Below are 279808 nucleotides of genomic sequence, written 5' to 3'. Positions count from 1 at the left end.
CACAGCAGATTAAAGCTTCAGCCTGCAGTGCCAGCATCCCATGTGGGCAACACTTGGAGTCCCAGCTGCTCCACTTCCGATCCAGCTCACTGCTAATGCACCTGGGAAAGCAGTGGAAGACAGCCCAAGTCCTTGGGCTCCTGCACCCATGTAGGAGACCTGGAAGAAGCTCCTGGCTCCTGCCTTTTGGACCGGCTCAACTCTAAATGTTGTGGCCATTTGGGGAATGAACCAGAGGATAGAAGACCTCTCTCTCTCTCTCTCTCTCTCTCTCTCTCTCTTTCTCTCTCTCTCTCTACCTCTCTGTGTAACTCTGTCTTTCAAATAAATAAAGAGATCTTTTAAAATAAATCTTTTGAAAAATTTATTATTTTAAAATCCATCCACTGGTTCATTCCTCAAATGCTCACAGCAGCCAGGACAGGGCCAGGCCAAAGCCAGGAGCCAAGAACTTAGTTTGGGTCTCCCACATGGGCGACAGGGACACAAGCACTTGAGCCTCACTGCTGCCCCTCAGAGTGCCCATTAGCAGGACACTGGAGCCAGCGCTCAATCCCAGGCACTCTGACATGCAGTGTGGGCATCCCAAGCAAAATCCCGACCACTGTGCCAATCGCCTGCCCCGTCTCATTCTTTAATGGAGCCCAGGGAGCCAGTGTTGGACGCAAGGATTGAAGACAGCCCCACGGGGCCAGGGACATCTGTCTTGTTTGTGTCACATCCCTAACATCTAGCACAGGCCTGGTACGTAGGAGGTGCTTAATAAATGTTTGTCGAATGGGTAGCAAATACTGTCAAAAAGAACAGAATGAAGAGAACCCTCAGCACACAGTGTAAGGCCCTTCTTGCTGGTACACCTCTGGATGCAACAAGAGTGTTTCCTTTCTCTCTTGAGCAGAGGAAGCAAGTTTGGCTGACATGGATGTGGCTCTGCAGGGGTCTTGGGCATGAGGCTGGACACGGGCGCAGCTCTGGGGACAGCAGGAGACGCCCCTTCCCACTGCCCTGTGACTTCCTGCCTGTGTCCATGAAGCCGGTAAGGGGCAGGGTGGTCTCAGGAGCTGCCTGCCCAGATGCCTGGGCTCTGCAGGGTGCATGGCCTTGTTCAGTCCTTGGTAGCTGTAACGTAATCTCACCAGGGTTTCATTCAGTTGAAAATTACTTATCAAAAAAGGATTACTTCTGAAGCACCTACTCTTTACCAGGCAACAGTGATATAAAGTGGGAAAGTCCTGGTTTGTGATCTTAGGAACGGAGAGGCCCGGGAGCTGCCGGAGGGTAGGAAGAATGTTGCACGGAGGAGTTGGGCGTTTCGGGGATTGGGGAGGGGGCCGCTGAGGGTGACAGAGGCTGGAATTGCATGCACGGGGCAGAGGCCCGAGGCCGCCTGGCTCGGGATCACAGATGAGCCAGATGGGAGCGGAGGCCCTTGCAGAGGCCACCTGAGCACCAAGTGGTGGCCACGTCCTTTCCTGCTGAGGAAGAGCTGCTTCCTGGAGCCATGGCCATGGGGACAACCAGGGCACTGCACGCTCCCAGGAAACCATGGGTGGTGTCCCTGCAGGTAAGGTGACAAGTAAATGTGGCGTACAAACCAGGAAAGGTGGCACTCAACGATCATGACAGGACAACAGGCTTAAGCCATCTGCAGGCCACCAGGACTGTCGTCATCCCCGCTTTGGAGTCACATTGGAGTTTAGGAGACGCGGGTCCCCACTACCAGTTAATGCCTCAAGCAAATGGCAACGCAGGCATTGGAGTAGCTGGGGAAGGCTGGGAGGGGACTGGCTCAGGAGGGGCGATCGGTGGGAGGAAGAGCATTCCAGAAGGGAAGAGGCCGGGAAGGGCTAGAGCCCTGGGGGCTCTTGGGCTGTGGTCAGAGCGGCTGTTCCGGGTGAGCTGCGGCTAAGCCAACTCCACACAGCTGAGCGAAGATTAAGTAAACAAATGGGAACTAGAACAGGCCCTGACGGGGAGCTGGGCAGGGCCCCACCACCCCTACACCAGCAGCCGGGGCAGCCAGGGAGGCTCGCCCCACCTGCAGCGTGAGGGCTGCAGGTCAGCCTGTGGGCAGGGATTCCTTGTGTATGACATGGACTCTGTGGAGAATCCCAGGGAAGCCACAGGGCATCTCAGTACGCCCCCAGGGACTCTTCTGCAACGTTGCGATCTGAGGCAACCAAGTCTCCCGGCTCCCAGCTTTATTAAGAAGTCGCACTACCCTGCAATTCACCCATTTAAAGTGCACATTTAGTGGTTTTCAGCACATTCACAAGATTGTGCAGCCATCACCACAGTGAACTTTAAAACATTTTCAACAACTCCCCCCAAAAACCCTGGGCTTAGCTACCCTGCCCAGGCCCCTCACTCCCTCCAGTCCTAGACACCAGGAAGTTACTGGTTGTCTCTCTGTCTGTCTGTCTGTCTGCTTCTCTTGCCTATTCTGGGCATTTTTTCGTGAATGGAGTCACGGTGTATGTGGTCCTGTTTGACTGGCTTCTCTCACTTGCAAGCGCTGAAGGCTCACGCGTGCTGTAGCATCTGTCAGTACTCATTTCTTTGCTGTGAAACCATATTCCATGGGACAAACACAGACAGTTTTGTTTATTCATTTATTAGTTGGTGGACACTTGGTTTGTTTCTACTTTTGGGGCTGAATGAGTAGTGCTTCTTGGGACATTCATAATACAAGGTTTATGTGGACACCCGCTGTCATTTCTCTCGGGTGTGTGTCAAAACGGAAACTTGCTGGGTAAAATGTGAACCTCACGCTTTGCCTTTGAGGAACTGCCAGGCTGTTTCCCAAAAAGGCTGCCTCATTTTATCTCCCTGCCAGCAGTTTATGAGGTTCTAACTTCTCTGCGTCCTCACCAATACTTGTTATTATTTGTCTTTTTTAAAGCCCTTGACATGTGGCAGGTATTGTGCAGTGGGTTAAGCCACCACTTGCAAAGCTGCCATCCCCTATCTCAGCGCAGGGTCAAATCTCCACTGCTTTGCTTCCAATCCAACTTCTTGATAATGTGCTGGGCGAGGGGGAGGGGGAGGGCAGCAGAAGATGGCTCAAGTGGTTGGGCCCCTTCTACCCATATGGGAGACCAGGATGGAGTCCCTGACTCCTGGCTTTAGGCTTGCCCAGCCCTGTCTGTTGTGGCCGTTGAGGGAGTGAACGAGCAGATGGAAGATCTCTTTTTATCCATTTCTTTTTTTTTTTCCCAACTATTTTTTTAAAAATATTTATTTATTTATTTATTTGAAAGGCAGAGTTACACACACAGAGAGAGAAGGAGAGGCAGAGAGAGAGAAGTCTTCTATCTGCTGGTTCACTCTCCAATTGGCCGCAACGGCCGGAGCTGCGCTAATCTGGAGCTGCACTGATCCGAAGCTAGGACCTTCTTCTGGGTCTCCCATGTGGGTGCAGGGACCCAAGGACTTGGGCCATCTTCTACTGCTTTTACAGGCTACAGCAGAGAGCTGGATCAGAAGGGAGCAGCCAGGATTTGAACCGGTGCCCATATGGGATGCGGGCACTGCAGGTGGCGGCTTTACCTCCTATGCCACAGTGCCGGACCCCTCCTTATCCATCTCTAGCACTATCTCTATCTCTGTAACCTCTTCCCCTCTCTCGGATGCTTTGCCTTATAAATAAATAAATAAATAAATAAATAAATAAAAGAGAAGGGAAACACAGTCATAAAAATGACAGAAGGCTAATAATATATTTTTTTAAATCATTGACATCCTAGTGGGTGTGAAGTGCTACTCTGTGGTTTTGACTTGAATTTCCATGATTGCCAATGATGTTGAGCACCTTTTCATGTGTGTATTGGCCATTTGTTTCTCCCCATTGGAAAATTTTGTCTATTCTCATTCTTTGCTCATTATAAAATTGGATTGCTTGCCTTTTTCTAATTGAGTTGTAAGAGCTCAGTATCTACACACAACTGCCTTATCAGACAGACATATAATTTACAAAGATTTTCTCCCATTTGTAGGCTGCATTTTCATGTTCATGATGGTGTTCTTTGAAACACAGAGTTTTGAATTTTGGTGATATTCAATTTATCTCTTTTTCCATTTGCTTGTGCCTTCAGTGTCATATCTAATAAAATACCATTTACTGCAAGAGCATAAAGCTTTTTTTAAATTTTTTAACTTTTATTTAATGAATATAAATTTCCAGTGTACAGCTTATGGATTACAATGGCTTCCCCCTACCACAACTTCCCTCCCACCCACAACCCTCCCCTCTCCCGCTCCCTCTCCCCTTCCATTCACATCAAGATTCATTCTCAATTCTCTTTATATACAGATCAATTTAGTATAAAGATTTCAACAGTTTGCACCCACATAGGAACACAAAGTGAAACATACTATTTGAGTACTAGTTATAGCATTAAATCAAAATGTACAGCACATTAAGGACAGAGATCCCACATGAGGAGCAAGTGCACAGTGACTCCTGTTGTTGACCCAACAAATTGACACTCTAGTTTATGGTGCCAGTAACCACCCTAGGCTCTCGTCATGAGTTGCCAAGGCTATGGAAGCCTTCCAAGTTCGCCGACTCTGATCATATTAGACAAGGTCATAAAAGACAGGGTGAGGATAGTAACCAATGATCCTAAGAGTGGCATTTATCAGGCTTGAACAATTATACAGAATTAAGTGGGGAAGAGGACCATCAGTACACACAGGTTGGGAGTAGAGCCATTGATGGTAGAGTAGAGGTTATGATTACAAAGGAATGAGGCCCAAGTGTGTTAGACAGGGTCTAGAACAAAGGACAGAGTCATTATTAGAGGAGCTAAGAAAGGTGCTGTCTAAGCTACAATTAAGTTTTCTGATTGAGAGGCAAATAGAACCTGATAGAAGGGGCTTGATAATAATCTGGTGGGCTTTAGGCCTTATAAGTTAAGAGGCCCAGACCTATCTATCTCTTCACATGGGGTATATCCTAAGGGAGGTGTGAACCTCCTAGGGGAAGGCACTCTGTTGACTTTCATTACTTGGCTGGCCTGGGAGGAGAGCTGGCCAGGTAAAGGCAGGTGGCATCTCTAACAAGAAATTTACAGTTCTGCCTGCAATGTTGCTGACCCTACTTGACCACACCCTCAGCTGCAGTGGTCACTTTGGAAGTTGGGCTGAGTGAAGGGCTTTGCAGCTTAGAGCCAATAAGATCTGTGGCTCTGACCTGGGCATCCTTCGACTCCAGGCCAGGTCCATTTCCAGTGATCCAACTCTTGGCAGAGCTGCCAGGGCTCTTCACAAGCTGACTTCTGCTGAAGCCCAGGCTTACCACATTGAAAGCCACTGCAGTGTACTGGCCTGTTGGGTCTCCTTGAGGGCAGATCACTATACAGATCAGCCATTAATAGGCCTGCCACCCATTGCTTCTGATGCCGAGCTTTCTTTTCCTCCTGGTTTGTGTTAAAGCAGACCAGAGGATGCAAAGTCAAGGGAGTGCCCAAGTCCCATCTCTAATCTTCGGTGGACTGAACCTCAAGTCTATAGTCACAGGCATGTTCTGTAGTAGTTTTTCTAAGGTAGACAATGCCCATGAGGAAAATTATATTCTCACTTTAAAACTTTCTTTCCCTTTGGTCTGAAAAGGAGGTTTTTTCTACTTACTGTTTACTTCGCTGATGGCGAAGTGAATCTAGCTATGAGATTATTATTTAAGTTCTTATTTTGGCTATGCTATTACAGAAAAATGTTAGCCATGTCTTTTATTAAATTGTGCATCTTACAGATTCCTTCATAATAGAATTAGTTTCCTACCTTGAGGAGAATAGAGAAATGAAAGAACAAGTTGGGCTTAGAATAGAGAAATGAGGGAGCAAGTCCTAGATCGCTTGCTGACAATAGCAATATTACATGAATACTTAGCAAACAGTTTCAACCATTAGATAACAACTTAAGAAAACATTTACCAGAAGGTCCAATGCCTTCTATAAATTTTAAGAATCATGTATTTGGAAACACCTCTTAAATATCTAACATGGTGTAGTTTGTTTAACCAGTAAACTTAAGCACAACCATATAAAATGTTTTTAGTTTCTTTCTACCAACAAGTTTAAAACATATGATACACAGATTCAGGTCACACAAATTAAAATGTATCTTTGATTGATTTTAGCAGCTTAAATTTATGGACAATCTTATCTATAAGCCAATTAAAATAAAACTCTTAATAAAATTTTCCCATGTGGACATACAATATGTACACACATATAACTTAGCATAATAGACCAATATAGCAATTTTAATAATAGCTTTTAAAATCTTTAACTCTTTTAGTAGATTGCCAATTGATTTGAATTGCTTTTTGTTTTTAGTAACCTCAGTTAACCATACTTTCTCACAGTTGGTACTGTTAATACATTATTGGCTTCATCTGTTTACAGATCCATCCCAAAGTACTGAATATAATAGAAGTGGCTGGAAAAAGTCCATAGGAACCTATAGGAGGACAGCTAAACACAGAACCAACAACACTTTAGTTTTATGAGCAGCAAATCATATATAACTGTGGATGACAAAAGACTTTAAGTCGCCATGTTTAAAATTATAAACTCATCAACCAACAAGAGGCACTTGCTTACTTCACAGTATTTTTGAAAGCACCTGTAGGATTTTACAGTATTTAACCCTTTAGGCCTCTGGGGCTTTCTCATTAAGATAACTATCATGTCTAGTAACACAAGATCATTAGACTTTTTAATTCTCAAACATTTGTATTAATAGCATTTTCCATTATAGAAACTTAAAATTTGGTACCACGTCACATCTTGACAGTACTTCTAATATACTCCAAATAGCCTGATTAGTTGGTGTCTCTATAAGATGAGAGACATAGGTCCTTCGATTTTTTCAGTTGGGCCCAAACTGGAAAAACCAAAGTCCAAGATTTACTGGAAATTTTAGAGTCCAGATTGTTTGAAACTTTGATTTTTTGAATGCCTGTCAAGAACACCAAGAAGGCTCAAAATCCAAAATATCTGTTTGAAATAAGATTCCTTAAAATCATGACATAACATAGACCAAATTTGATCATTGTTACAAGGTGATTATTCAAATCTTTGAAAATAAGCACATATTTAAATAACCCATAGCTCTTAATAAAAATTCAGCTGTTTTTGAACAATTAGAATTTAACAGACATCAAGAGAACATAATAGATTACTTTAACACATTGCTTTAACAGAGCATCAGAGTTTAATTCTATGTCAAAGAGAAATTGAGCTTCCTGTGATCTTTTGCTGTGAGGTTTCCTTCCTTTACCTTCTTTCATATTGATGACCATGTTTCTGTGTTTCTGTGTGTAACACATCTTTAAGCATCTTTTGCAGGGCAGGACGCGTGGCAACAAATTCTTTCAATTTCTGTTTGCTATGAAAAGTCTTTATTTCACCTTCATTCACAAATGAGAGCTTTGCAGGATATAATATTCTGGGCTGGCAGTTTTTCTCTCTTAGTACCTGGGCTATGTCTCGCCATTCCCTTCTAGCTTGTAGGGTTTCTGATGAGAAGTCTGCTGTGAGTCTAATTGGAGATCCTCTGAGAGTAATCTGACATTTCTCTCTTGCACCTTTTAGAATCTTTTCTTTATGTTTCACTGTGGTGAGTTTGATTACAACATGTCGTGGTGAGGATCTCTTTTGGTCATGTTTATTAGGGGTTCTATAAGCTTCCTGTACTAAGATGCCTCTGTCCTTCTCCAAACCTGGGAAATTTTCTGCTAGTATCTCACTGAAAAGGCCTTCTAATCCTTTCTCCCTCTCCATGCCTTCAGGAACTCCTAGAACCTGAATGTTAGGTTTTTTAATAGTATCCTGTAGATTCCCGACAATATTTTTTAGATTTCTAATTTCCTCTTCTTTTCTTTGGTTTGCCTGTTTCCTTTCCAGTTCTCTGTCTTCTAAGTCTGATATTCTCTCTTCTGCTTCGCCCATTCTGTTTTTAAGGCTCTCTAATGTGTTTGTCATTTGATCTATTGAATTCTTCATTTCATTATGGTTTCTCGTCACTATCACAGTTTCTTGTTCTACTAGTTGTTTCATTTCATTTTGATTCCTTCTTAATATTTCATTTTCATGAGAGAGATGTTCTATCTTGTCCATTAAGGATTTCTGTAGTTCAAGAATTTGTTTTTGAGAACTTCTTCATGTTCTTATCAATTTTTTGAGATCTGCTTCTTGCATTTCTTCGATCTCATCATCTTCATAATCTTGAATTGGGGTGTCTTTTTCATTTGGGGGTGTCATAGTGTCTTCCTTGTTCTTGTTACCTCCGTTTTTGCGTTTGTTGTTTGGCATGTTGGAGATATTTGGTTTCTTCACTGTGGTGTTTTTTCTTGTTACACTATGGCTCTATATTAAGTGGACTGTCTGCTTTCGGTGGAGCCTTAGAGGCTTGAGATGAGTGTGGACTGAGAGCTGTGTTTGGTTCCTCAGGGTTGAGGGTGTGTCAAAGATGACACTCCCAGGTTAGGTGTGGTAAATCTCTCTTTCTTTCTTTCTTCCTTCCTTCCTTCCTTTCTTTCTTTCTTTCTTTCTTTCTTTCTTTCTTTCTTTCTTTCTTTCTTTCTTTCTTTCTTTCTTTCTTTCTTTTGATTCAAAAGGGGAGTAATTCAGCACAGCTGAACGTAATTGGAGGTAGTTAGCAGGCAAATGATATACCCACAGGAGCCAGAGATCGGAAGCTCTTTCCCAAGGACCACACAGGGAATCTCTGCTGCCCTCAGTGTGGGCTCCAGTTCTCCTGAAGTCTCCCACTGGGTTGCCAAGTTAGATCCTAATCTCCTGTTATTTCACCCCTCCCCCCAGAGTCAGGTTTTTCTGCTAGGCTCAGGGCCGGTGCAGACCTGAGGTCGCCCTGCTTATGACATATGTCCAAAATGGCGCCTGCTCTTTTTCTTGCTCGCCTTTGAGGGGTGAGCGGAGAGAGAGAAACTCGTGTCCATATTGGTCACTTTTTTTTTTCCTCTCTCTTCTAGTTAGCCTGGTGAACTTTTCCCCACAGAGTTTCAAGCCTCATTCCCTCTAGTCTCCTCTTTTCGCTTTCCCGCTGGTGTCTCAGGCTATTGAGGTTCGGCTTACCTCGCGTTCCAGCGCTGGTGTGTTGAGTCTGCTGCTGGTGTCCCGAACTTGGGCTCCCACGCTCTCCACGCAGGTCCACTGTGAATCACTAGTTCCAGAAGAGTTTCCTCTGCTGTTTCTTCCCCTACTCTTCCTTGACCCTGCAGTATCTCCACTTTTATTAACCTGTGTCTTCACAAACTATCAGTGTGCTCCCTTCCTATTCCGCCATCTTGCTGCTCCTCGAGCATAAAGTTTATACATATGTTTTCTTCAAAGAGTTTTTGTGGTTTTGGCTGTTACATTTGGATCTTCTGGGTCCTGCTTCCTGCTAACCCACACCTTGCGAAGCAACAGGTGATGGTTCAAATAGTTAAGTCCTTGCCACCCATGTGGGAGACCTGGACTGAATGCTTAGTTCCTCAATTCAGCTTGCTCCTGCCCTTAAGCTATTGTAAGCATTGGAGGAGTGAACCAGTGGGTGAGATCGCTCTCTCTATCTCTGTTTCTCTATCTCTCTGCTTTTCACATTAAAAAATAATTGACCAATTTTAAGTTACTTTTTGTGTATGGTGTGAGGTAGGGGAACAGCTTTATTTGTTTGCATGTGAATAACCAGTTGTCCCAGACTTCCCTTCATACCCATGGCATATGACTTTGGCCAACACACCCTGTGTCAGCAGCTCTCGTGGCTGCCACGTGTCATCTGAAGATGCATATGTCCTGGTTTAGGAACAGCTGTCTGAGAGAGCCTTGTCCATCCTGAAAACCGTGGTCACCTGGGTGGCCCTAGCCGAGGGAGCAGCACTTGGGAATTGACCATTGGCCCTGAGAATATGGTAAAGGGTGAGAGAATCCTCCCCTATCCCATGGTTCCCTATGCCCCTACACAGTTGGCATAGTTTCATATTTTCTGCTAGCCCCACAGTCTCTGGTACATAGTTCTGCATTTAGTAGTTACCCAAAGTTACTGGGCCAGTGCTATGGCACAGTGGGTTAAAGCCCCAGTCTACAATGCTGGCATCCCATATGGGTGCAGGTTCAAGTCCCTGCTGCTCCACTTCTGATCCAGCTCTCTACTGTGGCCTGGGAAAGCAGCAGAGGATGGCCCAAGTGCTTGGGCCCCTGCACCCAGCTCAGCTCTGGCCATTGCGGCCATCTGGGGAGTGAACCAGCAGATGGAAGACCTCTTTCTCTCTGTCTCTACCTCTCTCTGTAACTCTGCCTTTCAAATAAATAAAATAAATCTGGGGCTGATGAAGGACCACAAATACCATCAAGGGCCTCTATCTAAACTGCCAGAGTAGTTTATCTGGCATAAAGGGTGAAGGTGGTGCTGTGCCTTTGAGGGCCTAGGAATACAGAGTGAGGAGTCTGGGCAGGAGAATGCCAGTGGGCAATGACCCAAGGTAGCCCCTGAATCTGTGAGGAAAAACTCTGCTTTCTCAGTCTCAAACTTTCATCAGCTTTTGCTTTGGCCCAGAGTCTGGGGTAAACACCAAAGTAGCTTTGGTTTCTCTGAGTTCTCCACTGCGCGAGGAGGAAGAGTTTCTCTTGGATTAGAGATCTGCTGTTGGGCTATGAGATTCTGGTCATCTTGGCAAACAGTTCCATTTCCTTATTCACACATCAGAAGTCAGTGGGAGAAACCCTAGACGTCCAGAGCCCAACAGTCTCATTGCACAGATAAGGAAACCAAAGCCCAGGCAGGAGAGCAGCCTCTCCCCAGGTCACATGGTTGGTTGATTGCCAGTGTCCTTCCCATGTCACCCCCCTGCCTCTCTGTCCCTTTGATTGGGGGTGGGGAGGCTTAGAAGCATGGGAGCCCGGGAGGCCCTGGCAGCCAGGGACTTCCCACACCCTGGAGGCGCAGTGGAGCAAGAACAAACATGGGAGTGCCTGGGATGGTGGCCCATCTTCCTGCTTTCCCTTGAGGCACTAAGAGTTGGGAGTTGCTCAGAGGCACGAGGCATCTTGTTCGTATTTTCTCCACCGGGCGGTCCTGGCAACAGTTCTTCATTTCCTGTAAGGGAATGAGTTTTTAATCTCTGAGCTCAGCCTCCCTCTGGATGGGGTGGAGGTTGCAAGCAAAAAACTGAATCCTGAACGTTGAGTCCTTTTTCCTTGTCCTGGATCTTGCTATTGGGCTAGTGGTGTCCAACAGTTGAAGACGAGGGGTCCTGTCTATGCAGGCTCTGGGCAGGGACCCAGGAGGCTGGGAGGGGCAGAGGGGAGCAGAGCTCCACCCCCGGGAGCCCAGTCAGAGCAGCCTTGGGCTCCTAACAAAGTGTTTGGGTCCTTCTTCCACATCAGTGGGCCATTAAAAATCTTTTCTGCTCACTCCTCCACCTCCTGTTGGGCTCCATTTCAGCATCTTTGACTCCTGCTGTGATCTGAATGTCACCAAGAGGTCCTGTGTTGGAAACCCGAATCCCTAAAGTCACAATGTGAATGGGGGTAGGGCCTTCACCAGGCAGCTGTGCGTGGAGGTCATGAGGGTGGGGCTTCATGATAGTGTTCGTGGCTTTATTTTATTTATTTATTTTTTTTGACAGGCAGAGTGGACAGTGAGAGAGAGACAGAGAGAAAGGTCTTCCTTTTGCCATTGGTTCACCCTCCAATGGCCGCCGTGGCTGGTGCGCTGTGGCCGGTGCACCGCGCTGATCCGATGGCAGGAGCCAGGTGCTTCTCCTGGTCTCCCATGGGGTGCAGGGCCCAAGCACTTGGACCATCTTCCACTGCACTCCCGGGCCACAGCAGAGAGCTGGCCTGGAAGAGGGGCAACCGGGACAGAATCGGTGCCCCGACCGGGACTAGAACCCGGTGTGCCGGCGCTGCAAGGTGGAGGATTAGCCTGTTGAGCCGCGGTGCCGGCTGTTCGTGGCTTTATAAGAAGGGAAGGGAAAGGAGCAAGCAAGTGTGCTCTGTGCTGTGTTATGGCAGAGTAGGAAGGTCCTCACCAGGTGCCACGCTCTTGAAGGTCCCAGCCTCCAAAGCCAACCTCCAACTAATCCATATTCTCTTTCTTTCTTTCTTTCTTTCTTTCTTTCTTTCTTTCTTTCTTTCTTTCTTTCTTTCTTTCTCTCTCTCTCTCTCTCTCTCTCTCTCTCTCTCTTTCTAGATTTATTTATTTGAGAGGCAGAGTTACAGATAGAGAGAGGGAGAGACAGACAGTGAAGGGTCTTTCATCTGATGGTTCACTCCCCAAATGTCTACAACGGCTGTAGCTGGGCCGATCCAAAGCCAGGAGCTGGGAGTTTCCTCTGGGTCTCCCACATGGGTGCAGGGGCCCAAGCACTTGGGCCATCTTCTACTGCTTTCCTAGGCCATAGAAGAGAGCTGGATTGGAAGTGGAACAGCCAGGGCTTGAACCTGTGCCCATATGGGATGCCGGAGCTGCAGGCTGGGGCTTTAACCTGCTATACCACAGTGCTGGCCCCATTGTGGGGGCCTTCTTGCTCCTCTATGTCCTCCCTAAGTAGCCACACTCTGATAGGAGACATCCCTGTAAGAAAATGAGACTGGTGGTGTTGGCAGAGGGAGAAGCTATTTCCATGTGCATTGTGGTTGTCTATGAGGCCTCGTCTGGCCCCTTGAGAAGTCTTGGAGCTGGGAGGGCCCTTGGAATCGTCCCAGATGGTGGCAAGGCAGGCCTTTCTTTCCCTGCATCAGGCCACACCCTAGGAGGAAGCCTGACCTCCGGTGTGGCCATCCCAGTGGCAGATGGGATTTGAGCACAGCTGACACTCCCAGCAGCTGGGGGATGGGTCTGTCTCCGTGAACAAGGATGAGGGCTGAGCACACACCATCCACTGCCAACACTTTGAAGAGGAGACTTGTTGATAGCCATGGTGACGCCCAGTAGTTACCTGACCCTTGGTAGGCATTCCAGAAATATTTACTGTGTGCGTGAAACGCAGCATTCTGAGGGCCTTTTTGTCCTCTGGGGTGAAAAACACCAGGTCCTGCACACATTCCTCAGGCCTCAATGATTCTCAGTGCGTGCATCGTCCTGGCTTCTGGTCTACCCTCATAGATTCTGCTAAGATGGAACACTTGAGTGTGGTTTGACCCACTGTGGTTTGGTCAGAGCTGTACCACGTGCCTGAATCTCAGTAGTGATCTTCTATAAAGCAACCTGAGGTTTTTGGCAGCAACAGAAATCTTGGACTCCTATGCACCTACAACTAAAATCCAGAAGTTCTCACCCAAATAGATTCTGTGAGATTTCTCCATCCCTCCCTTAATAAAGTTGTGTGTGTGTGTGTGTGTGAGAGAGAGAGAGAGAGAGAGAGATTTTATCTAAGTTCAGAACCCTGCATTTATTTATTTATTTATTTATTTTTGAGAGAGAGAGAGGGAAAACTCCCATCCACTGGCCCACTCTCCAAATGCCTGCATCAGGGCCTCATTAGGGATAAACCAGGAACTCAACCAGGTCTCACATAGAGGGCAGGGACCCAACTACTTGAGTCATCACCACTGCCACACAAGGTATGCATTAGCGGGAAGCTGGAGTCAGGAGCTGGAAGTGGGCATCAAACCCAGGCCCTCTGACATGGGTGTGTAAAGGCAGGTGAATGCTACCTGGTTTCCTGACTTCTTTCAGTGTAGAAACAAGGAAACTGTCTGGTTGCAGAGTGAGAGTGCTTTATTAGGTGAGCACAAGAACAAAACAAATTGGGAGAACGCTGGTAGTAAGACACCAAGGGGGACCCCAGAGCTGGATTTGCACTGGGGAACTGGATCCCTTGGTCTTTAACAGGTGATCTAACTTCCCTTCTATCTACATCATGTGGTGTGGCTTTCCGGACACAGAATGTAGGGCTATCGTGGATTAGGCTGGGGTCCCTCCACAAGCCCGGGAGGCAGGGTCCAGCTGTCCATGAGTGCAGAAGGGGTGTGATCGGTCAGGTCCTAGCAGGCACGAGAAATGAGGTAGAAGAAGGGGTGAGTTTGACATCTTCCAGGAGCCCGCCTGTGCCTGCCTATAGCCCCCTATTCCTACAGGTGTGGGAATCTCAGCTGATGTCTTAACTGGTAGCCAAACACCCACCTCAGCATTAATTCTGATGAAACTGTGCCCTGACTGATTTGAGCAATGGGGCCAAGCCACTGAGACCTGTGTTTTCTTTTTCTTTTTTCCCCAGAAACCTTTTATTTAAGGAATACAAACTTCATGCATTTCATAAATACAACTTTAGGAATATAGTGATTCTTTCCGCTGTACCCACCCTCCCACCCTTCTTCCTCCTCCCTCTCCTGTTCCCATTTTTTAATTTTATTTTTTGACAGGCAGAGTGGACACAGAGAGAGAGAGAGACAGAGAGAAAGGTCTTCCTTTTGCCGTTGGTTCACCCTCCAATGGCCGCCGCGGCCGGCGCGCAGCAGCTGGCGCACTGCGTTGATCCCAAGGCAGGAGCCAGGTGCTTCCTCCTGGTCTCCCATGCGGGTGCAGGACCCAAGGACTTGGGCCACTCTCCACTGCACTCCCGGGCCATAGCAGAGAGCTGGCCTGGAAGAGGGGCAACTGGGACAGAATCCGGCACCCCGACCGGGACTAGAACCTGGTGTTCCAGTGCCGCAGGCGGAGGATTAGCCTAGTGAGCCACAGCGCTGGCCCCCATTTTTATTTTTTACTAAGATCTGTTTTCAAGAGACCTTATTCAGAGGCTGGTGCTGTGGCTCGCTTGGTTAATCCTCCACCTGCGGCACCGGCATCCCATATGGGTGCCAGGTTCTAGTCCTGGTTGCTCCTTTTCCAGTCCAGCTCTCTGCTGTGGCCCAGGAAAGCAGTGGAGGATGGCCCAAGTGCTTGGGCCCCTGCACCCGCATGGGAGACCAGGAGGAAGCACCTGGCTCCTGGCTTCGGATTGGCGTAGCTCCAGCCGTAGCAGCCATTTTGGGGGTGAACCAACAGAAGGAAGACCTTTCTCTCTGTCTCTTTCTCTCACTAACTCTGTCAAATAAATGAAAAAAAAAAAAAAAAAAAGAGCGAGAGAGAGAGAGAGAGAGAGAGACCTTATCCAGGGGCCGGTGCTGAGGCGCAGTGGGTTAAAGCCCTAGCCTGAGGCGCTGGCATCTCATATGGGCGCTGGTTCTCATCCCAGCTGCCCCTCTTCTGATCCAGCTCTCTGCTGTGGCCTGGGAAAGCAGTAGAGGATGGCCCAAATCCTTGGACCCCTGCACCCAAGAAGAAGCTCCTGGCTCCTGGCTTTGGATCAGTGTAGCTCCGGGCGTTGTGGCTGTCTGGGGAGTGAACCAGCAGATGGAAGACCTCTCTCTCTGTCTCTACCTCTCTCTGTAACTCTTTCAAATAAATAAAATAAATCTTTAAAAAAAAAGAGAGAGAGACATTATCCAAAGAGTTTGTGGCAGCTTTCTGCCTCGTGCCCATCCAGCTCTGAAAAATAGCCAACACATACATCTGAATAGCCCCTACCCCCACCGCCATCTCCAGCCCTCCTAAAATCTAAAAAGGCCCGGCCCCTGCCATTCCATCGATGTGCACACGGGCAGATGGTCACCCACCTCTACGAATTTATTTTCTCTGAATAAATTCAGTCTGGCTGTAAATTCGTACACTGCCTGCTCTCTATTGTGCACCTCTTTTCCTAACACAGGTGGAGGTAGGAGGAAGGAGGTAACATCCATGCCTTTCTGTGGGCAGTCCAGCAGCCTCGTCCCAGCTCCTCCTCTGTTCACGTCATCTCTCTCCAGCCCTCACCTGAGCTTACCCAATATCCTTGAACTGGTTTTGACCATAGACAAAAATTAATGGGGAGGCCCCACATGGTTCAGGTTGGTGCCCCTCTTGGCACACAGTCCAGCCCCTGGCAATGCAGCCAGGCCTTCCTTCTGCTTTGGGACTAGAAGTGCTGTGTGCTGCCAGCCCTGCCAGCGTGTTCCTGCTAGCAATTTCCTGTTTGCCAGAGCAAGTCAGTGTCAGAAAGGTTTCTCCAATGACAGCCATTCGGCAATGACGTTGACAGTGAGAATGGGAACTGTCACTGCTCTGAGAACAACGGTTAGCCCAGGAGTTAGCTCCTGAGCTCCGCCTCTCCACCAGGCTTCCTCCCCACAGCATCACAGCACTGAAACCAAGGGCCAAGTCTCGTGGGTTCTCCTTCCATCCGTCTGAAGCTGTCTCCAGTCCCCCACCTGGGGAGGAATTTGAGAAGCCAGCTTCTGATTTGCATAATTATGGAATGTGAGACCCCTGCACCCCCACCCGGCATTGACTTTGTCCTTGCCTTGCTTTCAGAGTTGATTAACGCCAACTGTGTGCTATGTGCTGGACATTGTATTCCCAGTATTTCCAGGCTTCTCATTTATCCTCATAATTCTATCAGAGATGGAACAAGGACCACTATCTCCACATTGCCAATGAGAAAACTAAAGCCTGGGGGGGTCACGCAACTTTGCTCATAGCAGATTCTGGCTTAGCATCTTGGCCTCCAGATCTGGGCATGGAATGTCACTGAGACCAGATGAGGTATGCAAGGGGGCACAGGAGCCACCAGGCACATATCTGATCTGAGAAGTTGGAAGTTTCCTTCTGCCATGTGAAAACTTTCCAACTATGGGGAGGCATCTGTGGATGATGTGAGAATTGGGCAGCTTCCACTCATCGCTAGCTTGGCAGCAATGGAAAGTGAGGGCGGAAAGAACCCTTGTGTATCATAAAGGAAATGCAAGCCGTATGTTTTTCATTCATTTACTCTTAAGTCATCAAAATGTTGGGTTTTAAAGAGGCTTTTGATGTCCAACTTGCTTTCTGCTTTTTCTTTTTCTTTTTTTTATGGAGGAGAGCGAAAGGAAGTCACGATTCTCGAGCTGTAAACTGCCCAGTTTTGAGAATGTTGGAGACAGAGCTAGTTCCCCAAATACTAGGTCTGGAGGAAGATCCGGGCAGTTTCTGCCTTGGGAGCACAGACAGGGACGTTTGTTCTTGCTCAACAAGATGTACGCAGAGTTCTTGGTGTCAGGCATAGCTAACAGGTACCAGGTAAAGGAAAGGATGATCCTCTTCTGCAAAGAGTCATAGGCGTGGGGCAGATAGAGGTGAAAATAAAGTGCAGTGCTCTCCACTTGCAGGCGACTCCACTGCCCCGTCACCTCTGGACACTGCAACCCTGGGCAGCACCTCCGGCAAGAACATGTGACTTAGAGGGATGGCATGCCAGGGGGCACTTACACAACAAGAGTGGCACTGCCATCAGGACCTGCAGCCAGCCTGTCTCACCCTAGGGCTCCTGGTTCTGATCTCCATTGCCTCTAGGAGGAAGTGGAGGTGTTACTTGAGCAGGAGGTAGAGGAGGAACCCTCCAGACAGAGGGATGAACATGTGAGAAGGTCCTCAGAGGGGAAGGGCAGGGCACAGAGAAGGGGCGGAAAGGTCAGTTGGTGGAGGACAGGAGAGGGCAGAGGGAACCACTAGAAGGCTTTAAAAACTCTCCAGGTGATTATTTTTTAAAATTAATTAATTTTTAAGGAATACAAATGTCATAAGTACTTTAGGAATATAGTTATTCTTCCCACCATACCCACTCTCTCACCCACACTCCAACCTCTCCTCCTAGTCCCCCCTCTCCCCTTCCCAATCTCATTCTCCACTAAGGTTCATTTTCAATTAACTTTGTACATAGAAGACCAACTCTATACTAAGTTTAAAGATTTCAACACTTTGCATATACATATACACACAAAAAAACTGAGAACGAATTTTTTTTAAAGATTATTTATTTATTTGAAAGTCAGAGTTACACAGAGAGTTGAGAGGCAGAGAGAGAGAGAGAGAGAGGTCTTCCATCCACTGATTCACTCCCCAGATGGCTACAACGGCCGGAGCTGCGCCGATCCGAAACCAGGAGCCAGGACCTTCTTCCCAGTCTCCCACGCAGGTGCAGGGGCCCAAGGGCATGGGGCATCTTCTACTGCTTTCCCAGGCCATAGCAGAGAGCTGGATCAGAAGTGGAGCAGCCAGGTCTCGAACTGGCACACATAGGGGATGCTGGCGCTTCAGGCCAAGGTGTTAACCTGCTGTTGCCACAGTATTGGCCCCAAGATAGGGGTCTTGCTTCATACTTTTGCATGTGGAAATCCAGTTTTCCCAGCACCATTTGTTGAAGAGACTGATCTTGCTCCAGGAATTGGTTTTAGCTCCTTGGTCAAATATAAGTTGGTTGTAGATGCTTGGATTGATTTCTGGCATTTCTGTTCTGTTCCATTGATCTATCCTTCTGTTTCTGTAGCAGTACTAGGCTGTTTTGATTATAACTGCCTTGTAGTATGTCTTGAAATCTGGTATTGTGATGCCTCCAGCTTTGTTTTTGTTGTATAAGATTTAGCTATTCAAGGTCTCTCATGTTTCCATTTGAATTTCAGCATCATTTTTTCTATATATGAGAAGAATGTCTTTGGCATTTTGATTGGTATCACATTGAATCTGTAAATTGCTTTAGGAAGAATGGACATTTTGATAATACTGATTCTTCCAATCCATGAACATGGAAGATTTTTTCCATTTTTTTGATATCTTCTTCTATTTCTTTCTTAAATGTTTTGTAATTCTGTCATAGAGATCTTTGACATCCTTGGTTAAATTTATTCCAAGGTATTTGATCTTTTTTTGTAGATATTGTGAATGGGATTGATCTTAAAAGCTCAATCTCAGCTTGGCATCATCTTGTCCCCAGGGAGGACTGGATCTAAACTGTCCTGAATGCATGAACTGTATCTCTGGGTCTGAATCATTCTAAAGAAGGAGCTCCTACAACCTCACTGGACCAGCCAGCTAGCTGGTCCAGGAGCCTCCATCCCAAACTTTCTTTCACATAGTTTCAGCTCCTGTGAGCAGATTCCAGAAGGAATATGCTGTGATGAAAGATCCCCATGCTCATAGGATGGCAGATGTCCTAAACAACACTCTGGCCTCAGAATCAGCCCTCAAGGCATTCAGATCTGGCTGAAGAGCCCATGAGAGTATAGCAGGCATGGAAAGCCAAGATATCATGGAAAAAAAAAAAAAAGACCGGCCGGCTCCGTGGCTCAACAGGCTAATCCTCCGCCTTGCGGCGCCGGCACACCGGGTTCTAGTCCCGGTTGGGGCACCGATCCTGTCCCGGTTGCCCCTCTTCCAGGCCAGCTCTCTGCTGTGGCCAGGGAGTGCAGTGGAGGATGGCCCAAGTGCTTGGGTCCTGCACCCCATGGGAGACCAGGATAAGCACCTGGCTCCTGCCATCGGAACAGCGCGGTGCGCCGGCCGTAGCGCGCTACCGCGGCGGCCATTGGAGGGTGAACCAACGGCAAAAAGGAAGACCTTTCTCTCTGTCTCTCTCTCTCACTGTCCACTCTGCCTGTCTAAAATAAAAAAAAATTAAAAAAAAGACCTAAATGAATGATCTCTGTGAGTGAGATCCCAGTGGAAAGAACGGGGCCATCAAAGAAGGAGGTACCATTCTCCGAAGTGAGGAGAGAACTTCCACTTTGACTATGACCCTATCGGAATAAGATCAAAGTCAGCGAACTCTAAAGGCTTCCATAGCCCTGGCAACTCATGATTAGAGCCTAGGGAGATTACTGACGCCATGAACAGGAGTGTCAAATTGTTAAATCAGCAACAGGAGTCACTGTGTACTTACACCCCATGTGGGATCTGTCCCTAATGTGTCATCTAAAGCCAAGTGATGCTATAACTAGTACTGAAACAGTATTTTTATACTTTGCGTTTCTGTGTGGGCCAAACTGATCAGGTCTTTACTAATTATATACTGAAGTGATCTTCTGTATATAAAGAGAATTGGAAATGAAAAAAAAAAAACAACCTGGTGTTAAAATGGAAATGGCATAGAAAATTAATTAATTTGAAAAAAAATTATGTAGGATCTCTGTCTTTAATGTGCTGTACATTGCTATTTAATGCTATAATTAGTAATCCAATGGTAGTTTTTTCACTTTATGTTGCTATATGGGCAAAATGTTGAAATCTTTACCTAATATATACTAAACTGATCTTCTGTATACAAAGAGAATTGAAAATGAATCTTTACATGAATGGAAGGGGAAAGGGAGCGGGAAAGGGGAGGGTTGCGGGCGGGAGGGAAGTTATGGGAGGGGGGAAGCCATTGTAACCCATAAGCTATACTTTGGAAATTTATATTCATTAAATAAAAGTTTAATAAAAAAAAAAAAGAAAGATCCCCATGCTCTTAGGCAATCACCAATGGCAAACATTGATGAGACTCCCATCTTATGGAATGATCTCTGTGGCTTGGTACATAAAGAATTTGAAGACAGGGGTCAGTTTTGTAGCGTAGTGGGTTAAGCTGCCACCTGTCATGCTGGCATCCCATATGGACACCTGTTTGTGTCTCAGCTGCTCCGTTTTTGATCTAGTTCCCTGCTAACACATCTGGGAAAAGCAACAGAAGATGGCCGGAGTGCTTGGGCCCCTGTACCCACATAGGAGATTTGAAAAAGCTCCTGGCTCCTGGTTTCAGCCTGGCCCAGCCCTGACCATTTTGGCCATTTGAGGAGTGAACCTGCAGATGGAAGATCTCACACACTCCCTCTGTTTTTCCCTCTATCCGAAACTCTGCCTTTCAAATAAATAAATTTTTGAAGACATATTCTTGGACCACAGTTGCTCATATATGGACATAACGAATAAAAAAGAAAATGATGAGCCCAAGGCAGTAAGTGCTGTGTGTCCAATGCAGTCTCCCCTGATTTTCTTTGCCTGTTCCCCCACTGCTCCTGGCCCATCCGTTACCTTCCAGACCGCGAGGATTGCAGGACTTTGCCCTTGTTGGTTTTCCTGTTTGTGTTCCCAGCAGACTGAGCTCCTTCAAGCAGCACTGTGTGAGCCTTTGGTTCCCACGTCAGTGTCCAGGTTATAACAGGTACTCAATCAACGTTTGATAGATTTATTTTTAAAATTCTTTTCATTTCTTTGAAATACAACCTGAGAAAGAAAGAGAGAGAGAGAAGTATCTTCCATCTGCTGGTTTATCCCCACATGCCTACAATGGTCAGGACTAGGCCAGGCTGAAGTCAGGAGCCTGGAACCCAAGCCAGGTCTCCCAAGTGAGTGGCAAGAAGCCAGCCACCTGGACCATCACCTGCTGCCTTAAATTAACAGGAAGCTGGAATCAGAAGTGGAGCTGGGACCTGAAATCAGGAACTTATATAGGATGTAGGCATCCAAACAGAATCTCAACCACCATACCAAATGTCCACCCTTGTTTGGTGGATTAATAAATAAAGAGTAAAGAGAAATTTATCTTAGAAGTTCAGAGAATATAGGGGTCCCTGTGGGCCAGAAAGTTAGCAAGACAGAAGCGGTGAAGCACTCACTTCTATGATTGGAAATGAGAACCCCAATAACAAAAGTAAGAAAGTAGTGAGCTGGGGGCCAGCGCTGTGGTGTAGCAGATAAAGCTGCCACCTGCAGTGCCGGCATCCCATATGGGTGCCGGTTCAAGTCCTGGCTGCTCCACTACCCATTCTGCGCTCTGATATGGCCTGGAAAAGCAGAAGAAGATGGCCCAAGTCCTTGGGCCCCTGCACCCCCATGGGAGACCTGGAAGAAGCTCCTGGCTTCAGATTGGCCCAGCTCCAGCCATTGCAGCTAATTGGTGAGTGAACCATTGGATGGAAGACCTCTCTCTCTCTGCCTCTCCTTCTCTCTCTGTGTAACTCTGACTTTCAAATAAATAAATAAATAAATCTTAAAGAGAAAGTGGTGAGCTGGAGGGGACAACAGCCTCGCATAATCAGTCTGCAGTGGCTGTTTTCTGGGGACAGCTCATGGCCTCTGATTCTGAGACAAATGACTGATGAGTTGTTTGAATTTGCTCACACTGGGCATTCTCCTGGGTGCGGGTGCACTGGAGGCTGCTCCCAGGATCCTGCTCTCTCCACGAGAGACTGCGGCCCTTTCTGAGTCAGCCCCTTGCCCTTGTGCTCCAATTAAAGCAGCTAATTTTAGGCACTTCCTGATGACTCCTAGCTGGGTCTCATTAGCAGATTTAAAACGGGTGGAACCTCAGCTGGAGAAGGAACAACTTTCGTTGGTCCTGGTCTGTTTTCCATCTCCACATTGCTGTTGATGTTGGCTGCCTCCAAGCAAAGCAAAATGAACTCCCTCCAAAGACAGTGGCCCAAAGGCTGCTGTGGGTGAGGGTGAAGGAACACATGTCCAAGGAAACATGACCACCTCTGGTGGCAGGCGCATGTTTTGCTCATAATATGCACCCATCACAATAGTACCTAGGCATTCATTTTTCACTTATATGTTCACTCAACATTTAATGGTCCAGCCTCTGAGATAACTCATATCCACCTTGCTGTATCCCATAATACACAAGAGTATTTAACGAATGGCCCCTGCCAACCAAGAACTCACATCAGGTGGATGAGATAGGCAAGCATAGGGCTGCAAACTCACATCATCTGTGGAGAGGTGTGAACAACCACAGCTAATCCTTACCAAGAGCCTTTGCCCCAGGCTCTGCCGGAGGATTCTACACGAGGTAACTCTCCCAGTACCACCAGGAGCCTAGTGAGGGACCACCTAACTTAGTGGGGAGTGGGAGGCACAAGACAGGGACCTCAGGGAAGTGGGACACTCTTGGCAGATAGAACTGCATGTGCAAAGGTGTGGAGGTTCCGTGCACTGATGGAGTTTGGGGATACACCTGCCTCTTCCTGCAATTGGTTCCGTCTGTTAGGGAGGAAAATTCCTGCAACTATCTTGTGGTTGGCGATGCCTGCTGACCATCCCGTGGATTTCCCACATCTCCAGAGAGTTTCCGTTCCATGGGAAACCATCTCCAGCAATAGCTCTGGCCTCCTTCGGATGGATTTCTGCCTTCTCCAATGGGACCATGGCTGGGAACCCGTTTATCCCACGGTCCCCATTGGCACAATTCCTCTTTGTTGCTCCTGTAAATCGACCCCAGTTGTGTTCTTCTCACTTTTGGTCTACAGTTACCTAGGGTGGTTCTTTTCCTCTCACCAACCTAGCCTGTTTCCTGATGGGATGAATCAGCAAGACCTCCCTCTTCTCTTTTGGCCTAGTCGTCCTGGGACTGTCTGTAGGCAGGGTGGCAGGGACTTGTCCAACAAACGTGAGATAAATCACCAGCAGCTGCGTAGGAGCCATCAAGTGTCCGTCTGCAACAGAGTGCACTGGACGCCACCCAGAGCTGTATCCGCTGTCTAGCCATCCAGTGCCCAAATCAGGATTTCCATGTGGGATCAAGACCAAAGACTTCCATGAAACCCACATCCTAGTGGGACTTGTAGGAGGGAAATTGCCAATACAGTTGGGGACACAGTGGAGACACTTCTGGAACCACCAAGAGAAGTCATCCTGGTGAGACGTTAAGATTCCGCAAAGCCATGTTCCAGTCCCGAGTCGGATGGCACAAGTTTGGCTCCCATTGCTGCTTTTCAAGGACTTGAAACTCCTTCTTGGACGCAAGATCAAGGAAATGTGGCCCTTCCTCCTCGTCCCTGCGTGCGTGGTCCTAAATCACGAGAAGTGGAGTTGCAAGCCCTTGCTCACAACAAGGGAGTTGGGGAGCACCCAGTCTGGCCCCAGGGGGAAAGGATGGTGCCTCCCCAGGAAGCCAGCTTCCCTCCTGCCTCGTATCTTGGCTCCATACGATGATCCTCTCCAGAGCACTTGAGGCCTCAAGTCTTTTTTAAATGGGAACAAGAGACTCGTAAATCCCAAAGCCAGACTCCCTTGGAAGCTCTTGGCTCAGCCCTTGCCTCCTGGGCCCTCTGCCATGAGGAGCATCTCCCCAGCCACCCTCCCCTCTCCCAACACGCTTCACACGCTGGACTCTGGCCCTGGTGGGGCAGCCTGCTGGGGTTACTACGGACAAGCATTTTGGAGCTGAACTGTAACCCTTAGATCCTCTTGAACTTGTCATTGCTGGGTCCAGAGATGCTGACCCAGTGTTCCGGAGAAGGTGTCTGATAGCAGAGGACCCAGAAGACCATCAGAACAGCCAGTGGGAGTTGCAAGAGAGAGGAAGCCAGGGCAATCTCAGCTGAAATCAGCCTACAGTTACCACTCCTTCGTGAAGGCCATAGCACCTGGGCCTTCCCTTCATCCTGGGGCCCTGTGCTGAGCCCCCAGCAGCTCCAGCCAGCTGCCCAGCAGGCTGTCTCTCTCCCACTCCCAGCAGGGGGCTCTTGCCCCTCCTCTCTCCTCTTCCTCTGCCAGTCAACCTTGTCCCTCATTGGAAGGTCATGGGCAGAGACCTCCAGGTGCAGCCTGCACTGAGCTAAGGGAGTCAATTCTACACTGTCGGGCAGATCTTTCAAGAGAGCTTTGGGGCTGGTAATTAGGAGGGACAGCTGGGCTGCCCCCTCAGCCCTTCACCCCACCCCCAGCTCCGCTTGCAGCTTCACTTCTTAAGTTGGAAGCAAGGAAAGAAGGGGAGGAGGAAGGAGGGCAGGTGAGGGCAGGAAGGAGGGAGGAAGAAAGGAAGAGGGAAAGTGAGAGGCGGAGAAGGGGGGGGGGTGAATAAGCTCCACCCCCATCTCCTCCCTGTGTTTAGGAGACACCTGTCACTGAGTCTTGGCACTTCCGGATCCTGGTTTTCATAGGATTTGCAGAAAAGTTTCTGATGGAGGAAACTGAACTTGGGGCTTGTTGGAGCAGGGTGTTCCTTTCCCAGCCTGGATTAGAGAAACTGAGAGCAAATAACGTGGTGAGAGCGTCAGGAGCCGGGGGACTAGCCCCGCTCAGGCCCTGGTTTGCAGCGGGGCCACAGGCCACACTCCTATCCCCTCTGGGTGTCCGTTCTGCCTAGGAATAGGAGAGGCAACTGCAGGGAAAGGAGTGGTCATTCCTAGTGGCTACTGGCAGCGACGGCAGAGTCCATGAGAGGGGTTGGCTGGTGGAGCTGGGCTTCAGGGCTCTGATTTAAACTGGGCAATGCCAGGTGGGGAGGACGCTGGCCCAGGGCTCACGGACAAGTGCTGTGATGAGGGATGAGGACTAGCAGATCTTAGCTGGCTGTGGTCTGGTTCTTGATTCATTTCCTCCTGAGGCCAGCCCAGAGGAAGGCAGAGCCTGCGGGCCCAGAGCCCCAGGAAAGAGCTTCCGGATGGTCAGGGCCCATCTGGAGCGCCTCTCAGGGCCTCCCTGTCCACCTGCTGCTTCCTGTCGCCCGGCATGTCGGCGCCTCTTGGGTCTCACTGCCTCATGCTCTCTGTGGGGAACTCCCCGCTTTGGGACCCAATTACTGGAACTTGCAGGCAAGTTTCATTGAATATTTGTATTGAAAACAGAGGCCGGGGCCCACAGCCCTGATTAGAGGAAGCCGGGGACAAGAGGAGGACTGTGTCTGCTTTTCACTGGGGATTAGAGGCCTCCTTAATTGTGCTGAGAGCAGAGGCTGGGGCTGGCGGATAATGAGTCTGAAGTTTGTTTTCGCTCTCAGGCTGCCCCTCCCTCTTTCCACTCTCCCTGCAGGCCAAGGAGTCTGTCCCTGGCTGCAGCCCCCCCACTGGGGTGGGGCAGGAGTGGGAGGTGGCCTGCATTGGGCACAGGGCCTGCAGGTATGAGTGTGTGTGCGTGAGCAAATCATGCCTCTGTGGAAGGCCCTCGGCCAAGTGTGTGTCTCTGCACGTGCAAAAGAAGCTCTTGTTTAGGCCATCCAGCGGTTGCTGGGCCCACCTGCTGTCAGGTGGCTGAGCTGGCCACGTGCGTGTGTGATTTATTGAGACCTGGAAGGTGCCATCAGTGTCTCTCCCTGAAGGCTTCAGATGCCATTCCCGTGAGGCACTCCTCACCTCCCTGCTCGTGGCAGGGCCCTGCAGTTTCTCAGCTTGGCCCACCCTGGGGAGTGTCTGCCATGGCTCCAGCTTGCTCTCCGAGTGGAAGCTGTAACAATCCTGGCGGCCCCTGCCCCTCGCCCTGAGGCCCCGTGAACATTTTTGCTTTTCATCTGAGCAGAACCAAGGGAGGCCCCTGTCTGTGGAGGCCGGGGTGGCTTGTGCTGGGCACCTCCATCCCCACAAAGGCCCGCTGGCTCTCAGGGGCTGCTGTAGCTGGGGACAGCTGCATCCTGAGTCACTTGCTGAAGGCTACACAGCCTGCTGCAGGCAAAACTCGGTTTCAACTAGGGCTTGTTTTCCTCCAAAGTCCACACCTTCCCTTCCCAGGTGGGGAGCAGAATCGGGGGGCAGGGGCAGAGGAAGTGAGGACCATAGGGAAGACAAGAATCCTTGATTCCTCTGGCTTTTTTTTTTTTTTTCTGAACAAAGACTGAGAAAAGGCCACGAAAGACCTGGGGGTGATTATAGCCCTCACACATGGGCTAGTGACTCCTTGCATACAGGCGGCAGCTGCCGTGTCCACCTCTGAGGCTCCAGGCCCTGCCTTTGTGCAACTCTCAACAGCTGCTGCGACTGAGCACCTACTGTATGCCAGGCCCGTGCTAACTGCTTCCCTGGAGTTCTTCATTCTAAGAGGAAAACTTGTGTACCCCGTCAGGGAATCAGGCACCTGCCTTCAGTGTCCCAGCACTCACCACTGAGCAACACAGCCCTGAAGGGAGTGTTTCCAGTCCGCAAGGCCCCCACCTCTGCTGCTCCAAAGGTTGGAGAGATCCGGGATCAGAAAAGGCATACTCAGCCCCACTTTGAACAGGAGGCACCTTCCTCCTTCGTGAGCCTTCCAGACCTGGTAGCAGCAAGGGGTGAGTGCTGGGGACTCCAGGCTATGAGACCCCCTACGACATTGCAGCCAGTCTGAGCCTGGCCACCTCATAGCAGCCCCAGGGCTGGGATTTGGCCTTCCTTAGGCTGGGCAAAGTAACGCAGCCAGGGCAGCCCTGGGTGGGTCCCCTTCTCGGGAGTCTGGGTCCAGCTCCTGCCCCTGACCTCTCTGGCCTCCATGCACCCCTGGCCTCCCAGGGACCGCCCCTTCCTTGGTTTGGCCACCTTGGGGGAGAAGGACTTCACAGTGGCTGCAACGGGGTTTGGAAGGGGACAGGACGGGTCCAGATCCAGGCGCGTCCCCTGCACGCCAACACCCTGGAGGGTGCCACAAGCAGATAAGGCAGCTTCACCTGACTCTGGCCTCTGTTCGTGGCCTTCTCTCTGCGTTTCCAACCAGGCGAGGAGTGGGAGGTGGGGAAGAGCAGAACCTGAGTGTAGAGGGCTGGGAAGCCAAGGAGAAGGCTGAATAACAGACACAGGGGCTCTGGGCGCCCGTGATGCGCCCTAGAGCACAATTCTGAGACTACGCTGTCCCAGCTCAAGCCTGCACTGAGGCCAGGCAGAGCTGGGAGGCTCCCCTTGTAGCCAACAGTAGTAGGAAAGTGCAGCTGTTTGTGTATAAACTAAAGCTTGTTACAGTCCTGGAAGCTTCCGACTGCTGGCTTGGAGCAGAAACACTGTGGGGAGAACAGCCGTGTGTGAGCCGGACTGCCGGCCCCTCATGCTGCAGCCCCCTCACCCCTGCACCCGTCCCCTCACCTCTGCGCCCTCCCTCCGCTCTCTGAACCTGCCCCGCTGCCCTTCCCGCACCCGCACAGAGCTCAAACACAGCCCAGCTGCAGAACATCGGCCTCTCATTAGGCCCTTGCTCCTGCACAAACACGGCAGGTCTGGGGCCCAGAGGAGGCCAGAGGCCGGCAAGCTGGGCTTGGGCCTTTCCCAGGGGGCGCACGGGACGTGCATACAGGTGCTTGAGCTCTGGGCTGCTTGCCACGTGCTGCCGCTGGGCCGAGCTCAGACCCCTCCTCTCTGCAGGGACTGGGGAAAAAAGATGGGACAGGCTGGGGAGAAAAGTCAGGACCAGGGCCACCGAGGGAAGCTGCGGTGGGTAGGGTGCTGGCCCATTTTGGCAGTAGCTGGTTATGCAAACAACATGCAGATCGGCTGTGTTGTGTCTCTGTCAATGGCCGGGGCATTTTTTATCTCTGACCAGCGGCTTCAGTCTCTGTGGATCCCAGCAGGTCGCCAGGTGGGAGGAGGAGCCTGGCAGCCTCAGAGGCAGGATGGGAATGGAGGAATCCCCCCCTTTCTTCTGCCAGTAGCTGTCCCGCAGAGGGGGCTGCTGAGGGGGGTGGCGGCAGATAGACCCTGGGGGTCCTCTCTGTGGGCGCTCTGACATTTTCAGGCGGTTGGGGCTGGGGGGCTGTGTGGCGCCTGATGGATGGGCTCTGGCGGCTGCGTTAGCCTCCCTGCTGGGGGTCAGCGGCCCAGGCTCTGCACGGTGAGGTCAGGCACAGGGCGCAGGGGGCTCCTGCTTGCTTGGGGGAGGAGGGAGTGGCTGGTGAGGGGAGGTGGGTGGCAGGATGTTTCCCAGCTCCGAACAGGTCCCATGTGGAGGACACAGCCAAAGAAGCCCAGCTCGCATTGTGCGGCCGGTGTTTTGTTTGGGTTTCTGGGTGCCTGTGCTGAGAGATGGCATCCAAATGAGGTATACAGGCAAAGCAGACAGTACCTTGCCTGTCCCTGCCTCTGCTGCCCTGAACACACTCACGCTCTCCCAGATACACACCTTCCTTCCATTAAACAGAGGGGAATGGCTGTTTGGCACAGTGGAGTGCCTGGGTATGAGTCCCAGCTCCACTCCCCACTCCAGCTTCCTGCTAATGTGTCCCCTGGAGGGCAGCAGGTGATGTTCAAGTCCTTGGGCCCCTGCCACCCTAGGTGGGAGACCTGGATTGAATTCTAGGCTCCTGGCTTCGCCGAGGCTCTACTCTAGCTATTGCAGGCATCTGGGGAGTGCAGCACCAGATGGAAGATCTTTGTCTCTACCTCTCTTTCAAATAAAAGTCAACAATTTTTTCTAAACTGTACAAATAGGAACCTGGAAGTAGGCATTAAACCCAGTGGTTCAGATGCAAGTGTCCCGAATTGGAGCGCCTGGGTTCAAGACCTAACTCTGGCTCCTCACTCCAGCTTCCAGCTAATATGCACCTGGGAGGCAGCAGGCGATGGCTCAAATAGCAAGGTCCCTGCCACCCACGTGGGAGACCTGGGCTGTGTCCCTGCTTCCAGCTTTGGCCCAGACTCAGCCCTGGTTGTTGCAGTCATTTGGAGAGTGAACCAAGAGATGGGAGCTGTCTCTGTCTATGAGTCTCTCTCTGTCATTCATATTAAAAAAAAAAAAATAGGAACCCGATTTCCACAGGCACCTGGTCATTTATGGAACTGAAATGTCTAACTGTACAGTCTGTAAATAACGTCCCTCCTCTCTCCAGCGTTCCCGAATGCACAGCTTCGATTTCCCTCTGCTCAGAGCCCCAGAAAGGCTACTCCTTGCCAGGCAAGCTCACACCCCTGCCTCCTTATTCACAGAAGAATTTCTTGGTGGGAATGCAGCAGGAGGCAGTCCAGCTCATTCCTGTCTCATGGTCACACAACTGGGACCCAGCCGCCTGTCCTTGGAGGCAGAGTCTGCCACATCCGCCCCAGGGTGGATGTCCACCCACCTGGGGGCGTGCCCAGCCCTGCATCCAGCTGGAACAGTGTGCTGGGTAGTGCACAGCAGGTGCTTGGGGACTTTGGTAAGAACCCAGGGAGTAGTTGCTGCTGCTTTGTCCTTTTCCAACCCGCAGTGGTCACGTGGGCATTGTCCCCAGAGGCCCCCGAGTGGCTGGAATCCAGAACGCTTGCCCACTTGCTGGGGAGAATTTTTGCTCCACCAAGATGAACGCTGTCTAAGACTTTGTGGGGGTAGGGGCGGGGGCAGGGTGAGGGACGGCATGGAGACAGGGCCCAGCCGACAGCTCGTCAAGTGGGCTGTCTCCTCACTTCATAAATTCCCCTGCCACTTCCCTGGGATACCTTGAGATTGACCCCAGAGCAGGGAGCAAAGTTCTTTCTTTGTCTCCTAATAAACAGGCTCCGGGATTGCTGGCCTCCAGCTGTTCTGCTGCCGCCACCCCCACTCACCCTAGAGCCACTTGCTCCCTGTGAAGCCTCATTAGCTGGAGGCTGGGGCCAAGGCAGGGCTCTGGCCGGCCGCCTCTCTCCTTATTAGCGCAATCATCTCCGTGTGGCATGATGGCCGAGCTCCTCCTAGAAGCCCCTCCCAGGCTCCTGGGAAACCCTGAGCTGCGTCCTCACAGTGGCCAGGGCCCCTCTCCGCCATGGGCAAGAGCACAAAGTGCCTGTGGGCGTGGGGTTACGGAGGTCTTCTCAGGGCGGCCACCGACAGACAGACCAGGGCACAGCGCGTGCCTTCTTTGCACAAAGCTTCCTTTCCTTGGGGCCCTCGCCCAAGGGAGCCTGTGAACTCAGGCTGCCCAGAGGGTATTTCTCCGTGTGCCCCTGTTCTGCCCCCTGGCATGGCTCTCTTCCTGCCTCACAGTCAGTGCGAACCCTGACCTGGGTGAGAAAGATCTCTTGGGGAACTTGCAATATTCTTGGCTGGGGGGCTTCTCCCTGGACGTCTGCAGGGGAGAGCGGAGAGAACGTTCTTCCCCGTGCAAACCCTCTCCTTGGTGGACGTCAGTCGGCCAAATCTAAAGTGCTTCCTATTTCCTCTTTCTAGAAGCAGTTGGTGGGTCCAATGCTGTGGCGCAGCAGGTCAACGCCCTGGCCTGAAGCGCCGGCATCCCTTATGGTTGCTGGTTCAAGACCCGGCTGCTTCACTTTCCATCCAGCTCTCTGCTATGACCTGGGATAGCAGTAGAAGATGGCCCAAATGCTTGGGTCCCTGCACTCGCGTGGGAGACCCAGAGGAGGCTCCTGGCTCCGGATCGGCATAGTTCTGGCCGTTGTGGCCATTTGGGGAGTGAACCAGCGGATGGAAGACCTCTCTCCCTCTCTCTGCCTCTCCTTTCTTTGTGTAACTCTTTCAAGTAAAATAAATAAATCAAAAAAAAAAAAAAAAAAAAAAGCAGTTGGTTTCCAGATAATGGTTAGGACTTGAAAGTGTGCTGTCACAAGGGCCTGAGTTCAAATCCCAGTGTTGCCAGCTACTAGCCGAGGGACAGGGGAAAGTTTCTGAGCTTCAGTTTTATTTTTACTTTTTTTTAGCTTATGTATTTATTTATTTGAAAGGCAGAATTACAGACAGTGAGAGGGAGAGAAAGAGAGAAAGGTCTTCCTTCCATTGGCTCACCCCCCAAAATGGCTGCCACGGCTGGAGCTATGCTGATCCAAAGCCAGGAGCCAGGTGCTTCCTCCAGGTCTCCCATGCGGGTGCAGGCACCCAAGCACCTGGGCCATCCTCCACTGCCCTCCTGGGCCACGGCAGAGAGCTGGACTGGAAGAGAAGCAACTGGGACTAGAACCCAGTGCCCACATGGGATTCCAGCGCCGAAGGTGGAGGATTAGCCAAGTGAGCCATGGCGTCGGCCCCTGAGCGTCAGTTTTTACATATGGAGAATGAAGATGATGATAGTCAAGTGAGGGCACCTCACAAAGTTTGTGGGAAATGGAATTAAAAGATATGTTTATTTTGGTGCGAAAAATTTTGAAATCTATGCATAGTGTTTTCTTTTAAATTTTATTCGAAAGGCAGAGTTACAGAGAGGCAGAGAGAGAGAGAGAGAGAGAGAGAGAGTCTTCCATCTGTTCTGTTCATCTCTGTTCACTCTCCAGATCCCCAGATGGCTGCAATAGCCGGAGCTGTGCACAGCACTGCAGGCGGCAGCTTCACCCACTAGGCCACAGTGCCGACCCCAATGTACTCTCTCTCTCTCTTTTTTAAAATTATTTATTTGGAAGGCATAGTTACAGACAAAGAGAGGGAGAGACAGAGAGGGAGAGGTCTTCCATCCACTGGTTCACCCCCCACATGGCTGCAAGGCTGGAGCTATACTGATCCAAAGCCAGGAGCCAGGAGCCTTTCCGGGTCTTCCATGTGGGTGCTGGGGCCAAAGGACTTGGGCCATCTTCTGCTTTTCTAGGCCATAGCAGGGAGCTTGATAGGAAGTGGAGCAGCCAGGACTTGAACTGGCGCCCATATAGGATGTTTGCACTGCAGGTGGCAGCTTTACCTGCTATGCCACAGTGCCTGGCCCCTTAAAGGGTCTTAAAGAAGATTTTTGCTCTTCTACCTGGGCCAGGTAGAAGGTGTTTTTCCCCTTTGTCACCATGCAGGGAAGTTTCCAAGCAACCAAGAAAGCTTGTTTCAGTACTGGGTAAAGGTATTTTTTGTTTTGTTTTGTTTTGTTTTACAATTAAAAACAATTGGGGGTGGGTGTTGTAGTACAGTGTGTTAAGCTGCTGCGTGGGAGGCCTGCATCCCATGTCTGATTTCTTGGTTTGAGTCCTGTTCCATGCTTCTGATTCAACTTCCTGCTAGTGTACACGGGAGGCAGTGGATGGTGGTCCATGTACTTGGGCCCCTGCCACCCATGTGGGAGACCTGGATGGAGTTCCTGGCTCCTGGCTTTGGCCTGGCCCAGCCGCAGCTGTTTAAGGCAATTGGGAAGTGAAACAGCACATGGAAGATCTCCCTCTCTTTTGGTCTTATTTTGCTTTTCAATTACATAAATAAATCTTTAAAATTTTATTCATTTATTTACATAAGAGGCGGGGAGACACAGAGAGCTCCCAGCCACTGGTTCACCCCCCAAATGCCTGCAGTGATGGGAACTGGGCTGGATCTGAAGCCGGAAGCAGGAGCTCACTTACTTGAGCCGTCACTGCTGTTGGCCAGCAAGTTGTAATGGGGAGGAGAACTGGGACTTGAACCCAGGAACTCCCTATGGGATGCAGGGGTCCTGAGTGGCAGCTTAACAACTGTGCCAAATGCCCCCGTCCTCCTCCTTTGAACCTCAGCTTTCCGTCTGTAAGATGGGACTGCACGAATGGCACTCACCCGGGAGCCATCATGAGGTAGTGCTGGGAGCTCTGTGCGGCACCACTGGCCCTGACGCACACTCCACATATGTGGGCAGTGCTAGCTCTCATTTTGAGGCCTCGGGTGTCCTTGGCCTTCCGGTCAGCAAGACTGCCCCCAGATCTTGGCTTCTTGATGTCACAGGCCACAGGCTGAGCCAGTGGAGGCTGGGCCTAACCTCAGGCTTCTGCACCCTAGACGCAAAGCCAAGCAGGCAGCCCTCAGCCCCCACCCCTCCCCCAAGTCACTGGCAGCTCTGGGCCCGCCCCTCCCCGCTGAGCTTTGGGAGGCAGCAGGGCTGGGAGGTGTGGCCTGAAAGGGGCGTTCTTGAAGCCTGTGGGGAACATCATTTTGGTAAATGCCACTGGAAACGTCAACCTATGGCTTCCTTTCTAACCCTCTCTTTCATTCCCCCCTCCATGCTCTTCCTCTTTTTGTCATCTGCTCTTCCTTTCCTCTTCTCCGTCCACGAGTTTGAAACTATGGGTGTGTGAGAGGCAGGCCGCAGGACCGCTCGCTGTGAGCGTGTCAGGACCGGCGAGCATGGATGGGTTGGCTCCTTCCGCTGAGCGCCCATCGCGGCGCATCTTCTGGCCCAGCTCATGGCTGACGTCAAGCGAGAACGGCCTTCTTCCCGTCAGGTGGAGCTTGCTGGTCCCCCCAGCTCTGACCCTGAGAGCCCCGCAGTAAGAGCTCACCGAAGTTCTTCCTGAAGCAGAACACTTCAGTGCGATGCGCTTAGGGCCCTTGCACCTTACATCGACAGAATCCATGAATCCTACCTGAAGGAGAGCTCAAGTGCTCTCACAGCACACCTCCCTACAAACTGGGCTGGAGGTCATTTCTCCCACAGTAGGAAGTGAGGCCTCTTGGGGTTGGACTGCACGTACAAGGTCACCAAGGGTGGGACTAGGACCATCAGAGGGCTCTGCCTCCCTCCCCTGGTCAGAGGACAGCCCCTGCAGTCTCCCAGGGTCATAGAGACCCGGGTTAGAGGTCGCAGCAGCGTGTAAGGGTGCTACCCTCCGCACCCACCCGCACGCCCTGGCCATCCCTGTCTACGCTGTCTCATCTCTGTTTCACGATCCTGAGCCCTAGTGGAAGTGCGTTCAGATTTATATGGTGCTATTTACTGGCCCTCTGCCAATGAGTGACACTTTGAAATTCCCTTATATGACGCACTGCTGCTCTGACAATAAACAAGTCATTAGCTGGGTCGGAGGGCAGCTTCCAGCTGGTTTTGATTCATTGTTTCTGAACTGGCTCAAGAGGCTCATTAAGATGCAGAGTCTCCCTTCCAAGGCTCAGGAAACCCCTGGAGCTGGAGGCAGAGGCGGCTTCTGAGTGCCCAGGCTCTGGGTTGCTATGCCCTCTGCTTTCTCTCCGGATCCTCCACGAGGCTCATCACTCCGCCTCGGGAGTGAATGCTAATCACCAGCACAGCCTCTGTTCCCCTGGACACAGACAAAGGAAACAGACATGGAGAATAGCAGGGAACAGGGAGAGGAGGCAGGTGGAACCAAGAGGCATAGGTGCCAGAGGAGGAAGGGGTAGGGAGGAGCCTGGAATTCCAACATGGGGACCAGTGGCATCCGGCTGTGTTTTTGACTTGCATCTCCAAAGGCCACTAAGATTTTGGCGGGGCTGGGGGGTGGGAGAGGTGGTGAGAAGTAGACCTTGAACATCACCCAGGCCAACAGCCCCTATGCCTCCCTTTTATAGATGCAGAAACTTTTTTTTTTTTTTTTAAGATTTGTTTATTTGAGAGGCAGAGAGAGGGAGAGACAGAGGTCTTCCATTCGCAGGTGTATTCTCCAAATGGCCATAATGGCAGAGCTGAACTGATCTAAAGCCAGGAGCCAGGAGCTTCTTCTGGGTCTTCCACATGGGTGCAGGAACCCAAGCACTTGGGCCATCTTCCACTGCCTTCCCAGGCCATTAGCAGAGAGCTGGATCAGAAGTGGAGCAGCTGGGACTTGAACCGGTGCCCATATGGGATGCTGGCGCTGCTTAGGCTAGTACACCACAGCACCAACCCCACTTCCATCACTTTTTTATGCTCCCCCCACTGGCCTATGGGATTCTTCATCCATGAAGGAGTCCTGGATGAGTGTCTGGGGGATGTTTGGGTGTCTGGATAAGCAAGGAAGCTTATGACCAAAGCAAGGATGAATTACACGGGATTTTCTAGGAGGGAGGGCATAAATACATGAACTAAAATGCAAAACACAGTGAAAAAGTTACCAGTGGCAAGCATGTGAATTAAGTCTGAGTGAGAATGTCCCCATCTGAAGCTGTGGTGGTGATGCCAAGGGAGAGACCAGACTGGAGGTAGCCATAGGTGCTAGGGATGTGGCAGCAGGTGGCATGATGTCTGGGCCATAAGAGGCAAATGGCTGAAGCCGGGACCTTTGCAAAAACGGTCACCCTAAGGAATATACACTCAGAAAAATCAGCACTAGAAGAATTTCACTCAGATTAGGGCAGTGACAATGAAATTTGTCCTTACTGGGCTCTGAACTGAAAAACGTCTTCTGTGAGAAATAGGAGTTCCAGACCTGAACCATATGTGACAATGGAGTCTGAATTTCCACTGTTGGAATTGCCAAGCTGAGAAATTAATGTAAAAATAGGTTCCAGACCAGTAAAACTCATGGGGTATCAAGAGAAGGAAATGCAAGAGCATGCTGGAAGAATGTGCCCAGAGCAACAGCATTCTCACAGCAAAATATAAAATCCTTTGAAGTTGCCGTCACAGTAAAAAAAGTTACAAACCACAGGAGGAAATGATGTGCTGTTAGGAAAAGTCAGCAAAACATACCAAACTAGCTTAGCTTTCCCATTAACACAAAATAATAGAAGGATCATGACTATGTTTAAAATGACTGGACAGATGAGGAAAGAAATAGAAGCCCTAAAGAGAGAATAGGATATTTTGAGAGAAAGCAGGTAAATTTGTTAAAAGAACGAAATGGAGTCTTCTAGAAATGAAAATGGTAGTCACTGAAATGAAATCTCAGTGGATCTGTCAGAAGATTAGACAAAGCCAAGCAGAGAATTAGTGAACTGAAGACAGATCAGAGGAAATAACACTGCATAGAAAGATGAGAAAGAAAATAGGCAAGAGAAGCTAAGAGGCCTAGAGAATGAAACAAGAGGCTCACACTACCTTCAAGGATATAGAGGGGCTGGAGCTGTGGGGTAATGGACTGAGCCTCTGCCTGCAGCGCCAGCATCCCATACGAGCCCTGGTTCAAGTACTGACTGCTTTTCTTCCGATCCAGCTCTCTGCTATGGCCTGGGAAAGCAGTAGAAGATGGCCCAAGTGCTTGGGTCCCTGCACCCACGTGGGAGACCTGGAAGAAGCTCCTGGCTTCGGATGGGCCTAGCTCCGGCTGTTGTGGCCGTTTGGGGAGTGAACCAGTAGCAGATGGAAGACTTTTCTCTGCATCTCTCTGTCTCTCTGTTTTTAACTCTACCTCTCAAATAAAGAAATAAAATCTAAAAAAATAAAAGAATATGGAGAACAGAGGATGACCCTACTCAGTTTTCCAGAATTGGTGGAAGATGTCCACCAGAGAGGCAAGAAATGTTGGGAGTTCTGAGGAGGACAAAGAGACATGTCACAGTGAGTCCACTGTGTTGCTGAGGCATCAGGAGACAGGAGAGGCTCATTTCATCAGGATATGTCTGGGAAAGTTCACAAGAACTGAAACTTTAAGGCTCAGTAAAACTTAAGGGATCACAAACATGGCAAGGCTGATGGGGAGATCTCAGAAATAGGAGAAGAATATGTGGGCCCAGCCCGTGTGATTCAAGTCTGGCTATGTATTAACATCATTAGTTTTTTACATCATTAAACACTAAACACCTGTCTTTGAGCTACAGGTTTTGGAAGAACCTCCCATGGCCTGCACCTACACTTCCACCTAGGCTTTGCTCTTCCTGTGTGGATCCCCTGCCCCATCCATGACACACCGGTCTGGACAAGGTACACGTCACCCACCTGATCCAATTGAGCTCACTCATAAACCCACCCATAATCACCCTCTGAGGCCTCCCCCTCCTTTGGGGGACTGAATTGAAACTGGAATTTCCAACCTGAGGTCCTTGGGGGCAGGGAGCCCTGCTCTGAAGTGGACGGTGGGGGCATGCCCTGCCCCATCTGCGTCTTGTTAGCAGTGTCAGTGGCTTCAGAGGAACAGGAAAACCTGGGCACGGTAATTGGCTCCTGAAAGCTGCGTGTTGCCGGAGGGGGTGTGAGGGTCTAGAGAGGAAGGGGAGAGGTTTAATGGGAAGCAAATGGTGCAGATGAGCCTGCGCACACCCTCCCCCAATTCATGGCCATTAGCATTCCTCGGACACCTGCAGGCACTTGGCCCTGGCTGGGCCTGTGATGTGCTGGCTTCTCCCTGCTGGTGCACGGAACAGAAAGATGAAGTTTGCTTCTAATTAAGGGGGCAAGAAGCAAGGATGAATGCAAGGCCCGAGAACCCTTTCTGGTATCTCTTATGAGTGCACTGTTTTCTTGGCAGTTGTCAACTTCTGCTTTAGCTTCTGACGGTTTCTATTGTTGGAGGAAGAGAACTGTTTGGGGATCAGGTGGACAGGGGTTGAATACCATTATCATCATTTTGCTAACTTTGTGACCACAGAAAAACACCAATCTCTGTGGTTCTCAAGCCTTCTCCGCTGTAAGAACAACAAGGGATTAATTCCTACCGAACAGGGTTACTGTGAAGATTAAATGAGGTCGATGTCAATGATGTGAAGGTACCCAGCAGAGTGCCTATTGAACACGCAAAAAATATGAGTTTCCTTTATCCTGGGTTGCAAACACTTTTATGGAAAGAATGGTGTCTTATTCCTTGTAACCTCCAAGCTGCCCAAAGCGGTACCAGGCACAGAGTGTAGACTGTGAGTGAACGCACACAGAGCACCCCAATCCCTTACAATAGAACAAGACAGAGGTCAGCTTAAGAAGGAAAAAGGCTGAGTCTCTGAGGAGCCAATGAAATGGGCACAGTGGCAAGCTATTGACCGACGAGCAAATAAATTGCGTGCCCGTGAGGCCACTCGAAGTTACAGGAGAGACAAAGCGGATAGCAGCCAGAGAGGCCCAGGGAGGGCCCTGTGCTTTCTCCACTCCCACTGCATCCATGCAGGGGCCAGCATCAGGCCAGGGGCAGGGTACCGTGGCCTCCAGGGTTGGCTGTGTTCAGGTGCAAAGGCCCCTCTGGCTGGGGCTCCTGTCCACCTGCTCTCCAGCTGCTGCTGATGGGGCCTTGATCAACTTCAGCATCTTCCACATATCTTCAATCTGTCTTCAGTCGGTGCCAAACATCTGTAGAGTGGATCTGCTGGCCGTTGATTTTCTGTTTGTCTTGGGTGTGACACAATCTCCATTTTTCACTTTAATGACTCTCTTTATTATTATGGTCTCCTCTGCTTTGTTTATTTGCTTTCCCTGAACCCCAACCACTTTCTCTCTGCTCTCCTGGATTGGCCAGGGCCCATGCCTGCCTCCCTGCTTCTTCTTCCCCTCCAGCTTCTCCCCATTCCAAGACCATTCCAGGGGCTTCACTCCCTGCTGGGAGCCTCACTCAAACCAGATGTGGCTTCCTCCAATGGCTGCAGGGGGTAAGGGGAGAGGAGAGGCGCTCCACCCATATCCTGTTCTCCTCCCCTTGGTTCCCCTGCCCAGCTCTGCAGTCTCTGCCCGGGAGGGGAGGGAGAGAAGTAGAGACAGGATGTCTGCTCCATGCCAGTGGTGATGGGTGGTGGGCAGTGCAGAGCAAGCACCTTACCACAAGGGCAGTTGTGGTGCAGAGATTAACCTGCCACCTGCGACACCTGCAACCCTTATCAAGTGCCCGGGCTCTTCTGCTTCTGATCCAGTTCCCTGCTAATGCATCCCAAGCGCCTGAGCCCCTGCTACTCACATGGGAGCCCTGGATGGGGTTCTGGGCTTCTGGCTTCATTCTGGCCCAGCATGGACTATTTCGAATGTTTGCGGAACCAGCAAATGAAAGACCTCTCTCTCTCTCTCTCTCTCTCTCTCTCTCTCACATGGAAACAAATAAACATTTAAAAACAACTTTGACTGCTTTCACAAACAAAGAATCGTACTCCTGGGAGCTTGGCTCAAGAGGGCTATAGTCCCCTCTCTGCAACATGCAGTTCGTGACATGAAGCAACCCAATCTCTTTGGCTTTGTTTGTGTCAAGGCCTCTCTGCTTACACACTACTCAAGCAGCCACGTGTCACTCTCATACCTTTATGTCTGCTCTGAGCAATTGGCAGGGGCCCAACACTGAGCCTCAGTCACCTGCACCACGGTCCTGGGCCGCAGGGCTGTGACCTCCTCACAACAGAGGCATCTGGGAGTTCCGCATCTCTTTGGTTCAACTCAATCCCAATCTGCTCTGATGTGAAGAGTGGCCAATTAGCTGAAGGCTGGGCCCTACTCTCTTGACTTAGCCAGGCCAGCTATATCCCAGCAGCTGAGAATGAGCCTTTTTTTTAAAAAAAAAAATTATGTATTTATTTGAAAGAGTGAGGGAGAGATCTTCCATCTTTTGGCTCACACCCCAGATGGCCACAATGGCCAGGGCTGGGCCAGGCCAAAGCCAGGAGCCAGGAGCTTTTTCTGGGTCTCCCACGTGGGTGCAGGGGCTCAAGCACTTGGAGCATCCTTTACTGCTTTCTCAGGCCATTAGCAGGGAGCTGGGTTGAAAGTGGAGCGGCCAGGACTCAAACCGGTGCCTATATGGGATGCCGGCATTACAGGCAGCAGCCATACTTGCTACACCGCAACACCAGTTTTGGACAGAGCCTGGGCGTGGAGGCCTGGCGGCTTAGGACACATCTCTGTTTCTGGAACTGTTTTTACTCCCGGCAATAATGGGTCATCAAAATGCAGCCCCTCAGATTACCGCAGTGACAGCTGGCTCTCACTGACCAAGGGGTGGGGTGCCAGAGAAACTGCAGGGGAGAGGCGTGACCGGGCCCCAGACTCCAGGGAAAATCACCCGATGCTGTTCAGCCCGCAGTCCCCGTTCTTCCAGCGTGCAGTGGTAGGTCTTGTCACTCTACGGCTCCTGAAGAAGGCAGCAGATTGGCATGGGGAGGGGCAGGTAAGCAAGGTGGGGAGGTGTGTGAGGGGACAGCAAAGGGTTTTTCTTAGCGCCGCATAGAGCTTCTGAAAGGTGAGAGACCCCTCAGCTCCAGAGGCCTCTGTTGCAGGGGAGGGGGCCTTTAATTGCTGGCAGGTGCCTGAGCCGTGGGGCTGGAGCCCCGCCCAGAAGGGAATGTCCGTGGAGTGGCAGCTCAAAGGCCTTCCAGAGCTCCCCAGGTCAAAGGTCACCATCAAAGGATCCAAACGTCTCATTAAGTGGAAACACTGACCTGTCTCAGTGGGAACTTTGTTTGTTGGTTTTGGCCAGAGGTCTAATCTAAATATGCGAATATGGATCAAGCTCTCCGGAGTGGCCCATCACTGTCTCCTCGCCACCCCAAGGGACAGAAAGGACAATGGAGCAAGGAAAGGGGAGCAGGGAGGCACAGAGCCCTTAGCTGTGCTGGCAGAGGGACCAGGGCTCACTGCCTTCTTCTCAGGCTTGGTCCCTGGGGGACCCTCCCGTGCTGGCCTCTCCTCTGAGGCCCTGAGGGGTGGGCCGACAGCCTCCTCCTCAGATTAGAGGGAGCAGGAACTTCTCAATGTGGCCAGACGGCAGGGGAGCCCAATAGGCTTAGAGTCAGGCTGGGCTGCTCTTGGCTGGCGCGTTGGCACTGCACAACCCCAGGGGGCGCCACGTCATGGAGAAGTCTGGAGGAGTGCGACAAGGTGGCTGCCTGCTCTGGAGGGCTGGCTCCTCGTGCTTCCTGTTCACAGGAAGACAGTGGGGAGGGAGGGAGAGAGGGAGGGAGGAAGCAAGGCAGGAAGGAGAGAGGGAGGAAGGGATGGAGAGCAGGAAGGAGGGAGGAGGGAGGCAGGGAGGAGCCGCGGTTCCTGGATGCTACTTCGAGTCAGGCTCTGGGCTGGGGCTTCAGGTGGGCGAGCAGAGAGAGGCTGGGGTGGGGAGGGAAGCCAGAGGAAGGCCAAGCCCCTTGAAAGCTGCTATTGTTTGAGGTCTCGGCTCAGAGAAGCCCCCAGTAAAAAGAGCTTGTTAGAGAGGCCGGGCTGGAGACAAGCTGCTCTCAGAGAGCCAGTGAACCGTGCGAAATGACTTAAACTAACATCCCCACTGCACTGGGCTGGCACCCAGGAGTCAGGGCCGTGTGCTCATCAGAAATTCATAGAAGGTGCCCCGCAGCTCGGCTTTCTCTGGCCGCCTTGTTCACTGAGCGGTTTTTTTCTTTCCAGTCTCTCGGCTCTGAAAGGGAGACAGGGGCTGCCTGATGGGGAAGATCAAGTGGCCTTTGAAAACCTTTCTTGGAGTTTATTAAACCCTGGGGCTAGGGCAGGCCAACCTGGAGGCCCGGCCAGGCCTGGCTCTGTAAACCACCCCTCTTCAAGGGGATCTTGCCTGTCCCAAACTTGGCAGGCCTGGGCAGGGGCACAGGGGCTGGGAGCGGGGTCCTGGTGCGCTGCCTGGAGCGCACAAGCAGAAGAGAGGACTCCCGGGAAGGGGAGCTCGGGGGAGGGCCAGGCGCCTTCTCTCCCAGGCCCACAGGGCACCCTCTGCTTCCTCTGGAACGTGTCTTCCATGAGCTCTCCCAAGTGTTTGTGCACTAGGTACACAGAGCAGAGAGGGAGGAGGGAAGGGCTGGGGGGTCTCTAGGCTGGATCGCAGCTCAGTGACCAAGTAAGGGCAGGAATGAAGGCTCTCGGGGAAGTCGCACTCTGTGGGATCTGGAAGCCCTCGGGGGGGGGGGGGGGGTGGCGAGGTAGAAGATCCCACCTGGGGATGCTCGGTTTGCTGGCACCCCACATCCTTTCCAGAGGCAACAAGACAGCACCCCCAAAGCAGCAGGCTGGGAATAGACACTCAGCACGGAAAACTTCCACGAGAGCTTTGTAAACCTCAGGGCTCGGCGCCAATGCGGTACTGATATGTCCATCTGCGAAGAGTTCTCGTGGAAAATGTGTGTTATGGAAAAACTGTGCATGGCTTCCCAAAAATTTTTGCACCATAATAAATGTATCTCAATTCCATTTTTTCATGAACTTTTTTGGGGTGCCCTGCTACATGGCAGACACCATCCCAGATGCTGGGATGTACAGTAGAGAGCAAAGCAGAGGATTTGTGGTGTCACCCAGGGGGCTGGGCAAGATCACTTTGTAATCAGCACAGCCAGCCAGGTGACCCAGAAAACTGCCGCTCTCCCAGACAAAATCCGAGGGCCAAGTGTCAGAGTCAGAGCGCTGTTCTCCACACTGCCCAAGAGCAGCTTCCTTTCGCTGCGTTATATCCTGGGACCTCAGTAAGATGCCTTTTGCAAAGATAAACCTGCTGGGTTAAGAGGTTGGAAAACACCAGGGTCTGGGTTATAGCTCAGCAGGTTAGTCCTCTGCCTGCGATGCTGGCATCCCATATGGGCTTTAGTTCAAGTCCTGGCTGCTCCACTTCTGACCCAGCTCCCTGCTAATGCTCCTGGGAAAGCAGTGGAGGATGGCCCAAGTGCCTGGGGCCCTGCCACCTACATAGGAGACCCAGATGGAGCTTCAGACTCCTGGCTCCAGCCTTGCCCAGCCCTGGCCGTTGTGGAGCAGTGAACCAGTGGTTGGAAGACTCTGTCTCTCCCTCTCTCTGTAACTCTGCCTTTCAAATAAACTGAAAAAAGAAAAGCACCAACCCCATCCACCCCCCTACACACACACACACACACATCCCACACATATGTACACTTTAATCTTTTTGGTTTTGTTTCATTTTCATCCCTACCTTCCTCTCCTGAGACTACTGGGCTCCCTTGCCCTGCTTCCCTCCCTGGGAGTATTCAGGAGATCTCTCTTTTCCATGCCAGCTTTGGGTTTGGAATCCAGTTTGGTCTCTGCTCTCCTTTGCTACTTCCCCTCTAAACAAGTTCAAAGTCCTTTAAAGCTGTTCCTAAGAGTCTTTTTCTCAGCAACGGCAGAGAATAAACAGATGGGGACAGTCTGAAGATATAAAGCTAGAGTTCAAAGTCATATATGGTAACAGTCCTGAGCCTTGAAGAGATTGCAAGGTGTGAGAAATGGCTGGGGTTCCCTAGGTGGCAGCCTCGTCCTCTAGAGCCAGACCTGGGGCCCACACTGGGAATCGGGCTGGTACCTCGTCCTATAGCTCCTGGAGCCTGGAGGGATATTGGGAGGAAAGGGATGGCGCGGTCTGTATAGTGAGGAGTTCTTGGAGTCAGACAACCACCAAATAGCTAGCAGAGAGGGTTCGGCTCACACGTCAGTTCTTCCTGTTTGGGGGTCGCTGCTCAGTTCTCTGTTGAGAAAGATTTTGACACTGCTGTGATTCGTAGAGTGTTGGCGTTGACCTGCCTGTGCTGTCATGGGGGCATCTGGGCTATGTTCCCCCCATTCCTGAGCCAAACCACAGAGGGCAGAGTTGCAGACACTTAGGCCGGCCATTTATTTTTTTCTGGAACCCCAAAACTGAGAGCAAATGATCTGACAATGGGCCAGAATATTTGGGAACCACGCCCAAAAGTTGTTATATGAGGGCACTTTAGTAAATCTGTGGACAAATGGAATTAAAAGATACGTTTATTTTGGTGCAAAAAATTTTTTTTCATTCTTTTTTTTTTGGACAGGCAGAGTAGACAGTGAGAGAGAGAGAGAGAGAGACAGAGAGAAGGTCTTCCTTTTCCATTGGTTCACCCCCTAATGGCCGCTTCGGCCAGCGCACCGCGCTGATCCGATGCCAGGAGCCAGGTGCTTCCTCCTGGTCTCCCATGCAGGTGCAGAGCCCAAGCACTTGGGCCATCCTCCACTGTACTCCCAGGCCACAGCAGAGAGCTGGACTGGAAGAGGAAGAGGACAGAATCCGGCGCCCCAACTGGGACTAGAACTCGGGGTACTGGCGCCGCAGGTGGAGGATTAGCCAAGTGAGCCATGGCGCCGGCCCCAAGCAGTCTTAACCATCGTGCAAAACACTTGCCTCAGGCTCCTTTGCAGGATGTTTGTCCTCAACGCTTCTGGGAACTCACCAGAGAAATGATGGCTTGGTGGTCTTCAAACTGCCAAGCTTGCTTTCAAGAGACTCACAGGAATGCACAAGCAAACTTTCCAGATGGAGTCAAGGTGCTCCGGTGGAGACGAGCATTGGGCACAAGGCCTTGCCTGCTGCTCCCTTCCTCCCTTGGCCCTGTGCTGGCTTTGGAGTAGCTCCTAGCGCTCCTTGGAGCCCATGAGCACTGCTGATCTATCCTACCTCTCTGCGTCTATTTTTAAAGATTTATTTATTTATTTGCAAGGCAGAGAGAGAGAGAGAGAGAGAGAGAGAGAGAGGTCTTCCATCTGCTGGTTCACTCCCCTAATGGCCGCAACGACTAGAGCTGGGCCCATCCAGAGCCAGGAGCCAGGAGCTTTCTCTGGGTCTCCCATGTGGATGCAGGGACCCAAGCACTTGGGCCATCTTCCACTGCTTTCCCAGGCCATCAGTGGAAAGCTGCATCGGAAGTGGAGCAGCTGGGACGCAAACGAGTGCCCATATGGGATGCCAGCATGACAGGTGGAGGGTTAACCTACTAGCCACAGCACTGGTCCCCTCTGCATCTATTTTTAAACTGCTTTTGTAGAAAAATATGGCTCAGCTAAAGGCCCCAGTATCACAGGAGCTGTGCCCTCTGTCTATAGCCGTATCACCCCACTGTGACCCTGGCCAGCATCCTCAAACCTCTCTTGTCCCCTCACTCACTCCCAAGCAGCAAATGACCCCTAAGTGTCTTTTCCTTTTAGTTGTGCACACGTTAGAACATTGCTGCATTCCTCTCCCTCTCCATGTCCACTGCTTAAGGGGATCCCCAGTCCTGGACAGCACCCTGGCTACTGCTCCCTGTCCCTGGGGCCCACCCCCCTCCTCCATCTAATTCAGCAGGAGTGGAGCAGGGGCCATGGCAGCCCCAGACTTGAACCCTCTGCTCCAGTGCCGGACGGTTTCTGGCTCTGAGCCCAAAGCTCAGGCCACCCTTCCCCCCCGCCCCTCCTGAGCTGGTCTCTGCCCTTCCACACACTCCCTGTCCAGATGCACGCCCTCCTTGTACCTGCGCCTCCACTCCCTGAAATTCCTTTCTGGCCAACTTTCTCCTCCATTGCCTCTCCATGCGTTTCACGCACCAGTTTCTCTCCTGGAGTCTCCCCAGATAGAAGGAAAGGAAAGTAATTTCTCCTATATCTCAACCCATTCATCCTGCCGTAGCAAACCCCACCGGCACACGGAGCCGGGCATCCCGCCAGCCTTAGTTTATTTCATCCTCAGGCGCTGAGCTCTGGTGTCCTCCTGATTTATGGTGTGATCTGTCCTCTGCACCCCTCCACGCAGGCACGGCTGCTGGTGACCGCAGCCCCGAGGCAGGCACTGTGCAGAGAGTGGGCTGTGATACTAGCAGGGCTCGGTGCGCGGCGGGGCGGTGGCATGGAGGAGGCGGCGGTGGTGTGTCTTTCTTCCTCCTCCACAGGGACTTGAGGCTGTGTGAGCTGCACCCCCAGCTCCCATCCCGCTCTCCACATCCTGGGGTAGGGTCAGTGAGGCCAGCTTTCCTGACATCTCCCTACTCACCTCTCCACCCCCTACCTACCCAAAAGCCCACAGGAGCTGGCTGCGACTCAGAGCCTGTCGGCCAGTGCGGTGGGAAGGAAACATTAAACACACCAAACTGCTTATTGGAGCTGGGTAAACTCAGCGCTCCACGGTTTACTTTGCTGTCAGAAATCCCATAGCTTGCCACAGAGCAGAGCCCCTAGAGGGTTGGGGCTCCCACCGACCCCCCCAGTCCCCACCCCCCAGAAGAGACCCTGCCTCTCCCTCTTCCCAGCCTGGACCCTCCTACAGCCGCCTTGCACTCCTGCCCCCATCCCACCTCCCTCCCCCTTTCCCTCCTGTGTCTTTCCCACTCTCTTCCTCCTCCTGTCTCTGCCCAGGGCCTTCCCAACTCCAGACCCAATGGAGGCACACACCTCCTGGCAGGGAGGTGGGAGCCAATGTGCATGAGGTCCGGGTGTTGTTTTAGGAGCAGAGAGCAGTCAGGGGTCGCCCTTGCTGTCCCCACTCTCCCTGCAGCCCTGGTCTAGGACCTATTGATTCAGGAGGGGGTGCAGCACTGTCTCAGGGGACTGGAGGTACATGCAGCATGCAGGAGAAGCAGCAGCTCTGCTCTCTCCATCTCCTGGGTAGACGCTTTGAGGAGTTAGGAATTAGGGTGTCACAGACCTGGAACTCAGCTTTGTACAAACTCAAAGGTGCCTCAGTACGACGGCTTCAGCCCCCTGGAGGGCCTCCCCGACCCCCCCACCTCTCCTAAGAAATTTGCAGCCTGGGCCAAGGTTTTCTCGTTGGCTCCACTTGGAAGTGCAAACCTTGTGGGCTTGAGATGAAACATATGCTGCTCTGGAATGTGGCTATTAGCCAAGGGAAGGCTCGGAGGCCCCTGCAGAATTTGCAGCCATCTGCCTGGGGTTGAGCTGGGGGAGGGAGAGGGGTGTGCCAGAGCCTTTAGAGCCAGCAAGGAGCAATGGAGGCTGAGAGTCCCTCGCTTCTTCCCAGCCCACTTAGCACCGGTGCCTCTTTCAACAGCCAAGTGGATCTCAATGTGTTGCATTTCCTCGCTGGGAGAGACCCAAGGCAGGCTCAACCTCAGACGCCACGGGCCCGAGAGGCTGGCTCCAAAGGGAACAGGTGCCGATTAGTATGGCATTCTGCATATTCTTTGAATGTTATTCATTTCTTGCCAAAAGACACAATCCACTTCCCCTGCCCCTGCCGTCCTCCCCTGGGAATCCACAACATTTTCCACTCTCCCTCTCCAACTCCACCCGAGGCATTGTCCCTGCCTTTCTGAGGCTTTTGCTCACCCCTGGCCTGTAGCCTGCCCTGCGGTGTGGCCAGAGAGCCAGTGCTTGGTCCCTGCCCCCAGCCTCTGTGGATCCCTGCCTCTGCCCCCTAGGAAGGTGGAGCCTGGATGTTCCTGGGTGGCTGCAGGGCCCGGCTGGGAAGAAGCCTCTGACAGGGATGAATCGCCGGGCTGGTTGTCATGGGAGAGAGGCAGCAGGTGGAGACCCCATTAGAATTAGGGGTCAAGGAGCTCTGTTCTAATGCATTCTGGGAAATTGCCAAGCCCAGGGGTGGGGGCAGGGGAGGGTCACAATACAGGCTTAGGCAATCTTCAGGGCTGAAGAGGACCTTAGAGATTATTTAATTCTACACTGGTTATTATTGCCTATTTGTTTCCTTCTTATTCTTTTTTCCCCCCAACTTATGGAGAATCTAAGGTCTAGAGGAGGAAGAGCAAATTCTTGAGGTCATTCTAAGGGTAGTGGCAGGACTGGAGCAGAAGCCAGGATCCTGCCTCGCAGTTCAGGGCTATTTGCCGGACACGGTTCTCATGGCCCCAGAGAGCTACGGAAGTGGCAGCTGCTGCAATGCCACAGCACTTGGGCTCCAACCCAGCCTCTGATTCACTGCAGGTGCACAGTACCTGTCCCCCTAGGGACCCCCAACTGCCTCCCGCCGCTGCTGCTCAGGGAGGCATGGTAGACGCACCTGCAGGAGGGCCCACCACCCTGGGCTGCTTCTCAGAGAATCTGTTCACACTTTTGGCCTCTGCTGCCTTAAACGTGTTTGGTCCCAGTGTTGCACTCCTCAGTCACAGATAATTTGACGTGGGATGGACATCCAAGGCCAGCCAATGTGCTGGACAGAAACAGCCATTTGCTGTTTCTCTCTTTGAAATAAGAAAGCACATATTCTGTAGCTGTTTAGTAATAAGGAGGGAAACTAAAATTTTATGACCAGCGGGGACTTGAGTTAGGGCCATATTATGCAACCATAAGCAAACCAAAATTATGTACAGAGAAAAGCTAAGCTAAGAGACTCTGTAGCTCAAGAGGAGAGAGAACTATGAAGCCTGGTGTTTGAAACCTGGTGTTTGTGTGTTTGAAATGTTTTTATTCTTAAAATAGCTGTCTCTGAATCTGCTTTTTAAAAATTTTTATTTAATGATTGCATTTTTACACAGATATGACTTTAGGAATACAGTGGTTCTTTTCTCCATACCCCCCACTCCCATCCCACCTCCCATTCCCTCTCCCATCTCCTTCTTCATTACGGACCATTTTTAGTATGACTTTATATACAGAGGGCCAACTCTGTGCTAATCATAGACTTCAACAATTTGTCCCCAAACCCACACACCACATATAGAGTACAGTTTGGAGAGAGAATTTGCAGTTGATTCTCATATTGCAATTCAATAGGGACAGAGGTCCTACCTGGGGAGCAAGTGCACAGTGACTATTGTTGTTCCTTTAACAATTAACACTCTTTTTTATGACATCAGTGATCATCCGAGGCTCTTGCCATGGGCTGCTAAGGCTGTGGAACTGAATCCGCTTTTTACATGTGCTTCCCTGGATGGGGTTCTGTGCCCCACAAACAAAAGCACTTTGACCTGCGTAAATGCTCTGAATAAGCTCAACTCAGAGAGGACTGGACAATTGCTCAGATGGGCAAGCTCATGCCCACTGTGTCCAGGCAGAGAAAGGGCTTCTGGTGTAGAGAACACCACCCGATGGAACATGGCTGGGGGAGAACTCTGCTGGTAGCCATTGCTGCCTCTCTCCATCATCCTGTGGGGGAAACTGGCAGATGCCATGGGTAACTCAGCTGAAGAGGCCCTCTGACTCCTGCCTCAGCGCCCAGAGAACCCTGGCATGGATGTAGCTCGTCCCTGGCGGGGAGCATTCCAGCATGTGCCCTGCTGCTGATCAGCATTGTCCTCTTCTCCCCGGGAAGTACCTGTGTGGGTGTGGGTGTGAGACAGCACGCGCAGGTGTGTGTGAGTGTATGTGAGTATGTACAAATATATGTGTGCTTGAGTGTGTGTGCTTGAGTGTGTGAATGTGGATGTGAGTGTGTGTGACACAGTGTGAGTATATGGGTGAGTGTGTGTCTGAGTCACTGTGCACAGGGGTGTGTGAGTATACGTGAGTATGTGCAAGTATATGTGTGTGTGCAAGTGTGTGTGCTTGAGTGTGTGCATGTGGATGTGAGTGCACGTGACACAGTGTGAGTATATGGGTGAGTGTGTGTCTGAGTCACTATGCACAGGGGTGTGTGAGTATACGTGAGTATGTGCAACTATGTATGTGTGTGCAAGTGTGTGTGCTTGAGTGTGTGTGCTTGAGTGTGTGAGAGCATGTGACACAGTGTGAGTACCTGTGTGGGTGTGTCTGAGACACCGTGCACAGGGGTGTGTGAGTATATGTGAATATGTACAAGTATATGAGTGTGTACAAGTATATGTGTGTGCTTGAGTGTGTGTGCTTGAGTGTGTGAATGTGGATGTGAGTGCATGTGACACAGTGTGAGTACCTGTGTGAGTGTGTATGTGAGACTGTGCACAGGGGTGTGTGAGTATATGTGAGTATGTGCAAGTATATGTGTGTGCTTGAGTGTGTGTGCTTGATTGTGTGAATGTGGATGTGAGTGTGTGTGACACAGTGTGAGTATATGTGTGAGTGTGTGTGTGAGACACTGTGCACAGGGGTGTGTGAGTATATGTGAGTATGTGCAAGTATATGTGTGTGTTTGAGTGTGTGTGCTTGAGTGTGTGAATGTGGATGTGAGTGCATGTGACACAGTGTGAGTATATGGGTGAGTGTGTGTCTGAGACACTGTGCACAGGGGTGTGTGAGTATATGTGAGTATGTGCAAGTATATGTGTGTGCTTGAGTGTGTGAGTGTGGATGTGAGTGTGTGTGACACAGTGTGAGTATATGTGTGAGTGTGTGTCTGAGACACTGTGCACAGGGGTGTGTGAGTATATGTGAGTATGTGCAAGTATATGTGTGTGCTTGAGTGTGTGAATATGGATGTGAGTGTGTGTGACACAGTGTGAGTACCTGTGTGAGTGTGTGTGTGCTGGGGCATGGTGGAGTGGGGAGGAGGGAGCAGGCCAGCTCACTGTCAGGATGTGGGTCTCGGGGGGCGAGAGGCACAGCCAGCTCCTTCTGACGTAGCTGGAGGGTGGCAGGGAGTAGGGTGGCGGTGCAGACCCCTGTGTTGGCCCACACGGCTCCCAGCAGGGAAACAGTCCCACCTCAGGACTCCCAGGCACCATCCCATCTGGAAGACAGAGTTGTCTCTTGCTGCAAAGCTACATCTGCTTACCAGATGAGCAGTACCTGCAAAACTTCCCACATCAAGTCTTGTGGGGCTAAAGCCAGAGCTTGCTGACAACAGGAAAATGATCCTGGAACCACACTTCTCGAAGGATTCAGGGGTTCTTGCCCTGGAGTCTGGTGCTGTCCACAGAGATCCAGAATTCCACGGGAGCAGGCCAGGGTGCCCGAAGTGAGGGGTGGGGGCGCAAAAGCAGATTCTCTGAGAAGTCAGCCCAGATTGGCAGATTGCTAGAGATTAGGAACAGTAACAAAATTCTCCAGCATTCCCTGAGGGACTTCAGCATGCCAGGCCTCTTACAGTCATAACAATTCTTGCAACCTGCAGAATATGTGCAAGGTGACTTCAAAAAGTTTTTGTGGAAAATAAAATTAAAACATAAACTAATTTATTTGAAGTCCAGACTAATGGGGGTTCTTCTAAAACGTTCATGAAATGTATATTATGGAAAAGCTAAGGGCCGGTGCTGTGGTATAGCGGGTAAAACTTCTGTCTGCAATGCCAGCATCCCATATGGGAGCTGGTTTGAGTCCCGGCTACTCCACTTCCGATCCGGCTCTCTGCTAATCCACCTGGGAAAGCAGCAGAGGAAGGCCCAGGTCCTTGGGCCCCTGCACTCACGTGGGAGACCAGGAAGAAGCTCCTAGCTCCTGGCTTTGCCCTGGTCTAGCCCTGGCTGTGGATTGAACCAGCAGATGGAAGACATCCCCCACCCTGTAATTCTGACTTTCAAATAAATAAATCTTTGAAAAAAGAAAAGAAAAAGCTATGGGTGGATTTCAAAAATTTTTTGCACCAAAATAAACTTAGCTTAAACATTTTTATCTATTGAGTTGCATACTCATTTATTTTCATTTTTTATTTAAAAGGCAGAAAAGCAAGCAGATAGAGACAAAGAGAGACAAACACAGAGAAATCTACCTGCTGGTTCACTCTCCAAATGTCAGCAACAGCTAGGTTGAGACCAGGAGGCTGGAACTCCATGTGGGTCTCCCAAGTATCTGAGCCATCATCTGCTGTCTCCCAGGGTGTGCATCACCAGGGAGCTGGAGTGGAAGCAGAGTAGCTGAGACTCCAACCAGGTTGGGATTTGGGATACAGGTGTCCCAAGTGGCTACTTAGCCACTGCATCAAACACCTGCCCCTTTACTTCTTTTTTTTAAATATGTATTTATTTATTTAAAAGGCAGAGTTACAGAGAGGCAGAGGCAGAGAGAGAGAGAGAGAGAGAGAGGGAGGGAGGTCTTCCATCTGCTGGTTCACTCCCTAAATGGCTGCAACAGCTGGAGCTGGGCCCATTCAGAGCCAGAAGCTTCTTTCTGGTCTCCTACAAGGGTGCAGGGGCCCAAGCACTTGGGCCATCTTCTACTGCTTTCTCAGGTCATAGCAGAGAGATGGATTGGAAGTGGAGCAGCCGGGACTTGAACCAGCGCCCATATGGGATGCCGGCACTACAGGCGGTAGCTTTATCTGCTAGGCCACAGTGCCGGCCCCAGGCCCCTTAACTTCTACTTCCATTTCCCCATATACTTTTTGAAACGCCCTCATTTCAGAGAAAGAAACTACACTCCCAAAGGGTGCGTTTTCAAAGGTGACAGGGCTGCCACCACGTCTACTGCTTCACGCCTGGGCGGCACAGGGCCATCTTGCAGGTAACAAGAGACAGACAAAGGAAAGCATTTATGATAAAATGAGCCCAGAGAGAGTCATGGAGCCCTAGACCTTGGCCGTGGCCCTCTTGGGAGGGAGCTAAAGACAAAAGAAGGGCAAAGAGCAGCGAGTTCCTGATGGCAACCCAAGTGTCTTTTTTAATAGATGCACCAAGCTTGACGCTCCAGAAACGCCTGCCCAGACTTTGAAGGCGGCCCCTCGGAAAGCCGCGTTCCATCGGAGCTGCTGTTGCTCAAAACATTTTCCGAGCTCGCTCGTCTTTGGCAATGGCCTTCAGGGCTTGCAACACATTCCTTTGAAAATCTTCAGTTGTGGCAAATCTTCCTTTGCATCCTCTGGGGCAGATTGGGTTCTTGAGCCAGTGCCAAGAGCTGTTTTGGGGTTAGGGGTGAGTCATCAAAGTGGGGTGTCTCGTTTGGATCCAAATGAAGCACGACCCTAATGCAGAGATGTTCCGAGTGTGCAGCTCCCTGAGCCCGGGAGTCCCTGAGAGACCGACAGAAAGGCCGGCGCCCTGGCAGGGGTGGGGAGGGGGCTAGGCCTTGAGCAAGGTCTGAGGGTCCTTCGTGGGGAGAGACTCGATCAAACCCAATCAGAGCGTAAGTGAAAACACACACGGTCCCATAAAGTGGCCTGGGAAAGATGCCACGTTAATAAAAGGGGAAAATGCAGAGGAATGTGTGAGGAGGGAGCTGTTAAGAAAATGCAAGCGCCTATAAACTTGCTCCACGGCCGCCCCCTGCCCCCCTCCCTGCCCCCAACCCGATCTCAGACTTGTTTTTCATTAGAACTCAAGGAAAACCTCACAGAATCCAGACTGGCTGTGGTGGTGGCTGAGGATGGAGCTGGACACCTGGCTCAGGGCTGGCCTCTGCTGACCCTCCGTGTCCCCTGCCTGGCCACTTCCCTGCCACGTGTGCCTGTGCCTGACTGCCCTGGAGCCACGTTCCCCGTCCTGCAGTGAGCTGGGGTTGTAAGGAGAGAGAGGCTGAGAGTGGACCTGCGTGCAGCCAGAGCCATGGTTCCCAGCCGGAGGCCTTCTTCATTTTCCCCTCCACACCCCCAAACTTGGGCACCAGCAATGTGCTGGCAGCTGGCCAAAGCCTTATCACGTTTCCAGCCCTCGACCAAACAGGAAACAGGCTCCAACCGTAGCTGGAGGGTTAGCTCTCAGGTGGGACTTCCTGACAGGCAACAATCAAGAGAGCAAGCACCAACACAGTTCAGAAGGAAGGTGGGGACCCGAAGTAGCTTGGAGAGACATAACTATGAGCAAAAGAAAAAAAAATGGTGCAAGAAAATACCTGCCAAGGCAAGCACATTGGCAAAAAAAAAAAAAAAAACAAAAAAAAACCCAACAACAACAAGTAAAGGCTTAGTCTTTAGGGGTCTGGGAAAAAAAAGACAAGTGAGAATGAACAGACTCGCTAGAGCCTCCTATATTGGTCATGGCCATGGAAACAACTGAGTCGCTGTGCAAAAGCAAGACACGGGCGCTCGGGGGGCAGCACTCGCCATGCTTGGCAGTGCAAGGGCGGCTGTGCTCCCGAGCACCCTAGGACCTGCTGGCTGAAATGCAGGGGTCACGTGAAAACCAGTGCTTTGGGCAGTGGGCTGAGGCAGGAGAGTGCTCAGAAGACCCTTGTCTGGGCAGTGGACATGGTAACAGGTAACCTAGGAGGCCATACCATCGCCTTCCTGGACTTTTCAGTAACAGATACGCCAGTCCCGATGCCTGGTTGATGTCAGGAAGCTGAGGCCCGGAGACACTTGGTGCTTGGGGTCCCGTCTGGCTGGGGAAGCTCGCCCCCACCCACCAGCTGCCGGGCATCCTGGTCAAGGCTGACTGTCTGCTTAGGAATCTGCGCTGAGGCCCAAGGAACAGGAAGCAGCTGAGATGCCTCCCATGAATACTGCAACCCGAATACCCCCTGCGAAAGGCTCAGCCCGGAGACCTGACAGAATCTGCATTGTGTGCTGGCCAGCTGCGAGCAGCTGCAGGGCCCCCTGGGTCTCCCTGAGCAGTGGGGATTGTGGATAACCTTGGTCTTGGCTCACAGGCATCCCGAGGAGATCAGGAAAGTGCCAGCCAGTCTGGGGTGGTGGATTGGGCAATGGTCATTGGTCAGTGAGAATCAAAGACAGAGGCCCTGGGGGACTCATAATCTTATCAAGCAGGGATCACAGCAAGATGTTACAGAAGCTGCAGAAGGGACCTGATGGGTGGAGCTGGAGCCCAGGGCCCTCCTGTTATCTTTGCATGTGCTCCCCAGCCCAGGCTCCAGCTGGCTTTAACAATGCCACGGAGCTCTTTCTCATGGAAGTGGGAAATCGTTCCTCCCCCAAGAGACGGCCCAACCAGCAGCTGAAGCAAAGAATCACTGTTTAGGAGCTGGAAGTGACTCCAAAGATTATCCAGTTTCTCATCTGTGCCTAGGAAAGCCAGGGAGGCTTAAGCCCCTCGTCAGTGGCAAAGCTGGAAGGTAAAGCCCAGTCTCCAGACCTGAAGGCCACTTGGTCAATTCACTGATGATCTGTGTGAATGAAGTCACTGAGCCTGGCCTCCCCGAGGCTGGCATGGTGGAAGGCTCAGGCCACCCGAGCAGGAATAGGACAATATACTATGTGCATTTCAGCGTGAAATGACCAGCATGCAAACGAGATGCAAGATAAGAGGCAGATGAGCATTGCAGATGAAGGGGAATGAGTGGCAGCAGAGAGAGTCTAGGGGCGGGAGCTGTGGTGTAGCGGGTTAAGCCTCCGCCTGCAGTGTCGGCTTTTCATATGGGCTTTGGTTCGAGTTCTGGCTGCTCCACTTCCCATCCAGCTCTCTGCTGTGGTCTGGGAAAGCAGTAGAAGATGGCCCAAGTGCTGGGGCCCCTGCACCCATGAGGGAGACCCTGAAGAACTCCTGGTTCATGGCTTTGGATTGGCACAGCTCTGGCCGTTGTGGGCATCTGGGGAGTGAACCAGTGGATGGAAGCTCACTTGGGCTCTCTCTCTCTCTCCCTCTGACTCCTTGTAATTCTTCTTTTCAAATAAATAAATAAATCTTTAAAAAGAAAGAAAGAAAGAGTCTGGGGCCACGAGTCAATAGATTTTGGTTAGGTTCCTGTTCTATGACTTGCTCATCATGAAACAGGGAACGCTTTACCTAATCTCTCTGAGACACAATATATGTTAAATGGGGCTAAAAGAACTGTAGGATTCTTATGAGAAATAGCGTATGTAAAAACACTTTGCACATAGAAATGAGCCAGACAAATGTTAGGCGCCATGATCACTGGAATTATCAAGGCCTGAGTTGGAGGCTGGAAAAGATTATAGTTGGGATTCTCCCAGTTCTCTGAGCCTCCCAATAGAAGAGGGAAATCCAACAACTCAGAAGTGTTGAGATTCAGCAACAGGAGCCAGATGAACTAGGCCCAGATGGAAGCTGAGCTACACAATGAGGAGCCTTACTGATGAGGGTTCCCAGGTGCCAGGTTCTGCCCCAAGAGTCTGGCCCTTCCTGGAAAGGTGCTTCTTGCAACCTGAACAGGAGCCCCAGAGCCATCCGGGGGTCAGAGTGGGAGATGGGGCCCACCTTCTTCAGCCAAAGCCATGGGAGTGTTAAGAGACGAAGGGGCCCACAACATCTCCTCTAGCAGGCCTGTACCAGGCTTGGGTGGGAAGTCGTGAGTCAGGCGTTAAAGCAGAGGGTGCAGTGCAAGTGTTGTGCAGGGGATTAAGTCACCACCTGGACACCAGCCTCCCATGGGGAGTATCTGGGATGGAGTCCCGCCTCTGTTTCTGATTCAGCGGCCAGCTAATATGCATCCTGGAGGCAGCAGGCGATGGCTGAAGTGCTTGGGTCCCTGCCACCCACCTGGGAGACCTGGATTGAAATCCAGGCTCCTGGCTTTGGCCTGGCTCTGCCCTGCTGTTGTGGGCATTTGGAAAGTGAAGATTTCTCTCCATTTCTCTTCCTTCCTTCCTTCCTGCCTGCCTGCCTGCCTGCCTTCCTTTCTTTCAAGATTTATTTATTTATTTGAAAGTCAGAGTTACACAGAGACAGAAGCAAAGGCAGAAAAAAGATGTCTTCCATCCGCTGGTTCATTCCCCAGTTGGCTGCAATGGCTGGAGCTGTGCTGATCTGAAGTCAGGAGCCAGGAGCTTCTTCTGGGTGCAGGGGCCCAAGCACTTGGGCCATCTTCAACTGTTTTTTCCAGGCCACAGCAGAGAGCTGGATAGGAAGTAGAGCAGCCAGGACTTGAACTGGTGTCCACTAAGCCACAGTGCTGGCCCCTCTCCATCTCTTTCCATCTCTCTCCCCAACCCTTCATTTCAAATGATTATAAATAATAAATAAACTTTGAAAAAATGAGAGGCTGCAGCATGGGGTACCTGGGAGGGGAAGGGTTTGGAGAAGGGAGGGTCCTGTGTGATGCAGCCCAGAGCAGCTGCTTTTCAGAGGTGAAAGCCCTGCAGTGCAGGCTGAGGTCATTCCTGGCACGCGCTCCCCACTCCCTGCAGACGCCTGCAGGTCTGTTTTAATATCTGCAGCAACCACATTCCTAAGCAGGGTGGGTAAGAGCCTTTCTGGACAAGACTGCTTTCCATCAGAAATGACTCCAATCCACCAGGGTCAGATATTTTAGAGAGAGCTACATTTTTTTTTCCTAAGGAGGAAAATAAAAATTCAGAGAGAGAATGATTACATATGGGAGCCAGGGCAGAGCAGCATCCTGAGGGCTGGGGCAGGTCAGTGAGGGAGAGAATGAGACACAAGTCCAGGCAGCGGGGGCTGGAAAGAGCCCTCTCTTTAGATCTAGCCCTGATGAGTTTCCCTGTTACGATTCATTCACCCACCCAATTCACACCTGACTTATACTCTGATGCCAAATGCTGCCCTAGGCTACAAAAAGTTGGGTTAACTACCTGTGTCCAAGTGTCAAATTTCCACGACATATCCCTTTATTGGCTCACAGTTTCTGTGGGACAGGAGCCTGGGCACAGCTTGGCTGTGGCCTCTGCTTTAGGGTCCCTTACTAGGCTGCCATGAGTTTTGCCAGGGCTGGAGTCTCAGATGTGTTAGGATAGATATATAGATATACCCATATACACAAGTATGTGTATATATATGCATGTGTACATACTTATATATGTATGCACATACACATGCTTTTAGTCCCTATTAAGTAGATATTAATTATTATCAAAGAAATCATAGCAGGGGCCTGTTCTGTGGTGCAGTAGCTTAATCCTCCGCCTATGGCACAGGCATCCCATATGAGTGCCGGTTCGAGTCCCGGCTGCTCCACTTCTGATCCAGCTCTATGCTATGGCCTGGGAAAGCAGTGGAAGATGACCCAAGTCCTTGGGCCCCTAAACCCACATGGGAGACCTGGAAAAAGCTCCTGGCTCCTGGCTTCGGATCGGCCCAGCTCTGGTTGTTCCGGCCATTTGGGGAGTGAACCAGCAGATGGAAGACCTCTCTCTGTGTCTCTCCCTCTCACTGTCTATAACTCTACCTCTCAAATAAATAAAATCTTAAAAAAAAAAGAGAGAGAGAGAGAGAGAGAAAGAAGTCATAGTAGTGAAGGACCTAGGGGGTTCTGGACTCGTCAGCCTTCCAAGGCTCTGGTCTCCCCACTTCATGACGTACCTCAGATAAACAGACGACAACATGGAAATGCCGTGATGGTCCCTCCGTCTGGGGGTGCCGGGGAAGGTTCTCAGAGGCGGTGACATGGAAGGAGCTCTGTATGTAACCGCGGCAGGACCCAAGAGGGAGTTCAGGGGCGGAAGCGACAATCCTCTGCTCTTGAGGAGCTCTTGAGGCTCAAGTGGGAAGGGGACCCAAGGCGCAGCGTCAGGGCACTTGCCGGGAAGTAGCAGCAAGTGCAAAGGGAACAGCTGTTAGGAGGAACCCAGGAGATGGGAAGCCAGTGGCTGTTTAGATTAGTTTTCTAATTGGCTGAGTGCTAGGAAAGCCTCTTGTGTATACAATGGGAATAGTTAATCTTGTCTATTTGTATATCCACTCATGTCCTGTCACTCCCTGAGCTTCTTAGCCGTCTGCCTCTTACTGTCGGTCTCAGGCCAAGAGAGGGTTTAAGGCTCTGGGGCTGTTTCTGTGCAGCTTGCAGCACCAAGGGCATCAGGATGAACATGACTGGTGTGCCGAGTGAGGACAGACAGGAGCACCACGCGTGGACAAAAGTCGACTGTCCTTTATCGCTGGCAGTGGACAGTGAGCTCATGCCCTAAAGAACTCTCCACCTGGAAGCTCAAAGCCACAGTTTATAAAGGCAAAAACCATGAAAAAGGGAAGGGGAATACATTGTTGCTAGGATGGGGGGAGGATACATGGTTACTAAGTCAAACTGACCTAAAGCCCATGGGCAACTAAAACTAATTACAATGGTGACAATACCAATTACAATCTTGACATTAGTCCAGGTATTGACCTAAATCATCTGTGGGACATAGACAAATGACAATCTTAATATTCATCCAGGTGCAGCCTATTTGTTTTAGGCTTGAGCGACCATGCAAGGGAGTTTCTATGCCCTGCCAAGTGGGATACAGTGAACTGCTATTGTCTGAGTTTTAGATCATAGTTTTAGACCAGAGTTTCACAGTGGGGGGTGCTTTCTGAAGATGGAGTTTCAGGTGCTCTAAAATGGAGCCCCTACTGTCAAGGTGCTGCGTCATGATGAAGAGGAAGATGATGGGCTGGGCATTTGGCCTAGGGGATAAGCCACCAGTTAGGGCACCTGAATGCCTCATTGGAGAGCCTGGCGTTGGTGCCCACTGATGCTCCTGGTTTCAGCTTCCTACTAATGCAGACCCTGGGAGGCAGCAGTCATGGCTCAAGTGATTGGGTGCCTGCCACCCACATAGGAGATCTGGATTGTGTTTCCAGCTCCTGGCTCTAGCCCAGTCCCTGCCATTGAAGACATCTGGGGAGTGAACCAGCAGATGGGGGGCTCTCCCTCTCTCTGTGTGTCTCTCTCTGTCTCACAAATGAATTGTTTTAAAAGATTTATTTTATTTATTTGAAAGAATTACAGAGAGAGGTAGAGACAGAGATCTTCCATCCGCTGGTTCACGCCCCAGATGGCCACAATGGCCAGAGCTGCACCAATCCGAAGCCAGGAGCTTCTTCCAGGTCTCCCATGTGTGTGCAGGGGCCCAAGCACTTGGGCCCTCTTCTCCTGCTTTCCCAGGTCATAGTAGAGAGCTGGACTGGAAGAGGAGCCACTAGGATTAGAACCTGGTGCCCATGTGGGATGCCAGCGCTTCAGGCCAGGGCTTTAACCCTGTGCCACAGCGCTGGCCCCACAAATGAATTTTTTAAATAAAAAATAATTTTAAAAATTCTTAAGGAAAATGACTAAGATGCTCGCCTTACCCATCCCACCCTCATCCTCACCCATCTGTCTGCCCGCACTCACCCCCAGCCACCGTTCCTGCAGTACCCATTTTCTAGCACACCCATTCCTGTTATCATACCCCACACATTGCCCCCAAGTGGCCTTTCTCATGTCACCTCCTAGCATTGCTAGCAACTCCAAAGTTAGGCTTTGTTACTCCAAATGAGAAACCCAAGAGAGAGGTTAAGTAACTTGGCCAGCATTCTCGCCCAGCTAGGCAGTGCCTGAGCTGAGACTTGAACTTGGGTTCGGCTCACTCTCTCTCCCATTCTTTCCCTCTCCCACTCTCCCTCTTTGCCTCTGGGAGCCCAGCCCAGCTGCCCCACGCATCACGGTCATCACACAGCTCCCTCGTAGGAGAAGCCACATCAGCTCTGCCCTGCTGACTGTCCGTCTATCCACGCGCTTCTGCCTGCCTTTCGGAGGCCCTGCTCCCCACCCCGACCATGACCCCACGTTAACACTATGGTGAGTTCTGCAGTAATGGGGCTGGGTCCCCTGACTCCCTGCCACGTCCCAGGCGTCCTGGTTCCCTCTGTAATCAGACTGTAGACACTTTGGGATCAGGGATCATCCCATGAGCTTCTCCATCACACTCCAGACCCAGGCACAGAAGAAATCTTTCTGGCTTGATTGATTATAAAGAGAAGGAAAGATGGTGATAAAGCGCATGGTGGGGTGGGGGGAGCAGGGGGAGAAATCACCCCTCTGACTGCAGAAGAGTGGTCAGCATGCACTCAACTGCCCAAGTCTCCCCTGGTCTTCTCTGGAGGGCATCTCCTTCCCTGGAAGCCTTTCTGGCCTCCAAGTGTCTGTTAACAATTTTCTTTCCTTTGTGACCCCGGTGTGGGCAAAATGCTGCTTTGCAGTCGCTCGAGGCCGTGCAGTAACACCTTTGCGGGGCTGGGGCTGGGAAGAGGAGTTGCTCGCAGATGCTGAGACTCACGTCAAAGACATGCGAAGGACAGACAAAGGCCAAGTCCCACTTTTCAATACCTTAGGACAAACGGGATGGACAGAACTAGGATCCTTATTTATTTATTTATTTTGACAGGTAGAGTTATAGACAGTGAGAGAGAGAGAGAGAGAGAGAGAGAGAGAGAGAGAGAGAGAGAAAGAGAAAGGTCTTCCTTCTGTTGGTTCACTCCCCAAATGGCCGCCATGGCTGGCGCTGTGCAGATCCGAAGCCAGGAGCCAGGTGCTTCCTCCTGGTCTCCCATGCGGGTGCAGGGACCAAGCACTTGGGCCATCCTCCACTGCCTTCCCGGGCCACAGCAGAGAGCTGGATTGGAAGAGGAGCAGCCAGGACTAGAACCCGGCACCCATATGGGATGCCGGCGCTGCAGGCGGAGGATTAACCAAGTGAGCCATGGCACTAGCCCAGAACTAGGATTCTTATTTGGGAAAATCCTTCAGAGGGTTACAAAGGAGATGAAAGGAAGTTAGAAAGGTGCTGCCTTCTCCAGTCTCTCCTGATCCTAAATTTAACTGTAGTTGCTATTAATTAAGCACCTTCTGTATCAGATCCTTTACCAAGTGTGCTACAGAAGTGATCCTATTAAGTCTTCAAAAGTGTTCTAGAAAACAGCATTCGTGTTACCCTCACGGGATACACAATTGCCTGACCTGGTTCCTTTTTGTTCTTATTCTCGGATAACCTCAGTTTTGTCTTTTTGGGTTTGTTTTTTGCCAAGAGGGATTCAGTGAAAACGCCTGTTGCTCCTCTGGGTTGGGACTCGTGGAAAGAGGGAGAGAGAAGAGAGAGGAGCGAGGTTCCTCCCACTGTGTCAGGAGGGGCCTGGGTCTGGGTGCCTTCCCGCCTAGCACCAGCCCTCAGCCTTCAGCAGGGCAGAGCGGGCAGCTGGCAGGAGCGCTGCATTTCTCGGGCCCCGGGCTGTGTCTTCTTATCTCAGGGAGCCATGATTTACGCCTCCCCATCTGATCTGGGTCCAGGGCCCAGCCATGGAGTTTCCCTCTGGCGTTTGCATTTGGAGCACTCGCTCCTTGCCAAGGGCTCTACCCCATAGACAGATGGAGGAGGACAGGGCTGTGCATTCCGGCTCGGGGACCCACCCTCACCCGCTGCCCATGGAGAGAGGAGGACCGGCTCTTACCGATCGTGGAGGACCACATGGGGACTGCCGCTTGCTTGTGCAGTGTCTGGGGAGCAGCAGCTGACACGATGGTCGCAGTGTTAAAGAAGGGCTTTCCTCATGCCTACGATGCTTCGTGTGGTTTTTCAAATTTAATCTTCGCAACATCAAAATGAAGCTGTTTTTATGTTCCCTTTTTACTGATGCAGAAGCAGAGGCTTGGGGTGTCTGGGCTCTCGCAGACAAGACGTTAAATCCTGCACATCGTTCACAACACATCCAAGAGCTTAGGTTGGGACTTCTTTTAGCAAGATTGGATCCAGAGGAAGGGTGCTTGGCCAGCAGGAAGGGAGCTGGTGGTGACCGAAGGGCTGAGGGCCCACAGCAGGCAGCCCTGGGCGGGAGTCACACTCAGAGAGCAGAAGGGGCAGATCCACCCCCTGTCCTGGGCCTGTGAAGGACTCACCTGTGCAATAGCTTCTCAGCAACAGAGAATGGAAACCCCTCCCTGTGCATCGCGCCCTGAGACACACATGGTCGCCTCCCACCAGAGTACAAGGCAGAGAACCTCAGGGATATTCCTGGCACGGAGCTAGGGAGCGCACTCTTCTTCTTCTTCTTCTTTTTTTTTAAAGATTTATTTTATTTATTTTAAAGACAGGGTTACAGAGAGAGAGAGGTAGAGAGAGAAAGGTCTTCTATCCACTGGTTCACTACCCAAATGGCCGCAACAGCCAGAGCTGAGCTGAGCTGAAGCCGGGAGCCAGGAGCTTCTTCTGGGTCTCCCACATGGGTGCAGGGACCCAAGCACTTGAGCCATCTTCTACTGCTTTCCCAGGCACATTAGCAGGGAGCTGGATCAGAAGTGAAGCAGCTGGGACTTGAACCGTCACCCACATGGGATGCCAGTGCTGCAGGCTGGGGCTTTAACCGGCTGTGCCACAGTGCCGGCCCGGAGCACACTCATTTTATCTGATCTCTGTAGCAGTCTTGTAACGTAGGTTTCACTATCCTCATTTCAGAAGAAGCTGAAGTTCAGAAAGAGTAGATGATTGGCCCAAGATCTCCTTGTTGGTAAATCGTAGCACACTAATTCAAATCCAGGTTATTGGCCCCTGAGTCTGTTAGCCAACTAGCAACTTCTCTTTCACAGGGAGCGTGTGTGGGTGGGAGGCCTCTCCCCTTACAGACAACCTCTGCTCCCTGGCTCCCCCTCCACATGCCTGAAGACTTGGGAGCGGGCGAGGTGGGTGTGAGCAGAGGCAGGCATTCAGGTTATTTGTCAGGAAAGGACTTCAGAGGTTCACTCGCTGCGTGGGTGTAAATATTTCTTTTAAATGCTTATTTATATATTTTGGTCTATGTGAAAGTGTGGCAGGGGTCTTCTGGGAAGAGAGAAAAAGGAAAACAGAAAAAGAGCTAGGAGACCTGATCAGTACCTGTGTAAGCATGTGCAACCCTGTCGCGACCCTATAGCCTTAGAGTCTCCAATCAGAATGTATGTAGCCATGTAAGGGGGACAATGTGACTGAAGTCATGAAGACAAGGCCCTGCTGCGTTCGGGCTCAGCCTCTGCGGGCCAATCCGCTGAGCCAGTGCTGCCTGCTGAAAGCCTCAGTGTCCTGCCTCTCTGTTCGAGAATCCTGCTACAAAATACAGAGCAAGAGAGAGAGAGAGAGAGAGAGAGAGGTCTTCCATCCTCTAGTTTACTCCCCAAATGACCGCAACAACTGGAGCTGGCCTGATCTGAAGCCAGGAACCAGGAGCTTCTTCCGGGTCTCCCACATAGGTGCAAGGGCCCAAGGACTTGGGCCATCTGCATTCCAAGGCCATAGCAGAGAGCTGGATCAGAAGTGGAGCAGCTAGGACTCGGACAGGCACCCATAAGGGATGAGGCCACTGCTGGCAGCGGCTTTACCCACTATGCCACAGCGCCAGCCCCAGTATTTGTCTTTCTCTGCCTGGCTCACTTCACTTACATAGTTTCCTCCAGATTCATCCAAGAAGGTTGCCTCTTAAAACAGAAGAGAGGGACAGGTGTTTAGCCCAGTGGCTGGGTTTGAGTCCTGGCTCCACTCCTGACTCCAGTTTCCTGCTGATGCAGATCCTGGGTGGCAGCAGGGATAGGAACCTGCATTGAATTCCTGGCTCTTGGCTTCTTTGTGGGCATTTGGGGAGTGCGTCGGCAGATTCATGGGTGCATAGTTCCTCCAGCTCAGTCTCTCTCTCTCCCTCCCCACCTCTCAAATAAATAAAAATAAAACAAAACAATTAATGAGAGAGAGAGAGAGAGAGAGAGAGATTCGCCTCCAACCAGGAGTTAGGAGTCAGGGCCAATGGGATGGACTCGATGGCATTGGCCAAATCTCTCCAAGGTCGGGGAGCAGCTGATTTTAAAGTGGACACAGCCCCCGTTTCTAGACCCAGTCTCTCCAGCTGTGGACTCAGTCCTCAGCGGCACTGGAGAAGCTGCGGTCTTTAGGAGCAGCTCTCGGAGGAGGAGGGGTAGGAGCCGGGAAACCACGGCTCCTGAGGGATGCTCCTGGCTCCCCAGTGGAGCTGGCCACCTCGCACCCGGGCTTCATTTGCACTGCTAATCTGTTATGTCTTTCTCGGTAATTTAGCACTTTCAGACAGTTATGGTTAGATCCTGTTTATTTTTCTAAACCTCACAAAAACCCCATAATAGAGCAGGAGAGTGAGTGGAGAGGGAGGGGGAGGGGTGGGGCCGTTCTTCTGGAAGTATAAACTCAACATGCAAGCGCTCTTCCCCATGTGCGGGACAGCTGTTGCGGCGCCCAGTGCATCGCACAGCCTCTGGCATTGCGTTTCAAGGCTGTCCCGCTGGCGTTCCTCCCACCGTCATTCCTTGGAGAGCATGTGGCCTGAAGATCAAGGAGTGGAGAGCGGCCGGCCTCTGCCACCTGACACAAAGGCTCAGCCCCTTGCCTATGCCTCTCCCGCTCGCCACCCTCACCGTGGGCTCAAGATGTGGGGCTATTCCCTCCTTTTAAACAAGAGCAGCAGAAGGAATGGCTGGAAACAAGAGGCCTCTCCCCTAGCTGGCTGTTGGGAGGGAGTTTGGGGCCCGGGCAGACCAGCCCCTAATCTAATTTTTGTCCAGTTCTTTGGCTTCTGGAGTCCTTGGTAGTCTCTTATCTTCTCCTGCAGGAGGTGCACAGGTGTCTAATTGCCCAGCTCTAGCTAAGGTGGAGGCTAAAGCGGTGTCAGTGAATGTTTGATGGATGAATGGATGGATGGATGAGAGCTTAGAGAACGGACTGCAGCTGGAGCAAGAGAGAGGAAGAGGAGGCCAAGATACAAGTACAAGATACCAAGTACCCTCGTGCCCTTTGGGAAGAAGAAGGATCTGTATGGAAGAGGCAGCATAGGGATGAATTTAAATGGAACCATAAGAGACACAGAACTAGATAAGAAAGATCAGAAAAAGGGAAGATTAGTCATCATCTAATACCTACATTCACTTTTTCATCAGAGGACACCAAAAGGGGACAGCGACCTCCGTAAGATCCAAAGCCAGAGTGAAGGCACGGGTCTCTTGAGCTCCTGTCAGTCTCCCCTCTCCTTGTTCCAGAAATGCACCTGCCACCTAACCTGGGTTCCTCTTTGTGCTTCTTAACACTAAAGAAGTGACCTGGAGTCACCTCGAGCTTACCATCCTTGAGGTCATTTTGGCATTTGCCTTGTGGCCTCCATGCTGCCCTCATCTAGAAAGGGTGGGTGAGGATAGCAGCAGTGAGACACGTAGGGCCAGTTTGGCCCCAACCTGGCCCCACTAGCACTTCGGCTTGGGCACACCCGTTAGTAGTTAGGCTTGGGTTGTAACCGTGCAGGAGTTCTACAAGTTTTGTCCAGTAGGTCTGCAGCCTTGGGAGTTTATGCCATCTTCAGCAGAGGTTTCCAGACCTTGTCTGATGATCCGGGGACTGGGATGTGGACATGCATTTTACCCCCTTATTACAACTTGGGTGTCCCAAACAGGGCCCATCAACCGCAAGTTCCAGTCTAGGGTTTGTAACTCAGTGTGCAGTTGGAGGAAAATGTAATCCACATGTATCTGACTCACTGATCTGTAAATCATCCTCAAGTTTGGTTCTGGGAGTGATTTGATATGTGCTCTGCTTTTTTTCAACTTTTGAAAGGATGAGTTGGCCAAGACATAAAATAGCAACCAAGAGATATGAGAAGCTTCAAGTAGAGGCATGACCTGCAGGCTCTTCCCTTCAGGCTGGCTTGGGACAGGCAGCACAGTGCAGCAGGGCAGGGACCAGGCTAAAAACGCAGACACACACACACACACCTTCAATCAGTCTAGCTCCGGCTCCCCTTCTGCTCGTACTGCCGGGGTGCCGAGCTCTCCCGGGGAAAATCACCCAGCTCCAAAGACAGGGACACCACAGATTTATGACTTGATCTTTGGGACACCCTCAAGAGTACTCTGTGGGAGCGGACATTTGGCACAGCAGGTTACGCCAACACTTAAGGCACCTGCAGCCCAGAGCGCCTGGTTTGAGTCTCAGCTGCTCCACATTTTAGCTTCCTGCTAGAATACCTGGGAAGGCAACAGATGGTGGCTGAAGTACTTGGGTCCCTACCACCCATGTAGGTGACCTGGATAGAGTTCCTGGCTCCCGGCTTCAGCCTGGCCCAGCCCTGGCTGTTGTGAGTGTTTGGGAAGTGAACCAGTAGATGAAAGATCTCCCCACCTCCCACTACTTTCTCTCTCTCTCTCTCTCTCTCTCTCTCTGCCTCTCTCTCTCTCTCTCTGCCACTCTGCTTTGCAAATAAATAAATACATAAATAAATAACTCTTTAAACAAGAAGAGGAAGAGTACTTCGTGATCTTATCCTATCATCCAAGGCTACTCCGGCCGGCCATCACCACTCTTTTCAAGAGCCCATTCTTTTTCAACGATTTCCCACGTTGGAGAGAAAAAGGAGCCATCAGGAAAGAGATTCCTCAATTCCCTGTGACTGTCTACACTCCCGTCTGCCTCTGCACTCCCCTCCTCTGTAAGGCCCCTCTGAAGAGCAGCCCAGCTGCAGGGCTGCCTGCTGCCTCAGCTACACCCCCCTCCGACTCCCTCCATCCTCCCTGCTCCTTAGCGTTCCCAGGATCACATCCCAACAGCTGTCCTGCATGAAAATCGCAGTCTCGGAGTCTGCTTCCTTGGGAACCCGACCTGAGCTCAGCAAGAGCCCTGTAGGCAGAGGGACTGTCGCTAGGATCCTGTTTCGTCCTGTGCTCTCTGGGGGTCTTGCTCCATTATCTGTTTGTTTTTTTTAATCTTTCTTTTTCTTTCTTTCTTTTTTTTTTGACAGGCAGAGTTAGAGAGACAGAGAGAAAGGTCTTCCTTCCATTGGTTCACCCCCCAAATGGCCATTATGGCTGGCACACTGCGCTGATCCGAAGCCAGGAGCCAGGTGCTTCCTCCTGGTCTCCCATGCGGGTGCAGGGCCCAAGCACTTGGGCCATCCTCCACTGCCCTCTTGGGCCACAGCAGAGAGCTGGACTGGAAGAGGAGCAACCTGGACAGAATCTGGCGCCCCAATTGGGACTAGAACCCAGGGTGCTGGTGCTGTAGGTGGAGGATTAGCCTAGTGAGCCGCAGCGCCGGCCCCATTATCTGTTCTTTTTCCCTGAATCTTCAAGCTCCACCTGTCTTTAGCACGCATATTATTCAAGTCTTTCCCATCCTGGAAAACAAACGTTGAGCCTTTCTTCTACCTGGTATTCTCCAGCTATTTCTTCTCGTCTCTTTCCTTTTGGAAAGAGTAGCTTGCGTGTTCTCCCTTCATGTCACAGGCACTCCTCCACCTGCTGTGGCCGGCACGCACCGTCCAGCTGCTTTTCTGTCTTTTTCTCACCTGTCCCGTAACCTGCCTTTGAGAAGTATTGGCCACCCCGACCCTGCCAGCTTGGCCCGCTTTGCTCCTCCGGGTTGCATGAGACTGTTCTGTTGCCTCCATTGCGAGTTTCTTTTTGGGGTCTTCCGTACTCTTCCTCCAAGTGCATGTTGGTTGGGATTTCCCCCGGCTGTCCGTGGCTACCCAGCACTGGCCTCTCTTCCCACGCGACCACTCTCCGTGTCCAGCCAAGCTGCACTTGTACTCCCATACCCCCGAGTCTGCACTTCCAGCAGTGGCCTCTTTTTCTGAACTTGGCCTTAAATTCCCTTAAGGAGAGCAAAGCAGGATCCATCAGTAGGCCTCCCCACACCCTCTAAATGGACCTCATCTTGGATGAGGGGTCAACATTTCCCCAGGGCCTCTGCCTTATTCTGTCAGCCCCCAAGTCTTGCGTGTGTTACCCCTGCAGCGCCCACCTGCCTGCTCTGTCCTCGGTTCGGCCCCTGCCCCTTGCTGTGGGGTAGCCTTCCTTCGGCCGGCCCTGACCCTCCCCTGTCCAGACAGCGCACGGCAGCAAGAGGGCATATTTTGAGGACAAATCTTGTCCACCACTCTCTTACTTAAAAGTCTTCAGTGGCTTCTCATCATTCTCAAGATAAAATCTGAATTCTTCAGCACAGCATAAAACATCTTTATGGCCTACTCCCTGCTGTCAGTCCAGCCTCATTTCTCCTCCCGGCCCTCTTCCTGATGCTGCGGGGACGCTGCCACGGTGGATCTAACCCCCAGAGCATCAGCAGGTTTTCCTACGCCTCTGTGTCTTTGCACTCACTCCTTCCCCTGCCTCTCCTGCCTTTTCTGGACTTGTCTGCCAGAAAAACTTCTATGCCTCCTTCTAGGCTCGATTCATGCTGCGTCTCCTCCTGGAGGCCTCCCCTGATTTTACAAGGCCAGTTTGAGTGCTGTTCTCCCAGGCCTCTCCACTGCCTTCCGTAGCTGCCTCTGCTGGGGGAAGGACCACACTGTCCTATAATTGCCTGTTTGAAGTGGGAGCCTCCGCCCAGCCCACCCTGCCAGTCTAAACTTTCTGAGAGCAGTTCCGTATCTTTTCATCTTTCTGTCTCCTATGCAAGTGCAGGGTCTGGTGTAGGACTGGCCCTCGTTCACTGTTAGCAATAACGCCTCGCTTTTATTGAGTACTCTTGACAAAGCCAGGCCAAGGGCTCAGCACTTTAACACCCACCATGTCATTTAGTTCACAGCATCACAGCTCCACGAGGGGGTGGATATCATTATCCTTACTTTAAGATCAGCAGACTCTGACTTGGCAAAGTTAGGTGGCTTCTCCCACACTGGTAAGTGATACAGAGGAGCTGTGTATCAGGCTTTTTTGTTTGTTGGTTTTTAAAAATTTATCCATCATTTTCATTTTATTTGAAAGGCAGAGAGAGAAAGAGATCTTCCATCCCTAAATGCCTGCAACAGCCAGGGCTGGACCAGGTGAAAAGCAGGAGGCTGGAAGTCCACTCAGGTCTCCCTCATGTTTGTCAGGGACCTGCTTACTTGCGGATCATCTGCTGACTCTCAGAGTGTGCATTAGCAGGAAACTGGATTGGAAGCGGAGTAGCCAAGACTCAAATGAGCCACTCTGACATGGGCTGCAGGCGACCCAAATGGTGATGTAAGTGCTACACCAAACCCCCGTCCTGACCCAAACTCTCAATCACAAGTGTGTGCTGGTCTCTGCAGCTGTCCACATACAGACTCTGAGCCTGGGATTCTAGGTGCAGCGCTCAGGAGCGGTCTCCCACACGGTCTGTCGTACCCCAGTCCATTCAGGGCTTCCTGACCCAGCCAGTCCATAGCCCCACTATTCTTGCTGCTCAGATCCCACAGGGGCTGCCAGACCCTTGCTGGATCTGATGCCTGTCCCCTGGCTCCTTCTACCCAGGCTGCTCCCTGTAAGCGGCAGCTCCTCGATGCTCGATGTCTCCCACTTTCTGGCCAGCAGCTGGTCTCAGGACTTCAGCCATGGTGCATACCCTCAGCTCTGAGTGGCTGGCTTCCCACTTAGATCAGTGCACTCAGCATGCAGGTCCCCTGACCCGGGGCCTTCCTGGACTTGCTCTGGGTCCCCCTATCCTGAGTGCAGACTCCGCTGTGGCTCGCACTGACAGTGCTCGGTGACCAGAGAGCTGAGATGACAGAGGGGTGAGGAACCACTTAGAAAAGGCCTTCAGTGCCCCTCGGGGAGGGACGTGCTACAGCTGAGGGTCCGGCCAGCTGTGCAGCACCTTGCTCCCGGCCCCATCCCTGCAGTCTCCGAGCCCACACCTGAGTTCCCCTGGAGCCCTGGGCCTGCTTGGTGAGCTTCCTTCTTGGTCACTGCCTCTCACTGTGGCAAAGTTAGAACACAAGTAACAAGTTCTTGCCTAATAGGCTGGTTCTCTCGAATTCAGTTCTCATCACTCTGTTCATGAGCGCTTTGTCCCTAATTATTATATGAACACTTTGCAGTCATGAATGAATAAGACTTGGACTTCAGAAACATATGAAGGCCAGGTGGATCTGAGCAGTGAAACCATCTTAAGTGATAAGTCCTCGATTTTCTAGTTCACTTTAATTATCATGCACTTTTACATTAATATCTTGTTTCGGTTTAGTAAATGGTTGTTTTTCATGCAATACAAAGAAGCGCCTTTTCTATCAATCACTGTGGAAGGCCTGGCTTTGTATGTAGCTGCTTCCAGGTGTCTCCCATGTGGCTCTGGGCTTCAGTGCAGGGGTAAACAGCACCCCCTCCCCACTGGTCCTGCTCCAGGAGATTGTCCTGGGGTTAAACTCCAGTCCCCTTGGTCTACCTGGATTTTGTTCCCCCTCGTTGTTTCTTTTTTTTCTTTTTTTGACAGACAGAGTGGACAGTGAGAGAGAGAGAAAGGTCTTCCTTTTGCCATTGGTTCACCCTCCAATGGCCGCCGCGGTAGGCGCGCTGTGGCCAGCGCACCGCGCTGATCCGATGGCAGGAGCCAGGTGCTTCTCCTGGTCTCCCATGGGGTGCAGGGCCCAAGGATTTGGGCCATCCTCCACTGCACTCCCTGGCCACAGCAGAGAGCTGGCCTGGAAGAGGGGCAACCGGGACAGGATCAGTGCCCCGACCGGGACTAGAACCCGGTGTGCCGGCGCTGCAAGGCGGAGGATTAGCCTAGTGAACCGCGGTGCCAGCCCGTTCCCCCTCATTTTAATGCAGGCTCTACACAAGTAGATTCTCACCCAACTTGATGACAAGGCACCTGGCACTTAGTCATGGAGCTGGATGTCACAGGATGCCACCCTTCCCAAGGAGAATTCAAGGGCAACTCCTGGGAGGCACCAAGGTCAGGGCTAAGCAGTGGGCCCAGCTAACAGCGCCATCCCCTAGCTAAGCTGCACACTTCACTGTCTTGTCCCTTGAGGATCTGCCACCCTCACTGTGCTTGTCCCTTTAAACCATCCTGACCACAAGGGACACACTGGGGTAGAGGAGAGAGCTGTGGTCACGAGTTCTGATCTGGCTCTGCGTGGCACCATCTCTTTCAGGGTTTCTGTTGGTTGAACTCATTCCTGGGTCATCTGGAAGGTCCCTTGTTTCTGTGACTTTCTGAGTGCTTGGAGTCTCAGAGCAGGCTTCTTAGGAAGGAGCCTCCTCTAGCGCTGCCTGCGGGCTGTTAGAGCCAGCCTGGAGCCTGGGGTCTGGCTCTGGGCACTGCCGCCCCAGGTTGTCCCCACGCCCTGGCAGAAGGTGGCGGGCTCAGTCACAGCTATGAACTGCCTGTTGGAGGCTGGGGCCCCAGGAGGCCCACGTGGAGGGCAGGGAGCAGTCCCTGGTTCCGGGAAAGAGCTTGAGCGAGCGTGTGTGAGTGTGTGAGCGTAAGCGTGCCCCGTGCGAGTGTTTATTTATTCCAGGAGCGGTTGCTAAGTCGGAGGTGTTTGCCAGCAGAGAGCTGCCTGAGAGCTGTGTTTGTTTACTTAACAGAGTGCAGGGAAGGACAAGGGGAGAGACAAGTGCAGGCTGCAGCCCTCCTGTGGGCCATGCAGCATGAGAGCTGGTCTTGGAGGCCATTTAAAAAAGTATTCACTTATGGGAGACAGACAGATAGACACACACACATTTATATATAGAGTACTCCCATCTGCTGGTGCCCCAAATGTCTGCAGGGGGTCTGGGTCAGGACCAAAGCTACTGGCAGGGAACCCAACCCAGGTCTTCCGTATGGGCTGCAGGAACCCAGTAACTTGAGCCATCTCTGTTGCTGTCCAGGCTGTGCACTAGCAGGAAGCTGGAGTCAGCAGAGCTGCCAATCAAACCCAGGTACTTGGTGCGGGACACAGAACATTCACGCCCCATTGTGGGGGTGGGGAGGGGACGTTTTGAGCAGCCCTGGCCTTTGGGTGCCACTGTGGCACGTCCTCAGCAGTGCTCCATTCCGACCCCTCTCCCCAGCTGGGTAGTTTGCTTATTCCCGTCCAGGGCAGTGGGCTCATCTTCCCTTCATGTTAGGGGGTTTCCTGGCCTCAGAGTTTCAGGACCCTGCGAGGAAATAGAACAGAGGAGAGAGGACAGAACTCTGGAGTTTGAGTCTGGGCTGCACTGGCCATCACGGCCCGGCTTTCTGCAAGTCACTTGCCCTGGCCGGGCCTCCCCTGGACTGTGAGGTTGGCTTCAGGTGGACCATGTTGCAGAGCTGTGGGCATGCACCGGCCTCCTCCCTCGCCACACACTGGGCCTGTGAGCACAGGACCTGCCCCTGGAGTCTCCGTCCCCTTGCTCCTACGCCTTAGCTGAGGCTCAGCCTTTCCAACGGGCAGTCTGATTTTGTCTTCCCAAGAGTGAAGCCCACTGCCCCTGAGACCCCTGTGCTCTGTCTCCCAGGTGGTAGGTGGGCTCTATACCCTTGTCTTTAAGAGAAAGAAGAACCGAAGAGAGGCCGGGAAGAGACCCTCGGCCTCAGACAGAGGCTGGGCCTGGCTGAGTTTCAGGTCAGTACCTCCCAGCTGGGTGGCCTAGGGACTCCCCAGAGGCCTCCACTCCCCTACACCCCCCCACCTCCCCCCCCTTGCCTAAGGCCCTAGCAATGCGTCTGTAAGTCTCTGAGGGAGCTCTGGCTCCCCACACACAGGCTGGCTGGCGGCCAGGGGTGGTGTTCTGGCTCCTGCACCAGCCAGATGGGGTGGCAGGAAGGCCCTGTTAATCCCTTGGGAGAAAGCTCCTTGGCAAACAGAGAAAAGTGGCTGCCGGCACCATGCCCCTCCCAGGGGGGCCGTGGTGCACCGTGCCCTGAAGTCTTTTGGGCAGACATGGTGCCTCCATGTTCCGACCACACTCCCCACAGAGCCAGTTGGCCTGCAGGGTGGGGAAGGGAGAATGGGTTCCTCCTTCTTGGGTTAAGGCTCTCCTGGAATCTGTAGGCTACTTCTGAGCCTCTCAAAAGTCCTGGGGGTTGGGGACTAGGCGTTGTGCACAGCGGGTTAAACTGCTGCTTTTGGTGCCTGCAGCCTGCGTCAGAGTGCCTGGTTCGAGTCCTGGCTACTCTGCCACGTGCTTCTAATGCAGCTTCCTGCTAATGTGCCCGGGGGACAGCAGGTGATGCCCAAGTACCTGGGTTCCTAGTACCTATGTGGGAGACCCAGATGGAGTTTTTCTGGCTTCTGGTTTCAGCCTGCCCGAGCTATTGTGAGCACTGGGAGTAAACCAGCAGATGAAAGATTCCCCCCTGCCCACCCCCCCCCCCACCCCCGGCTCTGTCACTCTGTCTTTCAAATACATAAATATTTAAAAACCTGACCCTGGGGAGTTAGAAAGAGAGGAGGCTGATAGACACTTTGTCTGCTCCCTGCACTTGAACTGCCCCCTGCCCCGCCCCCACTCGCTCCAGACTCTGGACATCTGCTCCTATCCATGCTTGCCCTTTCTCAGCCGTGTTTTGGGGGAAAAAACCAGGATTGCTGGCTCAGAGCTACTGACTCCTTCCCCTCCCCCTCCTCCTACCCCATCACTCTCCCCAACCTCTGCCCTGCACACACACACACACACACAACCCAGCCTCCTGCAACTAAGGCAGCCAGTTCTGCTGGTGCCGCTAGAACCAGATTAAGAGCTGGAAAAATAGTCCCCAGGCCAAAGAGAATCAGGGTGGAAAAATCAGGGGAGAGAGTGAAATGAGATGGAGAGGAGGCAGCCAACAGGGAGGTGGCGTTCCACCCAGCAGATCTCCTGCTGTCTTCCCTTGGGTCCAGGAGGACTTCAGGGCCTGGCCCAGCCTCGGGCTGCCTGTTTCCTCCATGCCCATTTGACACGCTACCTGCGAGGGGCTGCCCGCTCCTTGTGCTCCTGGTGGTCTTGACCTCGTCCCAGGCCTGGGAAATAGGATTTCTGCCCTGACTTGGCTGTGACTGGTACGCGAGGCATCAAGAGTCCAACCACATTTTGCTTTCCCCTGCCTGTCCCCTCTTTGCCTCCATCCTTAGCGGCATGGTGGCATCAAAGCAAGGCTGTGGATGAAGAGTGAATGGTATGGGTTTCACTCTTCCTAACAGCACAGAGGAAGCAAACCTGGTCTCGCTGTGTGGGATCTCTATGCATCCCCAAGGAAGCTGGTGCGGGAACTTCATTTAGGCCTGAAGGATCATTAAAGCAACTCTTTCAGGCCTGGCTCACGTACATGTGGGAAGTGCTGACACGAGGTCACCCAGGGAGCAAGGGTCAGTATGGAGAACTGCCCCCTGCCCCGCCCCCACTCCCTCCAGGCCATGGCTCAGCTCTGGCATTCCCAAGAGGAGTGCTCCAAACCAAGCAGAGTCCACTGCGTCCAGGTGGACCATTCCCAAACCCCCTTCTATCACGGATCATTTCCCAGAAATTTTCCAAGATGGGAAATCACAACTGAAGCCGGTTGTTTAGATCGGAAAAATCTGAGTGTAACGGCATTAGAGAAACCAGAGAATCCTCACATGAACCCCGCCTGCAGCCTCTCCCTGCCCCAAGTCACGACAGCAATCAGCTACTTGGACACAGCACCTTAGCAAATGCCAAGTGCTCCCACGTGCACCGTGGCAATGACTCCTCCTAACAGCCCTGCCAGAGAAGCTATGATCAGCTCCACCCTGAGAGGCCAGAACAGAGGCCCAGGAAGCCACGGAACTCAACCGAGGGTGAACAAGCCAGAGGTTGAAGCAACTCTGACTTGAAGTCTTTGTAGTTTTTAGTTTTTAAAGCAATTTTACTTATTTGAAAGACAGATACACACACACACACACACAGATCTTCTATCCATTGGTTCACTCCCCAGGTGCCTGTAACGGCCGGGGCTGGGTTAGGCTGAAGCCAGCAATTAAGAACTCACTCTGATTCTCCCACATATGTGGAAGGGACCAGAGACTTGGGCCTCCAACCTGATGCCTCCAAGGTGCACATTAGCAGGAAGCTGGATTGGAAGTGGAGTAGCTGGGACTGGAACCCCAGCACTTCGAGCTGAGATGCAGGTGTCTCACATGACATTTTAAGCACCAATTGCTTGTCCCCTGATTTGAAATCTTTTGTACTTCTCATGGACTCTCTCTCTCTCTTTTTAATTTAGAGACTTATTTATTTATTTGCTCAAAAGGCAGAGTTAATGAAAGAAAGGGCGCGATCTCTCGTCAACTGGTTCCCTCTACAAATGACCTCAGTGCTGGGGTTGGTCCAGGCTGAAGCCAGAAGCTACAACTCCATCCAGATTTTCCACATGGGTTGCAGGGGCCTAAGCACTCCGGCCATCTTTCCCCCGCCACCCCTAGGCACATTAGCAGGGAGCGGGGTTGGAAGTGAAGCAGCTGGAACTTGAACAGTTGTCCGTTTGGGGTGCCGGCATCGTAGGCGACAGCTTAACCCACTGTGCCACAGCCCTGGCCCCCACGGGCTCCTTTCTGCCCATGTCTTAGAGACGTGCAGGGGGAGTCCAGGCACCCAGATAATGTTGATCTTCGGGAGGCCATGAAAAGGCCAGGTCCACTTGTTGTCGCTGGGCTTCATGCGGCAGCCTCAGCCCTCCCAGATCCTTAGGAGCCCAAGGGTGGGGCAGGGCAGGGGGCACTTTCTGAGAGGCACTGCTGTCCCCGGAACCTCCTTACCTCCTTCTACTCCCAGGTATGGGAGTCGCCTTTCTGGCCAGGCCAGAAATCATCCCCCTTTCTGCCCCAAGGAGCCCCAGCTCCTGCCTCTCTTCTCCTCTTACCCACGCAACTTCTAGCCCTTGCTTTGGGAGTGGGGCCAGGGCCCCTATGGGGGTGCCTGTGCTCCCAGGGCACGGGGCTCCTGCACTGCCCTTTGTATTCTCTCTTTGGCTCTGGCTTTGCTGTGGGCCCTGGACTCTCTGGGATGCCTTTTGGCTAAAAAACCCCCAGGCCCTTCCTTCTGCCCCCAACTTGCTGTGTGACCCCAAACAGGGCTCAGCCTCTTTCTGGCCTGTGTGCTGAAGGCTCCGAGCACCCAGATCCAGACTTGGTGGGGAAGAAGCAAGGGGAGAGGCATGAGCAAAATCTGCCCAGAAGCCATCCAGCTCCTGGGAGTGACCATGCCTCTCACCAGGTGGCCTCAGAAGCCCCAGTCCCCACCTTTCAGGGAAAGTGACCTTGTAAAAGCCAAGTTTATCCCCAGCAGGACCAAGAATACATGGGTAGAGTGGGGAGGGTGAGGTTTTATCCGAAACACTCGGTGCGGCCACCACTCCCGCTCTCTGGCCACTTCCTGCATGTTCCTTGCCGTGGCAATGGTCACAGCAGGAAGCTGGGCCCAGGGGTGCAGCACAGTGGCCACGTGGCATACATTTGGGTTTCTTGGGGCTTTTCAGGTTCCATCTGCCTTTCCAGCTAGGTCTCGGAATCTCACTGCTCCTTGTTTTTGTCTCTGTGTCTCCCCAGCCTGTCTCTGGGCTTCTCTTGTTTTCTTCTCCCAAGAAACAGCTGCTCCTGAATTCCTGGTGTCCCAGGTGGACCCAGGACCCTGCCTGCCTACCCAAAGCTTCCTCTGCCACCTTGGCAGTGAGCCTTTAACTGAGGATGGCTCGGAAGAACCAGGAAAGCTACATGGTAGGAGACGCCCGAGAGGTTGGCTCTCGGTTTGAAATCGGCTGGTGCTGCACCTGCCACCTGCCCACCCGGGGATGCTAACAGCGTCTGGGAGACACTGCTAAGCTGAATGTTTGCTTCTTTTTGCATCCGTGCTTTCTATGGGAATGAAGGGTCTCTGCCTCCCAGAGCCCTGATTGCCTGGACTTTGGAGAAGACAGAGAAAGGGCTCATGCAGGCAGGAGAAACAAAGGAGGGAGTGGCTTGGCAGGGAAAGGCTTTGAGATCTCGAGCCCTCTGGGCTGCCTGTGGACTTTCCCTGGTCTGGGTCCCTCCTCCCTGGGCTGAGGGTTGTGACAGAGCCAGAGCAGACAGCAGTGTCCTTCCTCAGGGGTCCCAGGCAACAGGGAGTGTGTTGACAATAACAGTATGTGAAGGAGTGGGACCAGCAGTCTGGAAAAGCTGGGAGCAGACAGAACATAAGCAGGCAGCTCCAGGGGAGCCCAAGGCAGCTTCTGGCTTCTCTCCACCCCCAGGTCTTGCTTCCCTCAAGCCCAGGAGAAGATAGCTCTTGCTAGCCACTCTCCCCGCTAAGTTTCTATATCCACTTGCTTTAGGATTGGCTTCTCTAGGCCCTCCCACCTTTGTGATTGGTTTCTTTCCTTATCTGACCCCTAGTCCTCAAGCAAGGTAGGCCTGGAAGTACAAATGGCCCAGGCTTCGAAGCAGGGCTGCTTGCAGGAGAAAGGCTCCTGTGTCAGCAATGAGAGTCCCAGGCCCCAGCAGGTGGACGCGTGACACAGGACGCAGAGAGCAAGAGCTGGAAGGTGGTGCCTGGGGTGGTGACGAGGATCCTGGTGTGGACAGTGGGCTGGGGCAGTAGGCATAGCAGACAGGCCTTGCGTGTGGGTCTGGCTTTGTCCCCCTGGGGCCTCAACTCCATGGCAGAGCTGAGCAGACATATACTGGGTCATCCTAGCCTGAGGGGCCAGCCCCTGCCTCCTCCTTGCTCCAAGCTCTGAGGCAACGGGCAGTCGTTCCCTGCTGTTGCCTGGAGTGGGCAGTGGCCCTCTGTGGGCGTCTGTTTCCCTGTTTGGCTCATGGGCCTGGATGAGAAAGAAGGGAGATGTGGAGAGCGGGCAGTGGGCCCAGGAGACAGAGTGGTGAGGGCTGGGACAAGGACAGAGCTCAGGAGACCACTTTCCCGCTCACCGCTCAGTGGGGCCGTAATGGATCCTGGAGGGGAGAGAGGGCCTTTCCACCCCAACCCATCTTCTCGGGCCTCCGCTTGGAGACCACAACTCAAGACTCAACCGTCCCCTCCCAGTGACTCAGGCTGTAGTTGCCCTGCTGTCCACACCCAAGCCCTGTCCAGTGCCCCAAAACAGGAAGGGCTCTGGCGTGGGTGTGCAAGAGAGGCCAGCCTCTCTGTCTAGGTGGAAAGGTCCCTTGCCACGTCACCCTGGGTTGCCTCAGGAATGTGGGTTTGGTCTGGAGTGGGCATCAGCCTCTGCACTGAGCACGCAGGCCACTTGTTTCCCATTAGCAAACTGCAGAGTCCCGCCAGCGGGTGGAGGCACATTTTGCACTCTGCTGGAGCAGTGGGTGGAGAGTGGTGGGGACATGGGGCCCAGCCAGGGCCAGGGCTGACCGAGCACTTGTGGGACCCAGGGTGGGGTCTGTGGCTACGTGGGGCAAAGCCACTGTCCCTGCTGGAGCCCAGGGGCAGAGATGCTGTGATATGGGAAAGATCAAAAGGAGGAACTCCTGACATTGTGATGGCGATTGGTGGCACAAATTGTGGCTACTAATAGCAACAGCTAGCATTCATTTGTTGAGCATGAGTCTGTGCTAGCTGGCTCATGTATATGACAAGGGTACTTCATGGGAGATTCAATTCAAAGATGTTTATTTTGAAGCAAACATTTTTGAAAACCACACATGCAAGGGGTCTTTAAAAAGTTCGGGGAAGATGTATATTCTGAAAAACACCACGTTTAGATTTAAAAACTTTTTTTTGCACCAAAATAGATATACCTTAATTCTATTTTTTCCATGAACTGTTTGAAGTACCCTCATATTTCTTTAGTTCTCACAATAACTCAGCTTTATAGCTCAGGGCACTGAGGCTCAGCAGTTAATGAAATGTCTTGTTTTCACAGCAACTAAGCATTTGCACTGGGAGTAGGACTCTGGTTAACTGATATTTGTGACTTCTTTCCCAATATACCACATTGCCTCTTGCCTGGTTCTTGACTTTTTTTTTAAAGGTTTATTTTATATATTTTAAAGGCAGAGTGACAGAGGAAAAGGAAGAGAGAGAGAGAGAGAGAAAGAAAGAGATTTTTCATCCACACATTCATTTCCCAAAAGCCCACAACAGCTGGGCTGTGCTAGGCCAAAGCCAGGAGCCCAGAACTCTATTGGGGTCTCTCACATGGGTGGCAGGGACCCAAGCCCTTGTGCCATCTTCTGCTGCTTTCCCAAGCTCATTAGCAGGGAGCTGCAGCAGCTGGCACTCAAACCACAGCTCTGATACAGGATGTCGACGTGAACAAGTGGTAGCTTAACCTGTTATGTCACAATACCAGTCCCTGGTTCTCAACATTTTTTGTCCCGTGGACACAGTCTGGTGGAGTATAGGCCCTGCCTTAGACTGCTTTTTTAAGAAAATACATTAACTTTACAAGGCAATCCAATTAGACTGAAATACAGTTATCAAAATATTAAATTGTGACACAGTAATAGATGTGCTTATTAATGCATCAATGACAAGATCTAATAACTGTTATAATTTCAAAATCATGATGAAAGTGAACAACATTTGGTGATATTGGCAAAAACTAATGTGGTTTCTTTTGATGACAAAGCTACAGTTATCAACAGGTACTGATAAAAAACATTCTTTTATTTTTAAAGATTCATTTATTTATTTGAAAGTCAGAGAATGGCTGCAGTGGCTAGGGCTGGGCCAGGTACAAACCAAGAGCCAGAAGCTTCATCCAAGTCTCCACGTGGGTGAAGGAACTCTGCTGCTTTCCCACACCATTAGCAGGGAGAGCTAGATCAGAAGTGGAGCAGCTGAGACTCAAACTGGTGCCCATATGGGATGTTGGCTTTGTCCTCTATGCCTGAACGCTGGCCTCACCAGGTATTCTTTAAAAAAATATTTATTTATTTTCTTGAAAGCTTTAATTTAAGAAATTTACTTTTATTTTATTTGAATGGCAGAGACAGAGAGGGACAGAGAGAACTCCTACACTGGTTTACTTCCCAAATGCTCCCAACAGATGCGGCTGGGTCAGGACAAAGCCAGGAACCAGGAACTCCACCCAAGTCTCCAAGGTGGGTGACAGCAGGGACCCAAGTACTTGAGGCATCACCTGCTGCCTCCAAGGATGCACATTAGGAGGAAGCGGGAGTTGGAAGTGGAGCTGGGACTCAAACCCAGACATTTTTATATGGGATATATATATATATATATGACATCCCAAATGTCTTTTTTTTCTAAGATTTATTTTTATTTATTTGAAAGTCAGAGTTACAGAGAGAGGCAGAGACAGAGAGAGAGGTCTTCCATCCACTGGTTTACTCCCCAAATGGCTGCAATGGCCAGAGCTGAGCCGATCTGAAGTCAGGAGCCAGAGCTGCTTCCGGGTCTCCCACATTAGTACAGGGGCCCAAGGACTTGGGCCATCTTCTACTGCTTTTCCAAGCCACAGCAGAGAGCTGGATCAGAAGAGGAGCAGCTGGGACAAGAACTGGTGCCCATATGGGATGCCAGCGCTGCAGACTGGGACTTTAACCTGCTGCACCACAGTGCTGGTCCCCCAAGTGGTGTCTTAACCACTGTGCCAACCCCTCTATCTACTCTTTTCTTAGATTTTTATTTGTTTGAAAGAGATGTGTGTGTAGAGAGAGAAAGAGACAGATTGTCAGAGAGAGCTCTTCCATCCACTGGTTCACTTTCTAACTGCCCCCAATAGTCAGGACAGGGTCAAGCCAAAGTCAGGAGCCCAAAACTCATTCCAGGTCTCCCACATGGACGGCAGAGACTACGTGCTTGAACACCACCTGCCACCTCCCAGAATGTGCATTAGCAGGGTGTGGAATCAGAAGCAGAGCCAGGACTTGAATTTAAGCATTCTGAGATGGGATGTGGGTGTCCCAAGTTTTGTCTTAATCATTGTGCCAAATGTCTGTCCCTATTTATTTTAATTTTTTAAAGATTTATTTATTTGAAAAGCAGAGTGACAGAGACAGAGATCTTTGCAAATGGCAGTAACAACTAGATCTTGGGCGAAAGTCAGGGGCCAGGAACTCCATTCTGGTCTCTCACATGAGTATCAGTGGCCCAAGCACTTGGGTTTTCTTCTGCTGCTTTCTTGGGTGCATGAGCAGGAAGCTGGATTGGAAGCAAACTAGCACTTCGATATGGGATATTGGCATTGCAAGTGAAAGCTTAACAATAACATCAGCCTCTTTATTTTCATTTTATTTGAAAGGCAGAAAGAGAAAAAGAGAGAGGGATAGACAGACAGACAGACCCAGAGAGAAAGATCCTCTGTCCACAGGTTCACCCTCTGAATGACTGCAATAGCTGGGACTGGACCAGACTTAAGTCAAGAGCTGGGACCTAAATTCAGATCTCCCACTTGAGTGGCAGGAACTCAGCTAGAGGAGCCATCACCTGCTGCTTCTCAGGGTGCACATTAGCAAGAAGCTGGCATCAGAAGTGGAGCTGGGGGGCCAGCACTGTGGCACAGTGGGTTAAAGCCCTGGCCTGAAGCGACGTCATCCCATATGGGCTCCAGTTCTAGTCCTGGCTGCTCCTCTTCTGATCCAGCTCTCTGCTATGGCCTGGGAAAGCAGTAGAAGATGGCCCAAGTCCTTGGGTCCCTGCACCCGCATGGGAGACCCGGAAGCTCCTGTCTCCTGGCTTTGGACCAGCACAGCTCCAGCCGTTGCGGCCATCTGGGGAGTGAACCAGCAAATGGAAGACCTCTCTCTCTCTGTCTCTACCTCTCTTTGTAACTCTGTCTTTCAAATAAATAAAAAAACAAATCTTAAAAAAAAAAAAATAAGTGGAGCTGGGGACTCAAGCTTAGGAATTCCAATATGAGACGCAAGGGTCCCAAGCCGTGTCTTAATTGATACACAAAACACCTGCCCAAATACCTATATTCTCAACCTAAGGAAAAACTTCAGAGGGTCATGACAATAAAGCTGTAATTTTTTTACATTAAATTTCACAGACTCCTGGAATTCTCTTGATGGGCCCCAGGTTAGAACCTGTGTTAGAGAGGAGTTTTTATAACTTGTGCTTTTGGGTGCTGGGCAGGCCTCTTGGAAGCCTCTTTTTCCCCTGGTGGAAGGGGATGCAAACCAGTTTCCAGCTGTGGGACTGTGTGCCAGCTGGGGGCATCTCAAGTGACGCAGCCCCAGCTCTCCCTGGGATGTAGGGTTGTCAGAGATGGCAAATGAAATGGCAGAAGTCTCCGTTTGAAACACAGATACATGACAAGTAATGCACTATTTGAGGCATATTTATTGTATTAGATTTGTATCGCCAAATAACAAATTACCACCAAAGTAATAGCTTAAACAACACAAATTCATGAGCTCAAGGTTTGGTAGGTCAGATGTTGGCCACAGTGTGGCTCAGCCAGGCCCTGCGCTGAGTCCCACGGGCTGAAATTGAGGTCACAGCAGAGCGGCATTCCTCTCTCGAGGCTCTGGGCTGCGTCCACTGCCCAGCTCACTCATGTGGTTGGCCCAGCTCAGTTCCTACTGATTGCAGGACTGAGGTCTTTGATTCCTTGCCAATGCAACGTCCCTCTCCGTGGGACCCTCTCCATCTCTCTTTTCTTCCCTCCCTCCCTCCCTGCCTGCCTCTCTTCCTTCCTCTCTCCCTCCCTCTTTGAAAGAGAGAGAGGAGAGAGAGAGAGAGAGAGAGAGAGATCCTATCTGCTGGTTCCCCAAACACCCCCAATAGCCAGTATTGGGCCAGGCTGAAGCCATGGAACTGGTAGTGGAGACAGAACTCTATGGATGCAGGCATTTCAAACAGCATCTAAACCGATGTGTCGAACACCCAGCCCTTCCCCTTTGGAAGCCTGTACTGTGCTTCCCATCTCTGATTTCTCCTTGGCTACCGGTGGGAGAAAACCGTTTGGGGAGGGCTGCTGGGGGTGATATGAAGCTCACCTAGAGTGTATGACATAATTACAGGAGACAAATGCCATGGGACCAGCTGGCAAGTCTGCCTATCACACTTAAGCAGCGTGCCCCTGCGTCACAGGGCATAGTTTCAAGAGCCCAGCAGATAACTAAAGCTGAACCCTACGCATACCTGTGATAAAGTTTAGTTTATAAATTAGGCACAGGAAGAGATAAACGATAACTAACAATAAAGTAGAACAATCATCATAATATACTGCAGTAAGGATTGTGTGAATGTGATCTTTCTCTTAAAACAGCTTGCTGTACTTTCAGCTTTTTGTTGAAGGAAGCATGTGACGTCAGCTTCTCCGGCATACCCAAATGTCAGCATCACGACTCCTGCACTGGAGCCATTATAAATAGATCTTGCCATATGACCCGAGCCAACTCTTTCCTCAACTTCAGTTGCCCTATGAAAAGACCCAACTTAATTTAAAAAATTATTTGAAAAATCAGAGTTACAGAGACAAAGGGAGAGAGAGAGAGAGAGAGAGAGAGAGAGAGAGAGAGAATCTTCCATCCACTGGTTCACTCGTGAGATGGCCACAATGGCCAGGGCTGGGCCAGGCTGAAGCCAGGAGCCAGGAGCTTCTTCCAGGTCTCCCATGTGGGTGCAGGGCCCAAACATTTAGATCATCTGCCACTGTTTTCCCAGGCACATTAGCAGAGATCTTGATTGGAAGTGAAGCAGCCAGGTCTGGAACTGGAGCCTATATGGGATGTTGGCATCACAGTGGGCGGCTTTACCCGCTATGCCACAATACCAGCCTCCAACTTAATTCTTTAAATCAGTATGGATGAGTTGGGCTTTGTGGAGCACAACCTGGACACAATTTTTCCACCTTGTAAGGGTCTCATAGTTTAAAGATCAAGTCTGAAATATACATAAGGAAAAGGCTAGGGAAAGTGGCACAAGGGCAGGGGTGAGGGGAGACAGATAGTCCACCTGCCTTGGGGAATGGCAGATGGACAGAGACCGGTTGCTATTGGAGAAAGAGGCAGAGGGGAGGTTGGGAAGGTCCCTGGGTGGGCATAATTGGACTGTTCCAGAGGGACTTGGATAGGCCAATAGAGGGGCCAGCACAGCAAAGGTCCTGGCTCATATGTGGTAGCAAGTGCAGCTGGAGGAGAGAGTGCCTTGGCGTTTGGGGGAACACAGTGGAGAGAAAGAGCCAGGGGCCAGCCTGGAGGCCTCAGTGGCTCCATTCCAGGAGGGTGGGAGGCACCACAGGCTGCACAGCGCTCACCTGGGAACTGGGCTGCTGAGGAAAGGACACAGCGCCCTTGGCACTGGTGGAAGCAGGCTGCGACGGGCATCGGGTGGCGGCCTCACGTGCCGAGCTCTGGCTTTTCCAGTTACGCGTGGTGCTCCGGGCCATGCGTGGAACATGTGAGGAACAGCCAGGAATCTGCGCGATTTGAGCAGAGTAGGTGAGGGCGGGAGTGTGTGTGCTGCAGATCACACAGGTCTTGCTGGCTGCTGACAGGACCGGACTTGTCTCCCGAGGAGGGACGACAGCAGAGGGCTGTCCTTTGAGGGAGAACCATGGCCGTGGAGAGTAGACCGAGGGGAACTCAGTTTGCAAGGTACTGGGGAAGATAAGACTGTGTGGAGTAGTGGTTAGGAGCCAGGGCTTTCAAGACAGATTTGAGTCTTCCTGCTTCCACTTCCTTGCTTAGAAAGTTACCGAATGGGGATATTGGCCTAATGGGATTATTGGGAGGGCTGGCTCCCTGGGGAGCTCCTGGCATCAGGAAGACACTGAGGGGAGGAAAAATAGTAGCTGGCGATATTTAAATGGTAATAGGAGCATGGACCTCTTCATTGGGGTGCAGGGGATGGGTGTTGCAGGGGAGGTGGGCTGACTTCCAAAGATGGAGGAGTCAGGAGGGGTAGGGAGATGGAAGAGGAAGGGGGTACTGCAGGATGGGCCCAGGCAAGAATGAGCACAGTGTGTGCTCACAAAGGGACCCGAGGGTGAGGTCAGCGTGCAGTCTCAAACGGAAACCCCGAAGCTGCGGGGTGGGGGGAGAGGGCCTGGGCAGGTGCTGAATGAGGCCGGTGGGAAGGCCGGATTCTGAAAAGCATGAACGAGAGTTGTCTAATTGGAGGTGACAGGGAGGGGGAGAGGGACTAAATGGGAGGGTGGGAGAGGAGGAGTGGGACAGACCCACAGCTCTCTCCCATCCTGGGCAGGGAGGTGGCTGGGGTGGGGGCCCTGGGCAGGTGTCCAGGCGCCCAGGAGCCCAGGCTTGCTGTGCAGGAGGAGGTAGGTCTGTTTTCCCTGAAACCTGATCTTTCAGGCAGCTGTCCCCCTCAGCCTGGTGGGCCATGGGACATTCCTTCACAAAGCATCTCTCTCCCCAGCCCCCAGGCAGGGCTGGCTCTGTGAGAGGAGAGGAGTTGGGTTGGGGAAGGGAGTGCAAATGGCAGGACCTCCATTCATGTCTGCGTGGCCCAGAGGAGGAAACTTGGGCCCCAGCATTGGGGTCTGTGCAGCCCCTTCAGCCAATGATTCCCAACCTGGACATACCAAGTCCCTGTGTGTCCCTGGAGGTGGCCAGGGAGGCTGGGGAGGTTTTTTTAGTGTTTATAAAAAGTCTCATAGCAATCAGATTTATTCTGTAATAAGGCAAACTCCTCCTCATCTTGCAGTTATCCACTTAAACATCTACCCTATGGAAGCTTTCCTTGACATCTTGCATCCATCAGGCCACCAGCAGGAAGTTTAAGAGGGACCATTGGGCTGGTGCCGTGGCTCACTTGGTTAATCCTCCGCCTGCGGTGCCGGAGGATGGGCATATGGGCCCCAGGTTCTAGTCCTGGTTGCTCCTCTTCCAGTCCAGCTCTCTGCTGTGGCCCAGGAGGGCAGTGGAGGATGGCCCAAGTCCTTGGGCACCTGCACCCACATGGGAGACCAGAAAGAAGCACCTGGCTCCTGGCTTTGGATCGCCACAGCACGCCAGCCATAGTGGCCATTTGGGGGGGTGAACCAAAGGAAAAGGAAGACCTTTCTCTCTGCCTCTCCCTCTCACTGTCTGTAACTCTACCTGTCAAATAAATAAAAAATTTTTAAAAATCTTAAAAAAAAAAAAGAAGGGACCATCGACAAAGCCATTGTCAGGATTAAGGGACACTGAAAAACAGTGAGGAAGCAGCAACAGCTCAGTCCTCACCCACCCTAGGCCTAGAGGGGCAAGGGAAGGGGGCAGGATCAGGGCCCCAAAGACCTACAGTTCTAAGAAGGGAACAGGTGCTGTGGCCTTTAGTAGAGGGGCAGTCGCTACAGATCCAGACTCCTAGAGGCTGATGAAGGGGGGAGCTGACCTCACCCTTCTCCTGCCAGGAATCTCATTGACAGAAACCCAACTGCAAGTGCAAGGGCAAAGGAGCCCAGCTGGTGCAACCCTTAGAGTCAGGCGTGGATGCATACAGGTCTAGAGTAAGATAGTAGAGCATCAGCTTCCTTCCCTAGGCTGCCCTGGGAGCTCCTGGCTTGTCCATTGAACCCTGTGCTTACCCAAGATATAACATTGTATTGCAATGTAGAGATGTCCCATAAGTTATGAAGGGGTTGAGTCCCAGTGAACTCATTGTATGTTGAAAATGCATTGCCTACACCTAACCCACTACAGATCCCGACTTAGCTGCTCTGCACACTGCAGAGGGTCACTCAGTAGTTCTTCTTCTTCTTCTCCTTCTACTTCTTCCTATTCCTCCTCTTCCTCTTCCTCCTCCTCTTTCTCCTCTTCCTCTTCTTCTTCTTCATTTTAAGATTTATTTGTTTGTTTGAAAGTCAGAGTTACAGAGAGAGGAAGAGACAGAGAGAGATCTTCCTTTTGCTGGTTCACTCCCCCGATGGTTGCAGTAGCCAGGATGGGGTCAACCTGAAGCCAGGAGTCAGGATTTTCTTCCAGGTCTCTCCTGTGGGTCACTGGGACCCAAACACTTGGGCCATCTTTAACTGCTTTTCCCAGGCCATTAGCAGAGAGTTGGATTGTAAGTGGAGCATCCAGGACTCTAACTGGCACCCATACAGGATGCCAGCTATGCAGGTGAGGTTTTATCCAGAATGTCCCAACACTGGCCCCTCATTTCTCCTCTTGTCCTGTTGTTAACTGGGAGCTGCACCGGCTGCTTCTTCCCCTCATTGAGAGGTTAGATCAGACAGCGTAGCCACCAGCCTGGGGAAAGACTCAACTTATAAATCTTCCTTGGGCACCATCATAAAGTTGAAAAATCTTAAATTGAACCATTGTAAGTCAGGGACTGTCTGTAGCCAGCTGTTGCCTTGAGTACGTCACATACATGTGAGTTAATCTCCTCCAAGGCAGGTGTGGTGGTTTGCTTAGTAAACGGCACTGGGGGAAAATGGACAAAGCCACTCAGACTCACAGAAACATCACATTTCTTTGCTTGGGCTGGAATTGAACCATCTCCATGTGGAAACAGAATTTATCTCCTGGAATCAGGAGCTCAGATTACCAGAACATTAGGCCTCAGTAGTAAAACACCAGGCAACAAATTTAACAAGTAACTTCATGAATTCAATTTGTGTAGCACACAAAAGCTCCTCAACATAACTCACTGGGTTAACTCTGAAAACAGTCAGAGGAGTCTTTGGTGCTGGAAATCTCGGGAAACATCAGTCGAGAGGGTGGCCCGTCCAAGGCGTTTGCATTTCTTGTATAACTCGGAGTAGACCAGTGCTTGGTCCCCCGAGCCAATGCAGTCTTCTGTTACACACAGGTCTCTGGAGCAGCCCCAGTGGGCTGGCCTGCCTCTCTGCATCGCTATTGCCCTGACTGAGCCCACACTGCCATTTCATGCCTCCAGTCTGGCCTGATAACCCAGTAACACTGGGTCATACTATGCTCCTGCTCAAAACTGCACGACGGCTTCTCATGGCCCTGGAATATAGCCCAGGGTCCTTATCAAGCTGTGAAGTCCCCCACCTCTCTCGTAGTGGCACACAGGCCCTCAGCCAAGACTATGTCCTCTCACTTGTCTCCCCTGTACTTCCGGTCTCGGCTTAGAAGTCTTTACTCAGAGGAGCCTTCCCAGAGCCCTCTGCCGTGTTCTCATGATGGCCTAGACTTTTCCATCAAAGCACTCTTGCCACTGGGAAAAATCTCACTGCCACTCATTGCAGGATTGAACGGCGCCTGTCTGTTCACACAGCTGTGGGCTTCGCTAGAGCAGAAACCAGACTGCCTTCCCACTGCTGACTCCTGAGTGGCCATCACTGTTCCCTTCAGTGCACTCAGAACGAACGACCAAGTCCAGGTTTCTCCTGGAGTGCCAGCAAGCTTGTCGGGCACACAAAGACTGACACATCAAACTACTTGTGTGCCGCCGTCACCAGGTAGCCTGGCCCTCACTCCCGAAGCTGTAGGAGTTCAGAGAAAGGCGGGAAGGGTATGAGCCATCCAATGAAGACCCTGCGTGAGGCCACTCATTTCAGGGGAAGGGATGAGAGTGGGGGAATGGCATTTGCTGTGGACCTACAGCAGGCCAGGGGCCTATTATCCAGTATCTTTTAAAATCTGTACGGTCAACCTTGTTTTACAAATAAGGGCACAGAGAAGTGAAGCAAATCGTTGAAGGTCACACAGCCAGTAAGTGGCAGAGCCGGGGGTCAGATGTCAAGCTCCCGTCCTGTCTAGGCACAGGGAAGGAAGAGAGTGGAAGGTGTCACTCTCAGGCCGAGTGGCCAGGGGCAGAGACCGAGAAGCGTTTTATCTCTGGTACTGCTGAAGGCCAGCGTTGTTCTAGGACCCAACTCAGGTCTGGGATGCCAACGACTCATCATGTGGGTTCCGAGGGGTCCAGCACCAAGCAGGGCAGTCGGGCCCTTCCCTGAGTGGCTGCAGACCCTTGATGCTGGCCCAAAATTGGACGATGTAATGATGCTCAGGGCGCTGCTCCCATCCTCTGACTCTGGAAGGCAGCGGCAGAGCTGTGGCTTGGGAGGCTTCTCTTCCTACACAAAGACCCAGCTCAGGTAAGGAGGACCTGTCGGGGCGGGGTGGGGTGGGAGGCTCTGTCTCATGAGGTGGGGGAGGAGCCGAGGTGGGGGGGTCATTCCCGCCAGGCTGACCTCAGCTGGGTAATGTGATCAGCCTGTCATGGTTCTGAGCCCTGATTTGGGAAGAACAAAGAGGCCAGGCCCCTCTGCCTCCTCCAGCCCAGGAATGCAGCTGGGGGCCAGGCCATGACCAATTGGGAATGCAGGTTGGAAGCGCAGCGAATGTGGTTTGTAGAGCCAGGCTTTCATGCATTGATGGGAGGCCGGCTCACAAAGCCAGGCTGACATGCCCCCACGCCTCCAACTTTGATATCCCAGCCCCGCCTTGGGGGAGCCGTGCATCCCCAAGCTGTCTGGCCCCCAACTGCCCCGCTGTGGCCCTTGAGGTGGTGGCGGGGTGGGAGGAGGAGAGCTCAAATCCATCTGCCCTTCCATCAATATTCCCAGGCGCCAGCATCTCCTTGTCTATCTCTGGAAGTCTGAGAAACTGGCTGGGGAAGGAAGGGGGGGCAGCTGTTGAGCCCCCTCACCGCGCCTTGGGGCTGGGCAGAGATGGATGGATGGACAGTCAGATGTAGCACGAGACCCCGGGTCTCAGGCGGCCGCCGCTCCGAGCAGGTCACAGAAACCTCTGGGGCAACCCCCTCCAGGGAGATGCATAATGTTGAGGTTGGGGGTCTGACTCCATGGACCTCGGAATGCTTTTTTGCATTCCACAGCTCCTGGGTCTCCTTCCCAGCCCCAGCATCCACTCCCACCCGCAGTTCACTCAGTGTGGGGTCCCTGGGGCCTGGCCTTGTCTGCCTTCCCAATTATCCACTGCCTCCTGCCTCCTGCCTCCTCAGTGCTCCCTGCACTTCCTCTCCTCCTGGGGGTTCCCATGACACGTGGTACAGGTTGCAAAATGCCGTTCCATAAAGCCACTCATTGGTCCTCGTAAGAGGCTGTGAAACAGGGTGTCTTGACCTTGACCTCACTGCACGCAGGATGCAGTGGAGGGTGCTAGGGGGTGCTGGATGGCAGGTCCACGGGATGCTGTGGTCTCAGACTGTAGGAGTGGAGGTGGCAAGATGCCAGTGCTCCAGGGGCTAAAGGAGTCCACAGTGCGGAAGCCAGGAGCTGGGGAGACTTCCTGCTCATCTTCCTACCCTAGTCTCAAGTGGGGATATTCAGCAAAAGTTCCTTGATAGCTTGAATGAAAGCCACATTGAAATATAAATGACTAGGGGCCGGCGCTGTGGTGTAGTGGGTAAAGCCGCTGCCTGCAGTGCCGGCATTCCATATGGGCACTGGTTCGAGACCCGGTTGCTCCACTTTCAATCCAGCTCTCTGCTATGGCCTAGGATAGCAGTAGAAGATGGCCCAAGTCCTTGGGCCCCTGTACCTGTGTGGGAGACCCAGAAGAAAGCTCCTGGCTCCTGGCTTTGGATCAGCGCAGTTCTTGCTGTTGTGGCTGATTGGGGAGTAAACCATTGGATGGAAAACCTCTCTCTCTGCCTCTCCTTCTTTCTCTGTGTAACTCTGACTTTCAAATAAATAAATAAGTCTTTAAAAAAAAGAAATATAAATGACTGATGATGGCTTTCCAGTGATACCTTTCAAAGAAATCGGCTCTTACATTGCAGGTGCAATTTCAGCATGGAGGAATGGAGGAGTCTCTAGGATTGGAAGGGCCAGGTAAGAAGGACAAGAGGAAAGGACTTTTCCAGAGGGTCCCTGGTCTTCCAAGAGTTCAGAGGATCCTATCCAGGGTTTGTAGGGAGGGGATTTTGATGGACAGAAAGCCCTGGGAGCACTCTCTGACTTACTCTGCTAGAGTCATAGAACTTTAGAAACAAGGGAGCTGAGAAATGGACTAGACCTCTGGTTACACGAGAGATGGGCTCTCGTCTCTGCTGCTTTCTGTGTGGGCTCCATTCTCTCAGGCACTCTGGAAGATCCTGGTTTCTGTCATCCCTGCTTCCTAACCAGAAATAAAATGAGGCTTCCCTCTCACGGATCTGGTGGGGAAGTTTGGCATTGATCCAGCTTGAGGGGTGCTAGCCACCCTAGGACCAATCACGGTGACCCTGGAGACAGGACGACCATGGAGACAGTGGGGCTGACCCTGCTATAGATTAAAGGATGCTGTTGGAGGAGAGGGCTCCCCAAGAGAGAAGATCACAGACTTTGCCCCGTGATGGAACAAGAGCTGGCAATCACCCTGTTAAGTCTACTACAAAACAAATTCATTGCAGCATTGTTTGTGATAATGAAAATTTAGAAAACTTATCAACAGCAAAGCAGGTGCATAAGTTATGGTACCTCTTAGGGAATCATAGGCAGCTATTACACATGCATCTCTAGATGGGAAACCTCTGTAATATATTAGGTCAAGGAAGCATGATTGAGAACAGTCTGTGTGGCATGATCTTATCAACATAAAGCAAAAGAAAACAAAACTTTATGTATTCATAGAAGTATGTATTTGAAACTCACTGTTTAAAAGTTTGAAAGGCCATACACCACAGTATTGGTAGTGATCATCTCTAGATACTTATGTATTAATTCAAACTTTTCGTCTAAAGGCATACTTTGATTTTGTATTAAAAATGAATACAGGCCCAGCTCTGCCAGGTTCCTGGGCCATGGCCAACCTCAAGTGCACCTTCATTGCTATCAGGCTGGAGGGTGTGCAGTGCAGCCTTCTGGGTGACATCACCCAGCCCCTCACGCAGGAGGGAGTCCACCTGTGGCAGGGAAGCTCCTGCAGGCCCCTGAGGGGCCCTGGGAGCAGCTTATAAGAAACACTCCTTCTCAGGGCTGACGAAGTACTTGAACTGTTTGTGGCCATGGCCGGGTGGGGTTGGGTGGGTGAAGACAGACCGGGTGATGCTTGGGGAGACCAATCAACTGGACTCCACTCCAGGTGCCAGGCGTGGGAAGTTCTGCACGCAGGTTGGCAGGAAGGTCATCCATGGCACTGAATCAGTAGAAAGTGCCAGAAATGCATCTGGCATTGTGGCATAGCAGGTTGAGCCCCTCTGGCAATATTGGCATCCCATATGGGGTGCAGGTTCGAGAGCTGGCTGTTCCACTTCTGATTCAGCTCCTTGCTAATGCCCCTGGGAAAGCAGTGGAAGGAGACCCAAGTGCTTGGGTCCCTGCACCCATGTAGGAAACTCAGAAGAAGCTCCAGGCTCCTGGCTTTAGCTTGGCCTGGTCCTTGCTACTGCAGCCATTTGGGGAGTGAACCAGCAGACAGACAATCTCTCTCTCTCTCTCTGTAACTCTTCCTTTCAAATAAATAAAAAATAAATCTTTAAAAAATGTACTGGAAATGATATCAGCCCATGATTTGAACCTGAAGAATGGATACTACAAGTCTTATGCCTATGATTAGCTCCAGGAACTGGCTCTGTGAATAAGGGGTGGACAAGCTGCAGCTCCCTAGCACCATGGGATGGGTCCCTGGACACAGCTCTTCAATTAGATCATTTGGAAGCACAAGGAACAATCAGTCTTTTCTGAAGCATATTTACCAATAAAGCCTTTGGAAACTGGAAAACAATGAATGTAAAAGGGGAGGGAGAAGTCCAGTCATCGTATTCCACAGATAAAGAACATGCGGTACTGGGAGCCAGCATTGTGGCACAGTGGGTTCAGCTGATGGTTGTGATGCTAGCATTCTACATCAGAGCGCTGGTTCAAATCCTGGCTGCTCCACTTCTGATCAAGTCCCTGCTGATGTGCCTGAGAAAGCAGTGGAAGATGGTCCAAGTGGTTGGGCCCCTGCCACCCACATGGGAGATCTGGGTAGAATTCCCAGCTCCTGGCTTCACTGTGGCCCAGCCCTGGCTATCATAGCCATTCAGGGAGTGAACCAATGGATGTAAGATCCCTTCTCCACTTCTTCTGTCACTCTGCCTTTTAAATAAATAAGTAAACCTTAAAAAAGCAAAAAAACAAAATGAGAGTGCAGCACAACAAAATTAAATGACTGCACAAGATTACATTCAGGATATACATTTTTTAAAGAATATTTTATTTATTTATTTATTTATTTATTTATTTATTCGAAAGGCAGAGTTACTGAGAGAGAAAGAGAGAGAGAGAGAGAGAGGTCTTCCATTTGCTGGTTCACTCCCCAAATGACCACAACAATCAGGGCCGGGCTGGGCCTGGCTGGCGCCAGGAGCCAGAAGCTTCTTCCTGGTCTCCCATTTGGGTGCAGGGGCCCAAGGACTTGGACCATCTTCTACTGCTTTCCCAGGCACATCAGCAGGGAGCTGAACCTGAAGTGGAGCAGCCGGAACTAGAACTGGCGCCCAAATGGGATGCTGGCCCTGCAGATGGCGGCTTAACCCGCTGTGCCACAGCACTGGCTCCAGATTCAGGATATAAATAAATAAATAATAAATCAGTGGTGTTCAGAATCTTGATACGGTCACTGCCCAGGAAGTGAACTTTTTTTTTTTTTATAGGCAGAATTAGACAAAGAGAGAGAGAGAGACAGAGAGAAAGGTCTTCCTTCTGTTGGTTCACCCCTCAAATGGCTGCCTCGGCCCACGTGCTGTGCCGATCCAAAGCCAGGAGCCAGGTGCTTCCTCCTGGTCTCCCATGCGGGTGCAGGGCCCAAGCACTTGGGCCGTCCTCCACTGAACTCCCTGGCCACAGCAAAGAGCTGGCCTGGAAGAGGGGCAACCGGGACAGAATCCGGCGCCCTAACCAGGACTAGAACTCGGGGTACTGGCGCCGCAGGTGGAGGATTAGCCTAGTGAGCCATGGTGGACTTTCTTTAACGTCTGTTCAGTCTAGTTCTAGGGGTGGTTAGCAGGGGAATGGAGGCCAGATGAGAGCCAGGATTTGATCATGGGGAAGGAACAGAGCGGGTCTTCATTCTTTCTGATGAACTTCTTGCTAATTCCATCGATTCTTCCTTCCACTCCCTGCTCTGTGAGCATCCGGGAGCTTTGTGCACATTGACATTGAGAGCCAGGAACGGGTTAAGCCAGAGTCCTTGCTGGAGAGGAAGGGCCTTGCCCTCTTGGAACATGAAAGGAACTCAGGGGCTGCTGACGGTAATAAGAAGAGGCTGGGGTCTGAATTCATTAGAGTCTCCATCTGAAATACAAACCAGGCTCTTAGCGGAATGCCCCCTTCCCTTCGCCCTGGTCCTGGAGTCCCCGAGGAAGAAAGCAGGAAGAGTTCAGCCTTGGAGCTGCTGGCTTACAGAGACCACAGCTGTTGGCTCCCTGGGGACCCACCCTCCTGATGGGGGCAGGGGCAGCCCAGCCAGTCCCCTTTCTCTCTCTCTCTCTCTCAAGTTCTGCAGGCACGAACCCCTTAGCAGCCACGACCCCCCATGCTAACTCCTCCTGGCTCCAGGGCTATTCCCAGCACCGTCAGCATAGGCAGAGAGAGCTGGTGCCTCTGATGGGAGTCAGATGCTCAGCTGATGATGGTAGGAGAAGCCCCCAGGGATATTCCCAAGTGCCCCAGGTGATCCCACCGCTCGTGCTTCCACAATTCAGAGTTCTCAGATTTACAATGTCTACCCCACCTTCATTAGACTGTTTTATATGACCACAATGAAATGTGTGAGGCTGGGAAACTATAAAGAGATTTGTTTAGCTCACAATTCTGGAGGTTCAAGGACTCACCTCTGGCGATGGCCTTCTTTTTTTTTTTTTTTTTTTTTTAATTTATTTGACAGGTAGAGTTATAGACAGTGAGAAAGAGAGACATAGAGAAAGGTCTTCCTTCCGTTGGTTCACCCACCAAATGGCTGCCATGGCAGGCGCTGCGCCGATCCAAAGCCAGGAGCCAGGTGCTTCCTCCCGGTCTCCCATGCAGGCAGGGGCCCAAGCAACTGGGCCATCCTCCACTGCCCTCCTGGGCCACAGCAGAGAACTGGATTGGAAGAGGAGCAACTGAGACTAGAACCCAGTGCCCATAAGGGATGCCGTCGCTGCAGGCGGAGGATTAACCAAGTGAGCCACGGCGCTGGCCTGGTGTTGGCCTTCTTGCTGGCAGAATCCTGGGGGGGGGGGGGGGGGGCAGGGCAAGAGATGTGCATGTGTGTGCCTCTGGTGTCTCTCTCTCTTCCTACAAAGCCACAGTTAGTCAAAGCTTCCACCCTCACAGTGGGGATTCAGTTCCAACACGTGAACCCTTGGTGGACGTACGCAAACCCTGCGAAAATCACAGTCAGCCTGATAACAGTTTGATTTTCTTCCCTTCTCTGCTATTCCACCTTTCCTGGGTACCCCCTGGGTCTTCTCAGCATAAGGTGACTCCCTGGGGCTGGCACTGGCGTAACAGGTAAAGCCATCGCCTGCAGTGCTGTCATTTCATATGGGTGTCGGCTCAAGTCCAGGCTGTTCCACTTCCGATCCAGCTCTCTGCTGTGGCCTGGGAAAGCAGTAGAAGATGGCCCAAGTCCTTGGGCTCCTGCACCTCTGTGGAAGAAGTTCCTGGCTTCTAATCAGCTCAGCTCTGGCCATTGTGGCCATCTGGGGAGTGAACCAGTGGATGGAAGACCTCTCTCTCTGTCTCTGCCTCTCCTTCTCTCTCTGTGTAACTCTGGCTTTTAAATAAATAAATCTTTAAAAACAAACCAACAAAGATGACTCCCTGGGGTCCTGTCTCACCTGCTCTGAAATCTGCTGTGCGGATGACTCCACCTCCAGCATTTTCCAGCTGTGTAATCTCACAGCACTCAGGGCAAGTTTGTGAAGAGGCCTCCTGAGCTCGTTTCTCATGGGACACATGAGGATTGGGGTGAGGAACAACTGGGCTAATCTGTGCTCTGCTCAAACCAAGGAGGAAGTGACGGGCAGCTCCCTTCTCCTTCTGCCTCTGGGCCTCATTCCTGTGATTGACAAAGGGAAATAGGAAACCTGCTAACGACAAGAAAGTAGCTGGGGAGAGACCACTGGGGAGGCCTAAATCACTACGGGGTATGTCCTGAGTGAGAAGCAGGTATTCTGGCTTCCTGGGGTCCTGGGCAGGTAACCCTGGAAGTAGAGGCAGGTGGGCAGTCTGTATGAGGCCTCCCCCAGAGGGCAACCTTTTTCACAGTTGTTGAGCGATGGGTACAAGGCCCCAGGAAGAGACGTGTGCAAGCTGCCTAAGAGAGGAGCTGGCCCAGCAGGTGCTAAGCCTGACTGTAACTGACATGGCAGAGCAATGAGCTCTGGAGGTAAGCCTCTTAGGCCAAGATGTGAAGCGAAGGTTTTGAGGCCTTGGCTCCCAGGGGAATCAGGGTGGGGCAGCAGGTACCTGCGGTGTTACCTGCCGTGCAGCCTGCAGCAAGGACTCGGTATTCTCTGCAAGGCTGCACGAAGTGGATGCTCCAGGGCACTGGTTTGGGAACTGGGTGCCACAGGCTTCCTACCTTCTGCTCTGGGCTCCATTTCCTTATATTCACTTTGATTTTAAAGGCAGAGCAACAGAGGTGGTGGAGATAGAGATAGAAATAGAGATAGAGATAGAGATAGAGATAGAGATAGAGATAGAGATAGAGATGATAGATAGATAGATGATAGATAGATAGATAGATAGATAGCAAGAGAGCTTTTCCATCAACTAGTTCACTCCCCAGATGCCTGCAGCTCCAAATGGTGGGGTTGGGTCAGGCTGAAACCAGGAACCAGGAACTCCATCTGGGTCTCCCACTGGCTGGCAAATGCCCAAGTACTTGAGCCATCACCTGCTGTCTCTGAAGCTCATGTTAACAGGAAGCTGGAATCAGAAGCTGAGTTGGGATGCAAATCCAAGGACTCTGATATGGGATGTGCGTGTCCCAAGTGGCATCTTAACAAAGGCACCAAACATCAGCCCCCTGCTCCATGTCTACCTATGAGGCTTCTGAGCCCACAGGGGGCTGGAAGCAAGGCTGAGATGAGACTGGAGGTTGGTGCGTGAAGAGGGCTCATGGAGACGAAGACAGGTAGTAAAAATGAAACGAAATAGTTGTTATGATTGGTGGTGGAAGAGAATGTTACTCAAAAGACAGGAGAGTAAGACACAGGAGACAGCAGGGCCAGAGCAGTAGAAGAGCACAGGCTCCGGGGAAGATCTCTTGTCCTGAGTTCTGACTGCCACTGTGTGACCATAGATGGCTCCTCCCTGTGCCTGTTTCCCTGGTTGTAAAGGGAACTAAAGTTGCTGTCCCTTCTGGGCTCCCCGTGGGTTAAATTAGCAAAGATACCCAGAGGCAGAGACAGTAAGATGTACAGAGAGAGCTCACGACACAGAAAACCCACAGCCAAGAAGAAAGGCAGATGGGGCCAGCGTTGTGGCACAGTGGGTTAAGCCACCACCTACAATAACAGCATCCCACGATGGAGCCTTGTTTCAAGCCCCGGTTGCTCTGCTTCTGATCCAGCTCCCTGCTAATGTGCCTGGAAGAGCAATGGAAGATGACCCAAATACTTGGGCCTCTGCTACCCACACAGGAGATCTGGATGGAGTTCCAAATTCCTGGCTTCGGCCTGGCCCTGCCCCAGCCATTGCAGCCGTTCTGGGATGTGACCTGCAGAAGGAAGATGTGTGTGTGTTTCTTTTTTAATGATTTACTTATTAACTGGAAGGCAGAGTTACAAAGAGGGAGAAAGAGAGAGAGAGAGAGACAGAGAGACAGAGAGAGAGAGAGAGATCTTTCAACTGCTAGTTCACTCACCAAATGGCTACAATGGCCAGGGCTGTGCCATGCTGAAGCTAACAACCAGGAGCTCCATCTGGTGCAGGGGCCCAAGAACTTTGGCTATCTTCCACTGCTTTCCCTGGAACACTAGCAGGGAGCTGCATGGGAAGTGGAGCAGCCGGGACTCGAACCTATGCCCATAAAGGGGTGCTGGAGTCACAGATTGTGGCTTTACCTGGTGCACCACAATGCTGAGCCCCAGATACAGCTTTGATGAAGACCAGGTTTCGTAAAGTCACTTTACCCAGTGACATCAGGGGTTTCCTAACAGAATTGCCCAGCTAGCTCACTCTACAGAGAATTTACAAATGTCCAGCCCCTACACTGGCTGCAAAGAACCATCACACAGCTTTTTAGTACCAAGTTTATAATCAGTGTGCAAGAAGCACTAGGCATTAGAAGAAAGCCTCCAACACGGAGAGCAAAGGCCCAACAAACAAATGGGAGACAAGCAAATCTTAGAGGAAACCAGGGCTAAGTATGGAGAAGAAAAGTCTTGTGATCTTAGGAAGATGTGCTTTTGCATCTAAAAACCAAGAGTGGAAATGGAAAAATGGAATTCTCAGAAGATCACAAAGAGCTTTTGGAAATTAAGTTTATGATAGGAGAATTTTTTAAAAAAAAACAATGGATACGTTGCAGTCATGTGGGGAGTGAACCTACAGAAGGAAGACCTTTCTCTCTGTCTCTCCCTCTCACTGTCTGTAACTCTACCTCTCAAATAAATAAATAAAATCTTACCAAAAAAACCACTAGTGGATAGTTGAAAGAATCACTCTGTAGAGAGAAGAATTAAGCGAGAAACAAAGAACATTAGATGATGCATTCAAAAAAACATAAAACTTACAGAAATCTCAAAAACAGAGAATAGAAAAAAAGAATATTAAAAAAAAAAAAGAAACTCAGCAGGGGCAGGTGTTTGGGACAGCACTTCAGCTGCTGCTTTGGATGCCCACATCCCATGCTGAAGTGACTGAATCTCAACTCTGCTTCCATCCCAGCTTCCTGATTATGTATATCCTGGGAGGCGGCAGGTGACGGCTCAAGTTCTTGGGTTCCTGCTGCCCACATGGGCGACCTGGAATGAGTTTCCAACTCCTAGCTTCAACCTGGCCCAGCCCTGGCTCCTGCGGCATTTGGGGAATGAACCAGACAGATGGGAGACCTCTCTCTCTCCCTCTCTCTCTCTCCTCCTTTAAAAAGATATCTGAAGTGTAATTCAAGAAAATCTCCCCCATCTTAAAGACACCAATTTCCAGACTGAAGGAGTCCACTGAATGCCCTGAATAATCTTTGAAGAAAAACAAACAGGATACATCACTGTGACATTTTAGCATATTAGCAGCAAAGAGAAGATCCTCCGAGGTTCTAGGAAAATGAACAAGTTTCGTGCAAAAGAATCAGAAGGGCAGTAGACCTTCCACTAACACTGGAAGCTAGAAGATGATAGAGAGGTGCCGACTACTACCAGCCTAGAGACACCCACTCCCTCAAGCTCTCCGTCAGGGTGAGGGTACAGCAGAGACATTTTTAGACAAGCAAAGCCTCCAGAATTTGTCTCCCATGTGCTTTGGCTCAGGAAGCTACCGTGAAGGATGTGTTCCACCTGAAGGAATGAAGATGCATTAAAGGAGAAAGAGGACCCATACCGTAGAGGAGGGGCGCTCCAATGGGATGGTGAAGGGAGATTCTGGCTCACCAGCTGTGCCGCGGGCCAGGGGAGCAGCCAATCCAAGTGGCCCAGACAGGAGATCCAGGAACAGGTTCTTCCAGTAAATGAGATGGAGAGGACACCTAAGGTACCTCTGTGTCTCAGATGACTGACAGGAGAGGACTCCATTTGGGGAGGGTTTCAGAACTGGTGATACATACTTAGAAAACTAACCAGTAAACAAAAGCAACATGACTTTCAAACGCTAGTGGGAAAATTTGGCAGGAAAAGGAAAATGATCATTGTATACTCATGACTTGGCTGTGAAGAGTGTTTGCATATTCATGATGGTAAGGTAAGTATTGAATGCTGATCTAATGAAAATTATGATCTAATTATAATGGGGATGGGTAGGGGACAGATGTGCAGGTGTATAGTGAAGATGGCAGTTTGGACAAGAGAGACACAAATGTCTTCTTCCATAATGGGAAATAGAGAAGCCTAACAAGGAATCCTAAGAAGTGGCTAACACTGGAAACACAAGAGGTAGTAACATAAGCTCACTTTAGAGCAGGAAGGTAAAGAGTTGGTTAAAGACGGAAGCTCACTGTGAAGGTGCAGAGACTGGCAGGAGGAAGGGCTGTTGTGTTTCCCAAGACAAGCAGAACCATTGATGTCTTTCATGGTGTGTGTGAAAGGTTCTGATTTAACAAAACAAAACAAAACACCTGTGGTAAAGGACAGAGAGAACAGGGCAGGAGGCAAAGTGGGGAGCTTAGAAGAGTCCAGTAGACGGAGCTCTGGATGTTGGGCAAATTATTGAAATTAGTTAATTTTTCCAATTTCCTTCTGCAAAAATCGGGATAATAGTACGGACTCACAGGGTTCTTTTAGTCTCTGAGATTGGCTGACCATGTGTCACTGTCAGTCATTAGAACCACAGAGCAGCCCATAGAAGGAGCGATTCTCTTTCCAGTCTGGACAACAGAAACAATCCCTGCCTCATGAAACTGATGGAGAATCCCACAAAGCAGCTAAGCTAAACCTCACACTCGTTTGGAACTAGCCAAACGGGACTTTGGTGGCATGTGTACTGCAGCGCTTAGTGACAACGGTTCTATGCACAGAGAGTTTCCTGGATACAGATCTCTGCCCCCAGAGCTTCATGTGTGAGTATTCTCCATCCTAGCCAGCAGAACCCTCCTCGCTACCTGAAGAGCTGTGTATGCCGGAGAAGCAAATGAATACAAACAACCATCAAGTGCGTGTGAGTAATCACGTCTGGACAAGTGTGTGCCTGAGACCAGGCAGATCAGAGGGAAACAGCCTTCCTTATGTGGAACATTGATTATCCATACCTTTTCCACTTTCAAAAAGCGTTAGCGAGGGTAATCCAGGATTTAAAAACAAAAGACTTTGCTTTAGAATCCTACTTTACCTCTTTGGCTAGTAATTTCTTGAGACTGCTTTGTTCCTTGCAAATTGAATCTGAAATAAGAATCTTTGTATCTGGGTTGGTCTTGTGGTGCTGCAAGTTAAGCCATCACTTTTGATGGCAGCATCCCATATGAGAGTGCTGATTTGAGTCCCAGCTGCTCTACTTCTGATCCAGGTCCCTGCTAATATGCCTGGGAAGGCAGAAGATGATGGCCCAAGGACTTGAGCCCCTGCCACCCATGGAGTTCCAGGCTCTTGGCTATTGGCTTCAGCCTGACCCAGCCTGGGCCACTGCTGCCATTTGGGGAGTGAACAGTGGGTAGAAGATGGATCTGTATGTCTGTATGTCTCTGTATCTGTCTCTCTGTCTCTCTATCTCTTTCCCTTTCTCTGTCACTCTGCTTTTGAAATAAATGTATAAAAAAGAGAATCCCTTTATTAATGTTATTGTATGGCTATCACAAAACATAAATGGGTTTATACTCACAATGTAATTTACCATATAAAGAATATCTTCATATATTAAAAATATAAATATATAAATGTAAGTAACTAATATATGAAAGAATAGTGTTGGGGCTGGTGCCGTGACGTAGTGGATGAAGCTGCCACCTGCCATGCTGGCATCCCAGATGGGCGCCAGTTCGAGTCCCGGCTGCTCCACTTCTGATCCAGCTTTCTGCTATGGCCTGGGAAAGCAGTAGATGATGGCTCAAGTCCTTGGGCCCCTGCATCTGTGTGTGAGACCTGGAAGAAGCTCCTGGCTCTTGGCTTCAGATCAGTGCAGCTCTGGCCGATGTGGCCAATTGGGGGGTGAACCAGTGCATGGAAGACCTCTCTCTCTCTCTCTCTCTCTCTCTGCCTCTCCGTTCTCTGTGTAACTCTGACTTTCAAATAAATATATGATCTTTAAAAAAGAAAAGAAAAATAGTGTTATATATACAATATATAACTATATATAATCTTAATACAAACACACACATATATAATATATTGGGTAAAGTCACTTTGGCCATTTTCAAGGATTAGTAAAAAAACAAACAAAAAAAAACCAAAACCCTCTGCATTCTGTAAAGAGTGTGGACTCACACCTGATGTAGTCACCATGAGTACAAAAATGCCTACAGGGGCCGGCGCTGTGGCATAGCGGGTTAGGCTGTCTCCTGCGATGCCAGCATCCCATATGGCGCCAGTTCGCCAGTTCGGGTCCCGCTTGCTCTGCATATGATCCAGCTTTCTGCTAGTGCACCTAGGAAAACAGCTGAGGGTGGCCCACGTCCTCGGGACCCTGCACCATGTGGGAGACCTGGATGAAGCTTTGGCCTGGCTCAGTCACAGCCATCCATTTGGGGAGTAAACCAGTACTTGGAAGATTTTATCTCTCTCTCTCTCTCTCTCTCTCTCTCTCTCTCCCCCCCTCTCTCTCCCTCTCTCTGCCTATAACTCTGCCTTTAAATAATCATTTTTAAAAATGCCTTCAAAAGGGATGGTGCTGTGGCATAGCGTGTAAAGCCGCTCCCTGCAGTGCCAGCATCCCATATGGACACTGGTTTGAGACTCGGCTGCTTCACTTCCGATCCAGGTCCTTGGGCCCTGCACCCGCATGGGAGACCAGGAGGAAGCACCTGGCTCCTGGCTCTGGATCGGCGCAGCGCACCGGCTGTAGCAACCATTTCGGGGGTGATCCAATGGAAGGAAGACCTTTCTCTCTGTCTCTCTCTCACTGTCTAACTCTGCCTGTCAAAAAATAAAATAAAATAAAAGCTGTATCTGGGGTCACCCACAGGAAGACAGATGAGCCATGCTTGGACCAAGCCAAAACACCACAAAGTCCCATTTCAGGGTCATTTATCCTGCACTCTTGTCAATCTATTTTGACTGAGTCAAATTTTTAAGGTTAACACCTTTCATTTTTGTTAATGAACCCTGAAATCATCCATAGTTCTACGACTACAGGGAGACAGTTAAAAACATCCTCAATTCTGTTACTTAGCACTTACTGCATGAAGTTCATCGTGAGAAACTTCTAGCTGGAAATTTCTAGCTTAGCCCAAGAAACTGGTATATTTCCTCCATTCTGATGAAGAGAATGAGGCGCCAAGTCCCTCCCCATCCCACCCTCACCTCCAGGTTCGCCTTCTCGGAGGTTCGGTTGCTAGAACTTCATCCCCAGTACAAGTGAGATTCTCCTCCCTCGTCTTGATTTAATTCACGTGTAGACAGGCATGTCTTCTCTGGTCTGGTTATTTATTTCTGTTTCTACTCACCCTATTTTCTTGTATGCGTCCCCTCGAAGCTGCTTCAAGTTTTCCAAGATTTCCAAATTTTTCAAGAAACAAGGGATTTAATAAGCATTTGCCTGAATATGTTACGTTTGTGTGTCAACTCCAAGAGATACTGTTATGAAAATCCCACAGAGCATGTTTTTATCCTGGAAAACAGAGTTTTCTGAACTTTTCAGCTTCTATAACTGCTCCTCCTGATAAAATCTGACATGGAAGATACAACAAGTCGGAGAAAAGAAGCTGATCTGGAGGAGATGTGTGGGCACGGGGATAGGAGACCCCATCCCCTTCCCACCCCGCCGGGGCCCCTGGGCACAGCTCCTAAACCTGACGTCTCCGTAGAGCACAGGTTGACAAAGGCTTCAGCAAAGCCAGCAGGTTGTGGGCCTGAGGCACCAGGGCAGCGCTGGGTCCCCCGAGCCGCACAGGCAGGTAGGTGTTCTGCCGCCACCCAGGAAAGAGCTGTTTGCTGTCCCCACATTCACCTACAGCAGGTGCTGACCTACAAGTCACAGCTGGCCCCAGCGCCTCTCTGACACCTGCTTGTCCCTTCATTATCTGTCTGGACAGCTCCTGCCCCTGGATGCTTCCTCAAGTGCTCACATCAGGCTGTGGTTGGGACAGAGAGGAAGGGTCCTGGGCCTCGGTGCTGGGGGCCCTGGCTCTGCTGCTTTCCTGGAAGCTCCAGTCCCAAGTGGAGACCCTGGCATCTCCACCCCCACCCTCGCATGTTTGTCTAATAAGGAAACCTCTTTGACCCAGCCAGTTAAAAGTCCCGGCCCTTCGCCTCATTACTGCCAAGCCCAGAACTAAAGAGGTGAAAGCTGGCAGCCTCTGGCTGCCTTCAACTTGGCAACTGCCCCTCGGGTCTGTGTCTCAAAGTCCCAGCCTCTCAATAGGGCTGTGTTTTCAATCCTGGTTAAACAAAGCCCAGCCGTCTCCCTCCTGAGCCTGAGCGCTCCATTCTTATCTTTCTATGGGGGATTAAGGGCTGCTCTCTTGTCTGGGTGTCACTCTGCCTTTGAACCACTGTGGCTTCATCTGGTTTCAGGCTCAGCTTCCTGCCAGGAAGTGGATTTACCTCTGATTTGTTGTTACTCTCCCGCGGGACGATGCCAGGGGCAGCCATTCCCTTTCTCCCTAGACTCTGCCTCAGTCCCCCTGCCCCCTTTTCTCTGCAGCCTCAGTCCCTGAAGTCGTGCCCAGCTGACTTCTCCACCTGCATGGGGAAAAGCGGGGACTCTAAGGACAGGGGAGCTGCACACCCGTCCTGCTCACTCTGGAGGGCAGAGGCGAGGGAGCTGAGCTAGAGCTGGAGGGAAGACCACTTGCGCACCTGTCAGGGCAGAGGCAGAAAAGTCTTGAATTGCTGGGTTTGGTCCGCCTCTGTTCAATAGCCCTGGGGCTAGTCTCACTTTCTGCTTGAAAACTCTAGAAAATGGGGAGAGAGGAGTCTTCCATCTTAGATCTCACACTCAGCCTGGCGCAGCCAGATCTCTTGGTTGCAAATCCAGGGCTGTTGCTACCTTACCGCGTTTTAAATGAAATAGAATTACAGATGCAGACCTGGATTGTACATGCATGGACAGGTGGGTGAGATGTAGGAGGGAGGACCAAGGTCAGGTGACCTGAAGGACTTTAGCATCAAGGTGGAAGAGAGAAGATTCTCCCTGGAGGCGAGGCTTTGCCCTGCTCTAGGAAAGCCCGAGAGACCTATAAAGAAGAATTAGGCTGACATTACGCTCAGTGTGCCAAGAGCCTGCTCAAGCACCTGGATCTTATCAGCACCAGGGGAGGATTAGCTGTGCTTGTGCAAGTCCACAGTGGCCCATATGTCTGGAGATCCTACTCAGGGGCCTGTCTGCATGGGGTGGTTTCCAGCTGGCTTTCTGGATGTCAGAGAAGAGACACTGAAGACAGTAATAATCTTCCCCAGGGACAGAGATCCATCTCTGGGTCAGGTGTGTTTGTGTTTGCTTTGTTTTATGTGCTCTCCCCTCCACTACAAGTTGGAAGAGAAGACTGCTCTTGGAAACTGGGAGTGAAGAATCTGTGAGATTAAAGCAGATTCAGGGGTGTGTGTGTGTGTCTAAAGGGTGGGGTGGGGGTGAAGTAGGCTGGAGTGATAGAAAGAATCTCAAAATGTTGTGGGGTGGGTGAAGCCAGGTTCTTATCTGTGACATCAAGTAATTCAAGGACAAGACACAAAGTTTAGCGGAGGAAAAAGATGTATTAGCAAAGAGAAAGTGCACATTCAAGATGGCATGGAGGCAAGCTCTAGAGGGAGCTGCACCCCACGAGGTTCAGGGTCATCCCTGCACATGATCTGGAAGCAAGGGTGGGGCAGCGGGGAGCTTTGGGTGGAGTTTTCCAGGAAGGCATGGGGATTTCCAGGAATTTTCTGGCCTTTGTAAGAAATTTTGGAAGTGTCCTGGTATTAGGTGCATCCTGGGAATAAGAGCTGTGGTAATTCTACTATATTATAATTAGCTGTAAGTCCTGCAAAAACTCAGTCGATAGACATGTTGGATATTTTCAGTTGGCACAGGTTTGGGGCAGGAGCTTTGCTATAATAGTGAGTTAGGATCAAAGGCCACAGGAGGAGTTTTACAGGTGATCTAGAGGGTAAGGCATGCTGACATATTTCATCTAGCTCTTTCTCTGAGCCTTGACTGTCTCCTTACCTGTAACAAAAATTGTTCTCATGAGTTTGGATAACAGGAATGAAAATACAGTTCTGGGGCTGGTGGTGGCATAGTGGATTAAGCCTCCACTTGCAGTGTCTGCATCCCACGTGGGTCCTGGTTTGAGAGCCAGCTGCTCCACTTCTGATCCAGCTCCCTGCTAATGTACCTGGGAAAGCAATAGAAGATGGCCCAACTACTTGGGCTCCTGCATCCACTTGGGAGACTTGGAAGAACTCTCTCTTTCTGCATTTTCTCTCTCTCTCTGCATTTCTGCCTTTCAAATAAACAAATACATCTTTAAAAAAATATAGTTCTATGGGAGGAAAAAGCTGAGATAATACAGCACAGTAGGGTGAGTACAGTTTACAACAACTTGTCACATTTTTAGGAAGACCCGGAAGTGAGGCTTTCTCCAAACACAAAGCAATGATAAGGAGATAGAAATGCTAATGGCCCCAATTCCAACAATTCTCCTTGAATACATATATTGAATTATCATGCTGTACCCTATAAATATATATGATTATTGTGTGTCAATTAAATAGGAAAGACAGTTCCCATGGGAGGAGGAGGGCGGAGTCAGGCAGCTAAATTCTAAGGGCCAAAGAGAGGCAAAGGGGAGGTACAGCCTGGTGTGGAGAGACAGACGCAAAGCGAGAGCCACTGGCTGGTGCCTGGCTGCCCTCCAGAGCCTGGCCCCCCCTGCGTGCTGGGCCGCCGGCCCCCCTAGGGCGCTGGCCCAGGCCTCGTCGGCTGCTCTCTCACAAAGCCTGGGTTGTGCTCTTGGCAGGGCTGGGCCTCCCTGCCACTGAGGTCCTGGCTGGGGCCGCCTGCCCCAGGAGCCTCCCTTCCCAGCCAGAGGCCCCAGATTTGTCCAAGTGCCAATACCTAATGAGGAGCTCATTTGAATCCATGCAAAGTACCAGGGAGCAAGGAGACATGCTAATTAAAGTGATTGCTGTTCTTTAATTAAGCAATAATTCCCCCAAAGAGGGCATTCTCATGCAAATAGAGCCCTCTGGGGTGAGGTAAGGGCTTTGGGCAACCTCTGAGGTCTGTTAATAAGGCCCCTGAGCTGGGAGGGCGGGGATCCAGGATGCCCCACTGAGCTGGGTGAGAGAGCAAGGGAAATCATCGCTGGGCGCCTGCTCCCTTCGGTCTCCCCACAGGCACTGGCTGTAGAGCCGTGGGGGGCAGGGACCCTGCAAACCCCTCCTTCCATCCCCACCTCTGCCTGTTGCTCCTTTCCCCTCCTCTCCAAGAAAGGCTTTCAGAGCTGTGTGGGGTGGACAGGTTCAAAGGACAAAGTCTAGTTCAGCCTTCTGTACAATCCAGGTCCCGATTACCAGAGCATCAGCAGGGAAGGGTTGGAAAGGGTGGGAAGGAAGGCTCCTGACAGTTCACAAATGAATTCCACTGGGCGCTGAACGTGATGGAAACACCTGGCTCATGGTGTGGCCATTTTCCCTGCTGATGAGCACCTGACACAGTCATCTTGTGGGTGAGTAGATGTGAATGCACCAGACACTTCAAGCAGTGGCTTTTGACAAGGGATGATTTTACCCCCAGAGGAGGTAAAAATATCAAATAAAATCTTTTTAAATTTTTATGTGCTAAGCCTGACAACCTTATTCCAGGGGACATGGGAAATTGTTACAACCGGGGGAGGGGCTGCTGCCCGCATCAAGTGGGTAGAGGCCAGAAATTCTGCTAAGCATCCTCCCGTGAACAAGACAGAACCACAGTAAGATATCAAAAGGGGCCGGTATTGTGTGCAGCAGGCTGTCACCACTTGCCCCGCTGGCATCTCACATAACAGGTCCAGTTCCAGCTCCTCTGCTTCCAATCCAGCTCCCTGCCAATACACTTGGGAAGGCAGTGGAAGATCTCGGTCACCCATGTGGGAGACCCGGATGGAGTTCCAGGCAACCAGGAGATAGAAGATTTTCTCTCTCTCTCTCTCTCTCTGTGTGTGTGTGTGTGTCCCTTTCTCTCTCTGTCACTCTGCCTTTCAAATAAATAACCAAATCTTTTAAAAATATATCAGCATTGTTGAGGTTGAGGAACTCTGACCTGTGGGACTGGTTCTGTGGCGCAGTAGGTTAAGCCTCCATCTGTGGCACCAACATCCCATATGGGCACTGATTCGAGTCCCAGCTGCTCTACTTCCAATCCAGCTCTCTGCTAATGGCCTGGGAGAGCAGTGAAAAATGGCCCAAGTTGTGGACCCCTGCACTCACATGGGAGACCTGGAGGAAGCTCCTGGCTCCTGGCTCCTGGCTTCGGATCAGCCCAGCTCCGGCCATTGCAGCCATTTGGGGAGTGAACCAGCAGGTGGAAGATTCTCTCTCTCTCTCTCTCTCCTCTCTCTTTTTCTCTCAAATAAATAAACAAACATTTAAAAACAAAAAAGCTTCTGACCTAAGCAATACTCAACAAACCTGAGTTACATGAAAAAAAAAATTCACTGGAGCAGGACTGCAGTGGTGTTGTTCTCTCCCCCCTGGGACTGGTATAGGTAAGGAGACATCAGAAAGGAACTGGAAGACACATGTCACCACCCCCTACCCCAGGGCTCTCACTAAAACTGGCTGGTAACCCAAAATCAAGGCTGCTGACCTTTCCCGTGATGACTTATACTCTATTATAATATTATAATAAGAGTACATGGCTGACACACCTACTTGCACCACACACCTAATGCCATGACATTTTCAGAACTTAAAAAGTCCAGGGCCGGCTGCTCCTCTTCCAGTCCAGCTCTCTGCTGTGGCCAGGGAAGGCAGTGGAGGATGGCCCAAGTGCTTGGGCCCTGCACCCGCATGGGAGACCAGGAAGAAGCACCCGGCTCCTGGCTTCGGATCAGCGCAGTGCGCTGGCTGTAGCAGCCATTTGGGGAGTGAACCAACGGAAGGAAGGTCTTTCTCTCTGTCTCTCTTTCTCACTGTCTAACTCTATCTGTCAAATAAATTAAAAAAAATAAATGCAAAAAAAAAAAAAAAAAAAGTCCACTGTGGTGCAGTGGGTTAACTCCCTGGCCTGAAGTGCCAGCATCCCATATGGGCGCTGGTTGGTTCGAGACCCGGCAGCTCAACTTCTGATCCAGCTCTCTGCTATGGCCTGGGAAGACAGTAGAAGATGGTCCAAGTCCTTGGGCCCCTGCCCCCCGGGGGGAGAAACCCAGAAAAAGCTTCTGGCTCCTGGCTTGGGATCGGGGCAGCTCCGGCCATTGTGGTCAATTGGGGAGTGAACCAGTGGATGGAAGACCTCTCTCTGTCTCTCTCTCTCTCTCTCTGCCTCTCCTCTCTGCATAACTCTGACTTTCAAATAAATAAATAAATAAATCTTAAAAAAAAAAGTCCAGAAAAATGGTCAGTCACCAAATTCCTAGAAATCTCTGCTTTTTCCTGTAAAACTCCTCCCAAAGGAGCACCCCACAGAGCCTCCAGATCACATAAATGATGACCCCAGACCTGGCGGGGAGCAGCTCACTCTGGAGCAGGTCTGTACTCCTTCTCAAGAAGTGTGTACTTGGCTGGCGCCGTGGCTTAACAGGCTAATCCTCCGCCTTGCGGCGCCGGCACACCGGGTTCTAGTCCCAGTCGGGGCGCCGGATTCTATCCCGGTTGCCCCTCTTTCAGGCCAGCTCTCTGCTATGGCCCGGGAGTGCAGTGGAGGATGGCCCAAGTGCTTGGGCCCTGCACCCGCATGGGAGACCAGGAGAAGCACCTGGCTCCTGGCTTCGGATCAGCGCGATGTGCTGGCCGCAGCGGCCATTGGAGGGTGAACCAACGGCAAAAGGAAGACCTTTCTCTCTGTCTCTCTCTCTCACTATCCACTCTGCCTGTCAAAAAAATAAATAAATAAATAAATAAAAATTAAAAAAAAAAAGAAGTGTGTACTTTTCAGTTTGTCAATAAATTTTTTTCCTCTGCTAATCTTTATGTTTGTGTCATCCTTGAATTCTTTCTTGTGTTGGAGACAGGAGCCTGGACTCACCCATCCTATGACAGGACCAGCTCTTTAAGGTATTTCTCTATTCTTAAAAGAATTTGGACAGAAGTTGTATTTTAAATAACTGAACAAACAGGTGGAGGCTGAGTGGTACAGGCTGGTGTGAGGGCCCCGTGCAAGAAGGACCCAAGAGCATGCTGGGAAGGTCCAAACTGGGTTTGAATCCAAGGAGCTTCAGAGACAACACAAAGCCAGCTCTGATGTAAAAGAAAGGCGACTCTATGAGAAGAGAGCCCTGGAAAAGGTACCAGGGCCTGGCCTACGTCACAGCAAAGCAGTGGAAAGTAAGGGTCCATCTCTTGACTTGACACTGACTGTGAAGATAAGAGAAAGCTATGCTTACCCCTCGTCTTTGACAAGGATAGATTTTGCTTAGCTAACACTAGCACTGAGACTGCTGCCATTCTAATTCTCACACCTGCCTAGGAGGAAGGACTATTATTATCCCCATTTTGCAGATAAGAAAACTGAGGAAATTTAAATAACTTGTCCAAGGTCACATACCTATGAGGAACCAAATTTCAATCAAGGCGTATCTGAAGCTGGCACTGTAGTCCCCCCTTATCAGTGGTTTTTGCTTTTCATGGTCTTGGTTACAGTCTGCAGATACTAACTGGAGAATTCCAGAAACAATCAATTTGTAAGTTGCACGTTGCACGGTGTTCTGAGTAGTGTGAGGAAATCTTTGTGCTGTCTTGTTCTGTCTTGCCCAGGATGTGAATCACCTCTTTGTGCAATGTATCCACACTGTATACAGTACCTGCCTGTTAATCACTTAGTAGCTATCTAGGTTATCAGATCTGCTGTCACAGTATGGCAGCACTTGGGCTCAAGGAAGATTTGCGTAGCACCCTCATCCTATGTCACAGTGCCTGGATCACCCTCCTCATTTCACCTCATCATGGAGACGTTGTACCATCTCACAACAGCACAAGAAGGAGAGTGATACAGAGCACAGTTCATGTAACTCCAGCCACAATCTATAGTTGCTCTATTGTATTGTTGCTGTGCCTCCCTTATAAATTAAACTTCATAAATTGAATCAGGCTGTCAGAAAAGTGACTCCCGCATCTGTCTAACTGCAATGTTAGCCCTTGAGCTTTTTTTTTTTTTTTTTTTTTTTTTTTGAGCCTTTGAGCCCTTTTGAGGCACCTGTCAATTCAACTTTGGGGCCCCAGACAGACAGCTAGAGGGCGAGGACGGGAAGCCTGAAAGGGAGTCACCAAACCAAACATGGTTTTTCTACCCTCATTCTCGTGGCTGCTGAGGCAGTTTCCCGAAGCTCTGAAGGTGAGGTGGGGATGGTTCAGTGCTTCCAGAGCCGCGTCTCTTAGGGCCTATGCCTCAGGTGGAGCCGGTGCACTGCTCAGGGGGTGGCAAGGGGGAGAAAGTCAACAAACCAGGCAGCCCAGCTAGGGAGAAAACCACACCTCTTGCTCCCAGAAATCTTGGAGCCCTTTCAATTCTGTGTGCACTCGCTGCAAAACAAATGTTTTGTGTTACAAGGAGACGGAGATAGTATCTCGTCAGCCCTACTGGTTCAGGGCTGCCTCTGCCAACCTCTCACTCTCCAATTGGCAGGGGGAAGGAGTGTGGAGAAAAACAGGACCAGGCTCTGTTTGCAAAACATTTTCATCAGTCAAAAAACTGCCAGGGTTGTGAATATTAAATAAACCCTGACTCACGGAGACATATACCTTGCTTTGCTTTGCTGATCGGTGGGGTAACAGACAGAGTTATATTACTTTAGAAGTGACAGCTCTAACATTCTGCAGATTGCTCAGAACTGCTCTGGCTTTTTCTGAACAAAGAACAATCCACAAAAACGCCCATGGTTCGCAATGCATAGGAGTCTGTTTACAGGATCACAGACTCAGGCCTTCTCTTCAGTCGAAAGGGACGGGTGAGATCATCCATTTAATTGCCTTCCACCTCCAGGTGGGGCTGGGTGGCCCCAAGGTCTTCCGCCAGAGGGTTTAGTGAGAGTGTGGCCCGAGTCTCAGCCCTTACAGTGAGGTCCCTAAGGGCCAGCCTCGTTTTTTCCATTGCAGAATTTATAAGTGGGCCTGCAATGAGAGCATGGTGTTGCTTTTGCCAGGAACAAAGATTTTCAGTGTATTTCAGTCACTAACCCAAGACACCATAATATAAGCCAGGCTCCCCTCCCCAACTCCAGCTGGTCTTAAGTAAGACAAGTCATCCAAGAACAACAATAGTAACCGTATAGGCAAGACAGACCGACAGGGAACGCTCTACGTGCAAGACACTGTTCCAGCGCTCACAGCAGCTATGACGTAGGTGCGATTGTGGCTGTCATTTTGCACAGAGGAACCCTCCTAATTTCCTTATTTGTACACGGGGCCAGGCTCCCACCCCCTCCCTTAGCTTCTCTTTGGATCTCAGGTTGTCTTCCCCACCCTGCCTGTGAACAGAGCTAAAAGTTAAGTTTATTTTGGTGAAAAAAAATGAAATCTATGTGTAGTTTTTTTTCGTAATACACATTTTCCATGAACTTTGTGAAGATCCCTTGTACTAGCCGAAGGACAGCCTAAACCAGCTCTTCTGAGGTTCTCTTCTGGTTCTTTACACTCATAGCTTCATTCTATGCCATGACTAAGCCATGTTGATTTTTTTTAAAAGTTTTTTAAAAAGATGTATTTATTTGAGAAGCCGAGTTAGACAGAGAGAGGGAGAGACAGAGACAGACTGACCGAGAGAGAGAGAGAGAGAGAGAGGTCTTCCATCTGCTGGTTCACTCCTCAAATTGCTGCAGCAGCCAGAGCTGGGCCTATCCGAAGCTAGGAGCCAGGATCTTCTTCTGGGTCTCCCAGGTGGGTGCAGGAGCCCAAGGACTTGGGCCATCTTTCACTGCTCTTCCAGGCCATTAGCAGGGAGCTAGCTTAGAAGAGGAGCAGCCGGGACTCGAACCAGCACTCAAATAGGATGCTGGCACTACAGATGGAGGCTTAACCTACTATGCCACAGCGCAGGGTTCCCCATGTTTATTTATATGCTGCTTTGCTAATTGTTCTGGAGATATTTGAAGGGCTGTATAGCATGAGGGTTAGGTGTATGGATCCTTAAGCTCAATGCTTGGGTTTGAGTGCAAATTTATTTACCTAGCTGTGTTATCTTGAACAAATTACTCAACCTCTCTGAGTTTTGGTTTCCTCAGCTATAAGGTAGTGATAATAATGATGCCTGCTTTATGGGAATAATGAATGAATGCTAGTGGAAAGTCTTCAGAGCTCTGTGCCTGGCCCTGAATAGGAACTACATGAGTGCATGTACATATTTTATCTCACCTGAAAAATGAAGCATCTCAAGGGTGGAGATGAGACTGTATCCTTTTACAGATGCTGAGCGAATAATAAACAAATAGAAGAAGCGTGATAAAGACTTAAGGATTTGCCTGCAGCTTTGGATGCTCTTGATCCAGAAGGTGGAGAGACAGAGATCCCCCCAATACAGGAGCCATCTGTATGCATGGAGGCAGGGGGTTGGACCCCAAGTTCATGGCTCCTGATGGTTGGTAAAACGAAAAATCATCTCACTTTGCAAAAAAGTCCTGGAAACCCAACATCATGTGTTGGTTTCGTTCTGGGGGGCCTCAGGTCTCAACACCTCCACCTCCATTTCTTCCTTCTATGGCAATGCCTTTCCCGTGGAGCGTTTGTGAAGACTGCTCATCACAGTGTCTGGAAGCCTGCTCCTGAACAGGGATCCCTGCAGGTCCCGGAAGAACTCCTTACAAAGCCCCTCTCCGTTCCCCACACGTGAGACTGCACTCCTTCACCCAAGCCTCTTCAGTCTGAGAACTGAAAACCTGTGGTATAGCTCCCACCCAGAGAAACCTCGAGAAAAGCTCTGCTCTCCTCTGCACTCCCCTCAGGACAGAGCTGTCCTGGACGCACGGAGAAAAGGGAGAGTCCTCATCCAGGAGGAGTGGACTGGAAGGGGAGGACCATTGGCCTGTGTGCGCTGCTCTGCCCCCTTTTCTGAACGTGAACAGAAACTGCCACGAGAGGATGTCTTCATCCGGGTGACTTACCAATGTATTGCTCACAGCTCTGGAGGCTCGGAAGTCCGAGATCAGGGTGCGAGCAGATTCCGTGTCTGCCGAGGGTTCTCGCTCTGCTTCTTTGCTGTGTCCTCACGCGCTGGGAGAGGAAAGGGAGCCCACTCAGCCCCTTGGGAGGGCGCTGCTCCCACACGCGAGGGAGGAGCCCTCGTGACCTGGTCACTTTGCAGAGGTTTCATCTCTGATCATACTGCGTATTAAGCTCCAACATAGGAATTTGGGGGGTTCCTGGCCACAGTGAAAGGTTACCCCCAGGTGGGAACCGCTAGCTTCCCTGGCTTCTCCTGTCTTCTACCCTTGTCCTAAGGTGCCAGAGCTCCTCACTTCTTCTTATGGTGCTCCCCCATGCCCATGCCTCGGGCCCGGCTCCCTCGGGCCCCAGGGACGTGGTAGTGCAGAGTCAGTCACACGGAGTTTCCATGTCTTCCAGGAAATGTGGCTCCCAGAATGCTCAGGGCTGGACAGACAGTAACTGGGAAAGAAGTAGGTTGTAAATGAGCTGTTCAAGGACCTGAGGAAGGGGACAGGATGGGACACAGAGGAGAGAAACTGAGAGGCACAGGACTGGCTCCCCGACAGGGAACTGGGGAAGACACACGAACCTGGCCTTCCCAGGGGTCAGTTCGGGGTGTCTTTTTAGGGCTGCTAACATCGATGCTGTTTCTAAGTGCTTTCAACTAACTGGGAGAACTAACACCTGGTTAGGTAATGTAAAGCAAAACCAATGATAGAAATTTACAAGAAAGGGGCTGTCATTGTGGCATAGCGGGTAAAGACCCAGCTGTTCCATTTCCAATCCAGCTCCCTTGCTAATGTGCCTGGGAAAGCAGTGGAAGATGGTGTAAGTGTTTGGGCCCCCACACCTACAGGGGAGAACTAGAAGAAGTTCCTGGCTCCTGGTTTTGGCCTGGCCCAGTACCGGCCGTGGCGGCCATTTGGGGAGTGACCCAGTGGATAGAAGATCTATCTCTCTCTCCCTTTTTCTCTGTAACTCTGACTTTCAAGTAAGTAAATCTTTAAGAAAAAAAAAAAGAAATTCATCAGATGTCCTTGTCTTTTTAATATGTATGGGGTACTTAAAAAAGTTCGTGGAAAATAAAATAAAAAGATAAGTTTATTTTTACGTAAAAACCTTTTGAAATCATGCATAGTTTAAAAATAATATACATTTTATGAACTTTTTGAAGGCCCTTATATGCATGGATTTCAAAATTTTTTGCACCCAATAAACCTATTTAATTTCATCTTCCTGAAACTTTCTGAAGGGCCCTCATATGTATGTAGGTGTTTATTTTGTGAACAAGCTCTTATGTAATGCTTGCCACGTGCCAAGCTTACTTAATGCTCATAATTCTAAGTTATGTCATTCTAAATTTATGTCATTTATGGGTAAGTATCAATATATAGCACAACTATTATCTGTATTACTAATGTGTAAAACATTAAATTACAAACCAGTAATACGTGTGTGCTTAATCTTTCATTTCTCATGGAGCAAGACAGTCACTCACAACTGAGAAAATAAGAGAGAGCTTTGTTCTATAGGGAAGCTCACAATGATTTTTAACAATGATGATAATGATGAAGATAAAAATAATATTAGTTAAGTTTTATAGTTGATTATGCCCTAGCTATATAAATGTAATAAACAACAGAAATCAGCTATTTTATTATTGATTATATCTGGACCAAGTATTTTCTATGCTTTATTTCACTGAATCCTCACATCAGTTACAGAAAATAAATACCCTCTTTGTTTCATGGGTGAGAAAAAACTATTGGATAATTCCTGTTAAGTAATTTGTGCAAGATGCAAGTTAGTTTTTTTTTTTTTAAAGATTTATTTATTCAGGAGCTGGTGCTATGGCATAATGGATAAAGCTGCTGCCTGGTGCCAGCATCCCATATAGGTGCCTGTTTGAGTCCCAGCTGCTCCACTTCCAATCCAGCTCCTTGCTAATGTGCCTGGGAAAGCAGTGGAAGATGGTCCAAGTCCTTCGGCCCCTTGTACCCACGTGGGAAATCTGGAAGAAGCTCCTGGCTTCATGGCTTTAGATGGGTCCATTGTGGCTGTTTGGGGAATGAACCAGCTTATGGAAGGCCTCTCTCTCTGCCTCTGCCTCTTTACAACTCCACCTTTCAAATGAATAAATTACTCTTTAAAAACATATTAAAAAGATTTATTTATTCATTTGAAAGGTGAAGTTGCAGAGAAGCAGAGGCAGAAGCAGAGAGAGAGAGAGAGAGAGAGAGAGAGAGAGAGAGAGAGAGAGACTGATCTTCCATCTGCTGGTTCACTCCTTAAACGGCTAAATGACTAGGGCTGGGCCAGGCTGAAGTCAGGAGCCAGGAGCTTTCTCCAGATCTCCCACGTGGGTGCAGGGGCCGAAGGACTTAGACCATCTTCTATTGCTTTCCCAAGCACACCAACAGGGAGCTGGATTGGAAGTGGAGCAGCTGGGACCCAAACCGGTGCCTATATGGGATGCCGGCACTGCGGGTGGTTGCTCTACCTGCTACGCCACAGTGCCAGCCCCACAAGTCAGTTTTAATAGCATTCTTTGCTTCTGATATCAGACATATTCACAGTTGATAAGGAATTGTGGTTATCCAGACCAAGCTGGTGAATATAAGAAGAGTGATCGTGGATGGAATGCCTACCATGCATCAGGCACTGTACAAGGTGCACCATCCATGTGAAACCCCCAAAACAACCTGATGACCCATTGGGCATGTTCCTTACTAGCCTGTTTCACCAGTAAGGAAATATGCCCAAATTTGCACAGCTTTTCTGGACGATGGGACCCAACACAAGGTCTCTGGCCCCTCTCGGATCTAGTCTGGTTGGAGTGGCCTCAGGTGTTAGATGTCCTGAGGGGACTTAAAATCAAATCTTTCAAGCAGCAAAGCTAAGATGTTATAAAGAATCCGTGTTGGTGCAACCCATGCTAGAGTCTTTAATGTTACTAGAATTTGCTCTAACAATGCCAGGCCCTCAGAGCCCGTGACATCCTGTAGCTCATTTTTCTTCTTGGAGAGGAAAAAGGGACATCTTACCACAAGGCATAAGTGACTGGCCCTAATCCACACAGCAGGCAGGAGGATAGTGATGGAGCTGGGAGTAAATTGACTGGACCAGTTTCCCAATTCTCAGCTCACAGCTTTTTCCATGAGACCATCTAGTTTCTAGCAACTCCTTCGTCAGCTGCCTACCCTTTGCAATATCCTCACCTCCTGCCATTTGCCTCCAGGCCCTTGGCTTTCTTTCCTGTCTCAGACAGGGGCTCCTGTGCTATGCTTAACTGTGTGGAAGCTGGCACCGTGTTTATCCAGCACTGGGCTCTGATGTAGACCTGCCTTCCTCGTTCCTGTAAATTGAGCTCCCCATCCTTTGTTAGGGCAAAGAAGATGCGGAGAGTCATTTCTCCCGCCTGACCTGGCGTCCGGGTAAATGAATCTAGCATCACAAAACCAGGGACCGAGTTAGGTGATCTGTGTGTAATAGGTTTAGGCAGTGAGTCTCCAGAGCTTAGCCTATTCAGCATTAAAAAAAAAAAAAAAAAAAGCCACAGAAATCTCTCTGTGAAATCCTCCTGCAGACAATTGAGGAAAAGTACAAGACAGTGGGAATACAGTCAACCTATCAGAATCTCTGTTTGAAGGAAAAAAATAGATTGCAGAGGAACATGGTTGACTGCTGACTTTTCTCCTGGTTAGGAGAGTTATCCCAAGTTAGTTGTTACACACAAACTTCCGAAGGCTTGGGTCATTGAATAACATGTCAATATTAAATTACATCATAAACGAGCAGAACTTCCTGCATATTTAATGGGAACTCTGCTGGGTAAATTTGGAAGTCATCCAAACAGAGACAAGCGACTTCTGTTATTGTTTAGCCCTCTGGGTTCCACTCATTGTGGGGGTTTAGTTGTTGTTTTGAACTTTGGTCCTTTCAGCAGAGAGTAGCAAGCAAGCCCCCGAGATGATTGGCTTTTTGAAGGCCGTTTTTCCTTCCCTTCCTTAGTTTTAAATTGATGGAAGGCTTTTTGCAAATAGAATGGAGTCCAAAGCCATGGTGAAGTACAAAACGAGGAATCGCTGCTTCGTTTGTAAACCTCTAGCAGCCTGGGTGCACTTGGTGATCATCTACTCTGAGCGCTCTTGCTGTTGCTAAATGGGGCACTTCTGACTGGAGCCACGTGGCTCCGTCATTTCCTCACCCACGAGTATTCGAAAGGGTCATAATGTCAATTTGAGTTGCTATCAATTGCACACAATAGGATCTGAGTTTCTGTAAAATGCGAGACTTTGTCATTAAGGTTTCATAGACTATAAGATACGATACGAATGTAAAGATTATTGATCACTAGGGCTGGCGTTGTGGCACAGCAGGTTAAAGCCCCGGCCTGTGGCATCAGCATCCCATATGAGCACCGGTTCAAGTCCTGGCTGCTCTACTTCCAATCCTGCTTTCTGCTATGGCCTGGGAAGGCAGTAGAAGATGGCCCAAGTCCTTGGGCCCCTGCACACACATGGGAGACCTGGAAGAAGCTCCTGGCTCCCGGTTTCAAAGCCACACAACTCCGGCCATGTGGCTATCTGGGGAGCAAACCAATGGATGGAAGACTTCTCTTTCTCTCTGGCTCTACCTCCCTCTGTAACTCTTTCAAATAAATAAAAATAAATCTTTTTAAAAAGGAAATGATCACTACGCAGAGAATAAAGTCTCAGGCTCTCATCCACAGTTCTATTCCCCCACCCTGCTCTGCACAGCCCCTCCCTAACCCTCTGCCTGGAGCCTCCCACCTGCCATCCCACCTTCAGTCTTGCCTCCCTTGGTTCCTCCCACTCCCTTAGTGTCTGAGTCTTTCCCAACCTCCAGACTGCAGCTGAGACCTTTCTTCTCTTCTTCCACTTCAGTTGAAGTTATTTTGAAGCTGGAATTTATATAGACTCTGCTCTGGGTAAGGTACTGTGGTGGGAATTAGATATGCATTATCTCATTTAAGCCGTGAAAAGTAGATACTATTTTTGTGCTAATTTTTTGTCTGTTTTGGATGCATAACCCATTTATGAACTTTAAAAACCAAAATAGTTTCAAAAACAATGCATTTAAAAGTATCAGGAGGATGGCCCAAGTCCTTGGGCCCTGCACCCGTATGGGAGACCAGGAGAAGCACCTGGCTCCTGGTTTCAGATCAGCACGCTATGCCGGCCGCAGCAGCCACTGGGGGGTGAACCAATGGAAGGAAGACCTTTCTCTCTATCTCACTCTCTCACTGTCCACTCTGCCTGTCACAAAAAAAAAAAAAAAAAAAAAAAAAAAGTATCAGTTCTATCCCCTTTCCTGTCAACCCTTTTATTCACCTTTCATATGGGTAATCCTTTTTAAAGATATTCTTTGTATCCTTTCAATGGCTCTTTATGTACAAGATCAGCAAATACAAACGAATGATGTGTTTTTCTCTCTCTCTTTAAAGATTTATTTATTTATTTGAAAGTCAGAGTTACACAGAGAGAAGAGAGACATCAGTCTTCCATCTGCTGGTTCACTCTCCAATTGGCTGCAACGGCCAGAGCTGCACCGATCTGAAGCCAGGAGCCAGTAACGTCTTCCCGGTCTCCCACACAGGTGCAGGGGCCCAAGCACTTGGTCATCCTCTACTGCTTTTGCAGGCCACAGCAGAGAGCTGGATCAGAAGTGCAGCAGCTGGGACTCGAACTGGTGCCCATATGGGATGCCGGCACTGCAGGCGGCAGCTTTCTTCTCTATGCCACAACACCGGCCCCCTCCCTCTTAGAAAAGAGCATAATACCACATATACTGTCCTGATTCTATGTCCCCTCTCATTCTCTCCTTCTTTGTCTTTTTTTTTTTAAGATTTCATTTATTTATTTGAGAGAGTTACAGACAGTGAGAGGGAGAGAGAGAAAGGTCTTCCATTTACTGCTTCACCCTCCAAATGGCTGCAATGGCCCAGAGCTTAGCCTATCCAAAGTCAGGAGCCAGGAGCTTCTTTGGGTCTCCCATGCGGGTGCAGGGGCCCAAGTACGTGGGCCATCTTCCATTGCCTTCCCAGGCACTAGCAGAGAGCTGGATCAGAAGTAGAGCAGCTGGGATTCAAACTGGCATACCAGCATTGTAGGTAGTGGCTTTACCTGCTATGCCACCGCACAGCCCTCATTCATCTCTTGTTGGGTCCCTAGGCTGCTTCCATATCTTGGGTGTTGTGAACAGTATTGAAATGAGCGTAGAAGCGCACAGCTCTGTTTCTTTTAAAAATATTTTCTCTAGTCCCGGTTGCTCCTCTTTCAGTCCAGCTCTCTGCTCTGGCTCAGGAAGGCAGTGGAGGATGGCCCAAGTGCTTGGGCCCCTGCACCCACATGGGAGACCAGGAAGAAGCACCTGGCTCCTGGCTTCAGATCGGCACAACTCCAGCTGTAGCGGCCATTTGGGGAGTCAACCAACGGAAGGAAGACCTTTCTCTCTGTCTCTCTCTCTCACTGTCTGTAACTCTACTTGTCAAATAAATAAATAAAATCTTTAAAAAAATTTTTCTCAACTCCCTGAGTGGTTTCTTTTATTTATTTATTTTTTATCATGTTTTTTGTTTTTTTTTTAATTTATTTTTTGACAGGCAGAGTGGACAGTGAGAGAGAGAGACAGAGAGAAAGGTCTTCTTTTGCCATTGGTTTACCCTCCAATGGCCGCCGCGGCCGGTGCACCGTGCTGATCCGAAGGCAGGAGCCAGGTGCTTGTTTGTGGGGTATCTGTTTATTCTCTTGTTTTCTTTGCTGTGTAGACACTTTTCAATTGGGTACACTCTCATTTGTCTGCTTTTTTAAAAAGGCATTTATTTCCATTTATTTGAAAGGCAGATAGAGACAAGTAGAGACAGAAATAGAAAAAAGAGGGAGAAACAGAGATCTGCTGGTTCACTCCCCAAATATCTGGGCCAGGCTGAGCCCTAGAGCTAAGAACTCCATCCTGGTCTACCGCATGAGTGGCAAGGGCTCAAGCATTTGAACCATCGCCTGCTGCCTTCCCAGGTGCATTAACAGGAAGCTGGGTTGGAAGCAGAGCAGCAGGGACCTGAACTGACACTCCAGTACAGGATGCTGGTGTTGCGAGCTGTAGCCTAAACCTCTGTGCCACAATTCCGACCCCCTCTGTTTGTCTATTTTTTCTTTTGTTGATTGTCTTTTTGAAGTCTTAGCCAAGAAATCATTGCCTAGGCCAGTGTTATAGAGATTTCCCCATCCGCTTTCTTTCAGTATGCCTCCAGTTTCAGGCCTTATGCTTAATTTTGAGTTGTTTTTGCGGACAGTATGAGATAAGGATCAATTTCATTCTGTACTTATATGCATCCAGTTTTCTCAACACTATTTGTTGAAGATTGTCCTTTCCCCATTGTGTGCTCTTGACTCCTTTGTCAAAAATCAACTGACCATAAATGCATAGCTTTATTTCTGGGCTTTCCTGTTCCATTGGTCACTGTGTCTGTTCTTGTGCCAGGACCATGCATGATCACAATCATTTTATGGGGGTGTGATATTGCAAGCTTTGTTCTTTTTGCTCAAGATTTCCTTGGCTATTTGGTGTCTTTTATTGTTGCAAATTAATTTTAGGATTACTTTTTCTATTTCTGTGAAAAATGACATTGGAATTTTGGCAGGAATTGCATTGAATCTGTAGATCACTTTGGGTAGTATGTTCGTTTTAACAATATTAATTTTATTTATGTGTGTCTTGTTCAGTTTTTTTCACCAATGTTTATAGTTTTGAGTGTACAGATCATTCACTGCCATGTTTTAAATTACTCCTAAGTATTGTTATGCTATTGTAAATGGAACTGTTTTCTTAATTTCTATTTTGGAAAACTCACTGTTGTGCATAAAAGCACTCCTGATTTTTGTATGTTGATTTTGTAACTTACAACCTCACTGATTTTGTAGATCAGTTCTAACCGTTTTTGTGTGTAATCTTTAGGATTTTTTATATATAAGCTCATGTCTTGAACAAAGAGATAAAATTTAATTTCTTCTTTACTTGTATGAATGCTTTTTACTTCCTTATCTTGTGTAAGGGTTCTGGCTGGGACTTCTAGTACTATGTTGAATAGAAGACATGAGAGTGGTACAAGTAGGCACCTTTGTCTTATTCCTGATATTGGGAGAAAGCTTTCAATTTTTTACTGTTGTGTATGATTTTAGCTGTGGGTGTGTCACATACATGTATTCTGTTGCAGTACATTCATTTATACCTAACTTTTGAGGACTTTTTTTTTAAACTTTTATTTAGTAAATATAAATTTCCAAAGTACAGTTTATGTATTACAATGGCTCCCGCCCCCCAACCATAACTTCCCTCCCACCCGCAACCCTCCCATTTCCTGCTCCCACTTTTGAGGACTTTTAAAATCATGAATGGATATTGATTTTTTTCTGATGATTTTTCTGCATCTGTTGGGATGATCATGGGGTGTCTGTCCTTCATTTTTTTTAAAAAAATGTATTTATTTATTTGAAAGTCAGAGTTATACAGAGTTCACTCCTCAATTGGCTGCAATGGCTGGAGCTGCGCTGATCCGAAGCCAGGAGTCAGGAGCTTCTTCCTAGTCTCCCACACGGGTGCAAGGGCCCAAGGACTTGAGCCATCTTCTACTGTTTTCCCAGGCCATAGCAGAGAGCTGGATCAGAAGTGGAGCAGCCGGGTGTCGAACTGGAGCCCATGTGGGATGCCAGCACTGGAGGTGGTGGCTTTACTGACTACGCCACAGCACCGGCCCTCTGTCCTTCATTTTGTTAATACAGTTCATCACATTTTGTGATTTTACATGTATTAAACCATTCTTACAACCCTTGGATGAATCTACTTGATCATGGTAAATGTTCTGTTTAATGTGCCGTTGAATTAGATTTGCTAGTACTTTGCTGAGGACTTTGGCATCTGTGTCCATCAGGGACACTGGCCTGGAGTTTTCTCCCCTTGTAGTATCCTTGCCTGGCTTTGGTATGGATGTAGTGCTTAGTGGTGGACACTTGGATGGTCACTAATCTGTTATAAACAATGTTATAGAGAATGGACTTTCCATATGGGAGCAAGCATATCTGTAGGATAAATTTCCAGACCAGAACTGCAAAATCAAAGGATAAAAGCATGCCGAGTTTTGATAACCATTGTCAAACTTTCTTCCTGGAGGTTATACCATTTTTTTTTTTTTATTCCTACCAGCAATGTGTGAAACTGCAGTGCATGTATTACTGTCTATGTTTTAGATATGGAGAAAGAAAGGAATGAAAAACACCAAGTCAGGTCATTAATATTCAGGTTTTAACTCAAATGTGTGCTCCTCTGCATCCCACCTATTCAGAACTCATAGTGCTTTGTACTGATGCTCTTTGACAAGTCACACAGACAAAGTTCAGCCATAAGGGATGGCCCCAGAGAAGTGGCCTGAATAAAACTTATGAACATTTGGTGGATAAAGGAAGAAAGAGAAGGAATTTATCTGTTCTCTTCCTTCCATGCCCTTCTCACAGTCCATGGGGGAGATAATACACCGGCACTTTTGACTTGGATCTCTCAGCAGAGGCTGGGGAAGAAAGATTCCAAGTTTTTCAGTGTCTAGAAATGGTGGGCAGCTGCTGTAGCTGAGAGTTCCAGAGACAAGTGAGGCCAAGAGAGCCCAAGATGGCCTCCATTTCTTTTTATTATTAAATCTAGTGCTTTCTACCTAAAAGATGTTCTAAAACTTCTAAACAATTAAATTTAAAAAAATATGTATTTGAGAAGCAGAGAGAAAGAGAGAGAGAGAGAGAGAGAGAGAGAGAGAGAGAGAAACAGACTCCAAATAGTCCTGGATGCCTACAACAACTGAGGCTGTGCTGGGCTAGGGCTGGAGTCAGGAGCCAGGACCTATCCAGATTTCCCAGCTGGGTGGCAGATACTTGAGCCATCATCACTGTCTCCCAGGGTCTGTGTTAGCAGGAAGCTGGACTCAGGTGCCAGAGTTGGGCGCTGAATCTAGGCACTGCAGTGTGAGACTTAGGCATTTTAACGAGTAGCTCAAAAGCCCACTGCCCCAAGAAATGTTTAATTGATCATTCAATTTAAGTAGTATTAATACAAATAAATATTCTTATTCTAGGGACACAATTAATATACAGCAACTAAGAGCCCAGTTTCCCTGGGTTTCAGCACCAGATCTGACATTGACCAGCTGTGTAACCCTAGCCAAAACACTTTGCATTTCTGTGCTTCTTCGGTAATATGGGATTAACACCTACAAGAATACTTGGCACCTAACAGGAACTGTGTGAGACTCAACTAGTATTATCACATCTAGCTTTCATTAAGTATTTAATTTGTGTCATTTGCCTGATGTGTATCATCTAATTAATTCTCTCAGTAACCCTTTGACATAGGTGGTATTACTAACCTGTGTGAGACAGTCACATTATCCCCTTTTAAAAAATTAATTAATTTATTTGAAAGGCAGAGTTACAGAGAGGCAGAAGCAAAGAAGAGAGAGAGAAAGAGAGGGAGGGAGAGATTTTCCATCCGCTGGTTTACTCCTCAAATGGTTGCAATAGCTGGAACTGGGCCAATCTGAAGCCAGGAGCTGGGTCTCCCATGTGGGTGCAGGGGCCCAAGCACTTGGCCATCTTCTGCTGCTTTCCCAGGCACATTAGCAGGGAGCTGGATTGAAAGTGGGCTGCTCCTCTGAACTGACGCCCATATGGGATACCGGCGCTGCAGGTAGTGGCTTTGCCTGCTATTCCTCAGTTCTGGCCCCTACCCGTTTTATAGATGATGAAATCAAGACCCCAAAAGTTCAAGACCAAGGTCAAGGAGATAGAATCAGTCTCCAGGACTCCCTTTAATCAATTTTACAGTGCCTTTAGGTGATCTTTCTAAACACAAATATGATAATATCACACCACTATGTAAAACACTGTGTTGATTCCCCACTGCCTACAGGGTCAAGTCCCAGCTTCTTGGAGTGACAAAGATGGGCACCTGTGACCTGGGTTCAGTTGCTTTCTGCAGTACCTTCATGGAACAACCCTTGCTTGGCCCTTTGCACTTTAGCCACAAAGAATTGCTCCTTTGAGTTGCCTTGTTTCTTGTCTTTATGCCTTTATTAACAATACCTCCTCTGTCTAGACCATCTTTCACCTTTACCTGGCTAACTCATACTAGTCTTTAAGACTTAGTTCTTGGGAAGACTTTTTTCAACAAGCCCCATTTTCAAACTGCAGACATGGTTAGCAACACCGCCTTTGTGCCCCCCCCCCCCCAGCTCCCTGCTCACTGCCCTGGAGAAATCGTAGTGTACGTATCGTGTATGTGTTTGTACTGCAATAGATTATGAACTCTTTGAGGCCTAGGACTGTGCATTATTCCTCTATATAGTCCTATGCCTAGCAGCGGAATGGACTAGGTGCTCAAGAAATATTTACTAGAGTAAATGTTGACAAAATGAAGAGTGAGTCATCAATGGAAATGATTTCTTTGCTGAACAAACAAGGCCTGTTGGATTAATTGTTATCAACAAACATTATGATTATTTCTCAGGTTGGATTTTTAGTAACAGAGTAACAGTAGGCATAATGATATTCAAACAGCATTGTAAGATCTGGAGATGCCCAAAGTCAACTGAGACTCAAGAGAAGATCCTGGAAGTCTCTGTAGTGAAGCTGCTGGGATTCTTACAGAGTGCTATGAGAAATCCACAATTTCTTTCTTTTTTTTTTTTTTAAAGAATTATTTTACTTATTTGAATGACAGAGTTATTCAGACAGAGGTAGACCAGAGAGAGAGAAGAGAGAGGTCTTTCATTCTGCTGGTTCATTCCCCAAATGACTGCAACAGCTGGAGCTAAGCTGATCCAAAGCCAGGAGCCAGGAGTTTCTTCCAGATCTCCCATGTGTGTGCAGGGGCCCAAGGACTTGGGCCATCTTCTACTGCTTTCCCAGGCCATACCTGGGAGCTGGATTGGAAAAGGAGCAGCCGGGACTCGAACTGGCACCTGTATGGGAAGCCAGCACGCTGCAGGATCAGGCTTTAACCCCCTGTGCCACATTGCCAGCCCCGAAATCCACATTTTCATTCCATTCATACAAAATTCCCATTTTCATTTTATTTTTTAATTTTTGACAGGCAGAGTGGACAGTGAGAGAGAGAGACAGAGAGAAAGGTCTTCCTTTGCCGTTGGTTCACCCTCCAATGGCCGTCACGGCCGGCACACCACGCTGATCCGAAGCCAGGAGCCAGGTGCTTCTCTCGGTCTTCCATGGGGTGCAGGGCCCAAGCACTTGGGCCATCCTCCACTGCACTCCCTGGCCACAGCAGAGAGCTGGCCTGGAAGGGGGGCAACCGGGACAGAATCCGGCGCCCCGACCGGGACTAGAACCTGGGGTGTTGGTGCCGCAAGACAGAGGATTAGCCTGTTGAGCCATGGCGCCGGCCAAAACTCCTCTATTTTTAAGAGGTCTTATTTGCTGAAAGAAAAATTATTTATTACACCTTAATAACACATAGATTCATGGTCCAAATAAGTACAAAACAAAACAAAACACCGATTTTCTTACTAGGGGCTTTCGCAAAGACCCTGACCTATCTAAAGGAGAAAACTAAACTGTACGAACAATATCACACTTCCAAAGCATTGCTCTTTAAAATCGAAGCAAGAAGGCAGGGGTGAGGAGCTGGGATATTTCTCAAGTTCAGAACTGTGTGTTTTTGAGCTTCAAGTATTATTAGAGTTCCTATTGCAGTTAAACAAATTGTAATTATCACAGTGGTAAAATAATGAACTAGTAATAATAATAATAATAATACAGAAGTTACAATCCTCAAATCCTGAGTGGCAGGTGTTTTTCACCAAGCATCATATATATTCTCCACGGCAACCGTATAATAGAAATTATCTTTCCCTTTTTCTACTTGGACAACTGAAGTTCAGAGAAATCAAGTGACCCGGGGGCAGGTCCAACGGACTCCTTGGGAAGATTCTGGGCCAAAGGCCACGCTGATTTCATCAGGGCACACTGACCCTCTCCCGGCCTCTGAGAGTTTGCTACCTGCTCCCTTGCATGTGAGGTAGGGGGTGGGTTCAGGACGTAGACGAATCCGTTTAAGAAAGTAAACGTGGAATGGGTGAAAAGGTTTAGGAACGGTGTGCCTGAGCCACAGGACTGACAGACACCAGGTAAGAGCGCAGAGCAGGGACGCACGAGTTAGCTGCGCCAAGGATCCGGGGGCGGGGCAGAGGGAGGCAGGGCGGGGCCTGGGCGGGGCCTCGGGGCAACCTGCGGACCATTTGTGTACCAGCCAGAAATGCCGCCTGTCGCGGGGAAGCAAAGGTGAGGGGGGGTAGCGAGTGCACGCGTTATGGGAATCCCCGTGCCTCGCTCAAGCAACTCGTCTTCAACTGACCGGCACCAATGGACAGCCCCTTCTGTGCTCTCCTGGGCGGACTGCTGGTGGAGCAGGCGGGTGGGTAGAGGAGAACTGGTGCTGCGCAGCACGCCCACCCCCACCAGACTGATTGGTACGGCCCATCCCCCGCCGCTGATCTGGCAGGCTGCGCGCGCACCCTCCGGCGGGGCGCGGGCCGGCGGGGAGCGGCGGCCTCCACGGCCCGCCTCCGCCTCTGCCCCTACCTCTGCCCGCTCCCCTCCTCCCGCCGCTCGCGTGCTCCTCGCCGGCCCCGCGCCCGCGCGCCTCGGCGGGGAGGAGCGCGGCTCGGGGGCGCGCCCCGGCGACTCCGCCCCCAGCTCCCCTCCCCTGAGCCAGGGAGCCCGGCTCGCGCGGCTCGGCGTGAGGAGACCCGGGACCCGGCGCCCGCCCCAGCGCCCCCGCCCCGGCGTGTGAGGCGCCGCGCCCTCCTGCTGCCCTGCCCGGTGCATGGAGGGGCCCGGCCGGATCGCAGCCGCCGCCAGCGCGCTGGGGGATGACCTGGGGGTGGCTTTCGGAGCCGGCTGCCGCGCAGGAGGTCTGGGGGCTTAGTCTGCGCCGCGGAGAGGTGCGGGGGAGTGGGTCCCGCAGCAGGGTCGGAGGGAGGGGCGGCCGGGGGAGATGGGGCCTGGGGGCCACGCGGCGCGGGCGTGGGGGTCCCTGGCTGCGTGCGGGACCTGGGAGCGCAGCTGACGGATGCCCGGCGGCCCGTGTGCTGGAGACTGGGAGCCACCTCGCGGGAGGCGGCGGGGTGAGGTGTCAGCGCGCGGTCCGCTGGGGCAGGTGAGGCGGAGCGGGGGCGCCGGCGCGTTTTCCCGAGGGAGCGGGGTCCCTCGGCGCTCCCAGCCTCCATCCCGCAGAGCGCCCGCGGGAGACAGTGATTTATGTGCGGGGAGAAGCAAGGGAAATTTCCTGCACAATGTATCTTTCTCTGCCCTCACAGACTCTGAGACTTCCCAGCCCCAGGGAGTGTATTTTTCCGTCTCCTCTGTAAAGCTTTCTGTGGGTTGCTTTATCATTTGCTAAATACATTACGGCGCGCTATTTATTGCAGTCTGCAGCTCGCAGACCTTTGTTGCCTTCTCTGTGCATCTAAGAATTTCAGTAATAAATCACCGAGGAGGGTAGACTCCCGTGCCCTTCCCTTCATTGTTCCCCCTCGCACCACCACATCAGGTGGAATGCTTGCCTTTCCTGCTGGCCACCGCAGAGGGTGGCAGGTGCTTTGAGGCCAGGCTGCTTTCCCGTTGGGATCTGGAGTTCGGGGCACCTCAGGAACAGAAAGCCAGCCTTTGTGTCTTAAATCAGATACCTTGGCAAACAGGGGGTCGGACTAAGAGGTAAAATGAGACTTTGTTCTCAGGCCAGTGCCAGTCAGGATGGAAAGGCAGTGAATTCTGGTTCCTGGCTTCCCTGATCCCATCTGACATTTGGCATAGCTGATGACCAGTGTCCGCAAGAAGGTGGGACCCGGCTGGAGAGGGAGGTGCGTTTGTTCTTAGTAATCATTCTAGACATCTGATTACATTTTATAGCCTTTTTCTTGGGAGTCTCAGTTTTAGCTGAAAGTGAGGGTCGTTCAACTGTTAGGATAAGATGAAAGGAAAACCTTCCAAAAATTTCTGGAAATTTAAAATTGGCGCTTAACTAAAAAAAGCACTCCTAGGCACCCGGAGAGGCACCAAATACTGTAGTTTCTGTTATGCACATGTTGAAATAAACTGCCACATACCTCAAGTTACATGAGAAGGATGGAGAAAACCTGTTTCATTTTGTAAAGACGTGCCCTGGGTGTGTGTTTGGCACTGTGTAGAGCAGAAACATTTATATTTCTATTAAAAAAAACCACTAGTGTACATTGTTTAACTTTCATGCAAAAACTCGGATATAGTATTTGGAAAATCTGTCTTTGTTTGAATAGTTTAGTCAACCAGGAAAATCAGTTACCAGAGGTACTGTGCTATTGTTTGTGTAGTGGCTCACTTGGGATGCTTTGATTGATTGCTGTGGGTTCTCTTCTACCTCTTCTGTTTAAAGTACTTCAACAGCCCTGACTCTCCAGCCCAGAAGTGCAGAGAATCCTGAGGACTTGGAGCAACCGATCTAACTTGTGTCAGTTGGCTTCCAAACCCTGCTTACTCTTGGCAGGTGCATGGAAGGAATTAAGGTCGCTTAAAGATAGGTTTCGCCTCCACCACACCCCAGGTGTATTCAGAGCCTTGCAGTGTGTAGGGATAGGAACTTCTGTCATAGGTCTTTGCTCTCGAGAGGTCAGGTACAATTTAATGACCAGTTGTCATGCGAAGTCTCTTCTTTTCTCACGTTGTTCTGTGCTTTTATGACTCTCGGGAGGACTTCATTTATGGTTTTGCCAAAATACAAGTGAAAGTAAAATTTTTCTTCTAGGAATGTTTCATTTGTGAGCATTTAGACTAAAAATTGGTGGTGGTTTCTCAATAAAATGCTAGGGAAAGGATTTCAGGAATGATACATCATATTGAAATTAGGGAGGGGGTGGAAGTAAAAGATAGTGAGTTGAGAATTTTGTTGTTTTAATGTGTAAACCCGTGTGATTACCATTGAGACTATGTCAAGGTACAGAGAAGACAACACATAGATGAGGAGCCCACCAGGTAGCCTTTCTTTAGATAAATGATCTTTCTGTATAATACAAACTAATTAGATTAGAGGTGAAATTTGGGGTCTGGTTGCTAAATGTATTGTTTTGGAGGATTTTGCTTTTATAGTATGCCACTCCCCCACCCCACTTTGGTGCTTTTCTCAAGTCTTGTTAGCTTGGATTGAATTAGAGATTGTTTTATTGTTTTTATTTAAATTTTTATGTTGTATGTGAGCATTCCGTGTGATGGATTTTTGTTGGGTGTTTGACACAAACTCACAGGAGTATGGAGAGGAGGGCTTTTCTTGATTTTTTTTTTCCCCATTAAAATTACGGGATGCTTTGCAGACTTAAGTGACTTAATGTCACTTTAAAAATATTGGATTACAATTAAAGGAAAAACTGGTTTGTTGGTTTTTCTTTTCTTTAATCCTTCAAGTTTTCCCTCATTGTTTGCACTCTTTTCCCCATTGTCAGGCTTAAAACATACAGTATCATTGTCATCTGTCCCCTGGATAATGGTCCTGAGGTGATATTATTAATGTGGCTTTTTAAAATCAAACTAATTATACTTGCCTAAAAGAGCCACATGTGTGTGATTCTAGCTGCCTGGTGCCTTTTGAGAGCCCTGGAGACAAGCTAGTGAATAGAGCTGAAAATTCATTCTGTATTTGATTAAATGGAACAGACTCGCTGCTCCTTACCCCAGCAGGGGCTATGAGATCTCTTGATCCCCGAAGCGGCTCCAAGACCCTGGGAATTCCATTAGCGAGCACCTGAGGAATTTCTGCCCTGCAGTGCCTTTTTTGTATGAGTGTGTGTGTGTGTGTGTGTGTAGAGGGAGTGAGCCCAGTGGTGATGGGGGAGGGGGCTCCGGGGCAGGGGGCGGAGAGCAGGCTGTATTAGAAGACTCCATATGTTAGCAGATCTAAAATCAAGGCATGACTTAACAGCTTATCTTGTAAGAGAAAACCCAAGCCCAGGGCCGATCCCTGGTCCAGACTTTATTACGAGTGGCAGTGGGGGGATGTGTTTTTAAGCACTGAAGTGAACTCCAGTGTAAGCAGAGGGAGTCTCTTCGCTGCTCTCCTCCCGAAGCACAAGCATATACACGTTGCAGACTTGGTGAGTTTTCTTTGAATGATCTTCTGATAAATATGTAAAATTGTGCTACAGTTTGGTCTTGCCTGGAAGGGCTGATGTATTGTTTTAATAACTTTATGAAGTGAGAGCAAAAGTCAAGACTTTTATGTGGAGCAAATTGTTTTGCGTAGATGAAATGCTTGTTTGGATAGGCGTGTTTTGGTTTATGCTTTTGTTTTGATATGATTTTATCGTGTTTTTGTTACATTATGATAGCATTTAAATTCATTTAAGGCATAGCCCCCTTTTCTGTTGTCTTTTTAAAGAATTCTATCTGATTTCTCATGCTTTTGAGGCATTGCTCTGCAGACTTGCTAGCAGCCCCAAGTAAGTGAAAACACATCTACTAAAACATACTGTAAAATCTTTGGAGCAGAAGATTTTGAGAAACATGACTGTCCCTCCTCCCCTGCTCTGAATAGTTTTTGGACACCAACATTTTTCAGAATATTATCTCAGTTGTCTCTTGCGTATTTTTTCAGGAAGACTGGCTCTGATTCGAAGCTGGGGTCGATGATTGGTTTTCATCTTCCGGGGATGTGAATACCAGTAGTTTGCAATTAATGCAGAGTACAGCAGCGTGTTTGATGGTTAATTAGATATATTTCATCCCTGACTAAAATCGTGCTGTATTAAGTGTCCAGTTCTTTTCATCCTATTCCCACCTAGTCCTGTACCCAGTCCTCCTCCCAATACAATGTGTTTAGAAAATAGGGAAGTCTTTTTGATAACAGATTGAATTCTTTTCCACCTGAATCCAAGGCATGCCTCCTACTAGTATGGCCAAATTGAAAGAGCTCTTGAATGAATTGGAGTAAACACAGAAGTTAGCATTGTGCCTGTCTGGGTTCATGGTTGTTTAGTCACTTTGCAGTGTGATGTATTTTGGTGGCCAGAGATAATAAAACATTATCCCAAAGAACATTGTGTTCTACAGTAAATCAGTTGGAATATGAGTAGAGAATCTCAATTCTTGAGAGCAAATGACAGGCCTTTTAATCTCAAGAGAAAAAATACTGGTTATGTTATTGAGCTTAGTTAGGTTACATATTCTGTCGATGTTTTGATGCCTAGAACTGTGTGGTTAAATTGTTTTATATTACCCAACATAAATGGAGAATTAAGAAGAACTTGCTTTTTTGGTCTGTTCCTGTTATAGACCAGCTCACTTCTTACTCATTTGAGGTTGGGCAATGATCTTGACCTAAACCTTGGATTCTTCATCTGTAAATTGGGGATGATAACAATAGTGTCTGTTACTACTGTTGTGGGGATTAAATGAGATAGTGAAAGTAAAGCACTTGGCTTGTAGTCAAACCTCTGTAAACGTTAGCTGTTTTTTTTTTTTAAATTATTAATTCCTCCTCCTATACTTGTTAGTGTATTACTTTGATCCAGAGTTATTGTTTGAAGTACTAAAAAATGAGGAGTTCTTGGAAGTTAGTTTAGCTAAATGTAGTTGCTATAGCCTTACCACGTTACAGTTTTCTTAAATTTGCAGTGGAAATGGAGAAGAGACTTGGAAACAATCTTGCATTTTCCCCCCAGGGAAGTATAATGTAATGCATACATTGTACAGCTAATGTGCATGAAGTGAACAGCTAGTAAACTGTAACAATTGCACACACCTGTGATAATCCTTACTCAAGAGAGGGCGCATTTCCTTCACCTGGGAGGCTGCGTGAGCTGCCCTTACTAGGCAGCCCTCTCTCCTTGCAGCAGCACTGGGGACTGGGCTAGCAATAGTCTAGTTGCGCCTATTCTTGGGCTTTATAAAAGTAGACCCATAGCACATGTGCCCTTGCGCCTGGTTTCTTGTCCTGCTCGTTGTCTGCGAGATTGACCTGTGTTATTGTATACGGTATGAATTCATGTTTTTTCAATTGTTTCAGAGTCTTGTGTGTTTTTGAATTAATAGTAGTTCCTTTTATTGGCATGTTTATCATCGGGGAAAGAAAATAACAATACTCTTCCTAAATTTTTAGAAAATCAGATCCCAGGGGCTATCTTAGAAAAATGACCATGGCTTCATTTTCATAGATAAAACTGGGTGGAAGGTAAAAGAATTCAGTTGGAGTTCCATAAACCTAATACTTTGGTAAATGCATTCATGTTTTCTATGTTTGTTCCTCAAAATAGGGGAAAAGACTTTGCCTAGAGTAGGTTATATTCTTCATGTTTAAGATTAAATACCATTGTCAATACTTAAAATTGTGTAGATGTGACCACCAGCCCACCATTCGTTTTTTTGAGTTTAAAATGAAAAACACAGTATTTTTCTCAGGAAAAATAAGTTGCCTACCAAAAACAGAAGAAAATGGAGCTAATATGTTATAATCTAGGAAGATATTGGAAAATAGGACTGAATCCTTCGATCGGGAAGACATGTTGGTTACTCATCTTATTCACAGTTGCTGTCAGCTGGTGCCTTATATATTGAGTTTCTGTTTGTATTTTGGAATTCCTAATATGTAAATAAAATTTATGTCACAAGCAGAGAGGCACGAATGCAAGATGGTACAGGTGAGTCAGAAGCTTTTGAATTGAGGGGAGCTAGGGCGAGGTGAATGCTTGGATGTCTGTGATTGGAAGTGTTTGATTGAGGACTTCCTGAGTGTTGGGCTTCACCACCAGCCATTGTGCTCTCAGGAGACACTGCGTTTTTCAGCATTTGCAATTTTAGTAAATCTTACCATGCACACAGCACCATGACAGGCTCATTCTGTACAGACAGCCATGTGCAGGGAGCGTTTCTCCAGGTCTCCAGGGGGCCCCCTTGTCTCTCTCTCTTCCTAAGTCAGACCATCAGAGGCCAGGATTGCATCAGGGAGGGAGGTGGGGATGAGCTGAAATAGCGATACCCCATTCATCATATGTCTTGGGGGGGCATGCAAAGGCGTGGATTATGTTTCAAAAGAATGTGAAAAGCTTATTTTGAGAGTGCAGGAGCTTCTTATCACTTATCCATGTTCTGTGCAGTTTGCAAAGGGTGGCGTGGAGACCATCTCTTCCTTGAGTGAGAGGTTGGGCTACATGACCCCAAAGGCCTCTGTATTACTAAGGCTCCTTGACAGAGGGTTTTATGGTGAGGCTCAGCCACACACCTACCACTGACGTGACTTTGGAGGGAGAAAACGTGTTCAAGTTCCACACAGCCTTTGGAGAAATACATGTTTTCAAACCAACCCCAGTGGAAAGTTGACACTGCCTCTGCCTACCGGTGTCTTTCACTTTGAATGTAATCCTTAGTTATCACTAGTCAGTGTCCAGTAGTCTCCCGCTTAAAGAGAACATAGGAACTTTCCCAGTATTCTAAGCATGTGATGATACGATGATACTTTACAAGTATAGTATTTGCAAACTTTTTGTATACGTAGATACACCTCTGAGAATTTACTTGAAACTGTCTCTTGGCCCAGTTATGCATATTCAGTCCTATATTAGATATCAAATAAAAATTGGTCAGTGCTCTGCTTATCTCTCTTCTTCCAAACCTCTCTAAACGTGAATTTCAAAGGAGAGATATAACTCATGTGGTGAATTATCCAAGCAACAAAATTGTATTCAGGATATTTTCTGGGCTCCACAGATACTTAATCCAATGATGTGCACATCTTTGTTCTGTATAGTATTTTGTGTAAATATTTTATATTTAGAATTGCTGAGGGGATTGTGAAATCCTGAATCACCAAAGTAAGATTTTCTCTATTTTATGAAGAAGAAAGGTCTACAGAGTTTTTCCTGCTGTGTGTTTATATATGCACATAAATCCCCTCTCTGCCATCCCCCGTAACCCATCAGCAGGTCTCCTGTCCTATTGTCTGTAACCATTGCCTTATCCTCTGCCCCCCTTTCCAAAAACTGGGAGAGGGCCAAGAGGAGATGCCTTTGTGACTGCTGCTGAGACTGTCACTAACTCACCCCCCCCCCCCAAATCATTCACTTTTGTACATTTTGCCGGAGTAATCTTCCTGAACATATTGGTCCTCTCACTGCTGCCCTTGAAGCTCCTCAGAGTCCCTGAGCTGCTCACTGATGAAGAGCTCAGGTTTCTCGTGCAGTCTCAGAGTCATTCCCCTTCTTGATGCCTCTGCTGTCCTTCGCTGCTCTGCATTCCTGAATATTCCACGCTCTCTCCTGCAGCCTGGGAACGTGTCTCTCATGGCACGGACACAGTTTGATAATCGTGTACGTCATTCTCTTACTCCTGAGAACAGACAGCCTGATTCCCCCTCGCCCCACCCCGCCCTCTGCCTAACGAACACCAAGTGCTCAGATGTCCTGCACAGCATTAATGTGTATTTGAATTTCTTGGCAGGGGTGGTGGGGGTTGGACGGTGCTGTTAGCCTGCAGATTCGGATTCTGCGGGTCTGAGGGAGATTCTCCCGAGCAAGTTCCCAAGTGATATTGAGAGCTGGGTGGAGCACCTGAACAGCAAGATGCTCAATGTCTTTATGTTTTCCAGATCCGGGAATGACTTCAGCACACAGAAATCAGTGACTCTGAGTGTCAAGTTCAGGGAGAGATACTTCAAATAATGAAGACCAAAGAAAGCTTTAGAGAAAAAAAGAGTTACATGTTGAAGATACTAGGACATCTGTTTTCACATTATTACTGGAATGGTTGCCAAATATTTTGAATATTTTAACAATTTTATATATTTAAAATGTGTATTTTTGTTCTGAGCAATATCATTTGGAGCTGATGTCATGCGTTGTCTGTGTTTTAAGTACTTAGTGTTACAGGAGTTCTGGGTGTTTAGGGACAAAACGTAAATTCTGGCTTCTGCCTCATGGAAATTTCTGACAGTTACTGGCTTTTTATGGTATCAGAATAAAATAATTAGTATTCTCTGTTTTACTATAATTTGATATTTATTCAGTTGGTAATTCTGCACATTGTCAGGTTGGAAGTAAAATTGGCAAGGGGAATGCATGTTTAATGGATAAAATACTACTTTTATCAGGCCGTGAAATTACTATAGTGACATCAGAACTTGGCAGCCTCTTTTATTCCAGTGAAAAGAAAAATAGTATCATAAGTTGGGGAGAAGAGCTGTTTCTTGCCCATCGATTTTGGCTGCTTTTCATGGTTTTGGCCCCAAGGCCTCCATATGACAAAATAACAACACAGTGAATAGCAGGCTACGGGAATTAGTCAGGGAGCATGGTTTCCTCTCAAACAAACTGTTTATCACTCACCTCCCTTCCAGTAATTCAAAATGTTGCTCCCCCTGTGCTGGTTGGGAGGAATCCTCGTTATTTGGCTTGATTTACATAGCATGACATACACTGAAAACTTCTGATGATTGGCTTATAAAATGACCACAGGTGGTCAGGTGTGTGACAGTACAGCTTTGCAGGAAGGGTGCTCGAAGGGTGCTCTTTAGTCTTCCGCATAAAACAGCAGTAAAAAAAAAAAAAAAAATGAGACTCCCAGTCAAAGCACTTTGCTTTGAATTAGGTTCTCCTTCTCATTTCGTCCTGTGAAATTGGACTTTCATATATGGCCATGATTGAAGGAATACTCACATACCAAGGTTTCAGTTTGGTGACTTAACCATAGAGTTGGGGCTGCTGGATCCTGAGGAGATGGTTTTATGGTTCTTCGTAGACTATTGAATTTCAGCGTGGAGCCACCTGGAAGTCCCACTTCTGTGTTGTGCCTGTGATTTATCCCAGAGTGCATATTCCTTGTTTTAAAATGAGGCCATTTTAGTGTTTCTTCCATTAAATCTTAAGTGTTCATCCAAAATGAAATAGTAGGTTTTGTTCTACATTGAAGAAAATTATAGCAAGGTTGTGCTGTGATGGTTCTGGTGGGTGAAAGTGTATTTTAAACCTAATTCTAAATTTATACCTCTACTTTATAATATATATGTATATATATATATATGTTTATCTTTTAAAGATTTATTGATTTGAAAGCCAGAGTTACAGAGAGAGATGGAGAGACAGATATCTTCCATCCGTTGGTTCATTCCCCAAATGGCTGCAACGGCCGGAGTGGGGCCAATCTGAAGCTAAATTAGGCACATTTTTATTGTACAAGCCCTTCTTGAGCTTACAACAAAAACAAACAGATCAAACTTCTATCCCAAGTTCCTAATTCTAAGCTCCATGTTTTAAATTATTTTGTATTTTAGTTGGATTTCTCTCCTAAGAGAAATTTCAATAGTCATGTTTTGACTGTAGACCTATATGGGTCTTTTATATAACGTTCATCGTATATTTTATAGCTAAAAGGTTTTATTTTTTAATCCCATGGCTAACTAAAGCCAAAATTGAGTCATTAAAGACTGATTATTAACTGTGGTCTCCTATTAGGCTAGCAAACATAGTTGCCATTATTTGTTATTTCTTTTGTGTTGGAGGATACGGTTGTGTTGTCATGGCGGTTAGGTTTTACAATAATTTCATATTTGTTACTATGACAGCAGCCGCACTGGGGTTTTTAATCATGCAATAGAGCTCTTGCAGAGAGTTGATATCAGTGTTTTGCGGCATTAGATAAATTTTAGCTCAGGGATTTGATTGAGTGCTTATTACTAATATTACGAGGAGACTTGGAGCTAACTCCCATAGGGGATTTCTAAATGTGAATCTTAGCAAGTCCAGGCTGATGCATCCAGTCTTCTTTGGAACAGGTTTTTTTTTAATTTCTTTTCCCAGATTAGGGAAAAGATAAGGACATGATTTACCCTGTAGCACAGAAACTGGAACACATTGCCAGATTTGTCGGGTTTTTTTGCCAGTTATATGTCATATGTACAGGATTCTCCACTTGTGGTTATATATTTTGCCTATTCATGGAATCAAATCAACAAGCACCCCCGTCTTCATCCACTGAGAATGAGAAGCTGAGTTTGGAGCTTTTCATTTGTGCATTTAAGGTTTTTTTTTCCCATGTTGAAATGTGAATTTTCTGGAAAAACAATTCTTTGACATTTAGTGGGCAAACAAAGTCTCCATTTGTTTGTGAAGGTTCTTTATAATCCACTGAGAAATGCTAGTGTCTTTTGTGTCTAATTCACCTAGAGTGAATGTATGCTGTGTGTGTACTTGGGCAGTTTAACAATAAATAATATGGCGACAAAGGAGCAAGGATTGCTTTTGCAGAGCCAGGCTCTTGTCTGTTAGGGTGCCCTGCAGACTCTTAAGAATGGTGCCTCCAGGGGATTGGAGAGCAAAGTCCTAACCTAGTCTGGGCGTTGCATGTACTGACAGGCATGGGAGGAGCCAGCACAGCCAGCTCAGGGCCCCTGCAGAGGAGTAGCCTTCTCAACACTGATAGCTCTCCCCTTGTGCATCTCTTTATTCCATGTGCAGAATCCTTTTCTCCTTCCTTTTGTTTCTGACGGTGGTCATTTCTTAAGTGACTTTGGCAGATTCCTTTGTACTTTCCTGAATATTTTACAGGTTTTATTTTTTTTTCCCACTTACAAGCAGTATTAGAGATGGGAACATGCTCATGAGACTAGAAGTCATGAGGATGATAAATGAGCACTGGTGTGTTCTGTCAAAGTTTTAATCTGGCTCAAAGTTAGGTGCCCTTTAAAATCGGTTGAATGTTGGAGAAGGGCGATACTTGAAACTAGTTTTTCTGATCAGGCATATTTTAGGTTATAATTACACAGTTGGATGTGCTTAGGGAGGGGTGAAAACAGTTAAAATCTCGGACTTTTGTTTTAATCTTTGATGTATTTAAACCACAAAATCTGCATTCTGCATTGTATTGACCTCATGGAAAATATTGAAACGAATTTTGCGTAAGATGAAGTTGACCCCATGGTATCCTGTATTTTAAAACTTTGTCATTCTTTTCCTGGCCACAAGGCCCCTGGGTTCTAACTCCTTTCTTTAAAGCAGGCAGAATGCTTGGATGCTTAGAAATTCTTTAACAGCTGAGTATGAAGTGTGAAAGCCCATACTAATTATATGTGAAGTGAGGAAATTAGCAGAGAGAACATTTTAGGCACAAAGCTCATTTTACATCTGTGCTTTTGGTTGAGATGAAAACGAAATCTACACTGATGGGCTGTTTTTTATTGTAGTAGTTATTGCATGGGACCCCTGCTCCCCGAACTTGACCCATAATGTTGGCATAAAATTTGGTTTTTCACTTCTTGGATATGTCAGAATATGAATTCAAGCTTTGCAATTTTAGTTGCGAGTGTGAATTCAAGCCTTGCAAATCTAATTCAAGTATTGCTTTGGTCTGCCTTTTAGCTGTTTCTTTTTGGTTTTATGTGAATGTTTAATGTTGGCTAAAACAAATGTTAATGCTAAAGCATTTAAAAGAGTTAATTTACATTACTTTGGTATAAGCTAAAATGATTGTTAACTGATAGAATAGTTTAAAAATTGTTTTGATGATGAGATTGAAAAAGAAGGAAAGAAAATAGGTATCCTTAAAGCTGAAAGTTGTTGGCTTGAGCTGAGTTGGAGTAGAGCAGAGAGCAGCTCCCAGCAAGAGGTGTGAGGCTGTTTATTTTCACACTGGAGATGTATATACTTCAGAAGGAAAACTCTGGCCTTGCTGAACCTAAGCAAGTCATTACTTATCTACAATCTGGCAAGCAACTTGATTAAGGTTGACAGAGCTCATATAATATCAGAACCAGACCCTCTTTAATGATTGATGAGGCTTGTCTGTACTTTTTTTTTTTAAATTAGAAAGGAGAAAAAGTGAACAAGAATGAGTCCTTGTTCAAAGCTCTAATCACCAAGTATAAGCCAGCTGTGCAACGTAGCTTTATGTGTAACGAACAATGTGCTTTCATTTTTTTTTAGGGTATAATTAAATGATTTAAAAATAATAAGTAATACTTTCAGGTTTGCAGATTAACTTGGCTTTTTAATGATTAAACTTGATATTTTAGAGATCCTGTTTCATATCTTAACACCTTTCTTAACAAATTTTTTGAGGTTCTAGATCTTTTGGTGTAGAGGAATTTTTAACCCACAAGACAATTTCTTCTTCATTCTCTAATAAAATTGAATTACTGGGACATCTTTGACTGTAATTTAAGGCATTTTCAACCCCCCTACTTTCTAACTTTAAGAAAATGATTTGGACAATTGTAATAGCATATCTTGGCCGTTGAGTATTGCTGTTGACCTCTTTGCTGGAGTAATTGTGCCTTATCTCATTCTCATTACCAACAGATTGATACAATGTGTGACTGGAATGTGCTAAATGTTCTTGGCAGCGCCTTAAATCATTAGTCTACATGGAGTGTTGAATCCAACACATGATCCTTCCTTGTCTTTTTTTTAAATCTTTATGGACTGCACAGTGGAAATGGATATAGAATTGGAAGACATCCCCAGTCTTATTTTAAGAAAACTTAGCATGTGGAATTTCCAGCAGAATGAAATGATTGGATTAAAAATGAATTGTTTTTCTATGAGTGGGAGCTTTAAGATAGGAATTTTCAGCCAGTGGATTATCGTGATTTAGACCGGGGCAGGCTGTGGAGGCAGAGTGCCTGGACCCAGCCGGACTCCTCCATATGCTAGTGATGGGGGCTCCCTGTGCTGTAGTTTTTTAATCTATTTCTGGCTGCTCCTCAATTTTTTAAACGCCTTTTTATGACTTTACTCTCATTCATTAGGGTTATTGTTTCCTAGAAACTGAATTGTAGGTTTCCAGTAAGTTTTTTTGGTTATTTATTTTTTAAAGATTGATTGATTGATTTCAGTGGTAGAGTTACAGAGCCAGAAGGAGAGAGAGATCTTCATTCGCTGGTTCACTCCCCAGATGGCCACAACAGCCAGGGCTAGGCCAGGCCCAAGCCAGGAGTCAGGAGCCAGGAGCTTCTTCCAGGTTTCCCACATGGGTACAAGGGGCCCAGGTACGTGGCCCATCTTCCACTGTTTTCCCAGGAGCATTAGCAGAGAGCTGAATGGAAAATGGAGCGTCCTGGACACAAATCAGCACCCATATATGATGCCAGTGTCGCAGGCGGAAGCTTAACCCGTGCTGCTACAATGCCGGCCCCAGATGCTCCTCTATTCACAGTGAAGCTGTGACCTTCCTCCCCCAGAGGTTTTGTAAGTTGAACATGGGTTGAATGTACCACATGTTGTAGTTCTGCAGCAACACAGCGTACTGGTGAGCACTGGTTTTCCCGGTGACCGCGAGCTGACTGGGAGTTGCACAGAGGGTCTGGTCCCACAGCACTAGCCTGGGGAAAGATTCAATTTGAAAATTTCAGGCATAGTGTCCACTGAATGCGCATCATAAAGTTAAAAAATTGTCAGTTGAAGCATCCTAAGTTGGGGACCATCTATAGTGGGAGTGCTGGATCTCAGAACTGTTGGATCATTGCATTTAGTTCTCACCAAGCACCTTGGCTGAGTGATGGGCACTTGCTGTAAGTGTAAATGTAGGCAGTTGTTATGGTGGCTACCTTTTTTTTTTTTTAAGTTTTATTTTATTTATTGGAATGGCAGAGCTAGAGAGAGAGAGAGATCTTCCATCCACTGGTTGACTCCTCAAATGACCACAATGGCCAGGGCTAGGCCAGGCTGCAGCCAGGAGCCAGGAGCTTCATCTGGGCCTCCCACATGGGTGCAGGTGCCCAAGCACTTGGGCCATTTTCTGCTACCCACTACGCCACAACACTGGCCCCTGTTATTGCTACTCTTATTGTTATAAAGAATTATGTTTGTAATGGGGATGCCTGTTGACAAAATGTGATATTATTGTATTAAAGCTTAATTAGAGGCTGTTGAAACAAAATGAGTAGGGATTAAACTTCGGAGAGTCATAAATGTAAAAGTAATCTAGAATTGATTATTATTATTATTATTTTTTGGATTGGTTAGGATATGGCTCTTAGCAAACAGAGCAGTTAGTGGGTGATGATGAAATTTAGACAAATTCCCTTATCTCTAGAAACTATTGTGATTTTCTTGCCGTAAACTTTCAGTTTTTTTACTCTCCCCTTCTATTTTTTTGTCTTCCCCAAATTCAATATAAACATACTTCAATTTAATACCAGGAAAATTAAATTATTTTGTAAGAGAAATACTCTCCTACTAGCTTTATTGATCTATTCTTTTATTTTTTATTTTTTTTGACAGGCAGAGGGGACAGTGAGAGAGAGAGACAGAGAGAAAGGTCTTCCTTTGCCATTGGTTCACCCTCCAATGGCCGCTGCAGCTGGTGCGCTGCGGCTGGTGCACTGCGCTGATCCGAAGCCAGGAGCCAGGTGCTTCTCCTGGTCTCCCATGGGGTGCAGGGCCCAAGGACTTGGGCCATCCTCCACTGCACTCCCTGGCCACAGCAGAGAGCTGGCCTGGAAGAGGGGCAACCAGGACAGAATCCGGCACCCCGACTGGGACTAGAACCTGGTGTGCCGGTACCGCAAGGCGGAGGATTAGCCTATTGAGCCGGGGTACCGGCCTATTGATCTATTCTTAAAAGCAAGAGATAATTATTGTTGGATTCCTTTGCTAACTTTTCTGTTAATACAGTCATATCCCCTTATTCTTAGGGGTATATGTTCTAAGACTTGCCGTGGGTGTTTAAAACCATGGATAGAAGGCCAGCGCTGTGGTAAAGTAGCTTAAGCCTCCGCCTCTGGTGCCACACCGGCATCCCATATAGGCATCTGTTCTTGTCGCAGATGCTCTGCTTCCAATCCAGCTGCTTGTTGATGGCCTGGGAAAGCAGTAGAAGATGGTTCAAGTGCTTGGGCCCCTGCACCTGCCTGGGAGGCCTGGAAGAGGCTCCTGGATCCTGGCTTCAGATCAGCCTAGCCCTAGCTGTTGTAGTCATTTGAGGAGTGAACCAGTGAATGGGAGACTTTTCTCTCTGTCTCTCCTTCTTTCTGTAACTCTACCTCTCAAACAAATAAATAAAAAGATTCACACCAATAACTAATAATAAATAGAATGACTATGTGACTATGGTTGCTCTCAAAATATCTTAATGTATTGTATTCACCCATGACTTTTTTCTTTCCTTATGAAATCAACTCACCTTTCTACCTACAAGAGGCACTTTATGGTTTCTTTTGGCATGTCCAAATTTTAGGCATCACGACTCTTGAGCTGTAGGAACGTTGTCAAGTAAAATGAGGATTACTTGATCACAAGCACTGGATGTTTGAGCTGATAACCAAGGTGGCTGATAAGTGCCTAATGAGCAGGTGGTGCATACACTGAACCAAGAGGGTGAGTCACCTCCTGGCCAGAGAGGAGCAAGTCATGAAATTTTTGTGATGCTACTCAAAAAACATGATATAAAATTAGTGAAGCTGGTGCTGTGGCACAGTGGGTTAATGCCCCAGCCTGCAGTGCCGGCATCCCATATGGGTGCTGGTTGGAGTCCTGGCTGCTCCTCTTCTGATCCAGCTTTCTGCTATGGCCTGAGAAAGCAGTAGAAGATGGTCCAACTTCTTGGGTCCCTGCACTCGTGTGGGAAACCTGGAAGAAGCTCCTGGCTCCTGGCTTTGGATCAGCTCAGCTCTGGCCATTGGGTCATTTGCCTCTACAGCCTTCCCAGGTACATTAGCAGGAAGCTGTATGGGAAATGGAGCAACCAGGACTCAAACCAGCGCTCCATTATGGGATGCTGCAAGCAGCAGCTTAACCCTCTGCCCCACAACATCAGCCCCTGAATTTGGTTTTACCCTCAATCCATTACCAATCACAACTTTAAAAGTGTATCCCAAAGTGGATAATACCAAAGACATAAACTCTTCAAAAAAATTTCATTATGTATTGTATTTCTTTTGGTTGGTAAGGCATATTAACATGGGGTCTGTGCACCTCATGTGTACTGATGTATTAATAAGCAAGGGCAGCTGGTATGTGCTTTTCAAGTTTTGCATGCCAGTGCTGTCATGAGCTAAGGGTAATTCATGTCTTCCACTGTTCGCATTATCTTTGTATAATATTTTATCATGTTTGACCTTCGCATGTCGTCAATATGATCTCAAAATACAGATGTAGTTTGGACACTGGGATCTGAAGGCATGTCTTTGGCTAATGTTACAGGTGAGTATGCTGGATGAAATGATCACAGTAATTTATCAGCAGTGCAGAAGCACAATGGAAAAAATTTTTTTAGTGAATTTCATACTTCCAAAAATCCAACTGTAAATTAGAAGAAGAAACCCTAAACGTTTGAGAGCCATCCTTCCAGGGTGAGAAATGGCTGTAAATTCATACTTAAGTGTGACATAGTGGGCATCAGAACCAACACAGAGGCCTGGGAAGGTGCATGTAGATTGGGCAAAGCTTAGGCCGGGGGTAGCACTGGGCTCTTGTCTTACCTGTCACTTATTAACTGCGGACACCAGGTGAAGTATTCTGAACCTTCTGCGTTTCAGGTTCATTCTTTGTAAAAAGGAAAGACTGTCTCTCCTTAAGGTTGTTTGAGGATTATTGTAATATATGTAAAATCTTTTTTTTAAAGATTTATTTATTTATTTGAAAGAGTTACACAGAGAGGAGAGGCAGAGAGAGAGAGAGAGAGGTCTTCCATCCGCTGGTTCACTCCCCAATTGGCCGCAACAGCTGGAGCTGCACTGATCCGAAGCCAGGAGCCAGGAGCTTTTTCCGGGTCTCCCATGTGGGTGCAGGGGCCCAAGGACCTGGGCCATCCTCTGCTGCTTTCCCAGGCCATAGCAGAGAGCTGGATCAGAAGAGGAGCAGCAGGGACTAGAACCGGCGCCCAAATGGATGCTGACACTTCAGGCCAGGGCATTAACCCTCTGAGCCACAGCGCTGGCCCCATATGTAAAATCTTTAACTCAAAAGCTTAGTAATTGGCATCTATTATTGTTTGGGATAATTAATCTCATACGACGTTTAGTGAGTCCATAAATATACAAGTGTATATGTGTGTGTGTGTATTTCCCCACAAGGCAGTGAAAGCAAGAGGCAGGATTGCAATAGATTATCACAATTATTTGGCAAGGTTTTTTTTAAAAAGATTTTATGTATTTATTTGAGAGGTAGAGTTACAGATAGTGAGAGGAAGAGACAGAGGTCTTCTATCACTGGTTCACTCTCCAAAAGGCCACAACAGCTGGAGCTGGGCTGATGCAAAACTAGGGTCTTCCATGTGGGTGTGGGGACCCCAAGCACTTGGGCCATCTTCTACTACTTTCCCAGGCCGTAGCGGAGAGCTGGATCGGAAGAGAAGCAGTTAGGACTTGAACCAGCACCCATATGGGATGCCAGTGTGACAGGCAGAGGATTAACCTGTGCCAAAGTGCTGACCCCAAGATGTTTTTTTTTAAAGATTTATTTATTTATTATTTGAAAGGCAGAGTTAGAGATGCAGAGAGAGAGAGGGAGAGAGGGAGAGAGGTTTTCCATCTCTGGTTACTCCCCAAATGGCTGCAACGGCGGGAGCTGGGCTGATCTGAATCCAGGAGTCAGGAGCTTCTTTTGAGTCTCCCATGTGAGTGCAGGGGCCCAAGCACTTGAGCCATACTTCTGCTTTCCCAGACCATAGCAGAGAGCTGGATTGGAAGTGGAGCAGCTGGGACTCGAACTGGCTTTACTGGCTACGCCAGTGCTGGCTCCTGGCAAGATTTTTGTTCTAGGGCAGGCATTGTGGTGCAGAACTTTCTGCTAAGACAGTTGAATCTTCCTCTTCCTCTGGTGGCTGATTTAAATATCTGTACAATATGTGTGTGTGTATATATATGTGTGTGTATATATACATATATACATGTGTGTATAGATATCTGTACAATATGTGTGTATATACATATATGTACATATATGTGTGTATATATTTAAATATCTGTATAATATGCATATGTGTATTGATTTATTTGAAAGAGCAGTAGAGAAGGAGAGGCAGAGAGAGATCTTCTATCCACTGGTTCACTCCTCAAATGGCCTGAATGGCTTAGACCAGGCAGGCTGAAGCCAGGAGCCAGGAACTCCATGTGGGTGGCAGATATCCAAGTATTTGGGGCATCTTTCTCACTTTTCCCAGGCACATTAACAAGAAGCTGGATGGGAAATGGAGTATTCAGGACTCCAGCCACCTCTGTTATGGGATGCTGGTATTGCAAGTGGAGGCTTAACTTGCTATGTCCCAACAATGGCCCCTCTGTATAATATATTTAAGTCCTAATTTTGTAGTTATTGTGAAGAGAAAGTTATTTATGTAGATAGCAAATTGATTTTGCTTGGTATTGGCAAAATCTCATGTGTGTATAAATCTCATGTATGTATAAATTAGGTTAGCATCATGGCAGATTGCTTTAAAAATGTATTTGATTTTCCTTAGATACTTATTTGCTATATTCAAGATTTAAAAAAACAAGTGTTGGCAAGAGGTAGGTCAGAGATCGACTTGATTTTAAGACGGTTTTCAAAACTCTTTGTGGTTTGACCCAGTTAATTTGTCCAGTACACGTAAAGTAATTTAAAAATTTTCTTACTCGCAATGATGTGGTGGAATTTGGATTCAGTGCAATTTGCTATTACATGATTCTGACTCTTCAGAAGTTCAGATCAGGTTGCAAGAAACATGACTATGTACAAAAAGATCTTGGTATTTTAGCCTGTAATGCTGATCTCCACCCTAAGTATATGAAGGGGGTCTATTTTATTAGTTTGGCTTAAAGCAAACCTAAACTTAGAAAGAAACTTCCACACCTACTGCTGATCAGATGCCTGGAGAGCTTTTAACATCATGACACATTTTGTAGATAAGTGAATCCTTTCCAGCTATAACACAAGTGACAGTGCCTCTGGTGATACTTAGGGAATCCTTTCTCCCTAAGTTTAAAGGACCTTTTGGCAACATCTATTATTTAAATAAACTCTTTTCATTTTTGTTTATGGTTTTACTGTAATGCTTCATCATGTTCTTTGTTAGTCATTTTGACTTCAGTACTTAAATTATCTATGTAACTATTGGCTGTTGATTTTTTTTTTTTTTTGATTTATTTATTTGAGAGGCAGAGTTACAGATAGAGAGAGGGAATGACACACACAGAGAGAGGTCTTCCTTCCATTGGTTCATTCCCTAGATGGCTACAACGGCTGGAACTGGGCCCATCTGAAGGCAGGAGCCAGGAGCTTCTTTTGGGTCTCCCACATGGGTGCAGGGGCCCAAGGACTTGGACCATCTTCCTCAGCTTCACCTAGTGCGTTAGCAGGGAGCTGAATTGGAAGTGAAACAGATGGGACTCAACTGGTCTTTAATGTCAGTGGCAAAAGGCAACCTAACCCATGGTATCACAACACAGGCCCCTCCAAAGAAATTTTGTATGTGCTGGGTAAGTAAACTCTCCTAGTTCTTTATTTACAGTATCGTGAGTCAGGTAAAGTAAAATCCTTCCCCCTCCCTTCGTGACTCTTCCACTGTGAGTTTTACATGGAGGAAACCAGATTAAAATGAAAACCAAGCCTCTTACTGGAGAAGGGAGAAAGATTTAAAACCTGAGTCTTAAAGCTGTGTGCAGAGAGAGCAAGGTGGTGAAGGGGATTTCTTTGCCGTTGAGTGTTGGGCCTTGCCTCTCAAACACCGGCTTCCCTGAGTGCTGGAGAGAAGGCTGATCCTGAAGATTTGGGATGGGCCTCTGGGACAAGTTGGAGGTTTTTGAGTGGCAGACAGACAACTGTTACTGTTGAGAAAAGTGACAGTGGTGCTTTAGGGAGGTTATACCAGCTGACACTGAAGTTGAAAAGCTACAGGGTATTTGTTTAATGCTCTATCCTGGGATGTTTGACTTAGGCTATTTTATATCCAAATGTATGGAATTGAGCTGTTAGGATATCTCCTGTTGGCTCAAGGCAGTGGAAACATATGTCTTTAGATGAGTTGCTTCGTAATGTTGATGTCTGAACAAACATCGTTGGTTTTGTACTTGTCTGGAGTAAAATGGGAAACACCAACCAAAAGACCAGCAGCAACTGCTTTCTAAAGTTGGACTTATGAAACTATTTCTTATTTACATTTTTGTTTTTTCCATGAAACAGTTACATTAGTTGGCATTTTTTAAATGTTCTTGATAAATGTTTGCAGTCTTATGTAAATCATGTAAGTGTTTTGTTTTAAAATTTTTTGGTTATTGAAATGCAGAGTCTGGGAACCATTGCTGTAGTGTAAATTTAGTCAACTATCAACATAATTCTGTATATTGGGAGATGGCTGTTTGCTGTCTCTCAGGCTGGACGTTTCTCTATGTAAGGTTTATGCCTCAGTTTTTTTTTTTGACAGGCAGAGTGGACAGTGAGAGAGAGAGACAGAGAGAAAGGTCTTCCTTCCTTTTGCCGTTGGTTCACCCTCCAATGGCTGCCGCAGTTGGCGCGCTGTGGCCGGCGCACCGCGCTGATCCAATGGCAGGAGCCAGGGGCTTCTCCTGGTCTCCCATGGGGTGCAGGGCCCAAGTACTTGGGCCATCCTCCACTTCACTCCCTGGCCACAGCAGAGAGCTGGCCTGGAAGAGGGGCAACCGGGACAGAATCCGGTGCCCCGACCGGGACTAGAACCCGGTGTGCCAGCGCTGCAAGGCGGAGGATTAGCCTAGTGAGCCACGGCGCCGGCCTATGCCTCAGTTTTTATGATGCCTCCATATCAGGTAGGGTCCTGTCTCTTGCCACACACTCACCTTGTTTTTTTCTGCCTCTTCGGTAGACATGGAAATACCTTACTGAGTTTTAAGGGTATGTTCATTGTTGCACTGAGGTTAGGATTCAAGTTCCTGAAAAGCCTCCCACTGCATAAAAGCTGCTTTTTAGATGTTTTATTAGTACTGCTCTTGGCTATTTTAATTAGTCCTATGTTTTATTTACACCTTGAGGCTGTTCTTGCAAAGAATGTTATTCAAATAAACAAAATAATATCTGATGTTTTGGAACACGTGCACCTGCTGTCTGGACCATTCCTCCCAGGTTGGCAGGGAAGCAAGGAACAGAAAAAAGAGATTATATGGAGTTATGAAGAGTTTTGTTTCATGAATTCTTGGAAAGCCTAATAACTAAGTAGTTTTCAAATTGGTAAGGTCCTTTGGTTTTTAACCAAAGATTCTTTTTTAAAGATATATGTTGATGGCCAGCGCTGTGGCATGGAGAGTAAAGACACTGCCTGCAGTGCTGGCATCCCATATGGGCACTGGTTTGAGTCCCTGCTGCTCCACTTCCAGTCCAGCTCTCTGCTATGGCCTGGGAAAGCCGTAGAAGATGGCCCAAGTTCTTGGGCCCCTGCACTCACATGGGAGACTCAGAAAAAGCTCTTGGCTCCATGCTTTGGATTGGCACAGCTCCTACCATTGTGGCCATCTGGTGAGTGAATCAGCCAATGGAAGACCTCTCTCTGCCTCTGCCTCTTTGTAACTCTTCCTTTCAAACATATGAATAGATCTTCAAAACAAAAACAAAAAAACAAACATGTTGAGACTTCAGGAGAAACCCTATCTTTTCCATCGTGTCCTTTGCAGAATTCTGTGCCTGCCTCCTGGATAGTTTGTGAAATGGTGGATGTTGCTTTCACAAAGCAAGAGAGATTGCTTGGGAAGTGTCACCATCTCTTCACCGCAATGGTAAAGTGTAAGGACTGCCTCTCAAGTCCAAGTTCTTACATTGAAACTGTGAACTTCAGGTCTCTTATTTATTTATTTATTTTTCTTTTCAACTGGGCTCTTTTTTCTTTGGAGTGAACACAAGCGCTCCATTTTGCTTGCAAACTGAAGTGCTGAACTTAATTTTTAGAGCTAAATTTTGTTGACTTTGGATACCTTTGCTGCCCCAACCCCCAATTTCCTCTTTCATTACTGCAGTCATATTAGGAGTGTGCCAAAGATGAGGCAAAACTGTAGTGTAAGGTGTATTTCTTTTTTCATTTAAACACAGCAGTTGTAAAGTGCTCATCAGAGAGCTCTCAGGCTGGAGAAAACTAAACCAAAAAACGGTGGGATTCTTTTTTTCTTCTCTTGCAGACAGAACCTACGCCATACTGTTAGTAAGTGTTCTGGATAACATTCTCTGGGGAAGGATATAGGTCAGTTTGGACCACCAGCTAATAATCTTATTTTAAACATATTTGAAAAAATTAGGGATCATGTGGTTTTTTGGGGAACTTAATTCCAAAAACGCTTTTCATTCTATTTCTTAGACAAATGTCAGAGATTTAGTGTTTTAGGAAGTGAGGTCAACATCTCTGCTGCCGAAACCTGTTGGATCTCCTCCCCCCTCCTCTGTTTTTTCCTCAATGACCTTGATTGTAGGTACTTTCTGTGGCTTCAGTGTTTTCCCAGAGTTCATGTTTGGAAACTTACCTCCCAGTGTTGGGAGATGAGACCTTTAAGACTAGATTAGGTCTGCTGTCTGCCCTCATGCATGGATTAAACACGGTGATCTCAGCAGTAGGTTCGTTGTTGAGGGAGTGGCTTTCTTGTGCTCCTACCTTTTCACCCTTCCATCGTGGAATGACAAAGCACAAGGCCCCCACCCGATGCCTGCGCCATGCTCTTGGTCTCCAGAGCCAGTAAATCTGTTCTTTCTAAATGACCTAGTCACTTGAGTCTTCTGCTATGGCAGTAAGAACAGACTTAGCACATAACACTTTTTTTTTTTTTTGCTGTGTAAATGAATGAAAACCTACTCTTTGTGGTTTCAGGCTGCAGACTGCAGTCCCACTGATAATCTCTCCTTAGAAAATGGGTTGAGTGAAGAGATTTTAGGAAATTAAGCTGAGGCCCAAACCCACAACATTCTTTGATTCTCAGAGCCAAACTAGGCATGTGATGTTGTATAAAGAAGAAGGTTTTAAAAAGTTTCACTAAAAAAAAAACAGAAAACCCTCGTGTTGTCAACAGTGAAAGCCTTCAAAGAAGAATCCAGCCTGCAGGGGTGTGTATGTGTGTAATCATGGAAAACAATGTTCTACACATGTGAAGCATGACTGTTGTGTAACCATGAATGAGGAGGGCAGTATCGTTTTTAAGAAATTGAGCTTTTATTTATAAACACCCACATACATATGAGAATTGAGTCTTTAGAGGGCCTGTTATCTTGGAAACGATATTTAATCTCAAATCACTGTTACTGTGCCAAGAATATTGGAGTTCTTTTGGAATTGTCTTTAGTGTTCTGAACTTCTTTTTTTTTTTTTAAACTTTGGTATTGTCTTTTTTTTTTAATAGCCATTAATGAATAAATAGGGTCATAGTGTTGGGGTTAAGGCTATAGGAGGTTAAAAAATCAGGTGTAGTCATAGAGGATGGTTTTCATGCCTGGTGTATGCATTCTGATTAGTGAAGGGTTTGCAGGAAAGTTTTGCACAGACAAGCATGATTGGAGTAAGTTGATCTGTCTTCCGTTGGATCTCTGTGTGTCTGTGTGTTTGTAGGGGTGTGTGTGCGCATGTGTATCTTCTGTATTCCTGTCCTTGAGTCATTCCGTGTGACTGTCCTGTTCACTTTGCCTAGTGTCATGGTGCCAGGCAGCTGCTGCTGCTGGTGCCAGTTCAGCCTTGCTCAAACTTTGCTTTTCTGCTAGGTGGGCTGGACCTAATGTCAAAGACAACTTCTTGGGCTTTTCTGATTGGACTAAAGCCTCGTGCTGTGTCGTGCTGTATTTGCAAAGACTCTGTGATCTTAATTGTTTTTCTGTTTCCTAGTTCATTGGGACTTTGTATCCCAACTGTTACTTGGGTTTTAATTGCCCATCAAGCATGAAAAGTTTTTTGGGTTGCAATTTTCCTTGGTATGGGCCAATGTATATTTTTATTACGCTTAGCCTTACCAGCCAATTAGGTACTGACTACACAGTAATCTGTGATTGACTTGTATGTCAATTTAAGAATGTGCTTGAAGAGTCCTATTGTCAGTGCATAGCCACTCTTCCATGGTGGGATGGCAGATTTGAAGCTGTGTCTGACCGAATTCCCAGCACTAGTTTGAACAAAGCAGGGGCGTGTAAGACATCTAGGCTCCTTCCGTTGTTTCTTAGAGCCAAGTTTAAAGATGAATGAAGTATTTGGAAACTAGTATCAGAATGTTCCAGGTCTCTAGCAAACACATCACTCAACAGGTGACCTAATATAGAGCCTGTGATCCAACATTCAACCAACTTTGTTTCAAGTTTATTTGCAGCAAAGAGACTTTCCCAAGATTTCTATTTTTTTTCCTGTTTGCTCTTTGCCGAATGCTTGAATGTAGATGTCATAATGTACATGGAAATGAGTTTCTCCTTGAGGTTGTTTTCCCTTTGTTATTAAAATGGAATCTAAACCAAACCCCGTGAGGGTAGGAATTGTAACTGCCAAGGAAAATCCCATACTTAACAATAGTCCAGAGCATCATTTGGCGAGGTTAAAACAGAAACACCAGGCTGATTAACAACTGTCTTAAAGCCATGACCTAACTCTTAAATAGAGCGCTTCATCACATGTTTCCATATCCCTCCTTCTCATCCTCCATCAAAGGAGCCTAGCCAAGTGTCTGTCTGCAGGTTTACAATATTAGCCTTTCCAAGCTTAGCTGGGTTTAAGGAAATTTAAAAATTTTGCTTTTAGCCTTTGTTTTGTGGTTACCATAATGTTTATTATTTTTTTTTTCTCATAAACTGATTCTAGTGACAGAGTTGAAAATTTGAGGAGTGCCAGACTAGTGCTTGCAGAGTAATCCTCTTGCAACGTACTGCATTTTGTCTTTTTAAAAATCTCCCCAAGTCACTTTTTAGAATATCACCATTTGTATGCAGCCATGTTTTAAAATATTCGCAGTGCTCCTGGATAGTCCACTGTGAACGCCAGAATCATCTTATCTGTGCAGTTCTTGGCTTCCTGTCCTGCAGAGGCAGGAAGAAATAGTCGCTCAGAAAGAGAGGGGAACAGGAACACTTGACTTTTGAAAAAAAACCACGCAGATACGGTGCACAGAACCTCAGCTGCTCCCAGCCTCCTCCTGTCCCTGTGTAATTAGGACCACATTGCTTCCATGGCAGTCGGCCGCCCCTCAACTCTTGCCATTTTCTGCTGTGACCTTTGATCCCAGTGACCTTTCCTGGGGTTAGTCCTAGGCCCTTTTCATTGTGTGGGAGCCCAAGTGGTTCATGCGGAGTTGATTATTTCTTTGCTCATTTGGCCTTTCTGGTGCCATAACTCCACGTCACTTCCATTTTCTTGCCCACTTTCGGCCGTCCACAGTGAAAGGAAGGGCTTTTGCAGCAGCCGGATCCTTTGTGTGCTTGGCTGACTCCACTGCGCCTGGGCAGGAGCGGGGGGGAGGGCCATGAGGGCTGTAGGTGTCACTTTTTTTTGTTAAAGAAAAGCTGATCTGAGTGATTGCGTGATCATTAATATGTGCTCATCAAGTGGGTTTTGTGGTCAGTTATATTTTGAACCAAGGGGCTTTATTCTGGCGAGGAGCGCCTACTGCCTGTTACTGACCGCGGACTGGGTGCTGGGTACCCTGCAGCTCTTCGTCTGTCAGATTTATGTGTTCCTTCTCCGACCCAGAGGCCTGTGGCAGGTCAGAGAAAACATTGTCGTCAATTGCACATGACTGCTTCAAGGGATTCTTTAGTTTCTAAAAGAACCCACACCGCCCCCAGAGATTAACATGTGAACTATTAGATTCTCTGCTTGTTGCAACTAGATTTACTTCACCTCCTTTCCTCGCCCTCCTCTTCTCCCCCTGCCCTCCTGTAAAATCACTGAAGGATGTATGCCAGCCATTGCTCTCATTTTGTGGACAGCATGAAGACCGTCACTGATCAACGCCGCCGTGATCATGAAGAAGTGAACAGTTAAGGAACATATGATTCTCCTAGCATGTTAACAGCTTTGAAACGTCTATCAGTGTGGAGAATGAATGACTTTCAAGAAGTCTGGGTGCTTGATTGCATCCCTGGAATATTTTTTCCTTTTCTTAAAAGATTTCTTTTTCCATAAGTGGTATTGATAGTGTGCGTTATCTTGAGTGAAGAGTTCTTGGGGTGGTATTTGGTGTAGCAGTGATGCCATTGTTTAGGGTGTCTGCATCTCATACAGAAGTGCCTAGCTTTGAATCCCGGCTCCACTTCTGATTCCAGCTTCCTGTTAATGCACACCCTGGGAAACACTAGATGATGGTTCAGGTAGTTGGGTCCTTGCTATCCACAGAGGAGATCCGGGTTGAGTACTGGGCTCCTCTGGCTTCAGTCAGGCCCAGCCCTGGCTGTTGTGGGCATTTAGGAAGTGAACCAGTGGAAGAGAGTGTTCTGGCTACCTGCCTGTCTTTATTTCTCTGCCTTTCAAGGAAAATTAATTAATAATTCTTATTCCCCCAAATGTGGATTTTTTTTTTTTTAATTCAGCCTGCGGCTCCCTCCCTATTCGGGATTCCCTCTATGTGCTGCTGCTGACCAAATCTCACCCACCATCCAGATCTGCCACCCACATCTCCTGTAACTCCAGGCTTTGTGCTCGCCTGCCAGATTTCGTGCTTAGAATCCATTTCCATCTTTCTCAGCTCAGAGCTCCACATCGTCAGATGCACTGTCTCTCCATTGCCTCCTCTCCCCTCAAAATGGCAACAATGAACTACAAAATGCAATGCGCTCTCTCATGCCTCTCCTGTCTTAGAAAAAGTGTATCATCCACTCAGTCTCTCATCCAAAGTGACCTTTGATGAAATGACTGTCAAATCAGTGAGAAAATCAAGACGTGAACCAATGGATGAGTGGATTCCAAAGACATTTGAGTGGTGTGTTCCTACTTAGTCCAACCCACTCAATCTCCAAGTCCTGGAGCTTCTTCTATTTAGGTCTTAAATATGCCCCTATCTTAAAGTTGTTTCGGTCTTATTAATTGATCCTCTGATAGTCCCTAAGTACAGATCCCCAAACTCTTTTTCTTTTCTTTTCTTTTCTTTTCTTTTCTTTTCTAGATTTTATTTATTTATTTCAGAGGTAACTTTACAGAGAGAGGGAGATAACAGACAGGGCTTCCTTCGGCAACAGCTGGAGCCGGGCCAATCTGAGGCCAAGAGCCAGGATCTTCTGAGTTTCCCATGTGGGTGCAGGGGCCCAAGGACTTGGGCCATCTTCCACTGCTTTTCCAGCCCATAGCAGGGAGCTGGATCAGAAGAGGAGCAGTCGGGACATAATCTGTGTCCACACGGGGTGCCAGCGCTGTAGCCAGAGGCTTAGCCTACTCGCCACAGTGCTGGCCCCACCCCATCCTCTTTCACAACAGCCCTCTGACTTCTCTTCAGCCCTTTTCCCCATTGCCCAGTAAGCACTTTATTTGGAAGGTGCAGATCTGATCGTGTATTTGCTTGACTCCTCGAGGGATAAAAGCCAGACACCGTAACAGGAGTTCTATTGTCCTTTGGGCTCTGGTTTCTACTCCCTGTGTAGCCTTCCCTCTCACTACACGTTTGCCCTCCTGTTCTTATCTGAATGGAGCCCATACTGCCTTGCTCTTTTCTACCGTTGACTCTGCAAACCCAAGGTTCTCTCTGCTTAGAATCCCTCCCTTCTCTTCCTCTTCCTGCTTCCCCAACACGTGTTCATCTGATCACACGCAATCTTCATTTCCTCGGAGAAATCTGCTGCCCTCCATATCTTGGTGAGACACGCCTTTGGTTTTTCCTGTAGCATCTGTACTTGGCGTACTCTGTAGCTCACCCGTCTCTTCTCTCCTTCACTGAACTCCTTTAATCCCTGAAAACCTTTATTTCCTCAAAATTCTGCCCCTTAGTGAAAACCATGTCTGTTGGATTTGATGGAATAAAATCATGATGTATTGCATCCCAATTCAAGATAGCCAGTTTTCCCAGAAAACCTTATCCATTGCACAGTGAAGACCGATTTGTAGAGGTGCTAAGCAGTATTTTGAAAGTAAATGAAAGAAAATCTATTCTTAAATGAGTTGACTTGCTTGTCACAGGTGGAAGGGAAGACTTGAGGGCAGTGGCTATTGTTGGAGGGACTGTGAGGCCTTTGAAGCTGGTGGTGAGGAGGCGGGGAACTCCACAAAGCTACGGCACAAACACCTGCCAGCAAAATACAGGCTGAACCACGAGCTCCAAGCTTGTGGGTGGGTGTGCTGCTCACCTCGAGACGCTGTATTCCTTAGCATGTGGCACCTATTCATGAAGCTCAAGGTTAACGCTTATCAGATTCAGATAATGCCATTATTTCTGCATCATATGAAGGTGCTTCGAAAAGTTTGTGGGGAAGTGCCATTCAAAGATATGTTTATGTTGGTGTGGCAGCATTTAATATCCATGCATGGTTTTTTGAAATACTCATTTTCCATGGACTGTCTGGAGTAGTACCCTGATGCTTTCTGACGAAAACCCATGGTGTCATATAAATTGATGAGTGCACCTTACCTGAAACGGTCATAAATTACTACTTTTTAGGGTGATTTTCTTTAGTTTCTGTAGGAAAGAGTTGTACTGAATGTAAAGAAGCAGTCCAAAAAGAGGGATAGCTTTTTAAGAGTCATTATGGCAAAAGATGCCCTCTGGGTAGTGGCTGTGGTAGGGAAGTCTGTACTTTAATTGCCTCTGTAGTTGTCACCTCCCCCACGTGACTGTAAGCCTCTTGCTGGCAGACGTGGTGTCTCTTGTTCATGGTTGGGCTCTCAGGATATGGCCGTGTCTGACCCAGCATAGGCATGCACCCTGTGTCAGTTCCTCTGCTTTCAGCTCTTTCAGTACTTTTTTACTTTCTGATTATACTTAGGACCTTTTCTCTTATTTTGGAGTTAATTACAGTCATGTCCCCTTTTCCTAGCTCCGTTTCAATTTCCTTTAGTTTCAGAATTACAGCTTCCTTGTTTTTGTACCCCTCAACAGGATCTTGCCCAAAGCAAATGTCCTATGAGGGCCCTTCAAAGAGTTTGTGGAAAGTGGAATTTAAAGACAAGGTTCCGGCAGGTGGGGACATTTGTCCCAGTGGCTAAGAGGCCCCTTGGCACACCAGCATCACACACTTGAGTACCTGGGTTTGGTCCAGGCTCTGCTTCTGATCGTCCTGTTAATAGGCATCCTGGGAGACAGCAGGTGATGCCTGAAACAGTTGGGTCCCCATGCAACCTGTATGGGAGGCCTGGATTGAAGTCGGGATTCCTGGCTTTGACCTGGCCCAGCCCTGGCTGTTGCAGGCATTTGGGGAGCACCCAGTGGGTGGGAGCTCTTTGTCTCTTTCTCTTTCTTTCTGCCTTTTACTAAAAATTTTCAAAAAAGAATTTTACTGAACTAATCTTGGTAGAACCTAATCAAGAATTTTTAAGTAGATATGTTTTAGTTTTTAGTTACTGCAAAAATAAAACTTTCCTTTGTTTCTTAATGGCTGATAAATAACATGTTTTGAATTAGATTGTTGGAAAATAGGGATCAGTCTCTTAAAAGGAAATCACCATGTTTTATGCAGAATAGAATTCCTTTAAAAAGGAAACTAACGTAAAGAATTTCCTATTTTGAAGAACTGTACTGATCCCAAAGCCAAGTTTTTGTTCGCAAATTAATCCCAGCTATTCCCTGAGCTTGAAAGAAAGGTATGAGGAAGTATGACATCGGAGCCTAGGGAGGAGGTAATTCCGAGACAGCCTTGATCATCTTTATGAAAGCAAAGGCGTGGCTTCAAAAACAAAGTAATGAAATCTAGAGATTCAGGAAAGACTTTCCCCACAGGATTATTCTGGCAGCGTGTTGAAAAGGGGTTATGAAAGCAGTAAGTTCACAACCTGAACAATAAGTTAAGTAAACGCTAGGGAAGTATTTCCTCTCTCCTTCTGAGATGAGGCATGCCTTTAGCTCCCTTTGCCCACAGAAATGCTGCTAAGCCTGGAGTGGCACATCTATTACACTCTGTTATACACGACAAATTGCTTTCTGGGTGGATGTGAAGGGAAGGCTTAAAGAAAGCCCCCTAACTTAAGAATTACCAGCTGTTCTTTGTAAGCCAGGACTCGGCCAACAGCCCTCCTGCCAGACATGATGGGAGCGCTCTCCACAGCCTTGCAGTGTAGAAGAAAGTTGTCTTGGTTTGTAGGTTTAATGCGCCACTACACCTGAATGCCTTCACTCCCCAGCCCCACCCCTCTTTTTTTTTTTTTTTTTTCTTTTTCTTAATGCCTTACAGACTTTTTCCTGGAGAGACTGTTACCAGGTGATATCCTGGAAACACAGTGACGACTAAACATCTTCTTGGCCCCTCAGAACGGCAGTGGAGTTGACTTTTAACTCCATCTGACGACATGAAGGAGATAGGAGACTTTCTCATGGTCATCTTAATTCCATCTGAAACCAGTGAGTTAGGTGAATCCTACCAGTGTTGTTTTTCACATGTGGAACCCAATCCCTGGAGTTGTTTTTCTATTTCTAGTGGTTTAGGCACACAGAAGTGTCTGCATACTATATGGACAAGGAAAGCAGAAGAGAAGTGAGAGTACGATTTTGAAATGAATAGGAAGTTTACAGTTTTGAATGCCAGCACATATTCCCATGAAGTGTCAGCAATTTTTGCATACAAATTTATTTTTAGAGAAATACATGTTATAAATTAGAACCACACAGCATAACAACAGGGACTCCTATTCCTACTTTATAATGGGTTTTGGGTAAAAAGCAGAGATGTTGTGTCCATGGTGGTTTGTTATCAGAGGGAGTTCAGAGAATGACGAGGTTCGGTAACTGTGGCCTACAATACCTATGCCCTTCATCTTCTTGGCAGTTACTTTTATGTAAGTCCAGAATCCTGTTAAGAGAAATCCCTGATAGGCGACGTTGCCTAATGCCCCATCAAGTGTTTTAATTGATCATTCTCAAAGCCATGTTTTATACTCACACTTTACTTTCACTGTGTGAACTGGCTGGGAGGGGTTGCCTTGGTGTTCTGCTGATGGTGTTGTTGATACACCAGTGGTCTCTTTGGATCACAGCTTGACAATATGTGTTGAATGTCTTGAAAATGTTTGTGCAGATATATTAAAAAGTAGCCTGATTATTCAAAAAGGAACAGTGAGGAACATGAAAATAATCCATTCAGTAGAGTATTTGCAGCTGTTACAAATTATGTTTATGAAGAATTTAATATGGAAAAGTGATCATTGTGTAATAAGTGAAGAAAAGGATATAAAACTGTCACAAAGTGAGGGGAGTGGGTATTTAGCCTACTACTTAAGATGCCTGTTAAGACAACCACATTCTCCTCACTGTGCCTGAGTTCTGTTCCTACTTGAGGCCTTGGATTCCAGCCTTCTGCTAATGGGGACCCTGGGCGGCATCGGTGATGGCTCCGGTGATTGGGTTCCTGTCACCCACACGGGAGGCCTGGATTGAGTTCCCAGCTCCCAGCTTTGGCCGTGGCCTTGGAGTTGACCCAGGCCAACCATTGTGGGCATTTGGGGAGTGAACTAGTGGATGGGAGCTCTCCTTCAAATAAAGAAATAAATGCTAAAAATAACCTCTCGTGTGTTATGACCTCGGTTATGTTAATATGCTTATGTATTAAAGAGGATTAAAAGGAAGTACATCAAATGTGTTACCTGTAGGTGGTGGGCTTGTCCTTTTTATACTTGTATACATTTTCCTTGTATTCTATGCTGAATGTTTTTTGTCAATGACTATTTTAAAATTTTTTTTTTAAAAAAAAATGAGTATTTTTAAGAAAATATTTGAAAGAATTACAGAGAGGGAGAGAGAAAGGGAGATTTTCTATCGCTGGTTCATTCCCCATATGTCCACCAACGGCCTGAGCTGGGCCAGGCATAAACAAGGAGCCAGGAGCCAGGAACCCCATCTAGATCTCCCATATGGGTGTCAGGGGGCCAAGCACTTGGGCCATCTTCTGCTGTCTTCCCAGGCACATTAGCAGGGAGCTAGATCAGAAGAGGAGCAGTCAGGACTTGAACTCTGACTCCGATATGAGATACTAGTGTCATAGGCAGCAGCTTAACCCACTACCCCACAACAAATACAATATTTGTAGAAACTTTTTTTGTTAACAATTTTCTACTTAGAAAAGTGACATACTGACTGTGAAATTTGTGAAAAAAATTTGAATATTTTGTTTAAAATATTAGCAGGCATTAAGTTAACATTGGGGGCTTTAAAAAATTCTAAATGAGAGCCACACTGAAGTTTAAAAAAATTGTAATTTTTTAAAAAGATTTTATTTATTTCTTTGGGAGGTAGAGTTACAGACAATGAGAGGGAGAGACAGAGAGCGAGAGAGGTCTTCTGTCGTTGGTTCACTCCCAAAATGCAATGGCCAGAGCTGTGCTGATCCGAAGACAGGAACTAGGTGCCTCTTCCTGATCCCATATGGTTGCAGGGGCCCAAGGACTTGGGCCATCTTCACAACAGAGAGCTGGATTGGTAGAGGAACAGCCGGGACTAGAACCGGTGCCCATATGGGATGCCGGTGCTGCTGGTGGAGGATTAACTTACTGTGTACGGCGCTGGCCCCCGTTTGTAATTTTTGCAAGAGAATATTTGAATGTCATGTGTCCTGGAGCAGAAATCATCCAACCTGGCAAGTGATGTGTGTGTGAAGCCCATGTGGTGTGGAGTAGGCTGGTGCACTCCAGCTGCAGCCTTTTCTTTCTTTGCTGGTATGTGTTTTTACACCAGAAGAGAGGGGAGAGGAGGATGGAAAACAAGTGTGTATAGGAAATGAGGGTGGCTGTCCCTCTGCTTAGGTCAGTTTTCACGGGTATGAAAGAGGACATACTTTTTTTTTTTTTTTAAAGATTTATTTATTTATTTGAAAGAGTTACACAGAGAGAGGAGACGCAGAGAGATAGAGAGGTCTTCCATCTGCTGGTTCACTCCCCAATTGACTGCAACGGCCAGAGCTGCGCCGATCCGAAGCCAGGAGCCAGGAGCTTCTTTCTGGTCTCCCATGTGGGTGCAAGGGTCCGAGGACTTGGGCCATCCTCTACTGCTTTCAGGCCATAGAAGAGAGCTGGATCGGAAGAGGAGCAGCCGGGTCTCGAACTGGCGCCCATATGGGATGCTTGCGCTTCAGGCCAGGGCATTAACCCACTGTGCCATAGCGCTGGTCCCAAGGGTCCCAAGGGTATACTTGTTAAGGCTGCTGACCTGTGTGTGAGACTCTGGCAAGAGTGTTGTTTGGCTGTGGTGAACCTGGCCACATAAAACTGTCCATTTGTTGGAGCAGTACAGGGGGATATGTGTGTATATATATTAAACCAAATCTATATATGTTCTTCTAAAAAATGTTAATTTTCTTCTACTTGAAAGGCAGAGTAGTGGGTGAGGGGAGGAGAGAGAGAGATCTTGCATCCATTGGTTCACTCTCCAAATGTCTACAACAGCCAGGTCTGGGCCAGGCCTAAGACGAGCCAGGAACTCCATCCAGGTCTCCCACTTGGGTGGCAGGGATCCAAGCAGTTGGCCATCAGCTGCTACCTCCCAGGATGTGTTAGCAGAGAGCTGGATGGGAACTGAAGTCAGGCCTCGAACCAGCACTCCGATATGTGAAGCAGATGTCCCAGACTGCAACTTCAGCTCCCATACTACCATGCCTGCCCCAGTGTATGTGTGTGTGTGTGTGTGTATGTATGTATATACGTATATATATACACACATATACACACTATATATGTATGTATTTATATACTATATATGTATATATATATTCTAGTAACCTAGTCAAATAATGGGGCACTAAAGTCAAGTTTCCTTTTTTTGAGAAAGAGTACTTTTGAAGGCAACACTGCATTGAATGATTTCCCAGTAGGATGCATCTCTGACCCTCCCTGTGGTCTGTGATGTTTATTTGTGAGTTTGTACCTGAGGTGCTGTTGGTGGTGGTTGAATATGTCAGTTACCTGATCCATGGACAACAGAATCCTACTCTTGTTCTTAAGATCACAGTTTACTAACAGAGCAGGCTTGCCATGGTTAAAGATAATAACCAGGTCAACAGATACTTGTTAAATGCTTTTATGGCCATAGGTTCTTTCCAAGTTCCAAAACCAACTGAAAGCATGCAAGGCAACCTAATAGAAACAGACTTCTTAAAGGAGATTCCCATGTGCTAATATTTAAGTGGCAATAATGAGCCATGGAACTTCAAAGAACAGCTATCAAGTATCAGTAGGTCATGTGCTAGGGTTAAAGTTGACTCTGAAATTTGTTTCACTGCTTTTTAATAAATAAATACTTGAAGAAAGATTTGGCAGAAGAAGACACGCTCCTCTTGTCCCCATTCTCTCAGGGAAGGGTCTCCTGTTAACAAGTTATTGGAATGTTTACTTTGCCTTGAGTGCTTACCAGTGCTGTGTCAACCCTTAGCTTTGAACCAAGTGAGAATTCAAATAAACCAGAAAAGTTTTCACACAGCTGCACCCTCCTGCTGATGAACAGTGCCAGTGTGTCCCCTACCACTTTTTAAAAGAGGTCAGCAAGGAAGAGAAAGACCATCCATGACCTGATACCCAGGAACTGGATAAACTTGAGTTTGCAACTTTTGGCTTTTGGAATAGCTTATCACAGAGAGGATGTGCAGATCCTGGCAGATACTGTATGGTTTATGATAAGCCCTATTTAAGGTACCTTGCAATGGTTGGGATTAACCTTTCTTTGCATAAATGAAAATGTGTGTGAAATTCTCATTTTTAAAATGTCAATAATGAAACACCATTGTTAAATTTTTGTTGTATTTCATAGTTACAGGTTCTATGTCCAACCTTGGCCAAGTAGGAATGGGGGTCAAAATTTGCATACACAATAACCTGGTGGAGCATAGTTTCTGGTATATAGTAGGTACTTATTATTTGCTGATTTTTAAAATTATACATATGAGTGAATAACAAGGATAGCTAAAATACACTGAATTCAGATGAAATGGCAGTTCTCATTAAATATGACTTTTAAGGTAATTCTAGGAATTATGTTCTATTAAGATATATCTCATTCTAAGAAATATTTATTAAATGCCTTCTGCTAAGCATTAGAATTCTACCAAATTGAATATAAGAGTGTTCTTGCCTTCCAAGAGGACAGAGCCATGTGACCAGATAAGTCACTTAGTACAGTAATGAGTACAGTGGTGAGTGCATATCCAGGTATGGAGGAGAAAGAATTAACCATATCTGAAGGATGGCATGCAGATTGTTAATCAATTAATTAATTGTTAAAAAGATTTATTTGTTTTATTTGAAAGGCAGAATTACAGAGAAGCAGAGAGTAAGAGAGAGGTCTTCTATCTGCTGGTTCACTCCCCAGATGGCCACAATGGCTAGAGCTGTGCCTGTCTGAAGCCAGGAGCCTCTTCTGGGTTCTCCCACGTGGGTGCAGGGGCCCAAGGACTTGGGCCATCTTCTACTGCTTTCCCAGGCCATAGCAGAGAGCTGGATTGGAAGTGGAACAGCCGGAACTTGAACTGGTGCCCATATGCGATGTTGGCACTGTAGGCAGAGGTTTTACCTGTTAAGCCATAGCACTGGCCTCATAATTTATTTATTTTATTAATTTATCTTGTTTATTTTCCATGTATCCCACTAGAATGTGAGCATAAGGTGGGAGTTTTTGTCTGTGTTACTAATTTTATTTAGGTATTTTTAATTGCTCTACTCCCAAGCTCGTGGGATGGTACCTAACATATGACAGGCATTCAGTAAATATTTGTTGCATGAATGAAGGATTTTTGATAAATATTACCAAATTTCTCCCCAAAAGAACCTACTGGTTGTATTTCTATCAACAGTGTAGATGGCAATTTGTTTTTTTTTAACCCACATCCTTGCCAGAGCTGGGTTTTGTCAGACTTTGTTAGTTTTGCTAAATGTGGTGTACTACCTTTGTATTATAAAACACAGAGGCAAACCTTCCCTTGAGTGCCATCGGTCTCCAGCAGTTCCCTGTGCTTCCGCTGCTTTGGTTTGGCAGCACCCTTGAAGGAGCTGTCTGCCTGCTGGCTATGTTTCTGCCCTTCCCAACCTCAGACCCTTGTTCTTTCTCTGCTGAAACTATTCTTGTCCCCATAACCATGACTCTCACGGTGTCTCACCTTACTCTGCCCCTCCGTGTTTGACACAGGTGATCACTTTCTTCATCTGCAAACAGTTTCATTTTTCTCTCCCAAGGTAACACTCTTCTGGACTTCTTGTTATTTGATTGCTTGCAATTTCTTAGTCTCCATTTGTACTCCTTTCTGGTTAGGTCTCTGAAGTTGGAATAACCCTAGGCTCTTACTTGTATCTCCTCTCCTCCATCCTCTAAATATATTTTCCATCAGGAGAGCTCCTACAGACCAAGCTTTCATAGGCCCGAATTCTGTTTCCAACAGTGGCTTCTCCCCACAGCTACAGACTCCTGAATGCACCTGTGCACTTAACGGTAGGATTTGAATATGTTGCTCAAACTTACCTTGGCCAGAATAGAAGTGATGGCTAATCTCCTTTTTTTTTTTTGGACAGGCAGAGTGGACAGTGAGAGAGAGAGAGAGACAGAGAGAAAGGTCTTCCTTTGCCGTTGGTTCACCCTCCAATGGCCGCTGCGGCCGGCGCGCTGTGGCCGGCGCACCGCGCTGATCTGATGGCAGGAGCCAGGTGCTTCTCCTGGTCTCCCATGGGGTGCAGGGCCCAAGCACTTGGGCCATCCTCCACTGCACTCCCTGGCCACAGCAGAGAGCTGGCCTGGAAGAGGGGCAACCGGGACAGAATCCGACACCCCGACCGGGACTAGAACCCGGTGTGCCGGCACTGCAAGGCAGAGGATTAGCCTATTGAGCCTCGGCACTGGCTGATAATCTGCTTTTTAATCTTATTTATTTCAGCCAACAGGGCCATTAATTATTCTATCACATAACACCCAAGAATTATCCTTGATGCATCTCTTTTATCTCACATAGCATTATTCATACATTCAGCAAGTCTTGTTGATTCTACCTGTAAAATGTATTCTGATTCCAGTTACTTTTTCCCACGTCCATAGACTCACAGGCCTAACCCACTGTGTCCTCATCTGTTCCCCAGGGTGATTCCAGTATCACCTGATTGATCTCAGTCTTCACTCCTGCCCCATTTCAGCCTGTGGCTCACTAGTCGGTGGTTTTTTGAAAGCCTGAATGAGACCACATTACTTTTCTTCTCTAAGGGTTATCTCGTGCTTTAAGAATAAATCCCTACACCTTTCTCATGGCCTTCAGAGATGGATGTGGTCCAGCCTAGCCTTCATCCCCTACTGCTGTCATCTCACTGTCGTCGTTGACTGCCAAGCACAGTCAAGACACAGGCCTGCATGTGCTGTGATTTCTGTACAGTGGTTGAGCCCGAGTCCCCCACCTGCCAGAGGTACCACCTCACAGGGTTGCTCTGAAGGTTAAGTTAGTGTATTGAAAGCAGTGAAGTGGTGTCTTGCACATAGTAAACACTGAGTAAATGCTGGCTATTATTTTTTGTTTTCATTATTGTTACTGTGTTTGGAGAAGTAGAGGAGGAATGCATGTTGGTTGGGTTGAGTTTTCCATACATGTGAGGTATAGAGATAGAAATGCACACTAGGCAGTTGGATGCATTCATTTGGGATGATTAGTTCTGTGGGATAAGGACACCCTGGTGCCTTGGGAGGATGAGTAAAACATCTGGCTCAAGTTTAGAGTCTAGCGATCCATTTATGAATTGAGAAGCAATGGGTCCTTAAGTGCTTGGGACATGATGTACTTTATACAGAGTGTTCAGAATAAGTGGCAGCCATTGTGCTCACAACTCTGGCTATTCAGATGGGCTATTTCAACAGTTGTTGTGGTCTAGATTTTCTCTTTTGCAATGTTTTTGCAGTGAGCTGAGGCCTGGGTTTTGCTCCAGAAGTCTGCCCTGCCTACTTCTGTAGTCTGGCGCTATGCATCCAGATCTTGGACCCTTATGGACACTGCTGTATGTTCCTCTCATGCTTCTGAGCTCTTCTGCAAGTTCAGGTAAGAGGAGGCAGTGGCAGGGATTCATCCTAGTCCAGGAAAAAACAGATCTGAATTAGAGATTTTGCCAATGATAGTGGTTTCTAAAAACATTTCTAAGACTTGTTTGATCAGCTTCATGATTTTAAAACTTGGTTAATGAAGCATTTTAAGACTGTTTTAATCATGCTTCAGGGATTAGCTGGCCTTCCTATCCTTGTCCTTAAAATTTATTTCTTTGATTGCTTTAAAAATATTTTCTGACCACACTTTTTAAAATAAGAGAGCATCTTAGAAATTTGTGAATTTGGAAATGGTAATGGAAAAAAATGCTGGCTACATACTTCCAAGGAGTAATGTAGTACTGCATGTAGTAGACCATGGAGTCAGAAAGGTGTGCTGTTCACCTTGGGGTGAGAGATGCTGGTTTAAGTCCCATGCCTGCCACTTTTTTCCATGAAATTGTCTAATTTATTACCCACCTCTTTGGCTTCCTGAATATCTTAAAGACATTTATTATGAGCTGTATATGTAAGTACCAAACCTAACACACAGCCCGTATGCATTGCCTTTATATGAAGATATATGTAAGTTTGTACAGATACAAGGATGTTTATTCACTAAATAACATCTAGTTGTTATCTGTTAAAACACTGTACAACTCTGTCAGATGTGGTAAAAGAGAAATCGCGTTAGTAGTTTATCCTTATGTTTTGTGAAACGGGAGCCCCAGGTTCAGCCAAGAGAGGCACTTCCCTTGTCTTCATTTCTAATTATATATCCTATAAAAGTAGATTCAACAATTTATTGATTTTTTTCTTTTAAATATGTTATTTCACCAGAGTAACAACATTTTTGCTCTCCTGCCCCTCTTTGGGGTTGGGGGAGTTGCTAGTGATAATTTTAGTGCAGGACTGTCCCCCCCCACCTCCAAATTCCTGGAGAAATAGAACAAATGAAACTATTTCAAACACCAAATGAAAATATGGAGACTTATATGCAAGAAAGCATCGTTGTTGTATTTCAGTGTGGCTGCACAAGTTTCTATTTCTATTTTCTTGGACATTGAGAATGCGTTGATACTTAAAGGTGAGGAAGTGCCACAGCCTTTACTCACAGAATCACTTGTTCTCCTAAGTCAAATCCCACTGGTAAAATAGGAGAGAACTCTTTTGATTTTGAAAGTCATTTTCAGTTTTTCAGGTTCTTCCATTTTTTACAAGTCACTTTGTTAACAGAGCAGTTTGAACAGAATTAGTATTGTATCTGATTTTTATCATAAGCATTCCTGTCTGCTCTGTCGTAGTGGTTAAGTCCCAGGCTAACATGTTGACCTCCTCATTTTTTCCTTCCGTAAGACAGGCTTATGAGAATGTTGCTAGAACTTAGAAGCTTTAAGAACTGTACTGTGTATAGATCAGAGGTTGCTTTTGTTATGAAGAGCCAGATGCCATGTGTTGAATGTGCCCGTCTCCCTCTATCACTCCCTCTCTCATACTCACCCCCTCCCTTTGCCCACGGGGAATGTTCTCTTGCAGACTTGGCACCTTCCTTCATTTCTGAGCCTGTCTCTGCTGTCCAGAAACTTGGTGGACCTGTGGTGCTTCGTTGTTCTGCTAAACCTCTGACCACTCACATCTCATGGCTGCATAACGGAAGAAGATTGGATAGGAACATGGAACAGATTAAGGTGCACGAGGGGACTTTGACTATTCTTTCTCTGAACCCCTCCCTTTCGGGTTCCTACCAGTGCATTGCCAACAATAGCATCGGTGCCATTGTGAGTGGCCCTGCGACAGTCTCTACTGCAGGTGAGTGTAATTTTACCCCTGTTAATAGATGCACTTTCTTGAAATGACTTCAAGTACTTGAGTTTGTGAATAGTGGGGAAAGCCTGGATTCAGCATAAAGCACTCGGGAAGTTTTATCCAGCCTTAACTCAAGCCGTGTGTGTAACTTGGGCAACACGCTCCAACCTCTGGGAGCCTAGCCTAGTGACGTCATCTGTGACAATGGTATGGAAATGATTTTATTTTTAAATCAGGCCACTTTTCTAGTGAATTCCTAATAATTTTTTTCTGTGCGTACTTAAAAGCCCTTGATATCAATAACAATACAAAAGCAATTGTCTACTTTGACACTCAGTTCTTTCATACAGCCTTTTATCTTTCTTTCAAATCTGATTTTTTATTTGCCTTGATTACTGAGTGATTTTAATTTATTAAATTGAAACCAGGCTGAAGAAGCAGGAAAAAAATAACTGACTGTAAAGAAAGGAATGTTGAGTATTGAACTTATGGAAAATCTGGAATGCGTGGGTTTTCTGAGTTTGAGCCATCTGCCTTTCAAAGGGTGATGGCTTACAGTAATGGAAAACGTCTTTGTAAGGGCACCCCTATTTACAGAACAAATCTGGATTCCCCAGGAGCAGTGAGTTTGTCATAACTGAGAAGAGTAAATGTTTTTGTAGCGCTCTGACCCATAGGCAGCTCCAAGACACACTGGAGGGCTGCATTCCTGGTGCTGGCTGCTGAACGCGTGGTGCTTTGGGAAGAGTAGCGAGCCCTTCCACGCAGCCTCGTCTGTGTTACCACAGCCGGATAATCGAAGCGACCTGCCGCTTTGGTGTTTGATCTCCTGGGTCCACTCCCAGAAGGCATTTTACTGTGTATGAGTAGCTGCCCACAGAATAAAGATTCATCAGGAAAAGGAGTTTTGATGAGGGAGTGGATTAAAAAGTACTGATCTGGACAGAGAGGGTCTAACTGTGCTTTATGGCGGTCTCTGGTGCTTCAGGAGTAGTTTGCTTTTTCTTACCGTCTCCTGCAAGCAGGGGCCCTGACTTAGCGCTCAGCCTTCAACCCAGCGCCTCCCCGGCCCAGCTGCTCTCTGAGTAGCAAGGTCATGCCGCCCTCTGGCCGTGCTGCAGATGTTGTTTCTAATTTTTACATTTCCATTGGGAAAAAGAATTCAAAGCTGCATTTCTTAACTATCTATTTATCTGTTTGCTTATTTATTTCAGTTCTTGGTGATTTTGGTTCATCAGTGAAGCCTGTTATTACAGCCGAAGAAAAAAGCACTGGTTTTATTGGCTGCGAGGTACCGGAGAGTATCCCCAAAGCCGAAGTGCGCTACAAAATCCGGGGCAAGTGGCTGAGACATTCCACAGGTGAGACCTTCTCGGAAAAACCAGTGGCACACCCAGAGCACCTGTTCCTTAAATAACCGGTGAAGCTTTGTATGCTAGGGACCATGCCTATAAAAGTGCCTAGAGTAGGTTGTCTGTCAGAGGTCAAGTGGAGGAGATGAGAACTCTTGGTTACAAATGACTACAGCCCCATACCCCAGGAGCCTGCTCCCTCCCCCCACTCAGGTCCCCACTCTGATACCTCTTCCTCAGGGAAGACAGCCCTGGGGACTTAGTCTGGAATGATATGCCCTGGTGCTCCCTGGCCCCTTCCTTCAGCCTTCGTGCTTAGCAGAATTGATCACACCGGGCCGTGCTCACACACCCCTGTGTGCTCGTTTGTTTTGCACCCTTTCTGTGCCACCGCCGTGCTTCCCACGGGAGCACTGGCTGCATATCATCTGCTTTCTCCACTGCTGTGTCCTGCGTGCATACCCGGGCTGGCACTGGCAGGAAACAACCACTCCGTGTGTAGTGCTTGAAAACAGTGAATGAACAGACAATGAGCGAGTGCTGGGAAGCTGTAGTGTTGGTGAACCTGCCTTTGACCCAGCATGGTTCCTTGTGTGTGGTCAGCATGTCTCTGAAAGGTGTGCTGTTGTTACACTAATACCGCTGATGGTTTTTTGAAAATCTGCCTGTCTGTCCCAAATTTCCTGTGACTTGATTGGCTGCTCGTCTCCTATCTAACCTTGAAGCGTAACCGGCCCCCTTCGCTGGTTTGCAGTGTGCCTTCAGACCGAGAGGCTGAGCTTCTTCCTTCCTTCCCCCCACAGAGAATTACTTCATCCTTCCCTCAGGAAATCTCCAGATTCTGAACGTATCCAGAGAGGACAAAGGATCATATAAATGTGCAGTTTACAACCCTGTCACCCAGGAATTAAAGGTCGAACCCGCTGGCCAAAAGCTCCTTGTGAGTCGTAAGTATTTGGAGGGGGACGGTAACCAGAAAAGCAGGAATCTTCTAAAGTATTCTTCATAAGAAGTTGGGGAATGAGATTCCATTTTTCTTTTCAGATCCTATTTGTTTATAGTAAGAAAGTCTTACCAAAAATGTAAATACATGAATGCTTTATGGAATAGCACTGTACATGTTTTAAATTAAAAAAAAAAATCTTTTTTTCAAGATTTATTTTATTTATTTGAAATGCATAGTTAGAGAGAGAGGTCTTCCATCCACTGGTTCACTCCCCAAATGGCCACAATGGTCAGAGCTGGGTTGATCCAAAGCCAGGAGCCAGGAGCTTCTTCTGGGTCTCCCAATCTTCCGCTGTTTCCCCAGGCACATTAGCAGGGAGCTGGATCCGAAGTGGAGCCCATTTGGGATGCCGGTGTTTCAGGCGGTGGCTTAACCTGCTACACCAGGACGCCAGCCCCACTATACATGTTTTTTTTTTTTAATTAAAAAAATTTTTTTTTAAAAGATTTATTTGTTTTATTTGAAAGGCAGAGTTGTAGAGAAACAGAGAGGTCTTCCATCCTCTGGTACACTCCCCAGATGGCCGCAATGGCCAGAGCTGCGCCTATCCAAAGCCAGGAGCCGGGAGCCTCATCCAGGTTTCCCATGTGGGTTCAGTGGCCCAAGGACTTGGGTCATCCTCTACTGCTTTCCCAGGCCATAGCTGAGAGATAGATCAAAAATGGGACTTGAATCAGCACCCATATGGGATGCTGGCACTGCAGGAGTCAGCTTTACCCACTACGCCACAGCACCGGCCTCTATATATGTTTTAAAAATACAACGGTAGAGACAGGAATTTTTTGAGGTGACAGAGTGAACTCATGGAGGGAATATGGAATAGCACTGTACATGTTTTAAATTTAAAAAAAAAATCTTTTTTTCAAGATTTATTTTATTTATTTGAAATGCATAGTTAGAGAGAGAGGTCTTCCATCCACTGGTTCACTCCCCAAATGGCCACAATGGTCAGAGCTGGGTTGATCCAAAGCCAGGAGCCCTTTGCTCAAACACAAAGAAAAATTATAGAGGAAGTACAGTTTTTTAGCAGTAATAGTCAGATGGATAGCTAACTGTGAATTTGGGAAAACGGGAGAGATCTGTGCTCTTTCTCTCAGATACAGTAAAGCCTAGGGCTGATTCTTAGGTGGTGGCCTTTGAGTCGATGTAGCGCCAGTAAGTCAGAGCGCAGTAGAGAGATTTCTGAACTTGAGAATTCTCCATTTCCACGTGACTAGTGCAGAAGTTCCCCCGAAGGACCACACATCTGCTGATCGTCAGCTAAACCCGTGTTAACTACCTCGGAGGACCTCGTGGCATTAAGAGGAATCAGTGGGCACCCAGGGGTGCACACAGCTTGGCTGTGGATGATGCTGGAAGTAGATGCTGACTTGCACATTCTTGTGTTCCCCGTCCAGGCTCTTCCCCGGAGGATTTGCACATTCTTCATCCGGCCGTCTCGCAGGCAATGACCGTTCCCTCCCGCAGCGCTGTAACCCTGGAGTGTGTGGTGAGCGGGGTCCCGGCCTCGCGAGTGCGCTGGCTGAAGGACGGGCAGGAGGTCTTGCTAGGCAGGAGCTGGAGGAGGTGGCACTCTCACCTTGTCACGGACAGCATTGGCCTGGCCGATGCGGGCAACTACACCTGCGTGGTGGGGCGCTCCTCGGGGGACGTGAAGCATGTGACCTACAGGGTTACTGTACTGGGTAAGATGTTACTGAGTAAACGCTTTTTTTTTTCCTGGTCTAATGTTTGAAGGAAAGATTACTTGTGCATGAGAAACAAAATAGGACATATCTAGAAATATCTACGCCAGTAGCCAGAATGGGCTTGGTTTTTCCTAAGGATTGCTGAGTTGCATTTCACAGTGGATGTTCTTGGGAACCTCTCACCCCCAGCTTGGTGATGTAATGCAGAACTTGTTCTCCCACATTCATGATGGGGAGGGAAAAACTGGAAATCAGTCAGCTGGAAGAGTCTGGGCTGTATCTGTGTGTAGTATACAATTGCGGTAACCAAGAGAACTGACTAGAAAGACATCAAAAAGAAGTCTGTCAGTGTCGTTTTATTTTCCCTTTTGTGATTACCTCTGCCTACCTTATTATTTTACGACGTTTCCATACGCAGGTTGAATGTCCCTAACCTGAAGATTCAAAATCTGAAATTCTCTGAAATCTAGAAATTTAAAAAATATTTCAATTTTTTATTTGGAGGTGAGGGAGAGAGAGCGAGCTCCCATCTTCTGGTTCACTCCCCAAATGCTTGCAACAGCCTCTGGCTGGTACTAATGCCAGGAGCTAGGAACTCAGTCCTGGTCTCCTTGGGGATGGGAGGAACCGTTACCTAAGCCATCACCAGTGCCTCCCAGGGTCTGCATTAGCAGGCAGCTAGGGTCAAGGGCTGCAGGCATTGAACCCGGGCACTTGGATATGGGGCTTGGGCATCATAACTAATGGCCCAAATGCCCGCCCCTAGTACTTTCTGAGTGCAGAGCTTTTTTTAAAAAAAAATTTTTTTTTTGACAGATAGAGTTAGACAGTGAGAAAGAGAGACAGAGAGAAAAATCTTCCTTCCATTGGTTCACCCCCCAAATGGCCGCTACAGCCAGAACTATGCCGATCCGAAGCCAGGAGCCAGGTGCTTCCTCCTGGTCTCCCATGCGGTTGCAGGAGCCCAAGCACTTGGGCCATCCTCCACTGCCTTCCCAGGCCACAGCAGAGAGCTGGACTGGAAGAGGAGCAACCGGGACTAGAACCAACATCTATGGGATTCTGGCACCACAGGTGAAGGATTAACCAAGTGAGCCATGGCGCAGGCCCCCGAGTGCAGACCTTATACTGAACAGTTTCAGAGTTTGCAGTATTTCAGAGTTTCAGATTAGGAATGCCCAGCCATTAAAGTCTAGGCAAATATTCCAAAATCTGATAGACTGATTTCTGAAACACTCTTGGTCCTTAGCATTTTGGCTGAGGGATATGCCACCTGTATTTTCTTTATCTCAGAGCCATCCCTTTTCTGCCTGCCAGCTACCTCATTGTCATGTGTCGCAGCAAGAAATGTTTTCCTTTATCAAAACAGGTCTTCATGAAAATCAGAAAATTAGAAGCTAATTCATAGTAAATACCTTTTTATGTAAATCATCCATATGTTATTTACACAATGGCCTGATACAGGTTAGCAACACTGAAACTGATATAAGTCTGTGGCAGGTAGACTGTTAAATCCAATGATAACCAGGACTATATTAATATGCATAATAATTTATTTTAATATACTCCAAATGTTGTTATATGATCTACTTTTTTGGGTAAAAAGTGACTTTATGGATGTATAGGAAGTCCCCCCCCCCCACTACCACCTATTATACACCTAAACTCAAAGTAGAATTGATTATAAAAAGACTTTAATCTCTGAAATCAACCTTTCTTCTGTTTTGGCTCTTGTTTAGTGTGAAATCCAGGGAAGCTGTTACTTTATTTCAAATTAGTCACCTGAAATAAATAAGAAAAGCCCAGGATTAGAAGCTGTGGTTTGTGTGCCTGTGTGTATGTTTGTGTGTTCCTGTGTGTTGGGGGAGTTAAGTGGGTGCAGCAATCTATAAAAGGAGACTAACTTATTAATAACATATGGTTTATCCTATTAGTGGAAAGTTAAATACATTTCTAATTTTTTCCTACTGACCACAGCAGATGGAAGAATGTGAGTAAACAATACAAGTTGGTTTCAACTAGTTATTGGGAGAGAGAAGATTTCATATGACTGGAGTGATAATTTAAAAAGTACATCTGGAGGGCTGGAGTTTAACTTGTGTGTTTTATTTTCAGAACATGCCTCAATTTCTACAGGACTGCAAGACCTGACGGTGTCTCTAGGTGCCACAGCTCATTTTACCTGCAATGTGCACGGGAATCCAACCCCCAAACGCACCTGGTTTCATAATGCACAGCCCATTCACCCTTCTCCACGACACCTAACTGTAGGGAATCAGTTAACAATCAGTGGGGTTAGGTTGGAAGATACCGGACTCTATCAGTGTGTGGCGGATAATGGGATTGGATTTATGCAATCAACTGGAAGACTTGAAATTAAAAACGGTAGGCTTTAGGGCCATGTAATTACTGGAAATTTTTTATTATGGGTAGGCTTTTTTTTTTTTTTTAAGATTTATTTATTTGAAAGAGTTACATAGAGAGAGAAGGAGAGGCAGAGAGAGAGGTCTTCCATCCGCTGGTTCACTCCCCAGTTGGCTGCAATGGTTGGAGCTGTGCTGATCCGAAGCCAGGAGCCAGGAGATTCCCCCAGGTCTCTCACCCAGGTGCAGCGGCCCAAAGACTTGGGTCATCTTCTACTGCTTTCCCAGGCCATAGCAGAGAGCTGGATCGGACGTAGAGCAGCCAGGACTTGAATTGGCACCCATATGGGATGCTGGCACTGTAGGTGGTGGCTTTACCCGCTATGCCACAGCACCAGCCCCTGGATAGGCTTTTATAAGGTAGTTCAAAATGAAATCATTTTTACTAAAAGAAAATAATGCTACCACAATACTAGAATTATGTTCAGGTTCCTATCTAGTGGCAGGTAAGTATTTTTATAAAGAAGCAACCTTATTTCATCAAGCTCATTATATGAACATTTAAAAAATTTATTTATTTATTTAAAAGGGAGAGTTGGAGGGAGATAGATATAGATAGCTAGATAGCTAGAGAGAGAGAGAGAGAGAGAGAGAGAGAAGGATCTTTCATCTACTGGGTTCATTCCCCAAATGGTTGCAATGGCCAGGTCTGGGCCAGGCTGAGCCAGGAGCCTGGAACTCTATCCAGTTTTCCCACATGGGTGGCAGGGGCTGAAGCACTCCGGCCATCATCTGCTGCTTTCCTATGTGTATTATCAGAGAACTCGATCAGAAGTGGAGCAGCCAGGACTCCAGCTGGTGCTCGTGTGGGATGCTAGCATCACAGATAGTTGCTTAACATACTGTACCAAATTACTAGCCCTATAAAGAGAGAATTTAAAAAAAAAAAAAAACTGTATTTGCAGTATGTACTACATAGTTTAAAAACTGTAGGTAAAGTCTCTCTCATTCCTGTTCTCCAGCCAGTGAGATTCCCTCTTTAGAACTAATTAGAGGGCTGGCGTTGTGGCAAAGCAGGTTAAAGCCCTGGCTTGCAGAGCTTGCATCTCATATGGGCGCTGGTTTGAGTCCCAGCTGCACCACCTCTGATCCAGATCCCTGCTAATGTACTTGGGAAAACAGCAGAGGATGGCCAAAGGCCTTGGCCCCTGCATCCATGTGAGAGACCCAGAAGAAGCTCCTGGCTCCTGGCTTCGGATCGGTTCAGCCCTGGCTGTTGTAGCCATTTTGGGGAGTGAGCCAGTGGTTCGAAGACTTACCTCTCTCTCTGTTTCTACCTCTCTCTATAACTCATGTCTTTCAAATAAATAAGGTAAATCTTAAAAAAGAAGAACTAACTAGTTTTATCTGTTTCTTGAATACTTGTGTATATGAACATGCAAGCAGTGTGTGCTTGCATACATGTGTGTGTACTTGCATTTTGTAATCTATATTTTTTTTAACATAAATCGTGGCAGCATTTGAGAGGCAGAGAGAAACACACACACACACACACACAGATAGAGCATGTATCCACTAGTTTACTCCCTAAATACCTGCAGCAACCAGAACTGGCCCAGGGCTGAATTTAGGAGCCAGGAACTGAATCTAGGTCTCTCACGTGGGTGGTAGGGACCCAACCAGTTGACCTGTCACCATTGCCTCTCAGGGTCTCCATTGGCAGGAAGCTGGAATTGGGAGCTAGAGCTAAGAACTGAAAGCAAGTACTCTGTTATGGGGATGTGGGCATCTTGACTGCAGGGCTAAGTGCCTGCCCTGCATTCTTTGCCTTAAAATTGTCCACTTAACACACACCCTGGCTGTCTTCCCATGTAGTACACAGAGGGGATATTTTCATTCCTTTTCTGAATGACTGCTCAGTATTCCATTGCATAGTTGAGCAGTTTGACCAGTACCTCATTGGCTGTTTCTAATCTGCGGCTATTACAAATAGTTCTATAATGAATGCTTTTCTATACAGATTATTTAGCACATGTATATCAGAGAACAAATTTCTAGAAATGAATTTGCAGAATAAGACCAGATGTGTGTTTTTGATAGATGTTATTGGATTGCTGTCCATAATTGTGATTTATTTAACTCCCACCAGCAATGTCTGACTGTACCTATTTCCTCAAAGCATTACCAAGGAGGGGTAATGTCAGTCCTTAAGAAGTCTTGACTTATCCAAAGGAAAAAAGAAAACACATCTATTAATCTCTATTTCTTTCCTTATGAGAGAAGTTGGGCGTCCTTTCATATATTTATGGATCATTTGAGTTTGCTTTCCTGTGTATTGACTCTTCATTCTTTTTTTACTCATTTTACAAAAATAGATGGATTAAGTCTTTTTTCTTACTGATATATGAGTTCTTTATATACTAGAGAAATTAATAGTTTATCTGTCATGAGTTGTAAATATTTCAAATTTTAGGGAATAAGTATGAGATAGACCACATTTTCTAACCTTTGTGAAAATTAATTTTAAAATTAAATATCACTAGATAATTTAAGAATAAAAATTACCATGTACTTGGAAATTTAAAATTATACTTCCCAAACCTGGCTCAAAAAGAAATCATAATGGAAATGTAAAATATTTTGGACTGAATAGTAATGAAAGTGCTATAGGTCAACTTTTATGGGAAATAGCAAAAATGGGATTTAGTAAGAAATTTATAGCCTTGGATGGCTATAAAAGAAAATCAGTAAGACTGAAATATGGTGAGCTGAGTAAAAGAACAGAAGAATGGACAAATGTGGCACAGAATTAAGAACCTAATATAGGGCAGGAATGAATTAAGTAGAAAATGAAGGTGAAATAGAGAGCATCAATAAAGATAGAAATTAGTCCTTTGAAAACTCTAATAAAATGGACACATTTTTTGCAAGATTGAGCGAGAGGAGAGCAGGTACAATTAAATTATTAGGAATAAAAATGGGACAATAAGTGAAAGGCTTGTAGAGATTAAAAATAAGAAGACTGTGATAAGATTAATGAAAATAGTTTTCAAACATAGACAGGAATAGACAGATTCTAAGGGAAAATATAACAGTGAAGCTGATGAGAAGAAAAAGTGTGAATAGTTGTACAACTATGAAACACATTGAATTAGCAGCTGAAAATCTTCCCACAAAGAAAACACCAGGCCAGATGGTCTTCTGGAAGATTCTGCCAAACTTTGAAATAATAGACCTTTCCAGATACTACACAGACGATTCCAGAGAAAAGGAAAAGGTGGAGGCGATCCAGGCAGTATAATCTTGATTCCAAAATCATGCAGGAATGCTACGGGAAAGGAAAATCAAATGCCAAGCTTTTTGTTTTTTTCCTTTTTGAAAGGTAATGCGAAATTTCCCCCCCAGAAACCTTTTATTTAAGGTATATATAAACTTCATGCATTTCACAAATAGAACTTTAGTAACATCATGATTCTTCCCACCATACCCCACTCCCACCTGCTCTCTGACCTCACTTCCTCCTCCTTCTCCCACTCTCATTATTTTTTACTAAAATCTACTTTCAATTAACTTTATACACAGAAGATTAATTCTATACTAAGAGTTCAACAAATAGTCAAAAAAAAACCATTCCTCAACAGTTTTTTGATTTCTTCTATGACCTACTGTTCATTCAGGAGCATGTTGTTCATTCTCCATGTGTTTGCATATGTTCTAGAGATTCTTGAGTTGTTGGTTTCCAGCTTCATTCCATTATGGTTAGAGAAGGTGCATGGTGTGATTTCGATTTTTTTGAATTTGCTGAGACTTGCTTTATGGCTTGGCCTGTGATCTATGCTAGAGAAAGTTCATGCGCTGGTGAGAATGTGTATTCTGCAAATGTAGGATGGAAATTTCTGTAGATATCCATCAGGTCCATTTGGTGTATTGTGTCGATTGGCTGGTTCCTTGCTGATTTTCTGTCTGATTGATTTCTCCATTGCTGAAAGTAGGGTATTGACGTTTTTCATTACTATTGTATGAGAGTCTATGTCTCCCTTTAGATCCATTAACATTTTTTTTAAATAACCAGGTGCTAGCGAACTGGTCGCTAGCCCCATTAGGTACAATATTCGTTCACACTGCCACAAGACACACACAAAGGATCCATGTAATCCTTGGTGTGAGCACAGATCCTGCAATAATGACTCTCACAAGGGAATTAAGGTGCCCCGAGCGTGTGCAGCTGCCCACAGTGACTGCCCAAAGTCCCAGCCACACCTGTGCCCTCACACACAGCCACAATGTTTTCACAGTCCAGGCACACAGGGTTCCCACAGTCATGATCACTGAGCCCCTTGTCAGTGCTCCCAGCCAGACTCAGGTGTTTCCTCTCGATTGGTTGCGGGGCACGTGGACATGAGCTTGCACAGCTGTTATGTGTGTCCAAAATGGCACCCGCCCCCTCTTGGCTAGTTACAGGATGCCAGTGCCCTGTGGTTGGGGAGAGAGAAACGTGCCCCCTTTTTTCCCTCTAGGTTAGCAGGTATATTGTTCGCCACAGAACTCCAAGCCAGACTTACACTAGGCTCTTCCTGCAGCTTTATAGCCAGTGGCTTGAGCTGCTGTAGTCTGGTCTCACCTCTCTCTCCAAAGCTGGTGCTCAGGCTCTCGGCTACTGGGGTCCATGTTAAAAAAAATGTAAATAGAAAGAAATTTTCTTTTCTTTTTTAAAGATTTATTTATTTGAAAGTTTGGGTTACAGAGAGAGGGAGAGACAGATCTTCCACCCACTGGTTTACTTTTTTTTTTTTTTTTTAAGGATTTATTTATTTACTTGAGAGAGTTACACAGAGAGAAAGGAGAGGCAGGCAGAGAGAGAGGTCTTCTATCCACTGGTTCACTCCCCAGTTGGCCACAACAGCCGGAGCTGTGCCGATCCAAAGCCAGGAGTCAGGAACTTCTGGGTCTCCCACACGGGTGCAGGGGCCCAAGCACTTGGGCCATCTTCCACTGCTATCCCAGGCCATAGCAGAGAGCTGGATCGGAAGTGGAGCAATCAGGACTTGAACTGGCACTCATATGGGATGCGGGCACTGCAGGTGGCACAGCACCAGCTCCCTGGTTTACTTTCCAAATGGCTTCAGTGGCCAGGGCTGGGCCAGGCCGAAGCTATGAACCAGGAGTTCCAACTGAGTCTCCCATATGGGTGTCAGGGGCCCAAGTACTTGGGCCATCTTGTGCTGCTTTTCCAGGCACATTAGCAGGGAGCTGGATCAGAAGTGGAGCAGCTGGGACTCAAACTGGCCCCTATATGGGATGCCAGCATTGCAGGCAGCATCTTTATCTGCTGCATCACTACAGGGGCCCCAGAACAAATTTTCTTGACTAAAGAGTGTCTGACAAACTAACGGGAAACATCAGTTTTTAAAAAGACATCATAATGATGTTATGTTAGAATTTCTCCCTTTATAATGTCTTCTGGTCATCGTACTAGAGATTCTAACAGCAGAAAAAGACATGAAATCAAGAAACAAAATTGATATTAATTTATGGCTGATATGGTTGTCAACATAAAATATTTCAGTTTGCCAGCTATTATTGTTATATTTTTAAAATTTGTGTTTGTCAATCTTTTATGTGGGTGGCAAGGACCTAAGTGCTTGAGCCATCACCTGCACATCTGCAGAACTGGAGTTGGAAGAGGAGCCAGGGTCTGAACCCAGATATGGGATGTTGGTGTCCCAAGTGGCACGTCAAAAGAAGAAAAAGAACATAGGAAACTTGCCATACATGTATAAAAGCTCTATGGTGATTCTGAAAGTGTTGTATTGGAACAGGAGCAGCTAAAGTCTTAGAACATGATAAAGACTGTGAAAAGACATCTGTGTGTGAGGGCATCTCAGCCCCCAGGGAGGCTGGCTGCCCCTAGTTCTCATGTGGTGGAACTGGAGAAAAAATGAAATGAAATTTTAACTCACGTCCTATGTACAAAGATACATTCCCAGTAGATTAAAGACTTCAGTATGAAAGAAAATAGAAACATTATTAAAGAAAATATTGGAGAATTTATGGTTTGTGGGTTAAACTCTTTAATAAGACTTTTAAAAAAATATTTATTTGTTTATTTGAAAGGCAGATTTTACAGAGGCAGAGGCAGATAGAGGAGAGAGAGAGAGAGAGAGAGAAAGAGAAAGAGAAAGTCCTCCGTCTGCTGGTCCATTCCCTAAATGGCTGCAACGGCCGGAGTTGAGCCAATCCGACACCAGGAGAAGGAGCTTCCTCCGGATCTCCCGCATGGGTGCAAGGGCCCAAGGACTTGGACCATCTTCCACTGCCTTCCCAGGTCATAGAGAGCTGGATCGGAAGTGGAGCAGCTCAGACTCGAACTGGTGCCCATATGGGATACCGGCACCACAGGTGGCAGCTTTACCTGCTATGCTACAGCTATGGTGCTGGCCCCAGTAAGACCTTTTAAAAGGCTAATTTTAAAAGATACTACTTCACTGCCATGAAAATGTCCTCTTTCTTAAAAGGCAGTGTTAAAAAGTACAAAGGAAACTAGGAAGGCTGAAGGGTACGAGTAACACTCAGAACTAATCAAATGAACCATATTGGTAGATACAGAGACCTCTGAACCATTACAGAAAAGATAAACACACAGGAAAAAAGTATTCCACAGAGGAAGAAAAATATTGAGTGGCACATGAACATACGAAAAGATACTCAGCTTCGAGAATGCTCAGGAAAGTATAGGTTGTGATCAGTGGACTAGCATTTCACACGTGGCCAAAAAAATTGGAAACCTGAAGTGGATGCTGGTTGATTTTGTCAGACTTGGTAAGTGGAAATAGAAAGAAAGATATCCTGGAGAAAAGTATTCCATTGTAGCTTCACTTAAAAATACCTACAGAGCCGGCACCTGCAGTGCCGGCATCCCATATGAGTGCCAGTTCGAGTCCCAGCTGCTCCACTTCTGATCCAGCTCTCTGCTATGGCCTGGGAAAGCAGTAGAAGATAGCCCAAGTCCTTGGGCCCCCGCACCTGCATGGGAGACCCAGAAGAAGCTTCTGTCTCTTGGCTTTGGATTGGCCAGCTCCAGCTGTTGGTGGCCATTTGGGGGATGAACCAGCATATAGAGAACCTCTGTCTGTCTGTCTGTCTGTCTCTCTCTCTCTCTGCCTCTGTAACTGCCTTTCAAATAAATAAATAAATAAATATTTAGAAAGAAAAATACGTACAGAAGGGCCTGTGTTACATGTTAAGCTGCCACCTATGGCGCCCTCATCTGATACTAGTCCCAGCTGCTCCACTTCTGATCCAGCTCCCTGCTTATGCCCCTGGGAAAGCAGTGGAAGATGGCCCAGATATTTGGATCCCTGCCACCCACATTGGAGACCTGAATGGGGTTCCAGGCTGCTGGCTTTTGGCTTATACCAACTCCAGCCTCTGTGGCCATTTGGGGAGTGAAACAGTGAATGGAAGATCGATCTCTCTCTCCGTAACTTTTTTCATGTTAAGGTCTAAGGTTTTGTCTTCACATATCCTATATTTACAGAGAGTGGCCAGATGTATGCAGTCTAGCTATTGGAAAGCTCTCAACAGGTTTCTTTATACTTTCCTTTCTTTCTGAAGGACAGGAAGTCTATGTAGGAAATGTTTAGGAGCCCACAATTCTGAAAAATTTTTTCTGTTAGTTTTTTTGTGGTAAAAGTTAAGAAAATTTATCTTCGTTTTAATCATTCCTGTCACATTTGTGCAATAGGTTGGAGTTATTTTCCATTGTAGGTACTATAATGTTCTTAATTTTTGTTTGTGAATTACTTTTTTAATAGACAGTGAATTCAAACCAGTTATAATGACAGTGCCAGCAAGTGCAGAAGTGGTAGATGGAGACTTTGTGACTTTGTCCTGCAATGCCACTGGAATGCCAGTTCTGGTCATTTGCTGGTATGACAGCCATGGGTTGATCACCAGCCATCCATCTCAAGTCCTTAGGTCTAAATCCCGAAAAGCACACTTAGGAAGGCTTTGACTTGGAGCCTGTCTACTTCATCATGTCTCGGGCTGGCTCAAGCTCTCTCTATATTCAGGCTGCTACCCGGGAGCATGCTGGGAAATTTATCTGTGAAGCTACAAATGAACATGGCACCACACGGTCAGAAGCATTTCTAACAGTTGGTGTGTTGTTGTTAATATTTTAGATGAAAATTTCCTTGCATAATAGGGGATTCAGTTATTTGAAATAGGTTATTTTAAGGAATCCAGCAATCTGAAGATATATTTTTTCCCAATGACAATGAATGTAGAAATATGTTTTTGAGATTTGGCTTTAATATGAATCAAGTGATCTGTTTCTAATTTGTTAAGCTTGCAGTTGTCACATAGAAGGTTTATTTCAGAGCAAGCTGAGAATATAGCTGTATTAGGGATTGATGCTTTGGTTTTCTTAGTTACTGAAAATGTCATTGCAAATGATTTCAGGTGAGCCATTGATAAGGACAGTATTCAAAATCTAAAGGGTTGGCTTTCATTGACAATGTAGAGTTGTAGTAGTATCAACAATACCTGCATGTAAGTATTCGCCCATTTTATCCAAAGTTACTTTTCTAATGGGATTTAAAGTAATTCTTTATTTTATTTTTTTATTTTGACAGGTAGAGTTAGACAGTGAGAGAGAGAGATAATTATTTTTTTTTTAAGATTTATTTATTTGAAAGAGTAACAGAGAGGAGGCAGAGAGACGGAGAGAGAGAGGTCTTCCATCCAATGGTTCACTCCCCAATTGGCTGCAACAGCTGGAGCTGCGCCAATCCGAAGCCAGGAGTGTTTTCCGGGTCTCCTACTTGGGTGCAGGGGCCCAAGGACTTGGGCCTTCTTCCACTGCTTTCCCAGGCCATAGCAGAGAGCTGGATCTGAAGAGGAGCAGCTGGGTCTCGAACCAGCGCCTACATGGAATGCTAACGCTTCAGGCCAGGGCATTAACCCGCTGCGCCACAGCGCTGGCCCTTAACATAATTTTTTAAGATTTATTTATTTATCTGAAAGTCAGAGTTACACAGAGAGAGGAAAGGCAGAGAGAAAGGTCTTTTATCTGCTGGTTCACTCACCGGTTGGCCGCAACGGCTGGAGCTGCCTGATCCGAAGCCAGAAGCCAGGAGTGTTTTCCGGGTCTCCTACTTGGGTGCAGGGGCCCAAGGACTTGGGCCTTCTTCCACTGCTATCCTAGGCCATAGCAGAGAGCTGGATCAGAAGAGGAGCAGCTGGGTTCAAACTGGTGCCCATATGGGATGCCGGCGCTTCAGGTCAGGGCATTAACCCACTGCGTCACAGTGCCGGGCCCTAAAGTAATTCTTTATATTTTACTGGTTTTTGGTCATAATGACTTAAAAACTTTATATGATTTTTTTAAAGCACAGATATATAGAATATCAAAATTAATTAAACTTAATTCCAATATGACTTTTTCAAATTCAGACCTTAAACCAGCAGGCATTTATTTATTTAAGATTTATTTATTTATTTGAAAGGCAGAGTTACAGAGAAACGGAAAGAAAGAGAAAGTCTTCCACCTGCTGGCTCATTCCCCAAATGGCTGCAACAGCCAGAGCTGTGCCATGTGAGGTCAGGAGCCGGGAACCTTCTCCAGGTCTCCCAGGTGGATTGCAGGGTCCCACAGACCTGGGCCATCCTCCACTGCTTTCCCAGGCCATAGCAGAGAGCTGAGTCAGAAGTGAAGCAGCCGGGACAGGAACCGGTGCGCATATAGGATGCCAGCACTGCAGGCAGCGGCCTCACCTGCTACGCCGCAGTGTCGGCCCTAGCCAGCAGGCATTTAGAGCAGCCATTCCCAGTCAAAGTCACTTGGTTAGAGGAATTTGGCATATTTACCCTGTGAGAGGCAGAATATCAAAGGTGGAGTTGTGTTTGTCTTAAGACTATTGAAGTCCCTTCCCTGGACATCTGCTTGAGATGTCATCTTTTTTTTTTTAAAAAGATTTTTTTTTTTTTTTAATTTGAAAGACAAAGTTACAGAGAGAGGTAGAGAAAGCGAGGTCGGTCTTGCATCTGCTGGTTCATTCCTCAAAGCCTGGAGCCAGGAGCTTCTTCCAGATCTCCCATGTGGGTGAAGGGGCTCAAGTACTTGGGCCATCCTCTGCTGCTTTCCTAGATGCATTAGCACGTTGCTGGATGAGAAGTGGAGCAGCTGGGACTCTAAACGGTGCCCATATCCCATATGGGATGCCTGTGCTGCATGCTGGGGCTTTTAGCCCACTTGCCACAGCGTCGGCCCCTGAGAGGTCATCTTGTAGCCTCTTCTAGTTGGGTTCTCGGGTCTTGGGGCTCAAAGAGGCCATGGCTGCTTCTGCTTCCCAAAGCCTGGAGCCCATGTTCCTCCTTCTGGGCAACAGATCCCGGCTCCAGAACTCCCTGCAGTAATTGGTTCACAGTCTATTTCCAGGGAGGTGTTTCCCCGGCCCATGCTCCGCAGTATGGACCATACTACCAGGGTGTGGACATCTTAAGCCAGAGGAGTGGCCAGTGGTGGATGGCAAAAGAGTGGGTGGTTGAAGTACATGGACTTTGGATGTGTACACCGCTGTTTCCTTTCACATGCATACGCGGGTCCCCCAGCTCAGGATGGAGCCAGAGGAGATGTGGGGAAGGCCAAGGACTTGCATTTATGCCTTCATACTGCTCTGTGAGTGTGAGAGGTGGGACGGATGTGGAGGGGAAGCAGAGGGTGTGTTAGAGTCGCGGTGCTGCCACTCAGGAGCTCTGTGACTTGGGCCGGCTCCTGAACTTCTCTGAGTTTGCTTCCTCATCTGTAGAACAGGTATAGTCAAGTGATTATTTTATGTAAATATAGGGTTTAATGAGACACAGGCATAATAGTCATAACTGATGGACCTAGATATTTTGTCTGACTTCCTCACTTTAAATATGTGAGATCTGAAGCCCTTGAAAGTTATAAAAACTGACTTAACATTAGAAGATCTTTAAGATTTCCCCCTGCTGCAGGGCTTTAGGTCTTGACAAATAGCACTTTTGTGTATGCTGGTCCCATCTACCACATCCTACCTCAGTGGTCCTGCACCAAGTCTAGATAACAGGCTCTGTAACTGTGAAGAGCCAGCTGAGTTTATTACCACTCACAACAGTGCTTGACAGGCTACTCCTTTGCACAGCACTCTGCCACCCCAAATTCTAGGATGCTGACGTCACTCACTTTGTTGTGAAGTGGGAGCGAGCCAGGTCCTGGGGAGTGATGACTCCCTCCTGTCTTTCCAGAGACCTTGGGTTTTTGAGGTCCTGCATGTACAAATATTTACACAGTGAGTTATAACTCTTCACAAATTATGGGGTTGTCTGGGTTTCCTGAATGGTTTGAGGTAGGGGATTGCTGGGATGAATATTCTAGGGGGAACATTTTTGACACATCTGGTTATATACCCTATTTAATTAATTTCAATTCAGAGTCATTAAATTCATTCACATTCTTAGTTTTCTCAGTCTCTTCCAATTTGAAAAAAAAGTCTTCCCTAAAAAATAAAAACCAAACTAGATATCTATATTAACCGTTCCACAGCATTGTTTTGATGATAAATTGGAATAACATACCTGGAAACATTTTTTTTTTTTTTTTCACTTTTTTTTTTTTACTTTTATTTAATGAATATAAATTTCCAGTGTACAGCTTATGGATTACAATGGCTTCCCCCCACCCCATAACTTCCCTCCCACCCGCAACCCTCCCCCCTCCCGCTCCCTCTCCCCTTCCATTTGCATCAAGATTCATTTTCAATTCTCTTTATATACAGAAGATCAATTTAGTATAAAGATTTCAACAGTTTGCACCCACATAGAAACACAAAGTGAAACATACTGTTTGAGTACTAGTTATAGCATTAAATCAAAATGTACAGCACATTAAGGACAGAGATCCCACATGAGGAGCAAGTGCACAGTGGCTCCTGTTGTTGACCCAACAAATTGACACTCTAGTTTATGGCGCCAGTAACCATCTTAGGCTGTCGTCATGAGTTGCCAAGGCTATGGAAGCCTTCCAAGTTTGCCGACTCTGATCATATTTAGACAAGGTCATAAAAGACAGAGTGAGGATAGTAACCAATGATCCTAAGAGTGGCATTTACCAGGTTTGAACAATTATTCAGCATTAAGTGGGGAAGAGGACCATCAGTACACACAGGTTGGGAGTAGAGCCATTGGTGGTAGAGTAGAGGTTATGATTACAAAGGAATGAGGCCCAAGTGCACTAGACAGGGCCTAGAACAAAGGACAGAGTCATTATTAGAGGAGCTAAGAAAGGTGCTGTCTAAGCTACAAGTAATTTTTCTGATTGAGAGGCAAATAGAACCTGACAGAAGGGGCTTGATAATAATCTGGTGGGCTTTAGGCCTTGTAAATTCAGAGGCCCAGACCTATCTATCTCTTCACATGGGGTATATCCTAAGGGAGGTGTGAACCTCCTAGGGGAAGGCACTCTGTTGACTTTCATTACTTGGCTGGCCTGGGAGGAGAGCTGGCCAGGTAAAGGCAGGTGGCATCTCTAACAAGAAATTTACAGTTCTGCCTGCAATGTTGCTGACCCTACTTGACCATACCCTCAGCTGCAGTGGTCACTTTGGAAGTTGGGCTGGGTGAAGGGCTTTTCAGCTTAGAGCCAATAAGATCTGTGGCTCTGACCTGGGCATCCTTCGACTCCAGGGCAGGTCCATTTCCAGTGATCCAACTCTTGGCAGAGCTGCCAGGGCTCTTCACAAGCTGACTTCTGCTGAAGCCCAGGCTTACCACATTGAAAGCCACTGCAGTGGACTGGTCTGTTGGGTCTCCTTGAGGGCAGATCACTGTACAGATCAGCCATTAATAGGCCTGCCACCCATTGCTTCTGATGCCTAGCTTTCCTTTCCTCCTGGTTTGTGTTAAAGCAGACCAGAGGATGCAAGTCAAGGGAGTGCCCGTTTCCCATCTCTAATCTTCGGTGGCCTGAACTACAAGTCTATAGTCACAGGCATGTTCTGTAGTAGTTTTTCTAAGGTAGACAATGCCCATGAGGAAAATTATATTCTCACTTTAAAACTTTCTTTCCCTTTGGTCTGAAAGGGAGGTTTTTTCTACTTACTGTATACTTCGCTGATGGCGAAGTGAATCTAGCTATGAGATTATTATTTGAGTTCTTATTTTGGCTATGCTATTGCAGAAAAATGTTAGCCATCTCTTTTATAAGGTCTAAAGATTAAATTGTGCATCCTACAGATTCCTTCATAATAGAATTAGTTTCCTACCTTGAAGAGAATAGAGCAATGAAAGAACAAGTTGGGCTTAGAATAGAGAAATGAGGGAGCAAGTCCTAGATCGCTTGCTGACAATAGCAATATCACATGAATACTTAGCAAACCGTTTCAACCATTAGATAACAACTTAAGAAAACATTTACCAGAAGGTCCAATGCCTTCTATAAATTTTAAGAATCATGTATTTGAAAACACCTCTTAAATATCTAGCATGGTGTAGTTTGTTTAGCCAGTAAACTTAAGCACAACCATCTAAAATGTTTTTAGTTTCTTTCTACCAACAAGTCTAAAACATATGATACACAGATTCAGGTCCCACAAATTAAAATGTATCTTTGATTGATTTTAGCAGCTTAAATTTATGGACAATCTTATCTATAAGCCATTTAAAATAAAACTCTTAATAAAATTTTCCCATGTGGACATACAATATGTACACACATATAATATAGCATAATAGACCAATATAGCAATTTTAATAATAGCTTTTAAAATCTTTAACTCTTTTTGTAGATTGCCAATTGATTTGAATTGCTTTTTCTTTTTAGTAACCTCAGTTAACCATACTTTCTCTCAGTTGGTACTGTTAATACATTATTGGCTTCATCTGTTTATAGAGCCATCCCAAAGTACTGAATACAATAAAAGTGGCTGGAAAAAGTCCATAGGAACCTATAGGAGGACAGCTAAACACAGAACCAACAACGCTTTAGTTTTATGAGCAGCAGATCATATATAACTGTGGATGACAAAAGACTTTAAGTCGCCATGTTTAAAATTATAAACTCATCAACCAACAAGAGGCACTTGCTTACTTCACAGTATTTTTGAAAGCACCTGTAGGATTTTACAAGTATTTAACCCTTTAAGCCTCTGGGGCTTTCTCATTAAGATAACTATCATGTCTAGTAACACAAGATCATTAGACTTTTTAATTCTCAAACATTTGTATTAATAGCATTTTCCATTATAGAAACTTAAAGTCTGGTACCACATCACATCTTGACAGTCCTTCTAATATACTCCAAATAGACTGATTAGTTGGTGTCTCTATAAGATGAGAGACATAGGTCCTTCGATTTTTTCAGTTGGGCCCAAACTGGAAAAACCAAAGTCCAGGATTTACTGGAAATTTTAGAGACCAGATTGTTTGAAACTTTGATTTTTTGAATGCCTGTCAAGAATGCCAAGAAGGCTCAAAATCCAAAATATCTGGTTGAAATAAGATTCCTTAAAATCATGACATAACATAGACCAAATTTGATCATTGTTACAAGGTGATTATTCAAATTTTTGAAAAAAGCACGTATTTAAATAACCCATAGCTCTTAATAAAAATTCAGCTGTTTTTGAACAATTAGAATTTAACAGAGATCAAGAGAACATAATAGATTACTTTAACACATTGCTTTAACAGAGCATCAGAGTTTAATTCTATGTCAAAGAGAAATTGAGCTTCCTGTGATCTTTTGCTGTGAGGTTTCCTTCCTTTACCTTCTTTCATATTGGTGACCATGTTTCTGTGTTTCTGTGTGTAAGACATCTTTAAGCATCTTTTGCAGGGCAGGATGAGTGGCAACAAATTCTTTCAGTTTCTGTTTGCTATGAAAAGTTTTAATTTCACCTTCATTCACAAATGAGAGCTTTGCAGGATATAGTATTCTGGGCTGGCAGTTTTTCTCTCTTAGTACCTGGGCTATGTCTCGCCATTCCCTTCTAGCTTGTAGGGTTTCTGATGAGAAGTCTGCTGTGAGTCTAATTGGAGATCCTCTAAGAGTGATCTGACGTTTCTCTCTTGCACCTTTTAGGATCTTTTCTTTATGTTTCACTGTGGTGAGTTTGATTACAACATGTTGTGGTGAGGATCTCTTTTGGTCATGTTTATTAGGGGTTCTATAAGCTTCTTGTACTAAGATGCCTCTGTCCTTCTCCAAACCTGGGAAATTTTCTGCTAGTATCTCACTGAAAATGCCTTCTAATCCTTTCTCCTTCTCCATGCCTTCAGGAACTCCTAGAACCCGAATGTTGGGTTTTTTAATAGTATCCTGTAGATTCCCGACAATATTTTTTAGATTTCTAATTTCTTCTTCTTTTCTTTGGTTTGCCTGTTTCCTTTCCTGTTCTCTGTCTTCTAAGTCTGATATTCTCTCTTCTGCTTCGCCCATTCTGTTTTTAAGGCTCTCTAATGTGTTTGTCATTTGATCTATTGAACTCTTCATTTCATTATGATTTCTAGTCACTATCAGAGTTTCTTGTTCCAGTAGTTGTTTCATTTCATTTTGATTCCTCCTTAATATTTCACTTTCAAGAGAGAGATTTTCTATCTTGTGCATGAAGGATTTCTGTAGTTCAAGAATTTGTTTTTGAGAACTTCTTAATGTTCTTATCAATTTTTTGAGATCCGCTTCTTGCATTTCTTCGATCTCATCATCTTCATAATCTTGAATTGGGGTGTCTTTTTCATTTGGGGGCATCATAGTTTCTTCCTTGTTCTTGTTAGCTTGGTTTTTGCATTTGTTGTTTGGCATGTTGGAGATATTTGGTTTCTTCACTGTGGTGTTTTTTCTTGTTACACTATGGCTCTATATTAAGTGGACTGTCTGCTTTCAGTGGAGCCTTAGAGGCTTGAGATGAGTGTGGACTGAGAGCTGTGTTTGGTTCCTCAGGGTTGAGGGTGTGTCAAGGATGACACTCCCAGGTTAGGTGTGGTAAATCTCTCTTTCTTTTTTTGATTTAAAAGGGAAGTAATTCCGCACAGCTGAACGTAATTGGAGGTAGTTAGCAGGCAAATAATATACCCACAGGAGCCAGAGATCGGAAGCTCTTTCCCGAGGGCCACACAGGGAATCTCTGCTGCCCTCAGTGTGGGCTCCAATTCTCCTGCAGTCTCCCACTGGGTTGCCAAGTTAGATGCTAATCTCCTGTTATTTCACCCCTCCCCACAGAGTCAGGTTTTTCTGCTAGGCTCAGGGCTGGTGCAGACCTGAGGTCGCCCTGCTTATGACGTATGTCCAAAATGGCGCCTGCTCTGTCTTGCTCGCCTTTGAGAGGTGAGCGGAGAGAGAGAAACTTGTGTCCGTATCAGTCACTTTTTTTATTTTTTTTTTCTCTCTCTTCTAGTTAGCCTGGTGAACTTTTCCCCACGGAGTTTCAAGCCTCGTTCCCTCTAGCCTCCTCTTTCCGCTTGCCTGCTGGTGTCTCGGGCTATGGAGGTTCGGCTCACCTCGCGTTCCAGCGCTGGTGCGTTGAGTCTGCCGCTGGTGTCCCGAACTTGGGCTCCCACGCTCTCCACGCAGGTCCACTGTGAATCACTAGTTCCGGAAGAGTTTCCTCTGCTGTTTCATCCGCTACTCTTCCTTGACCCTGCAGTATCTCCACTTATATTGAACTTTCTCTCCCCCCGGACTAAGTGTGCTTCCTGCCTATTCCGCCATCTTGCCGCCTCCCCCTGGAAACATTTTTGAAAGTTCAGACAGTGCCCCACTTAATGATGATTTAACTTAAAATCTTTTGGCTTTTCGATGGTACAAAAATGATACCTTTTTTTATTTTTAAGATTTTATTTATTTTAAAAGAGTTACACAGAGAGGAGAGGCACAGAGAGAGAGAGAGGTCTTCCATCTCATGGTTCACTCCCCAATTGGCCGCAACGGCTGGAGCTGCACTGATCCGAAGCCAGGAGCCAGGAGCTTTTTCCGGGTCTCCCACCTGGGTGCAGGGGCCCAAGCACTTAGGCCATCCTCTGCTGCTTTCCCAGGCCATAGCAGAGAGCTGGATCGGAAGAGGAGCAGCTGGGACTAGAAACGGCACCCATATGGGATGCCAGCGCTTCAGGTCAGGGTGTTAACCCGCTGTGCCACAGCGCTGGCCCCAAAAGTGATACCTTTAGGCAGAAACCGCAGTGGGGATGTTGGAGTCTGCTGTCCCCGGCCAGTGCGGCAGCAGCAAGCACAGCTTCCAGTGTCAGGAGAGGAAACAGCTGGCACTCTGCAGTGCACTGTCCTGCTAAGCTGGGAGGCAGGGTAGGAGAGGTGTGTTAGCATCTTAGACTCACGGTGTGTTCCACTCACCATGGTTTGATCAGTACAGACCCCATCCGTCCTGTTAAGGCCTTTTAAGTTGTGTCAACTGTCTTGTGAGCGCCCACATGATGTGATTGAGAACTGTGGAGGAGAGAATCCCCTCTTTAATGAGAGTAGTCGAGACGTGTCTTTGCCTCCTGAATGGGGTGGACAGGTGTCTCTGATGCTTCTGCATCAACTGAGGCGTGTGGTGTTTAAACTCTTCTACAGCCAGATCCCACTTCCTGATGGGAACCTGCCCGCAGGGTCCGGGAAGACTACTAAAGATTAATCAGTCCCTTTCCACTCCCAGTGCTAGAGTCCGTTTCTCCACGTTAGCAGGCCTCAGAGCAACCCCAGACCTCCAGTCCACCCGCTGACTCACTGGATAAACACGGCTGTTCCAGGAGCAATATTTGCAAGTTGTCTCAGGGAACTTATTTAGTTTTCTTCTACATTATTTCCTCACTAGCGTCTTGTTTTCTTTGATAGAGGATGCTCCTGGGACTCTCTTTCTCTCTTGTAAACTAACAGAGCTGACCTTGCACCAGGAGGCCTGTTCTCCCTGGGTCCTCTACTAAAGCACAGTAGTTCTCCTAAAAGCCTATCTCCTCCTTTAGCAGGAATCTGACTTCATGGTGGGAAAGAGCCTAGAACGTTGGCTCCTCTGCTTCTATCTTCCACAACAGCAGTGAGGAATAGGAGACATTTCTGTTGCCTGGATGAGTGGCACGTTGGGGTGCGTGAGCTGGCAAGCCTTGGGTTTCCCTGCCCGGGCAGTGTGTTTCCATAAATTGCTGTTCTTTTCAGAGTAGCGCCACTCACATTCTTCTGACAGCTGTTGTCACTTAGTCTCTCAGAACTCTTAATTTCTTCATCTGTAGAAGTGGGGGTATTACCATTCGCCTAAGAATGTTGTGTGGAGAATGAAATAAGATCCTATTTGTAAAAATGAGGGGCTTCGAAAAGCTCATGGAAGATTTATCATCTCTGTCCCACAAGCGTTCTGAAGCCCCTCTGTGTCTGGCGCGATGGGTGGCATGGGCTCATAAAATGTGCTCAGTAATTTTCTTTGGTGATGCGAAGCCTATTCACTTTTTCAGTGCCATTAAATTATTTTACCTTCGTCTGTGTGTCCTCTCTGCTGTTGGTAGTGTTGTGAAGGCTGCCTGCTTCTTTTGTCTATATTAAGGTTAATCATTTCTTACACAGTCCTCAATTTTCTCCAGAAATTGGGCTTGGAAATCTTCCTTTGGCTGTACTTGTCTTATTCCTGTCATTTCTTCCTCTTCCCAATAGGATAGGTGTCTATTGGATGTGCCATCTATTGCTGCATAACTACCCAAAAGATTAGTGACTGAAAACAATAACCCCTTTACTACCTCTCATGGTGCTGGGGTTATAGCTGCAGCTGAGCAGTTTCTCTGCTGGCCTTGCTTAGGGTCTCATAGGTAGTTGTAATCCGATGGCTGACACTAGTCTCATGTACCTGTGTGGAGCCTCTTGGGGACTGCAGCCCCCACCTCTGTCTCTCTTCATGTACTCCCTCTACATGGCTAGGTTGGCTCTCTGTATATGGTGGTGAATAGTTCCTGGAAGTACAAGTAAATGTAGAAGCGCCAGATCTTCTCGAGGCTTCGGCCTGGATTCATGGTGGGAGGGGACTGCCCCATGGTGTGAGTACTGGCAGGGAGTGGGTACTGGGATGTTATTTTTGGAGACTCATTACCCAGTATGTGAGAGCCTGTTCCCAATGGAACGTGTCACTCCTGTGTTTCCTTTGCTAACTGCAGTTGAAGCCTAATGATCTTAAACTTAAAATTTTCTGCAGTTAAACTAGCAAATGTCATTTTAAAAGAGAGAATACTAATACAGAGCAAGGGAAAAAAATTTTTTAAAGCCTTTAAACTCCTAAACGATTGCATCATACAGTCGGTTTTTCAGATAATTCATTTGCTCTCCCACGACCTAGAGATTGGCAGTAGAGGTTAGATGCTTCCATAAATTGAAATGTAACTGATTTTAACTTCGGCTCAACTTGTGTTAAACAATATCAGTGTGGGCAGGTACACCACTAAGTGGGTAGAAGATATTGAAATGACGAGTTTCTTCAAGCCATCTCCTCTCATTCTCTCTCTGCAGTTCCTTTTGAAACAGATACAAAAGCAGACACAGTCACACCTTCTGATGCTACTCAGAATGATGAAAGAGATGGCTCAGAAAGTGGATCACTGGGCTCACTTCCAGAGAAAGAGCATCCCGGTGCGGTAGAGTCATCTGAGAAAAATGCGAGTGGTGCCTCTGTGCCTGATGCCCCCATTATACTGAGCCCTCCGCAGACTCATACCCCAGATACATACAACCTGGTGTGGAGAGCAGGGAAGGATGGCGGCCTGCCCATCAACGCCTATTTTGTGAAGTATCGAAAGGTAGCATCTTATTTATTGTCTTTCTCTTCTCACCCTTTTACTCTGCTGGTATAAAGAACACTTATTATCTTCCACGTTTGTGGACTGGCAGGAGGCAGAACAAGGTTGTGTCAGAATGATGTTCCAAGAAACCCACCAGTCAGGCTGATAGCCTGCTAATCATGCTGAGTGTTAGCATCAAAAAAGCCACAAGATGGATGTGCACAGCATTTTTTTTTTTCAAATGTTTTGACATTTTTTGACAATTTTTTGTCAAATGTTTTACTCCTTGGAGTGTAAAACTCCATTACCACTTTTAAAATAGTAATTCTTTCCTTCTCTAAAATAGTAGAATACTATTTATTTAGCAAATAAACTAGTTTCTTATTAGATGCAACTGTTTGAACAGAGTCCTCTGGCATAGTCCGGACAGTTGTTTGTATTTGAAGTTGTCTTCTTCCTTGCATCAGAATATTAGCATTAGTTGGTCATTTATTTTGGTAAACCTCTGGCCTCTTGCAGTTGATTTTTTTAGCTAATGTTTTCCCTCTACGGGTTCATATTAAAGCAAAATGAGGAGCTCCTTTCTTTAGGGAGACTAGTAAATGAATGGAATGGGAAGGGATATATGTATATTTGACATCATTTTCTTGGTCTAAGATGTGTTGGTGTTCATCATTTAATGGTAATATTTTTAATGACTGAAAAAACTAAGATGGTGGTATTTGAAAGTTTATCTGTTGTTTTAAACCTGATTCTAGATGAAGAAAGTAAGTTTATCTGCCCTAAAACTTCCATGCTGTGTTGTCTCTTGATTCCAAGAAACAACCAGTTGGATCTCTTTTCAACAAGACATGAAGCAAAAATACTGGAAATAGATAACACATGGTTATTCATTAATACACATGTAATATAATATCTTAATTTATCATTTTATTATGTATATATTACCAATAATGCATATTATTGAGTCTTTGTTTTATTTTTCCAGTAGCTCACTAAGAAACAAGCTGTTGTCTCTATTATGAGTAAAGAAAACAGACTCGAGGGGCAGATAATGTGAAACCACATGTTAGTGGTAGATAGTGGAGCTAGGAGTCTTTCCATTGAGAATCCCTGAGTTCTTACTACAGGGCTCCTTATAATTCATAATTTGAAGTATTGTATCCATCCCCAAACTCCTCCAGAATGGAATGAACTCTAGTTTTTATCACATTTGAACAAATGGCTTCTTGCCCTCCATTTCCTGTTTTTCTCTGGAGCAGCTGGACGATGGTGCTGGTGTGGTGGGCAGCTGGCACACAGTTCGAGTCCCAGGAAGTGAAAATGAGCTCCATTTAACTGAACTGGAGCCGTCTAGTCTTTACGAAGTTCTGATGGTAGCAAGAAGTGCAGCCGGTGAAGGGCAGCCTGCTATGCTTACCTTCCGAACCAGCAAAGGTGAGTATGGTCATCCTTTGCAGGAATGAGCTGCTGTCTTCATGTCAACTTCTTGGAAAAACTCTTTTTGGATAGGGGTAGGCCTTTGGTACAGTGGTTAAGATGCCACATGGGATGCCCATGTCCTATATCCAAGTGCCTGGGTTTGAGTCTCAGCTCTGCTCCTGATTCCAGCTTCCTGCTAATGCACACCCTGGGAGGCAGCAGGTGATGGCTCAAGCAGTTGGGTCCCTGCCACCCACATGGGAGACCTGGGTTGATTCCTACCAGTTCCTGGGCATTTAGGGAGTGAAACAGCAGATGGGAGTTCTCATGACTGTTGCTCTTGGTCTCTCTGCTTCTCAAAGATGAAAGGAATCCTTTTGGATTGCAGAGATTCTTAGATATAAATTTACTGAGCAAGCCTATCATAATACCTTTTTCAGTCACATTTGGATGGTTGTGTTGTTCCTTGCCATCTCACATTCTACAGATATTTTTGGGAGCTGATAGACAAGCCATTATGAAAGGTGATGCAGGGAAAGCAAAGATCGAGACAAGCTCTTTCCATGGTAAGGAAGGGAAGGCAGGTACTGAAATACAAGACAGCATATAATTCAGTTCTGCTAATACTTACTGAGTGCCTTCTCTGTGTCAGGCAGTACAGAAAACAGACAAAACTCCTTGTCCCTGTGGAGCTAACATCCTAGGTAGGAGATACTTACACCCAGATTAGTAGGTGCATTAGAAGGTGGTGGATATTAACAAGAAGAAAGTAAGTGAGGAGATGAATTCAGGAAATGTCTGGCAATGGAGCTATGACCGTTTAAGCAGGTGACCAGGGACATTGTCGACATCAGAGCAGAGGTGAAGAGGGAGAAGCAGAAAGCCATGTGGGGATCTGGGAGAAGAGTGTTCCCAGCACAGCAGCAGGTACTGTGACCCAGGGCGGGTGTGTGTGGTGTACCTTTGTATATACCAAGGGTGCCATTGTCACGGACACAAAGGAGATAGGAAGCCCATGGAGGAGGGGTGCTCAGAGACAGCAGAGTGGCCAAATCGCACTGCATCCTGTGAGCCTTGCCACTAGGGAACTCAGAGAGCCGGAGTGTTTGAACAAAGCGTGACACTGTATGCTGGTTTTTTTTTTTAAGGATTTATTTATTTACTTGAGAGGCATAGTTACAGATGGAGAGAGGGAAAGAGACAGAGAGAGGGGTCTTCCATATGCTGGTTCACTACCCAGATGCCCACAACAGCTGGGGTTGGGCCAGGCCAAAGAAACTGGTAGTGGGGAGCTCAATCTGAGTCTCCCATGGGGAAGCAGGAACCCAACGACTGGAACTATTATCTGATGCCTCGCAGGATGCACATCAGCAGAGAGTAGGAATTGGGAGTAGAGCTGGGACTAAAACCCAGGCACTCGTATGTGGGATGTGGGTATCCTGAGTGGTGTCCATTGCAAGGCCAAACCCTAGATCTTCATTTAGGTGCTGTGACAGGTGAGTTAATAGTTTTGTATCTTTATAGCAGTTAAATTCCACAGTACTTTTTTTTTTTGCACTTTCTATGTACATGTTTATATTACAGTGTATGTTTTTTAACCTTTTTAGAGAAAACAGCGTCATCCAAAAACACCCAAGCATCCTCCCCTCCCGTGGGCATCCCTAAGGCTCCTGTTGACGCAGAAGCTGCGCACAGCAGTTTCGGAGTGGTTCTGACAGATTCCTCCAGGCATAGTGGAGGTAAAGAGAAGAATCTTCCTTCTATTCATTTTGTTTGTTTACAAATGTAACTGGCCAGTGTCAGACTTTGAGGGTAGGGTATGGTGGGATGTTTATAAGATTATTTCCTATTTTCCATATTGTTCTTTTAGAAGCTGTTTCAACCATGTTTAATGTTCTGTATTCAAACCCTGGCAATTCAGTGTCAGTTTGGGTAATAAACTCAGATGTGACGTATTTTGTTACCAAGTTTTTAATAACTCATGAAAAGCATTCTTTTCTGTGTCCTAACATGAAAGCTAGGTGTATGATTTCAGCTCTGAAAGTCTGACTTTTTTCTTTCTGTTGACTCACAAGGTGCATGGTGGCACTGATGGAATATTTGTTATTTTACTGAAAGACCACAGGTCATAGTCCATGGGATCGCTGTGACTAGTTAATTTTATAGCTTTTAAATGCCTTAGCAGTAAACTTCTCAAGACTTTGTTTTAGCATTTATTTGTCTCATCTGATGGCTCTACTGTCCCCGCCTGTTGTGCTTTCTGGGATTGCGCTGGTCCATCAGGATATCCAGGGAAGATACAAAATGTCATTGTCACACTTTAAGAGCGTCCAGACTTCTCTTCATGTCTGTATGATTTTCTGTGAGTTGGTGTCAGACAAGAGCAGTTTGACACTTTGAACTGCCCTTCCCTGTTTTGTGAGCCTCTCTTACTCAAGTACTTCCACCTGTGAGGCCTGTGGCACCTACTTTAAGCAGATTCCTTATGTGAATGTCAACTTTATATGGATAACACTAACGTCTGAAAAACAAACCCCTTACTATTTATTTAATATGCCCTGGGTAGACACTATGCTCAATGCTAGAGCAGCCTTCCAGAGGTTTACAGTGTAGTAGATGATACAGACTGCTAAGCCGTAATAGTAGCAAGGACAATAGAGACAACGAAGCCCATAGCGTTATAGTGGATAACATAGACAGTTAAGCCATAACTACAGAGTGGGCAGTATAGACAAGCTAATATGATTTTTGACTCCTGATGCTCAAGATTATACTCTGGGTGATATAGGATAACGAGAGGCTCTGTAGCAATTGGAGCTAAACCTCAAAGGATGAGAGTGACATCGCTGAGGGAAGAAACCAGAGAGGTTCTAGGCAGACATCTCGGAGTGCAGGAGACAGACAGCTGGTGTTTCTGCTTTGTGTAGCGATGACAGATTGCACTTAGTGTGACTGGTTACTTTGGGAATGATACTGGTATAGGGTGGGCAGCTGGGTGCCTTGTATGATACACTTCAAAGTTTAATCTTTCCCTGAAAGCAATAAAGAACCATAAGGGATTTTAAAGTAGGTGAAGAGAGAGAGAAATGGCAAAAGCTAAGGCTGAAAGAATTAAGACAATGGCAGAATGGGTGGAGCTGGAGAGGGAGAAAGATGGGGACTTGGGCTTGGGAACTGGGGATCATGAATTTAAGATAGGAAGTACGAAGTTTTAGGTAATGGTCAAGAATTCAGTTCTGGAAATCACGAATTGGCAGTTACCCAGCAGAGCCGACCAGGAGGAGGAGGGTAACCTGTCTGTCTCACTGATTAGGAGGCCGCGCAGCGTTTCTAAGATCACCCAGAAAGTGGGAAGATTATTATTCAAATCCATGTTTTTTGACTTCAAGTACAAGATTCTTTATTTTATACCATAACGGTCACATACTCTTTCTTTTAGATATTGAAGTTATTCTTCTCTGTAGAGATTTTTTTTTTCCCAGTAACTTCCTCTCCCTGTTTGATCTGTGGTGTTTGATGAACTCAGTACTTGGAAGTTGTTTGTGTTTCTCCTATGAAAGGGAGGTTAACTAACAGTTCTATTCATTCTGTTTCCATTGCTTTCTAACTTGAAAGGAATACAGTAAGTATTACTTAAAGTTGCCTGCTTTAAATGTGCTTTTCTCTGTTAAGCAATTTGTTTTAACATGTCACCCTCTTCTCTATGCAAGTACCACATTCAGCATTGGTTTCGTCTTTGCTGTGGGTTGTAGAGGCTTGGAGATGGAAGGGTGCGTGAGAAGCTTGGTATCAGATAGACAGACTGGGCTGCCTTAGTGGCTTCATAGATATGATGGCTCAGAGTCAGTTCCTCTTGTTCTAGCTCTTAGAAATGAGATGGCTGGCAGCCCAAACCACTGCTGATCTCCTGAGAGCCAGCTCACTTTCACAAAAGTCTCAGGTGATCAGCATAAACCACAGTGACTGATTTGCACTGACTTCATTCACAGTGGTTCATCAGAACCAGGTGGGAAGCCAGTGACAGCCAGATTTCTGGTTAGCTAGAGCAGTTAGATACATGGTTTAAATGCACCTGCCACAGGGTATAGACCATCAGTTTGGGGGAGGGCAACCTCTGCTCTTGGCAGCACCAGCTGGAAACTGCTAGATCTTAGCTTGCTCTCTGATGCCCGTTTTCTTGTATTCATGGAAATCATCTGTTTTCTGTTGACACCTTTCCTGTCTTCCTGCTTTCATTCTGAGCTTGTTGTTATCACTATTGATTTGATCAGTCAGATTTAAAAAAAAAATATTTTATCTATTTATTTGAGAAGCAGAGTTACAGACAGTGAGAGGGAAAGACAGAGAGAAAGGTCTTCCTTCCGTTGGTTCACTCCCCTAATGGCCACTACAGCCAGCGCTATGTTGATCCGAGCCAGGAGCCAGGTGCTTCTTCCAGATCTCCCATGTGGGTGCAGGGGTCCAAGCACTATGGATCATCTTCTGCTGTTCTCTATAAGCACCCAATAATAATTGTCTACACATTGTTGTAGTCTGAATCCAAAACAGCATGGGCAAAAGTATCCCAACTCATTACCTTTCAGCTCTTGACAACTTAGAATCAAGTTGAGAGATTATTTTCCTTTTCCTTGCTTTTAGTTCTAGTATTTGGCCATTTCATTCCATGTGAGTTTTTAGCGAGGAAAGGAGGGTAGCTGGTGAGAACCCTTCAGAACGTGAGGTGCGGAATCTGTCCCTTTCCATTTGCGTTAACTCCTGTCTGTGACACCATGGGTCCCTGACGTGCACATTTCCGTTTTCAGTTCCGGAAGCACCTGACCGGCCCACCATCTCCACTGCGTCAGAGACCTCCGTCTATGTCACCTGGATTCCGCGGGCAAATGGGGGTTCACCGATCACTGCCTTCAAGGTGGAGTACAAGCGGATGAGGACCAGTGACTGGCTGGTGGCCGCTGAAGATATCCCGCCCTCCAAACTCTCTGTGGAAGTTCGTAGCTTAGAGCCAGGTAGGAATGTCCAAACGTTTCCCTTTATTCACCTTGGTGATCACTTTAGATACATATGTCTGAAAATCTTACATTTTTTCTAATTGTTAAAGGAATGCATGCTTATTGTAAAAAAAAACAAAATTGACAATAAAGAATTCCTTAAAGAAGGAAGTAAATCAGCTGAAATCCACCCAGCCAGATAACTGTTGTTTTTATTTTGATATATTTCTTTCTAGCCTTTTTTCACTTTTTAATGCAACCCAAAGTTATGCCATAGATATCATTTTGTGTCTCTTTTCCCTCGTACTATGTATATTTTCTAATATTTTAAAAAATTCGGCCGGCGCCGCGGCTCAATAGGCTAATCCTCCACGTGCGGCGCCGGCACACCGGGTTCTAGTCTTGGTCAGGGCGCCGGATTCTGTCCCGGTTGCCCCTCTTCCAGGCCAGCTTTCTGCTGTGGCCAGGGAGTGCAGTGGAGGATGGCCCAAGTGCTTGGGCCCTGCACCCCATGGGAGACCAGGAGAAGCACCTGGCTCCTGGCTTTGGATCAGCGCGGTGCTGGAGGGTGAACCAACGGCAAAAAGGAAGACCTTTCTCTCTGTCTCTCTCACTGTCTACTCTGCCTGTCAAAAAAAAAAAAAAAATTTCATTTTTTTAAAAAAATCATGTATTTGAGACCCAGAGAGATGGAGTGAGATAAAAAGAGATCCTGTTCATTGGTTCACTTTCCAAATGCCCTTGACTGCTGAGGCCAGGCCTGAAAATGGCAGCCAGGAACACACCCAGTTCCCCGACGTGGGTGGCGGGGGCCCGACTGCTTCAGCCATCATCATCACTGCCTCTCAGGGCCTGTGTTAGCAGGAAGCTGGAGCTGACACTCAAACCCAGGCAGTCTGATGTGGGACATGGCTCACCCAGCCTCCCAAAACTCCGTGTTTAGTAACTGTATTTCTGCTATATAAGTATACCATAATTTACTTAACCATTTGTTCTTTCTGGCCTTTAAGTGGTTCCTGTTTATTCACAATTGGAAATAATGGTATGGTGAACATCTCTGCATGCATGTGTTTTGTGAAGGCAGACTGTGTTAAGAGGAAAATTGCTTGCTATCTAACTGAAATTGTTTGCTGTGCTGCTGAATCTCCGTCCACAGGTAGACTTAATGTTATGGAAGTGAGACAACTGACACTTGTTTGTTCTGTAAGTTTAGTTTCTTTTTCTTTTTTTTTTTTATTTTTGACAGGCAGAGTTGACAGTGAGAGAGACAGAGAGAAAGGTCTTCCTTTGCCATTGGTTCACCCTCCAATGGCCGGCGCGCTGCAGCCGGCGCACCACACTGATCCGAAGGCAGGAGCCAGGTGCTTCTCCTGGTCTCCCATGGGGTGCAGGGCCCAAGGACTTGGGCCATCCTCCACTGCACTCCCGGGCCACAGCAGAGAGCTGGCCTGGAAGAGGGGCAACTGGGACAGAATCCGGCGCCCTGACCGGGACTAGAACCTGGTGTGCCGGCACCGCTAGGCGGAGGATTAGCCTGTTGAGCCACGGTGCCGGCCTGTAAGTTTAGTTTCAGCAGAGGCAGCCCCTGCCATTCAAACAAAATAAAACAGAACAAAAACTAAAACAACCTAAGGCTCTGTAAAAGACATGAAACTGAAAAGGAAAAAGTGTAAATAACCTTGACTTTTGTTTGTTTGGGTTTTGGGACCATTTTTGTTTCTGGACTCTGAGTTGTCATTGATAACAAATGCTCCTGAATGTCTAAACAGGTCACGCGAGGAGCATGAGAATGTGTAGGTTGTGTTGGGAGAAGGTCACAGTTTTAAATATGGGCAAAGCTAGGTGGCATCTTACAGACTGAACACCTTGTCTTCAGAAGGCCAGTGACTATTTTTAATTAATAGGAAACTTGCTTTAGGGTTTTAATGTATTCTTTTGATTCAAATTTTCAAATATTCACAATCCTTAGCTTTTTTTGAAGTTCTTAATATCTAATCCAAATAAATTCCTCCTGTGTCATTTTGGTCTGCTCCCTCTTTGGCATATTCTCAGGAAAACCAGTGTGGCATCTGCTGTCACCCACATGGCATTTCCTTATAAGAATGTATTCACCGTGTTAAACTTAGCTTCAGCTATTTCTATCCAAGTGAAGAGAACCTGGTTTTGGAGACAGATTCTTCACTGTCCTTGGTGGGCATGACTCAGACCAGGGTGGTAAAAGGCTTACATGTCCTTTCCCCGGCCCTCTGCCGGCTAGCTCCCTTGAAGAGACACCATTCATCTTCCGTAGCATTCTCTCCCAGGCTCCTGGAAGGCCGTGGAATCTGGAACCCAGTGCACTGAACAGCTGTCCCAACTGCTTGCAGTTGGTAAATGGGATGGTAAATGGAAGTTGATCACCTTCTAGCGTTAGAGTCTGTTCTTGTTATTTGTAGATAGATACTTCATGCACAATGGCCATATTTTGACTATTCTGCCTTCAGTTGTCTTATTACAGCTGAGTTTTAGTAATAGTTTTTTTGTTTTTGTTTTTCTCTAAAGGTTCAACATACAAATTTAGGGTCATTGCCATCAACCATTATGGGGAGAGTTTCCGGAGTTCGGCATCTCGTCCTTATCAGGTGGCTGGGTTCCCCAATCGGTTTTCCAACCGTCCAATAACTGGACCTCACATCGCATACACAGAGGCGGTCAGTGACACTCAGATCATGCTGAAGTGGACGGTACGTGAACATGTCTCCAGTGAAAAGACTGGTCTGGTCACGGCAGCAGTCAACTTAATATTCTCTTGACATAGCATTGTGAACACAGCACGTTTTTGAACATTTAATTGAGGGGAAATTGAGGGCATTATATTTGTCTAAAAGTACGTATTATAAGGAGGGCAGGATTAAAAAATAAAATTATTTTTTCCTTGGCTCTTATCCAAGTGTTATTAACTTAATTGCCATTTAATGCTTTATTCATTTTGAACCAAATGTGCTATTATGCCTTTGAACCTAGCCAAGTGGACCACTTTATTTTTGTTTAGCCCTCCAGGAAGCTGAATGCTCTCAATCGTTTTGAAATCAGTTAAAAGTGGTTATTAAGTATGCTTGCACAATGAAGCTAGAAAAATATTACCATACAGATAAGTGAATCCTAATGGATGTGCAGTGAACATTTATTTTTGTCCTTGACAAGTCTTTGCTTCTCTCTCTCTTTTTTTTTTTTAGTACATTCCATCAAGTAACAATAACACTCCCATCCAAGGATTTTACATTTATTACCGACCAACAGATAGTGACAATGATAGTGATTACAAGAGGGACGTGGTCGAAGGTAAGACCCTCTGCAAGCTGTAGTTCCCACAAAGAAGCTTTGGGGGGAGGGTTTACAACTAGTATGTAATGCATCATCCCAGATTAAGACAGAGTAAAAGGTGAAACAGTATTTGCATTATAGCTCTTGATTTGTCCCAAAGCCAGTTTTTCCAAATTAACATATATAGTCCTTTGCATTTTGGTTGTTGAAATCGTTCCAGAGAGGTGGGGAAGATGATGATTTGTCAGTTTATCTGGAAAGAATTTTGATTTCTTTTTTGTTTCGGTGACCAGTGACCTGAGTATAAAACCCAGTAGTAGCCGGCGCCGCGGCTCACTAGGCTAATCCTCCGCCTTGCGGTGCCGGTACACCGGGTTCTAGTCCCGGTTGGGGCTCCGGATTCTGTCCCGGTTGCCCCTCTTCCAGGCCAGCTCTCTGCTGTGGCCAGGGAGTGCAGTGGAGGATGGCCCAAGTCCTTGGGCCCTGCACCCCATGGGAGACCAGGAGAAGCCCCTGGCTCCTGCCATTGGATCAGTGCGGTGCGCTGGCCGCAGCGCACTGGCCGCGGCGGCCATTGGAGGGTGAACCAATGGCAAAGGAAGACCTTTCTCTCTGTCTCTCTCTCACTGTCCACTCTGCCTGTCAAAAAAAAAAAAAAAAAAAAAACCATTAGTAACTTCTAGCTATGTTGGAAAAATGATACGTCACTCCAAGAGTTTTGCTGAAGTCTGTACTAGATAGATAACATCTTAACCGTATTATCCACCTTTAGAAATAATGAGAAACTGAAATGCATGTGGAGAAAAAAAAAAGTAGCCAAGGCGGTACTCAGCATTAAAACTGCTTTCATACTGCGTGTAAAATATACACCAGACTGCTGCATATGACCTGACAGCTCCATGTGACCTGGCTGGCCCTCCCCACACCCACAGCCACATCTCTTGGAGCTCTCCTGTCCTCACTGTGTGCTCATCTCCCTGGCCTTCTCTAAATTGCCTTGTGCATACCTCAGGACCTTTGCACAGGAGAGAGCCTACCACCACCCTCTTTGCGCCTCTCCCAGTGTAGGTGCCTTCCTTTCCTCTGCCGTGTGCTTACATGTCACTTACTCAGGTAAATTTCCCCTAAGTTTCTAACCATACTCTTTACGTTTATTTCATAGATTTTACCAAAGATTAAATATGTGGCTCTGTGTGTGTGTGTGTGTATGTGTGTTTGAAATTGTTTTCTTAAAGCTTATCTTTGGTTGGCGCCATGGCTCAATAGGCTAATCATCCACCGGCGGCACTGGTACACCGGGTTCTAGTCCCAGTCGGGGTGCCGGATTCTGTCCCAGTTGCCCCTCTTCCAGGCCAGCCCTCTGCTATGGCCCGGGAGTGCAGTGGAGGATGGCCCAAGTGCTTGGGCCCTGCACCCGCATGGGAGACCAGGAAAAGTACCTGGCTCCTGCCTTAGGATCAGCGCGGTGCGCCGGCTGCAGCATGCTGGCCGTGGCGGCCATTGGAGGGTGAACCAATGGCAAAGGAAGACCTTTCTCTCTGTCTGTCTCTCTCACTATCCACTCTGCCTGTCAAAAAAAAAAAAAAAAAAAGTGTTTTCTTAAAGCTTATCTTCTCTATCAAATGTTAGCCTCCCACTGGGCATGGGACCTTATTCCCAGGCTACAATGATGAGGTGTTCACTACTGAATGAATGAATGGAATCCAAAATGAACAAAGGGATTCTTTTTTTTAAATTATACTTATTTATTTATATGAGAGGTGGAAAGAGAACACCAGTTTCCCTTCGCTGACTTACTCCCTAAATACCCCCATAGGTCAGGACTGCGCTGAGCCCAAGGTCAGGAGCTGGGAGCTCAATCCAGGTCTCCCATGTGGGTGGCAGGAACCCAGTTACTTGAGCCATCACTGCTGCCTTCCTGGTCTGCATTAGCAGGAAGCTAGCTAGCATCAGGAGCCTGAGCTGGGATTTGAACCCAGGTGCTCCCAAGTGAGAGGCAGGTGTCTTAACTGCTAGGCTGAACACTTATTCCACCTGTAGTCTAGAAGAACAATGAGATGTCTTGCGATGTTCAGGCTGGAACAGGGGAAGCCATGGAAACAAGGTGACGGCCATCTGAAGGTATTTAAGACCTATCATGTGGAAAAGGAGTTAAGTTAGTTGAGGGAGACAAGGTTATAAGGAAGTAGTTTAAGAAAGCACTTTCTATGGCAGAAGACAGCCAGGTACTGGGGGGTCATGGAGTTCCTGGCTTCAGCCTGGCTCAGCCTGGCTCAGCCTCAGCCATTGTGACCACTTGGAGAGTGGGCCAGTGGATGGAAGAGCTCTGTCTGTCCATCTCTTTCTCCTCCCTGCCCCCCATCTCTCTGTCACTGTGCCTTTCAAATAAATAAAATAAATCTTTAAAAAAAAGGACTTTCTAACAAAGCATTCTGACCTAAATTCCCTCACAAAGTAATGGACTCCCCACCACTTTGAAGTGGTCAGCAGAAGCGGGATGCCTGTTTCTGAGGAGTGTCTTGGATGAGATTCCTGCACTGAGAGGAAGGCTTCGTCCAAGGTCTTTTTCCATTCCAACATGCTGCCTCTTTGAACTATTAAATTTCCTCATGGATCATGTCAGAAAATTGCCCTCGGGCATGTTTATTTTCCGTATGACTTCTTGGCATCATATACGGCATATAATTTTTGTTATAATAAATTGCTTTAAATATGTTATATGCCACATTTCTTTAAATATTATAGCATTCCTTTTAAAGTTGTCCAGTGGAATTTTTTCCTTATTTTTTAAAATTTTTGATTAATGTGTAATACTTTTTTTTTTTTTTTTACGGGTGCAGTGCAGTATTAAATGGAATTACTTTCATAATGTAGCGAAAAGTTTATCATCTCAGTATTAATAGTAGGCACTCAATTAATGTGAGCCTTTAAAAATTGTTTGTCCATTTGAGAGGAAGATAGAGAGCTCCCTTTGCTGGTTTACTCTGCAAATGCCCATGGAAGCCCAAAGCCAAGAGCCAGGAACTCAGTCTGGATCTTCCACATGGGTGGCAGGAACCCAATTACTTGAGCCGTCACTACTGCCTCCCAGAGTGTGCATTAGCAGGGAGCCACAGTCAGTAGCCAGAGACCAATATCAAACCCAGGCATGGGTGGGTTTGATATGGGACATGGATGTCCTCACTGTTAGACGAACACCCATTCCTAATAAATATATATTTTTAATGAAGGAATGACTGCTTCTCTTCTGCTGTGCTCTATCCTGTGCTCTCAGAAGTCAAGGTACGAGCTGTCTCGGGGGAGATGGGTGCCTGTACAGAGCCTGAGGCAGACGTTTTGGGGGCAGCAGGGTTCTGGTCTTGACCTGATTCCAGAGTTGTGTTCAGTTTGTGAATGTTTGTTGAGCTGTACAATTGCGTGTGCTTTTCTGTATGTATCTTTTATGGCAATAAAAAACACTATTTAATAAAAGAAATAGGGCCAGCATTGTGATACAGCAGGTTAAGCTGCTGCCCGTGACAACAGCGTCCTGGATGCCCCCCTTCCAATCCAGCTCCCTACTAATGCAGCTGGGAAAAACAGTGGAGGCCAGCCCAAGTCCTTGGGTCTCTGCACTCACATGGGAGACCTGGATGGAGTTCCTGGCTGCTGGCTTCAGCCTGGCCCAGCACTGGCTGTTGTGGACATTTGGAGAGTGAACCAGCAGATGGACGATGTCTCTCTGTCTCTCCTCTCTCTGTAACTCCGATTTTCAAATAAATAAATCTTAAAAAAAAAAAAAAAGGTGAGATAATTGTTAGTATCTGTTCTGCATTTTGGTCCTAAGCCTTCATTTTAGTTCAGCTGAATTAGAGCAGTGGGGGTCAGGTTTTTATTTTTATAAGTTTTGGAATTTGAGCTTCTGAATTAAGTTAAACATTTGTCACAAAAGGGCTGTAAACAAAGCAAGTGAACAAAGTGGACATGCAGCTGCATCTCTCCTCCGTGCCTCTTGGTTTGACTTTTAAGAATATCATCTGGGCCGGCGCCGTGGCTTAACAGGCTAATCCTCCACCTTGTGGCGCCGGCACACCGGGTTCTAGACCCGGTCGGGGTGCCGGATTCTATCCCGGTTGCCCCTCTTCCAGGCCAGCTCTCTGCTATGGCCCGGGAAGGCAGTGGAGGATGGCCCAAGTGCTTGGGCCCTGCACCCACAAGGGAGACCAGGAGAAGCAGCTGGCTCCTGGCTTCGGATCAGCACGATTCGCCGGCTGCAGTGGCCATTGGAGGGTGAACCAATGGCAAAAAGGAAGACCTTTCTCTCTGTCTCTCTCTCACTATCCACTCTGCCTGTCAAAAAAGAAAAAAAAAAATCAATCATCTGTTACACAGTTTTTACTCTTTTTCCTTCATCAGACCGTTGAACTTTGACAAACTTCTGTGATAGGCAAATAGCATGGAACTTGGAATTACGTTAAGAAAGCCAGGGTATCTGGGGGTGGTGTCTGAGAAATGCGAGTTTCCCTGTGGCTCACAGAGAGCTTGTTTATACATGTAATGTACTAAGAAGTTAGATGTTTAAGTGGGCTTTGCTCTGCTGTGTAATTTGCTTATTCCTTATTTTCAAGTTTATGCATTTGAAATTCTTTGTGTGGCAGTTGGAAAACTATTGGTCTGTTCTCCCAAACCTAGAAGCAAAGCTATTCATCCTTTAACTTGAAGTTTTCCCTTTAAAGTTTTAGATTACTGTGTGTATTAACTCAAAATTTAAGCCTTTGAAAAGAATTTTAAACTCAACTAAATTGTAAAAGAATATACTGAGAAGAACAATAATATTGTTTAAATTATCTCATCCTCTGAATTAGGTTACACGTTTGGATGAACTATAAATGTTTCAGGCATACCAGTGCTCTTGTGTGGAATATTTTTATCTTGTAAAAGTTAAGTGGAGTTCCAGATAAATCAGAATATCCATCATTTCTGATCTTTAGGTCTGGCCTTTGGTTTCTCTTGGGGGTGAATTCTTATGTCTTCTAAAATATCTCTTGGGAAAATAATTGCTTGTTAAGCAAAGAATATGTGCTGGTTGGTTGGTTTTAACCTAATAATACACTTAGCTGTCTTACTTCTCAGTGATTAGTAAAAATTCTTTCTCTCTGCTGGTATTTCTTGTAATTTTAGCCATTGGAAGAATTACTATAATGATAGAAGAGTAATCTAACAAGTTGTATATTATTTTAATTATTTTCTTTTATTGGTAACATATCAAAAGCCTAGTTTAATTCCATTTTTACTAGCACATGAAAACAAAACTTCACATCCAGCATGATATTATTCAAGTAAATGTCTACAGTTGAATGAATGTAGGGCCACGTCAGGAAGGACCTAGGGCTAGAGAAAATAAAAGTCTTTTGGAAAGTTTTGGATTTTAGAAATAAGTCTATTCTAGTTTCAACCAGTTTTTTTGAGTCAAGATTTTTTTGGGAGGGTCTTTTTTATAAGAGGGGCATAGAATTTCTCCCTTTTGAGTCATTCAGGGGCCCTTGATCCTAAAGCAGGCAGACTTTCTTAGAAAGTGTGGGTCTGTGTGAGAGCAGTTTTTGTGCTGGGGACCTGGAAAGGGGTGTGTACTTCCAGATTGAAATATGTTTGTGTAGAAGGGAGACCGGTCTGGGCTCACAAGCAGATTTGACGTGCGTGTGTAGCTTTGTTTTGTTTTGTTCTCCACCTTTAATTAATCCTTAAATCAGTTGGTGGTGGACTTGAGTTTCTAAGAAAGAGTGGGAACATTTTGAGGAGAAGTTTTCTAAGAAGGATTAGGAACACTTGAAGAGTTAATTACATCGGGCAAAGTGTCCCTATGCATGAATGTTTATCACAGGTCCGTGAAAGTAAAAGTGGAGAGTGGTTTATACTGGAGTGTTCAGCTTCCGAGTGGCTCTAAATGAAATGCTGGCTGTGTGCCATGGATGGCAGAATCATTCTACTAGAGATACTGGTGTGGTTTGGAGACCCGGATTCAAAAGAAAAGCAGCCATGGGAGCATTAGCTGGGAGTTTCCCATAGTGAATGTTGCCTTTTGATGATCCCCAGCAGTGTATTCAGGCGTTTGTTTACTTGTCTGTTGGTGTCGTATCCATTGCTTGCGAGGGAATTGAACATTCTGCTGGGGCCTTTCCTGTGACAGGTCAAGTGCTCTCTGAGTAGTGAACCATTTGCAGATCTTACACTGTTGCTACTTGGTGAGTGGACATAGTAGATTAACTCACTGGGCTAATATGAGGGTCAGAGGATTTGAGGGTTTTGTTTGTTTGTTTTTTGTTTTTAACCTATGCATAAGATTAGCACTTATTTTATGAGAGACTGACCACTAATTATTTTTAATTATACAACACTACTACCAGTGCACAAATCCAGCTTTCATTCAGTTTATCTCTTCTCTTTATTGGTTTCTCATGCCATGTAATAGAAATGCTACTCATCTATCATATATTTTACAAAAATGCTTTTTACAATTGCATAAACTCTAGTGGTTGGTGAAGGATGCCACTCCAACCTTGTTCTGGAAAAATTAATGATACTGGTGTTGTTGTTTAGGTTGTATTATAAGTAAAGAGTCTCTTTTATTTTTCCTTTCTAGGTTCCAAGCAATGGCACATGATTGGTCACCTGCAGCCAGAAACTTCCTATGACATTAAAATGCAGTGTTTCAATGAAGGAGGAGAAAGTGAATTTAGCAATGTGATGATCTGCGAGACTAAAGGTAGGAGGGGGTGAGAATTTGTGCTTTTTTACTACACAGTGCTAGAATTACAAACTGCATTATTCCTGCCAACTATTGATATTTTTCTCTAAGGAAATACATTTCTGTGTTTGACCATTTTCTGGGTGCTTGCATTTAGACTGTCCCAACAGCAGTGTAATATGTTGGTTAGACTACTTGTCTAAAATATCATTTACATATGCATGAATCCTCTTCACTAATTTCTGTGGGACTCTGAGTAAATCACTCCCTTTCTCTTATTCTCCACAAAGAGATGAGAAATATTTGCTGAATATTTTCTGAGATTGCTGCAAGAATTAAAATACTAACAAAAGTATAGGAATATTAAGGAAAAGTGCTATGAAGAACATGTGTAACACTATCTGCTTGTTTCATTAATTGTAGTAATCTACAACCAGCAGCCTCTAAATTGACATGGTGAGTGTTGTCATGCCTGTCTCCATACATCCAGTAAACTGTCAAATGTTACCATCTTCAAAAACAGAAGACAGCACACAGGAGTCATGGAGACAGCTCATGTGGATATTCACGAAGCAAAAGCGCTGCTGTCCACAGTCTCCATTAGTTCTCACCCCCACTATGGGCACACTGTCAACAGCAAGCAACACAAAAATCCACCCTCAGTAGGATTCAATAGTCAGGAAATGTGTTATCTCCAAAATAGGAAGTGCAGAAGTGAGTAATTCCCAAGTTATTGAATTCAGAAGTTCATTGTTCTCTGTCTTTCCCTTTGGCCATCTTCTGCCTGAGGCTGGCACCACTCACAGTTTGCCGCAGTTCTGGGCTTCACACCCAGGGGTTGCATTGTCTGACAGTGTCTGTTTTTAAGAATGAGGGAAATTGCCCCCAAAGTTCCTCCTGTATGTCTCTGTACAAGTCCAATTGGCTAAGACTCAGTGCACCGACAGTTCACTGGATTTATCCTGAGGGTTAGGTAGGTTTCAGGCGGACATGCACTTAGTGCCCTTCGAAGCAGCATGGCAGAGGGCAGGGCAGCCATCAGTATCTGCTACAGGAGATCTTATTATCCCTATTGAAGAGTTAGGAAGAGGGATGGTATCTGGCAAAGCAGTGAAGTCACTCCTTGGGATGCCTGCATCCCATACTGCAGTATAAGAGTTTGAGTACCAGCTCTACTTCTGATTCTAGCTTCCCCTAATGCATACCCTGGTGGGTGGCAGGTGATGGCTGAAATACTTGGGTTCTTGCCACCTAAAAGGGATATTTGAATTCAGTACTTAGCTCCTGGTTTCAGGCTGGCTGAACCCCAGCAAATGGAAGATCGCTCTCTGTCTCTCTTTCTCTCTGTGTATTTGTCTGGCTTTCAAATAAAATTAAAACAAACAAATGAATAAGTAATAGAAATTAAAATGGAGAGTAGAAAAAAGTAAATTAAAACAAAAACAAGGAAACAGAAGTTTAGAGAGATTGAATTATAAAGCCAAACTTTAGTTCTGTGCTTTAAATTCTAAATCTTATGTTTTTGTTTTTCTTTTTCCTGTTTTTAAGGTTAATTTCTTTGAAAGGCAGAGTTACAAAGAGAGAGAAATAGACCTTCTATTCTGGTTCGCTCCTGAAATGGCCCCAGTGACCAGGGCTGGACCAGGCTGAAGCTAAAAGCCAGGAGCTTCATCTGGGTCTCCACAAGTACTTGGGTCATCTTCTGCTGCAATCCCAGGCAAATTAGCAGGAAGCTGGATGGGAAGTGAAACAGCCGGTGAACTCGAACTGGTGCCTACATGGGATGCTGGTATTACAGGCGGCGGCTTAACCTGCTGCCCCACAACGCTGGCCCGAATCATGTGTCTTTCTGCTGAATTCATGTTAGGGGCCAGCGTTGTACAGCAGGTTAGGCCACCGCCTGCGATGCCATCATCTCATATGAACACCAGTTCAAGGCCCAGCTGCTCCACTACTGATCCAGCTCACTGCTGATATGCCTAGGAAAGCAGCAGAAGATGGCCCAAGTGCTTGTGCCCTTCCCACCCATGTGGGAGACCCAGATGAAGTTCTTGGCTCCTGGCTGCTGCCTAGCCCAGCTCTGGCTGTTGTGGCCATTTGGGGAGTGAACCAGTAGACAGAGATCTCTATGTATCTGTCTTTCCCTTTCTCTTTCTCTAATTCTGCCTTTTAAATAAATAAATATTTTAAAAGAATTTTGTTACTTTTAAGATATTAAGAATTAAAAAGGAGAAATCATTGGATAATCTAGTAGGAAAATTTCAGTAAATTGCTATGAAAAAACTTAACTATACACACAAGTGTTTTGTTCAGGACACTGATTTGTTAATGAACATTTTTTAGTTGCCTATAAGATGCTGTGATAGAGTAAAATTAAGTAGGAATGAAATACATCATCTCCTATCCTAAGATGTGTAAGAATATAGCCATGTTGGGGCTGGTGTAGTAGGTAAAGTCACCTCCTGCAATTCTAGCATCCCATATGGGTGCCAGTTCGAATCCCAGCTGCTCTGCTTCTGATCCAGGCCTGGCTAATTGCTTTGGGGAAGCAGTGGAAGATGGCCCAAGTGCTTGGGCCCCTGCTCCCATGTAGGAGACCTGGAAGAAGCTCCTGGCTCCTGAATTTGGTCTGGCCCAGTCCTGGCTGTTGCGGCCATTTGGGGAGTGAACCAGTGAATGGAATATCTGTCTCTGTCTCTTCCACTCTCTCTGTAACTCTGCCTTTCAAATAAATAAAATAAATCTTTTTAAAAAAACCATAAAGAACATGTCAGGCAAGACGTGAAACAACACAGACAACATTGTTATAGCTGCTGTTTATCCAGTAGAGGTAGTGTAGCTGTGCTCAGAATAGCTTACTTTGTTATCTTACTTTGTTGGGGAATACAGATTTTACCTAATGACTTTCACATCAGTGAAAAATGAAAATCTTCTTTAAAATGTTAGCTGTTCATGTTGAATGACTTTTTAAAAAGCATTATGCGGGCCGGCGCCGCGGCTCACTAGGGTAATCTTCCGCCTGCGGCGCTGCACTCCGGGTTCTAGTCCCGGTCAGGGCACTGGATTCTGCCCTGGTTGCTCCTCTTCCAGTCCAGCTCTCTGCTGTGGCCTGGGAGTGCAGTGGAGGATGGCCCAAGTCCTTGGGCCCTGCACCTGCATGGGAGACCAGGAGAAGCACCTGGCTCCTGGCTTCGGATCAGCGTGGTGCGCCGGCTGCAGCGGCCATTGAGGGGTGAACCAACGGCAAAAAGGAAGACCTTTCTCTCTGTCTCTCTCTCTCACTGTCCACTCTGCCTGTCAAAAAAAAAAAAAAAAAAAAGCAGTATGTGATTCCCATGCTGTTTAGGTGGAAGACAGGAAATAGGATTTAACCTTTTTTTTTTTTTTTTTAATATGACTTAACTTATGAAAAAATGGCCCCAGGTTTTTGTTGGCACAGTGATGCTTCTGTCTTTAGCAGCTCAGTGAGGTCTTCAGGAAGACCCAGGTGTTGAAGGCTGGTCTTTTCCCCTTCTCTTTGAAGATCAGAGAGTGTCAGGACTTTTCCTCTAGTTCTTGGGTTTCTGTTTTTGTTTTTCATGTCATCTCTCTCATTTCAGACTTAGCTATCTCTAATTATTGCTATTAAAATAGAGCTGTTGCACACAGCCTCCGACGCAAGCCATCTGTCCTGTGTTTTTAAGTTGAGCAAGAGGTTGGAAACCAGATCATCAAGCTTGGTAGAATTACTAATAAATGTTGGATAAATAAAGAGTGGTTAAAGGATAAACAAAGAAGGACTTCCCCAGAAGGAACCCTGATCTTTAATGTGTGATGTGGATCAACCATTTTGCCTCAGAAACCTTTTGTGTTTTCTTTCGGGTTGGCAGCAGCCTTAGAAGTGTGTAATCCAGCCACCACCTGAAGTAGACTTTCCTTTAGAATCTCTGCCAAGCGCTCTTCCAGCCTTCAACAATGGACAGCTCCTTCCTTTGAAAGTTGGTCCCTTCATTCCTTATTCCCAGTTCTGTTCTCTGCAGTGGAGGTTGCTCGACAGCTGAACCCTGAGTTAATGTAGTTTGTTGAGCGGATTTTTTTAGAGACTGCTTTGCTCCTATGGCTTGTTAGGAAACAACAACAGGAAATAAAGTAAAACTAATAACAATAGAAAACCGATCAGACACTACCCTGTATACCCTAGGTGCTGTATGAGGATTAACTCATTCACCCTTTGAATTGGTCCTTTTTCTGCTGCTGTAATGCCACAGACTGGGTGAGGTGCAAACCGTGGAAGCTTCCTGGCTCACAGTTCAGCAGACTTGGTGTTCAAGAGCTCGGTGTCAGCATGTGACCCGTGCCTCTCTGCTGCGTCATAATACAGTGGAAGGTTAAGTGGGACAGAGAGTGGGGAAAGAGGGTGTCACACTTACCAGAAAACTCACTCTTAAAAAAAAAAAAGATTTACTTATTTTATTTGAAAGGCAAAGTGAGAGAGAGAGAGAGAACACAGCTGAGATTTTCCATCTGCTGCCTCACTACCCAAATGGCCACCATGACCAGGGCTGGACCAGGCAGAAGCCAGGAGCCAGGACCTTAATTCAGGTCTCCACATGGGGACACTTGGGCCATCTTCTGCTGCTTTCCCAGGTGCAGTATCAGGGAGCTGGATCAAACAAGGAGCAGCTGGGGCTTGAACTTGCACCATATGGGATGCTGGTATTGCAGGCATAGGTTTAACCTGCTACACCACAATTCTGGCCCAGAAAACTCAATCTTAAAATAACCAACCAACTCTTGAAACTGACCATTCTTGACCTAATCACCTCTTAAGTGCTTAATCCTGTTGCGATGGCAGCATGAATTTTGGGGAGGACATTCAACCCATAGAACTCTTTGTGACTGTCTAGGTAATAGAGCTCTTATTATTGTTCCTATTCTGCAAATGTAGGAACGAATGCAGGGAGATAAAAGCTGTACAGCTGATGGTGAAAGATGGAGCTGAGACAGAACTCACACTCTGGTTCCAGAGTCTGGCTGCCAGTTCCTGTGCTCTTGCTTTTCTGTGACATTTAAAACACTGTGACATGCGCTCTGGGGAGAATGAAGTTGGAGACCCACCTGTTAATGGTTTTTCTTATTACTGTTATCCAGAATACCCCATGAATTAAGTAAAAAAGTTGCATTTACATGGACTCTAGAAACCTTTCTTTGGGAGTGCCTGATACCACATGTGAGGTTTGGGGACTTAAAATAGGTTTAATAGAGTCCAAAGCTAAATTTTCTAATATTGGTACTTACTTTTTTCTATGTAGTAGAAGCATAACAAATTAATTCTGAAATTTTTTTTTCTTATTTATTTGAGAGGTAGGGTTTCAGACAGACAGAGGGAGAAACAGAGAGAAAGTTCTTATATCCACTGTTTCAATTCCCAAATGGCCGCAATGGCTGGAGCTGGGCCGATTCGGAGCCAGGAGCCAGGAGCCAGGAGCCTCTTCTAGGTCCCCCACACAGGTGCAGAGGCCCAAGTACTTGGGCCATCTTCTACTGCTTTCCCAGGCCATAAGCAGAGCTGGATCAGAAAAAGAGCACCAGCACCCATACGGCATGCCGGTGCTGCAGGCGGAAGCTTAGCCAACCATGCCACAGTGCGGGCTCCACAATTCTGAATCTTATTTAACTCAGATACATCAGATAGAAAGCAATTTTCATTTCATGCATTAGTGGAAATACTTTTGTTTCCATTGAGAGTCTTCTACAGGTACATTTTGGGTTGGACCAAGTGCTGTGTTTGTGTGCACTGAAGATTTCTGTAAATTGGTAGGCTAAACCTGTGCCACATTGGATTTTTAGACCTTGGAGTGCTCTGTGACTTATTGGCGGTCCAAGCGTCTCTGTGACAAGTGTAAACAGACTGGCTCGCGTTCCTAACCAGACCTCCTTCAGAGAATAAACCATTTCAGAGACTCTGTGTTCACTCTGACATCATGTTTTCCTTTATATTTCAACTAGTGAAACGGGTTCCTGGAGCATCTGAGTATCCCATCAAAGACTTGAGTACCCCTCCCAGCTCTTCAGGCGGTGGAGGAAACCTCGGGCCTGCAGCCAGCCCTGCCAGGAGCAGTGACATGTTGTATCTGGTCGTCGGTTGTGTGCTGGGCGTCATGGTTCTCATTCTCATGGTGTTCATTGCAATGTGCCTATGGAAGAATCATCAGCAGAATACCATACAGAGTAAGTCATTCAGAAATCCTTCTCCTTTCCTGAAGATGGGTAGAAAAATATTGCCAGGATAAATATTGATTTCTAACACGCTCATGTATTAATGCCATGGTCTGAAACACGTTAGATATTCTTCGTTCAGAGGAGGTGACTTGACGACGTTTTCACTTGTCAGCCAAAGTAAGTAGAGCATCAGATTAAACTGCCCAGGAGAAATAAACACCAAAGCCCAAGCTGCGCAGGTCAAGTAAATAGCTGACTTCGTGCTGGGAAGCTCCAGCTCCCTGGACCACCGAAGCAGATGAGAACTCGAAGTGCCAGCTCTGGAACTGCTCTAGAAACACCCCCGCGCTGGCACACGTGTGGCCAGCAGGGAACAGAAGAGGCATGATGGAAAGGGAAAGAGAAGACTTCTCTGTTCTGTTACGGCATGGCGCCCGCAGGGGGAGGTACCGCTGTCTTCTCTCTGATCCTTATGCACCAGAACGGTCCAGCATTGCACCCTCTCCCTCACCTGGAAACAGGTGTGCTTGGGCTGTCGGTGATGGCACTGTTGTGAAACCTAGAACCCCTTTTCCCGCTCCTCAATTCTTTTCAACCCACCTTCCTGCCTGTCCTGACCCCTCAGCTGTTACAGAACAGGATTAACACGTCAAGCAGGGATTTTAGTCTGTGGTGGGAGGAAGCTCTTTGGCTTCCTCTTTGTCCCCAGAATGAGGAAATACATGAAAAACAAAGGGCCCCAGCAGGGATGGACAGTTTCAGTGGCCACAGCTGATCCCACACGTGGCCCCCATGGAGTCAGTAACTCAGGGCAAAGAAAATCCATTGTGAGTGAACGGTGCTGTCGAAGGCATAGGCAGGGAGACAGGTGATGGTGCCGGGGTCAGGCTGAAGGGTTGGATCGTTTGATTGGGCCTTTCTCTCAATGGCTTTGGTGCCATTACCTGTAGTGGTGTGCGTGGATGCAGAATGATGAGAAGAATAATTTGAATCCAGTTCTCTGAGCACTGTTAATCTGAATCAAGTCATTTTCCTTTGGGACCTCATAAACCTTTGTTTACAAAGGGAAAGTCATTCTAGTTGTGTTCTTTCTGCCATTCATTCAGAAGATACTCAATGACTGTTGTCTGTGTGCCAGGCACTGTGCTAGACCATGGAAAACAGTGCCAAATAAGATGAATGTGGGCACTGCCCTCTCAGGGCTTTTAGTTTAGTGGGGAAGATCAGCAGGTGCGTGGACAGTACACATCTGTGCAAGACAGTCCAGCAGGAGGAGAGGCTGTGGAGGGGAGGCACTGTCAGCCCAGTCTCAGGGAGCCCTAGTGCCTTTGAAGAATTTTTGAAAACTCTGACAAATCCTGTGCAGTTCCAATTCTGTACTTTCTAAGGGACATTTTACTGTTTCTAAGTAGATCTGGTAGATATGCCTCTGGGCATCAGACTTTTCAGGCAGTTGTTGAAATGCTTTTAATAGAAGGAAGGAGAGTAGCCTTTCGCCTTTGGTACCCCACAGCCTGCGCATTGGCTGTACGGAGGAGCTAGATGAATAGTCAGTGAGCGCATACACAACCCCGTCCTTTTACGTACGAGGGTTGTTTATTGCTGTTTGAAATGTCTTACCTAAAGTTAGTCTTCTGTTGCTTCAGACAGTTTTTCTCCAGCACTTTGAAGTGTATGGAATTTAAACACCATTTCTTGGTGTTGCAGTAGTTGGATGGTTTTGGCTGGCACAGTTTATTTATTCTCTTTTGAGTGATTTCTGCCTGGATCGTTTCTCTTCCCCCATGAACAGAGTCGTGATTAACTCGAAGTTCCTAGCTACCTCCACACTGTGAAGAAAGCAGCAGCAGTAACTTCATTAAACCAGAGCTCACCAGTAGGCTTTCAGTCAACGTTCTTAGAATACTTGATTTTAGCCTCTTTGTAGTTCCTTAGAGGGTTCGTTAAATCTTGATAAACAAGATGGTTATCATTTCCAGTACCTGACTTTTTTTGTTTTCGTTTTTGGTTCTCTTTTAACAGAATATGACCCTCCAAGATACCTCTGCCAGGGGTCAGATATTCACGGGCAGATGTTGGACTACGCCACTCTCTCGGGAGCAAACCCTATCAATGGCAGCGTTCGCCGAGGTTTCCTGAGCAATGGCGGTCTCACCAATGGCTGCTCCCATCTTCACCATAAGGCCCCTAATGGCGTCAGTGGGATGGTGAATGGGAACCTCAACGGAGGACTTTATTCCGGCCATACAAACTCTCTAACCAGGACACGTGTGGATTTTGAACATTCTCATCTAGTGAATGTAAGAGAAAGTCATTAGAACCAGAAGCCTCAGGGCTCGTACTCCGTGCTGAGGGGTGCCAAGGGGCAAGAGCCGGCTCAGTGTACTTGGCTTTTTTCCATATAGGAACCTCAGAGGTTCACTTGCATGGAAATAGTTTGTGTCACTGGCAGGCCCTTGATCCTGAGTGCTCTTTGTATTATCTATTATCGAATAATAGTTATATTCATTACTGCAGTTTCTATTTAATTTACTTGAAAAGCAGAGGGAGAGAGAGAAAGAGAGAGAGAGAGAGAGATCGAGAGAGATCGAGATCTTCCACCCGCCGGTTCACTCCCCAAATGCCCACAACAGCCAGAGCCAGGCCGGGCCAAAGCAGGAAGCTGGGAACTCAAACAAAGTCCCCCATGTGGATGATGGTACCCAAGTTCTTAGGCCATCACCTGCTGCCTCCTAGGGTGCACATCATCAGGAATCTGGAATCAGAAAAATATCCTCCAAGACTGGAACCCAGGCATTTCCATGTGGGATACAAGTGCTCCAAGTGGCATTTTTTTTTTTTTAAGATTTATTTATTTTATTTGAAAGAGTTACAAAAAGAGAAGGAGAGGCAGAGAGAGAGAGAGAGAGAGAGAGAGAGAGAGAGAGAGGTGTCTTCCATCCACTGGTTCATTCCCCAATTGGCCGCAACGGCTGGAGCTGTGCCCATCCGAAGCTAGGAGCCAGAAGTTTCTTCCAGGTCTCCCACACGGGTGTGGGGGCCCAAGGATTTTGGCCATTTTCCACTGCTTTCCCAGGCCATAGCAGAAATTGGAAGTGGGGCAACTGGACTTGAACCAGCGCCCATATGGGATGCCAGCACTGTAGGCAGCGGCTTTACCCACTACTCCATAGCACCGGCCCCTCAAGTGGCATATTAACTGCTATGGCAAATGCCCACCCCTGATGATAGTGGGATACAAGTAAAGAACAGACTAGACATGAAGCAGAAATACCACTGGACCTAGACCAGACTTTGATTTATTTAGAGCAGAGTCTGGAAACTCAAATGCCGAGAAGCCAGGCAGATCATGAAACTATACAGCAAGTTGAAAAGAGAGGGTTGGGGTGGAGGTGGTAGTAAACTGGACGGCACAGGTGCTGTGATGAAAGCAGCTGCTCCAATCCAGCACCTGTTGTCCTGTGGGACTGAGGGCCTGGTGGTGACAGCTTTTCTGATTTGGCCAGAATTTTACATACAGAAAGCTAATGCAGATTTCTGGAAGCATTGTGTAGGCTGTGCAGGCCGTTTCTGCAACCCAGTAGGATGGTGACCACTGTGCTGTCATGGCTCTCTTCAGTTTTGCCCTGTGTGTTTTGTTGTTGTTGAGGCCTGGAAGCTTTTTGCATTTCACCATATTAGTATTCTTAACCACAGGAGTGATAAACCTTTAAAACTACCTTGTTTTAACTAGCTGATATAACTTTTGAAATGGGAAGAGAGAGACTATTGTATTTTTGGCTTGATGCTGGTTAAAAGGCATTCTCTACCCTACAAAGTTTGATTTATTATATTGTTTGGGTGTGCATCCGTATCACTTTTAATCAAATAAACAATTTGATCTATCTATATTTAATCAAATAGATAATTTGGTTAGTTGACCAAATTATGCATTCATTTTGTTTTTTGTCATTGTTCTGATTACAGATGAGTTTGCTGTAACACAGTGCACTCCAATTTGAAGAAGCATAGAGGATGTTTTTTAATCTTCTAACTTAATAAATATTTATTAAGATACTATATTTGGGCTGGCGCCACGGCTCAATAGGCTAATCCTCCACCTGCGGCACCGGCACACCGAGTTCTAGTCCTGGTCGGGGCACCAGATTCTGTCCCGGTTGCCCCTCTTCCAGGCCAGCTCACTGCTATGGCCCAGGAGTGCAGTGGAGGATGGCCTAGGTCCTTGGGCCCTGCACCCACATGGGAGACCAGGATAAGCACCTGGCTTCTGCCTTCAGATCAGTGCGATGCGCCGGCTGCAGCACGCCGGCCGCGGCGGCCATTGGAGGGTGAACCAATGGCAAAGGAAGACCTTTCTCTCTGTCTCTCTCTCTCACTGTCCACTCTGCCTGTCCAAAAAAAAAAAAAAAGATACTATATTAGGAGAATAAAACTGTTATATATATATATATTTATATTTTGAAGCTAGAAATTGAATGACTTTTATGTGACCTAGCTTTTGTATGTTTTGTATGTATGTAGAAAAACTTACTTAATTTGCTTTAGTGCAAATTACCAAAAAGAGAATAATGGTTTCATTATTTTATGTGGAAAGCCGTGGCTTATATTCAGACCTTCTAAAATTTTTTTGTCACCATTCCTAGTCCAAACTACTAACCTTGTCCAAGAAAACCGAGGGAGAGGACGTTAAAATTTGAACAGCACACGCTGTTTCCATAAGAAGAGAAAAACAAGGCTCATATTTAGTATTTGAACACAGAACTTTGCCTTTTTTGAACAGGGAGTTACTATCTAGATCATAGTTACCCCTCTGGGTTAATAACGAGTTGGCCATCGTGGACTGAATATAGCATAGAGGCATTCTTTCTCTCAGGAAGAATATTTTCCTTTCTTAATAATTCCTGGTGTTAGTTGGACCAGGAATGCTAGAGAAATTTTCAGTGCTTTTGGTTTGCTTAGATTCTGGCTGTTGTTAGCAGATGAATGGAAATGGAAAGTATTCTAGGAAAAACAATTGCCTGAACTTTCCCTAACCTTGAAGGCCTGCTTTGGGTTTGGGTGCAGGGTGGCAGCTTCTCCCACCCTGATCAAGTTCAGCTCTGCTGTTTTTCATCTGAAGGCAGAATCCTGACTCTGGCTCTTAAGGGCAGCTCACTTTTTAACGTCATGTTTGCCGTTGTGTATGTCAAATGAACCTTTTACAATGAGGTATGTGTTAATCTGGGCATTTTTCTTAATTGCTGGGCAGTTTCCGCCAAAAGCAACATCAATATATTAATGCTCCCCTCCAAGTCATTGCTGGCTGAGAACCTACTCCATCTGGGAAAATATCACATGTTTTATAACTTAGTGTAGTCAAGTGAACAGACCTAATCGAAATAATTACAGGAAAATGAAGATGGGTTTAATCTTGTGACATCATGCAGACCAGTTTCACACCCTGTTGCTCCAACTGGCATCACATAAGATTTTTCCATGACTGCCAGAAAAGAAATAGGAGGTTATGGTATGTAATGTATTTTGGGCCTGTTAGATTTGAAACATTGAAGGGAAGTGACTAAGCTTCTCCATTTATTTGCCTTTTTCCAGTACAGAAATGCATGGAAAAACATGGCAGTAAAGTTTCTAGAATATAATTTAATATCGTGCAGAACACTAATGAACTCATTGGTGAATATGGACAAAAAGTGATAAGCATCACGTTGCTTGGGGAATTGATAAAAATATACCATGTACCTGTTTATTATCAACATAAGTTCTGTATTTGTGATTGTTTGGTTACTAGTCTGTGTGGCATTTTAAGCATTTTTTCTTCTTTTTTTCCCCCTGAACTTCCTTCCGGACAAGGGTGGTGGATTGTATACAGCTGTGCCTCAGATTGATCCCATGGAATGCATTAATTGTCGAAATTGTCGAAACAACAATAGGTATGTTAGTATATATTTTTATAAGTTGCAAATAAGATGTCTACCTCCTTTTCTTTCTTCCAGCAAAGGAAATTCTTTAAGTTTTACCTAAGATATAAAGCTCAGAATTTGCAGTCTTACGTTTTGGGCTGTTAGTAAATTTTTGCCCTGTTTTATAACTTCTAGTTTTATGTCTTGGTTTCTGTAGTTATACAGTGACAGTATTAATGGATTTGTTTCTCCTTGAAATATTATTAAAAGGTGTGAGGTATCTGAAAATTTTAAATTACACTCATTCTCTGAACATAGACAATTTTTTTTTCACCTGTTATTTTCTACTTTGTTAGGGGTTGTTAAGAGAATGAATGAGAGACTAGTTAAGTGTTGAGGGCAGGGGAAACCCTTGTGTAAACATTATATATATATTACTGAAGTATTACTGAAATTTTAGTAATATTACTGAAATACTACTGTAATTTTATAGTACTGTTACTGAAATTTTCCTACTAGATTACCCAATGGTTTCCTATTTTAATTCTTAATACTTTAACAAAATCTTGCTGTTTTTTAATTGTTTTAATTTTAAAAGCTATATTTACTGACAATATTTCACATGCTGTAGAAATATGTAGAGTAATATGTGTGTTTAAATTTCGACTGAATATTCAGAAAGCTTTCATGCTACCTCTATAGGTGTGGATTCTAAAGGATTATCAAGTCTTGTTGTATTAAAGTTGTCACACAAATCTTTGTTCTTTTTCATAATGATAGTATTGGAATACATGCTTTCCTAAGTTCTTCTCAGCTCTAAAACTATAAGACTAGAGAATTGTATCATAGTTAATCCATAAAATCAATGGAGTATGGATTAGAGTTTGGATATTCATTATTGAAATGAGGCTTGACCTACAGTTTTAAAATGAATTAAAAGGCCAAGTATTGCCTGGGAATTACTGAAACCAGAACTCAAGGAAGGCTCTGGTCAACCGTGCATTGAAAGCAAGTTGTTTCAGTAGTGCTTTGGGTGTCAGAACAAAGGCAATGAAGTTTGTTGGGGAACTTTTCTTATCATTTACTTGACCTATCTTAGGGTTTCTGTGTCAGCAAGTGCTATCTGCCTATCTTATGTACTACAGTTTACTGGTGCATATTTAAATTCTGTAAACTCTAGTTTTGAAAAATGTTCATAATGGTGAAACCCCATTTTTGTCCTGAGCTTGTCATAGACATGACCAGTTTGTCAGGAAACATGCTAAAGAACTGGTAAGATTGACTCTTATACCTGGTAAGTAGTCAGATGGATTTAATTACAGCAGATGGCTTTGCCTGAATACGTCATGTGTGTTTCTTTGTGGTTCTTGTGGCTACCAGCAGATGCTGATGCTCCCTAGACATTAGAATGGTGCTGTGAGAGGACCTCTGGTCTAATAAATTGACCTATGCTTTGCCATTGCTTACACCTGTGATCTTGGGAAAGTTCTAAATGTCTCTGACGCTGCTTCCTTATCTGACGAACAGAGTGTCCTAAGTAATGCTCCCAACCAAATCTGATTGTAGACTTCAGTAATTTTCTGCCAATCCTCCTGTCTTTATGTTGAGGTATCATCTTAGTACTAATAATGTGTTTTATTTGCTGAAAAGGATTTAAATGATCTCTGTCATCTTGCATTCATGGCCACTTATGTGTGGGAGTGGGTGAGTGCATAATATTTGAAGGTTTTTCCTTATACATAGTTTGTTTTTTTTTTTCCTTTTGGACAATTGCATTTCTATTAACTTTCAAGTTGATTTTCGCATTTCATGTTTTGGAGTTTTACTGTTATCTGGAAACATGGGTAAAGTCTCTTCAGCTTGGGAAAATTAGCTTGTATCTTTCCCTGGCTTAAATTTTGTTTCTGCCCAAGAATGCACCTGTGTAGGGCATGTCTATAATTGCTTGTCTTGCCTCTATGGTTAGTTCATGTCCCCAATAGCTCCTAGAGCTGTTGCATGATTTTGACTTAATAATTGGACAGATATATATTAGTGAGTCCCTACTTTCAACTCTGGAAGACTCAAATTATTAAGTTTCACTCTCTAACTCTTAACATTGAGAACAAATATCTCCCTCAAAATGTAATAAACTTGAATGCTGAGAAGTAGATAACACAAGAGGAGTTTAAAAAATCTATGGTGAAATGAACTTAAAATATAAGCTTATTTTGGTCCAAAATTTTATGAAATACATAGGTTTTTCACAATATGCACTTCCATGAACCTTTTGAAATACCCTCATATATATGATTTACTCCCCAAATATGCAAAATTGAGTCAACTTTTAGAATACAGACATTATTACTGAGAACAAATTTGCATTTCCTAATGCCAACTGAAATAATGTGTATGTAAAAAGAGGTGTGATTGCATTTAAGCTTTATGAGAGCTGCAAATGGGCATTGTAGAGTTTTTGGCTACTCTGCCAAAAAAAATTTACTGAGCACTAGCCAGGAGCTATAACAGATTCTGAGGTGTTTCCATGTAGAAGAAATTACAAGAACAGTCATGGAAGTAAGAAGGATAATATTTATATAAGACTAAGTATGAGTGTACTTCAAAAAGTTCATGGAAAAATGAAATTAAAAGATGTTTATTTTGCTGTAGAAATATTTTGAAATCATATATGCGAGGAATCTTTAAAAAGTTCATGGAAAGTGTGTATTATGGAAACTAAGCATAGATTTCCAAAGTGGTTTTTTTCTACCAAAGTAAATTTAGCTTTTAATTCCATTTTCTCATAAACTTTGAAGTACCCTTGCAGTTGAATTCAGTGACTCTCAAACTTTAGTGTGGATTTGATTCACTTAAAGTCTTTGTAAAAACACAAATTACTAGATTATACTCAAATTACATTCTGATTCAGCATGTCGGGGGTGAAGACCTCACAACTTGCATTTTTGATGAATTTCCCAGTGATGTTAATAGTTCAGGAGCCATGCTATGAGAAATACTGGAATGATTTGACTGGATGGGGAACTATAAGAAGAGAGTGATAGGATACAAAACTGGAAAAAATGTACTGATTATTGTATCATTGATAACCTTGAATTTCGGGTTTTAGTAGTTCATCTAATGAAAATTTATTGAGTGCCTACCATGTACTAAATACTGGCTGAAGCCCAACCTTAGGAAAACACACAGTGTAATTGATAATCACGATTCTCAGGAGTGGGTCTTATGGCGCAGTAGGTTAACTTGCTGCTTGGGATGCCCACATCCCATATTGGAATGCCTGGGATTGAGTGCTACCTCCACTTCCAATCTAGCTTTTGGCCAGTGTGGATCCTGGGAGATAGAAGCAGATGGCCCTAGTAGTTGGGCCCCTTATGTCCATGTAGGGGAACCAGATTAAGTTTACAGCTCCTGGATTTGACCTGTTGTGGGCATTTGGGGAAAGGACTAGCAGATAGACTATCTCATCACTCTGTTTTGACAATGAAAGTGCAGCAGGACTTGAATAATCAAAAGAGAGATATAGATTAAATGTTGAGAGACACTGGACTAGTAGCACCATCATTGTTGGGAAGCTCTTTGAGAATAGGAGTGGTCTGTTTCAAGATGTATTAAGGCTTGATGAACAGTAGGAATGTAAATGTTGGATTGGAGGGAAGATACCTGTTAGGCATCTGCTTGTGCCTCTAACTCTGCCTTTCAAATAAATAAATAAATCTTTTAAAAATATTTAAAGAAAGATTTATTTATTTATTTGAAAGGCAGAGATACAGAGAGAGAAGGAGAGGAAGAGAGAGAGACAAAGAGAGGCAGAGAGAGAGCTATTTCATCTGCTGGTTCACTCTCCAAATGGCTGCAATGGCCAGGGCTGGCAAGGCTGAAACTAGAAGCCAGGAGCTTTTTCCAGTTCTCCCACGTGGATGCAGGGGCCCAAGTACTTGGGCCATCTTCTGCTACTTTCTCAGGCTCATTAGCAGGGAGCTGGATCAGAAGTGGAGCAGCCGGGGCTTGAACCTGTGCCCATTTGGGATGCCGACACTGCAGGCAGAAGCTTAACCTTCTACGCCACATCACCGGTCCCTGGATATTCTTTTTATAAGAGATCTCTCGTTTGTTATTATTATTATTGTTTACTTTTTGCCTTAACATATCTTCAGGGAATGATAAAGGTGGGGAAAGGAGAAGGAGAAATAAGGAGAATGAGAAAGGAAAAGAGGACCTATTGTTTCATTCATTCAACAAACCTTCGTTGAAGGTCTCTCATGGGCAAGGCACCAAGCAAGTTGCTGGGGACATGGTGGTGAACATCACAGGCAGTGTCCCCTGCCTGAGTAGAGCTTAGAGTTTGGTAGAAGGTCCCTATCTTTTTTATAAAATGACATAAATCATAAAATTGAATATGTATGAAAACTGATGCTTTGAAGTAAAAGATGAGAGGAAAGACCTCCGTAAGCAAGTGATATTTTGCCAAACTCTGAAGAATTTGTAAAATATGGGATGAGGGAAGAGGATAGGTCAAAAGCTTTCCAGGCAGAGGTACTGTTGTATGCGGTCTCTAAAGCAGAATGCCTGAATCTTCAAAGAATTTCAACAGGGCTCATCTAGCAGGGACCTAGGAAGTGAAGGGATCAGAGTTAAAACCCGAGTAAAATCAGGTCCTACAGAGCCAAGGCAGGTCAGTGAAAGACATGAGCAGGACCACGTTGTGATAGAACCCAAACTTTTTTTTGACAGGTAGAGTTATAGACAGTGAGAGAGAGAGACAGAGAGAAAGGTCTTCCTTCCGTTGGTTCACCCCCAAATGGCTACTACGGCCAGCACTGCACCAATCCAAAGCCAGGAGCCAGGTGCTTCCTCCTGGTCTCCCATGTGGGTGCAGGGGCCCACGGGCCATCCTCCACTGCCCTCTCAGGCCCCAGCAGAGAGCTGGACTGGAAGAGGAGCAACCAGGACAGAATCCGGCGCCCATATGGGATGCTGGCGCCACAGGTAGAGGATTAACCAAGTGAGCCACGGTGCCAACCCCCCCAGACTTTTTTTTTTAAAGATTTATTTTATTTATTTGAAAGAGTTAGAGAGAGAGAGAGAATGGTCTTCCATCTGCTGGTTCACTCCCCAGATGGCAGCAATGGCCGGAGCTGTGCCGATTCAAAGCCAGGAGCCAGGAGCTTCTTCCAGGTCTCCCACGCAGGTGCAGGAGCCCAAGGACTTGTACCATCTTCCACTACTTTCCCAGGCCATAGCAGAGAGCTGGATTGGAAGTGGAGCAGCCGGGACTCGAACTGATGCCCATATGGGATGCCAGCACTGCGGGCAGCAGTCTTACCTGCTACACCACAGTGCTGGCCCCCAGAACTCAGACTTTTAAGAACATTCTGGGTGGCTGGTGTCAAGTCATAGCAGGTAAAGCTGCTGCCTGTGATGCTGGTTTGAGTCCTGGTTGCTCCACTTCCGATCCAGCTCCCTGCTGATGGCCTGAGAAAAGCAGCAGAATATTGCCCAAGTGTTTGAGCCCTGCCACCCACATGGGAGACTGGAAGAAGCTCCTGGCTCCTATCTCTGTCTCTCTTTTCTCCTCCCTCCATGTCTTTCTCCTTCTCTTTCCCTCTGTAGCTCTGACTTTCAAAGAGATAAATGAATCTTAAAACAAAACAAAACAAACACAGAACACTCTGGGTCCAATTTGGAGATTAAATCAGATAGGCCATGAGAGGATACTAGGGAACCAATCATATGTCAGATGAGGAACAGTGGACTAGGGCAGTGAACTGATACGGGAGAAGTCAGTGAATCTGAGAGATGTAGCCTTTAGAAGTAGGAAAGGCTGAGTGATTTAAAAGACACAAGAAATGGATTGAGGAGGCCAGCGTAGTGGGGGTGAATCATAGCTGAGTCCAGGAAACCAGTGCAGTTAGGAAACACTGCAGGAGATTTACCTCCTAACATACTCTTGGGGGTCAGTCTCTTACATGGAGGGGTGCCTCATCAAACTCGCCATTCCTACTTCACAGACAACCAACGGCCAAGAGGAGTCTGGCCGAGGGCCTCTTCCCTGTGGACTTGGCCTGCACTGCGCCCTGCCACTCCGGGGTCGTGTCGCTCTCCCTTCTCAGATGTAAACTTAAACATATTTCTTGGAGTGGGCCTTTAAGAGACTTCATGGCCAAGCCGCAGCTCCCTTTATCATCTCTCTGTTTGGTCATAACTGTCTGCAGAGGAACGTTTGCCTGTTGGGTCTAAACTGAAGCAGTGGTGTGAAAAATTGAGACCAGGTTAAGAGAAGCAGTCTGTGGAGAAGCTGTATTTGATTCGCGGACTTTTGTGACATGTTAAAGATGACTGCCTGCTTCTCTGTTTTCTGTGAACTTGAAGCCTTTTCAGGTTTTTTTTTTTTTTTTTAAGATTTTATTTATTTGAGAGGCAGAGTTACAGATAGGGAGAGGGAGGGAGAGAGAAAGAAAGGTCTTCCTTCTGCTGATTCACTCCCCAAATGGCTGCAACAGCCGGAGCTGGACTGGTCCAAAGCCAGGAGCCAGGAGCTTTATCTGGGTCTCCCATGCTGGTGCAGGGGCTCAAACACTTGGGCCATTTTCCAATGCTTTCCCAGGCTATAAGCAGAGAACTAGATCAGAAGAGAAGCAGCCAGGACCTGAACTGGCTCCCATACAGGATGCAGCGCTGTAGGCATTGGCTTAACTTAGTATGCCACAGCACAGGCCCCCCTTTTCCGTTTTTAAGAGAGATAAGCAGTAGCTCAATGAACAGCTCAAAAGCAGTATATTTTACGCAGCTTTGCAGGGAGCCAGACTTCTACACTAAACACTTAACGGAGAAATCCTTGTGCAATTTGGACATTTCAGGAGTTATACAGGTTTTAATCAAATACATCAGAAGTTTTCTACCCATCTCCTCTCCTCTGTTCAAAAGGCAATGGTGCAGTTCTGGATATGTAATCAAATGTGGTTTGCTGCTTGGCTGGTTTAATGGGAAGGGATTGACATTAAATCTGGTCTATTTACCATCAGTCTTGATAATTTGTAGGAGAGAGTAGAGAGGACACTGATGAAATTCACAGATGAACGAACTAAGAGGTCCCATCCGGAAGGAAGGAGAAATTAACTTTAAGGGTCCTGGGGAGACTGGAAATGGTCAGGAAGTGGCCAAGCAAAAATCAGCTTGGAAAAATGTATATAATTCATCTGGGAAAAAAGAAACTACAAGTTACCTGGCTGATAGTCAAGAGGAGAAATAAAACTATTGGGAATAGTGCTTTGGAAAGCACAGATATTACCCGCGATCTGCACGGTTTTGTGTAATAATAACTTTACACATCTGTGTGTTGCTGGGTTTGAGAGTGCTCTTTTACCAACTTGAAACCCTCCCCTGGTGGCACATATGCAGGGGGACTTCAGAAAGTTTGTGGAAAATGGAATTAAAAGATGTTTGTTTTGTTGCTAGAAGTATTTTTAAAATCCATGCATATAAGGAGTCTTTAAAAAGTGGAAAATGCATCTTATGAGCAAACTAAGTATTCATTTCAGAATTTCTTTGTGCTGAAATAAGCTTGTCTTTTAGTTCCATTTTCCACTACTTGAAGTACACGTGTAGTATGTAGGGAAGACTGTGAGAGCCTTTAATTACAGTAGTTCTTTCAGGCCTAGAGCTTGGTCTACCCAGTTTGTTAAGGATGAAGCAATGACTTTTCCAGGACACCTAAACTCCTAGCAGGTCACTGTTTCAGGATTCAATCCCTCTCCTCTTTCTGACCATGTGGCTACTTCAGAACCAGCCACAAAGCCAAAGGAAGGAAACAAAGCCCAAGCCCTAGCTTCTGTTGTGTCCGTGGTAATCTGCTCATGGCCCAAAGAAAATGGGCCTGGTTTTCTAAACTGATCAGCACCTTTCCTTTTGAGGCCGTTGTTTATCTCCCCAGACCTGTCTCCTCCTTCTTGTGTGCAGGCTGAGGGCCTGTGGTCAGAGTCAGGGAGAAGTGCTTTTGGTCTTATGTTAAGTTTGGGGGCATGGCAGCTCACCACATTCACCAATGCACTCAGCCATTCATGGTCAGCCAACCTTTGTAGTCATCTTACATGTGACAGTTACTGATAAATTAATTCCCCCCATTCTAACGCTGGGGTCACTGCAGCATCCAACAGATGGAGTGAGAGTGGAGGAGAGCCATGGCCTTGGAGGAATGTCATCAGGTCCTGCTGCATAGTAACTGATAAGTCCCTCCCCCGCCCCACCCTGCCCCAGAAAAGGAGCTGAGTCAGCACAATGGCAGACACAGGGACGAGAGACGGCAGAGGAGAGCTGCACAGTAAAACAAGCCACCACCAAGACGTAACAATTTCAGGAGTCTCAAGAGCATGTGCATGAAAATAATATCACACACCCGAGAGATGCATGGGGAGTAAGTATTTTGCCTTCCAGGGATAATCAAAAGAGGAAGCATAATACAGAACTCATCTAATTATCTAATCAGAGTCATTCTGTATGTAATCATACTTAACAAATACTCAACTGTATAATTAGAAATGGATACATCTCTTGAAGTATTTCAGGGGTGAAATATCCAAAATATGTTTAGCTAAACTGCTAATGTCTGCCAAGCATAACCCCACACAGCTCTTCTCATTGATATTTCTTGGTCTGTGATGTACAAATTACAGGGTGAAGAAAAATATTTGTGTGTGGGGGTGACATATTATAATAGAGTCATTTTCTGTCTTGTGAGTTGGCCCTACAGGCCCTTCCCATTTACTAAAAGGTATCTTAGTTAACTGCCAGGTCCCAGTCTACCTGGGTTCTTACAGAACAGCACAGATTTTTATATGTGGTAAGATGCACAGAGTTCCATTTACTCAGTGTTTTTAAACTTAAAAAAATAGTTTAGCTGAGTTAGAGGTGGCTCAGTGAAAACATTCACTCTACCTTCTGCCAACAGTAATTACATTAGAAAGATCACTTGAGCAGATAGTGGAATTATAGACTGTTTTTATTCTATAAACTATGAAATGTGCTTTGTGAGAGCATCTTACTGTGTGTTGTATATTTGCAAGCATTTATCCTGTTTATTTATATGCATGGACTCTTGGAGATCTGGGTCTCACTTACAGATTTTTTGTGATCATCTGATTGTTTTAGAAATTGTCATTAAAGCATTGTCAGTAAAAGGATTGTCGTTACATGCTAGACCTAATTATCTTCAGAATCTCAGATTCTTTTTTTATTTAAAGACTATGTCCTCTGTGCTTCTGTCTCAACACAGAACACCCAAGTTAAAGCCATTTTTGTGTTGATGATGTAGATATCTGGAATTGAACTGAAAATAATGTAACCAAAGTATTTACATTTGGTTAGCTAAGTGGCTAATAACCGGTGATTATGACTTAGACTCAACTACTAGTAAATTTTACATCAGTGTGGTTTGTCACTCTGCCATTTGGGTTATCATCCCTTTGCAAAATTCACTCAAATTATGATCTCAGCATCACCACCACGCTGGTCACTGAGAGTCACAGTTCAGGGTAGAAGTAAACACTGCTGTCTCACTCACCTGAAAAACACAAGAGCTGGTAGTAGGAAATTTTCCTCCTGAGTCTTGCTGAGTAGCTATATAACATCTTTAAAAACAGAGGTGTGTTAGGTGTGTGTGCTTGCTCCTGGTATGCAACACCTGTGTCAGCACCGATCCTCGTGCCTGGTGCCATGGCCCGAGCTCTTCTGCCTCACCCACTCCCGCAGTCCTGCCTCGTCCATGGAACTTTACTTCTGACAGAATCACAGTGTAGTCAAACGCTTAGGCTGCCATTGGACGGCATCACAAATCTCAACCCACAGTTTTGCTTCAAGTTGAAGAGAAGAGCAGAAAAAAAGAGAAACTAGAAGGAAAGAAGCAAGACGTAAGGCATCTCATTGTCTGGTGAGTCACCCTTGTTCTTTTATGTCAACGTTAAGAAACTCATTCATATTAGAGCTGTATAAGCAGACTGTTAATTTATAATGTTTTGGTTGTAGGGAACTGCCCAGGTTCCCCAGCTCCTGGCAAATACCCTGGTTTTACCTCCAGATTCTTGCAGAGAAGTGGAACATCACCGCAGAAGCACACACAGTGTTCTCCGCCTTCCTGCTTGGGGTTTTTACTCAGTGCCTGCCTGTGCTGTCCTGGGGCTTTACCAGACACTGAGGACGGCCACTGCCTCAGACTGAAGTTTTAAGTCAGACAGCTTGGAAGCTGACAGTTACGGACTAACCTGTAGAATCAGTCTGAGCCAGCAGGGAGAAAACTAATATTGTGATGCAAATGCTAAAGGGTAAGTGCATCAGTTCCCTCCCAGCTGCAGTGCATGTCCTCTCCCTGTGGGATATGGGCAGCTGCAAACACTGACTAATTAGTTTAATTGTTGCTTCCCAATCTCTCTCTTTTTTTAAAGGTTTATTTTATTTATCTGAAAGAGTTAGAGACACAGAGAGAGGTCCTCCATCTGTCACTCCTCAAATGGCTGCAATGGCTAGGGCTTGGCCAGGCCAAAGCCTAGGAGCCAGGAGCTTCCTCCAGGTCACCCTCGTGGTACAGGGCCCCAAGCACTTGGGCCAGCCTCCACTGCTTTCCCAGGCACATCAGCAGGGAGCTGAACTGGAAGTGGAGCAGCCAGGACATGAACTGGGGTGCCTGTATGGGATGCCAGCATTGCTTTAGCCGCTGTGCCACAACATTGGCTGCTCCCCAATCGTTAATTTACTTGCTTGAGAAAAAGGTTATAAAAAATCTGATACTTGGGGCTGGCGCTGTGGCAAAGAAGGTAAAGCCGCTGCCTGCAGGGCTGGCATCCCACATGGGCTCCGGTTTGAGTCCTGGCTGCTCCATGTCTGATCCAGCTCTCTGCTAATAGCCTGAGAAAGCAGTGGAGGGTGGCCCAAGTGCTTGGGCCCCTGCATCCATGTGGGAGACCCAGAAGAAACTCATGGATCCTGATGCCAGATTGGCCCTGCTCCTGCCTTTGTGGCCATTTGAGGAGTGAACCAAAAGATGGAAGACTTTTCTTTCTGTCTCTCCCTCTGTCTGTAACTCTGCCTCTCAAATAGATAAGTAAATATTTTTAAAAAATAATAAAAAATTTTAAAAAAGGCTGGGGCTGACGCTGTGGCTCACTTGATTAATCCTCTCCTGCGGTGCCGGAAATCCTATATGGGCTCCAGGTTCTAGTCCTGGTTGCTTCTCTTCCAGTCCAGCTCTTTGCTGTGGCCCGGGAGGGCAGGGGAGGATGACCCAAGTGCTTAGGCCCCTGCACCTGCATGGGAGACCGGGAGGAAGCACCTGACTCCTGGCTTTGGATCGGCATAGCTCCGGCCGTAGCAGCCATTTGGGGGTGAACCAACGGAAGGAAGACCTTTCTCTCTGTCTCTCTCTCTGTCTATAACTCTACCTGTCAAATAAAACAAAACAAAACAAAAAAAAAAACTGTTTCCAACCAATCATGGTAGCTGTATAAATTTCCCCAGCCAAAGATAGCTCTAACTTGTAACGTCAGAATCCTGCTAACTATAGTTCCATAATTGTTATTGAGTGTGATTTCCGTGATTATGAGACAATGACTGATGGAGTGTGGGAAGTGTGTTCTCTAGCTAGAAACTCAGGGGCTACTTTATTCTCTGCAGCAGCACATCTAAAGCTCACCTTACAGTTTAGTGCACCCTGGATCTAACATTTTCATAAATCACCTACACTGTGTGGAAACCATTGTTTCCTTGTCCATCTCCTCAGCCGTACAGAGAGCTGGAACTCTCTTGTGTTTACCTACATATTTTCAGTGCCTACCGTAGTACCTGACATTTCGTAAGTATTCAGCAAATATTTTTGAGTAAAGTTTCCTCTACCTAAGATTATTTTCATAGATGGATTATACTCATTAAATTCTCGGTAGTAGTAGTAGTATGAATTCAGAAAAGTTAGCCACCCCACCCCAACCTTGCCCCACATTTTACCCTGTTTCAAGTCTATGGATTCTGTGCGCTGAATATATTTGGTGCCTGGGGAGCTGGGAGTGTTGGGAGAGAGTGGTAGAGACTAACAGTAAAGCGCAAGGAAGACTCTGATAACATGGATACTTTGAACTGGCTTCAGGAGATAGTGCCCACCCTTGCCAGGATCCTAGGAAAATTGTTGAAGTTCAGGGTTGAATAAAATGGACCACAGAACAAATAAGGGTGTCATGTTATTGTGGAGTTGTGACTGAGCTAGCCCAGTGCTCCGATTCTAGCTCCAGTGACTTCTTCCTTCTGTCCCAATGCTTCCTTCACTTTTTGTTGATTTACAACATGCATGGGAACGTTTAGATCATATTTGAATCAGGCATATATTTTTGTTAGATTATTGAAAGTTAAAATTACAGTCATATGAGATAATACTGTAATTAAATTTTCTGCACAAATGAATACTTGACATACTTTGCTTTCACTCCAGATGACTGGCATGTGAATTCTACTAACTATATAGTGAGTATATTTCTCTACGTGAAACTAAAGTTAGAATTATTTACAGTAAAGGTTTGATTTACTGACATATCTTACTCTCTTTCAGGTTCATATCCGTGTTCATGCTTGGCACTTGGTATTTCCAATCATTTGAAACAACAGAGCTGCTAATAGCAGTTGCATGCACTTCCTTTTACTGATTTTTGTATCTCCTCCCTCCCCCCAAAAAAACTTAGCACTCCATGTTTGAAGTGTGGAAATCCAAAGAATTCTTGTCTTTATTTCCTAACGTTACCCAGCTCCAGCATTCTACCAATCAGTCGCATGTGTTTCCTACCTAACTTGCGAAGCTGAATGTGATGTCCTCTTCAAGCTTTTCTTACTACCAATTTCAGAAATAATGCCTTCTCGTAGTGGTGGAGCAGCTTGATCATCAACAGAAAATAATGATGAAGTTTGGCAATTTGAAAATTTTGGAGAGTAACCGAAAATAGGCAGATGCTGAACAAGAATCTAAGCTTGAGAAGCAACGGGAAGCTTGTGGAGTTTGGCCTGAGGGCATTCTCCAATCTGGAGGCAAAGGCTCAAACAGAAGGTGTCAGAGCACTGAGTTTGATACCAGCAGAACAAGCTGAAAATTACAGGGAAAATGCCGTTTAAATAATGCAAAGAAACAGAAAATTGTGATTCTCAAAGGAAAAAAAAGTCAATAGAAACAGACCCTGAGATGACCCAAATGTCACAATTAGCAGTTATGTAGCTGTTATAAATTGTTCAAGAACTTAAAAGGAAGATATTTATATAATAATGAACATAGGGAGAATCCCAACTGAGAAACATATTTTAAAAAAGAAGAAGAAAAGGAAACTCCAGAGCTGAAAAGCACAGTAACTGGAATGGGAGGTTTTCTGGATGTGCTTAACAGTGGATTGGAGACCACAGATGAGGGAGCCAGTGAACTAAATGATACATCAAATGAAAATATCCATTGTGAAGAACAGAAAGAAAAAATGTTGGGGCCGGTGCTGTGGCATAGCTGCTAATGCCGCCACCTGTAGTGCCAGTATGTCATATGGGCGCCAGTTTGAATCTCGGCTGCTCCACTTCTGATCGAGCTCTCTGCTATGGCCTGGGAAAGCAGTGGAAGATGGCTCAAGTCCTTAGGCCCCTGCACCCATGTGGGAGACCTGGAAGAAGCTGCTGGCTCTTGGCTTCGGATCGGCACAGCTCCGGCCGTCATGGCCAACTGGGGAGTGAACCAGCAGATGGAAGACCTCTCTCTCCTCTCTCTGCCTCTCCTTCTCTCTCTGTGTAACTCTGACTTTCAAGTAAATAAATAAATCTTTTAAAAAAGTGTTTAAAAAAACCACACATCTTAGTTGAAGACAGGAATAAAAACTGAGCAGGAAGGAAGTGAAAAACTCAGTGCTAATAAATTCTAGCAATAATGCAATGAATAATACTGGAAAAAATTTTAAATCTTGAATTTCAAATATCTAATCCTTGTTGTTTCCTCCAGGGATGAAAAGAAACCAAGCAGTGTGTTTGTGTTGATTCTCATGAGATCTTCTCTCATGTGGCCATGAGCTTCTTAGCTTTCTGCCTGCTTCTTCCTCTTTTTCTAATACTTTGCAGTGGCCAATGCCTTTTGTGTGCTATGTTTGAAAGCCAGTTAATAATGAAATGGTTAGCGGCTTCTGACAGCAGAACCAATGGCTCCTGACAGTGAGCTTTAAGACAAAGGAAGCACGTAAGATAGGTCATCTTCAGGGGTTCCGTTCGTGATTGACCTTTTGATGCATTTTCTGGTTGTATTCCACCTTAAAATTTTTGGGTTCTTGACACTGAAATCATAGTGAATCATTTGGTAATGTTGAAGCATCAATCTTTGAGTTTGTCAATAGAGAATACCAAGTGATATTTCACATATAAGCTTACTGTATTGATCCCTGTAGACAGTTCTGTTTCTTGTGGTTTAAACCCTGCAGATGTTTCACCAAAACCAACAGCACTTTGAGCAGCAGCTCCCTTCCCGTGGTCCCCGAGGCAGCACCTTACCCCCAGGATGGGTTGGAGATGAAGCCCCTCAATCACATGAAGATGTCTGTGTGCCTGGCTGCCACCCTCCCTGACTGTGGCCAGTTACCTGAGGGAAGCAGCAAGGACAGCGTGGCACCAACGCCTGCTCTGCACACCTGCTGTCAGGACAACACGAGTGACATCAACTCAGATTGCACAGAAGATGCAGCAGAGTTCACTAGAGGTATGGGGAGCATTAGAAACCTTGAGCTTCCAGAGAGTCTGCAGTGAGCTAAACAGTGTATAAGGGAAGGTGGTGTATGATCAGCGCAGATCCTTCTTTTCAAGATGTATTTATTTATTTGAAAGGCAGAGTCTTAGAGGGAGCAGGAGACAGAGAGAAAGAGACCTTCTATCCACCGGTTCGCTTCCCTGATGGCTGCAATGGCTAGGGCTGGGCCAGGCTGAAGCCAGGAGCCTGGAGTTCCATCTTAATCTCCTACATGGGTGGCAGAGACTCAGGCCATCCTCTGCTGTGTTGGGAGCAGAGCAACCAGGACTTGAACTGGTGCTCTGCTATGGGATGCTGGTATTACAGGTGTCGTCTTAGCTTACTGTGCCACGGTGCCAGCCCCAGCTCATAGCTTTCTTAAGAGCTGGGGAGGGTACTTCACGGGAAGATTGGACTAGACAAAAGCACTCTTTGGAATTCTTTCTTTTCTTATATCCTTCATCTCAGGCTGTCAATCTCATCACATGTTGGGGACCATGTCCAAATAGGCTCTGATTCAGTTTGTACCTGGACAGATGACTTGCTGGAAAAATGCATTTTGTAAACATTGGTCTTAGCGTTGTTTCTGGAGTTGTAGCCTTTCTTTCTGGGGCTTATTTTGGGACTTTTAAGGGGTTTGGTTTCATCCCAGATGAACTGTATAACTATTCATGAAAATGCAACTTGTTTTAAACCCTTTAAACTCACTGTCTCCCTCAAATTCAAAACAAGCACGATTAGGCTCTACATTGGCTTATCACATTTTCTTTATTGCCTAAAGTAGTGTTTTTAAAAACAGCCTTTATCCTCTCATAACGCTCCCAAACTTTTCTCTTTTTCAGGAGACAGCTGTGTCCATTCAGAAACAGAGAACAAAATTCTAAGTTGGAATCCTCTTGCTCTGCCACCTGTCTCAGAGGACAGCACGGAAAACACAGCATGGTCCTGCCCTGGCATTCCTCTGGGCAGCGCGTCCGGAGTCCTTCCGCAACCCCAGGGAACCTGCGGCTGTGCGGACGGCTAGTAACGTTCCCGCTTCCGGACGGTGACTGCACACAACAGGCCTGGGGATGAACTGCAGGAAGGGCGTGAATTCCAATCAGAGAAAATCGTTATTTATTTTTTTGTAGTAGTAATGTCATATGAATGTATCTTAAAATGTGTGCCCTTTTATATTATTTATGCCTTCAAACTTTCCTTCCCTGTTCCCTCCTCCCCCTTGTTTGCATAGTTCTCAGTCATCCGGAGAGCTGCGGGATCATTCCACAACGGGAGCTCCTTCGGGCTGGGGTCCGGGCTGCCGGCTGGTCCTGCGAGGGCAGGGTTGCACAGGCTGTGGGAGTCAGGTTTGCAGATGGACAGCTGTCTGTCAGTATTGTGAGGGCATATTTTGAAATCCACCACAGATGTGACCTCATGTTTATCGTGGCAGGTTTGGCTGATGAGTTTTCTAAGAGTGCCTTTCACTAGTGACCGCCTGGCCTGTTGCCTTTCTGTGTGCTCACGGGCACAGGTAGTGATGAGCACTCTCGGTAGTGGTCATACGCAGTGTTGTGCATGGTCTCCCTGGAGTGTTGCAGTATGCAGAAAGGGAACCAGGGCCAGAGAGAAAAATCACGCCCTAATAACCCACTGCTTTAAAATTAAATTTGTAAAATGGTCCTCATGGGGCTCTTTTTGATTGTTTCTAGAAGTAGGAACAAAGTAAGACTGTACAGCAGTGGCCGGAAGAAAGGGAAGGGCTCCAGGGACCCACCTGGCGGAAGCTCCTTCCATTAGCCTGGGAGCGGCTCACAGTGTCACACCACCTGAGAACAGTCATTTTCTCACTTCCAGTGTGGGCAAGACAGCCCAGAAGATGAGTGTCAGAAAAGACTTAACTTAGAAAAGACTTTTTTTTAAAATTTCCTGCAGTGTTTTTTTTTTTTTTTTTTTTTTAAGAATATAATTATAAACAGGCACCTAAAGCTGTGATCAGCAAACTCAATACATCACAGTTACCGCTGCCTCTGAGTGACAGGACGTTGCAGCTGCCTTCGGAAGGCTTTCTTCTCCACACTAAAAACCACAGCAGAATGCTCCAAGTGTGTTCCAAAGCTCGCGTCAAGCTTTAGCAGCACACGGTTTCTTTTTGGATCGTGCATCCACTGGAGAAAGAAAGAAAAAATTATTCTCTTGATGTAGAACCAAGCAGTTCCAGCCTAAGTGTAAAAATTTTACAGTTTCCCAGAAAATTGCAGTGGAATAGAATAGAATACTATGTTAATCAGCTTTCTATCTGAATACATCAGTATTCCCTACGTATGTCTATATGTTTTATAAATAGAACTCTGAGTGAAGACGTGCTGTGTAAGCTGGGTCACTATGCAAGAGCTGTTTCCCAGAAGACTGTAGTGAATGCCATTTCCTAGTCGGGAATTAGGGACGCTACAGAAGCAGGTTCTACATTCCAGATGGCCGTGCCTATAGTATCCTACGTGTGCTCTCCGTGTCCCTTACATGCAGTTAGCTGTGGAGGGAGAGAGCTGCATGCCTTGGTTCTGTGACTATCCAAGGACAAACTCCCCGTAGTACACAGATCATGGAGACACAGCCTGTGTTTGCCATTCGAGTTAGAGCAGTGCTGTCATCAAGGGAGTTTTAGAAATCTGGGGAGTGTCTGTAGGCTGTCATTTTGATTCAGGAAACAGGTGTATTAGCATGAGCCTTAGGTCATAAACTGCTCTTAAAGATTTGAGTTTGATCCTGGGACTTGTCCACAAGGAATAGAAAATGACTTTACCTTTAGGGCAATCTCATTGTGGACTGCTTTATTTATATTATTAGTAACGCTGTTTTAAGTGTTATCCCTTTTATTGTATTTTATTTATAAAAATGCCTTTATATATTGAGATATATAAATATAAATATATATATATATAAAATTGTGTTTATGTTTAGGAGTTACGAGTTCTCCCTTAGTGTGAGTTGCTCTGAACTTTTATACCCTGCACAGTCACTAGAAACAGTCCTACCTAATGTCACTTCTTGAGGAAATGAGAGGTCAGAGTACAGCGTGGGAGAAAGCACTAACATGGGCTGAGTGGCTGCTATGTACCAGGCACTGTGCTTGGGGCCAGTTGCTGTTATTTAACCCCGACAACAAATCTTGGGCCTTAAAATCCCCAAGTCTCATAGTGAGCCACTGAGCCTGAACTTGAGCCCAGTTTATCTGGAGCCATAATCTGTGCTCCTCCTGTTTTTCCATAGTGCTTTCCAGAAAGCACTGTGGTTCACACCCCCTTGCTGTTGTCTGCTCCTGCTGCGTTATCTCCTTGAGGCCCTAACTACAACCAGAGCAGCTGCTCCCTGTCCTGCATGGGCAGGGTGCCCTGGGCTTCCGAAAGTCCATGATTCTCCCCTTCCTACCCCCTCACCACAACCCCTGCCCAGGAATTGGATCTTCATTCAACTCAGTGAGCATGAAATCGGTCCGGCTTCTTCGTGTTGCTTTTCACCCTAGAACTCTGAGGTTTTGTTTAACATCAGACTTACCCCGCTCTGCTCATACCAGTTCACTCTTCTTTTCTTCTTTCAGTTATGCACTGATAAGTCTGATAGGTGCTGTACAGGGTACAAGTTGCATTGCAATGTCCTATACCTTTTAAAGTGGTCTTTGCAAAAAGCTTATCTTGCTCGTTTTTGTCGAATGTGTCCATGAAGACCAATGCGTCCGTCCTGGGCCCAGCGTAACACAGATCTCATTCCAGCTAACAGCACTGCCAAGAAGCTAAGTTTAGGATTGGATTTTACCTGTGTTGCTGTCTTTCAAAGCAGCGACTTTGAATTGCATGTTTTGTATCGTCGTGAAAAGTATGTTTAATTTTCCTTAAAGCTGTAATATTATGTTTGAAACTGTACATATTTTAAATGATGTAGCTTTGACAGGTTTTACTTGGTTGATACAATTTTATATTAAAAGAGAATGCTGCTTTCATGTAGAGTAGCCCTGTAAGATGGGATCGTCAGATACTCCCTGTTTGTTCACAACCTGCTGAGTTTGTGATTGGGTGGGGGTGGGGCGTGTCTCACTTTGAAACTCCGCCCCTGTTGTGAAGGTCCCCAGTGTACACCCAGGAGCCCAGCGGGTGAAGCCCTGCTGTTCTGACTGCAGAGATAAAGCTATGAAGGAGGACCTTGGGCAAGCACTGGATAGGGAGGCTGGGAAGCTGTCTCCAGATGGGTCCCCATGGGGAGCTTAGCATTTCTTTGGAAGGAAGAGAGGAGTTGAGTGAGAGAAGCAGGAGAAGGAGGCTGGGTATTTCCTCAGCATTCCTCTATTTTTACCGCTAGTCTGCGATAACATCTCTGAATTCCAGGGGAGCAGTCCAACCTTCTTAAAAGAAGCAGCTTTGTTTGTCCTCAAAGAGCACAAAGAACAAACCGAAGCCTCCAGGTTTCTCTGACCAGGCGGCCAACAGCCAGCCTCTTACGCCCTTGTGGATTTGATTACCCGTATCTTACTAAAACTTTGCCTGAAACCTTGGCCGCAGTCCTGAGGGCCTGGAGGGACGCTAAGTCCCGTTTTCTAATAAAGTCTGAATCTGTGAGAACCTAAGCGGCTCCTCCGGTGTCTCGGTTTTCCGTCCCCTTCCAGGCGTGCCTTTCCCTTGCTGCTGGCAGATGCTGCCTTGGCCCCCTTGCCGTCGCGTCTCATCTGCGTCCCCTGCGGAGGCCGCTCCCGGGCCTGACTCCGCAGTCAGCTGAACAAGGCTTTGTTTGTGCTTCCCCCAGATTTCAGGCGCACGCACACGCTTGGAGCCAGTGAGTCACGCTGGCAGCGAGGAGAGTGTGACTTTGGAGCAGCCCTGGTCCTCCACAGCCAGCTGCCCCAGGCCTGGAGGCGGGCAGGGCGGCTGCGCCGTAATCCCCGTGCTCTGGGGATTGCCGGCCCAGGCCTCTGGAGTCCCGGAGCTTTCTAAGCTGCAGCTGAATGCAGGAAACAGCCCACCACACGTCCCTGCTTCCCAAGTGCATGTCCTAGGACCCCACAGTCCACCCGTGTGAGCCACGATTCAGAGAGCCCTGTACCAGTGCAAACAGCAGGCATGATTTATTTAGGAATCGCCCTACCCACAGTCCTTGGCAGCAGCTGGCTGTCACCCTCCCGTGGCACCAGAGACAGCTGCCAGTCCGGTCACTTTCCCTTGCCCTCACACGCCCGGCGAGACTTTGCTCCAGGTGTGTGTCTGCCTCCTCCCGCCAGCTCTGCCTTCTACATGGGCCAGGGCTTCTCTTGCAACCTAGCCATGTAAGGGCAGCTGGGCTGCGCAGTACTTGTAAAGCCCCGGTATTAAGGGAAGAAGGGGTGGTTGCTGTCTTAGATGCCGTGGTTTTAAGACCCAGGTCTGACAGAAGGGATCTTCCCGCCTCCCATCTGCCCTCGCTGAGCCTGTGCACCTTCCTCGGTGGGCCTCATGGTGTTGCTGTCACCGTGATGGTGACATTGACGGGCGCCTCGGTGGATTCTTGTGCAGGATCTGAACTTGGGGTGGTGGCTGCTGCTTCAGTGCCTACAATGTGGGCTGAGAAGAGAGAGGCGCCATGGGGATACCCCAGATTGTTCTCCAAGGACAGGAGACACGGGGCATCATGTATGGAACCCAGCCCTGGGCTCCCTGTACCTGAGTCACCTTTGGGGTGAAATCCTGCTTACCTGCCCATGCCTCGGTGCCTCCCCTTGAGCCTCTCTGCTGGCCTCTTTGCTCCCTGAGGATGAAGTGGGAGAGTAAAGTCAGTAGCACCTGCACTTCCGGAGCCTTCCTTCCTAATTAAAGCAAAGTCCTGATCCCAGAATGAGGTTACACACTCACATGGGAGCAAGCCACTGACCAAGGCCTGTTGGAATAAAAAGAAGAGGGAGCAGTTACTCCACCAACCTGTGTAGATCCTGGGAGAAAGACTCCCCACCCCCCACCCCTCACCCCCACTTCCTGATGGGCTCTGGACTCCATCTCAGGAGTCCCAAAAGGATGGCCCCAGATGCCCAAGGTTGAGGATTGGGGCCCCAGAGGGCAGCACCCAACCCTGGGGAGGCAGTCATGATTAAGGAAGAGCCTGGATTCTTTGGCTAGGTCTCAATCCAGCCCCCCTGTGGAGCTACTGGCCCCTCCCTGCAGATTCCCACTCACAGGGGAAAGTCTCTGGGTGCCGGGCAGCATACTGGAACAGCAGTAGACAGGCCACAGTTGCCACCACCACTCCTGTGCCTGCTGCAGCCAGCACGGCAGGATAGGCGCTGAAGGGGGGGTCCGCTAGGAGGGGGGAGTGTGGAATGCTTGGGTCAGAGCCGCCAATGAGCTCTGACAGTAGGAGGCGGTGCCCTGCTCAGCCAGTTCCCCCTGCAGCTCTTGTGTGGAACCCACAGTCTGGAGGTCAGATCTCCCCCTAAGAAGGGGCTGCTCTGGCTTCCTGATGGTTGGCGTCCCCAACCAAATCCACTACTTCCGGCCCCGAAGGCAGGAGGTTAGACAACTTAGCAGGTTGGGGCAGAAGGGGAGTGCCTCATATAGTAAGGAATCCCCAGGATGGAGAGGTGAGCCCCTGGGAGCCCACCTGCACCCCAGGAAGTGAGACTGAGGCACAGAGTGGGGCTGCTGCTCTTGTTTGGCCACCAGCATCCCATCTCCCCTCCTTCCCTATTTCTTCGGATCCATGCTGCGCTGGGATTCCCACAGGATGGATTAGGTAGAATTCTCAGGAGAATCACACGGTCCTAGGCTTGTGGCTTCTGCAGCAACCTCCATCCCCAGAGAAGGAAGGGAAAGGGCAGTTAGGCGGGGGGAATTCAATGAGAAGGGTGTCCTGGAGGGGGAGAGGAGAGGAGGAAGGGGAAGGGGAGGACAAAGGGGGGAGAGAAGGAAGAGCAGGAGGAAGGGGAGGAGGAGGAGGGAGAACCAAGGCTCAGTTCTCTGGAGCAAGGCCGGTCCCTCCCTGGCGCCAGCACCAGCACCTGGTGTCTTCACCGGGGAGGGCAGCCCAGCCGTGCGGTGGTTCAGAGCCAGGATGCGGAAGGCATAGAGGACTCCGGGGTCCAAGCCTCCCAGCCGCCGGCCCCTGCTCTCAGGCTCGATGTCGCTGGCTGCCGTCTCCCAGGCGGTGGTGCCGGGGACGCTGGCCCTCCGCTGCACCAGGAAGCCCGTCAGGTTCCCGGAGCCCTCCAGCACCCACTGCAGCTGCACCTCTCTGCGGTGCCGCGCGTAGGTCAGGCGGCTGATGGTGACGTTGGGAGGAGCTGGATATCCTGGGGAGACCGTGGGGACACGCACAGTAAGTGCATGTGTGCCTTCAGCCCTCGCGGTTGTGCACCCTGGCTGGGGCCTGGGGGAAGAGTACTGCTGTGAGCAGGTTATGGTTTGTAGACCTAGGTGGGTCTGGCTGCTCTGTTTCCTCATCTATGAAGTGAAGAAAAGAAGATTGTCGGGTGGCTGGCTCTGTGGTGCAGCGGGTTAAAGCCCTGGCCTGCAGTGCCGGCATCCCATATGGGCAATGGTTCGAGACCCGGCTGCTCCTCTTCCAATCCAGCTCTCTGCTATGGCCTGGGAAAGCAGTAGAAGATGGCCCAAGTCCTTGGGCCCCTGCACCCACATGGGAGACCTGGAAGAAGCTCCTGGCTCCTGGCTTCGGATTGGCACGGCTCCGGCCATTGGGGCCTTCTGGGGAGTGAACCAGTGGATGGAAGACCTCTCTCTCTCTGTCTCTACCTCTGTCTGTAATGCTTTCAAATAAATAAAATAAAACTTAAAAAGAAGATTGTTGGATGGCACTGCATTTTGTGTGCCTGTTTTCCAGAGTGCATCGGAGTCAGCCTCACAGAGCTGGGGCCTGCCTATGTCCAGGGGAGCTCAAGGGTACACATTGTGTAGCAGGGAGTTTCTGAGCCTTTTCTGGAAGAAGGCTGACAGCCAAGGAAGAGCTCTGACCTCCCAGCCCCGCTGCCCCCTACACACACTGCCCCTCACTCACTCAGGACCTCCAGCCGCACGCTGCGATGGTGGCTGCCCACAGCGTTGCTGGCCACACATTGGTAGGTACCCTTGTGGCATGCTGGGTCAGCATCTTGGATGTGGAGGCGCAGCCAGGCACCCTCGGGGTACAGTGTGAATCCAGACACGCCCTGTTCCACCTGCCGCAGCTGGGGTCCCAGCCAGAGGAGTTGGGCGGGTGGTGTGCCACGCTGCAGGACACAGGCCAGCGTGGCCTCTCCCCCCTCCAACACCGACACGCGGGGCTCAGCCACTGCCAGCTGTGGGGCTTCTGCAGGGACAAAGAGGGGGAGGCTGGAACAAGTGCTATCTCTGGCTGGTGGGGGACGGCACAGTACCCAGAGGGGAGGGGAGACAGGGGCTGTTGATTAATCTGCCTGCTTGTCAAGCTCCCATTCTGTGCTCCTGTCAGTCCACTCCAGGGGTTGCCGATGACAACGGTGTTCTTCCAGGGTCCCTCCTGCCCCCACCAGCCTCACTCCTGCAGGCAGGGGCCTTGCCTTACTCATCTCTGCATGAATCACCCCCACTCCCAGCACCTGGCACCAGCCTCCTTCCCCCTAACGGCCCGCGCCACCTCCTGCAGGCTTGGGGCACAGTGCTGGGTCTGTAGCAGGTGCTCGAGTTTTATGGATTCTTATTAAAGAGCCAGACTCTCAGGTGTCAATGAATCTCCTACCATGGAATTTCCGTTCCTAAGACTGAGTAATAGGGAAAGAAATATATTGGCTTGAGGACCTCCTTAGGGCCCTGAAATCGTGCTGGTCACAACCTTGGCAGAGCCAGGGATAAAGCATTTTGTGAGAGCTGTTGTATGAGATGACTCCTCCATTTGCTTCTCTCACATATTTTACTACAATATATTCACTCTTGTTCCTTGAGTTGTCAGTAAATAGACTGACAAGACCAAATGAAAATATAAGAGGAAGCGGACCAAAAACAAATAGGAGAGAGGTAGAAATCTGACACGTGAAACATCACCACAAGCCACGCACACAATCAGGCCCCTCCCTTATGCAAATTGATGTAAATGAGGAACCTAATCAGCATCCCACACCATCTAGACCAATACCAGTACTGCCCAACACCACAGCCTCCAGGCACGTGTGACTTGATATGTGGCCGGTCCATGTTGAAATGTGTGGTAAATACAAACACCAAGTTTTGGAAGACGGGATAAAAATAAGAATGTTAGATAATTTATCTCATTAATAATTTTTAATTTTTACATATTGAGAATAATAACATACTGGGTATATTAGGTTAAAATGTTTCATGTGTTTCTTCTAAATCTTGGTCTGTGGTGGGTTTTTATTACACACCACTGACCTAGACCAAACCCTCCCAGTTTATGGATCAAAATAACTTGAGTTCCTAGGAGGCAAAGAATCAGTCTCTCCCCGTCTCACTCAGCTTCCATTCCAGCCCTGCTGTCCTCCAGAGCCCCTCATCCTGGCTCCACAGGGCTGCCTCACCTGCAGCCCCAGCCCCCAGGAACCAGCTACTCACCTAGTTGGAGCTGGCAGTAGGGGTCTGGGCTCCTGAGTGGGTGAGTGCCCCGGCAGGTGAACTCCCTGCCGGCTAGATTGCCCTGGGCCTGCAGAAGGTGGATGGCCAGCGAAGAGCTGTTGCTGCCCAGAGGCTGCTGTTGTCCGTCAAGCTAGCCCAGCACGGCAGGGGGCTCACCTCCAGGCCACCTGCAGCTCAGCATGATGAACTGGTCTTCCAGCGAGGCCGTGGTCCAGCAGGTGGGGCTCCAGAGAGGTTCCCCTGGAAAGGGTCGATGGCTCAGCACAGCCCTACGGGAGGAGGAGAGGCTTGCCAAGCCCACTCACCCCACTCCTTTACTCACTGACTCCTTGATTCACTCATTCCTCCATCACTCTGTCACTCATCTCTTCACTCATTCGTCATTCATGGGAGATTGACCATGTGCCTGGGAGGGAAATGGAGGGACACACGCCAAGCAACCAATTGCTATATAGTTTGATGAGTGCTAGAACATAGAAAGACGGACTCTGGGGGCATTAGGGAAGAGGTCATTGCAGACAGGAAGATATTTAAGCTCTGTCCTGGCTGACTGGTGCGAGTTTCCCCGGGCAGAGAGCAGACAGGGCACACTTGGCAGAGAGAATGCCGAAGGCACATTTCACACCAACATGGGCAGGAGGAGCAGAGTGTCTGGTTGATGGAGCCGGCTGATCACAGAGGTTGGGAGACAGTGAGGTGTGCCAGGGCTCCAAGTGCACGCTGAGCAGGACAAAGTGTAGTGTGGATGGAGAAGCGGGGGGTAGGAGCCAAGAGCTGGGTGCCGCCCACCTCTTTGCTCCTTGATATATCTTAGAGCCTGTGGTCTGGAGTTCCACCCCAAGCCCCTCTGGGTCTCCCCTGACCCTGACGCACACTCTGGCCATTGTGTGTGAGCACTCACAGAGCGTGATCCTGCAGACGGCCGGCAATGCCAGGGCTGGGTGCTGACCGGTGCAGGTGAAGATGCTGCCGTTGGGGAGCTGGGCAGTTGCAAGGCTCCAGGTGACGTTGCTGGGGGCAGTCGGACCAGTCCCCTGGGGCCCTTCCCACTGCAGTTGGGCCGGCGGAAACCCTCCAGGCCAGGTGCAGGGCAAAGTCACAGCCCTGGGGGAGGGGCGCACGGCACAGGAGGGCTGCCCCTCTGGGGGATCTGGGTAGGAAAGTGGGTGAGGAGGGCTGGGGCAGGCTCCATGCCCAGGACCCTTCATCCCTGCCCCAGGTGGGATCCTGGAGGCCTTGGATGTCAAAGCATAGGAAAGGAAGGGATAGTGGATGGTGAGAGTAGGGTAGGTGAGTCCCTCTGAGGAGCTGGGGAGGCAAAGGCTAAGCTGTCAGATTAAGGGGCAGGATTTAGGGGTGGGCAGGAGTTTGGCATTCTCAAAGAATCCCAGAGCCCCCATGAAAGGCCCTATCTCTGCTTCTCCTTTGCCCCTGGTCACCTAGCCTCATGGCCATCCCTCCACCCTTCTCTGTGCCTCAGTTCAGTCCCCAGGGCCATGGGAAGAATCACGGTGGGAGGGGCTGGGAGGGTCAGAGGCTTCCCTTTCTCTTTGCCTTGCCTAGTGTCTCCCTGTGCCCAGCAGCTCCACTGGATTCTCCAGATGCCCCCAGCCCAACTCCTTCTCCACTCTTCCCAGGCTGGTGGGGTCTGCCAGAGCAGAGAGCCATGGCGGTTCCCCACCCACACACTCACAGTAGACGGTGAGCTGGACAGTGGTCTGGGTGCGGGTGTCCAGGTGGCTGTTGTGGGCCAGGCAGGTGTATAGGCCTGTGTGGGTGCGGCTGGCAGTGGCAATGACGTATGTGGGCCCACTGTGGACCTGAGTGTCCTCATGGAGCCACACATAACGACTGGGAGGGTTGGATGCGGCCAAGCAGCTCAGGGTCACCTCCTCCCTCTCACTGGCCCAAAATCCTTCCTCAGTGAGTCCCAGGGGTTCCACAGTGATCACGGGCTTGTCCGGACCATCTGGAGGGCAAGGCAAGGCCCGTCATACCTCCCGCCCTCATTCCTTCCCTACCTGTATGATCATCTCTGACTTACTCGTCTATCTCAGGAGCATGTGGCACGCTGGGCACTCAGTGCAGGGGCCACAGGCACAGTGCAGGGCAGCGTGGTCAGGGCCCATGGAGGTGGACATTCCGCCCTCTGGGGCTCAGAGGTGAGCTGTGACTCAGGGCTTCCCTGAGGGATTGCTGGCTTGGGCTGAGGTAGGGATTGCCCGAGAGTTTATGGAGAGAGGTGGTCTCCCTACCACTTCTTTCAGTTGAGCCTGGAACTGGGACAATGGGCCACCTTAGACCACAGATGGAAGAAGCATCTTGGGGCCGGTGCCATGGCTCAATAGACTAATCCTCTGCCTTGCGGCACCAGCACACCGGGTTCTAGTCCCGGTCGGGGCACCGGATTCTGTCCCAGTTGCCCCTCTTCCAGGCCAGCTCTCTGCTGTGGCCAGGGAGTGCAGTGGAGGATGGCCCAAGTGCTTGGGCCCTGCACCCCATGGGAGACCAGGAGAAGCACCTGGCTCCTGGCATCGGATCAGCACGGTGCGCTGGCCGCAGCGCACTGGCCGCGGCGGCCATTGGAGGGTGAACCAATGGCAAAGGAACACCTTTCTCTGTCTCTCTCTCTCACTGTCCACTCTGCCTGTCAAAAAAAAAAAAAAAAGAAGCATCTTGGGTATCAGCCAGCAGCCAGCCCCTGGCACTTCCCTGGGTCCCGACCAAGCCCTGCCTTGTGTTCCAAGCTCTGAAGCACTCCCAGAGCACCAGACGGGACTGGATTCCCTGCCTGCCTTCTGCCTCTTTGCCAAGAACTCCAGCTCATCGGGCTCCTCCCCGGTTCTCAGTTTACAGTTCCCACAAGCTACCACTGTGGGGATAAGACAGGGCACCGTGAGTCCTTTCTCCCTAAGGGCTCTGGAGAAGCGATGGATATGGGCCACATGTGAAATTCCTAGTAGCTAAATCCTAAAAAGTAAAAATGACCAAACCCAATGAAGCAAAAAAGAAGGAAGGAAAAGAAAGGAGAAAGAGAGAGGGGAGGTTGGAGGGGGGGAGAGAGAGAGAGGGAGAGAAGGAGAGAGAGAGAGAGAGAGAGAGAGAGAGAGAGAGAATATGTCATAAAGAAAGCTTTCTACCATTTCAGTTATCAACAGTCAACTGAAGTCCAAAATCATTAAATGGAAAATCTCTGAAATAAACAATTCATAGATCTAAATTGCATGCTGTTCTGAGTAGTGGGAAGAAATCTCACGGCAGTCCCCCGTGTGACTTACTGCTTTGTGCAGTGGATCCATGCTGTGTGTGCCACCTGCCCATCAGTCACTTAGTAACCATCTGCATTATCAGATCAACTGTCAAGGTATTGCAATGCTTGTGTTCAAGTAACCCTTATTTAGCTTAATAATGGTCTCAAAGTCATTGTTGTTAATTTCTAATGTGCCTGGCTTATAGATTAAGCTCTACCAAAGGTAGGAGATCTAGGAAAAACAATACTAAAGTTTAGTACTATTCATGGTTTCAGGCATCCACTGGGGTGGGTCCTGGGACATACTCCCTGTTGAAAAGGGGGGCATTACTGTAGATTTTATTTGATCAACCATTTTTTCAGAATATTATTTTCAATAGATAACCAACATTAATGTTAGTGATGAGCTATTTTACATTCTTTATTTCAGACTAAGTCCTCAAAGTAAATGTGCTCCAAAGGATCTCTGTGAGTGAGACCCCAGTGGAAAGAAGTGGTCATCAAAGAAGGAGGTACTTTTCTCTGAAGGGAGGAGAGAACTTCCACTTTGCTTATAGCTTTGTCCAAATACCGATGGAGTCTGTGGTCACAAAAGGCTTCCATAGCCTTGGCAGCTCATGGCAAGAGCCTCGGGTGATCACGGACGTCATAAATAAGAGTGTTAATTGTTAAATGAACAACAGAAGTCACTGTGCACTTACTCCCCATGTAGGATCTCTGTCCTTAATGAGTTGTGCTATGAGAATTAACTGCAAAACTTGTTCTCAAACTGTACTTTATATGGGGTATGTGTGTGTGTGTGTGTGTGTACAAACTGTTGAAATCTTTACTTAGCGCAGAGTTGGTTCTCTGTATATAAAGTTAAACTAAAAATGAACCACAATGAAGAATGGGATGGAAGAGAGAGTAGGAGGTAGGACAGGAGTGGGGGTGGGAGGGCAGGTATGGGGGGAAGAACCACTATATTCCTAAAGTTGTACCTATGAAAAATGCATTCATTAAATAAAAGCTTTTAAAAAAAAAGTAAGTGCGCTCATCTCAATTTGGATCAGCCACATATCAAGTGCCTGAAGACATGAGAGTGGCTACCACTTTGGACAACAAACTTGAGCCATTCTAATCTCCATCTTCTCCCCAGGGCTTCTGATTTCTAGCTCTGGCTCTCAGCTTCAGCCTTCGAACGAATTTGCTGTCCTCTTTTCCCAGTGGGATCCCCATCTCTATCCCCTGGGGTCCAGTTGGTCACTTAGAGCCTCGGGACTCAACCCAAGGGGCAGGCTTTCTGAATTACCTCAAAACCATGGGTAAAATCATGAATAATAATGTATGCACATTTCCCTGGAAGAAGGGGTTCTTGCCCTTACAGGGATTAAAAAACTCTGATACCAGACTTATATTTGACACCAATGGGTACGGCACCCTGTGTCTGTCGCCTTGGAGGGCTGGGGATTTGGGTGTCTGCCCCGATGCGTCCCAGCTCACTCACAGATGACATCCAGGAAGGCTCCGGGACTGCTCAGCCTGTTGACTGTGTTGTGGGCGCTGCACACGAACCAGCCCAGGTGTGTCCGGTTGACTGGGTCCAACCGGAGAAGTGGCTCCACGACTTCCACCAGGACCTTCCTAGGGCCTCGGGGTGCCTGATGTTGCCAGGCAAAGATCACAGGTCCTGTCCCCTCCCGCACTGCACAGGTGGCCACCACGGAGGTGCCCTCCACTGGGGATGGGTCACTTAGCCGCACCTGAGGCTTGGAGACAGGCACTGCCAGGGAGGGAGAGAACCTGGGTTTGACAGTGCAGACGCAGGCCATACTGGCTGGGGGCTTGTCTGCCCACCCTGCCCCGAACAGCCCTTCCTCCCAATCCCAGGTCTCCTCACTCCCTGGGAGGGGGCTGCTCTTTAGGACCCAGCCCAGCACATGCAGAGAGAATGGGAAGCAGCACACGCAGAGAGAAGCAGACACAGCCCGCTGCCACCCTGGGTGGGCGTCTCACCCAGCACCGCCAGCGAGAGGTAGGAGTAGGCGGCGTGGAGCTGGCCGTTCGCTGCGTGCAGGGCCTGGCACAGGAAGTGGCCGCGGGCACCCTCCCGGAGCTCCTCCAGCACGAGGCTGCCGTTCCGCAGGCTCACGGAGCCCAGAGCCGAGGCTGCAGCCTCCACCGTGGACACCACTCCGTTGGTGAGAGCCACAGGCTGGGGGACCGGGGAGCCCAGCGGGGTGAAGCTCCAGAGGACCATCACGGGGGTAGGCCCGGGGCCACAGGCCAGCTCCACGGAACTGCCCCGCACTCCCTGGACGGTCACGGCCTGCTGTGCAGGGGCTCCGGGGCTCGGCTGGGGCTGACCTGCGGAGAGAGGAGCGTGGAACGTCTGGCTGCTCTGGGTTTTCCTGCTGAGCAGTTAGTTCTCCCATGTGCAGGCGGACCGGCAGGTCCCAGAGACAGCACAAGCACTTCCGGAGCCGGTGGGCCTGGGCCGAGGGGGATTCTGAGGGAGCGGTGGGGTTTCCTGTTTGGATGCACGGAAGGCGGGGCTGTCAGGAAAAGAGGCCCCGCTCCTGGAGGGGCATCAGGATATTTGGAAACTCATGGGCCTCACCCAAAACTGCCGAGTCAGAGACCTCTCCTCTAGAAATCCGTGTTTTTGAAAATTTAAAAAATCGTATTATTTGCAAGGTACACACATACATAGAGATAGAGAGATAAAGAGAGAGAGAGAGAGAGAGAGAGAGAGAAAGAGAGAGAGTTCACAGTCCTGCAGTGGCCAGGTCTAGGCCAGGCCAAAGTGAGAGCCAGGAGCTCAATCTCTTTCCTATGTGGGTGGCAGGAACTTGGCCCATCACCTGCTGCTTCTCGGGGTCTGCAGTAGCAGGAAGTTGGAATCAGGAGCAGAGCCGGGAATTGAACCTAAGTACTCCTCTATGGGACACGGACGTGTTAACCAGTGTCTTTTTTTTGACAGAGTTAGACAGTGAGAGAGAGGGAGACAGAGAGAAAGGTCTTCCTTCCATTTGTTCACCCCCCAAATGGCCACTACGGCCAGAGCTACACTAATCCAAAGCCAGGATCCAGGTTCTTCTTCCTGGTCTCCTGTGTGGGTGCAGGGCCCAAGCACTTGGGCCATCCTCCACTGCCCTCCCAGGCCACAGCAGAGAGCTGGACTGGAAGAGGAGCAACCGGGACTAGAACCCGGCGCCTATATGGGATGCCGGCGCAGCAGGCGGAGGATTAACCAAGTGAGCCACAGCGCCAGCCCAACCAATGTCTTAACCATGAGACTAAATGCCTGCCCCAAATCTGTATTTGTAACAAGTGCCCCAGGGTCAGTCTGTTCATCAGCCCAGTGAGATCTACCCGGCCACTGGCATTTCAGGGTCTGGAGGACCCTGCATGGGGGTTCCAGGAGGATTTTGGAGTCAGAGCCCCGTTGCTCCAAACTCGTTCCAGCAAGAAACAGCAGCAGACTGCACCAGCCCAGCCAGCATTCACTCATTCGTCAGCCAGCCACAGAGTGCCAGGTTTCAGGGTCGCAGGGGCAAGGGCACTGTCCCATTCCTGCTCTCCATCTTTCAGGGTTCAGATATTAAACAGTCCCCATGGAGTCCGTCACTGAATAGGTAGGTATTCCTTCTACTCAGGGCCCAGTCCTCAACCCAGGCTCAGCCCAGGTCCCACATTCCCTGGCTGGCTCTGGGTGGCCAGAGTGGACCTGCACACCAGGAAGTGGCGAGAGCCTCAGCACAGTTGCATGAAAATAAACGCCTGAAAAGACAGCCCAGACACACGAGTGATTCACACCAACTTCCTTTCCCAAATGCCACCTTTGTGCAGGCCCCCTCCCATGCTGGACCTACTGGCCTTCATCCTAACAACCCTGTGAGGTTGTTAACAGCGTCCCACAAGACTGAGAAACCAAGTCCCTTTGCCCAAAACCACACAGGAGTGGAGCTGGGATTGGAGCCCTGTCCACCTCTCAGACTGAGCTGTTCCCTCTGCCAGTAGCGGCTCTAGAGAGAGAAGACACTCATGGAGTTGGGAAGAGATCAAAGGCAAAATTCGCGTGTTCCATTGCTCCAGAAGAAAATTAACACCAAAGCAAATTATTTCCAACCCCACAGACTTCATTGTGGCCCCACCTGGAAAACTGAGAAGGTCTCCCAACCGTTCTCAGCCCCTCAAAACCAGGGAACTTCCTGCAGCCCAGATCTGACTGTGTCGAAGCTAAGCTTTCAAGCTGGCGATGGCCCTCGGGATCACCCTGGTTTCTAAACGTAACGCACGGCGCTGTCACTCACCGGGCACACCGTGGTCTCTTGGAGTATGCTAGTAAACATCTAGCAGGTAAGTGACGTGAAGGGACTTCACTGAATGGCTGTGCAGGTGCACAGGGAGGATTCTCCAAGGAAGAAACAGGAGAAAAGCTGGGGTGTGAGGAAAGGATGGGCTACCTGGTGCGGGATTCTGAGTCTCACTCACCCGAGGCCCCCGGATGCAGGAGGCAGAGGTACATCAGCAGCACGAGGCTGGACGATCTGTGCCTGGCCCTCTGGCCCATCATGTCCCCATCTCTCGGGCAGCTGCCCACCTGAGGCTCCCACCTGACTCCAGGCCCCCTTCTCCCCAGCCTTGGGGGCAAGGGGGTCTGGCTCAGGTTGCCAACCTCGGCCCTTCGGATACCTCTACCCCTGGTCTCCTGTTACCCTCCCTGCCCCAGTTACTGGTGAATTATTTACCGGGTGATTCACTCTATCCATAATGCAGAACTGATGAGGAGCAGAGCCTGGCTGGGACTGGGAGCTCCCTGCGCTGTCACTTGAGTGATCTTGTAGATGAGAAAGCCATTGGACATAGACTTGAAAGAGGCCTCCAACCTGATCAAGCCAGCCACCTCCCCAGCAGAGGAGTATTGACCACAAGGGTCTGGGGTCCCCACACACCTTTCAATGCCCTTTGCCCCCCCTCTTGTGTTGGCCTCACATTTTGTGGGACAAAGCAGAACAAATGACAAAATGCAAGTTAGCATATGGAGGCCCTGTGGGTGCTGGTAATATTCTATTTCTTAACTTGAGTAAGGATTGCAGTACATTTATTTCTGTACGCACTTTACACATATTTGATATAATCTGCACATACATATATGTTTGATATAATTCATCACATACATACACACATACATGTATATGGTGCCCAGCAGGTGGTTGGCACACTGCAGGGTCCTATGTAGGTTTGTCTGGCCCCTGGAGCTGGGATGAAGCCCAGTTTTCCTGCCTTCCAGGGTGCTCTGATGCTTGTACCACCCAGCCCCACCTCGTCTCCCTGCCCCGCCTTCTCTCAGCATATCCTGCTGCTCTAGCTGACTTTGAGTGACAGCCTGAGATGCGGTCAGATTTTTCCATCCTCTGGTGTCAGGGTTAGTGGAGGGGAAGGTGAACTGGACCCCACTGAGAAAGGGGATCTGATGTCTGGTGTCAGGTTCATCCTGGCTCAGCTAGGACAGGACCAGTCAGAGCCAGATGCCAGGAAGACTCCTGGACTGGGGATGCACCCTGGCCCTCTGGCCTCTCACCTGCCCCAGAACAGTGGCTGTATGGGCAGACTCTGCCCCACCCTTGTCCAATCTACTGCTAAGACCCCACCTTCCCACCCCCTCTTCCCTTCTCAGAGTCTTGAGTTCCGTTCCCTCCTCATTCAGCTATGGAGCAGATGGCCCATGGCTCCTGAGAGCCAGGCTCCCACGGTAGTGGGGTGGATAGGTTTGCCTGACTCTATAGTCATATGCACTGTACATCCCTATCCCCACCCTGCCTAACTGGGAATGTCTTCAGAAGTCCATTAGATGTTCCTGTGGGGGCCAAGAGTAGGACCTGACACCTGGGTCCCCCTCAATCAAGGTGGGCTGCAGTCCTTGTCTGGGGGCCACATAGTGAGAACTCAGGCAGCAGGAATTGGAGAAGAGTGGAAGGAGGCCCTGGCCTGCAGAGAAGTTAAGTGTCTGTGGCCTGTGGAATTAGGCCCTCCTGCCAGGGCTCGTTGCTGTAGAGCTGCCCAGGGCCTGCATCCTCAGTCTATGAGGAGGCTGGCAATGAGCGTGCCGAGCCACTCCATGTCCCATGAGCAGTAGTGCTCTGGCTGGAACCAGTGCCCTCCACCAGGCGGGGGACCGCAGTAAGACAGATGGGGGTGAACTCACCTCTTCTTGTCTTGCCCTCGCATTGCTGCCTGTTTGAGCCGACCTGCCTCCACTCCTTCGTGCTGTGGGTTTTAACAGCCCTCCGGCCTGTTGTAACCATCTTGACTCCCAATCCTGAAGGCCCAGGGTTTTGGAGAAGCAGGCAGGGTAGAAACAGCTGGGCTGGAATGGAAGCAGCAGCTGTTCCTGCAAATCCATGGCCTTTGCGTGTGTGCCTTGCCAGAGGCCAGGCCTGGGGCCTGGGGGACCCCAGCAGGCGACGAGCTGTGGCCGGAGAGGACGGGGTTGGAGGCTCTGCAGTTCCCCGCTGTGTTCCTGGCTGGGTTTAGAGGGAGGAGGACAGAGGACCAGCAGTACTCACCACTCAGTCACTTTGTAAATTGCACCTTGGAGACCAGAGAGGAAATGAAGGAGGCCCTGGATGGAAAGGCTGAGAGAGGGACAGGAACAGAGCAGGAGAGCAAGGAAGGGGAGGAAGGCAGAATCCCTCCTCTCTGCTTTCCCATTCCCACAGCCCCTTCACACCCAGCCCTTCCTGGGCCGCCTTCGACAAAGCATGCTGTTTCTCTGGGCCTCTGTTTCTTTCTTTCTTTTTTTTTTTTTTGACAGGCAGAGTGGACAGTGAGAGAGAGAGACAGAGAGAAAGGTCTTCCTTTTGCCGTTGGTTCACCCTCCAATGGCCGCCGCGGTAGGCGCGCTGCGGCCGGCGCACCGCGCTGATCCGATGGCAGGAGCCAGGTGCTTCTCCTGGTCTCCCATGGGGTGCAGGGCCCAAGCACCTGGGCCATCCTCCACTGCACTCCCTGGCCACAGCAGAGAGCTGGCCTGGAAGAGGGGCAACCGGGACAGGATCGGTGCCCCGACCGGGACTAGAACCCGGTGAGCTGGCACCGCAAGGTGGAGGATTAGCCTAGTGAGCTGCGGCGCCGGCCAGGCCTCTGTTTCTTGATTGCTCATGGCGGTGCTAGGAGCTGGGTGAATGAGCAAGAAAGTATAAACCACTGGGCAGAGCTTGTGGTGCGGAAGTGTAGACTGGAGACCACAGTGGGGTTCAGTTCCTGCCTCTGTTGCCCACCAGCTGAGGGACGTTGAGGAAGTTGCTAACTTACCCTAAGTCTTAGGTTTTCCTCTATAAAATGGGGCTAATTGTTTATTAAACAATATTTTAAAAAAATCATTGTTACTTTTGTTATGCATGAGAAGTTTTGTGATTGTGTAAGACAATGTTCCTGGTTTTTAAATGAATACTAAAAGATTCAGGGATGATGGTAATGCTGTCTCTAGTTTACCTTGGAACATGTCTATCAACATAGAACCGGAACTGCTTTAGTTGGTCTCTCATCCTACATCGTCCGGGGGCATTTTCCCATGGCAGGAGCAGTACCTGCTCCACATCACAGTTAACATTTCCCTAATTTCATGAAAGCTAGAATGCACTGAGCAGCTGTGAGAGGTGTGTTGGTGGAATGGGCGAGAAGAGGCAAGCAGAGTGCCTTCAGGGGGCAGTTAGAGTGGGCAGGAAGAGATGTCCCTGAGTTTGGGAGTAGGGCAGAGGTCATGAGGTCCCTAGGAAAGCACCAGGCTGGAGGGGGCGGGCCTTGTGGGGAGCTGTCATCAGCCTCTCAGAACCCTGAAGACTTGGACAATGAGGTCAGCACCTGTGATGGGCCCCAGGTCAGAGGCCTTTCTCTGGGGGACCCCATAAGTATCATAGTCCATTGTGTGCTGTTGTAACGGAAGAGTTGAGAATGGGTAGCTTAGACAGAAGTTTATCTGCACAGTTGTGGATTCTGGGAAGTCCAGGATGACTTTGATGTAGGAATGGAAGTAGCATTAGCAAGGAGGAGCTAACGCTTGACAGTATCACTCTTCTGCAGCCCTGAGTTGTCCACGGCACGACAGCCTTGGCTTGTTGGCATAGCTGCAGTGGCCTGGATGATAGCCACGTTTGTGCCACCCAAAACCCTCTTCTGTGCATTGGCCAAATCCCCTTTTGTGCACCACCCAAATCACTAACTTCACCTCCCATGTGGTGGAAATTGAAAGTTCCACGGTGTTGCAAACTTAGAACCGGCCCCAGCTGGAAACACCCAATACAGCTGCATGCAGTGTCCCCATGATGACCTTTAAGTTGCTATAATAAAATCACTACGGCCAACACTCCCAGTCCCATGATGCACCCCGACACCATGACACTTCCAAGATTTCCAAGAAAGGCTGTGGAAATGGGCAGCACTTAAGCCCCGCCCCAAATCCCATCCCCTTAAACAATAACCCCAGATGCCACCCCGTATGCCCACACATTGTATATAAAGAAGGTCCCAGTCTTTGTTGATTGCAGCTCTCTCTCCCAAGTTTGCCTATAGTCCTTCTTGATTGTATTTTTGCTTTGCAGGTAAATAAAACGTGCTTTTTGTATACCTCTATTTATGTCTCTTCCTTGAGTTCCTTCTCAGGAAGAGAGAAGAACCTGGACCAAGCCTAGCCAGGGGTCAGGCCACAATGACTTTAGGTTAGATGTCTACTTCCAAAGTGGAACCTGGACACTGCATCTTTACAGGATGAAAGATGGCAAGGCAAAGAGAGAGTGAACTCCCTCCCTCAGGCCTTTTTATAAGGACATCTAATCCCACTTATGAGGAAGGAGCCCTCAGGGATATCACCTCTTACAGGCTCTACCTCTTACTATCACATTGGCAACACACGAATTTTGGAGGAGACACATTCAAACCATGGTCATAAACTACCTGGATTCTGGTGGGATTTGGCAGATGCAGGAGCCCCAGCAATGGAGTCTACCCTATTTGTTAATTTTTAAAAAAGATTTATTTATTTGAAAGCCAGAGCCACACAGAGAGGAGAGAGAGAGAGAGAGAGAGGTCTTCCATCCGCTGGTTCACTCCCCAGATGGCTACAAAGGCTGGAGTCGCGCCGATCCGAAGCTAGGAGCCAGGAGCCAGGAGCCAGGAGCCAGGAGCCAGGAGCCAGGAGCCTCCTCTGGGTCTCCCACGTGGTTGCAGGGGCCCAAGGACTTGGGCCATCCTCCACTGCCCTCCCAGGCCATAGCAGAGAGCTGGACAGGAAGTGGAGCAGCCAGGACTCAAACTGGCGCCCACATGGGATGCCAGAGCTTCAGGCCAGGGCATCAACCCACTGTGCCACAACGTTGGCCCCTATTCTATTTGTTTTGAAGGAAAGAAAGGAATGGATATCTTTGCACATCTAAGTTTGTGAAGTAAAACTGACACCCGCTACAGTACTGCTGTTATTATAAGCACTGTTGCTATTATTACTAAGGAAACGGGAGTGCAGGCCAAGACACTAGGTGTGTGTTGGATGCTGCTTTCCATGAGCAACATTCTCAGCGTGGCCGAGTTTCCTTCCCCGAGTCAGGGCTCCTGGCTCTCCAGCTCCCAGAATCTACCCTGGCATGCGATGAGGCTTCTACCAAACCTGAAGTGACAGTGTAGGGACAGTTTTCTGTGGTTGAAGGCCTGGGTGGAGTCTTGGCTGGATCCGATGGGTGACTGTCTGGAGAGAGCAGACGGGGCACCCTGCCAGGCTGGCCCTTAGCCTTTGAGAATGGGTCAGGTGTTTGAGGCCAGGGAAGCCTCCATTCTCTCCATTTTCAGGCCTGCTTGGCTTCTCCTCCCGTCTCCCACAGCCCCTGCCCCAGCCTGGCCAGATCCTCCAAGTTCCCTGGCTGGGGTGCTGGACGGAGCAGGGAGTTTCCAGACTGTCTCTGCAGAGCTCCAGGGGGAGGCCTGGCAACTGGAAATTGTTAGCCGTCTCCTTGGTGACCAACAGCCAAATAATTCTGGGAATGGGGGAGGAGAGGGAGCTCTCTTCCGGGCTGGTGGCCAAGGGAGGCAGCCCTCAGCCCCAAGAAAACTTCCATTCCTCATTACCTTTGTCAACTGGGGTCCATCAGGAGACAGAAACCACAGCAGTTAGTTGAAAAGAAAATTTGACAGGAAGACTTGATCATTATGAGAATACTTGAAAAAGTCACTTGAGAATAGAGTTAAAAGATTTCTTTGGATACAAAAAATTTTTTAAATTCTTGGATAGTTTTTTTGTAGTATATGCATTTCCCACAAACTTTTGGATGCCACCACATAGGTACAAAGGTGCTGCTTAAGTGAGGAGGGGGTGACAAGAGAGCTCTGGGGTATTACAGAGGTCATGACTATGGGAGCAGCCACCACTCCTGGGGCTAGGAACCATAGGCAGGGTTTTGGGGAAATGAGGAGACCCAGACCTCTGAGGAAGGGGCTCTTTGCAGCAAGGGCTGTGGTCCTTCCAGTAGGTTGCAGGGATGGGGCAGATGCTGAAGCTGCAAGTGCTGAAAAAACTGCCAAGTGGGTTCAGCCGCTGCACAGGATGGGGTGCTGCTTGCAGGGAACACACACACACACACACACGGGAAGAATGCCCAACCTTCCTTTGTGGCCTTAGCTTCCCTCTAGTGGCTCCTGTTGGCTCACTCCAACAGGCAGCAGCTGGCAGAGCAGAAACGGGGTTAGCAGGGGGCACGCGAGCCCAGCATTGCAAAGTGGCATACTGTATGGAGGATACAGGAGGTCCAGGACTGAGAAGTAAGAACTTTGAAGTAGTAGTCATGGCAGGGCCAGAAGTTCTGGCCTCCAAGAAAGACGATGCTGAGTGCAGAGGTGCTCACCTATCGTCACTGTCTGGCTTCTGCCTTGGCTGACACCTGGAAAGGCACATGGGCAGACATGGGACAGGCCCTCGCCTCCCCTTCTTAGCCTTACTCGGGCTTGTTGTGAAGAGTTGTTGACATTCACAGGCTCTGCTAACCGGAGGGAGTTTTTCTAATATCAATGATGAAAACAACAGTAAAGAAATATTGAGATAAGAGAGGCCTTAGGAAAACTGTAAAATCAGGCAGGCGTTTGGCTTAGCTGTTAACATGCCAGCTGGGATGCCTGCCTCCCATAGCAAAGTGCCTGGGTTCGAGTCCTGGCTCCACTCCCAATTGCAGCTCCCTGCTAATGCGTACCCTGGGAGGCACCAGTAATGGCTCCAGTTGTTGGGTCCCTGCCATCCAGGTGGGAGATCTGGACTGTGTGCCTGGCTCCCGGCTTCACTCTGTCTCAGCCTCCACTGTGGCGGGCATTTGGGGAGTGAACTAGAGGATGGGAGCACACGTTCTTTCACTCTCTGACTCTGTGCCTCTCAAATTAAAAAAACAAAAAAACCTGTGGTCAAATCCTACAAAATAAAAGACAAGATAAATAGACCCACGGGACAGAAAGAGAACATATGCCAGTACATGTGGACAGAGTACAATAAAGATGGTATTCTAAACCAGTGGGTTCAGACCACAGTTTATTTAATAATTTGTGTAGGCACAGTTGGCCAATGTCTGAATGGGAAGAAAAAAAGGGTAATCTTTCTACTTCAGAAATTACTAAAACTAAGTCTCAAATAGATGAAAAATTTAAAGGTAACTTTTAAAACAATTTCATAGGAAAATATTAGAACATTCATACAATCTAGAATTTGAAGAGATTTTTCTAAACAAAATAGAAAATCAAGAAGCTGTAGAGGAAAATATAGACATAGGATGTTTACATTTCACCACATCAAAAGATACCAAATATAAAGCCAAAAGACAAATTACAGACTTGAGAAATATATATCATCAATAAAAACTTAATAATGGTAATGTACAAATAAGTCTTATACACCAATAAAAAAGAGAAATTCACCTAACAGAAAAATGGGCACGGGGTGGGCATTTGGCGCAGAGGTTAAGATGTTGCTTAGGATACCCGTACCTCAGATCACAGTGCCTGGGTTCATGTCCTGGCTCCATTTCTGATTCCAGCTTCCTGCTAATGTGCACCCTGGGAGGCATCAGGTGACGGCTTAAGTATTTGGGTTTCTGCTACCCATGTGGGAGACCTGGATGGAATTCCAGGCTCCTGACTTTGACCTAGCCCAGGTTTGTGACATCTGGGAACAAACTCGTGGACAGAGGTTCTCCATCTGCCTGTGTCTGACTTCCTGCTTTTCAAGTAAATAATTATTTTTAAATGGGCAAAGATATGAACATGATTGATGGAAGAGAATATCCAAATGACTAATAACTTACAGAAGATGTTCAACCTCACTAGTAGTAAAGGAAATACAAATTTTAATAAGGAGATACTACTTTTTACTTATCAGAATAGAAAAAGTTAAAAAGAATGATCGGGGCCAGTGTTGTGGCACAGTGGGATAAGCTGCCACCTGCAAGGCAAGCATTTCCTATGTGTGCCAGCTCACGTACCTGTTGCTCTGCTTCTGACCCAGCTTCCTGCTAATGCTCCTGGGAGAACAGCATAAGATATCCCAAGTACTTGGGCTCCTGCACCCACGTGGGAGACTTGGATAGATTTCCAGGCTCCTGACTTTGGCCTACCAAGTCCTGGGCATTTTGGCCATTTGGGAAGTGAATCAGAGAATTAAAACACCTTCTCTGTCTCTCCCTCTCTCTGTAACTCTGTCTTTCAAATAAATAAACAAATATTTCTTAAAAAATGATCAAACCTAGGGCTGGAAAAGATATGGGAGAAATAGTACTTTTCGTTCTTTCTTTCTTTTTTTTTTTTTGACAGGCAGAGTGGACAGTGAGAGAGAGAGAGAGAAAGGTCTTCCTTTGCCATTGGTTCACCCTCCAATGGCCACCGCAGCCGGCACACTGCGCTGATCCGAAGCCAGGAGCCAGGTGCTTCTCCTGGTCTCCCATGGGGTGCAGGGCCCAAGCACTTGGGCCATCCTCCACTGCACTCCCTGGCCACAGCAGAGAGCTGGCCTGGAAGAGGGGCAACCAGGACAGAATCCGGCGCCCTGACCAGGACTAGAACCTGGCAGAGGATTAGCCTATTGAGCCGCAGCGCCGGCCAGTACTTTTCATTATGGCAAATTATCAGATTTGAGAATGGGCTCTGATAAAACATACAAAAACTAAAAATGTGCATCTCTTTGAGCTATGTAATTTCTAGGAATTATACAAAAAAAAGCAAATTGCAGTATGTGAGGATATCTATACAAATTTTTAAAAAAGAGTTAATAAGGGCTGGCACTGTGGCACAGTGGGTTAAAGCCCTGGCCTGAAATGCTGGCATCCCATATGGGCACTGCTTCTAGTCCCAGCTGCTCCTCTTCCAATCCAGCTTTCTGCTATGGCCTGGGAAAGCAGTAGAAGATGGCCCAAGTCCTTGGGTCCCTGCACCCACGTGGGAGACCCGGAAGAAGCTCCTGGCTCCTGGCTTTGGATCGGTGCAGCTCTGGCCATTGCATCCATCTCGGGAGTGAACCAGCTGATGGAAGACCTCTCTCTGTCTCTACCTCTCTCTCTGTAACGCTGTCTTTCAAATAAATAAAATAAATCTTTAAAAAAAAGAGTTATTTATCTGAAAGGCAGAGTTACAGAAAGGGGAGAGAGAGACAGAGAATGAACATTTTCTGTTCACTGGCTCACTCCCCAAATGGCTGTAACAGCCAGGGCTGGGTCAGGCAGAAGCCAGGAGCCAGGAGCCAGGAGCCAGGAGCTTCATTTGTGTCTCCCACGTGGGTGTGGGCTCCAAGGACTTGGGTCATCTTCTCCTGCTTTCCCAGGCACGTTAGCAGAGATAGATTAGACGTGGAGCAGCTGGGACTCAAACTGGCATCCATATGGGATGCTGCTATTGCAGGTGGCAGATTACCCCACTATGCCACACACTGGACCCCCACTCCCCAGTTTTTTTACAAAACTTTTTTTAGTGGCAAAAAGACTAGCAATACTTGAATGCCATATGTATATCAACATAATGTAATGCCATACAACTATTAAAAACAAGATTCCAAAAAGATGGTGTGATTCCACTAATATGAGGTACCTAGAATAGTCACAGAGACAGAAGGGAAAATATTGGTTGCCAGTGGCTGGAGAGGAAGGAAAATGGGGAATTGTTTAAACCTGGAATTTCAGTTTTGCAAGAGGAAAAGAATCTGGAGATGAGTTGCACAACAGTGTGAATCCACTTCACTCTACCAGCTATACACTTAAAAATGATGAGGATTGCAAGATTTCTATTACATGCACTTTACTATGATTACATCAAAAAGAATAAATTAGAGCGATTTTCCCTGGCGTTTTCTTAGGTGAGAAAAGCAACTTGCAGAGAAATCTATGGGCGGTTGTAAAATCACTAACAGCATATGTAGATAAATGTCTGCTGTGTAACACAGACTTGCCTGCCTGATGACCCAACCGCTCTGACTCGAGTGCTCTCCACCCTTGGCAGAGCCCAGGGCTCCAGGCAGGGTGGGGGTTGACTAAGCTAAATAGCTTGGTCAGCCCTAGGTGGCAAAGCACCCTTTAAGTGGCTGTCTGCCCTGGTGTTCCCCATCTTAACTCCCTTCCCCCACAAAACAGCAGCCCCCCACAGGGCTCTGGCATAGCCGGCCGAGGCCCACAGCTGTTTCCAATATTCTGCACAAACTTTATTGAAATGAGAAGCCCCGTTTATCACCCCTCAGGCCCCAGCTCCTCCTGATTAGGCACAGATGACCGGACAGTCTGCGGGCCTAACCCAGCAATCAAAGAAGAAACTGTTTGGAGCCAGGAGGTGAGAGGGGCAGGGGCCTGGGGCGCTGGGGAAGATGCAAAGGAGGCTGCAGTCAATAAGGAGCCTCTGAGGGACATTCTCATGCTGCAGGGAACAGCGGAGGGCAGGGCACAGTGAGTAAGGGCCATTAGTGTGCTTATCTCCTCTGGCTCTATTTCCCCTCTTTGACTCCCAAGCATCCCTCAAAAGGCATCTTCCCATCTCCAATATCCAAACTCAGCCCTGATTTCTCTGTTTCGTTTCTCAGTTCTACCAGGAAACCCCTCTGGATGTAATAAACAATCAGCATCTCTCTACACAATTCCACTCTTCCGACTGCTACAGAATCATCAGAACACGAAGATCAAAAAATCACGTGGAGATCAACTAAGCCTCTATAGCTAAGTTTCCAGTTGATGCCTGCACATTCTATGCTGTGCTGTTCAATCACCTAGCTCATGTATTGGCCAGCTTTTCATCACTATAAGGAAATTCCTGACAGAAATCACTCATGAAGAAAAGAGATTTATTTGGCTCACAGTTTTGGAGGTTCACAGTCCAAGGTCAGGATGGCCTTGTTGGTTTGGTGGTCTGGTGAGGCCAGAGGACAGTGATGGTAAAGGGTGTGAGGAGTGTTCACATGGCGAACTATGAAGTAGAGAGAAGCTGGGCCCAACTCAGTTTTTATAACCCACCCTCTCATGAGGACTACCTTCCAAGGGCATGCCCCCAGTGAGCTAAGGACCTCCCTGAAGGTCCACTCTGTAGACACAGTAAGTCAATTTCTACCCACTAAGGAATCTTTGTTATGGCTTTGGGGTTTAGGTGTCCGGATGAGTTCAGGAGCCCATTCTTACTCAAACTGTAGTGCCACATGTGGCTATTTAAAATAAATTAACTAGGGAGGGTGTTGTGGTGCAGTTGGGTGCCTGCATTCCATATTGGAGTGCCAGTTCAAGTCCAAACTACTATGCATCTGGTCTAGTTCCCCACTAACGTGCCTGGGAATGAGTTGATAATGGCTCAAGTACTTAAGTTCCTGCCACCCATGTGGAAATCCTGGATGGAGTTCCTGGTTTCTGGTTCCTGGTTCCTGGTTTCAGTTTGGCCCAGTCCTGGTTGTTGTAGCCATCTGAGGAATGACACAGTCATTCTGCCTCTCAAATAAGTACACAAATAAATCTTTTAAGAAATAAAACTTCAGGGACTGGCGCTGTGGCATAGTCCCACATGGGCACCGGTTCACATCCTGCCTGCTCCTCTTCTGATCCAGCTCTCTGCTAACATGCCTGGGAAAGCAGAAGATGGCCCAAGAGTTTGGGCCCCTGTACTCACGTAGAAGACCTGGAGGAAGCTTCTGGCTCCTGGCTTCGGATTGGCCCAGCTCCGACCATTGTGGCCATTTGGGGGAATGAACCAGAGGATGATTTCTGTCTCTCCCTCTCTCTATATAGATCTAACTTCTAAATTAATAAATAAATCTAAAAAAAAGAGTGAGAAGTGGAATGAAGGGTGTATTTACATATGTACACTGTAGGAAGATCAGAGTAGATGGCAATGAATTTAAAGAATGTGTGGAGGGCCAGTGCTGTGGCACAGCAGGTTAAAGCCCCAGCCTGCAGTGTCGGCATCCCATATGGGCACCGGTTCAAGTCCTGGCTGCTCCTCTTCCGATCTAGTGAGTCTCTGCTGTGGCCTGGGATAGCACTAGATGATGATCCAAGTCCTTGGGCCCCTTGCTCCCGCGTGGGAGACCCGGAAGAGGCTCCTGACTTCGGATCGGCACAGCTCCGGCCAATGCAGCCATCTGGGGAGTGAACCAGCGGATTGAAGACCTCTCTTTCTCTCTGCCTCTCCTTCTTTCTCTGTGTAACTCTTTCAAACAAATATACAAATCTTTAAAAAAGAAAGAAAGAATGTGTGGGCTTTGGGAAGCACTGATGCAGGAGAGTGCAGATCCCAGCTCTACTGTAAGATGACAGACCGCCACCTCTGGGCTTCCTCACGTACAGAATGCTATCACACACCGCCACCTCTGGGCTTCCTCACGTACAGAATGCTATCACACACCGCCACCTCTGGGCTACCTCACGTATAGAATGCTCTCAGGTTTCCATTGCTGTTTTCCCAGCACCTGTGAAGATCAACTCCTTCTTCTCCTCCTGCAGGAAAGTGGACATAATCCCTAACCTTAGCCTCTTCACTGTCCAGGGGATGTGTTCTGTCACCTTAAACACTACGAAAAGGTGAGGGGTTTACAGTCCCAGGTACTTCCCCTTAAGACAGAACACATCACCCTCTGGCTGAGGCCCAGGGACTCTGTGACAGGTAACCAGGCCTCATGCAGGGTGAGTGGAGGGTCACTCATTGATTTCTTGGATGAGCAGGTGCAGATTCTGGGCCCCAGTTCTCGTACCTCCTGCTGCCCGGCTGTCCTCTGTGTTAGCTGCTCTTTTTCTAATCACGCTGCCTTAGATTAGTAACCAAACTGCTGTACCTTGTGGGAGGCGTGGACCAGGGCCTGGCCCAGAAAACCCATACAGGTTTCATGTTCCTTTTTGGGGGAACAATAGGCCATGCCATAGGACCTACACTCAGAATGGCAATGGAGCAGCAGCAAAAGACAAGAGGGAGCCGACAAGAAAGGATAATTCAGATATTCTCGGGCTGGTCAGCTTGGGGAAGCTTCCCTGGAAGAGCCCTCCCGCTCTGGTCTCGCTTCTGTGCAAAGGCCAGCAACTAGGACAAAGTGGGAAGAGAGCAGCCTTTTAAGAGAACCCCTGAATCCACGCTCCGGCTGAGCCCTCCAGACCCACGAGGCATTGCCCTCGCACCACTTATTCTATAGGCCAAAGAGAGCCCCCTGCCCTGCTGTTCCAATGACCTCAGACACACATAAAAATGGCTGAGCTCAGCATGAGTGACTGAGACATGAACATTGCCTCAGGGCCCCCAGGGACTGCAGCTGGGTACGGTGCCGCACTAGGTCCACTTTGACAGGATAAAGTGAACTCATTTATTCAGTTGTTTTAAGTGAGCTAACGCTGGGCACTGCCAGCACGCCAAGACATAAATCTGCCCCAGAACTCTGAGTCACTGCCAAACACCTTGGATCCAACTTTTTTCCTGCCTCTTCAAGACGGGTTTTCCTCCCCCTCTACAAATGAGGAGGGGAAAAGTACTAAAATTCTAGGGGAGAGAGGGGGTGGGGTGTTAGCTGATTCTGGGAATGACAAACTTGTCAGCGCTTTGGCCTCATAAAAATTCTTCCAGTAAGAAAGGCAAAGTTTTACATCAGAGGTTTTTCTTCCTGTGCTCAGTGGGCGCAGCAGGCGTCGCTGATCATTGGGTCTGGCTGCGGGTTAACCCTGGCTGGGGAATTAGGGATTTTCTTCTAGATCTGAAGGCTGCATTTGTACCAGGGGTGGGACAGCTTGTCACATGTCACCTTCTGGGGGCCACGGTCACAGAAGCTGGAGTGCCTGCAGCAGGCTGTCTGAAAACACTCTGAACCCCTCCAGGCAGAGAAACCTTACCCAGGGGTGCCGGGCAGCACAGGGAAGAGGCAGTGAGGCTGGAGGAGGAACTGCTTCTCCCTTCCTCCACTAGGAAATTTCTTTGCAAACACATTATAACAAAAAACACGTGCAAGAGGGCTGCTCACAATCGTACTACCTCTCTAACGTGTTAAATGGTGTTCTGTGGCCAGGTTTGTCTCTGTGCATACCTTTAATGCATAAGTGTGACCAAACTTAACACCACCCCTCACCTCCCCCTCCTTTTTTTCTCAGCTAAGAATTCTCCCCTAGACCTGTGTTCTGAAACTTTGCTCCTCTCAGTGTGGTGTGGACACTGGCAGCAGACCCACCCCAGACCTAGGGAACCAGAAATCTGTCGGTGATCAGGATTCCCAGAAGATCTGTATTTCCATTAAAAGGCTCTCAAATGCATGGGCCTTGAGAGAACTTGCCTATAGTTGTGGGACACCTGTGGGGTGCCAGGCACCAAACTGGGTACTGGGCCCAACATGGAGCAAAATCCACTAGAAATGGTCCTCTTGGCTTCAATCCACCTCGGCCTCTCAGTGGCTGAGGCTCACAGTGACAGTGCCACAGGGTCAGAGATTAAAAGGATTGTAGAGCTGGAAAGCACCCAGGGGGGTGAAGTCATGGCAGGCGAAATGGCTTTGCCCATGGCCACAGAGTGGGTGTAGGATAGGTGGGGCGGGAACCCAGGCCTCCTGCTCCTTTGCCCTACACACCGCTCTGCCTCTCCCCTGCGTTCACTCTGCAGGCTGCATTTGTGTCTCCAGTTCGCGGGGATGCCTCAGCCTACTGTTGAGGTTCCCTCCGCCCAGGCACCCTACTGGAACCCTTCATCTTCAGCCCTTCCTGCCAATCCCCTTGGCAACCTTAGCTTCTTGGCCCAGGCCTCTTTACCATGACCTTTTAGAGATTAGGAAAGACCTAGCATGGTATTAAATGCTATAAAGAAATCAATTCTCCACAAAGTAATGTATGGAATGAACAAGTTATCATTGTCAAGTGGATGCAGTCAAATAAAACTCAAGAGCATTTTGTTTTGGAAATTGATAAAGTGGATCTAAAATTAGTCTTGAAGAATAAACTGGAAATTATATTTTATAATGAAAATGAGATAGAATTAAAACAGCCACAGGGGCTGGCGCTGTGATGCAGTGGGTTAACGCCCTGGCCTGAAGCGCTGGCATCCCATATGGATGCCAGTTCGAGACCCAGCTGCTCCACTTCCAATCCAGCTCTCTGCTATGGCCTGGGAAGGCAGTAGGAGATGGCCCAAGTCCTTGGGCCCCTGCACCTGTGTGGGAGACCTGGAAGAAGCTCCTGGTTCTTGGCCTCGGATCAGTGCAGCTCCCGTCATTGTGGCCAATTGGGGACTGAACCAGCGGATGGAAGACCTCTCGGTCTGCCTCTGCCTCTCTGTAACTCTGCCTTTCAAATAAATAAATAAATAAATAAATCTTAAAATAAAGGAAGGAAGGAAGGAAGGAAGGAAGGAAAGAAGGAAGGAAGGAAGGAAGGAAGGAAGGAAGAAAATGGAGACTTCTCAATAAATTGAGTTGGCAATACTAGTTAGCATTTTCTAAAAAGGGACAATATCATTTTTCTATACCTCACTACAACACTTGTTAAATTGAGTAAAGTCAAACATCTTTTTAAAGGTAAAGAAAAGTCACAATTATGGAACAAAACCGACTCTTTTCTACAGCAGTGCTCAACACTACTAGAACCAGCAGCCAAAAAATAAAAAAATTCATGAAATTATTGATACATGTCATCAAAAAAAATTAAATAATTTTGTGTGAAAAAGATAAAATAAATTTTAAGAGAGAGACATATTGGGAGAATATGTTGCCAGTAAAAAGGAATTAATAACCTTTTCTATTTGGAAAAATCAATTCACACAGGGAGAACATTAAGAGCTCTTAAGATAAAATGGGCAAAGGATCCTACAGATGTTTTTCTTTTTTTTTGACAGGCAGAGTGGACAGTGAGAGAGAGAGAGAGAGACAGAGATAAAGGTCTTCCTTTGCCGTTGGTTCACCCTCCAATGGCCGCTGCGGCCGGCGCACCGTGCTGATCCGAAGCCAGGAGCCAGGTGCTTCTCCTGGTCTCCCATGGGGTGCAGGGCCCAAGCACTTGGGCCATCCTCCACTGCACTCCCGGGCCACAGCAGAGAGCTGGCCTGGAAGAGGGGCAACCGGGACAGAATCCAGCGCCCCGACTGGGACTAGAACCCGGTGTGCTGGTGCCACAGGCGGAGGATTAGCCTATTGAGCCGTGGCGCCAGCCTAGATGTTTTTCAATGAGTCACATACACCCCCTAAAAATGATGATCTTGTTTATACTAAAAGAAATGTGAATAAAAAAGGTGAAAACATCCCTTGCTAGAAGACCAGGTGAAATCAGTGGGACAATAGATACTGGTATAGCCTTAGTCGTTTGGAAGGAAGCAGGCTGGCACTATCTATCAAAAGCCAAAAAAACAAAAAACTAAAAACAAAAAAACAAACAAACAAAAAAAACCCAAAAAACCCAAAACTCAAAAATCAAAACAACATGCTTCAATTTCTGGACCTGTTACTCAAACTTAATGTTTCCAATCCTGAAAAATAATTCAACATGGTGGGCAAACAAATATTTACTGCAGCACTATTTATAACTATAATATCGGAGAACCGGATACCACATATTCAATAAAGATACTTATATACATATTTACCAGACAGGATAATCTGGTCAATGATTATTTTTGAATAATAATCTCAAAGACAATGTGAGAACATGAAACAAAATATACCTGAATGTTTCAAGTAAAAGGATATAGTAACATATGCACTGTGAGGAACTATAAATAATAATATGAATATAATAAGATGAAAAGGACTATATCAAGATGATAATGATTATGATAAAGTAATGAGTTTTTTTATGCTTTCTCTGTTACTACTTTTGTTTGGTGCCTTACTGAATTTATAATATAAATATCAGATTAAAAATAATCCATATTCTGCATAAACTGACGAAGTTTGGTCTAAGGAGACGGTCACATGAGAAAGAAGCCAATCTGAAAGTTATGCAATGAAATGAAAAGGTAATCATCCCACTTTCTTTTCACTTGTGGAAAACAGTCTTCTGTACAAAGCTTCTACCACTCATATTCCATGAGCACACTGCCATTCTGTGTGGGGTCATGGAAACATGGTTATCTTAGAATGGACAGAGTCTCAGAGACCATTTTATTCCAAACGCTCATGTAATTCAAGAGCCAGAATGACAGCTTCCATTAAAAGTAATTGTCCACCTTCTGGTTGACTGAACGCTCCTATGAATGGGGAGCTCCCGACCTCCCAAAGCAGCCAGTTCAGTCCGTGCCTTCCAAATCATGCCTGATGCTGTTATAATGACCATGCCTTTGAATGTCACACAAGGCAGAGCTTCCTAGCTGACCACTTCCTTCCAATAGGGAATTCAAGCCACAAAACACAATCCACATGGTTGAAATAGTTCTGTATCATTTTTCATTTTTTTTTAGCAATAGAAACATATTAAGCCACAAATAGAAGACCATCTCCATCATGAAAAATATATTTGAGAACCTATAATATAAAATCACTTGATTATTCTACTCATTAGGGAAAAATAACAAGGGCAAAGTCAAACTCCCTAAAATAAGTGTGTAGACAGTTGCCATACTTCTCTGAAGACCACACAGTATCACTAAAAAAATTATTTCAAGCCTCCAGAACAGAGCACCTGTCTTTAGGGCTCAACTTTTTTCTCATATTAGAACTTCTGGCTGTTGCTAGCCTTAGCAGAACACTGATAAACTGGTAAAGAAAGGCTGGGCCTGTAGGACACAGGCCAGTGGGAACCTCTAGGATCTGGCTGAATATGCTGTTACTTCTCTTAGCAAAAATCAGCCCCCTTCAGGTCTGTTTCTTGGATTTCACTAGAAGAATCCAAAACTTTATGGTTTAAATGGAGTTGGAAAATCCATATTAAAAATGGAGGCTGGGGGCTGGTGCTGTGGCATATCAGGTAAAGCAGTACCAGCATCCCATATGGGCGCCGGTTCACGTCCTGGCTGCTCCACTTCCAATCTAGCTTCCTGCTAATGTGCCTGGTAAAACAGCGGAGGATGGCCCAGGTCCTTGGGCCCCTGCACCCACATGCGAGATCCGGAAACAGCTCTAGGTTCCTGGTTTCAGACTGGCTCAGCTCCAGCCTTTGCAGCTATTTGGGGAGTGAATCAACGGATGGAAGACATTCTCTCTCTCTCTCTCTCTCTCTCTCTCTCTCTCTCTCTGTCTGTGCCTCTCTTTAACTCTACTTTCAAATAAATAAATAAATCTTTAAAAAAATGGAAGATGGTGCTTCAAAGCCACTCACATTTTGAAACAATAGTTTGCAGAGGAATGAGAGGAACCAGAGGAAGAGAGAAGTGTCTGAAGATTATGGCTTGAACAGCATTTCCTGGAGCAGATACACAGGGAAGGGCAGGGCGGGAGGGGCTGTGCGGCCAGAGCTCGGCCGAACCATCCCTCCAGATGGGCCCGGAGTACAGGCGGGTGGCAAGTGAGAAAGCAGAATCCACAAGGTGAACACTGGTCAACCTGGGGCAGGGGGCACAACAGCAGGGGGGTGGGCAGCAGACAGAAATGAGCAGGGCAAGCGTCAGACTCCTCTTTCAGTTGTGGATTTAAAAAGGGTCGAAAACGAGGGCAAGTGCCTTTGGATTCTTTCTAGAGCAGGAAGTTGGTAATCCCGTTGTGCAAAGTTAGACTGCGGTATTTCACCGTTGGTGGGTTGCACTGATGGAGGGCCTCTGGCGTACATGATTATTCCCTGGAAGCGGGGCAGGGTTTGTGAGGGGGTTGAGAGTTAAAAGGATCTAACCCTTTGGTACTCCTCTGGTAAAACCAGGACATGTCCAGTCCTTCCCAGGTGGATCAGCATGCAGGGGCTACCTGCACAACAGCAGGTGAGCCCAGAGGAAGAAGGCCTGGCACACAGGGCAAAGAAGGGCGAGCCCAGATAGGAGGTCCTGGGTGTGGAGTCACATCTCAGCTGCCACCCCAATGGCTGGATGTCACTGCTTGTGTCATCTTCTTGATCTGGTGGCCCTAAAGGAAGGACACTGAGTGTCTCAGATCAGAGAACCAAGAACTTAACAAGTCAGTCTCTCTCTGCCTGGTGTCTGGAAAGGTACTGCTTCCTGTCCTGTCCCATACCTCCCGCCAGCCTCTAAGATTTTCCACTGTTGATCTTAAGTGCAGAGTGTGCCAGCAGCTTTCATGGTGACCAAGCTTGACTGAGGAGAATCAACACTTTCTCCTGACCAAAAGCAATAATATTTCTTGAGCAGGAACTGCCAGACATCCTACCAGACTATGAACATTCATTTGCCTTTCTTATTAGCAACAGTTGCCTTAGACCCAGCAGCTAACAACACAGCCGCCAGGCCCCAGGCTAGGTGTTCACTCATAACTCCCAGTGCAAGTCAGCCGTGCTCTCCATAACCACGGATTTCCATACGCTAACAGCACTGAGCTGGCCAAGAGAAACCCAACGGATTCAGTTGAGTATTTGGTGCCAAGTAATACACAGCTGATTAACCCACTCACAGATGCACTGAGATCATCTGGTTATTCTTTGGCTTTCCATTTACCTCTTCCTCAGGCAGGTACTGAGAGCTGACCTGGGCCAGGTCACAGGTACACATGTCAAACTGCCCGCAGTCCTGAGCAAGGGGCTGCATGCTACCAAGCAGCCTTTGGACTGCAACTCAACACACTGGACGGCGTCAGTACAGCTGCGATGCGTGCAGGAAGCAGGATGGCTCTGCTGCCTCCCAGGTGGCGAGACAAAGGCATGCGAGGACAGGAGCAAAGGGGAAGGCAGAAGAATGCCCCGTGTTTGCAGACCCTGTAGGAACAGCTGCCCAGTGGAAATTACTGAAGACACTGATGAGGTTCACTGGGGAAGATTTTATCAGAGCTCTGAACTGGAAAGCGAGGTTGGAAAGGTTTACTTAGGACACCCCAAGGCAAAGCTGAGTGTGGTGGGAAGTCCAACTGAATTCTCAGATAATAAGAGAGGGAGCGAGCAAGATATCTTGATATACTTGCTAAGCTTATTTATCATACAATTGAGGTTCAAAACTAGCATGGAAAACGGCAAGGAAAAATGTTAGTGAATGAGAAAATGGCAAAAGGAAAAAATACTCAACAAGAACACAGACATTCACTGAATGCCTGCTAAGTGCTGGGCAGTGTGTCAGGGGCTGGGCAGGGAACAGACTGAGCGAGTGTCCAGTCGCGAGAGGAAGACACATTTGGCAGAGGGAGAGCGGGGGTACCTGTTCTGAAGTGCAAGCTCTGCCTTCTCACTCCTGTCCTGTCCTGGAGACCTCTCTGTGCCTCAGTGACTCCTCCTTCAGACCGTGGTCTTTCCTGCCCATTGCCTCACCTCCTTCCAGCGCTCTTACAGGAGTGTGACTTCCTCAGGGTCTGGTCTTGTCTGTATGGGGGGCGGGGGGGAGCCCATTTCTTTCCTGGCTCTCCAGGTCATCCTGGTGATGAGCTGGGTGTGGAGCGTGCCTCAGTGGACAAAGGTTAGAAAACTGCTGGGTGGTACTGAGTCCGTGGAGCCCTCCTGCTCTCTTGGAGAAGTCCTTGCATGTCCCCTCCTCTGGAAGCTGGCATGGATGCTGTCACACCAGCGAGCTGTCTGAACCTCCTTAACTATGGTACACTACACGCTGGATTATTCTGCGTCTCCACCATTAAGATTCTGAATTCAGAGATGATCTTATTAACATCTTATTCATCGTCCTTTTTCTCGTGTATATAATGATAAATAACATGATATTTATTTATAATATATATAATAAATAACATGATACTGAATTAGGGAGCTCAATGGTTTTCATGCATTTCTGGCCCTGATCTCGGTGTTAACATGTGCACAGGTGATACGCAAGTAGAACATGCAGAGAGGTCAGAAATGCCCATCGATGCCAGTGGGATGGGAGAATTTGATGGCGTCTCTGGAGGGAGCCTGGGGCTGAGGGAGAGCTGCCGTGTGGGCTCAGGCCACAGGCTCTGGCTTTCTCTGTGAGGAGCAGCTCACTCTGTTTTCTCAAGCTCACTCTCTCACTTCTGAGTAACAAATGTGAGAAAAAAAAAATCTCAAGGGAACTTGCAGAAAAACATCCAGGATTCTTAGATACATCCTGAAGTTCTTAAAAGTAAAACTTTTGTCTTCTTGAAATGCTACCTTTTCAATGAGGTGAATGTTTTTCTTCTCTTACCTTCATCACCTGCTTTTAAGAAAAGCCTATAACAAAACCACATTTCCCAGAGATTCTGAAATAACTGATGATGGAGTAAATCTCCTCTAATTAGAAGACAGTGAGAAGCAGAACAAGAAAATATTCTGAAATTCTGTATGTCACGTGAAGCATTAAAAAAGCAAAAAGCTCTGTCTTCCAAAGTTTCACATTTTTAACAATTTTACCTGTGCTTTCACCTAAGAAGGTGTGTGAGCACAAACAGAAGAGGGTGAAGTGGTGAGGGAGGAAAGACACCAAGGGCAAGGGAGCCTGGGAGACCTGGAGCTCTTTGTCCTGAGCTCAAATTCCCAAACCAGTGAAGTTCTACCGCCATCTGGTGGCACTGTCCTAGGCTCACAGGAGACAGTATCTGCTCAGATTACATAAAGTAAATAAATATAAATCCCAAATCATCCACAAAGAGACGTTTACCTGTGAAGAGATTAGAATAAGAAATGGCTTGGTTTGTTTTTTTTTATTCAAAAGGACCACGTGCTCCACGTCAATTTGCTTTCAGGAAGACCTCAGGTCTCTAAACCAAGGGCACCCAGCCATGCCATCTCTGATAGTTTCATGTTGAAACAGCCTCAACATAAAAAAAAAAAAAAAAATTACCTTCAAAACCCCTGTGACATTCTCACATAAACTAGGAAATTCACAAATAATAAAGTTCTTTCTTCAATATTCGATCTTTTCAATCTCATCCATGTCTTCAGGGTCAAGCTGCTTAATATTTCTGTCTGAAAGAACAGAGAGAATGGAACCAGTCTTACCCCAGGGTCTATATGGAACTTGGTTCCACCCGATTCTGAATTTTTTGAGACAGTGACACCTTTGGGAAAAACTGTTCCTGCAGCATCCTCTATAGAAAGCCCTAAGGCAGGAACATAAGAAAGGGGTGGTATCAAAATAACCAATCAATACTAACCAAAAGAGCATCAGATGCAGTAGCCCACAAAACATACTTTTCTAGATACCCTGGGGGCAGAAAGAGTGGTCAGCGATAGTGATGACAGCCTGGGGAGGACCAGAGCTCCTCCACTGCTGTCACTTCTCCAGACCAGGTCCTGGGGGTCATCTCCTAGAGAACGGCCTTAATGGTTCTTCTCCCCAGCTCCTCCTAACAAAGGGGTGCTTAATGTGCTTTCCTGAAGGGTTAGTGGACAAGCAACAGTCTGCAAACCTTTACAACGACAGTCCAAATGGCATCTACGTGCCAGGGTGCATTTTCCTGGGGAGAGTGCCCATTGGTTCCAACAAAGGTTGAGCACCACTGTCCAAGATGAAAACGTTTCCCCTGCTCCTCATACACATCTGTGGGCTTTGGGGCAGATCCCAAGCTCAGGGCCCTTCGTGTCTCCATCGCAGTGCACCCAGACAGCCCAGAGCCCCGGCCTTGTTAAGAGGGTGCTGGAGGAAGGGCTGCAAACCTAGAATTTAGGCTCATCCTATCTGGGAGGGTAGAGTAAGAAAGGAAAAGGGTGACTAAAAGAGGAAGCTGATCTTGAAGGACTCTGATTACTTTGCTTAGGGTTCTTCATAGGATAAGAAAATCTGCTCTGGATTCCAGAGTGAGCTGCACCAGGTACATCTGAGCTCACATCAATTCCAGTTGATGTGAACACTTGTCTCCAAGCACCACACGAGAATTCTATACTCACCCATCTCTTAGGGGTCTCTGGTGGTGCGAGTCAGAAGTCTCCCTCCCTGCGGCGTCAGCCTGCATGCTATCACGAACCTCTGGGCTGCAGCTCCCAGATGCCCAGCAGCAGTAGGGTATGTCTGTAGCTCAGACGCCACAGTGGGGCTACTTACTGAAGTGGTCCTGGATCTTCATCAGCAGGGGCAGCTTATCCACTTCAATCATGTTGAAGGCGAGGCCTTTTTTCCCAAAGCGTCCCGTCCGCCCTATGCGGTGGAGGTACGTCTCATAGTCTGGCTCCTCTAGTTGGTTCACAGGGAGATCAAAGTTCACAACGATCGTGACCTGCTTCACATCAATCCCTGAAAGAGGAGAAACACCGCAGGTCTCCTGTAACATTTTCCTTAAGACATGGCCATGCAAGAGCCACATCTGCCAACGGAATTCCCTTTATGGACACAATTATAAACCAAGCCTGGTTTTCTGTAACTGAAGTACTTCGCTCAGGCAGTTGCTTGCATGCTGTGATGTCTCTAATGCGGGGTGAGGGCGTCAACAGAGGCTAGATACCATCACCTCAGACACATATTCACAAAGCACGTGCATGCATGCATGTATGGGTGTATGGGTGTGTGTGTGTGTGTGTGGCAACGGTGCTCCACCAAGACCACAGAGCAGCTACCCCCTCCTCTGTCTCTACTATGCTAAGTCCCTAGCAAGACCCTGGGTCTTGTGCCACTGACCCATTATGGGACCCCAGCTTTGCTGTACCCCATGGTTAATGTTCTAGTCAGGTCTTTTTAAAAAATATTTATTTATTTAAAAGGCAGAGTGACAGAGAGGGAGAGACAGACAGATGAGGGTGTGGGGACGCGGAGTGCATACAGAACAGGGGATGGCAGGGGAGGAAAGAGGAAGGTAGAGGAGGGGAGGGGAGGAAATGAGAGGGATCTTCCATCCCCTGGTTTCCTCCCCAAATGGCTGCAACAGTCAGATCGGGGCCAGGCTGAAGCCAGGAACCAGGAACTGCATCCAGATCTCCCACATGGGTGGCAGGGGTCCAAGTACTTAGGCCATCTTCTGCTACCTTCCTAGGCACCTTAGCAGGGAGCTGGATTGGAAGCAGAGTAGCTGTGACCACAACTGGCATTATGATATGGCACGCTTAGCCTGCTGCACCACAAGTCAGCCCGGTATCTTTTTTAAGCCCTTGCCTGACTTACAGCTTCCAGACTGCTTTCCCTGTCTCTTACCTACTTCTCTGCTCTCTCCTGGGGTGGTCACCACAGCAATGTCCAGGGCATGCGTGCTCAGAATCCACTGCTCAAATTGTCCAGGAGAAAGTTCAAACAACTCAAGACCTCAAGCCACTGAAATTCTCACCCCTTCCTCTCTTGATTCGCAAACACCACACTTCAGTCACAAGGTCTCAAACTGTAATTTCTCTTCCAACTGAACTGCAGCCCTTCCTTCAAAGCCTTCCAAGTCTAATACTGCCTACAAAGACTTCCCTGACCCCTAGTGCCTTTCACTTCCCCACCCTCCAACACTAACAAGCTGTCTGGGTCATGACCCTTGCCCCCCTTGCACTATGCCCCTTCCTCTGTAGCATTTTGTCCCCTCTTTCATTTAGGGCAAGGGTGGGGAATGTTTGGCCTGCAGGCTGTGAAAGGCCCCTGAAATAATTTGCTATGACCCTGCCAAGGCTACTGCAGGTAGATCTTGAAATTCAATAAATCTACTGCAGGCTAATTCATCTTATTCCTTTTTTAATTTAAAGATTTATTTATTTGTTTTGAAAGTCAAGAGTTACAGGAAAGAGAGGGAGATCTTTCAACTACTGGTTCATCCCCCTAGATGGCCATGACAGCCAGCACTGGACCAAATTGAAGCCAGGTGGCTAGAAGCTTCATTTGGGTCTCCCACGTAGGTGAGAGGGGCCCAAACACTGGGTTCATCTTTCACTGCTTTTCCCAGGCCATTAGCAGGGTGTGGATTGTAAGTGGAGCAGTGGATATGAACCAGTACCCATATGGATGCCAGTGTAACAGTGTAACAGGCAGCAGCCATACCTGCTATGCTGCAACACCAGCAGCAGGATAATTCTTAAGTTGATAATTTTGTATGGCCCGTGAATGATGTTATAACTATCGAAATAACCTTTGGCAGAAAAATAGTTCCCCACCCCTGCTTTAGAGTCTAGAGTTGTGCTATCCAGTATGGTAACTATTAGCTCCATATGACTATTCAAATTAATTAAATCAAATAATTCAGTCCCTTAGTCATGCTAGTCACAATTCAAGTGCTCAAGTGTTGTATATATGGCTAGTGGCTACCAAGAAGATAGCATGGAATAGAACCTTTCCATCATTTCAGAAAGTTCTATTGGGTGGCGTCAGTCTACAGAGGCCGTGGTCTAGGGACAGTGACCTCTTCCTTTTTTTTTTTTTTTTTTGACAGGCAGAGTTAGACAGTGAGAGAGAGAGAGACAGAGAGAAAGGTCTTCCTTCTGTTGGTTCACTCCTCAAATGCCCGCCATGGCCGGTGCGCTGTGCTGATCTGAAGCCAGGAGCCAGGTGCTTCCTCCTGGTCTCCCATGCGGGTGCAGGGCCCAAGCACTTGGGCCATCCTCCACTGCCTTCCCGGGCCACAGCAGAGAGCTGGACTGGAAGAGGAGCAACCGGGACAGAATCCGGTGCCCGAACCGGGACTAGAACCTGGGGTGCCGGCGCTGCAGGCGGAGGATTAGCCTAGTGAGCCGCGGCGCCGGCCCGACCTCTTCCTTTTTTAGGCTACCCATCAGAGAGCAGAGTTCTGCATTCACTCCTAATACATAAGGTTCTCA

The 279808-nt window shown here is 47.5% G+C and overlaps 3 protein-coding genes across 16 annotated transcripts in view; 1 reads left to right on the top strand and 2 right to left on the bottom strand.

Moving 5' to 3' along the window:
* The first annotated feature begins 126835 nt into the window (after nt 1–126835).
* Nucleotides 126836–238780, top strand: CDON (cell adhesion associated, oncogene regulated). Of its 14 annotated transcripts, XM_062197307.1 has the most exons (20): nt 127397–127517; nt 128313–128435; nt 165451–165587; nt 167105–167377; nt 168589–168735; nt 169530–169673; nt 171130–171417; nt 173536–173805; nt 193282–193568; nt 194813–194987; nt 196580–196711; nt 199775–199978; nt 202502–202683; nt 203176–203281; nt 209883–210005; nt 215976–216197; nt 218211–218488; nt 222036–222115; nt 236548–236822; nt 237692–238780. In XM_062197307.1, the coding sequence occupies exons 3-20, from the start codon at nt 165512–165514 to the stop codon at nt 237871–237873; spliced, it is 3444 nt and encodes a 1147-aa protein (XP_062053291.1). In that variant the 5' UTR covers nt 127397–127517; nt 128313–128435; nt 165451–165511; the 3' UTR covers nt 237874–238780. The 14 variants fall into 14 exon arrangements, 11 of the variants coding, with proteins under 11 accessions (XP_062053294.1, XP_062053293.1, XP_062053290.1 ...); XM_062197310.1 differs by lacking the exons at nt 127397–127517; nt 128313–128435 and adding an exon at nt 126836–126855; XM_062197309.1 differs by lacking the exons at nt 127397–127517; nt 128313–128435 and adding an exon at nt 126931–126988.
* A 3523-nt stretch (nt 238781–242303) lies between these two features.
* On the bottom strand, nt 242304–254211 carry VSIG10L2 (V-set and immunoglobulin domain containing 10 like 2). The gene is given in 12 exon segments (XM_062198460.1): nt 242304–242401; nt 242545–242597; nt 242702–242726; nt 243020–243142; nt 243841–244131; nt 244854–245144; nt 246383–246643; nt 247305–247553; nt 248097–248372; nt 251140–251415; nt 251649–251999; nt 254130–254211. Coding segments are annotated over 12 exon segments (2376 nt in total).
* A 21591-nt stretch (nt 254212–275802) lies between these two features.
* Nucleotides 275803–279808, bottom strand: part of DDX25 (DEAD-box helicase 25) — a 31268-nt gene continuing 27262 nt past the window's right edge. Inside the window, exons 11-12 of the mRNA XM_062198459.1 lie at nt 277137–277325; nt 275803–276061 (exon numbers count right to left, since the gene is read on the bottom strand). Coding sequence (XP_062054443.1) covers nt 276000–276061; nt 277137–277325 — 251 coding nt within the window. The 3' untranslated portion in view covers nt 275803–275999. The remainder of the gene's footprint in view (nt 276062–277136; nt 277326–279808) is intronic.

The sequence above is a fragment of the Lepus europaeus genome, chromosome 7, assembly GCF_033115175.1.
Source record: "Lepus europaeus isolate LE1 chromosome 7, mLepTim1.pri, whole genome shotgun sequence".
Lineage (NCBI taxonomy): Eukaryota > Metazoa > Chordata > Mammalia > Lagomorpha > Leporidae > Lepus > Lepus europaeus.
Note: the sequence above shows the minus strand (reverse complement) of the source record. Positions and strands in the feature narration are given on the sequence as shown.

Coding starts and splice junctions, on each gene's coding strand:
- CDON (XM_062197310.1), top strand. CDS start 165,512: ATGCATCCAGATCTTGGACCCTTATGGACACTGCTGTATGTTCCTCTC. Junction 165,588..167,104: donor GAGCTCTTCTGCAAGTTCAG/GTAAGAGGAGGC, acceptor GTTCTCTTGCAG/ACTTGGCACCTTCCTTCATT. Junction 173,806..193,281: donor AAGACTTGAAATTAAAAACG/GTAGGCTTTAGG, acceptor CTCTCTCTGCAG/TTCCTTTTGAAACAGATACA.